The sequence below is a fragment of the Saccopteryx leptura genome, chromosome 12, assembly GCF_036850995.1.
Source record: "Saccopteryx leptura isolate mSacLep1 chromosome 12, mSacLep1_pri_phased_curated, whole genome shotgun sequence".
NCBI classification, from domain to species: Eukaryota; Metazoa; Chordata; class Mammalia; order Chiroptera; family Emballonuridae; genus Saccopteryx; species Saccopteryx leptura.
In genome coordinates, this window is record NC_089514.1 from 57,152,929 (window position 1) to 57,419,451 (window position 266,523).

Below are 266,523 nucleotides of genomic sequence, written 5' to 3' on the forward strand. Positions count from 1 at the left end.
CCTCAGCATTTCCAGGTCGACGCTTTATCCACTGCGCCACCACAGGCCAGGCAGATTAGCTATTATTAACAAGACAGGTAATAGCAAATGTTGGAGAGGCTGTGGAGAAAAAGGAACCCTCATCCACTGTTGGTGGGAATGTAAAGTAGTACAACCATTATGGAAGAAAGTATGGTGGTTCCTCAAAAAACTGAAAATAGAATTACCTTATGACCCAGGAATCCCTCTACTGGGTATATACCCCCAAAACTCAGAAACATTGATACGTAAAGACACATGCAGCCCCATGTTCATTGCAGCATTGTTCACAGTGGCCAAGACATGGAAACAACCAAAAAGCCCTTCAATAGAAGACTGGATAAAGAAGATGTGGCACATATACACTATGGAATACTACTCAGCCATAAGAAATGATGACATCGGATCATTTATAGCAAAATGGTGGGATCTTGATAACATTATACGAAGTGAAATAAGTAAATCAGAAAAAACCAGGAACTGCATTATTCCATACGTAGGTGGGACATAAAAGTGAGACTAAGAGACATTGATAAGAGTGTGGTGGTTATGGTGGGAGGGGGGAGAGGGAAAGGGAAAGGGGGAGGGGGAGGGGGAGGGGCACAAAGAAAGCTAGATAGAAGGTGACAGAGGACAATCTGACTTTGGGTGATGGGTATGCAACATAAGTGAACGACAAGATAACCTGGATATGTTATCTTTGAATATATGTATCCTGATTTATTGATGTCGCCTCATTAAAAATAAAATTATTAAAAATAAATAAATAAATAAATAAATAAAAATAAAAAAATAATAACTAAATCCATAAAGACAAAATAAGTCAGCAATTGCCAAGAGATGCGGAGAAGGCAATGGGCAGTGCCCCCTTATGGGTACCAGGTTTCTTTCTGGAGTGATGAAAATGTTCTGGAATAAGTATGAATCAATGTATAACTCTGGAAACATACTAAAAACCACTATACTGTATATGCTAAAAGTATGAACTTTATATATGTATATTATGTCTCAATAAAGCTGTTATTTAAAAAATGAAAGAAAAAAAAAGAAAAGGTGAAGTGATGAGGAAAAAGGTAAAGAGCTCAGACACAGATGACAGTATGGTGATTACTGGAGGGAAAAGGGTGAACAGAAGATGAAGAGGGTAAAGGGGGATTGATGGTGATGGAAAGAGACTTGACTTGGGGTGGTGAGCACACAGTACAATGTATTATGGAATGTTACACCTGAAACCTATGTAACTGTACTACCCTATGTCACCTCAATAAATTCAATGTATTAAATAAATTCATGTTTTTTTAAAAAGCGAAAAGCAAATGATGAAGCCCCGTGGACCCACCACTTAGTTTCTGCGATCATTGACACATGGTCAGTTTTAGTTTCTAAAACAATACATTGTTCAAAAGAAACAGCTCTGATAGTATTATTTTGTGTGCATATATTTATGAGAGAGTAGGTGTGCGTATGGCAGGAGGGGCGGTGTGGTGGCACTGAATTTTAAAATGCTACATCTTCCCAAAGGAATCCAGGAATCAGTGAGTCATGAGCATTTGTATATAGATAACAAGGCAGCAACCCAAAATTTCTACAACTGAAAGAGCTTCCTATAGAATACCCCATTAAATAGAGAGCACGGCCAATTTTTCAAAACATAAATTGAAACATGAGCAGATATTGGTAAATGTAACTGCTCAAATTCTCCCTTTTTGTATGGGAGTGTCTATCCTATGGCCATTCCTTTATTATTTTGTTGGAAGCAAAGAACTTGGCAGGTTTCATAGCATCACAGATGGAGAGGAATTTTTCCCAGAATGAATCTTACCCTGCGTCTCATCTATACCTGATTTAGATGAGACTTTGGACTTAGAATTGATGCTAGAATGGGTTAAAACTTTGAGGAATGTTGGGATGGAGTGATTGTCTTTTGCATGTGAGAAGGACAGGAATTTTGGGTGGCCAAGGGGCAAACTATTACAGGTTAAGTTGTGTCTCCTGCTGCCATTCATATGTTGACATCCTCCAGTACCTCCAAATGTGACATTATTTGGAAATTCATCACATTGCAATGTGATAAGTTAAAGTCAGGTCACACCAAGACCTCTGGTCATGGCACATACAGGAACAGATTTATGTTTCTGTCTGTCTCTCTATATATAAAACCAATAAAAAACAAACAAAAACCAATGAGCGGAAGAATTATGTAATATTTCTTAAACTGCTCATCCTCTGCTTATTGAGACTAGAGTCCTAGGACTTGTTTTGGCACAAGTTAAAAACAAACTGACCATCAGTCCTTCTGTTTGGACTTTGTATAGATACAGACAGGGTGGACACCAGGATTACACTCTCTATTGTTGAAAGACACTATCAGGGGTCTGATTTTTTTTTTTAACAATATGAAAATACTATTAGTAGGTTCCTGGGCAAGGTCTGGGCATGGAGAAATGACCTATAGGAGCTGTTATAGGTGTTCTGCACAATGAAGCTCTCGGTCCACTGAGGGAGGGGATCTTCTCATGAGGTTGCATGTAGAGAAATGGTTCTCATCCTTCATATGGGTTTAGATGCCAGTGTTTCTGATTGTTAGTCTGTGTGGGAGTGGGGGAGAAATCACTAGAAGCCTGCAGGAGGAATGAAGAGGCACGTCCTCATTGCTCACCTGTAGAGAACTCAGGAGAACAGAAGACTTGGAAGGTCCAAGCCCACGTGGGGCCAACCTGATAGAGCTACCCCCCTCACTCTCAGTTAAGATTTGGAGAATTGTTCTATGGCAAATTATTACCTGCAGGATGGCTCTGGGGAAGAGATGCAGAATTGAACTTCAGCTCTGTGAAGGGGTTTTCCTGATGGACGGGGTATGATTTATACTGCAGGATAATGAAGAAACTCTACTTTTGAAGAAGTGAGTGGACACCAAGACAGGGAAATGCATTGTGTCCAGGGAAGCATTTAATTATATTTTTAAAATCTGCAATATGGAAACAGTTATAATTAGCATATATTAAGTTTATTCCCTGAGTGGAATTTTGCTCTAGGCACGTATGGCTCTTCAGTATAGTCAGTTATGGGAGCACAGTTTTGGGTTGGTGATAGTATGTTTGCTTCTACAATTTGGAACACCTGAGAAATAAAGCACTAGAAAAGAACAAGTGCAGATCAACTCTCAGCTCTATTACTAACAAGCTGACCTGGAGAATGGGCTTCCTCGAAGATTCCAGTCAAACCATAGTATCATGAGAAATAATGACTTGTAATATTAAGACACCAAGTGTGGGGTAGTTTGTTATGCAGCAAAAAGTAACTGAGCAATTTGAGGGGGTGTGGGGTGGGAAATAAGGAGTCAGCTCTTCAGGTACATAAGCTAGTTTTGAAGAAAAATGGGCTGGGCTAGACTTGCTCTAATTTTTTAAAACTATTCTTGTTAACAGGCAGGACAGTGTGAAGACTGGTATCACTTTGGCTTGAGTTGGTCCTGGGTGGAGTATGTGGTGAGGATTATGGGAATTTTCAACTTTCCTTGTCATCATTCCTGGCAAGACCAGTGACAAATGACCCTTTTAGAAATGAATTCTCCTTGTCTTCTATGGCCATTCACCTTTAACTCTCCTCATTGTGTATGTTCACAAGTAAGTGCTGAAGCACAATCCAAAACTGCGGGTTCTAAGTCAAAATCTACTGCCTTCAACAGCCAGATGTCAAAAGCCAGCAATCTGATTCTCACTGGTTTCATGTGTAGGTAGTGAGGACCGCTGTGTTTCTGTTGGTGTGAAATGAAAACTGATTTTAATAATTATCCTAGTATTTAAAAAATATACCAGGTACATCACTACAATCCACCAATAAGTAGCATCATTCCTAGTTCACAGAAGAGGACAGTAAATTTAAGTAAAGGGTCTCAGATTTTCCACAATTCTATACTATTTTTCATTCAGATACTCATTTATAAGCTCTTTAACCCTTTGAGTAATGAGTATTTTCATGCTCACTGACCCTTGGAAGTGAACTTTTTTTCAAAAAATAAAATCAGTTCCAGGTTTTTTTTAAATTAATTTTAATGCAGTTACATTGATAAATCAAGGTACATATGTTCAGAGAAAACATCTCCAGATTATTTTGACATTTGATTATGTTGCATACGCCTCACCCAAAGTCAAATTGTCTTCCTTCACCTTCTATCTAGTTTTCTTTGTGCCCTTCCCCTCCTCCCACCCCCCTCTCCTTCCTCGCCCCCTCCCCACCCCCCACCCCCACTCCCGTTACCATCACATTCTTGTCCATGTCTCTGAGTCTCATTTTTATGTCCCATCATATAATTCTTAGTTTTTTTCTGATTTACTTATTTCACTCCGTATAATGTTATCAAGGTCCATCCATGTTATTGTAAATGATCCGATGTCATCATTTCTTATGGCTGAGTAGTATTCCATAGTATATATGCTTTTTAATCCACTCGTCCACTGACGGACACTTGGACTGTTTCCAGATCTTCGCTATTGTGAACAATGCTGCCATAAACAAGGGGGTGCATTTCTCCTTTTGGAACAGTTCTGTGGTGTTCTTAGGGTATATTCCTAAAAGTGGGATAGCTGGGTCAAAACGCAGTTCGATTTTTAATTTTTTGAGGAATCTCCATACTGTTTTCCACAGTGGCTGCACCAATCTGCATTCCCACCAGCAGTGCAGAAGGGTTCCCTTTTCGCCAGCACTTATTCTGTGTTGTTTTGTTGATGAGCACCATTCTGACTGGTGTGAGGTGATATCTCATTGTGGTTTTAATTTGCATTTCTCTAATGATTAGTGTTGTTGAGCATTTTTTCATATGCCTATTGGCCATCTGTATGTCCTCTTTGGAGAAGTGTCTATTCATTTCTTCTTCCCATTTTTTGATTGGATTGTTGTCTTCCTGGTGTTGAGATTTACAATTTCATTATAAATTTTGGTTATTAACTCCTTATATCAGACATATTGTCAAATATGTTCTCCAATTGTGTAGTTTGTCTTTTTATTCTGTTCTTATTGTCTTTAGCTGTGCAAAAGCTTTTTAGTTTGATAAAATCCCGTTTGTTTATTCTGTCTTTTATTTCACTTGCCAATGGAGATAAATCCACAAATATATTGCTGCGAGAGATGTCAGAGAGTTTACTGCCTATGTTTTCTTCTAAGATGCTTATGGTTTCACGCCTTACATTTAAGTCTTTTATCCATTTTTGAGTTTATTTTTGTGAATAATGTAAGTTGGTGGTCTAGTTTCATTTTTCTGCAGGTAGCTGTCTAATTTTCCCAACACTATTAAAGAGGCTGTCTTTACTCCAATGTATGCCCTTACCTCCTTTGTCAAATATCAGTTGTCCATAGAGCTGTGGGTTTATTTCTGGGTTCTCTGTTCTGTTCCATTGATCTATATGCCTGTTCTTATGCCAGCACCACGCTGTTTTGAGTACAATGGCCTTGTAGTATAACTTGATATCAGGAAGTGTGATACCTCTCACTTTATTCTTCTTTTTCAAGATTGCTGAGGCTATTCGTGTTCTTTTTTAGTTCCATATAAATTTTTGGAATATGTGATCTATATCTTTAAGTATGTCATTGGTATTTTAATTGGTATTGCATTGAATTTATAAATTGCTTTGGGTAATATAGACATTTTAATGATGTTTATTCTTTCTAACCATGAGCACGGTATATGCTTCCACTTGTTTGTATCTTCCTTGATTTCTTTTATCAATGTTTTATAACTTTCTGAGTACATGTCTTTAGTCTCCTTGGTTAAATTTACTCCTAGGTACTTTATTTTTTTGGTTGTAATAGTGAAGGGGATTGTTTCCTTAATTTCTCTTTCTGACTGTTCATTGCTGGCATATAAAAATGCCTCTGATTTCTGAGTATTAATTTTATATCCTGCCACTTTGCTGAATTCATTTATCAGGTCCAGTAGTTTTTTGACTGCGATTCTAGGGTTTCTATATACAATATCATGTCATCTTCAAATAATGATAGTTTTACTTCTTCTTTTCCAACTTGAATGTCTTTTATTTCTTCTTCTTGTCTGATTGCTTTTGCTAAGACTTCCAGGACTATGTTGAATAAGAGTGGTGAAAGGGGGCACCCCTGCCTTGTTCCCAATCTTAAGGGGATTGCTTTTAATTTTTGCCCATTGAGTATGATGTCGGCTATGGGTTTGTCATAGACGGCTTTTATCATGTTGAGGTATGTTCCTTGTATTCCCACTTTGTTGAGAGTTTTGATCATGAATGGGTGCTGGATTTTATCAAATGCTTTTTCTGCATCTATTGAAATTATCATGTGGTTTTTCTTCTTCCTTTTGTTTATGTGATGAATCACATTGATTGACTTGCGAATATTGTACCAGCCTTGCCTCTCCAGAATAAACCCACTTGATCATGGTGTAAGATTTTTTCCATATATTGTTGGATCCAGTTGGCTAATATTTTGCTGAGGATTTTAGCATCTATATTGATTAAGGATATTGGCCTATAATTTTATTTCTTTGTGTTGTCTTTGCCTGGTTTTGGAATGAGGATTATGCTTGCCTCATAAAAGAAGCTTGGAAGTCTTCCTTCCTCTTGAATTTTTTGAAATAGCTTGAGAAGGATAAGAGATAGTTCTTCTTTGAATATTTGGTAGAATTCATTTGTGAAGCCATCAGGCCCAGGACTATTCTTTGTTGAGATTTTTTTTATAACTGTTTTCATCTCATTTGGTGTAATCGGTCTGTTTAGGTTTTCTGATTCTTTCAGATTGATTTTTGAAAGATTATATGTTTCAAGGAATTTGTCCATTTCCTCTAGGTTGTCTAGTTTTTTGGCATACAGTTCTTCATAGTATTTTCTTACAATATTTTGTATTTCTGTTGTGTCAGTTGTTATTTCTCCACTCTCATTTCTAATTTTGTTCATTTGAGTCCAGCTCCTTGTTCTATTAATTTTTTCTATAGCTTTTCTGTTCTCTATTTCATTTATTTCTGCTCTGATTTTTATTATCTCCTTTCTTCAGCTGGTTTTGGATTGTCTTTGTTCTTCTTTTTCCAGTTCCTTAAGGTATGAAGTTAAGTGGTTCACGTGGGCTCTTTCTTGTTTGTTCATATAGGCCTGAAGTGATATGAACTTCCTTCTTATCACTGATTTCACTGCATCCCATAGATTTTGATATGTTGTATTGTCATTTTCATTTGTCTGTATATATCTTTTTATCTCTGCGCTTATTTCTTCTTTGACCCATTCATTTTTTAAAAGTATGTTGCTTAGTTTCTACATTTTTGTGGGTTTTTTTTCCTCTTTTTTTGCAGTTGAATTCTAGTTTCAAGGTTTTATGATCAGAAAATATGCATGGTACAACTTCGATTTTTCTGAATTTGCTGATGTTTTTTTTGTGGCCCAACATATGGTCAATTCTTGAGAATGATCCATGTACACTGGAGAAAAATGTATACTCAGTCACTTTGGGATGAAATGTCCTGTAGATGTCTATCATATCCACGTGCTCTAGTGTTTTCTTTAAGGCCAATATATATTTATTGATTCTGTGGTTGGATGACCGATCTAGAGCCGTCAGCAGTGTATTGTGGTCTCCAAGTATGATTGTATTTTTGTCAGTTTTTGTTTTTAGGTCAATAAGTAGCTGTCTTATATATTTTGGTGCTCCTTAGTTTGGTGCATATATATTAAGAATTGTTATGTCTTCTAGATTCAGCGTCCCCTTAATCATTATGAAATGACCATTTTTGTCTTTGAGTACTTTTGCTGTCTTATAATCAGCATTATTAGATATGAGTATTGCTACGCCTGCTTTTTTTTGGATGTTATTTGCTTGGAGTATTGTTTTCCAGCCTTTCACTTTGAATTTGTTTTTATCCTTGTTGCTTAGATGAGTTTCTTGTAGGCAGCATACAGTTGGATTTTCTTTTTTAATCCATTCTGCTACTCTGTGCCTTTTTATTGGTGAGTTTAATCCATTTACCTTTAGTGTAATTATTGACACTTGTGAGCTCCCTATTGCCATTTTATACATTGCTTTCTGTTAGTCTTGTGTCTTGTTTGATTCTTCTCTTTCGTTTTTCTATCTTTTGTGTTTGTTTGGTTGTATTTCATACGTCTTTCCTCTGTTGCTATCTTTTTTCAATCATGTGCTTCTGTGGTGGTTTTTTCAATGGTGGTTACCTTTAAGTAATGAAAAGGGTTCCTACCCTGTTCATTGTAGAGCACTAATTTGTGAGTACTTTTGCACTCCATCGTCCTTTGCTACTGTTAATCTCCATCCATTTCCCCCCTTTCTTTTTGTTGTTGTCACAGTTTAAATTTGGTTTTATTGTGTTCTTCTTGGAGCTTTTACTTGTGGTTTTGTTTTGTTCTTTGTATCTGATTGGAAAACCCCCTTTAGTAATTCCTGGAGTGGGGTTTTCTGATGATAAATTCCCTCATCTTTTCTGTATCTGTGAATTTTTTTATTTCTCCTTCATATTTGAAGGATAGCTTTGATGGGTATAGTATTCATGGCTGAAAGTTCCTCTCTTTCAGGGCTTTAAATATTGGGGTCCACTCTCTTCTAGCTTGTAGAGTATCTGTTGAGAAATCTGATGATAATGTAATGGGCCTTCCTTTATATGTTGTATTCTTCTTTTCCCTGGCTGCCTTGAGAATTTTTTCTTTGTCGTTGGTTTGTGCCAATTTCATTATATTGTGCCTTGGAGTAGGTTTGTTGGGGTTAAGAAAATTCGGAGTTCTGTTTGCTTCTTGAATTTGAGGCTTTAGTTCTTTTCACAGGCTTGGGAAGTTCTCATCTATTATTTGTTTGAATATGTTCTCCATTCCATTTTCTCTCTCTTCTCCCTCTCATATACCTATTATTCTTATGTTATTCTTTTTGATGGAGTCAGACAATTCCTGTAGGGCTTTCTCATTTTTTAAAAATTTTTGAGTCTCTTTCTTCTTCTCCCTGCCTCAAGTTGCTTGTCTTCTATTTCACTAATCCTACCTTCTATCTAGCCTGTTCTATTAGCTAAGCTTGTTACCTTGTTTTTCAGCTCGTGAATTGAGTTTTTCATCTCTGTTTGATTTGTTTTTAAAGTTTCAATTTTCTTGGTAATATATTCTTTTTGTTCATTGAGTTGTTTTCTGAGCTCCCTAAATTGCCTTTCTGTGTTTTCTTGTATATCTCTGAGTATTTTTAGGCTTTCTATTTTAAATTCTCTGTCATTTAGCTCCAAGATTTCCAATATATTAAATTTTTTCTCCATAGATTTTTCCTCATCTATCTGTGCTACCTCTCTGTCTTTTGTATCCATGATATTGGATTTCCTTTTCCTTAATGGCATCTGAGGGTGGTTTTGTTGGCAGTATTAATGAAAATTAATAAAGAATAAAATGTTAAAAAATAAAAATTAAAATTAAAAAAGAATAAAAAGATTATTATTTTCCTTCCCTTTTTTCCCTTCATGTCTCCTCTCCTCTCCTTCTTGAGAAAATCCTGTGGTGAACTGTGAATTATACTGTGCTAAATAGAACAAAAACTACCTATAATGGAGGGCCTGAGTTGGGAAGAAGTGATAAAGGGGCAAAAAAAGGAGGTATGGATCCACAAAATGCAAAAAAGGAAAAAATTTGGGTGAAGAATAAAATGATTTGCTTTTAGGTGATGGTTGACTAAGAGATTTGATGAGAGGAATAAGAGGAAAACAGGAAAAAGGGGAAAAAATTAAAAAAATTACTATTGTGTTTAGTGGAGCAAGAACTAGATAAAATAGAGAGCCAGGGTTGGGAGCACTGTTAGTGAGTTAAAAAAAAAAAGCAAAGTAAAAAACCCCTAAAGTGCCACAAAGAAAAATTTGAGTCCCAGATAAAATAATTTGTTTGTGATTGAGGAATGAATGAGAGGAAAAGTAAAGGAGAAAAGAAGAAACTAATATAGAGGGAGAAAAAAAGAGAAAGAGAAAAACACAAAAAGAATAAAAAAGAATAAAAGGAGTGACAGAGAGAGAGTTAAGGGTTTTGGAGTGCAACCCTCATAGAAAGAAGGGAAGAAGAAAGAAAAGATAATGGAAGATGAAACACTTATGCGTAGTGTAGTTTAAGGAGAGGAGAGAGTAAGACTGGCAGAGAATTAAATGACCAAATTGGAAGAGGAAGAAAATAATCAAGAGAAGAAGATAAGAGAAACAAACAAACAAATATAATAAAATGGGATAGGTTATAAAGTCTGTGGATTATTCTTGATTTTGAGAGGTTATCTTCTTGCTTTTTCTTTTCTCTCCCTCTTTCTGGTTGGTGACTCTGTACCCTGGGTTCTGCACACTTAGGTAGAGGTTTGCAGTTGATAAGTCTCTATGGCAATGTCATATATTGGGCTTCAGTCTCGTTGGTAGTCGAGGCTCATTAGCATTTGCAGGCTCCACCAATGAGAGAGTCCATGTTCCCGGAGACGCTCTCCTTGTCTTTCCTTCCTGAATTAGTAGCCTGATGATCCAGCTATGGGGTTGCTGCTGCCTCTGCCTGGAGAGTAAGAGGCTCAAAGAGCTGGCAAATCCCCACTCTATTCCCACTCAGCACAGGGCTCTAGGTAAGCCTCAATCAGTCAGAGCCCCTATCATAATCAGGCGGGGCTTCAGCCCACACAAAGACCTCTGACTCTGCCCCTCTGTTCGGGAACACAGGTGACCACTCCCAGGAGAATCTCTCACCCACTATCTGCGCTCGCCAACCAGGAGATCAGTCCGGCAGCCTCTCACTTCGAGTGAGGTGCCCTGCCCACACGGAAAAGTATGACCATAGGAAATTTCGCTCCCACTCACTCCCCGTGCGCTGCTTTTCGGGGCGCAGAGGTGACCTCAAGACTCCAGTTTTGGCCCACAGAAAGGCCTCTGACTTGCCCCTCTGTCCGGTAACTCGGGCACCCACTCCTGGGGCTCTAGGAGGAATCTCTCACCCACTATCTGTGTGTGCCGACCAGGAGATCAGGGCAGATGGCTGTCCCAAGTGCCTTTCTTTGTCTGGATTTAGCGCGAGCGTTAGCTTGTGTTGACTTGGTTGCCACAAGCACGGTTTTTCCTCGGCTTGGATGTCCGTGCCAAAGCCTGGTTCGGATGTTTGTGCCGCAGTCTGGTTCTATTCACACCCTATACCCACCTTAGTTCCTGTACTCTCAGTTCCCAATGAAAGCAGCCCTTATTTAGGTTAGTGAGGAAGGCAGAGTGTTTCTTCCTCCTTATTTCCTTCAGGGTTGGTTATATATTTAGTCAATTTTTCGCTCGATCATATCTTTGCATTTAGTGTGGAACTTCTGGAGGTTCCAAGGATAGATTTTTCTGTCTCTGGTTGAAGATCTTGTTGAATTTTTGGGGAGATTTATTGGTATCACTCCTTATGGCACCATTTCTCTGACATCACTCTGATCTCATTCTTAATCCATTTGTTATTTAACAACCTGCTATTTAGTTTCCATGTGTTTGAGAATTTTTGAGTTTTTCTGTTGTGGTTGATTTCTAGTTTCATGCCATTGTGATCAGAGAAAATGCTTCATATGATTTCAATCTTTTTAAATTTGTTGAGACCACTTTTGTGCCCTATTATGTGGTCTATCCTAGAGAATGTACCATGAGCACTTGAAAAAAATGTATATTCTGCTGCTTTAGGGTGAAAGGTTCTGAAGATATCTATTAAATCCAGTTGATCTAGTGTGTCCTTTAAGTCTGCTGTTTCTTTGTTAATTTTCTTTCTTGAGGATCTATCTAGTGATGTTAGTGGGGTATTGAAATCCCCTACTATTATAGTATTGTTGTTGATATCGCCCTTTATATCCATCAAAATCTGCTTTATGTATTTAGGTGCTCCTATATTAGGTGTGTAGATATTTATAATAGTTGTATCTTCCTGTTGGATTGCTCCCTTTATCATTATGTAGTGGTCTTCTTTATCTCTTAATATAGCCTTTGTTTTAAAGTCCATTTTGTCTGATATAAGTATTGCTACCCCAGCTTTTTTTTCATTTTCATTTGCATGAAATGTTTTTTTCCATCCTTTTACCTTCAGTCTATGTGCATCTTCTGTTTTAAGGTGTGTCTCTTGTAGACAGCATATGTATGGGTCTTGTTTTCTTATCCATGCAGCTACCCTATGTCTTTTGATTGGATCATTTAATCCATTTACATTTAAGGTTATTATTGATATGTAGTTGTTTTTGCCATTTTATTCTTTAAAGCTGTATTCCTCCTTTGCTATATTCTTTTCCCACTTTGATCTGTTTACAATAGGCCCCTTAACATTTCCTGCTGCATTGGTTTGGTTGTAATGAATTTCTTGAGGGTTTCTTTTTTGTCTGGGAAACTTTTTTTTTCTCTTTCAATTTTAAATAATAGTCTTGCTGGATAAAGTAGTCTTGGTTGTAGGCTCTTGTTCTGCATTACTTTGAATATTTCTTGCCATTCCTTTCTGGCCTCAATTGATTCTGTTGAGAAGTCTGATGTCATCCTTATGAGCACTCCTTTGTAGGTGATAGCCTTTTTTCTTTAGCAGCTTTTAATATTTTCTCTTTATCACTTAGCTTTTGTATTTCAATTATGATGTGTCTTGGTATAGGTTTCTTTGGGTTTCTCTTTAATGGAGTTCTCTGTGCTTCTTGAACTTCTGAGAGTTTCTCTTGCATTAATTTAGGGAATTTTTAGCTATGATATGATGGAACAAAGTCTCTATCCCTTGTTCTTTCTCTTCTTCTTTAGGAACCCCTATGATGTGGATGTTATTTCTCTTCATGTTGTCACAGAGCTCTCAAAGAGTTTCCTCAGACTTTTGGAGTCTCTTTTCTTTTTTCTTCTCTGCTTTCATGCCTTCATTCAACTGTCTCCAACTCGATGATTCAATCCTCAGCTCCATCCATCCTGTTTTTAATTCCTTCCATTGTGGTCTTCATTTCTGATATTGTATTTGTCATCTCCAACTGATTCTTTTTTAATATTTCAATATCCTTTTTTATACTTGCTATTTCTTTATTTAGGTGTTTGTAATGACCATCCATTGTTGTTCTAAGATTCCTAAGCATCCTTACAATCATTATTTTGAACTCCACATCCGGAAGTTTGGTAATTTCCATATCACTCAGTTCATTTCCTAGAGGTTTCTCTTGTGGTTTCATTTGGATTGCACTTCTCTGTCTTCTCATTATGTCTGTGTGTTTGGGTATATTGTTTGTAGAGCTGGTTTTGTCTAGGCTTGCTCTTGTCTGCCTCCAGTTTTCAATTGTGTTATTTCTAGGGCTTCTTGGGTTGACATCAGCTATTATTTGTAATCCACTTTTGGATTTGCGCTGCTTTGAAGTCTTGATTTGTTTGTTTTCTTAACAAGTGATAGTCTTGTTTACTGATCTCAGCAGGGGGCTTATTTGAAACTGTATCCAGGAATGCAGTGGGTGTAAGCTGAAACTCTGAAGGCCTGATCTGCCAGTTACTCTCTCTGGGGGCAAGGTGTTTTTTCAACTTCAGTAGGGGGAGGTGTATCTCAGATCTCCATGGAGATCTGAGTTACTGCCCCTCCTCCCCACTTCTTGTTTTCAGCTGTGTCTTGTTGTGCTCATTGGAGCTGAAGAGATGTCTGAAGATCTGTGACCTGGAAGCACTTTAGTCTTTTGTTTGTGGAAGGATCAGCTCCTCCCCCAACTATGGCCACCTCCAGCACTGGATGAGTCAGCTTCTCAGGTCGTCCCATGCACTCCTCTGCCCCTCACTGTCTGTCTTTTTCCCCTTTCTTCTTGGAAGACAAGTCGGCCCTTTCAACACACCTAATTCCCTGGTCTCCAGGCAAGTGGGTGTAAGCAGTATTTTCTGCTCTTTTCCTTGGAGTGAGAGCCCTTCTGAGCTCTCAGCCTCACCTCCCCCATTCCTGAAAGCAAGGGAGATTCCGGCGCTCCCTACCAGGTTTGTTGTGGCTTCTTCTTTGCTCCTTCGTTTTTGAGAGCTGTTCTTGTAGTCCAGAGTTAGTTTTTTATGCTGTTTGTAATCCAGTTTGGTGGTGTGAGCTAGGAGTCTGTGTGTCTGCCTACTCCACTGCCATCTTCAGGTCTCCCTCAGTTCCAGTTTTATTAACTTAAAATCATGTTTGTTTGATAACCAATTTATGGAAACAGGAAGAACATACATTTGCCTTTTTTAATTTTGCCTTCCACACTTTTAAAATAAAAATTTTTGTTTCAATCATACTCTGGATAGTCAGGAGGCATGAGGTCGTACATGAATGTTCACATTCCTCAAAGGTTTATCAGTTCTAGCCCTGGCCAGATAGCTCCGTTGGCTAGAGCATCGTCCTGACATGCCAAGGTTGAGTGTTCAATCCCTGGTCAGGGCACATTCAAGAATAAACCAAGCCAATGAAGATATAACTTAGTGGAACAACAAGTCAATGTTTCTCTCTCTCTCTCTCTCTGCATGTCTCTCTTTTCCTTTCTCTCTAAAATTAATTTTTAAAAATATTAGTTCTAGAATTTATATAGTGATGTGGTTTCTTAAAGTACATCAAATTTGGAGCTGAAGTATTTAAGGGACGGTTTTGTTGTTTTACTGGATAACAGCCTGGGTTTAAGAAGGTAAATTAACAGCTTTTTCCCATGCTAATGTGACTAAAATGATATTTGTAGTATAATATTATGTAAGCATGTTCCCAGCAGGAAGTCCTCGTGCTGCCCTTATCTGCTGAATCACTTCTCCCAGGATGAATCCCTCCAGAGGATCGCTTTAGGCTTTACCCACTACTGCCACCTGCCCCACCCCTATTTCCAGGAAACAAACCCCACTACCACTCCGAGCTGGTGTAATCATTTATGTCTGAACTATTGCATAAAAATCACCTGGAGATCTTGTGAAAATGCAGATTCTGATTCAGTAGTTCTGGGGTAGGGCCTGCGAGTCTCTGAGCTCCCAGGAGACACTAGTGCTCCTGGTTTCTTGACAACATGTTGAGTAAAAAGAAACTAGACCAGCATTTTCTAATATGGGTCCCCTGATACTTTTTAATTAGAAACAACAAGAACAGCAAACCTACATAAACTGAAAGAGTTATTCCTAAACCCTTCTTCAAAATACACTATTATAAATTTGAGGAAGTTTCATGTAATATCAGTAATTATCTGTGAACACTATCTTTCATGGGTCTTCTAAGATTAAAAGCCTCAAACTTCTTATATGAGTGTGAATCTAATTACATTCTTTTGTACTCTTAATATGTTGATAATTTATTTTAGGTAGGCTCCTCCTGGAGTACTTGGCATGACAGAACACAAATTTTACCTTATACTTTAATTGCCAAAAAGTTACAATAGCTGTAGCACATGCTCCAACATAGACGGTACTTGTTTGCTCACTGAAGAAAAATCCAAATATAGTCCTTCATCCTGGGCCCCACTAGAGGTACAAAGTTTATCCCAAGGGGTAGGGCACTTTGGAAACTGGGACTATTTCTGCTGAGGCAGCCTCTTTAGAAGTAGGGGATGCGGCCCTGGCTGGTTTGCTCAGTGGTAGAGCATTGGCCTGGCCTGTAGATGTCCCGGGTTTGGTTCCTGGTAAGGGCACACAAGAGAAGTAACCATCTGCTTCTCCCTTCCCACAGCCATGGCTCGACTGCTTCAAGTGAGTTGGCCTTGGATGCTGAGGATGGCTCTGCAGAGCCTCTCTTCCTCAGGTGCTGGAATGGCTCAGTTGTGAGCATGGCCCAAGATGGACAGAGCATTGCCCCCTAGTGGGCTTGCTGGGTGGATCCCGGTCAGGGTGCACACTGGAGTCTGTCTCTCTGCCTCCCCTCCTCTCTCTAAAAAAACACAAAAAAACAAAAAAGTAGAAACCACAAGCCTAAATGAAGAGACATTTAAATCCCTGAACTTGCTGTGCTCTCTGTTGAAGTTGGACTAGTTGCCAAGAAGCAGCAGGCACTGCTTCTAGGTTTAGTTCCCTGACAGTTGGGGACAGTAGACAAAGTTATACGTCACGGAATTTGGGGCAAAACAAATTAGAGAAGAATTTTGGTTTTGATGGCAGAATTTCAGCAAGTTACCCCCTAAACCTGCACAATGATAAGGGTATCTTCTGCTTTGGAATATATAAAGTATTATTCTAGATGATGTATGTAATAGATCCAGCAACGCAAAGCACAAAGTAGCTGCTGTTTGTATTGGTATATGAACGCTATCAGGTATCAATGAAGAGGAGATGTTCTTTTCTTTTTTTCCATTGATAGAGTGGAAGGAAGGGCAAGAGAGGGAGAGAGAGGGAGAGGCATCAACTCGTTATTCTACTTTGTTGTGTACTCATTGATTGCTTCTCCTGCATGCCCTGATCAGGGATCGGACTCATGACCTTGGTGTGCTCACTTTATCCACTGAGCCACCTGGCCAGGGCCAGGAACCCTTCTTCATATTTGTATTCATACTCTCGAGCCCTGCTCAGCAGTCATTCATCAGCCAGCAAGCCCAGTCTTGGGGTCCATAATTTACCACTCCCTTCCCTCCTTGTCCATTTAGGTTTAGTACTAACTTTCCATAAAGATAGGATTTCTATATGTTGGAATCCATGGGAGTCCAAAAGACTAGAGTAACAGGCTTTATTAAAAGGAAGAAAGGAACCCTGCCAGGCACTCCTCCGGGAGAAGTGCACCAAAACAGACTCTGAGGCAAACATTTATTAAGGTGGGGAGAGCTTTGAGCAAGTGTGCATTGAGTCAGCAATTCTGGTATGCTCCCTTCTGCAGTCCTACGATTTCAGCTTCCTAGAATGCTTCTCCTTGGGGCAGCTGACCAGCTTCCTAGAACTTTTCTGCTTCAGGGACGATAGTCCAGTAAGTAAGGGTAGGGTCAGATAGACAAGTGGAACAGCAAAAGGGCAGTTTGGAAGTTTTGGGAAATTCATGTATCTATTATTTCCCAACTCTGTGGTATGATAAAAGAAAAAGAGGTGAGAGGAAGAAAAAAAAGGGTATGAGGTCCAGGAAGGAGGTTTGTCTTGGGCCGGCTATCTTCTGGAGTTACGTCCTGCTGTTATCCTTATTGAGGGCCTCCTTCGTGAACCTCTCCCTGGGGCAGTTGGAGTAGGGGTGTTTTTATAGGGTTCCAGATTTTTTGTTTTGCGAGGGCAGGTGTCAGGGTTGGTGTATAGGGTTAGGTAGATTTTTCCAATTTTCTGATTGGCGAAGGTCTGCATGCGGTTCTGTAAGAAACTAGTGAACAAATGTAAGAGGCTGGGTTCAAAAGTTAGAAAAATAAATAGGAGAGTGTGTGGACCAATGAAAGGTAATAGCCAAGACACCCAGTTTGTGTGAAACCACTGATTTCATGTTTACGAATTCGCTGGGCTTCAGAGAGCGAGGGAGAGAGAGAGAGAGAGAGAGAGAGAGAATAAGACAGGGAAGTGGCCAGTCCTCCTGCCCCTAGACCTACTTCTGTAGAGATTCCTAAAGCAACAAGAAGAGGGATTACCTGTACAGCTCGTTTGGTCTTTAGATTGACAGGTAGTGTACTAGGAACTGGAAGAGGCTTATGGGGTGGGATTAGGTTGATATTTGGGGTGAGATAGATTAGGGTACAGGTTTCTGTCTAATTAGTAGGGAGACACATATAGGTGTTGGTCCTACACGAGTAGAAAGCACCTGATTGGGTGAGGTAGGTTGAGAGGTGAATAGAGAATAGAAGGACAAGGGGTTGGTTTCATTTCTCTATTTCTGAGCTCCAGATGGTCAGGGTGGAGGAAAGAGTCACCCTCAGCAACAGTGGGAGTTGTCAGGATCACAGTGCGTGGACCTGTCATGTGAAAGTCAGTCCTTGGGTGATGTAATGCTGGAAGCGTCTCTTGGCCAGTCTTTGAACAGTTTGCTGAGTAACCTGTAAATCCTGAAAGTACTTAGGGAAAAGGTAGTTACATTTCTATACTTTGTAGTTAGAGTTTAAGTCCTAGTGACCACTGCTTCTAGCTGGAATTAGCAGCAGGTCCCAGCCTACAATAGATATGGGGCATTGAGACAAGAGGAATAATAAAGGAGATGCTATACATTAAATAAAGTAGCAAAATCAGACTGTCAATACCCACAGTAGAGATCTCTGAGGGATAAATAAAAGTCAAATATTCAGGCAAGGCCTAGTAGATGGCCCTTGTGTTTACAAGAAATGGGATTAGTTTATCTATTACTTGAAAGAAATACCTTAGGCTCATGAATGATGTCCTTGGGCCTTCAGTGGCAATTCCCTGCATGCTGGGCAAGGTCAGGTCACAGATAGCTGGAACAGGGCTAGAAGAAACTGAACCCTCTCTCCATGGAGCAAGGGGGCAGCTTGCCTTCTCATGTCCCTTTTTCCACAGCACAGACGTGTCAACCGGTGGGGCTGGGAAGCCTGGCAGGCTTCAGTTCAATGGCCTTTCTTTCCACTCTGGAGTAGGGCCCTGATGGAATTCTATGAAGCCCTTTAGGGTGCTGGAGCCTTTAAGAGCGTATGCCAAAAGCTGGTATTTCCTTACTTCTTTTGGGCCTTATTTGCCTTTTCTGTTACTTCCTTGGCCATTATAGATCTTAAAAGCCATGCTCAGAAGATCTCACTGAGGGGCTTGACTAAGAGAGCAAACTTGGGATTCCAGTGTTTAAAAAAGCCTGAGGAAAGAAAAGATTTGATTTGCGGTGGTATGTTGTTGGAGACTGCGGAGGGTCTGAGTCCGATCAGTCCGATCTAGGGTGAGACTTCAGGTGGTGGGGTTAAGGCAATGCCTAGATAGGCTATGGACTAGGACTGAAGTTAACCCTTAGCAAGGAAGATGCGATATCCCTTCATGGTGAGGAAGTTAAGAAGGGTGGAGGTGTGTCCTCTTGAGGCAAGCAGGGAAGGGCTGCAGAGGAGTAGGTCATCTATATATTATAAGAGAGTACTAGTTTTGAGATTGCATGCTGCTAAATCTTGAGCTAGTGCCTGCCCAAACAGGTATGGGCTGTTTTTGATCCCCTGGGGTAAGACAGTCCACGTAAGTTGCTGGGCTGCATTAGTATCCGGATCAGTCCAGGTGAATGCAAGCAGAAAGTAAGAGTCAGGGTGTAGAGGAATGGTAAAGAAGGCATTTTTGATGTTTAGGATTGTGAAGTGAATGGTGTTTGAGGGAATGTGTGACAGTAACCTGTAGAGATTAGGGACTACTGGATGGAGGGGAACTACTGCCTCATTGATTAGGTGTAAGTCTGGTATGAGGTGATAAGCCCCTGAAGGTTTTTGAACAGGAAGGATGGGGGTATTGCAGGGAGAGTCCGTGGGGATGAGTAAGCCTTGATTTAAGAGGTGGGTAATGATTGGTTTAAGGCCTTAGAAATAGACACAGTTAAGGAAGAGAGTAATCAGAAGGACAGACAGTGTGAACAGCTTAGATGGAAAGAAGGAGGGTCAGAATCTGCAGGAGGAGGAGGAGGAGGAGGATTGGTGGTGGCGTCACATGATTAGAGGAGTAAAAATTTAGAGCTCTGAGGAGAGGGGAGAGGGCGAGGGGGAGTGGAAGGCCGGTGGGGTGGGGGGATGGGTCAAAGAAGAAAAAGAGACAGAGCTGCCCATCTGTAACTAGTGAAGAGAAGAGAGGGGGCTTTCTGGAGGTAAGAGAGATTTGCAGAGGGACCAGAGAGGGGTCCTGAGAAAGGGGTGCCCTCGGGGGTCAGGCAGGAGGGAGAGAGTTGGGAGTCTGCGGAGCAGGAAAGATTAGGAGTGGAGGTTTTAGGTGAGGTTTCTTTGGCCAAAAACAACCTGTGTGTAGAACAGAAGGCACAGAAATTAAGGACAGGAGAGAATGGAGAAGAAAAGCCTGCATGTAAGGAATTTCTGATGCCCTCCCCGTCTGGTGGCAGAAATTGTAAAGATCTCTTAAGATATTGTAATCAGGGTTCCACTCTCTTGCCAGTGGGAGTTTTTGTCTAATTTATATTGAGGCCAGGCTGTATTACAAAGAAAGATGAGTTTTTTTGGTTTGAGGTCAGACAGGCCAACTTTGGCGAGATTTTTGAGGACACAGCTGAAGGGAGTCTGGCTGGACAGTTTGGACTGAGAGGAGCCCACAGTAGAGGAGACTGGTGAGAGAAGGGGGTGTCCCCGCCTTCAGTCACAGTTCCAAGAGGAGAAAATCTCTATAGAAAGAGAGTCTCAGACAAGAGGTCATCACCCCAAGGCTGAGATACTGGGACGTAGGAGAGTGGCCTGGCTAGGCGCACCTAGACTTTCGTAAAAGTCCAGTAGAGGAGTAGAGGCAGACCACCCGTAGATATGGGGTCCGAAGTCAAAACCGTCTGACCAGGAAGGGGTGTTTTTAGAGAGAAATTTGGAAGCCAACCGGGGAGGAGGGAGGGAGAAACTCCTTACCTTTCTGGTCTGGCAGGGGTTCAGGACAGGGACAGATCGATGGCAAATGAACCTACAATTACACGTCCAAACAGAATCAAGAAGTAAGCCTGGGACAAGCTGCTGCTGCCCATTGCTTCCCTGGTTGTAAGTTTGGACGGCAAAGAGGGATCGTCCAGGCAACCGGTACCCCGTCCCGGGTTTCGGCACCAAATGTTGGAATCCATGGGAGTCCAAAAGACCAGAGTAACAGGCTTTATTGAAAGGAAGAAAGGAACCCTGCCGGGCACTCCTCCAGGAGAAGTGCACCAAAACAGACTCTGAGGCAAACAATTATTAAGGTGGGGAGAGCTTTGAGCAAGTGTGCATTGAGTCAGCAATTCTGGTGTGCTCCCTTCTGCAGTCCTACGATTTCGGCTTCCTGGAACACTTCTACTCAGGTCAGCTGAACAGCTCCCTAGAACTTTTTTCTGTTTCAGGGGCAATAGTCCAGTAAGTAAGGGTGGGGTCAGATAAACAAGTGGAACAGCAAAAGGGCAGTTTGGAAGTTTTGGTAAATTCATGTATCCATCACTATATTCTTTCAGAAATATCTTTGGGAAAATGGCCTGACTGCCTTTATTTTTAAACTTCCTTTAGAATGAAAATTTGTTCCAACATGGATTCTAAAGATTCAACAGAACTATTCATGAATGACTGGTTTTATTTATTTTTTCTAGCTTTATTGAGGTATAAATTGACAAATAAAAATTGTGTATATTATGGTGTACAAGGCGATGATTTAATAATAGTATACACTGTGAATAATTACCATAAACAAGTTCATTGAAACATCCATCACTTCACAATTACCTCTTTTGTGTCTGAATGAGACACGTAATATCTACTCTCAGCAAATTTCAAGTGTAAGATACAGTATCATTGACTCTAGTTGCAGTGCTGCACATGAGATACCCAAACTTACTCATTTCATAACTGAAAGTTTGACTAATTTTAGGAGCAACTCTTGATGCTTTAGAAATTTCTATTAATTAAATAACTATCTCTGGTCTTCTTCTTCTTTTTTTTTCTTTTTGCATTTTTCGAAGCTGGAAACGGGGAGGCAGTCAGACAGACAACTGCATGCGCCCGACCAGGACCCACCTGGCATACCCACCAGGGGATAATGCTCTGCCCCTCTGGGGCATCACTCTGCTGCATCCAAAGCCATTCCAGCACCTGAGGCAGAGGCCACAGAGCCATCCTCAGTGCCTGGGCCATCTTTGCTCCAATAGAGCCTTGGCTGTGGGAGGGGAAGAGAGAGACAGAGAGGAAGGAGATAAGGAGGGGTGGAGAAGCAGATGGGAGCTTCTCCTGTGTGCCCTGGCCAGGAATCAAATCCAGAACTCCTGCACACCAGGCCGACGCTCTACCACTGAGCCAACTGGCCAGGGCACTATCTCTGGTCTTAATTGTTCATTTCACATTCAAACTCCATAAAACTACCTTATATTTTCTTTAAGAAATATATGCTGTTTTTTTCCCTAGTGTCTTACCTTCCTTTTATTTTATTATCCTAACATTTTATCTGCCTGACCTGTAGTGGCACAGTGTTGCTTCCACCGGGTACAAGAACAAACATCAGAGACTTTCAGGAGATTAGATTGTACTTTATTGGCCAAGTTTAACCTGTGCTCGAGCTGGTGACCTTGGAGCTTTGAACCTGGGTCCTTAGCATCCTAGGCTGACACTTTATCCATGGTACCACTGCCTGGTCAGGCAGCAAAAACATCATTAAAGAGATTTAAAAAAAAAAAAAAAAAAGGTCACTTCAGGGAGTAAAATCAAAATGGCAGAGCAGGTGGCTCTAAGTTCCTTTCCACCATTAAAAATCAAACAAATGATTATATCCAACCTTGTCAGAACTCTTCAAAATAATCAAAAGTGTACAACAACCAAACAAATGCTAAATTAAGAAAAGGACAACTTAAAATCAATAGGAAAGCTTTGTGATACTTTTACTTGCCCTTCCCCCCACCCTCCCCAGCTCAGTAGTATTGTTTCCAGATGGGACCTTAGTCCCTGGTTCTGAGCGAGCAGAGCTGACCTTATTCAACAATTATTGTATAGTCTGTTCTAACTTGTCTGGAGGATACCGGAAGGATTGAGGCAAAATGCTTGTCAGTTTCACATAATTGGAAACTTACCTAGGCTAGAAGAACAGCAAGCACAGCTCATTAACTTTGGTTGATAAGGCAAAGTTGGGGCGAACTCCCAAGATGTCCGGAGACACCATACTTACAAGGAGCTGCAAATGAGAGTCGCGCCTGCTGCTTACAACTAGGTCCTTATATATCCTAAGTGAGCAAGCATTATACAGAAGCAGATGTGGCAGTTAGCTATTTGCTAGAGAGGTCGCACCTAGCATAGCAACAGGGGCAGGGTTTAGCTTAGTGGCGAATTTCAAACATAAACTTCTGATAAGGGTTTCTGACCAATAGAATGCAGGATGTTTGTCCTCCTTTGTGCTGATCTTCTTTGTTCTCAGCCTCACAGGGGCCCTATCAGCACCTCCCTGTTCCTGCTCCTTCAATAGTTACACTCTGGCAGCCACAGCACACCTCCCCGAATCTAACACACAGCAGATAAAGCATTGCTGGTTTGAAACCCTGGGCTTGCCTGGTCAAGGCACATACAGAAAGCAACTTCTACGATGCTTCCTGCTCCCCTGCCTCCTCTTTCTAAAATAAATAAAACAAAATTAAAAAAATATTTTTTTCCTCCTTCCTACAAAAGAGGAGTTTGCTATTGGAACTTCATCTTCCTATAAATCAGATTATTTATAAATGTGGTTTGATAATTAGCCAATTTAAATTTTCTTATTATTGTGTATTTTAAAACTCAAAAATAGGGATGTAAGAAGAAAAAGAAACAAAAATTGTGCAGATAATTATGTTAAATAATCAGTCATTTTTTAATTTAAAATAATTGACATGTAATATTATAAAGCAGGAGTTCAAGACCACATATGTCTACCTGTCTCACAGATATTCTGAAGAAAAGAAAAAGCCACCACAAAGAAGACCAGATGTAGCAGATGCAGCCTTTATTACTTACAAACAAGAAGGCCCCACCTGGGGGTGGGTGGAGCTGTGGGCCAGCAACTGGCCCCAGGCATTCTGGCTGAGGAAGCAGGCAGGCATCCCCAAACTACAGCCCACGGGCTGCATGTGGCCCCTTGAGGCCATTTATCTGGCCCCGGCCACACTTCTGGAAGGGGCACCTCTTTCATTGGTGGTCAGTGAGAGGAGCACTGTATGTGGCAGCCCTCCAACAGTCTGAGGGACAGTGAACTGGCCTCCGTGTAAAAAGTTTGGGGACCTCTGATAGAGGATAGTGGCACAAAGCCAAGGGCAGGAAGTGCTTGTGCTGGGAGTCAGGGAACAGAAACCTCCAAGGTCTGTTTGTTCCTTGTCAGGACACGATGCACATTCAAGAGTGAATGGGCCCAGGCCCTGAACTGCCTGCCAGCCAGGAGGTACGGAAGTGCCATGTCCAGCCTTAACCCTACAAATATACATACCATAAAATTTACCCTTTTAATTATACAATTCAATAGTTAAAAAATATATTCACAGAGTTGAACAACGATCAGCACTATATAAATCCAGAACATATGTATCATGTCAAAAATAAACCCTATACACATTAGCAGTCATTCACCATTCCACTCTCCTCCCAGTCCCTGGCAACCACAAATCTATTTTCTGTCCCTAAGGATTTGCCTATTTTTTCCCCTTCTTTTCCAAGTGAGAGGAGGGGAGATAGACATACTTCTGCATGTGCTCTGACCGAGATTTACCCAGCAACCCCCATCTGGGGCCGATGCTCTGCCCATCTGGGGCCATGCTCGCGTTCAAGGCATTTTTAACACCTGAGGCAGAAGCCCCACAGAGCTATCCTCAGTGCCTGGGGCCGATGAGTATAATGCTTTCAAGGTTCAACCATGTTGTATCATATACTAAGGCAACAAAAGGAAAAAAAAAGAAATAATGAAGATAAGTTTCAATTAGAAAGCCCCCAAAAGACTGTATATTCAAAATCAAATATTTAATCATTTACATTCTATGTAAAGGAGTTAATGTTTTAGTTAAGACAAAAATTGTCAGATTGGATTTCAAAAGTCTCAACTGTATACCATTCATAAGAATCATGTTAAACTAACAGATTCAGAAAGGTAGAAAAAGTTACTCCATGATTATACTACTATTAGTTGGCTTACCTGTAATGATATCTGATAAACAGATCTTAAGAAAAAAGGCATTATTATTATTTATTTTTTTATTTATTTTAAATTTTTTAGCGAATGAGAGAGAGGGGAACAGCAGGGACAGACAGACAGGAGGAAGAGAGATGAGAAGCATAAACTCTTAGTTGCAGCTCCTTAGTTGTTCACTGATTGCTTTCTGATATGTGTCTTGACCAGGGCTCCAGGGGAGCTAGTGACTCCTTGCTCAAGCCAGCGACCTTAGGCTTCAAGCCAGCAACCATGGGGTCATGTGGATGATCCTACCCTCAAGCCAGTGACCCTGGGTTCAAGCTGGTGAGACTGTTCTCAAGCCAAATGAGCCTATGCTCGAGCTGGTGACCTTGGAGCTTTGAACCTGGGTCCTTAGCATCCTAGGCTGACACTTTATCCATGGTACCACTGCCTGGTCAGGCAGCAAAAACATCATTAAAGAGATTTAAAAAAAAAAAAAAAAAAGGTCACTTCAGGGAGTAAAATCAAAATGGCAGAGCAGGTGGCTCTAAGTTCCTTTCCACCATTAAAAATCAAACAAATGATTATATCCAACCTTGTCAGAACTCTTCAAAATAATCAAAAGTGTACAACAACCAAACAAATGCTAAATTAAGAAAAGGACAACTTAAAATCAATAGGAAAGCTTTGTGATACTTTTACTTGCCCTTCCCCCCACCCTCCCCAGCTCAGTAGTATTGTTTCCAGATGGGACCTTAGTCCCTGGTTCTGAGCGAGCAGAGCTGACCTTATTCAACAATTATTGTATAGTCTGTTCTAACTTGTCTGGAGGATACCGGAAGGATTGAGGCAAAATGCTTGTCAGTTTCACATAATTGGAAACTTACCTAGGCTAGAAGAACAGCAAGCACAGCTCATTAACTTTGGTTGATAAGGCAAACAGTCTGCATCTGCCCATAAAAAAGATCATGGTTGAGAAGTGCAACAGATCAGCTAAAGACTGGGAGAAAAAGTCAGAAGAGAATTTCTTTGAGAAATTAGGGCATTCAAAAGGACTCATATGTACATAGGAATTATAAATAAAAAGGAAAAAATGAAAAATGTTAGAATAAAAGAATTTAGAAGAGTTGCAGAATAAAATACCAACACATAAAAATCAGTTGCAATAAAAAAATGAAATTAAGAAATCACTTCCATTTAAAATAACATAAAAAAGAATAAAATATTTAGGAATAAGCTTTGCCAAAGAGGTGAAAGATTTGTACAAATTTGCTGAAAGAAATTTAAAAAGGCATAAATAAATGAAAAGGCATTTCATCTTCATGGACTGGAAGACAATATTGTTAAGATATCAATACTAGCCAATGTGATCTATACTTTAAATGCAATTTCTATCAAAATCCCAAGAAACTTCTTGCAGAAATAGAAAAACTCATCTTCAAATTTACATGAAATCTCAGGCCCTGACCGGTTGGCTCAGTGGTAGAGTGTCGGCCTGGCATGCAAGGGGTCCCGGGTTCGATTCCCGGCCAGGGCACACAGGAGAAGCACCCATCTGCTTCTCCACCCCTCCCCCTCTCCCTCCTCTCTGTCTCTCTTCCCCTCCCACAGCGAGGCTCCATTGGAGCAAAGATGGCCCGGGTGCTGGGGATGGCTCCTCGGCCTCTGCCCCAGGCGCTGGAGTGGCTCTGGTCGCGACAGAGCAACGCCCCGGAGGGGCAGAGCATCGCCCCCTGGTGGGCAGAGCATCGCCCCCGGTGGGCGTGCCGGGTGGATCCGGTCAGGCGCATGCGGGAGTCTGTCTGTCTGACTGTCTCTCCCCATTTCCAGCTTCGGAAAAATACAAAAAAAAAAAAAAATCAAGACATTAAAAATTTACATGAAATCTCAGGGACACTGAACAGCCAAAACAGTCATGATTAAAAATAATAATAATAAATTTGGAGGACACACAGTTTCACATTTCTAAACGTAACTACAAAGCTACAGTAATGAGAACTGTGTAGGAATAACTTAATTATAGACATAGAGATGAATGAAATAAAATGGAGCGTCCAGAAGTAAACCTTCATACATATGGGCAAATGATTTTTGACAAGGATGCTAAGACCACTAAATGTGGAAAGAACAGTCTTTTCAACAATTTTTGGGGGGCAAAACTGGATATTGACTTGCAAAAGAATAAAGTTTAACCTTTATCTCAAAATGGATAAAAACCTTAAGTTTATAACTAATTCTACAAAACACTTAGAAGTAAACATAAGGGAAATCTTTATGACATTGAACTTGACAGTGCTTTCTTAGATATGATATCCAAGGCACAGGCAACAAAATAAAGATATTTGTAAATATTTATAGCATTATTCACAATACCCAAAAGGTGAAACCCCACATGGCCATCAGTGGATGAATGGATAAAGAAAATGTGATATAGCCCTGGCCGGTTGGCTCAGTGGTAGAGCGTCGGCCTAGCGTGCGGAGGACCCGGGTTTGATTCCTGGCCAGGGCACACAGGAGAAGCGCCCATTTGCTTCTCCACCCCTCCGCCGCGCTTTCCTCTCTGTCTCTCTCTTCCCCTCCCGCAGCCAAGGCTCCATTGGAGCAAAGATGGCCCGGGCGCTGGGGATGGCTCTGTGGCCTCTGCCTCAGGCGCTAGAGTGGCTCTGGTCGCAACATGGCAACCCCCAGGATGGGCAGAGCATCGCCCCTTGGTGGGCAGAGCGTCGCCCCTGGTGGGCGTGCCGGGTGGATCCCGGTCGGGCGCATGCGGGAATCTGTCTGACTGTCTCTCCCTGTTTCCAGCTTCAGAAAAAAAAAAAAATGTGATATATACATGCAACGGAATATATTCAGCCTTTAAAAAGGGAAATTCTAACACATGCTACTACATGGATGAACCTTGAGGACATTACACTAAGTGAAATAAGCCAGGAACAAAACAACAAATATTGAATTATTCTACTTATAAAAAGTACCCAGTGGAGTTAAATTCACAGAGACAAAAAGTAGGGCATTGGTTGTCAGGTGGTAGAAGAAGATGAAATGAGGAGTTAATGTTTAATGGGTATAGAGTTTCAGTTCAGAAAGAGGAAAGTGTTCTGTAAATGAGTAGTGGTGATGGTTGCTCAACAGTGTGAATGTACTTAATGCCGTGGACCTGAATACTGAACAACAGCTAAAGTGATCAATGTTACATTATATTTATTTCATTCCAATAAAACATGGACCAAGAACATAAATGTAAGAGCTAAAACTATAAAACATTTAGAAGAAAAATATGGGTAAATCTTCACTACTTGGCTCTGGCAATGGATTATTAGATGTGGCACCAAAAGCCCAAACAACAAAACTAACAATGGATAAACTGGACTTCATGAGAAGCAAAGACTTGTCTGTATCAAAGGACAGCAGTAAAGAGAGTGATATCAACAGAATGGGAGAAAATATTTGCTAATCATGTATCTGATAAACTTTATTGGATAAAGGTTTAATATCCAGAAGATTACACACACACACACACACACACACTCTGAAGTTAATTGGATATCCATGGGCCAAAAAGAAAATAGAAAAGAACCTTGACCAGGCCTCATACTGTATTCAAAATTTAACTCCACATGGATAATAGATTTAAATGTAAAATATAAAACCTTTAGGAATAAAAAAGAAAGTCTTCAGGAGCTAGGTGATCCTTGTAAAGAGTGCTTAAACTAAACACCAAAATATGATTCCAAAAAGGAAAATATGATAAATAGAACTTGATTAAAATTATAAACTTTTACTCTAAAAAAGATTCTGTTATGATGATGAAAATAAAAGTACAGACTGGGTAAAAAAAAAATGAAATGTAAATCACAATATCTTTTTTTTTTTTATAATATTTTTATTTTTTTAATGGGGTGACATCAATAAATCAGGATACATATATTCAAAGATAACAAGTCCAGGTTATCTTGTCGTTCAATTATGTTGCATACCCATCATCCAAAGTCAGATTGTCCTCTGTCACCTTCTATCTTGTTTTTTTTGTGCCCCTCCCCCTCCCCCTTTCCCTCTCCCATTCCCCCCCCCCCCCCCCCCCCCCCCCGTAACCACCACACTCTTATCAATGTCTCTTAGTTTCACTTTTATGTCCCACCTACGTATGGAATAATGCAGTTCCTGGTTTTTTCTGATTTACTTATTTCGCTTTGTATCATGTTATCAAGATCCCACCATTTTGCTGTAAATGTTCCGATGTCATCATTTCTTATGGCTGAGTAGTATTCCATAGTGTATATGTGCCACATCTTCTTTATCCAGTCATCTATTGACGGGCTTTTTGGTTGTTTCCATGTCATGGCCACAATATCTGACAACTAGCTATATTTAGAATATATACATAACTACCAAAACTCAGTAGTAAAAATACTCCCAAAAAATCCAATTAGAAAATGGATAGGTACACTGAAGAGTTACTTCACTGAGAGGATACACAAATGGCAAATAAACATGAAAATATGCTCAACATCTCTAAACCATCAAGAAAATGCAAATCGTGACCATAATTAAAATAACCAAAATTTGAAAATCAACAATACCAAATGCTGGGGAGTTAAGTGGAGAAACTAGATTTCCCATACATTGCTGGTGGGAATGTAACATGATACAACTCTGGAAAATAGTTCAACAAATTCTTGGGAAACTAAATATATACTTAACATACAAGCCAGCAATTGCACACCTGGACATTTATCCCAGAGAAATGAAAACTTACAATCACACAAAAACCCTGTATATGAATATCCATAGAAGTTTTATTTATAATGTCTCTCAATAGGGGATTAAATAAACTGATACATCAGAACCCTGAAATACTATCAGTAATAAAAAGGCATGAACTTTTGATACACAACTTGGGTGGATATCAACAGCACTGTGAGTGAAATAAACCAATCGCAAAATATTACATACTTTATAGTTCCATTTGTATAACTTTCTCAAAATGACAAAGCTATAGAGATGAAAAACAGATTAGTGGTTGCCAGGGGTTAGGGATGGTGAGAGAGGGAAGGAGAATGGGCGTTAACTACAGAAAGGGTAGCATAAGGGCACTCTTTGTGGTAATGCAATATCTGTGTACCTTACCTGCAGCTACGATTACACAAATGTACACATTTGATAAAATAATTACACACACACATTGTTCCAATGTCAATTTCCTGGTGTTTATATTACTATAAAACCATAACATATGTGTTATATTTAATGCAATTATTTCAAACGAAATTGTTTTCTTTAAAAGGTCATACCATAAGGATAAAAGTTTAATACTATTTTAAATGTATATAAAATTAAATAATTTAACCTCAAACAATAAACATAGAAATACAACTCCAGGTCCTGGGGGTTCTCTGGTGAATTCTAGCAAAAATTCAAGGAACAGTATCATGTATTTTACTCAACCTTTTACAGAGAATAGAAAAAGAGAAAACAGTCTCATTCTGTGAGGCAGGCATAACCTTGACTTAAAAATCCCACAAAGACATTACTGGAAATGAAAATTTTGGGCCAATGTACTAATGATCATAAATGGAAAAATTCTAAACAATATATTAGAAAACAAATCAGCATATATAAAATAGATAATATATCATGACCTAAATTCAAGCATTACAAATTAATAACTTCTCCTCTTCATTTCTGCCCCTTTCTTGTTTTCCCCTCTAAGGCTGAGAGAAATGCACTTGCATTCTCCACCATCAGGTACTTTCTAGATTACTGCTCACTTAATTAGTATTTGTCTTTTGCGCATTCAGCGCAGAAACCAGGAAGACATTCACAAGGAACCTGATAAAAATTATGATGTAAATAAAACAAATCAGAGATAGGGCTGAAAATGGGTCATGAAGAAGGAGAAATGGATTCAATGGATGACAAACTAGATCAGAGTCAGGGGCCCTTCCCCCCCAATCTTTGTAATCCTTGCACCTGCCATTGACAACGTCTGACATAAGGCAGAGCTGTAAGTGTAGTGTGGTTTACCTAAGGCAGTCCTGAACAAATCAGCATGGATTCCACAAGAATCTCATGGAAGACAAAGGTTGATCAGTTTTTGATTGCCAAAAAAAAGAATGAGATTTCGAAAGAGTTAATGAATATGAGGGAGATGATTTGCCAAGTGAGCTAAAAGGTAATATTTACCTTTAAAAATTATTTCTCTTTCAAATTTCAGGTTTTATGCAACTGATGGTCCAGACATTTGTATATTTTCATTTAGATTTATATCTGCTATATTTCTTTTCAAAAACAATCATAGTTGATGTCAAGACATGAATAATATCAATAAAATGGAGATTAGAAAAATTAGAACCAAAATGAAAGGGGGATAGACAGTTAACTTTAAAAGATGATCATGACAAGCACGGCATAGGCTCTGAGTATAACAGGACATGTCAGCTTATTTTCTTTGTATGTTTCCCTAAGAACCATATTTAAATGTTGTATAATCAGCCTTTTTTTTCTGTTTTTTTTTTAAATAAATTTTTATTAATTTTAATGGGGTGACATCAATAAATCAGGGTACATATGTTCAAAGAAAACATGTTCAGGTTATCTTGTCATTCAATTATGTTGCATCTCTGTTTCTTCTGAAGTAGGAAAGGATAAGGATCTAGCATTCTATTTCTTGGGTAGCTGAAAGAGTTTCCTGACCTTGTTTTTCAAAGTAAACTTCAGGACAGCCCTAAAGGGACTACTTTTTAAAAACTGCTGCTGTATAAATTCCCTGGGACCACAAGGAACTCAGCCACATCTGTCACTCATTTCAGACTTGAATCTGCTCATCAAACTACATAGAAAGCAGACTGAAATGTATCAGAAGCTGCCATTCTTTCAACTTCTCTCCTTTTTATTCTTTTCTTTCACTCCAGTTACATACCATAAAGCCTGAATGGTGATGTGGTGTACTAACAGTCTTTATTAAAATGTTAATCAGTGCAAAGGCTGTATAAACTTTCTGTATGGAAAGCACATCCTATATTGATAAAAGTGACAGCACTCAATTGAAAGTAAGTAGGTGCTGGTAATTGTAGTAGCAGGCGAAGAAGGAAGTGGAGAAAGAATGTTTGGAGAAACTGCATTCTTTCTCACTCAAGATTAGCTTCTAGCCTTTGTTGCATTCTTTTAAATTGATCTTTAGAGAGAGAGAGGAAGAAAGAAAGAAACATCGATTTTGTTGTTCTACTTATTTATGCATTCATTGGTTGATCCTTGTATGTGCCTTGACTGGGGATTGAACCTACAACCTTGGCATTTTGGGACAATGTTCTAACTAACTGAACTACCCAGCCACGACTGCAATTGGTCTTATACACCACTGACATAGGGAATTACAACATATGGGATATTTACTTGATACCAAAACCAACTCAAAAAACTGTGACATATCCTATTCTCAAATATTTCATACTTTCAGAATAAATGTCTAATTGAAATAATAACTCAATAGGTTATTCTCCCCTTATGCATCCATAAGTCTTGTATGAATTTGGGAGTCAGAGAGGATCTAGGTTGGATTCATCATCCATCACTTCTAATGACAGGACCTTGGGAAAGTGTAACGCGGTGGCGGAGGCCACGCAGGTTCAAACCCATTGAAGCGGACAGTGGAGAAACTGTGGAGTCAGAAAACACTGGGCCATTCCATTCAATAGATTCTCACGATAGCAGACAAGCACACAGGCAGAGAAAACCACTTAGGCAAACGAATAGTAAAATGGTTCCTAACACCATTTTAGGGGGGGGGGGGCACGACAATCTGCAATCCTGAAGGCAAGCACCCATAGCCTTAAATAGGCCATATACACGTGGCGCCGCCCCATGCTCACACACCAATCAAGCAAAGTGCTTGCAGCCAGTAAACCAACAAGCAAGCCTAACAGCTGTTTTTCCCAACATTCTACCCCTTTAGGGTTGCTCACTTCACAATCTATGCGACAGATATCCTGATGGTCCCTGTGCTAGGAATGAGGTACCTTACATAAACAGAGCCTACAGCAACAGCACAAGTTGCACAATAATTACAGTAATTACAAAGGAACCCTTCACAATGTCTCCCTGAGCACTCTGCTCAGAGAATTAACTGGAAGCCCACCTCTAGCCCCCTACCTCATGGTAGGTGGGAGGGCCTGCATAGTCCAGGGCTATGTCCACTGAGGAAAGTGTCCTTAGTGCATCTCTGTCCTTAGTGCACTGGGAAGAGAGCATCTTCCCAGTGAAGGAGGGCATCCACAGGTGCCGCCCCCCCATCAGGGTCTCTCACACTGTCCACAAGTGGCATGTCCATCCAGCAAGGGAGCTGGTGCCCCACTCTGGCCGCAGTCCAAGAGTCTACTACACTGCTCAATGATCAGCCCACAGAACATAGCCCAGCTGTTTGTGCAAATCACCCTACACACCTCTTTGATAATGGGCCTCAGCACCTTTCCATAAGTGCTCTGTCCATTGCCACAAACCCCATTCAAGCCCCTCAGCAAGCTCACAGGGCCTGGCAGAGTCAAACACATTTGAGGCCTGTGCCACCTTGACAGTTCTCTTACTGCTGCTGCAAAAAAGCATCTATTACCTTCTAATGCCAACACCTGCTTCACATTAGAAGGGGACCAGTGGATTGCCAATTTCACATGGGGCCTCCAGCCCCCAATCATCCCTATTAGATGGGTCTCTAGACCTTCTCCCTATTCAAACTGGAACAGCAGGTCTTGGTGGGCTTCCTCTCCCTTGGCGGTCTCCATCATATAATGTAACCGTGCCACCTGTGCACCAACTGTTTTATTGGTAGCTTCTGGAGCCATTTGTCTCAGCGGCTAGAACCTCTGTTCTGGTTTAAGCTGCTGCCAAAGCCCCAAAAGAACTTTATTAGGCTTGCCATCTAATTTCTCCCTGTCTGCCCCAGCTGCAATCAAATCTACCCACATCTGTGTTTGGGTAGCCTTTACAGGCCTGCTTCTCTTGTTTATTGGGGGGGGGGGGGGGGAGGAGGCACCACAGGCAGCAGCCCTCACAGCCTTATGGTCCTGTGCTGTCTCTAGCTCCTCCAAATCTGCCACCGTCTATGTAACCACGTTGATGGGTTGCCCCACACAGGGGCTCAAGATAGCCACTAGTGACCCAAAAAGGGCTGACTGAACTCTACAGAGAAGAAGGTCCCTCATCCCTGCCATAAACACTTCCTCATCTGGCCCACAGGACACCAGGTTGAAAGCAGCATTCTTCATACCTAGTTCCCGAAGGACCTGAGGCAGCTCCATATATCTGCCACCAACTCATTGCCCCTGGCAAGTCTCCAGCATTCTGCCAGACTGTGCAAATGCCAGCCATCACCCATTCTAATAGAGTATGGTTTCCTGGGTTGCCATGGCAGTTCTGAAGATGCTGCCTCAAGGGGGAGTGCGTGGTAATAGTGGCCAATTTCTCCATCTCTGTTCCGGAGAGCATGATGTCATCCACACCCATGTCCCACAACCTCAGTAACCAGGATGCCAGTAGCTCCATGGGTTTCTGCCTGAATTTCACCCTCAACTCCATCAGCTCTGCCTGGGTGTAGGGCCGGACACAGAATGCTCAACTACCTGCAGGTAGGGTTGTGCCTAACCCCGAGGCACTCTTGGCTGCTGGGTTTTTACCTTCTGGGCAACCAGTGGCCAGGCTCTGTCTGAGTCTGCTGACAGCAGTTTCATCCCCAACCCCCTCCTTATCAGAAGAGTTGGAAATGACTACAACCACTGACTCAGAGTCACCATGCTGGCAAGAATGTAGTTCTGTCTTCAGCACCCGCTTTGACTCCTGTGGCTGCCAGCTCTCGCCCTGAAGCTGGAACTTGAGCTCTTGAACCTGCAGTTGTTTCTCCAAAAACTGACAGCGCCAACTTCAGCTTCTAGGGCAAACTGCAGCTCATGAAACCATAATTCCTTCTTCGGCGACCGTTCAAGTTCCAGGTGCGCCAGTGCTCTCAGCATGCATCCCACACTGCAGCTCTCCAAAGCAGTTGGCCTCTTGTCCGAGAAACTGGTATAGTTCCTCCTACTGTTGGTGCCTACTCAGTCTGCAGCTCATCCTGGAGGTCTTGAACTCGAATAACCTCTTGCATAGAGCTCTCGGTTTCTGCTCACAGGGCTGTAAAAAAACACCCAGCCCACAGCCCCCCAAAAGAACAGCCATGGGGAACCATATGCTGGAGAACAATGACCACTCCTCTATCCCACCCTTCAAGGGTGTTGGTGACTCCATACCAATCTGATTCAAACCATTCCCACTACACCAGATATAATCCTGGTGGCCAAGGCCAGGCAGGTCCACACTGGATTCGGGCAGACAGCAGAGAAACTGTGGAGCCAGAAAGCATTGGGCCATTCCTGTTTAATAGATTCTTGCAATGGCAGACGAGCAAACAGGCAGAGAAAACCACTTCTCAGGCAAACAAGCAGCAAAATGGCCCCTCACAGTGGCAGGCAGGTAATCTGCCATATGCCACTGAGCACAAGCACCTGTAGCCTTACACAGACCATACACACGTGGTGCTGCCACGTGCTCACGCTTCAATCGAGCAAAGTGCTTGGAGCTGGTAAACCAGCAAGCAAGCCTAACACAGCCCTTTTCCCAACAGAAAGTAATTGATATATCTAGCTCATGTTAACTTCCTACAGCTCCTATAATGAATGACCACAAATTTAGTAGTGAAAAACAACAAAGTTAAAAAATTTTTTTTGTTGTTCTGCAGATCAGAAACTCAAAAATAGGGCTAAAATCCAGGTGTCTACAGAACTGCGTTCCTCTGGAAGCTCGGGGATGATCTGTTTCACGTCTTTTCCCAGCTTCTGGAGGAGGTAGGCCACCTGCCTTCCTTGGCTTGCGGCCCCTTCCTTTTCAAAGCCAGCAATCACATGACTCTGACCTCTGCTTTTCTGACTCTGACCCCCCTGCTTCCCTTTCATAAGGACACTTGTGATTACATTCGGCCCACCTGAATACTCCTGGAAAACCTGATCTCAGGATCCCTAACTAACTGCACTTGCAAAATGCCTTGTGCTATCTGAGGTAACATATTCACAGCCCAAATCTGCACCCATATCGGGGGATATTATTGTTTTTCAAATATTAATAATATAGGTCTAAATAAAATCCTACCTTTTTATACTGTCCCAAACTGGAACATGTTGAATGTTTACAGGAATTTAGTGAGCTTGGATAACCAAGACAAACTTTTTTTTCTTTTTTCTTTTAATAATTTATCAGCTGAGAAATCTTCTAGTCAGGTTACTATGAAACAATGTGGACAGTCACAGTCTATCCCTGGTAACATGATACTCTGGCCGTCTAAGATGCCCCTTCCCCAAAACACACTCAGATAGATCAGAATGGCCATTTAAAGTGGCAGCTAGGGCTAACAGTCCTCATGCTGGTTGGTACTATGTTGAAATTTCTGCCTGAATTTCCTCCTTTTTGACATTCTCTGGACACACTTCCTCTGGCGCTTGGCCCTCAAACCATATGGACCTTCGGTGGGTTTCCTCAAAGTCTCTGAATGTGATTTCCCTCTACCAAGAGGGCTCTTCCAGCCATTTTCAGGTTGCATCTGGTAACTTGTTTACCCTTCAGATCTCAGCTTAATGTTATCTCTTTAGATAGTATATGTTACAAATTTCTTCACGGTTCAGACTCGCAAGCCAAAAGACACACCAGATTCTATATACACCGGGAAGAGAGCTGAAACTCTCACACGGAATCAGCCCTGAGAAACAGAGCCTCTGCATATATATTTATTGAGTTCCAAAAAACATAGCTCAGCAATTACAACTAGAAAGTTACACAAGCCTTTTTTCCCATTCGTTTCATCCCCAACCCCGCACGTCTACTGTTTCTTTTCATGAGCAAGGACACAAGAAGAGTCAGAGTCCCACAGCTTTTCAATCACAAAGTACATCTGGTTCTTGCAGGCATTCCTCCAAGAATCCTGCATACATGCACTTGGCCAGTGTCTCTCCACAGCCAACACATTCCTAAATCTCCTGTCTCCAATTAACCCTTGCTCTGCAGTTAACTGCCATTTATACTGGTGCAGAGTCGTCTTCTACAAGTATAAATTAAACAGTAAATTAAAATATTTTCACTTAATAAAACTTAATTAAAAACTCAATTTTGTATTTATTTATGTACGTCATTAGCTTGATGGCTGTCTCCTCATCTAACCTCCTCCATGGCTTTTACATGCCACTCCCAAAGTCTTGCTCATGGTTCTGTATGAGCCTTTGAACTGTCATTATTTGATTCTTTCCGGGTCCCGCCCAGCCTTGTTATTAGTACATACTCCTCCTGTCAGCCTGCGCCCAACTCTGCCCCTCCCTCAGCTGCATGCCCCCTCCTCCCTTTCTCTTTCTGACAAACTCCCACTCAGATTCCTAATTGCAAGACCTGGCATTGGATAGTCTCTATGCTTTCAATTTTTGCTATTCTTACTTAAGATTCTTAATATGCTGTACTCTCTATAGACACCTAGGTCCTGAGGTTCTCACACTTGCTGTGCATTGTTTTCTTGGAGGGTGGGGAAGGACTGATGGTCTTGTTGAAGAGGCAGGTTCCTGGGCTTCACTTCTGCCTCCAATTCAAAAAAGTCTCGGGCCAGGCTGGGAATCCTCAATTCATACAAGCATCCTATGTGTCTTGATGAAAATTGTAGCCTATGCTTTGAGCAATACGGGGAGGGTTTAAATAAATGAGCTTCTGGAGACCTTCAGAAAATTTTTTTACAATGTTTTGTTTCAATATGTATATTTTTCTAAAGGAAGGTTTCATAATTTTTAACAGATTATTAAAGGAGTCTGTGATAGAAAAAAAATTTAAACTAATAAACTATAATGTAGCCTGACCAGGCTGTGGCACAGTGAATAGAGCAGGGGTCCCCAAACTTTTTACACAGGGGGCCAGTTCACTGTTCCTCAGACCGTTGGAGGGCCAGACTATAAAAAACAACAACTATGAACAAATCCCTATTCATACTGCACATATCTTATTTTAAAGTAAAAAAACAAAACAGGAACAAATACAATATTTAAAATAAAGAACAAGTAAATTTAAATCAACAAACTGACCAGTATTTCAATGGGAACTATGCTCCTCTCACTAACCACCAATGAAAGAGGTGCTCCTTCCAGAAGTGTGGCAGGGGCTGGATAAATGGCCTCAGGGGGCCGCATACGGCCTGTGGGCCATAGTTTGGGGACCCCTGGGATATAGCATCAGACTGAAACATGGAGGACCTAGTTTGGAAACTCCAAGGTTTCTGACTTGAGCGCAGGGTCGCTGGCTTGAGCGTGGAATCATAGACATGACCCTATGGTCGCTGGCTTGAGCCCAAAGGTTGCTGGCTTCAGGCCCAAGGTCACTGGTTTGAGCTCAAGCTCGCTGGCTTGAGCAAGGGGTCACTCGCTCTGCTGTAGCCTCCCAGTCAAGGCACACATGAGAAAGTAATCAATGAACAACTAAGGTGCCGCAACAAAGAACTGATGCTTTTCATCTCTGTCCCTTCCTGTCTGTCTGTCCCTCTCTCTGACTCTCTGACTCTGTTAAAAAAAAAAGTTATAATGCTAAATATTTACAGTGAATATATATTTATCCTTGTTAAATAAAATTTTCTCCCTATTTGAGAAATAAAACATGAACAAAGGAATATCAATCTGGTTTTTATAAAGAAATCAGTTTTGACTAATGGTAAACTATAAAGTAGTTATTATAGGAAAATGTAAATGAGGAGGAAAATTTTAACTCACAACCCAGAATCAATCACTGTTTATGTCTTATTATATGCTATTTTCAAAAAAAAAATTTTTTTAATTTATTTATTTAGAGAAAAAGGGTGAAAGGGAGAGAGAGAGAGGAGAGAGAGAGAGAGAAAATAAAATATTGACTTCTTGTTCCACTTATTTACGCATTTATTGGTAGATTCTAGCATGTGCCTGAACCAGGGGTCAAACTTGCAACCTTGGCTCATCAGGTCAATGCTCCAATGAACTGAGCCACCCTGACAGAGCCGTTATATCTTCTTTTAGGTACTGAGTGTCTAATATATGCATTTTACTTCATAAGACATTATTCGATATTTTTAAAGACTATTTTTTGAGGGAGAGAGAGAGGAATGGAGAGAGAGAGAAGCATTAACTCATTGTTCCAATTACTTGTGCATTGATTGCTACTTGTAGGTGCCTTGACCAGGAACTGGACCGGTGACCTCAGGATCAAGCTGGTGACCTCAGGATCAATCTAGTGACCTTGGGTTTTGAACTAGAAACCTCAGCGTTCCAGGTCAATGCTCTATTCACTGAGCTACCACTGGTCAAGCAGAACAAACATTTTCAAATTGATTAAGGACAGCATATATACACACACAGACATACATACATACATACTGCTGGAGGATAGGGTGGTTCCACACTTCCATCTGTTGTGTTCATTTTAACAGGAAAAATATAAAATTAATAGCTAGAAAACTCTAAGTTCTGGTACCTCTTTCATTATTTCCTATTTGTATAATTCCAGAATATATTATTTAATATTAACTTAATATTACTGGGCTTCTGATGATTGACTTCTCATAAGGATAATAATCTTTTTGAAGGCAAGACACAGAACTGTATTATACCCCAAGGTCTCAGAAAAATATGTGGCCCTGGCCAGTTGACTCAGTGGATAGCGTGGTCCTAGCATATGGATGTCCTGCATTCGATTCCCAGTCAGGGCACACAGGAAAAGCGACCACCTGCTTCCTCTCCCTTTTCCTTTCCCTCTTTTCTCCCCCTTCCTCTCCCCCTTTTCTCTCTCTTCTCCTCTTACAGTGAGTGGATCGACTGGTTCAAGCTTCAGACCCCAGGAACTGAGGATAGCTTGGTTGGTCCAAGCCTCAGGAGCTAAAAAGTAGCTTGACTGATTAGAGCATCGGTCCCCCAGATGGGGGCTGCTGGGTGGACCCTGGTCTGAACGCATGTGGGAGTCTGTATCACTATCTCCCTTCCTCTCACTTAAAAAAATATGTATATGAATATGTATAGCTATATACAAACATACATATATTATTTATATATACATACATATGTATAAATATATATACACATATATGTATAAAATTATGTTAGGCTATCTGGAAAATAAAAAAACTATAAGAAACTAAAAATAATTCATATTCTTATAACTCAGAGATAACAGCTCTCATACAGTAATTTTTCCCACACTTAAAAATTCAAGCAGCACTTGCTTTGGCTTGGCATAGTATTAGAAACATACAAAATGTGTCTAATAAAATGCCCTATGATGAATTTTTATTTAAAAACAAATACCAAGGCAAAGGACAGCACTGTCTAGAAGAATGGTATAAGTAATGAAAAGGAAAAAATATATAACACATATTTATCTGAGCAAAATGTCAAATACACTTTTTGTAGAAGTTACACACTTGGCAGCCTATGATTGTTTTTTATTATACTATACACATGCTCCACCATAAAACACAAAAAGGAATACCTTTGGCTTTCCACATTCTATGAGCTGTCATATCTATGGAAACAGAAAACTGTAACATACAGAACTGAGTTTTTGATTTGTATGTATATTAAACATAATACTGGATAAGAAGCACTGCTCAATAAACATGTATTTGCATAGCCTTTTGTCTTTAGCTAATAATATGTCAGCTTCTATTAAATAGAAAAAAAAAGTGAAACTTATGCACACCAGAGCAAAGTCTAAACTACTTGAAATGCTAACAAGAAAGCTACTCTGTTAGGCAGCCATTGTGAACAAGGGGATCCCACTGCCCAGTCACAGTAACTGTCCCAGTTAACCAACTTCAGTAGCTTAGGCCTTCAGATGAAATTGCAGCTCAGAATGATTCACAATTAGGAAAGGATGGATAGTGGAAAAGATCTGTGAAGAAACAAGTTGTGCAGTCAGCCTGGTGAAGAGGTGAGAAGAAAACAATAAGACCACTAAGGAAGTTTTCCTAGACAAGTTTGTCTAAGAAAGAGTGGACAGTAGACCTATGAGGTGGTGGAATCCATTTTGCTTTCTAAGAAATTCTACAAGTTCCCTGTGGTGGATTGCAAATCATACCACTCCATGACTACTTCACCTTCCTATGGATTTCTGCCCAGCAAGAGATGTGGTCACAATTATCCCTGCTTTGGGACACTTTGACAAGCTAAGCTCATTGGAAGTTTCTCAGAACTATAAAGAAGGTAGGGACCATGGAGGTCAGAGAGAAACCATTTCACTTTCCAGAAGATTCTGGGGCTCATCTCAGGTTTGAAAGATTAGCTCAAAAACACATATGTTAACAGCAGAAATAGGTTTCTAGTCTTTACCATGAGTGCTCTGACCATACTAACCAGCCTTATCCCATTATCTGAATTGCAATAGCCCTGCTATGGAATCTTGAGATTCTAAAATCTATTTGCAAAGGTTCATTGTTTATTCAAGGATATTATATTCTTATTTCAAAATTCTATCCAGAAAAATGATATCTCTAAAGTATAAAAAGTTCTGTGTACCAAATTAAGTCTCAGCACCCAGAGAGACACATGAAGCACCAGTACTTTATATAAAATATATTTTCCTTAAAAAATTAAATGAGCCTGACCAGGCGGTGGCGCTAAGGATAGAGCATCAGACTGGGATGCTGAGGACCCAGGTTCGAGACCCTGAGGTCGCCAGCTTGAGCGCAGGCTCATCTGGCTTGAGCAAAAAGCTCACCAGCTTGGACCCAAGGTCACTGGCTCAAGCAAGGAGTTACTCAGTCTGCTGAAGGCCCGCGGTCAAGGCACATATGAGAAAGCAATCAATGAACAACTAAGAAGTTGCAACGTGCAACAAAAAGCTAATGATTGATGCTTCTCATCTCTCTCCGTTCCTGTCTGTCTGTCCCTATCTATCCCTCTCTCTGACTCTCTCTGTCCCTGTTAAAAAAAATTAAATGAATAAAAACAAAAAATATTTTTCTCAATAAAGAATATGTTGAATAAAAGTTGGTACATTACAATGTAAACACTAATATAATAATGTATGTTTAATCTTTTTTTTTTTTTTCTGAAGTTGGAAACGGGGAGGCAGTCAGACAGACTCCCACATGCTCCCGACCGGGATCCACCCGGCATGCCCACCAGGGGGCGATGCTCTGCCCCTCTGGGGTGTTGCTCTATTGCAACCAGAGCCATTCTAGCACCTGAGGCAGAGGCCACAGAGCCATCCCCAGCGCCCGGGCCAACTTTGCTCCAATGGAGCCTCGGCTGTGGGAGGGGAAGAGAGAGACAGAGAGGAAGGAGAGGGGGAGGGGTGGAGAAGCAGATGGGTGCCTCTCCTGTGTGCCCTGGCCAGGAATCGAACCCGGGACTCCTGCACGCCAGGCCGACGCTCTACCACTGAGCAAACCGCCCAGGGCCTGTATCTTTAATCTTAATGCTTTAAAATTATTTTATTTTTAATGATCTAAAAGTAGGTCATTTGAAGGTTTGCCATGAAAACTTCATGAAGTTGTCCAGTTTCTCCATTCTTCTTTTGGTGTCTTATTAACTGGAATGTTTTCTCAAAAATATTTTTAATCAAGTAATAAACATAGCATTAAATTCATAATACTCAAACTCATTCATGGAGAACAAAGATGGCGACAGAGTAGGCGGATGTTCCAACTGCCACCTCCCAGGACCAAATTGGATTACAATTTAAGAACAATCATCTTGAGAAACCAACTTTGGACTAAACGAAGTGGAGTCTATAACCAAGGGTCACAAAAGAAGCCACACCAAGACTGTGAGGAAGGGTGGAGACACGGACAGGGCTGCCCCAACTTGCTGAGGCTCCAGAGGGTTCTCAAAGGGGGTAGGTTGCCCTGAGAGGTGTACGTGCTCAGCCCCAGGCCCAAAGACCCAGCCTAGAGCCCCAGAGCCTAGAAGAGGTGCCCAGACAGCATTTAGCTGTGAAAAGAGCTGGGTTTCTGTTTGTGAGAAAGAGACAGAGCTCTCAGACACAGACTCTGTCTTAAAGGACCTGTGCAGAACACCTCGTTCACAGCCACTCACCCGGGCTCTGGAAGGAGAGAGCTGAGAGGTCTGAACAGTGTAAAGTTGGAGGCCCAGGGAGAGACACTGTGGGGGACGGCCACCGGAACCCCTGTGCTGAGTCATTCTCCAGTACTGCAGTCGTCATCTTTCTTGGGAGGAGCAATTGCTTCTGAGTGGCATCAGTCTAGGGAATAGCATCTGCTCTGCCCCTGGGAGTCTCTCATACCCCAGTCATGGTGATGGGTCATTCTGAGAGGCCAGGAAACAGGGGGCATGTCAGAGACTCAATTTCTGCTGTTGAGATCAGAGCTCCACCAACACTCTTGCTAGTCTATGACTGGTTCTTCCACCTCAGGGGAGACTCAATTGAAACTCTCCAAAGAAGAGTGGGCAGAACACACCTCTGGGTCTCAGAGGCCACACCCTACTGAGGTCTGTGAGAAAAGTCTGGACAGACTGACACCTGGGGCTGAGGGGCGGAGCCACACCCACCACCCTTCCTAGACCCTAAATTGCCGCAGGCTAGCAGAAGTTTTTTCAGCTGCTGAGCCCATCAAGCAGCCAGCAGAGAGAAGCTGCAGGAGGCAGAACTCAGGGAAACTTGGCTGTTTGAACAGACTTTTCCCCAGGACCAGATTGGGTAAAAGCCACCTAGGTATGCAGCTGGTATTTCCATGTACACCTGGGCCTAGAAGAGGCAGCCACAAACTCTGGATTGCTTGTAGCTCCAAGAAGGTTGCTGAGGGCAAAGTCACAGGCAGTGTCTCCCAGTGGTCTGTGCTAGGTTCCTTCTAGGGAGGCCCAGGGCTGGCACATCCAGGGGCCAGCTGTGGAAAGCATCGGTTCAGGACCTAATAACCCTTGCTAGAGTGGTATCCTAAGGAAAAGCTCTTCACACCTGGCCCAGCTGAGGTGAGATCCACTCTCTGTGATCAGCACCTGCACAGAAGCTCATGTGCATTGGATAGGGTGGAGCTTCACAGTCAGCTAGCCTGGGCACTGGATATTCTGTCCTGCTAGCCTAGATTCCAAAGGAGGAAGGGAGAGAGGCTTGGAGCATGGACATTTAAAGTGTTAGTCCCTGTGAGTCTATTGTTGGATCTGGTTCAGGGGCTTAGCCACCTTTGGGAGGAGCACAGTCAGCCCCAGGAGAGGACTCTCTCAGTCTTCCTCCCTGAGACGGGGGTCTCACCAGCTGAAAGAACTTCTGAAGAGGAGACTGTCAGCCACACTCAGTCTGAACCTGTTGCTCACCTTGTTGGGGAGAAATAAAATTTGAGAATCCAGCAGTGGCTGAGGGATCAAGCTCTGGAGTCAGGGCCACATTCCCTGTACTGAGCTCCTGACAAAGAGACCCTTGAAGTAGAGGGTCCCACAGATGTATTCACAACCTCAGCTGCTCTTACCCACCAAGTGGGCAACATGTAGAAGGGTTGGTTGGGTGAGGCCAATCTGAGCCCACACTACAGTCTTACTACAGAAGACTCTGTAGGAAGACCAGTCAGCTGCAAGAGGAGGAGGAGCAGCTGAAAAGTGGAGACAAATCTTACAGAGCTTGGGGCTTCTATGGAGCTGCAGTCATCTCTAAGCAGGAGGAAGCTGATCCTTATACAAAGGCTGACCCCTCCCACAGTACCCAGTCACAGAAAAGGCAGACACAAACAGCAAAAAGTGCAGTAGCTGCAGACTAGTAGCCCACAGCGGTTTACAAAGAGCTGATGCCAACCCAAGAAGAACTAGAGACACTACTGGTAGTGGGTGGCAGACAGCACCAACCTGTTGTAGACTGCAAATGATAAAAGGCCTTTGTAAATGTGAGGCTTAGCAAAGGCTGAGTTATCCCCCCTTCACCTCCATATTGGGTATGATGCTGAGTATTTGCACCCACTTCACTTGCTTCCTTAACTTGCTGGAAGCAATTTACATGCCCTTCTTCTCACTCTTTGTTTGTTCAGATGTTGGTTGATTTCGCTTATGCGTGGTGGAGGGATTGCTGTTTATGCCTTGGGAGAGTTCCTGTTTTTGTCTCAGATGTGTGACTTTGTATCAGGGACTTCCTTGATTTGCATATGGCTATATAATAAAGCAAACTGGGGCTATGGGGCACTCCGATATTGCTATCAGCACTGAAGAGGCCTCCCAACCCCATCCTTTTTTCTTTTTTTTTTTTTTTTTTTTTTTTTTTTTCATTTTTCTGAAGCTGGAAACAGGAAGAGACAGTCTGACAGACTCCCGCATGCGCCCGACCGGGATCCACCCGGCACGTCCACCAGGGGCGACGCTCTGCCCACCAGGGGGCGATGCTCTGCCCATCCTGGGCGTCACCATGTTGTGACCAGAGCCACTCTAGCGCCTGAGGCAGAGGCCACAGAGCCATCCCCAGCGCCCGGGCCATTTTTACTCCAATGGAGCCTTGGCTGTGGGAGGGGAAGAGAGAGACAGAGAGGAAAGCGTGGCGGAGGGGTGGAGAAACAAATGGGCGCTTCTCCTGTGTGCCCTGGCCGGGAATCGAACCCGGGTCCTCCACACGCTAGGCCGACGCTCTACCGCTGAGCCAACCGGCCAGGGCCCTTTTTTCTTAATGAGTCTGTTTTCTTAATTCTGCACTGTTCTCACTCAAGACCCAGAATTACAAGCTGTGCTGGTCCGCGGCAAGTAGTGCCCGAACAGGGACTTGAGTATGAGAAAACTAAACTGAAGGCAGGTGACGTAACTCCCCAAGTGAAGTGTGCACAGTGAGTAAAGAAAGTTTGTAGGGAAAGTATACTTGGAAGTAAAAAGTTACGGGACAATTACAGTCAAAAGTAGAGGACATTTTCTTAAGAATAGTTATGCATTTAGAATGCTTTTTGCGATATGTTCAAGACATGTGCCCCTGGTTCCCGGAGGAGGGAATGGTTATTTCTGCTACAGGGGAGCCAGTAGGTAGAGTTCTGAGAAGGCAGTGGTGTGAGGAGACTGTGGCAGGAGGAATGAAGGTGGCAGTCTCTCTGGCAGTTGGTGCTGTACTTTGTAGCTTCGGAGCTGAGGAATGTAGGACAGTGTGGCTGCCTCTGGTTCTCTCCAGCTGCTTAGTCTGCCACTCAGCTGAAGTTGAGGTAGGGGAGAAATTTCAGCATAGTCAACCTGAGTCACCAGTTACAGCAACTATAAAATTTGAGAATGGAGAGGAGACTCAGGTATTAGGAAAGTTACAGCTTTTCCTGTTACATTCTGATTTTCTTTAATGTTTTAACTACAATATTCTGAACTATCATTTTGTTTCTTATTCTTTGCCTGAAAAGAGGGTGAAGTGGGTGCCTATTTGGATGTTGCTAAACAGAAATCTCATACGGCCATCTTGAGATTTTTCTAGAGAGATTTCTGTTTAGTATTTATCCTTATTAAAAAAGCCCTATGTAAGATCAAGCAGGCCACATTCTAATCTCTAAAATCCCAGGTTTCACTCTTGATTTGAGTGATTGTATGTGAAGTCTTTGTTTAATGTCTAAATGTGTCTGTTTTTGAGGCCTGAATTGAGATTTTGCATGTAAAGATTGGAAATGCCGGCTCTAATATTGAAAAAATAAAGTTATTTTAGAACTTGTAAGGAGTGCTCATTTAAATTTAAATAGAATAGAATGTAGATCCTTAAGACTTACTAATTTGGTTAGTGCACTGTGAGGTGTGTTCAGAGTTAGGAGCCAAATAGCAATTCAAGTATTAGGATTAATCAAAGTTATACTTGTGTTTTTGTGCATAAATTGTCTTGCTTGTGTGTAAGGCTATACTCAGTTAGGTAAAACAAAGGAATTGAGAAAAATTAAGCAGGGCCCTAATAAATCATTTCAAGAATTTGTCTCAAGCTGCTTCAGGCAGTTAGAAGAATAGTATAAAAATGCTAATTCTGCTTCTCGGGCCAAACACTGCGAAAGGGATCCCAAGAGAATCGAGGATTCGCCTACTCTGATTTTGGATATTGGATTCAAAAAATAGGTCAGGAACGCTCTGAAATAGAACTAACAATACAAGGGTGTAAGTTTAAAGAACTTTTAGATACTAGAGCTGATATATCTGTTATTGCTAAGCTACATTGGCCTCCTTCCTGGCCCACTCATGCAGCAGCCACAGAATTACAAGGTATAGGGCAGAGTAAATCCCCTCAGCAAAGATCTAGTTTTTTAAAATGGGAAGATAAAGAAGTTCATTCTGGATTTTTTCAGCCTTATGTGCTCCCTGGATTGCCAGTTAATTTGTGGGATAGAGATGTTTTGAAAAATATGGGAGTGTTGCTTGTCAGTCCTAATAGTTTAGTCAGTACTCACATGCTTCATCAGGGATTTTTGCCCACTAAGGGACTAGGGAAAGAACAGCGGGAAATTCTCACTCCCATAGAAGTGGCACCCAATACCAGAAGGCGTGGATTAGGATATCAAAATTTAGCATAGGGGCCTTGGTAGCTTCTGCTACCCCAATAATGCACTGTGCAGACTCAATTACTTGGAAATCAGATAATCCTGTGTTAGTAGACCAATGGCCCCTTTCTCAGAAGAAATTTAAGGCAGCTGCTCGATTGGTACAAGAGCAGTTACAGCTTAGGCACATTGAACCTTCTAATAGCCCATGGAATGCGCCTATATTTGTTATTAAAAAGAAATCAGGAAACGAGGCTATTACAAGATTTGAGAGCAATAAATAAGACTATGGAAATTATGGGTCCTCTCCAGCTAGGACTCCCTTCTCCTACTGCCATTTCATGGAATTTTCACCTTGTAATTATTGACTTGAAGCATTACTTTTTTACTATTCCTTTAAGCCCTCATGATCGCAAGCATTTTGCATTCAGTGTTCCTTCACTTAATTTCTAGGCTCCAATGGAGCGATACCAGTGGAGAGTTTTGCCTCAAGGTATGGCTAACAGTCCTACCTTGTGCCAAAAATACATTTCTTAAGCTATCTCTCCAGTATGAAGGCAGCATCCTAAGGCATACATAATTCATTATATGGATGATATGCTTATTACTCATCAGATAAAGACATTGTGTTAACCATTTTGCAACAACTAGAATATTCTTTGAAAGAATCAGGACTTTATATAGCTCCTGAAAAGGTACAGCAATCTTTACCTTTCTTTTATTTAGGACAAATAATTGAGGGACAACAAATTTGTCCACAAAAATTAGAAATCAGGAAATGATTTCCAGAAATTATTAGGAGATATTAATTGGCTTAAACCTTCCTTGAAATTAACTACTGGGGAACTGAAGCCACTTTTTGATATTCTTAGAGGCTCAGCTGAACCAGCTTATCCTCGGCTACCTACAGCTGCAGGACAGCAAGCTTTAAAGCTTGTAGAAAAGGCCTTGCAACAAGCACAACTAAACACACAAATCTTAAAGTATCAATTGCCTTACTAATTTGTCCCTTGAGTTACACTCCAACGGGACCATTGTGGCAAGCTTCAGGTCTTATTGAATGGATTCATTTAGCTGTTACTCCTAAGAAAGTTTTATCTCCGTATTTTGATCTTGTTGCCTCCTTGATTATCAAGGGGCATAGGCGACTCTTACAGCTTATAGAATTTGAGCCTCAAATTATTGTTCCTTTTTCAAAGGATCAAAACAATGGCTCTGGGAAACTTCCACAAAATGGCAAATTGCTTTTGCAAATTTTATAGGCTAAATTGATTCTCACTACCCAGCTAATAAAATAGTCAAATTTTCATTAATTACTACATTTGTATTTCCTAAGACAATTGTTAATGAGCCCATTCCTGAAGCACCTACAGTCTTTACTGATGGGTCCAGCTCAGGAAGAGGCTTAATAATCGATGGACAAATTTATACTGAAACAGTCACCTTGAAATCAGCTCAAAGAGTAGAGTTACATGCCATTATCATGGTTTTCAGCATTTTCTATGTTCCTCCCTTAATTTGTATGCAGACAGCAAATACTTATGGTTGTTTCCACTATAGAGACTGCTGTCATAGGGACAACTGCTGATGAGGAACTACTGCAGCAATTTCTCCTTCTTCAAAGACTTGTATGCCAACATAGAGCTCCATGTTTTATAGGACATATTCGAGCTCACTCCATGCTCCCTGGAGCTTTAGCACAAGGGAATGCCCTTGTTGATCCAGCTACCCAAAATTATTGGAGCAACCATGACAGATCAAGCAATTCAGTCTCATACTATTCATTACCAGAATGCTGCAGCCCTGCGTTAACAGTTTCAACTTTCTCAAGAAACATCACAGCAGATTGCTAAATCCTGTCCAAGGTGTCCTATACTACAATCTTTCCCTTTATTTGGAGTTAACCCTCAAGGACTCCTACCAGGACAACTTTGGCAAATGGATGTTATTCATATACCTTCATTTGGCAAACAGTCCTTTGTCCACATTACAGTGGATACTTATTCTGGATTTATAGTAGCCTCTGCCAGAACAGGAGAGGCTGCTAAGCATGTTATAGCTCATTCTCTGTATGTATTTTCTATTATTGGACTTCCTAAACTGATTAAAACTGACAATGCTCCTGCATATGTAGGAAAGGCATTTACTATATTTTGTTAAACCTTTCAAATTACGGGTATTTCTTACAATCTTTAAAGTCAAGGTATTATTAAAGTGTACCCAGCAAATATTTAAGGTCAATTTAAAAAAATGTAAAAGGGGGAATCATATCCTGGAACTTCTGTGGGTCTACCTTATCATGCTTTTTACTTTAAAAAATTTCTTTTGAATGCTGATGTATAGGAGGTACCAAACCTCTTTCTCCTGCAAACTTCTACCCTCTTTTATTTGATCCGGCTAATAACACTGTTTTGTCTTTCTCCAAATAGCTCCAGATATATGGAAAAAGTTTATATAGGCAGATGAGGACCCTCAAACCCCTCAACCAGATCTTCTGAGCATGGCTTTTAAAGTCTATAATGACCAAAAGGCAGACAAAGCCCAAAAGATATCAGGTAAAATACCAGCTCTTGGCACATGCCCTCAAAGTCTCCAATGCCCCAATGGGGCCTCATAGAACTCCATCTGGGCCCTGCTTCAATAGTGGAAAGGAAGGTCATTGAGCCAAAGGCTACCAGGCTTACATGCCTTTGCTGTGAGGAAAAAGGGACACTGGAAAGTAAGCTTCCCCCTCGCTCCTCTAAAGGGAGGGTTCAGTCTCTTCCAGCCCTGCTCCAGCACCTGTGACCTGACCTTGTCCAGCCTGCTGGGACTTGCCACTGAAGGATAAAGGTGCCCAGGGCCAAAGACCCAATCTCACGTCACTGTGGACGAGCCTAGGGTATTTCTTCTAAGTAGCTGGTAAACTGATCTCATTTATTATGGACACAAGGGCCACTTACTGTGTCTTGCCTGAATAATTGGGGGTTTTTTATTCATCCCTTGAAGATCTCTGTGGGTGTTGATAGTCCTATTTGATGCTGCTTTGTTTATCTCCTTTATTCCTCTTGCCTCAATGTCCCATTCATATTTTAGGTTGGGAACTACTCCTAATTTGGAGCTCTTTTTCTCCTTTTTGCCAACTTCTGTTACGAATTTACCTTTGCCACCAGCATAGTGTATCCCAAGGTTCTCCTCACCACCCCACAGCTATAAAGCTCCAGAGAAAGGCCCCCTGGGTTCATCTCTCCAGTTTTGAAGAAAACGGAAGCTCCATCTCCACATATGCTGCAGATGGCTTTTCCAGTCTACCTGAATCATTACCAGCTAGAAGCAGCGGTCATTGGGACTTGGATGTGAGCTGCAAAGTATAAAAATGTGACAACAATTCCAGTGCCATGCGGACTTTTTCTGGACTCTGCTCCTTGTGACAGCTCCTAATGGACTGAACTGGGGTTGCGTTGCATTTGCAGGGATGTGGAATGGTGATGGTGCCAACTTGGACTTGGTGAACATGTTAAGGACATTAAAAACAGCAAAGAGTCTTTTATAGATCCTGTTATATTGGCTAAGAATTTGCTTAAAGGTTTTAATCCCTGTAATGTATTAGAATACTTGTTTGGGTATCTGTTAGCATTGACTATACTAACTTTGTGTTGTTCTGTATTTTTTCAGTCTGCCTCCAAATTAGAATCTGGGAAATTAGTGTAAATCTCAGCATGCAAATTAAAAATAAAAAAAGAATAGGGGGATATGTTATAGACTACAAATGGCAAAAAGCCTTTGTAAATTTGAGGCTTAGCAAAGGCTAAGTTCTCCCCTCTCCACCTCCATACTGGCTATGATGCTGAGTATTTTCACCCACTTCACTTGCTTGCTTAAGTTGCTGGAAGCAATTTACATGCCCTTCCTCTTGCTCTGTTTGTTCAGATGTTGGATGATTTTGCTTATGCATGGTGGGGAGATTCCTGTTTGTGCCTTGTGAGAGTTCCTGTTTTTGCCTCAGGTGTGTAACTTTGTATCAAGGACTTCCTTGATTTGCATATTGCTATATAATAAAGCAAACTGGGGCTATGGGGCACTCGTAAATTGCCATCAGCATTAAAGAGGGCCCCCTCAACCCCAATCTTTTTTTCTTAATGAGTCTGTTTTCTTAATTCTGCACCATTCTCACTCAAGATCCAGAATTATGAGCTGTGCTGGTCCACAGCACCAACCCTAGACTCAACTACCTACACAAGAAGCACACACAAAGGAGGAGTCTAGCAGGCACAAGACACTATGGAGAATAAATATGTCCAACAGGACAGACACTGCACAGTGTGTAATACATATGATCAAGGTTGAGCCTTAGAGCCAGCCAGCCTGAAGGAATAACTATACCCATGAAAGGAACAACTACATCTAATATTCACAGACAACAAGAGAAAAAAATAGTACCCTCAAGAAGCATTCTTAGAACAAGAAAAACAGGTAGCCTGGAGGTCAGTACCACTGAGCCCATCTTCTTCATAAAGACCCCACAAAAATTTCAAAGTCAGACAGCATTATCTAATAGACAAAATGTGTGGACAGAGAAATGCGACCCAAATGAATCAAGAAGAGAAATCCTCAGAAAAAGAACTGAATGAGATGGAAGTAACCAAACTACCAGACGCAGAGTTTAAAACAATGATGTCTAGGATGCTCAAGTATCTCAAAACGACAATGAATGGACATAATAAGCACCTAAATAGAAATGACAAATACAATATCAGAAATGAAGATTGCACTAGAGAGAATTAACAGCAGGGTAGATGAAGCAGAGGATTAAATCAGTGATTTAGAGGACAAGATAAACAAAAGCATGGCAGCAAAGCATCAAAAAGAAAAAAGAGAGGCTCAAAAAGTCTGAGGAAACTCTAAGAGACCTCTGTGACAACATGAAGAGAAACATCCACATTATAGGGGTTCCTGAAGGAGAAGAGAATGAACAAAGGATAGAGAACCTGTTTGAAAAAATCATAGCTGGAAACTTCCCTAAACTGATGAAGGGAAAAAAATCACACAAGTTCAAGAAGCACAGAGTCTCATTAAAGAGGAACCCAAGGAGACCTACACCAAGACACATCATAATTAAAGTGCCAAAGTTAAGAGACAAAGAAAGAATGCTAAAAGCTGCAAGATAAAAGCAGTAAATTACCTACAGATGAGCCCCCATAAGGATGACATCTGACTTCTCAACAGAAACACTTGAGGCCAGAAGGGATTGGCAAGAAATATTCACAGTCATGCAAAGCAAGAACCTACAACCCAGACTTCTTTATCCAGCAAGGCTATTGTTTAAAATTGAAAGAGAAATAAAAAGCTTCCCAGACAAAAACAACAACCACCACACACACACACACACACACACACACACACACACACACACACACAAAACAACAAAACAAAACAACTCAAGGAATTTATTACAGCCAAACCAGTACTGCAAGAAATGTTAAGGGGCCTGCTGTCAAAAGAGCAAAGGAAAAACAATATTGAGAAAAAGAGGATTGTAGGTTTAAAAAATACAATGGCAATAAACAACTATATATTAATAATAACCCTAAATGTAAATGAATTAAATGCTCCAATCAAAAGATATAGGGTAGCTGCATGGATACAAGACCTATAGATATGCTGTCTACAAGAGACCCACCCTTAGAATAAAAGATACACATAGACTGAAAGTGAAGGAATGGAAAAAGGTATTTCTCGCAAATGGAAATGAAAAAAAGCTGGAGTAGCAATACTTCATTTTGACAAACAAACTTTAAAACAAAAGCTATAGTAAGGTATACAGAAAGTCATGACATAATGATAAAGGGAGCAATTCAACAGGAGGATATAACCATTGTAAATATCTTTGTGCCTAATATAGTAGCACTTAAATATATAAAGTAGATTTTGTTGGACATAAAGGGTGAGATCAACAGCAATACTATAATAGTAGGACCACTAACATCAATGGATAGAAAATTAACAAAGAAACAGCCGCCTTCAATGACACACTAGATCAAATGGGTTTAATAGATATCTTCAGAACCCTTCATCCCAAGTCAGCAGAATATACATTATTTTCAAGTGCTTATGGTACATTCTCTAGGATAGACCATGTGTTATGACACAAAACAAGTTCAATATATTTAAGAAGACTCAAATCATATCAAACATCATCTCTGATCACAATGGCATGAAACTAGAAATCAACTACAATAAAAAATGAAAAACATTCAGACAGAGGCTAAATAGCATATCATTAAATAATGAATGGGTTAACAATGAGATTAAGAAAGAAATAAAAAATTTCCTTGAAACAAAGGAAAATGAACATACAACAACATAAAATTTATGGGACAGCAAAAGCAGTCCTGAGAGAAAAGTTCACAGCATTACAGGAATATCTTAAGAAGCAAGAAAAAGCTCAAATAAACAACTTAACACTGCATCTAAAAAAACTAGAAAAAAGAACAATTAATAAAGCCCAGAGGAAGTAGAAGGAAAGAAATAATAAAGATCAGAGTGGAAATAAATGACATAGAGGCTAAAAAAAAAAAAAAAATACAGAAGATCAATGAAACCAAGAGATGGTTCTTTTAAAAAGTAAACAAGATTGATGAACCTTTAACCAGTCTCATCAAGATAAAAAGAGAGAGGACTCAAATAAATAAAATTAGAAATGAATGTGGAGAAGTAACTGACACCTCAGAAATACAAAGGATTGTGAGAAGATACTATGAAGATCTGAATGCCAAAAAATTGGACAACCTAGATGAAATGCATAAATTCCTAGAAACATATAATCTTCCAAAACTCAATCTGGAAGAATCATAAAACCTAAACAGACCGAGTAAAACAAGTGAGATTGAAACAGTTATCAAAAAACTCCCAGAAAACAAAAGCCCTAGACCAGATGGCTTCACAGGTGAATTTTACCAAATATTCAGAGAAGAAATAATACCTATCCTTCTCAAGCTTTCAAAAATTCAAGAGGAGGGAAAACTTCCAAGCTCCTTTTATGAGGCAAGCATAATCCTCATTCCAAAACCAGGTAAAGACACTACAAAGAAAGAAAACTATAGGCCAATATTCCTGATGAACTTAAATGCTAAAATTCTCAACAAAATATTAGCAAACCAGATACAGCAATACATTAATAAAATCATACACTATGATCAAGTGGGATTTATTCTGGAGAGGCAAGGCTGGTACAATATTCGTAAATCAATCAATGTGATTCATCACAAAAACAAAGGGAAGGAGAAAAATTACATGATAATATCAATAGATGCAGAAAAAGCATTTGATAAAATCTAGCACCCATTTATGACCAAAACTCTCAGGAAAGTGGGAATACAGGGAACATACCTCAACATGATAAAGGCCATCTATGACAAACCCACAGTCAACATCATACTCAATGGGCAAAAATTAAAAGCAATCCCCCTAAGATCAGGAACAAGGCAGGGGTGCCTCCTTTCACCACTCTTATTCAACATAGTCCTGGAAGAACTAGCCACAGCAATCAGACAAGGAGAAGAAATAAAAGGCATTCAAATTAAACAAAAAGAAGTAAAACTATCATTATTTGCTGATGATATGATACTGTACATAGAAAACCCTAAAGTCTCAGTCAAAAAACTAGACCTGATAAATGAATTCGGCAAGTTAGCAGGATATAAAACTAATATTCAGAAATCAGTAGCATTTTTATACAGCAAAATAAATTGTCTGAAAGAGAAATGAAGGAAACAACCCCCTTCACTATTGCAACAACAACAAAATAAAGTACCTAGGAGTAAATTTAACCAAGGAGGTAAAAGACTTGTACTTGGAAAATTATAAAACATTGATAAAAGAAATCAAGGAAGATACAAACAAGTGGAAGCATATACCATGTTCATGGACGGATAGGAAAAATCAAAATCATTAAAATGTCTATATTACCCTAAGCAATCTATAAATTCAATGCAATACCAATTAAAATACCAATGACATACTTCAAAGATATAGATCACATATTCCAAAAATTTATATGGAACCAAAAAAGAACACGAATAGCCTCAGCAATCTTAAAAAAGAAGAATAAAGTGGGAGGTATCACACTTCCTGATATCAAGTTATACTACAAGGCCATTGTACTCAAAACAGCTTGGCACTGGCATAAGAACAAGCATACAGATCAATGGAACAGAGCAGAGAACCCAGAAATAAACCCACGCTTTTATTGATATTTGACAAAGGAGGTAAGAGCATACAATGAAGTTAAGACAGTCTCTTTAATAAACGGTGCTGGAAAAATTGGACAGGTACATGCAAAAAAATGAAACTAGACTACCAACTTACACCATTCACAAAAATAAACTCAAAATGAATAAAAGACTTAAATGTAAGTCATGAAACCATAAACATCTTGGAAGAAAACATCGGCAGTAAACTCTCTGATATCTCTCGTAGCACTATTTTTGCTGATTTATCTCCACAGGCGAGTGAAATAAAGGACAGGTTGAACAAATGGGACTATATCAAACTAAAAAGCTTTTGCACAGCTAAAGATCCCATGAACAAAATTAAGACAACCCACACAATGGGAGAACATATTCGCCAATATGTCTGATAAGGGGTTAATAACCAAAATTTAAAAAGAACTTCTAAAACTCAACACTAGGAAGGTAATCCAATTAAAAAGTGAACAAAAGAACTGAATAGACACTTCTCCAAAGAGGACATACAAATGTCCAATAGGCATATGAAAAAATGTTCAACATCACTAATCATTAGAGAAATACAAATTAAAACCACAATGAGATACCACCTCATACCTGTCAGAATGGTGCTCATTAACAAACAACACACAATAAGTGCTGGCGAGGATGTGAAGAAAAGAGAACGCTCCTGCACTACTGGTGGGAACACAGACTGCTGCAGCCACTGCTGAGAACAGTATGGAGATTCCTCAAAAAACTAAAAATGGAACTGCCTTTTGACCCAGCCATCCCACTTTTAGAAATATATCCTGAGAATACCGAACCACTGATTCTAAGGAAGATATGTACCCCCATGTTTACTGCAGCATTGTTTACAATAGCCAAGATCTGGAAATAGCACAAGTGTCCATCAGGGGACGAGTGGACTTCAAAGCAGTGGTACATATATGCAATGGAATACTACACAGCTGTGAAAAATCTTACCTTTTACAACAGCATTTATGGACCTGGATATTATTATGCTAAGTGAAATTAGCCAGGCAAAGAAAGACAAATATCATATGATCTCACATATATGTGAATCTAATGAACAAAGTGAATTGAGGAACAGAATAGAGGTAGATGTGGGGTCACAGGGACCAGAGGGACAGCAGTCAGAGGAACGGGAGATGAGGGGATGGGATCAGAGAAGGTAAAGGGATTTGCAAAATCATATATACGTAACACAGAGATATAGATAACAGGACAGCAAGTCCTAGAGGGAAGGGGAGGGATTTAGGAGGAAGGGGCACAGGAGGTATAAAAAGAGACACAGGGGTGGGAGTTGAGATAATTATATTCAGTAGGACACTTGAATCCAAGTAAACATAATAAATTAAAAAAAACAACACAACTCATTCATTAAAGTCCCTCTCCAAAATGTGAGAAAAGGCATCTTTCATCTGTGCCTTCCATTCTCCTAAAAAGTAGTGGTGAAATGGAACGGCTATTCCTACACTGGAATGATCGCTACTTAAGAGAATCCACTATTAAACACTTTAGAGATGTTGCACCTAAAAAACCCCTTAGTTTATATTTTTATAAATCTATACTATTTATATCAAATTTGCAGGACTTCTGAATATAAAGTAATCAAGGAATAAAAACCAGCTACCTTCCAATTCAGGTAAGACAACTCAGTGAACATTAACAATATTCCTAGAAAGATCCCAGTCCTGCTTAACAGGGACTTCTGTATACTCACTGACCTTGCCCTTTATTGATACAATGCAGCCACTATAACAACAATGCAGCAGGGCTCTGGGAGGGCTTCCCGAACAGCAAGCTCTTTTACCCTCTTTAGCAGAGAAGCCCTTCTTGAAAATGAAAGCCTCTTCTTTGGTTCTGCCTCTTCACAGTCTTATCTTTTGCTGTGCTACCCTTTCTAAAATCTAATTTTGATGTTGGAATTTGATTTTAGTCACAGGCATAACAGGCAAGACAAAACAAAACGTAACAAAACACAACACGGAGCTTAGAAGAGTTGCAAATGATTAAAAGGGCCATGATGAAATAACAGAATAACATGACACCGTTCCATTTATATAAATCCATAATGGAGTTCCTTCTATTAGGTTTATGGTATTCTTTTTGTAATAGATACCTAAGTACAGAAAAAAAACAAACAAACAAAACAGAATGAGGATTAAGTACCCAGAAGTATTTTAAATAATGCAACACAAATATGCTTTTAAAAATGTACATGCATCCTTTAATAGACAAAGTACACTATAAAGTGTGCATTAGAATATGGGGCATTAACTAATATGACAAAAGACAAAATATTCAGTGCATTACAAAGGTGACATATTACAAGTCACCATCAAAACCTAACATTTCCCCTAAGCACTCAATGCTGATAGACTGAAAAGTGTGTATATTGTTAATGGTACATTGTTAATTATATAACAATTAAAAAGTAAAAACTATTTCTAAAATTAAAAGAAACGTCAGGTATACATGTTAGCAAGTGTGACAAAACATAGTAAGGTAGATCACCCACAATTCTGTGAGTGACCATTTCCTTAGATGATTTTTCAGTTAGATTCTTGATAATATAATTGGCCTAGGAACATATGACCTATTAATTAGCTCCCACTGATGTTTCATTAAAGGGCTGACCATAGTACCATTTTTGTAAAGTATAGAGTATTTAACATGAAACAGAATATTACTGGTTTCCTTTTGAGGATCCATATACATCATTTCTCTTATTTTTTTGGATGCTATATGTATTGAAAAAATCCCCAGATACACATAAACATAACATTATGCAACATGTAACATATAATGCTAGTGTTAATAAATATTCATATTGAATTTTACATTTGTGAATATTGTTTTTCCTCATGACTGTGAAAGTAAAGATTTAGCTTTCTGACAGTGAAAAGAACTAAGAACATTAACACTTTCAGTTCACTACCTAAATTAGATCGGTTTCTCAGAAGTATAATGTATATGAAAAGTCAGTACTGCCCTAGCGGGATGGCTCACTGAATAAAGCACGATCCTATTACGCTGATGTCATGAGTCTGATCCCCAGTCAGGGGACTTAGGAGAAATAATCAATGAGTACACAATTAAATGGAACAGCGAGTTGATGTTTCCCTCTCTCTCAAATCCACGGAAATGAAAAATAAAGTCAATATTTACATACTAAATGTCAATATTTATGGCCTGACCAGGTGGTGGCGCAGTGGATAGAGCGTCGGACTGGGATGCGGAAGGACCCAGGTTCGAGACCCCGAGGTCGCCAGCTTGAGCGCGGGCTCATCTGGAGTGAACAAAAAGCTCACCAGCTTGGATCCAAGGTCACTGACTCCAGCAAGGGGTTACTCAGTCTGCTGAAGGCCCACGGTCAAGGCACATATGAGAAAGCAATCAATGAACAACTAAGGTGTCCTACGAAAAACTGATGATTGATGCTTCTCATCTCTCTCCGTTCCTGTCTGTCCGTCCCTATCTATTCCTCTCTCTGATTCTCGCTCTGTCTCTGAAATAAAAAAAAAAAAAAATTTATGTAGTCTGGTGCCTCTAGTACCAGTGCTGTGTGTGACATTGCAAATTGCTATGTTCTTGGAAATGCAAGAGATCCAAAATGGCCAAAAGGATCTTGAAATAGAAAAATGAAGTTGGAGGACTCAGACGTCTAAATTCAATACTAAAAAAAAAAAATGCAGTAATCAAGACAGTGTGGTACTGACATGGCACAGACATATAGATGAATCAAATAGACTTGAGTGTACAGAAATAAACCCTATCATTCATGGTCCACTGACTTTTGACAAAGGGGGCAAGCCATTTTAATGGGGAAATAAGAGCCTCTTCAAGAAATGGTGCTGCGGCACTTGGATTTCCACATGTAAAAGAATGAATTTGGACTCCTACTTCACACCACACATTAAAAAGTAATTTAAGGTGGATCACAAGCATAAGAGCAAAAACTTTTAAAACTCTTGGAAGAAAACACAGGAATAAGCCTTTAGAACTTAACTTAAGGAATGATTTCTTGGCTACAGCATCAAAATCACAAATGATAAAAGACACTCAGAAAGAGAGACCAAAGGGATGGTTACCACAAGGGAGGGAGGGGGGATGGGTGAAAAGGGGAAGGGGAATATTGTCAATAATATTATGGTAAGTTTGCACAGGGACAGATAATTACTAGAATTAGTGGGGTGATAACATTGTAAGGTAGAAAATATCAATCACTATTCTGTACAACTGAAACTAATATAATATTGTATACCACCTACTCTTAAAAAATGTCAAAAATAAATAAATAAAAATTTTAAAAGACAAGATTAATTAGTAGGGCATCACTAAAATTAAAACTATTTGTGTTTCAAAAGCTACTATCAAGAAAGTGATTTTTTCCATAGAAAGGTAAAAAATACTTGCAAATCATATATTTGAAAAGGATTTGTATCCAGGATACATAAAGAACTATTACAACTCAACAAAAAGACAAATAATCCAATTAAAATTGGATAAAGGACATGAACAGACAGTTCAAAGAAGATACACAAATGATTGTATAAACTACGACTATGATAAAAGCCATTGATTTATACACTTTAAGTGGGTAAACTTTATGGTATGCAAAGTATATCTTGATAAAGCTATTAAATCTTTTTAAAATGCTGTTTAGTAATAAGGAATTTTTCTGAGATATATAAACACCATATGCTTCTCATCTCTCTCCCTTCCTGTCTGTCCCTCTCTCTCAAAAAAAAAAAAAAAATCATAGTTATCTTAACTCTTCCATAAAACCAAAATGAAAGATCTTTCATGGCAACTTAAAAGAAACTTATTATCACTTGTGGTACTTTAAAGAACTTGATTGATTGATTTGAGAGGGAAAGAGAGAAAGAAATACCTCTGACCAGGGATTGAACACACAAACCTTGGTGGATGGGGAATTATGTTCAATCTAACAACTAAGCCACCTGGCCAGGACCTGTAGAACTTTCAACTTTTGCTCCAGATAAACATTTTGACTCACAATCAATTTTTAATCTTGGGACAAATTCTTACTATCAACATCTTTTATGTGCCTGAAAAATTGTCCTCACTAGACAGTATCTCTCATCCATTCAAAGAAATGCAAACTAGTTCAAATTTAACCTGAAAAGAATACAATTTGGAATCCACTATTAAAATATGTTATGCATTTTGAAGAAAAACAAATCACTCATAAAGATATGCTTTTTGGAATTACTGGTACATCTGCTTATTAGTATATTTTAATCCTGCATAATCAAGTCTCTGTTCAATTCATTTTCATTCAGTCCAGTTTTTTTTTTCCAAAAATTCAGAAATCTTTACAGAAATATCTTACTTCCCTTTAAATAAATATCATGACTAGGAGAATGACAGTGAAGCTAAATTACCCTACATTCTATGCCACCAACAGGCATTAAACACACATAAGCTTCTTAAGAGGCGCTAAAATTCAATAGCAAAGGGAAAAAAATCAACGAAGGTGTTTGAGCAACTTTTTATTACTAAGAATAAGCAAATTTTAACATTATTCACAACCCAGTAATTATATACTATGAGAGATAAATTCTTTATTGCCTCAGAAATTACTAATACAAGTTTACAATCCCTTATCTAAACCTTTTTGGCCTGATAATTTCAGAATTCAGAACTCTTTCTAGAAAGGTATGTCTGCCATATGTTATGTAATACCTCCATCAAGGGCTGCAGTTGCACAGTAATCAAACTAATATTTCTGCAGAAAACTTATGAATATTCACACCAAGTGAATACTCAATTATACACGGCCTCAGTGCCATTTAGCTCATTAATAATGACATTAATTTGAAATCCAGTGTTTTATATGTTATCTAGTTTAGTCACTGTAAATTATTGGGGTTTTTTTTTCTATCACGAAAAATAAAGTGTATTTAAAATGAAAGTTCATTTTATTTAAGGAGGTAAATGTAAAGTAGATTAATTGCGAAACTACATTACGATAATATTCCTCTAGAACTTGCCTAGCTCCACTCTGGTTAAAAACTCCATTTTTTGGCTTAATAGTAAAAGCCATCAGATCAACCCCAATCTTGCAGGGCGAGCATTCCTGGGGGCTTCAAGGACCTTAGGCATCCGGACCGTCTGTAGAAGGGCAGCGAAGCTCGGGCCGGGCAGAATGCAGCAGCATGTCTGAACCGGGCAAACTTCAGCCTCAGTGGATGAAGGTTAAGAGAAGTGACACAAGTGTGGTTGTCCCTTTACCTGCACACACATTTCTTCATAAGGCGTTGGCATGATTTCTTGCTAGGGGACGCAGAAAAGGTCGCACTGGGGAGGGAGAGGAGCGGCTGGTACACTAGAACTGGGGCTAGAGGAGGGAGGGCAACGGGGTACCGAGCCTCTAATAGTTGGGTGAAAATGCGTCTTGAGTCAGAGTTTCCTGCTTTCATCCCAAAAGGTTAGGTACCTGTGTGGGCGGAGCGTAGCCGGCCGGAGACCTCGCCGTGCCCTGCCCAGCCCTGGGCACCTTCACTGTTGCCGGGCACAGTTTGGACCGCGCTCCGAGCAGTCGCCACGCTCTCCCAGGCCCCCGGACGAGAACCCAGCCTCAAGCCAAGGGCACCCGCGGGAGGCGGGGCCGGCTCCCAGCACGGCGCAGGCCCGGCCCGCCCCAGGCTTCGAGCACGGGGCGGGACCTCGAGAATTCCATCCAATCCCCGCTCCCGGGTCGTCGCGGGGCCGCACCCTCGCGGTTTTCCGTCCAATTCTTGGCTTCTCAGCGGCCTTAAGGGAGCGGGCCGGCGGGGCTTGGGCTGCGGCAGAGCGGGCGAGGCGCGGGGGGTGAGGACGAGCGGGACCCCGAGGCAGCGCTCCCTCCCTCCCGTACCACCCCGTCGGGGGAGGGAGAAAGCTAAGTCGTGCCGAACAGAGTTAAATACTGTAGGACCGCGGAGGTGCTCGGGCTCGGGGGCCGGGTTGGAGGGGCACCCCTGACGGCGGTGCTCGGTTAGATTTCTCTCACTTGCCGGCCTCTCGCGTCTAGTCCTGGGCTGGTGGGAGGACTCTGCGAGCTCCCGTCGCCTTCTGTGCCCCTTGGCTGTAGAGGCGAGCCTTGAACTGTCGTCCTACGACGGGCCGCGGGCTGGTTCGGGGGCTGGTAGGGTCACCGCGTCCCGCTGGCTTTCTAATGGAAGGGAGTGCGGGTGTCTGAAACCGAACGAACTGTGTAGTCATTTTCATGCAGTTTTTCTAGCGGATGGACTTTTTGCGTGTGTTTGCTGTGTTTTCCCAAAAGTTTGAGCCTTGGGGCCTCTCAACCTTTAGATTGTCTGCCTTCCACCTTCTTCCACCAGTTTTTGATGTTATTCACCCCCCACTGCAATTGTTAAATTTGTTTCTTCCTTTCCGCAGTCATCAGCCTAGTTCAGACCCGTGATCTCAAAACAGTTATTGCAACAAGCTCCTGGCAGTCCTAAACAATTCATCTTGGTGCACTGGTATGTGGCAATCTTTTTTTCTTTTTTTTTTCTTTGAACTTATTGTTCCTGATTCTCCTTTCCACTTTTGAGTTTACATCTCATTGCTCCCAAGAAGCCCAGTATAATTAAATACAGCGTCATTGTTTTCTTAAAGCATATCGTATGGGTTCTTTTAGAATTATATTCTTTTTAATCTTTATTGTTGAGAATCTGATAATTCGTATTTTAAAGTGTACCTCTTGGTTAGTTAAGACTACAGTGGGTATGGAATTGGAACTCTTGGTCTGTTTCCTAGAGCCTGTTAAGTGGTAGGGAGGTATACAGGGAACATCTTATCTACTCTAGTATGTGTATTAGTTTTCTATTGCTGCCATGACAGTGATCACAAACTTAAAAAAAGAACACAAGTTTATTATCTCACAACTTCTATAGATCAGAAGTCCAGGTAGGTTTAGCTGGATACACTGCTTAGGATCTCACAAAGCTGAAACACAGGTTTCTGTTGCTCTGGGCTCTTTTCTGGGGGCTCTGGACAATCCATCTCCCTGAGGTTCATTAAGGTGTTTGGCAGAGTTCATTTCCATTGGTTATACAACTGAGGTCCCCATTTTCTTATTGGCTGTCAGCTGGGGCTTCTCTTAGTTCTGTAAGACCACCTGTGTCTGCAAAGTCAGACAGCCTCTTTCATGGTTTTAATTTCTCTGGCTCTTCTGTCACCAGCTGGAGAAAGCTTGCTCAAGTGATTAGATTAGGCCCACCTGGATAATCTCTCTATTTTAAGATCAGTTGTGCTATGTAAAATAACATGATCACAAGCGTGGAAGTGAAAATCTTATACAGTATTCACAGGTCTGGGTGTTAGGAGGTGAATTATGGGGACTATTCATAGAAATTCTGCCTAGCTAGCATAATACTATGGTCTTCTTAACTATATTACTTTATTCTTATAATGTGTTTGTGCAGACATTTTTATTTTTATTTTTTAAATTTTTAGTGAAAGAGACAGAGGGACAGATAGGGACAGACAGACAGGAAGGGAGAGATGAGAAGCATCAATTCTTTATTATGGCACCTTAGTAGTTCATTTATTGTTTTCTCGTATGTGCCTTGATCAGGGAGCTGCAACCAAGCCAGTGACCCCTTGCTCAAACCAGTGACCTTAGGGTGTCCACTGTGCTATTGCCTGCTCAGGCTGTGCAGACATTTTAAAAAAAACTCTTAACAATAACTTGATCTGATTATATGATTATGCTCTCTACAGTTAAGGAAATTTAAAGTTAGTTGCTCAGGCACACATGTCTAGAAAGAGGCAGAGCTGGAATTTGAACCTACATCTGCATTTCCATTAGATCTAAAGCCAAGTCTATGAATGGTCAAAGTGAAGTGCGGCCAAAGTCATGAGATTGGAAGAGGAACTATGAGGTCTTTGTTGTATCTCTTTTTTGGATTATTATTATTATTTTTTCTTGTGACAGAGAGAGAAGTAGAGAGAAGGACAGATAGGGACAGACAGGCAGGAAGGGAGAGAGATAAGAAGCATCAGTTTTTTGTTGCAGCACCTTAGTTGTTCATTGATTGCTTTCTCATATGTTCCTTGACCCGGGAGCTTCAGCAGAGCAAGTGACCCCTTGCTCAAGTCAGCGACCTTTGAGCTCAAGCCAGTGACCAGGGGGTCACATCTGTGATCCCACACTCAAGCTGGTGACCCGTGCTCAACCTGGCAACCTCAGGGTTTTGAACCTGGGTCCTCTACATCCCAGTCCTACGCTCCATTCACCGCCTGGTCAGGCCATGGATTATTTTTTTATATTAAGCTAAGCTCTTATATATAAGCTCTTATATATAATTTTTTATATATAAGCTAAACAAATGGTATGAATGAGATTTTTTTTTTATTTTTGTTTCATATACCTAGAGGGAGGAGTCCAGGGCTAGGAGAAAGATTCTGACAACCGCAATACAGGCATCCCTCATTTTATTACGCTTCACAGATCTGTTTTTTTTTTTTTTTTTTTTTTACAAAATAAAGGCAAGACCCTCCACTAGCCAAAAATATCGCAGCTCACTTTATTGCTTGGTCTGGAACCAAACCTACAGTATCTCTGAGGTCTGCTTGGACATTATGCGTGTACGTGGCTTCCATAAATGGGACCAAGGTGCTGTTCCAGTTGGGACTATCTGCTAGGCGGTGAGAAGGAGAGAAAGCACAGGGTGAACCCATGTAGTCCTTTACAGGGGCATGACCTCGAGGTGACACGTACATCACAGAGCCATGCTGAGCTCCGAGGGAGGAGATATAACTATAGCTTTATGCCCAGATAAAAGTCAAGATTCTCTTAAGAAAGAAGGGGGAAATTACATTGGCTGAGAAGAGTCTCTGCCATACTATTGTTTTTGATAATGTTTTATTCTGTAACCTTCAACGAGTGGGATATTTTGTTTTTGCTATTAGTTTTAAAAGATAGTATTTGAAAGAACAGGAAATTCTTATTCAATGTTAATGTTCCTGATTTCTCAGTTGCTGTTTTAATATATAGTTTACTTCATAAACTCTGCTTCCCCTCAGAGTCTACACTTTTAAAATATTGGTTCTCTGTCTGACAAGTTTATGGATTTATTAAAGACAAGAAGCAAATAAGACCTGGATATACTGTGGTTCTTAAATATTGATTTAGTGAATTGGACCTACCATATATATAAGAATATTTGTGAGATTGAAGTGGTGAGGGCTGTCTTTTTTCTTTAGTGTTTCTATTGTGATTGTATCATGGAAAATCAATTGGCTAAGTCAGCTGAAGAAAGAACATTTCAGTACCAGGATTCTCTTCCATCACTGCCTGTTCCTTTACTTGAAGAATCATTACAAAAATACCTTGAATCAGGTATGTTTGTAATCTTTTAATATAACTATTTTTATTTAACAACTTAGAAAACTATAAAATTTTTAGAGGTTGATGAGGGTCTAATTGATTTTTCCTTAAAATGTCCAAAATTTTCTCTTATGTTAATTTTCCATAGTTTAAAAAGCCAGATAGTACTGTTAGACTTACAATAAAAAGTGGTAGCCCTCTGTGTCATAGCCCCAACCCCTGCACATCCCACTCTTTCAAGCAGGCATTTTCAAATAATTTATGTTTCTTGTGTTATCTCCAGGTTTAAACTATTTTAACTTCTTATGCTACTATTTCTTGGAGTTTTCAGTTGATATTATGAATTAGTTTCTAAAATTATGTATATTTAGCATTCTTACACCCCTTAATTTCCCCCATCCCCACAGCATACATACAACCCAACATGAGAAGGAAAATCCAATTCCAGATCACCGTTTGGGATTAAATTAATATTCACTTGATTTAATTAGGGTTTCACCTGATCAGTGTTTACCTGAATTAATTTACCTGACCATTTAGGGTTTATGTTTTGCAGTTATTCACAAGAGAACCATTTACCTTTTTGTTGCATTTTTCTCCTCATTTTTCATTTGCTAAATTTGCTTTATATTCACAACTAATTTATTCCCAAATACTTCAATGCACTGAGAATCCCTGAATCTATTTAAATACATAAGATAAGTCTCTCGGTTTCATTTCTTCTTGGAGACATCCCTCTGGCACCCTCGACCTCCTGCTCCAATCAGCATCTCTTGAGCTGTGGGCAGCTGTTGTCCTGGGGCTTTCCTTTGGCCAGAATCCTGGTAGTTCTCTTCACCTCTCCTGTATTGGGTTCCCTGGTTTGTGGATTCTGTCTTCCTCTTTTTTCTTTCTGTTTTTCCATATTTTGGTGCTGTATATCTTCAGTAGGCACTTGAGAAAGCATATCTGGGATGAGGGAAAAATGTAGGACCTGAAAAACATTTAATCTGCCTTTGTACATGATTGATTGGCTGACTATAGAATTCTGGGTTGGAAATGATACTTTTAAAGAGTTTTGTTCCTCTTGGATGTTCAGTCCTTTATATGTGACCTGTTGTTTTACTCTCCAGATGTTTGGCAACCTCTTTTTTTTTATCCCTACCATTCTGAATTTCTCAATGATGTCTCTGAGTGTATAGGTATTTTCATTTATTTCTCTGAATATTCAGTGGGTTCTTTTAGTTTAAAAAGTCATATTCTTTATTTCTAGGAAATTTTTGAAATACTGTTTCTCTGATAGTCTTGTCCTTACTTCTTTGCTCTCTCTGGAACTCCTCTTACTTGGATCTTGGTCCTTCTGGGCTAAGCTTTTAATTTAAAAATGTTTCCCTTTCATTATTAGTGTGTTAATTGCTGTTGAGTCAACTTTGACTCCTAGAGACTCTATGAATAATATCCATGACATCCGGTCCTCAACTGCCCTGCTGAACTCCTGCAGACTCGTGCCTATGGCTTCTTTTAAACCATCAATCCACCTGGTCTTTCTCTATCCCTGTTGTCTTCTATTTTACCTAGTTTTATTGTCTCTTCCGAAGAAGCCTGCCTTCTCATGATGTGCCTAAAAGTAGATCAGCTTCAATTTTGTCCTTTTCTTCTCCAGTGATATTTCAGGAAAACTCTAGGACCCACTTGTTCATCTCTATGGTGATCCAGACTAGCACTCCTCCAACCCCATGTTTCAATCGAATCAGTTTTTTCCCTGTCAGTCTTCTTTGCATCCATATATAGTTATTGGAAATACAAGGATGTGGATGATCTAGGCCTTCACCTGTAATACACACAGTGATTTTTTCTAATTCTTCCCTTCCTGCCCTTCTGAGTCTCACCCTTTTCTTGATTTCGTGGCTGCAGTTTCCATTTGAATTGATGACTGAACCAAGGTAAACAAAGTCTTAACAAAGTCAGTATCTTCATTGTCTCTGGTAAAGATGTGTATCGCTTCGGTAGTCATGATTGTTTTCTTGTTGAAATGCAGTCCTGCTTTGGCACTTTTCTTATTTCACTTTCATCAGAAGTCATTTCAAATCATTACAACTCTCTGCCAGTAAGATGGTGTCGTTTGTATATCTTAAAAGTTATTGATACTTCTTCCACCAGTTTTCACTCCTCCTTCCTTTGAGTCAAATCCAGTTTTTCGTTTGATACGTTATGTGTACATATTAAACAAATAGGGAGATAAAATGCACCCTTGTCTGACACCTTTTTCTATAGGAAACTATTCTTGCTCCATAGTCTGTTCTTACAGTGGCTTCCTGTCCACAATACAGGATCCACATCAAGGCTAGCAGATGCTGAGGCATGCCCATTTCTTTCAGAGCAGCCAGTAGCTCTACAGGATTGATTCAGTCAAAAGCTTTATGATTATAACACATAGACTGACCTTCTGAAATTCTTTGGAGCACTCTAGCATCCAACAAATGCTTGTAATTACAGTGCCTCTTCCTTTTCTGAATCCAGCTGGACCCTCCGGCATTTCCTATGTAGAAGCCTTTGTTGCATCCCCTTGAGTGTCACTTTACTTGTGGGAAGCTAGAGCAATGGTCTTGTACTTAACTGCACTCCTTGGCATCTTTCTTGGAGACTGTGATGTATATTCATTATTAGCACTTTCTCCTTTTGGTCTTTTTACTGTTTGGTATTTACCAATCCTTTGTTCTACTCTCTGACTCTCGAGTGTGAGGCTTTCATCAAATATCTGGCACTCCTTAGATGTTCATATTTGAGTCAGATTCTAAAAAGCAGACTAGGAACTCTGTGTATGTGTGGCGCTTGGTGACTAGTAAGCTTCTAGGGTAATAGGGGAGAGAACTAGCAGGTCTATGAGGTCATACCCAATATCAGTACTCCTTTCTCTTAAACCGATCAGTTTTGCCAAAGAAGATTCTTCTCATCATTTGTTTAGAAGGCCTGATTGTTGGTGTTTTGGGAGTTTAGCAGGGGGAAGGGGCTGGAGGACTCACTGTTCTGGATATACAGGTTTGTTATAAGCTATCCTCTTTTCAATTTGAGCTAGAATCCAGGTATTCTACTTGACTGGTTCAACTTCTGAGAGTAAACATCCGCATTTCCACTGACATTGCTAGGAAAGTGCCTGGTTTTCTATACAGAGGTGAGTCTGGGTGAGTGATTGCAGCTTCTAAAGACTTACTGGCAATCCTGTTCTCAGCCTCACTTTGTCCCCTGCCTTTGGAAGCCCATGTGTCTTTAATTCTTGAGCCTTTTGGGGATTATACTGCCAGAACTGGCTGCTTCTTGGTTTGCACCTAACTCTGCCCTGTCTTCCATTGCCTTCTACTTTCGATACTTTCTCGATTTTACAAAGTCAGTTGCCATTTTCCTATATGTTTTGTAATTTGTGAAATGTTAGCTTAAGTTGTCCTGCTGTCTTCTCTTTTATCATTATTTTGTCCTTATAGATTTATACCTTTTTAATTACTTTACTGTCATTTTAGTGAGTTGCTAGTGGTAGAGGTAAATCTATGTATTTCATTCACTTGAACTAGAAACCCTCTTTTTAAAAAAAATTATTTTTCTCCTTTTTTCTTTACTTTCATCTGGGAATTCTAGTATTTTTTTAAATTTACTGATTAATCACTGTTTTTGAAATTTACTTGTACTTTTTATGAGTACAGATATTTAAATTGATTTTAAGATAAGATTTTGAGGTCCTGGTTGGTTTTTGAGCTCAGTTGATTTTGAGCTCAATTGGTTAGAGCGTTGCCCCAAAATGGCAACGTTACAGGTTTGCTCCCCAGGCAGGGCACATAGAAGAATCAACCAATGAATGTATAGATAAGTGGAGCAACAAATTAATATCTCTCTCTCTCTCTCTTTCCTTTTCTCTCTTTTTCTTTCTCTTCCTATTTCTTTCTCTCTTTTCCTCTTTCTCTGTCTCTCTCTTTCACTTTCTCGCTCTCCCTTCCTTTCTCTCTTTCCAAGATCAATGTTACAAAAAGGACAAGGTACTGAAGAGGCAAAATACAACAAACGGAAAATATTAATTTCTCAAGATTTCTAAAATTTACTTTTATCTATAACTTAATTTTCATAGCCCTTGGTTTCAATGGACTGAGAACCCTATATCCTCTCTTTCTCTCTTTTTCTTTTCTTTTTGTGAAGGAAACCGTTATTGCCAACACGGCACCACACTATGGGCAGGCTTTACACTTGTGTTACATCTGCATACAGCATGTTCAGGGCTCTGCTTGAACCTTAGTAGAAAGGCACATTAATTTCTCTTATTCATGGCTAAAGTCAGTTTACTTTGCTGTAGGACCAAGAGCTACATGATAGTCCTTTGTCATTTTAACTGTCATCATCGAGAATGATTTTAAAATAGTTTTTCAGAAAATGTTTATTAGGCCCTGGCCGGTTGGCTCAGTAGTAGAGCGTCGGCCTGGCGTGCAGAAGTCCCGGGTTCGATTCCCGGCCAGGGCACACAGGAGAGGCGTCCATCTGCTTCTCCACCCCTCCCCCTCTCCTTCCTCTCTCTCTCTTCCCCTCCCGCAGCCGAGGCTCCATTGGAGCAGAAGATGGCCCGGGCGCTGGGGATGGCTCCTTGGCCTCTGCCCCAGGCGCTGGAGTGGCTCTGGTCACGACAGAGTGATGCCCCGGATGGGCAGAGCCCCTGGTGGGCGTGCGGGAGTCTGGATGATTGCCTCCCCGTTTCCAGCTTCAGAAAAATACAAAAAAAAAATGTTTATTAGATTACATAATTTCCATTGTTTTATTTTTTTATAGTACTTTGAATTGTTGGTTTTGAGCCAATTTATTGGACTGCTATGATAATTAGTGTATCCATAATAATTTTACATAAATCAGTCTCAAGATTTATATAAGTACTAAAAATGAAGAGTTTGTGGTACTTGATGTCTAAGTACTTTAATGCATATTTTTTCTTTATAGTAAAGCCATTTGCAAATGAGGAAGAATATAAGAAAACTGAAGAAATTGTCCAAAAATTTCAAAATGGTATTGGAGAGAAATTGCACCAGAAATTACTTGAAAGGGCAAAAGGAAAAAGAAATTGGGTATTTATGTTATTGTACTTAAGATAAGAAAATTGTTGATCCTTTAAAAATGGAAAATAGGTCCTGGCTGGTTGGCTCAGCAGTAGAGCGTCGGCCCGGCATGTGGAAGTCCCAGGTTCGATTCCTGGTCAGGGCACACAAGAGAAGCACCCATCTGCTTCTCTACCCTTCCCTCTCTCCTTTCTCTCTATCTCTCTTCCCCTCCCGCAGCCAAGGTTCGATATGAGCAAAGTTGGCCCAGGCTCTGAAGATGGCTCCATGGCTTCTGCCTTGGGCACTAGAATGGCTCCAGCCGCAATGGAGCAATCCCCCTGGTGGGCATGCTGGGTGGATCTGGTCGGGTGCATGCGGGAGTCTGTCTGACTGCCTCCCCATTTCTAACTTAGGGAAAAAATACAAAAATAAATTAATTAAATAAATAAAATGGAAAATAAAAATGTGCATATCTTTCACTTTAAAATTATTACTGTGGCCCTGGCCGGTTGGCTCAGCGGTAGAGCGTCGGCCTAGCGTGCGGAGGACCCGGGTTCGATTCCCGGCCAGGGCACATAGGAGAAGCGCCCATTTGCTTCTCCACCCCTCCGCCGCGCTTTCCTCTCTGTCTCTCTCTTCCCCTCCCGCAGCCAAGGCTCCATTGGAGCAAAGATGGCCCGGGCGCTGGGCATGGCTCTGTGGCCTCTGCCTCAGGCACTAGAGTGGCTCTGGTCGCAATATGGCGACGCCCAGGATGGGCAGAGCATCGCCCCCTGGGGGGCAGAGCACCGCCCCTGGTGGGCGTGCTGGGTGGATCCCGGTCGGGCGCATGCGGGAGTCTGTCTGACTGTCACTCCCTGTTTCCAGCTTCAGAAAAATGAAAAAGAAAAAAAAAAAAAAAGAAAAAATTATTACTGTGAAAAATCTTGCAGTCATTATCATCATTCTAATGAATTGATTAACTCTGGAATTTGAGTGTATGAGCAGGCTACTTTCTTATCATATGGCAAACTTGTTATAAAATGCAGATTTCCTGAGATCAGTAATTCTGATTCAGTATTTCTGGAATGGGACCCAGAAATCCTTATTTTAACAACTATTCCATGTGCTTCTGATGCAGGTGATTTGTAGGCCAAGCCTGAGAGAAATATTTTGTCCAGGTGATCATTGCCTAAAAAATCCTTAAATGCTACTAAAGTGGACATGTCACATATATGGTGTAGATATTTAAACAGTGCATGTGAGAGAAAGAGCCATGACAGAATCAGAGTGGAGAATGGTTATGAGTATTCTGTGTTTCAGTTAGATTGCGACATTGCTATAGTAATTATTAAGGATATCAGTTTTCTACAAGGAATCTTTGGCTTCTTCAGCTTTACTACTCTACTTATATAGTATACACCAGAGGATTTAATTACAGATAATTCCTTTAGTCTAGAAATAATGACTGCAATTATCTTTTAGTTTTAGCAGTTAAAAAGCAAGCTTATTTTTTCATCAGCCATTGGTATCTATGATGGAATAATAAAATGATACTTCCAGATTCCTTTATTCTCAATATTAAGCCTTGAGTGGTTTTAACTAATTTAGGGTAAAGGTAAGAAGTTGTTGTTTTGTCTGTATCCTTTTCATTTATATCTTTTTTTGAATGATGGATTATAATTGAGAACATCAACTTTTTCAAAAATAACTGCAGATAATTTGATAAGATCTGCTTACTTGTGCAAAAAATTAAAGTGTGTATAGTGGAAAAGAGACACATAGAACACGTAAATTAGTTTTTAACACCTACTGAAAAGTTTTTATATTATTTAATATATCAGTTTTTGCTTAGAAAAGGAAAATTGTAAATCCATTAATTAAGTAATTATTAAATATTGTACCCCAGGTACTCTGAGAAAACACATCTAAGTACTTTGTTGGGTATTTGTGATTGATAATGATCTGTCTGAAGATGCTTTTTGGTTTCATACTTTTGATAATGCAGTTAAACTGAATAATAGTTAAGGACCCTACAGTTCCTAAGAAGAGGATAGAAACCCCAAATAGTAACTTTGTTTTTACACGTTCTTATATTATCAGTAGCATTAGGCTGATGTTCTTTATTTTAGCTGGAAGAGTGGTGGCTGAATGTCGCCTACCTGGATGTCCGTGTGCCATCACAACTGAATGTCAACTTTGGGGGTCCTGCATCCCATATTGAACACTACTGGCCTCCAAAGGAAGGAACACAATTGGAAAGAGGAAGTATAAGTCTTTGGCATAACTTGAACTACTGGCAGCTGTTAAGAAAGTAAGATACTTAATGAATTTAGTAGGAAATTTACCCAAAGTATCAGGTGGAAAAAGTAGAGAGAAGCTTCATTTACTTATTTGGAGATGAGTATTATAGCTGTGACTGGTTTATAAGTTTTATGATGACTTCCTAATCAAAATACTTTTTTTTGTTTTATTAGAGAAAAACTGCCTGTTCATAAAGTTGGGAATACTCCTCTAGATATGAATCAATTCCGAATGCTGTTTGCTACCTGCAAGGTTCCAGGAATCACTAGAGACTCAATTATGAATTATTTTAGGACTGGTAAGTAGAAAATGTGGGTACTTTCTTTGGTAAAGGCATTGAGATTTGGGTAGTTTTGCTGTAGTTTCTGTGACACAGAATATGCTATTTTGAAGAATATTTCTTACTGAGTTTTGCTAAATTGAAGGCTTTCTATGAACCTTATTTCAGTTATTCTGATTAGTTGAAACTGTTTTATGGGACTCGATTTTCTAAACTGTGTCTTGCATGGTTCTATACAAACCTGATGCTTATGTTACATAATTTAAAAGCTTAAATTTTGGTTGAAAGGGTAGATTTACAAATCAGCATATGAGAATATGATTTGAATCCTTCTGTTTTTACCCTTATTTCTTCTTATTTGGGGTCCGTTTCTGCGTGTTTGCTTCTCTGTGCTCATCATGCCCCCCTCATCGTGAAGATGCTTTCCTTCCCTCTTAGATGAGGTGAGAGATTGATACAATCTTCTTAAAGGCACCTGAAGTCAGATCGACTCATCAGAGTCTTTGTTTTTTTACTGTAAGTTTAATGTCAGTTTTGGTTTGGTGTTCTAGCATAACTTGAAATGGAAAATTCTGTTGTAGTAACTGCTAGTTCTGTTACTTCAGGAATTTTTATGTTTTATAAATTTAATGTCAATTTATGATTACTGGAGAATATAATTAGGAATGGATAGTTCATGTAGAACTCAGCTCTCCTCTGTAAGCCTCTGTAGATGCTTGAGATAATGTCTTCAAACCTACACACATTTACCTTGATGTTGCAAGTGGGAGATTAAAAGAAAGTGTTAAGGAATGTTGTTATTTATGGCATAAAGTTTAATGCCCAAATATGAATGGAAAAGATGAACAGGAGAAAATCGATAGAACAGCAGTAGCAAAGAGAGGTAATATATACATTAGTTAAGAACCAATGTCAGTAGACCTGGTTTTGAATTCAGACTTTAGCATCTAGTAGATATGTCCTTAGATAAGGTCACTCCTTTAAGTTATAGTATATAAAATGGAGACTCGTTAATTTAATAATGTGTCTCCTGACACAGTGGCTTAAGCTGTCATGATTAATATATTCTTGAATTTATGGCTATGTGAAAAAGTATAGATAGTGATAAAGCTGGGGTAATAAGTAAATATGAAAAATATCAGAGAGTTAATGAGAAATACAATATATAGAATTCAATAACACGAGTTGTCTGGGTGGCTGTTTTAGATTTGGTAGCCAAGGGATACCTCTCTGAGGATCTGAATGATTAGATGATCCAGCTAAGTTGTTTGGTGTTTTATTTTTGTTTGGTTCAGCTTGTTTTGTTTTGTTTGTATTACCGGGGAATCCCTTAGGCATAGTAAACTTGGCATGTTTGAAGGGCATTGTGGCTGGAGCAGAGCAGGCAGGAGGGAGGAGACAGACTGAAAAGGTGACTAGAGGCCAAATCATATAGTACTTTGTAAGCCAGCTGAAGTTTTTGGCTTCTATTTAAAATGTGAATACATACTATTAGTGGGTTTTGAGAAAGTATGATGTGATCAGGCTAATATTTTAAAGATCATTTTACTTGCTGTTAGAAGGAAAGGTTTTTAGGAGGTGTAAAGCAGGGTCAATTATAAAGTTGCTTTGATATAGTCCCTGTGAGCCATAATAATGATTTATGCTAGGGTGGTAGCATGGAGTGGTGAAAAGTTACTAAATTCTGGATATATTTTGAATTTGGGTTTAGCAGAATTATTCAGAGAGTGGTTAAGAGATGTAAGAAAAACTGGAAATTAGAGGTGACTTTATGATATTTGGCTTGCCTAACTAATGGGGTAGATAGGTGTGTTGGTTCATGAGGCAGGAAAAACTGGGAGGAGATATTTAGGGAGGAAAATCAAGGGTTCCTTTAGACTATGTTAAGTTTAAGATGCCTTTTAGACCTCTCAGTGGAAATGTCAAGTAGGCAGTTATTTACAAAGTTAGGAGTTCTAAGAAAAATTCAGTACTGCACATGATTTAGGGTCATCATTAGCTGGCATGGAAATAATTTTTAAAGCCACAAGAGTCTCTAAGATCAGTGGTCCCCAACCTTTTTTGGGTCACAGACTGGTTTAATGTCTATATATATATAAATTTTTTTTTTTTTACAGAGACAGAGAGTGAGTCAGAGAGAGGGATAGACAGGGACAGACAGACAGGAACGGAGAGAGATGAGAAGCATCAATCATTAGTTTTTCATTGCGCCTTGCAACACCTTAGTTGTTCATTGATTGCTTTCTCATATGTGCCTTGACCGCAGGCCTTCAGCAGACCGAGTAACTCCTTGCTGGAGCCAGCGACCTTGGGTTCAAGCTGGTGGGCTTTTGCTCAAACCAGATGAGTCCGTGCTCAAGCTGGTGACTTCGAGGTCTTGAACCTGGGTCCTCTGCATCCCAGTCTGACGCTCTATCCACTGCGCCACCACCTGGTCAGGCATCAGAAAATATTTTCACTAACAGGCCTTTAGGGTGGGATGGATAAATGTATCACATGACCGAGACAAGCGTCAAGAGTGAGTCTTAGACAGGTTTAACAGAGAGAATCTGGTCATTTTTTAAAAATAAAACATCATTCAGACTTAAATATAAATAAAACGGAAATAATATAAGTTATTTATTTTTTCTCTGCGGACCAGTACCGGTCTGTGGCCCGGGGGTTGGGGACCACTGGCTAAAATTACTTTTGGAACACACAGTAGATGAAGGTGACCAGGGAACTAGTACTGATTCTTATTATAATCAAATGCAATATTTGGTGAACCGAGGAGGAGGAACCAGCAAAAAGAGGCCAAGGTGGGAAGAAAGCAAGGCCAGTAGGTTCCCAGAAGCCAAGAAGAGAAAGCGTTTTTGTTTGTTTGTTTTTTAAAGATTTTATTTCTTGATTTTACAGAGTGCAGAGGGTAGGGGAATAAGAAATAGTTGCTTCACTTTAGCTGTTCATTTGTTGCTTATGTGTGCCTTGACCGGGCAAGCCCAGGGTTTCGAACTGGCAACCTCAGTGTTTCAGGTTGGTACTCTGTGCTCTGTGCCACCACAGACCAGGCTAGGAAGTGTTTCATTTGACGTTTTGGAGAGGTTAAATAAATTAAAAATTAAAAGTGACCATTGGCTTTGTCAACATGATGTAGACAAAGTACCCCCGACAAGAGCAGCCTAAGTGGAGACTGGGGAAGGGAGTTCAAAGGAGAGGAAAGCAAACAAGTGGTGACATCTGGAAAGAATGCTTGCAAAAAATGTTTTGATGTGCAGTGGAAGATTTTTTGTTTATTTTATTTTTTTAAAGATGGGTGATATTTTATCATAGGAATGGCATAGGAGAGAAGGAAAAATAATCTTACAGGGGAATGGATAAGAAGCCAAAATCACTGAGAAGGTAAGAACTAAGGGTCAAGAGCAGAAATGGTAGAGGGATTGTCCTTTGGTCTTGAAGAGCAAGGATGAGAGTGGCTGCTGGAAGTGTGCCGTTAGGTGCGGCCAGACCGCCCGTTCTGCTGTAGGAAGATAGGAGGTCCTGTGCATTCATTGTGTCTTCTTGGTAAAATAACAGTTCATCACCTGTGGTGGAAGACTGAAGGAGAAAGGAGGTTTGAAACAGTCACTCTTTCAAACATGCTGTAGAAATGTAGGTAGCTGAACAGTGGTCAGTACCCATTTGAAATGTGTGTTTATGAATTTAAAGTCAAACTAGATGGTGTGTTGTGGTTTTTTCTTCAGCAGCAATCAAGGGCAAGTGCAGAGGAGAGGGCTTGAAGGATTTCAGGGGTTTTGCAAGGGCTGAACCCTGGAATCTGTCCTAGACAAGGAGAAAGTTGAAGAAATTGTGTGTTGGCCCTGGCCGGTTGGCTCAGCGGTAGAGCGTCGGCCTGGCGTGCGGGGGACCCGGGTTCGATTCCCGGCCAGGGCACATAGGAGAAGCGCCCATTTGCTTCTCCACCCCCCACCCCCTCCTTCCTCTCTGTCTCTCTCTTCCCCTCCCGCAGCCGAGGCTCCATTGGAGCAAAGATGGCCCGGGCACTGGGGATGGCTCCTTGGCCTCTGCCCCAGGCGCTGGAGTGGCTCTGGTTGCCGCAGAGCGACGCCCCGGAGGGGCAGAGCATCGCCCCCTGGTGGGCAGAGCGTAGCCCCTGGTGGGCGTGCCGGGTGGATCCCAGTTGGGCGCATGCGGGAGTCTTTCTGACTGTTTCTCCCCCTTTCCAGCTTCAGAAAAAAGAAAAAGAAAAAAAAATTAAAAAAAAAAAAAAGAAATTGTGTGTTGGCAGTGGGCGGAGGGGAGAGAAGGGAACAGGGGAGGCAGCATGCACGCTGCTGTGGCTCTGAGGCCAGTCTCAGTAGGGAGGCAATGGTTAGCACTAGACTCTCTTACTTATCACCTAAGAGACCATTAAGACTAACTCAGTCTTACCTTTCCTCCTGTTCACCTCATTTTGCCCAAGCAGTTCAGACTTCCTGTGTTGCTTCTGATCGTCTGGCTTCATGGTTTGTGCATAGCCTAATTTGATCCAGGTTCCTCACTGCTGTGACCCTTCACCATACCCTTTGCTGTACTTTCTGGAGCTCATGGTCAGCAAAATTCATGATATCCTCAACCATTTCTCTGAAAGTTCCTGTTTCCTTCTGAAAGGTACTGTTACTGACACCTGGCTATCCTTTGAGCTTCCTACTTTCCATATAACCGTCTCAAGTGGGGACATTTTTTTCTCATACTTTGGTACCAGTGGGCATGTAGGGGATCTTTATGTTCTCTTTCCCATTGTGTTTTCCTTTTTTTCTTCTGTCTTACAATTTGAGCTCTCTAAAAAGAAAAACGCTCTCGGGTTATATGACCACTGCTTGTCATTGTTTCGGTGACTCTCCCTTCATTCATTGGTTGTTTCAGCACTGATCTTACTGTCTTTCCATTAGTACTTCAGTCACATTCTTTTTTTTTTTTTTCTGAAGTGAGAAGTGGGGAGGCAGAGAAGGAGGGGGGTGGTGAAGAAGCAGATGGGCGCTTTTCTTGTGTGCCCTGGCCAGGAATTGAACCCAGGACTTCCACATGCCGGGCCGCCACTCTACCACTGAGCCAACTGGCCAGGACTTCAGTCACATTCTTGATGACTTAGGCTTCTACGTATAGATGATCCATGCCCTCTCCTTTTGTTCATTTTTTTTTCCTCTAGGAATCTGTTTCTTCACTCCCTCTTAAGCAGCCACTCACACCCATGGTCATGCCTTAAACCTTGTTATTATCAAAAACTCCACTTGAATATCACAGTTATAAGCATATCAGTCTGATACCTACTTGCTCTTTACAACCCCCTTCCTTTGGTAGTCCACTTCAGCTCTTTCTCTGACCACATTGTGACTTACAGTCCCACTTCCCTACAGTTCTTCACAGTCCCATCCCTCCCTCACCCACCCCCAATCTTTACTTCTTTCTATGGTTCTTAACTATAATCACTTCCTTGCATATACGTTGAAATCTTTGCCCACCTGCTTCCTCCTCACTACACCCCACCATAACACTGTTTAAATTTCAGTCTTTTGTTTTAACTCTACATATCAAAGATACCTACTCTAGCAATGTACTTGGCCAATGAAAACCACAAAACCTCACTTACTTTTTTTTCTCTCTCTCGTAACTTACATTTTTCTCAGTTAAACCACAAGTGGACTCACATTGCCATATTCTTGTGTCAGATTATTCTCACTTCCAGAAAAGCCTGTTTTGTGCCTTTCTACTTCCTTTTTCTTTTCTTTTTTTTTAAGTGAGAAGTGGGGAGATAAACAGACTCCCTCATGCACCTTGACTGGGATCCACCCAGCAACCACCACCCACCCCTGTCTGACACCCATGCTTGAATCAGCCAAGCTATCCTCAGCATCCAGGGTCCATGGTCAGACCAACTGAGCCACTGGCTGCGGGAGGAGAAGAGAGAGAGAAGAGGGAGGGGGGGTGTTCTCTGACCAGGGAATGAACCCAGGACATCCGCATGCCCTGCCAAAGCTGTATCCACTGAATCAGCTGGCCAAGGTCCCTTCCTTATTCTTTATTCTTAATTAATGAACTCTGTTCTAATGAACTCCCCCTCCCCTCCTCTACCCTTCCCCTTCCTCCCTCCCTCCCTCCCTCCCTCCCTCCCTCCCTTCCTTCCTTCCTTCCTTCCTTCCTTCCTTCCTTCCTTCCTTCCTTCCTTCCTTCCTTCTCTACCTTCTTTTTCTTTTCAGAGAGATGAAGGGAGAGATGGTGGGGAGGGAGAGGGAGGGAGAAGCATCAACTCGTTTCACTTAGTTGTGCACCCATTGATTGCTTCTGTGTGCATTGACCGAGGATTGAACTAGTGACCTAGGGGTCCAGCCAGTGACCCTGGGGATCAAAATAGTGACCTTAGCACTCTGGGGCAACATTCTATCTACTGAGCTACCTGCCAGGGTGAGCTCTTTTCTAATTCTTGACAAATGTAAAACAATCTTTTCATTCCTGAATTTACCGGCCTATCTGGTAGACAGAATCACACTTCTCCCACTACCCCCAGATGTCCACTTCCTAATCCTTGAAACCTGTTGAATGTGTCAGATTACATGGTAAAGAGGAACTAAGGTTGCAGATGAAATTAAGTCTGCTAATAAATTAACCTTAAGATGGGGAGATTATCCTGCATTATTCAAGCGGGCCCAAAGTAATAATAAAAGTTCTTATAGGTAGAAGAAAGAGGCAGAGGAGAAGACCAGAGCTAGCAGTTCGAGAAAGTCATGCTTTTCCCTGATGACTTTGAGGTGGAGAAAGGAGGCCACGAGCCCAGCAATGTAGGCAGTCTCTACAAGCTAGAAAAGTGAAGGGAACATTCTCCCTAAGTGTCTCTAGAAGGAACATAGACCTGCTGACACCTTCATTTTAGTCCAGTAATGGAACTGAACTCAGGTTCGGCTCCCTGCCATGACAAAAGCCAGTGCTCATGAGATAGGTGTTAGTGAAAAGGAAAGAGGTTTATTCAGATTCCCATGTCCTGAGAAGACGGTGGACTTCTGTGTCCTGAAAAACCATCTTAACGTCTGGGTGCAGGCAGGAGCTGTTCCAAAACAGGCAGTGAGCAGAACAGGTGCATGAATGTTTGTGATAGGATTAGTTAATAGTAACATAAATCTAACATGATTAGTTAGGGTAACATAAAGTTCAAACTGTTTATAACAGTAAGACACATTTTAGACTTATGGTCCCCAGACCTGTAAGATTATAAATTTGTATTGTTAGTGGTAACTTACCACTTGGTAAGTTATAGCAATCATAGAAAACATGCTCATGGAAGTGTTTTCCCATCCTACAACCTCCTTGCAATGCATTACTGCACAGTCATAAATTTTGCCTCCCTTTTTAAAAATGGGCGAACTGTTCTGACTCCTAGAACAGCCCTTCTGCATGGTGTGCTGGGCCCCTCCTCTTCGTGCCTAGCAAGGACTTTGCTTTTGGATTATCCTTTCTCTCTGTGCTGCGTTGTCAGTTTTCTCTTCTTACTGGATTTTCCAATCTGTAATATCTTCCTCACAAAAGAAAAAAAAAATGACCTTTTGTCTGTGTGGAGTGTCCCAGCCCAGGCAGAGCCCCCTCGCCTTCCGTTAGAGCCCTTTCCTAGGGAGTGCTGCAGCACGCCGGGCGGAGCTGGGGGTGTTCTCTCCCCTCCTGCCATCTCGCCTCCATGGAGCTGCTGGACAGCCTTTCCAAAGCAGTCACTACATCTCGTTACTACTCTCTCACCTAAGGCCCATCATACCTAAAATTGAAAGCCCTTTCTGAAGTCACTATGATGTGGCCCCAATCTTATCACTGTACCCCTTTCTCTGTCTGCTACAGCTGCACTGACCTTGTTTTCCTTTAAGCAAACCAGTTCATTTTTGTTCTGTGCCTTTGCACTTGCTGTTTTCTTTGCCTGGAACTCTCTTCCTGCAGATATTTTCATGGTTCATTCCTTTGCTTCATTTAGTCGCCTGCTCAAATAACCCCTCTTAAGATCATCCTGAGATAGCCCCAGCACCTTCCTTTCCCTTCTCCCTCTCCTCCACCTCCTCCACATCCCTCCCCCCAGCCACTTATTGATAATTTTGCATCAAGCTTATTTTGTTCGTTCTTCCTCAGCCTTACAATTTGGATGGGTTGCAGTCAGTAGATGGCATAAAATGTAGTGGTGGTAAATGTAAAAGGGAATGGACATGGTTTTGAGGAGAAGAGAGAAGAAATATGTGGGGAGTAGCCATGAGGGACAAGTATAATACATGACTCACCTCCTAGGACTTGAGAAAATAGGATAGAAGGCACAAAATAGTACTTTCAGGATACTCCCTCATAATTGTTGAACAGATTTCATGAGGTAATGTGTAAAGTATTTGTCACAGTTCCTTGTACATAATATCAACCAGTAAATTTCCTTCGAGTGAAGTATGTTTTCTCTAGCTTTTCTTTTTTATTTCCCTTCTTAAGAGGGAAGGAGCGGTCATACAGGAAGATCCTTGTTGAAGGGACTAGTACTTGAAAGATGTAACTAAATCAGAATAGTCTGAGGTTTACAGCAAACAAGTAGTCCTTGAGGAGTTAAGGTGTGCCAAAGGAGAGAGAATCAGTTATCAGTGGCTTCTGGGTATTATCAGAGCTTTGAATAAAACTACAGATTTAGGCAAAATTCTTTCTCCTTGCCACTCAGGCATACAGTGCCCTTACTCTACTGAAACTGTTTTTTTGAGAAATGATAGCTAGATATTTCTGCAGTTAAATTATCCAATGAGCAATCAGCATTAAAATAATCAGAAAGAGAAACTTGTTAAACTTGTCCTCTGCTGCCCCTGTCCCCTTCCCATTCGTATCCATAAGTAAAACTAGAAAGCCTTGCAGTAGTTTGGGGCTTATAGGACACTCCCATGGATTTCTAGGAGTTTCACATGGACAGGTTTCAAGAGTATGCATTTATATTGTAACAACTGGAATTCCTTCACCTTATTCAAGTGTTATTATTCATGTGATATATATGTATATAGTAGACACATGATAAGTAAATTATTGGAGGAATGATTTTTTTCTGTGGGATGTAAATTTGCAACCTTACTCTTGTTCGACTTTTAGATTTGGTCTTGTGTTTTCTGTTTTATTTCCAGAGAGTGAAGGGAGTTCCCCAAGTCACATTGCAGTGCTGTGTCGAGGCCGAGTTTTTATCTTTGATGTAATTCACGAAGGATGTTTGATCACCCCACCAGAGATTCTCAGGTTTTCAAACTACTCTTTTGAATCTTGTTAGATCTTAAAGCTTTTGCAGGAGTTAAAACAAATAAATGTTCAGAATTGCCTATTTATAAGGTGGCAATAATAAATTTATATACACTGAATTTTTAAAAATCTATTCTAATTTTATTTTTAATTTAAATTGATTTTTCATTTTACTAGGCATATATGAATATATCCCACTTGTATAAAAGGAACACATTGCAAACAGTACTAGTCCCATTACCTGCCCTAGAATTCATCACTGTTACTAGTTGGGTGTGTTTTAGCCTTCCATATCAATTTTTATATGCATATAGATTTTTAAATATATATATTTCATGTATAGTATGTATTACATACTAATAGATTGTATATATAGTAGTATATACTATGTATTATAGTATTATTTTGTACATTTGTATTTTTAAAATGTATTATGGAAAATGTAGAGGGAATTATATTGAGAAGCTCTTCCATGTACTCTTCCCCTGTCTTCAACAGTTATCAATTTCTAACATCGATAAATTTGTAGTCTTGTTTCAACTATACTTCCTTGTGACCTGCTCCTCATTCTCAAATATAATATTCTTTCACTATAAATATTTTAGTGTGTATCTCTAAAATATAAGGACTCTTAAAAATACACATGTATATTAGTATTATCACACTGAATGACTTGCTGCTTCTAAAAAGGTTTAATATCATTAATTTATAATCAGTTCAAATTTATAGATTGTCTTCTAAATGTTGAGTTATATATATCTGTATACTTTTAAAATTATTTTATTAAGAATTCCAAAACATATGTGAAAGTGCACACAGGAGTTTACAGCTAAATACTTATGTAACCACCACCCGGCTCAAGACAGGATATTGCCAGTGTTCCAGAAACCCCCTGCTAACACCTCCCAGTTAGTAGGCTTTCCCTCCTTCCCAAGAGTCATTGTTTAGGTTTCTTACAGTTTTTATTAGTACAAAAAAAAGCTGCTCTGAAAATTATTGTATAAGTGTTTTGATGTACGTGTGCTTGCATTACTCTCTAAGCACACCCAGGGGGACTTGCTGAGTGTGTACCTTTCCTTCAGGAGATAATGTCAGTTTTCCAAAATAATTACACTAATAAGCACTTCAGTGGTGTATGAGTGTTGTAGGAGTTCTTTATTTTCATTGGTTTGTTTTATTTTTGTAATTGTACATTGTAAATTTTGAAGTAGGGAAATTTATCTTTTCTTTAGGTATTTTGCTTTTGCATCTTGGATAGTATTTGTGTAGATTCTAGTCATGGTTTTTAATTTGGTTGGTCCCAATTTGACATATAATTATTAGATCAGGCCTATTAGTTGGATTGCTCAAAGCCACTCTTCAGAAATTGCATACATGTGATCTGTGCACTAACTTTGGGCTGTGACCTGTTTTTCTTGAATAATGGAGAATTTGAATCCCTATTTTAAAATCAGGCAGAGTGGTAGAGCATTGGCCTGGCCTCTGGGTGTCCCAGGTTTGATTCCTGGCCAGGGCACACAGGAGAAGCGACCATCTGCTTCTCCACTTCTCCCCCTCCCCTTCCATCTCCCTCTCTTCCTCTCTCCCTCTTCCTCTCCTGCAGCCATGGCTCAATTGATTCGAGTAAGTTGGCCCTGGGCACTAAGGATGGTTCTGTGGAGCCTCCATCTCAAGCACTAAAAATATCTCAGTTGCAAGCATGGCCCCAGATGGGGGTTGCTGGGTGAATACAGCAGGGATGCATATGGTAGTCTGTCTCTCTATTCTCCCCCCCCCTTCACTTGGAAAAGAAGAAAAAACAAAAATAAATAAATAAATCAGGAGACTCAACAGGAAAATATGAATTTTTGTTTGCTCTTAAAGAGATAAAAGTTATTTTCAGATTTTTAACTGTTAATTCAACCTCTATGGTGATTTTCTTGCTTCCATATATTCTCTATAGTTATGAGTCCTTAGACTTCAGATTTGATTGTGTTTCACCTCTGATTAAAATCCTAAATGATTCCTTGTGGTCTAGAATTCATTCCTAGTTCTTTAGCAGTGGTCTAGATTTGACCTGCTCTTCCTCCTTCTGCCTCCTATATTCCTACCCCATTTCTCTGCTTGCAGTTCTTGTAACACAGCATATTATCTTTGCATGTACTCATGCTATTTGTAATGCCTTCTCCTGACTTGTCTCTAGAGAGTACAGATTCTTACTCATGCTTTGTGTCTCTGTTTACCTGACACCATAAGGTCAGCTGTTTTCCTAATATCCTGTTCCCTTTCCTTGCCTCACGCCCCAAGGATTTGGCCTCCTTTGGTCTCTCTAAATGCCTGTATTTATCTCTGTTATATTGATTATAATGTTTTATTAAAATTATTTATTTCTCTGTGTGTTTTTTGTTGTTGTATTTTTCCGAAGCTAGAAGCAGGGAGGCAGTCAGTCAGACAGACACCCGCATACACTCTACCAGTATACACTGGCATGCCCACCAGGGGGCGATGCTCTGCCTATCTGGGGCATTGCTCTGTTGGGGCCGGAGCTATTCTAGCACCTGAGGTAGAGGACATAAGCCGTCCTCAGTGCCCGGGCCAACATTGTTCCAATGGAGCCTTGGCTGCGGGAGAGGAAGAGAGAGAGAGAGAGAAAGGAGAGGGAGAAGAGTGGAGAAGCAGATGGGCGCTTCTCCTGTGTGCCCTGGCCGGGAATTGAACCTGGGACTTTCACACGCTGGGCTGATGCTCTACTGCTGAGCCAACCGTCCAGGGCCTATTTCTATGTTTTTACATGCAGGTGGAGCTCTAAGATATTAGTTACCAAGTTGTTGTTGCTTTTTTAATTCTAATTCCTTAATACAAAACGAAAGTATGTGTCTGTGTGTGTGAATTAAGTAATCAGGCCATCCCTGTGCATTAGGAAATTTTATCTAGAAATGTAAGATACATTAGAAGAGGAAGATAGATTGATCAGATTCTGAATCTTAGTGATTTGGAGCCTCAAAAGACATTTGGTTACCTCTACATAAAGGTGATAGCTGAAGCTATTAAAGAAGTGCAAGAAATTACCAAGGGAAAAATTGTAGGAGAGGTTGGGGGAGGCTAATGATAGAAATTTGGGGAAACACATTTGGCAGTGGAAGGAGAACAAATGGTCAATGAAGAAGAATGAGCGGTCAGTGAGGTGGGGCGACCACAGTGGAATAATGTCACAAAAACCAATGCAGAGGATAGTGTGAAGGTTTACTGCTGGGTGTTAAACACTCTATGATGAGGAAAATAAGACTGATTTGTTGTATGGGACTCTGTTGGTAACTTTCAGAAATGTGGTTTCACAATAATTATTGGAAGACAAAACCAGAATACAGAAAATTAATGAATGAAAAATAAGGCAGAAACCAGATTGTGAGGAAATACCAAGTGTAGAATATTTTTAAATATATATGATTCTGAATTGTAAGTATTGTTAATACAAATCTTTGTGATTTTTAGTATCAAAGGTTATATGTGTAGCTGAAAAACAGATGCATGAATAACCAAATTAAAAGAAAAGAGAGATTATCTTGTTACCAAATCAATACCTCTTTTTCTATTTGAACAGATAATTTACTTTTAAACTGACATACAAAAAGCTGTACATATTCATCACCACAATCTATACATAACATAGCCATCTCTTCCAACAGTTTCCTGCTCTGTTATTACTTTTTGTCATAAGAACACTTAACGTAAAAGCTACCCTCAGCCAACTTAAATATATACACAGTATTGTCAACTCTAGGCACCATGCTGTGCAGTAGATCTCTAGGACTGACTCGTATTACTAAAACTTTGTACCCTTTGATACCTCCACAATCTCCTCCTTACCTCAGCCCCCTGGCACCCTCCATTCTACTCTGCTTCTAGGAGCTGGAATATTGTGAATACCTTATATAAGTGGAATCATGTAATAATTTGTCCTTTTGTGTCTGGCTTATTTCACTTAGCATAATGTCCTCCAAGTTCATCCGTGTTGCTGCCAATGGCAGGATTTAATGTCTGAATAATTTTCCATTGTATGTATATACATTTGTTTATCCATTTGTCAATGGATATTTAAATTGCTCCTGCCTCTTGGTTATTGTGAATAATGCCGCAGTGAACTAGGGATTGCCAATGTCTCTGAAATCCTGATTTCAATTCCTTTGGAATAGTGCTCATAACTTGGGTTGCTGGGTCGTATAGTAGCTCTATGAGCTTCTTGAGGAACTGCTATATTGTTTTTCGTAATGGATGCACCGAGATTTCCACCAGCAGTGCACAAGGGTTCCCGTTTGTCTACTTCCTCGCCAGCAGTTAACCTCTTGTCTTTTTGATAATAAACACCCTAACTGATGTGAGGTGATACATTGTGGTTTTGACTTCCATCTCCTTGATGATTAGTGATAGTTGAGTACCTTTACATGTACCTGTTGGCCATTTGTAGATCTTCTTTGGAGAAATGTCTAGACAACTGCCCATTTTTTAAATCAGATTTTTTTTTTTGTCTATTGAATTTTAGGGGGCACCTTATATGATTTAGATAGTAACCTCTTATCAGATATATGGTTTGCAAATATTTTCTCATAATCTGTAGGTTGCCTTTTCATGTTGTTTCCTTTACTGTGCAGAAGCTGTTAGTTTGATATTATCTCATTTATTTGTGCTTTTGTTGTCATGTCTAAGAAACACTTGCCAAGGTTGATGTCGGAATCTTTATTCCCTCTTATATTTTTTTAGGAGTTTTATTGTTTGAGGTCTTACATTTAAACCTTTAATCTGTTTTGAATTAATTTTTGTGTATGGTATAAGACAGGGACCCAGTTCATTCTTTTGAGTGTGACAGTCCAGTTTTCCCAACACCATTTATTTAACAGATTGTCGTCCTTTTCCCATAGTGTGTTCTTGGCAACCTCTGTTGACCGTATATAAGTGGGTTTATTTTGGGGCTATTCTGTTCCACTGGCCTATATGTTTTTTTTTTTTTGTTTTTTTTTTACGTTTTTCTGAAGCTGGAAACAGGGAGAGACAGTCAGACAGACTCCCGCATGCGCCCGACCGGGATCCACCCGGCACGCCCACCAGGGGCGACGCTCTGCCTACCAGGGGGCGATGCTCTGCCCATCCTGGGCGTCGCCATGTTGCGACCAGAGCCACTCTAGCGCCTGGGGCAGAGGCCACAGAGCCATCCCCAGCGCCCGGGCCATCTTTGCTCCAATGGAGCCTTGGCTGCGGGAGGGGAAGAGAGAGACAGAGAGGAAAGCGCGGCGGAGGGGTGGAGAAGCAAATGGGCGCTTCTCCTATGTGCCCTGGCCGGGAATCGAACCCGGGTCCTCCGCACGCTAGGCCGACGCTCTACCGCTGAGCCAACCGGCCAGGGCCTATGTTTGTTTTTAATGCCAACGCCATACTGTTTTGATTACCATAGCTTTGTAATATGTTTATTTTGAAATCAAGAAGCATACTTGCAGCTTCATTCTTCTTGCTCAAAATTGCTTTGGCTCCTCAGAGTTTTTTATGGTTTCTTGTGAGTTCTAGGATTTTTTTTTTCCATTTCTGGTAAAAATGCCGTTGGGATCACATTGATTGAATCAGTAGATTGCTTTGGTGAGTATGGACTTGTTAATGGTGAAGATTTAAGCAATTATTATATGACCTTTTATTATCAAACTTAAAATGCCATTTCAGGTTTAATACATTTTCTCTGATAACTTCTCTGTGATAATAACCACATTTTATGTATATGAGAATGGCCATGTCAGGCAGCAGTGTTAGTTTTATGGTCAAAACCAGTGATTTGAGGTGATAAGGGAAGAGCAGCAACCAGTACCAAGTGGAAAAAAAGGTTGAGGTAGAGTTTATTACTTTCGCACTCAGAATTCATGCTAGTTACTATACCTACCACCTACCTAATCACCAACTGTAGAAACTTTATTTGTAACTGAAGCAAAATCAGAATTTGCAGACAAGTGAACAGGAAGAGGTAAGGCCCTTTACTCCCACTGTAGATGCAGATGGTTTGTGCTACAGGACTCCTCCATTAATGTTCAAATAAAGAGGGAGGAGTTTTGCAGCTAGGACTTTATTTCTTCATTAGTATTACAGAAATAATTAAGAAACAGGAAATTATGCAAATTAATGATCATATTTTTTTCAGTTTTGAATGAAAAAGCCACAAATAAGGGATGGCTATTAGTGGTGCCTTTTGGCCATTTATTAAGCCACATTAGCTCACTTTCCGAGAAATGCTTAGAAGCTCTTAATTGAGTTAATTTCTCAGAATGTGCCATGAGGAAGACTGAAACTAACTAAATCTCTGGATTTTTGACTGATGGAAATTTATTTCTTTATGGAAGAACACTATTATTTACCTGCAACATGTTTAAAAATACATGAAACTCATCAGACTGGGAGTATAGAAAGCTATTGGGGGAAATAATTTATCCTTAGCTAATAGAGTATTTAAAATGCAATGGATATAAGTAACAACACATGACTACATGGTACTTACGTGTGTTGAGTTAAACACAAGTATTAATTAGGTATAAAGTAAGTCCTCTATCAAATATATTTGCACATAGTTTTTAGTCAGATAAGCATATGTATTTGTGAGATTATTTACCAGAATATTATTCAAGTTCTCCACGTACAGTATAGGGTTGTTTACTTTGACCTGGAAGTGCAAGTACATTTTCAAAGTATAAATTACATCAACCAACCCAAATGTATTTATTTAAGTTATTGTCAAATACAAATTTGGTGTTAATTGGCCATAATTGCCTTAAAAGTGTTGGAAAGACATTCATTGCTGTTGAGATCATAATCTTTCTTTGGATAACATATCAAAACATTTAAACACTGGTAAACATTATAACCTATTGAGGCCAAAATAGCTAGTGATGCTGCCTGTGTTATTCTTTTAATCCTCTTTCTTTAATCCTCTGTAAGGCAATTGACATACATCTACAAGAAGTGCCACAGTGAACCTGAGGGGCCTGGGGTAGCAGCATTGACTAGCGAGGAGCGGACTCGATGGGCTAAGGTCATAATTTACACTTTTTTTTTTATTGAGGTATAATTGACATATAACATGTTCTTTTGGGGTATATAAAATAGTCATTTGATATTTGTATATATTGTGAAATAATTACCACAATAAGTCTAGTTAACATATCACCATAATTAGAAATTTCTTTTCTTGTGCTGAGAAAGTTTTTAAGATCTCCTCCCAGGAAGTTTCAAATATGTAGTACATTATTAACTATATATGTACTATTCTTAATGAACTTTTCCCTTCTAGATATAGTATATTTAAATTGTAACATTTAATCATTATCTCCTTGCCCTTCAGGCACGAGAATATTTGATTAGTCTTGATCCGGAGAACTTGACTTTGTTAGAAAAAATTCAGACCAGCTTACTGGTATATTCTATAGAGGATAGCAGTCCACATGTAACGCCAGAAGATTATTCACAGGTACTTAACTATCTTATTCTGTTATTTCTTCCCACAAAGTTTTCTGGAGGACTCTTATATATATTGAACATGAGAAGATTTTTTGTTGTTGTTATATTCAGGCTCTTAAAATGTTTCTTAGCTATGATACATATCTGTACCAAATTGAAGCTTATACATAGATAAATAATAATGCTTCATGACTGCTTTCCACACTATTCAGGACCATTTAGATAAATCTTGTATGTTGTTTAAAGAAATATGACTGTTGTTTGCGTATCACATATCAGTGTTTCTCAACCTTTTCATTGAATGCATATACAGAAAATTTGCATAGGTCACTGGGCTACATGAGCTTCTCATGCCAAAGGTGACATGAGAACTTACCCATAAGCCACTCCAGTGTGCCTTGACCCCTTAGTTGGTGAGATATGTCCTAAGAATTGTATCAAACTGTAAGTAATTTATTTTTATCATGTGGTTTTATTAAACAAACTGACTGTAGTGTGTTTAAAGGAAAATGTGGCCTTACTTTTTCCCCCCTGAGATAATATCATTTCCTGGGATATAATAAAAGGTAGTAGTCATATATTTAGAAGTGTCATCATAGTCTTTTGAAAACACTGGAATTATTTCATAATGCATTATCAGTATTAAACGATAGCAATAAAATAATATAGAATTGAAAAACCTTGTAGCTGGAAACCAACTTTTAGTCTTTTAAGTTTTATTTTTCTTTTTAGTAGAAGAATCACAAAACTTCTTGAGGAAGAATATGTTTTAAGGCAGTATTATTCAAACTTTTTTACTACAATCTACGGTTAGACACAGATTTAGACTGCAGCTCGCTACACGCAGCTTGTGCGCACACAAGTGTATAATAGAAGTTTCACAAACAGTAATTACTTTTATTATCTGTGATGTACTCCGATATTTATGTTTTATTTTATTGTTTCTTTTTGTATAAAATGTTTATTGTGATGCACTAAACTGATTTCATGACACACTAAGGCCAGAACCTACCGTGTGAAAAACAGGTTTAGTGGGATCTAAATTCTTGAAACATTTTTCTCATAACTAAATTTTAATAACTTACCCCCCACGTCCTCTTAACACTATTGAAGTTGCAAAAACCTGTTCTTTCAATTGTATGTTCTCTAAACATTTATTAATATCATATTAGCATTCTCTTTTCTGGAGTATTTTTTTTTTTGAGATTTTAAGAAATATCTAAAGTCAGGGCCAGAATTACAATCTTGTGACTATAACTGTTATTGTTTATTAAATTTGATTAACCTGAAGGGGAAAAATGAGACTATACATATATGTTTAAGATATAAATACTTAGAAGTCAATAGTAAAATTTTTTTAATTTGGAAAGATTAAATTTATTGTAGGCAACTGCAATGATCCTCATTGGAGATCCAACAGTGCGCTGGGGAGACAAATCCTATAACTTGATTTCCTTTTCTAATGGAGTATTTGGCTGTAATTGTGATGTAAGTAAACTACTGAAGTTATATTTTTCTTTTAATTTTTTTAGGTTGAATTAATGGCAGCAGCTATAGTACTTATGCTGTGTTGTCTTAATATAAGTAAATACTTTAAGGTGTTATCGTAAAAGGTTTAATTATGAATTCTCAGTAAAAATAGAGTATTGTATAAATTATTTTCATCTATAGTAAAGCTAATAGTTTGGTGTGTATCTGCATATATTTTCATGTAGTATAATCTCTTGAATATTACAACCTATTTTATTGCCTTGGCCAGATAGCTTGGTTGGTTAGAGCATCGTCCCAAAGAACAGAGGTTGCTGGTTCTATCTTGGGTCAGGGCACATACAGGAACAGATTGATGTTCCTGTTTCTCTCTTTCTATCTCTCTAAAATCAATAAATAATATTTTTAATAAAATAAAGATATATAGCATTATGTATATGTTCTGTGCCCAGAGAAATATATGTGGATATATTTCTAGATTTACCTAATTAAAATAGTAATTTTGTAACTTGTTCTAAAATGACACATGATCTCTGGAAAATTATTTATTTACACTATGATATGAAAATGTCTGGTATTTAATACCATTTTTATCTTCTTCATAAAAAACTTTTCTTGTTTCTCTTCTGTTCTCTCATAGCCTTCTTCATTAGCTCTACCTGGCTGTTTTCTCTTGAACATTCAGGTCTATGGATTAAGAAAATTTAAAAAGCCTAAGAGTTGTATTACACACTTGTAATCTCATTGTAACACTTTTCATAAAGTATGTCATTTGGCATAAAGTAGCATGAGGTAGGTTTTTTGGTAGCTTTCTTCTAAAAAATGTAGTGACTGTAAAATATTAAAAAGACTTATTACATTGATCTGGGCTCAGTGGTTGTATTAATCAGTATTTATTCAGTTTTAGGTGATAGAAACCTAAATCAAACTAGCATTAGCTTAAGAAGGTATTTGTTGACATGGGGGTTCAGCTGAGTTTGGTTGGGTAAGGCTGGATAGTATTTGTTAATTGCCTCAGTTTTTTTCTCTTCAACACCCTTGTTTGAGTCTTCCTCACCTCCTCAGTCTGGTTTCTGTGCTCACCAGTGCCAGGAACCTGTCCCGTGTGAGTAGCTGACTGCTGCCTGCCATCTACCCTCCGTTTCTCTCTGACTTGCCTGCTGCAGTTGATCCCCTTCTCCCTCCTACGACTGATACTGCCTCTTCCCCGGACCATCTCTCCCTACCTGTTTTTTCTAGAACTGACCACGGTCTCAGTCATACTGTCCCCCGTACTTGCTGTCTTCCCTGGTTTAATACTTTCATTGGCCATTCTTAGATAGGTGGCTTGCAGGTACATTTTTCCAGTTTGTAGCTATTATCATTTTGAGTGATTTGTTTCACTGTATGTTAAATTGTTCAAACGAGATGTTATATTGTCATGGGGCTAAGTTGCTTTCCTCTACAACTCATCATCTTGCTTTCCTCCCTCATTCCCAACCCCTCCAAAAAACCTTGCAGCACACTGATTTTTACGAATAGCACCAACATCCTGCTGTTTGCTCAAATTCAGGATGAAAGTAACTTTAACAATTTTTTTCTACCTCTGAGTAAAGACTATGGCCCTATTGTGATCATCCATCTCACCACAATGAGGTGTAGCAAGTTAATGGACTTGTTTTGTGTGTATGCATTAACACCCATGTATTTGTAAAACCAGTCTGGTTGTCTCCACATGATAATCTGCTTTTAAAATTCCATGTAGGTTTTCCTTGTAATCTAAGATATTACAGAAAATATAATTTAACCTATGTGAAACACCATTAGTCAAGTGTATACACTGTAAAGTAAAGCTGTTCTTAATTCAAAGCCATGTTGCTGTTCTCTTCCATTGGTGCTAGAATATGTAGTTTTGTATTATAGTAACTAATCCAATTTCCTTCTTGGGATTTAAAATCTTGGGGTCGAGTTTATTTTCTCTACGTAGGCTTTGTTATAGGGCTTTGTGAAGGGCACATAAGAAGCAGGTTGTGAACATTAGTTGTTAATAATAACAGCAGTTACTAATTATTGCTGTGAGCCAGGTCCTGCAGTAAGCACTTTATAAGCATTATTAAAATAATTTTTCCAGCAGCTGTCTTAGAATAGGTGTTATTATCACTACTAATAGATGAGACAATTTACTTAAAGAATTTCTCACAGTTGCGCAGCTAGCAGATGGTAGGGTTTGATCTCAGAAACAAAGCCCACATTTTTAAAAAGTATGTTACATATATTGTCTTCATATACATGAAATAAAAATGATCAAACTTATGTGAACAAACAAAGCATCAAGAAAGCATTTGAATTCTTCCTATTTTCTAATTTTAAAAAACATTGAGTATTAGCTTTCCACCAGGAGATGGATGGGTGGAATTATAAGTTGAACAGGTTTATATCCATCAGGCTTGCTTTTCTTAACTGATACCAGTAAAAGAGTTAGTGATTAATACTATTGTTTAAATACAACAGTATGTGGTGCAGCAACCTCGGTTCGGATCTGAGTCACGGCACCAAAAAAAAATAATAATTATTATAATAATAAATACAACAATATATGTGATGTCTGAAAATACTTTATAAAGCTATAAAGTGCTGCACATTTGTGAGAGGTGGTTAGGAAAGGGGGTTGTCAGTTCCCTGGGCTGTTGCTGGCAGGGGATGAGCTGCTCATGCACTGTGTCCTGACATGAGCCTCCCCTGACACTGTGCTGCTGCCTGTTGTCAGCAGGACACTGCTTCTCGCCTCCCCGGGCCCTGGTGTGGGCAGCAGCACGCCTGTGTGAGCGTCATACTTTAGACACCTGCTTACTCCTGAATCTGGGCCCAGGTGGGCTGGGTTTCGATTTGAAACCTCCCTCTTTCTCCCCCAGGCTAGTGGTGTCACATTCCATTCATGAATGGTAACTGGGTTTAGTGTAGGGTGGTAGCAGTGATGTAGAAAAAAAGGCATCTGACGTAACTCATTAGAGGAATGTGGAAAAAGTCAGGCAAAAAGTTTGTCCTTCAAAATAAACAATGGGAAAATCCACTAGCTGCGACCCCTTTCTCTGGATATGGCTTTCAGACTTGTAACACCCTGTAACTCAGCCCACCTTTCTCACATTCCTTAAACATTCAGTATTATTTCTGCCACTTCTGAACACTCCTGTAGCTATGTACACAAAATTGTTATACTTTTTAAAGCTCATCTAGTGGGCCTGTGTCCTTACCTAAAGTTCATGCCCATCCTCAGTGCAGCCTTCAGAGCCTGCCACCCCCATCTGTTCTCCACAGTGCTCTTCGGTTCCACGTGCCGCGGGGCTGCGTGCCTAGACCTGCTTCGACTTCCAGACAGATCGCACTTGTTTTCTCTAGATTCTTGTCTACATCACACCCTCCCCATTACTCAAGAGCCCTAATTAGGTGCTCCCCACTTTAAATATCTGTTCTTTCACAGAAAACAAAATATAGCAATTACTGTACTGTACCATATCCATACCTTTATCATTAGAAGGTAAGGGCATTTGGCAGTTCTGCACTGTATCATGTGTAAAGAATGGAGGAAACATGAAAATAAAATATCGGGTCAAGTCTTTTTTTGGAGAGTCAAGTTTTAACTTGATATAAAGTATTCAAAATATTGTGTATTTTCATTTTAGCATGCTCCTTTTGATGCAATGGTTATGGTAAACATCAACCATTATGTTGATGAGAAGATTCTTGAGAATGAAGGAAGATGGAAGGTATGTTATAACAAATATTTTATCCTTTTTATCCTCTTTCTAAAGATATGATATTCTTAATTCTTCCCTGATTTCAGGGTTCAGAAAAAGTACGGGATATCCCACTTCCGGAGGAGCTTGTCTTCACTGTGGATGAGAAGGTGTTGAATGACATCAGCCACGCTAAAGCCCAGTATCTCAAGCAGGTAGATTTTTTTGCTTTTAGATAATGTTTTCTCTTTTAACTACTATATATTAAAACTTGGCTAGCATCTAAGTACAACAGCATGAAACACTTAAATTATAGTTTTAATACCTCTGATTTGTCTGATACGACTTTAATGCAATGGTAATTTGATGATCTTTTGGATATTCTCTTTAGGTGATGTTGCACTGTTCCCATTTAATTCTTTTTTAGGCCTCTGATCTGCAGATTGTGGCATATGCCTTTACACCTTTTGGCAAAAAGCTAACCAAGAAGAAGAAGCTTCACCCTGATACATTTGTCCAGCTTGCACTTCAGCTGGCCTATTACAGACTTCATGGATGGTGAGGACCGTTCATTTTCGATCTTCAGACTCTTGAACTCCAAGGTTGTATCTTTACCGTAGCTATTTCATTCTCACTGCCAGCGTTTTTTCATACTTTTTTTTTCCAATTGGCACCATGTCTGAATTTGTACTTTCATTAACAGTAATTGAAAAGAATGACAAATTTCAATCTGTGACACCTTCATTGTCTTTTCTTGTCTTCTCATTACCTTAATACTTCTAAGAGTTTTGCTATTCTTTGGATTTCAGATCATTTGGTTTTCTTGCAACCTCAGTTTTCTGATGGGTTCATGATAAGGTATGATTTTGTAGATTATCTTAACCTTTACTCATTTTAGGATAGGAAAGATGGTCTCTTGTGACTTTCTACATCCTAAGAAGAAGTGGAAACTCCAGGGTCTTGCTTTTTTAATCCAGTCTGAGTGTATCTGTCTTTAAATGGGATGTCCAAATAATTTACGTTTATTATCAGCAAGGTTGGCTTTAGGTCTGTCATCTTGCTCTATATTTTCTCTTTATCATGTCTGTTTTTGCTCCCTTTTTATATTCTTTTGAATTCATAGTGTTTTTTTAATTATTCCATTTGATCTTCATAATCAGCTGTACTTGTTTTTTTAGTTGTTGCACTAGTATTTACAAAACACATCTTTAATTTATAGCAGTCCACCCTCATGTAATATTTCCCACTTCCAGTATAAGAATCTTATAACTAAATGCTTTTTTCGCTTCCCCCCATTCTCTGTGCTCTCATCATACATTACACTTCTGCATATATTATAAACCTCACAATGTACTATTACTGTTTTTGCCTTAAGCAATTATCTTTTTTTATTTATGCTAAACTATGTATAAAATAAAACTTGCCATTTTAGTCATTGTTAAGTATCTAATCCAGTGACATTAACTATATTCATAATGTTCTGCCATTATCACCCCATATATTTTTAAATTATTTCATTACCCCAACAGAATCTGTACCCATTAAGCCATAACTTTCTAGTCCCCTTCTGCCCTAGACTATGCTAATCTCTAATCTACTTTTTGTCTCTATGAAGTTGCCTGTTCTAAATATCTCCTATAAGTGGAGTTATATAATATTTGTTTTTGTGTCTGGCTTATTTTTGTGAAGTAAGTTTTGAAATCTGGAGATGTGAGTCCTTCATCTTTGTTCTTCTTTTCAAGATTGTTTTGATTTTTCTGGGTTGCTTGAAATTCCATAAGAATGTTAGGATGGGTTTTTCCATTTTTGCAAAAATGTCGTTAGGATTTTGATGAAGATTATCTTGCATCTGGGAATGCTTTGGGTGGTATTGCCATCTTAACAATGTTGAGTCTTCCAATCCATGAACACAGGGTCCCTTTCCATTCTTACTGCTTTTATTTTTAATGTGCTTTTAAAAAGTTATTTTGGTGATGTTTTAAATTTTTACTATACTTTCTCATTTACATTTTGAAAGGGTACTGTTCCATATCAGAGAGACAGCCTTACAGAACAGGAGAGGCTCCGTAACTCTGTTTGAGCCCTTTTAGTGCCCACGCCCCAGCCTTTTACTCTCACTCCACTTGGTCTCTAACTCTAAACTCCAACTGCCAGGAATGTAGGAGGGCTTTGTAGCTAACATCGCTTATCATTCCCCAACCCAGGAAAATCATCATCACTCTGGGCAACTTCTTAAGTCATGCTTTTACTTAATTCTACAGTTAGTCATATTCTATATGAAGAAGCTAAAGGCTAAGGACTCTCTACTGTCTATTGCTGTATAACAAATTACCCTAACATTTAGTAGTTTAAAACAACAAACACATATCATCTCACATTTTTTTTTGTCAATTAGGAATCCAGCTTAGCTGGGTGCCTCTGACTTCAGGTGTGTTGTGAGGTTGTAGCCAGAGTGTCGGCCAGGGCTGTGTTCTCATTTGAGGGAGCTCCTCAGAGGGGCTCTGCTTCCAGGCCCACTCACATGGCTATTAGCAGGGTTTAGTGCCTCCCAAGTTGCCTCCCAGAGGCCACCCTGTTTCCTACCACCTGGGCCTCTCTGTAGGGCAGTTCCAGCTTGGCAGCTGGCTTTCCTCAGAGTAGGGGGTGAAAGCAAGAGAGCTCTCTTTGTAACCTAATTTCAGAAGTGACATCCACCACTTGTATTCTTTTCATTAGAACTGATCACTGTGCCCATCCCATATCCAAAGCGAGGGATATAAACAGCCAGAGGCAAGGACCACTGGGGGCAGGTGGCACAGGGGGCACCTACCACAGACTCCAGTGTGCACAACCTGACAGCAGCCAGGCCTGTGAGACATTCCATAGTATACAGGCCCTGGGTACCAGAGCTCATTTTGTTATTTGATATTGGAAATAGCATTTTTTTTTTTTTAAATCCCAACTGTAGTCTATATTATAGACCTTAGTCTCTGACCAAAGCCAGCTTTATTAGGTAAAATGTCTTTTTACTAACAGTAGAGCATTTCCTTTATTCAGATTCATTGTCTTATTTTCATTTTTTCTTGTAGCCCTGGATGCTGCTATGAAACGGCTATGACAAGATATTTTTATCATGGCCGTACCGAGACTGTGCGGTCCTGTACGGTAGAAGCAGTCCGGTGGTGCCAGGCCATGCAGGATCCTTCTGCCAGTGTGAGCATCTGAAAAGAAGAATAACAGAATTTGTTTGTTCTAAGGGAAACTTGGCCCTTAAATAATGAGCTTCTTTATCTCAGTTCCCCTGGATCAGGAAAATACTTTGTTTTTTTTTTCCCTGTAGTTTTCAAAACATTTATTTGTTCATTTGCCAGTGAAGTATGTACTTAGAAAGAATAGGACACAGGACTCCTGAGAAGAAGCCCATTAGTGTCTTTTTTAAATTTTATTTTATTTTGTGACAGAGAGATAGAGAGAGGGACAGACAGAGACAGACAGGAAGGGAGAGAGATGAGAAGCATCAGTTCTTCACTGCAGCACCTTAGTTGTTCATTGATTGCTTTCTCATATGTGCCTTGACCTGAGGGGGCTACAGCAGAGCAAGTGACCCCTTGCTCAAGCCAGCGACTTTGGGCTCAAGCTGGTGAGCTTTGCTCAAACCAGATGAGACTGTGCTCAAGCCAGAGACCTCGTGGTTTCGAACCTGGGTCCTCCACGTTCCCGTCCAACGCTCTATCCACTGCGCCATGGCCTGGTCAGACTGGTATCATTTTCTAGGCAAAATATCTTCAATACCTTGAGTATTTCACAACTGTTTTTTTTTTTAATTTTTATTTATTGATTTTACAGAGAGGAGAGAGAGGGGTGGGGAGAACAAGAGGTATGAATGCATAGTTGCTTTACTTTGTTATTGATTTGCTTGTGGTGTGTGCCTTGACTGGGCAAGCTCAGGGTTTCAAACTGGCGATCTGGGCATTCCAAATTGACTCTCTGTCTCCTGCACCACCGCAGACCAGGCATATTTCACTACTATTGATCTACCTTCAGAATAACACCAATAAAATGCTGGCACTATGAAAGTGCCTTTAAAAGGAAGTTTTTCTTAATGTGGTTGACCGTTTTTGAAATCACAGATTCTTGTTTTCATATAGTAGAACCAGAATAGTTTTATATGTTTTGTTTTATACTTTTTCTGTTGGAAGCAGTTAGACAACAGGGTAGTTCTTTCCCACTGCTATTTTGGCATCGCACTCGTTTTTTTTGCTTTTGATAGACATAGTATAGTATATATTAATTTAATTTCATAGACCTGCATCGTTTTCACTTATGTTAACTGTTCTTTAGTTTGCAATCATAGTTGCTTCTTCCCTTACCTTGAACAAGATGCAGGTATGTGGGAAAGAAAAGGCTGTGGAACAAGCAAGAAAAAGACACAGAAGCATGTGTTTAAGGTGTTCCTGGGAAACCTTTTCTCTCTCAAATTACCCCAAACCTGATGACTCTGAGCTCAGGTTTGTTTGTTTGGTATCTATACAGTGTGTTATTTAAGGATCTCTTGATTTTTTAACACAGCGTCTTGAGCGGGAGCGAAAGATGTTACAAGCTTTTGCAAAACATAATAAAATGATGAAAGATTTTTCAGCTGGAAAAGGTACCTATATTGTAATTACCCTGACTTTAAAAAATTCTCTCATGTTGAAAACTTTGTAACTTCAGGTGTGGGGTTTGTTGCAGGGTTTGACCGCCATCTTCTAGGTCTTTCCCTCATAGCGGAAGAGGAGGGGCTGCCTGTTCCGGAGCTCTTCACGGACCCGCTCTTCTCCAGGAGGTAATATGATGGAGGCTTTTATAAGTTTGCTAGTTACTTCTTTTTTCCTGAATGTTCAAAGCTCTTCAGAAACAATGTAAACTTCTGTAAGCCTAGTGTATCTTTTCTTTGTGTCACCCAGTGGAGGAGGTGGGAACTTTGTTCTCTCAACGAGTCTGATTGGTTATTCAAGAGTCCATGGAGTGGTGGTCCCCATGGTGCACAATGGCTACGGAGTTTTCTACCGCATCAGAGACGACAGGTGAGGCCGCTTTCTTTATTCTTACTGTGCTATAGAGTGGGAAAGCTGTCTTTTGTTTGACTGTCTTTCCTGCGCTGTGATTCTGATTGTGCTGTCTCGCCTGTTGCTTGGTAATGGTAGTTATTTTTACCATGTAGGCGTTTACTTTGTTTTTGTTTCTCTGTCCTGCTTTCAAGGCATTGCCAAATCAGTCCTTTAGGTGTTTTATGCAGAATAAATACTGTTTAAGGTTGATTCGGTGATCATGTCATCATCCTCAAAAGTCAGTGCACATATAGACATGTTTGTTCTACCCACAATGGTTTATAGTAAGTTCAGATAAAATTTGAGAGCCTGTAAATATGCAACGGTTCCTGTAATCATAGACAGTAATAATGAGGTAAGACAAGAAACTAGATAATTTATATTAAAAAGAAAGTTTTACCAATTCAGATGCAATTCATTCATTTAAGTTTGTGGAAAGAGTAAGGAAGAAAATATTAAAACGTGGTAGGGGCAAAAGAGGTGAAGAACAAGGTAATATGGAATTGCTAGAAGGGTTTGAAGGTCCCGACACACAGTCTGGCAGGTCTCACAGGGACCTTCCAAAGCATGGGAGGCTTTATAAAAAATAATGAGGCTGCATTTAGCACGTAAATAGGTTAAGCAGACTTGGAGGCACTTCAGATGGAATGTGAAAATTTGGAATGATAATATGTATGCTATATTTCAGTTTCTACTTTGTTTTTATTTTTCTTTATGGTCAGTGTTATTCAAAATTTTATCATCTGCTCTGATGTCAAGTGTGATAGTCTGTTATACCAGTGATACTTAAATTTGTTTATATCTTCGTGCTTGGATAATTAATGTATTCTCATAGTATTCAGTTTGTGTACATTAACCTAACCTACAAATTAAAGGTTGAATGATAAAGGTAAAACATGGATCTTATTATCAGAATAAAGTGTCAGAGGTCTAAAATCATCACCATATACAGAAAATATGTAAGCATTCTAACATATTCCCTGACAAATAGTGGATTCCATGTTGCATGCAATGATGAGAGTTTTGGCCAGATAAATGGGGGCTCTCCAACTTTTCGAAAAATACATTTTTAGTGATCCTGGGACAGAACTTCCATTCTGTCATTTAGAAAATGTTTAGTGAGAATTTCCTGTCTCGCTACATATTGTTTTAGGTCAGGGGTCTCAAACTCGCGGCCGTGCGGCCCGCAGACTAATCAAACTTCGTGGATTAGTCTGCGGGCCGCACAAAATTGGTAGGCGGGCCGCGAGTTTGAGACCCCTGTTTTAGGTGCTAAGGACACAAGACAGACAAGATCCCATTTTCTTACAGATTTTTTTTTCCTGTTCAGGCAAGAGGGACAAAAGCAATTAAATAATCAGGAGAACTTCCCATTGTGGTTTCATCATTATGTACTGAGCCAGAGCATGTTTTTACTTAATTCTGCTCATTGAAAGTACATGTCAAAGATCTCCACTACTGTCTTTTCAGTGCTGTGAGAATTGCAGGGTTGTCTATAAGCTTTACATTACACAACCTTTTGATTTTAACTTGGGCTTAATGCATGTTTTGCTATAAAAAAAAATGTGAGTGTCTGGAAAAGAAAAGGCTAGTTCCAGGAGAGTTAGTAGCCCAATTTCTACTCTTGAGCCCACAGGAAGCCGGCTTCTTTCCTGTTTCCTTCAGCTTCTTGGGCCAATTCCTCTGTCAGATGGGGGATTTCTCCATCAGGAGCACCGAGGAGATGGTAGAAGATGGTCCTAAGAGTTTCTCTCTGGCTTTTCTAGAAATAGCTTTTTATCCTCTTATACCTCTCTATTTTATTTTATTTTTTTATTCTCTTCAAGTGTTGTATTCTTCTTTAAAAATAGTGCAAGTTCCATTGCAAACTACAACATGAATTCGTATTCCCCCTCATTCCATTTACAGCATGTTTAGGAAGGTCTTTTTCAGGAAGAGGGAAGTTGTTTGTTTGGTACAGTCAGACCTTGCTCCAGAGCATTCGTGAGCTCTGACTAGTTTTTTGTTCCCTCTTGTCTCTAGTCACATAGTGAACTAGGTGTTCCTAGCATTATGTCCAAAGATGGCTCTCCTTTCCGTTGTCAGGTTACACTTACCTAGTGTCAGCAAGAATTCATACTCCATATATACTGCTCACAAGAATTAGGGGATATTTTATCGCTTCATATTCATTTTGAAATATCCCGTAATTTTTGTGAGCATACTAACAACAGACAGAATAAAGGTCATCATCATCACTTGGAGCCTTTTTGTGTTGTGATTTTTGCATAGTACCTAATCATTTGTTATTTGTGCTTCACAGGTTTGTTGTGGCCTGTTCAGCCTGGAATTCATGTCCAGAGACTGATGCTGAAAAGCTAGTTCAGCTGATTTTCTGTGCTTTCCATGATATGATACAGCTGATGAACCCTGCTCATCTTTAGAGACAATTATTCATTAAGCACTTAACCAAAATGTATCCACACTGGGTGCTGGCAGTGGGTTGCTGAGGTGAAGTAGGAAGGAATGTTGACTTGAAGGAAATGTAGACATTAGTAGAATCAAGCTCTCTGCATTATTCTCACATAGAAAGTAGAAATATCCCTTTCAGCTTCCTGTGATGCAGCAGCAATGCAAATTTTGATATACTGAAGATAGAACTATGCAAAGTTTAAAGTAAGCCTCAACAATGCAAATCAACAAATTTTAACAATTCAAGTCTTACTTTAACTTTAAAGTATTTTTATTGGTACCTGTATAGGTTATAATTCTCTCCCTGGGTATCATTGTAGAGCAGCAATTTTCAGCCTTTTCATCTCATGGCACACATAAATGAATTACTAAAATTCTGCAGCACACCAAAAAATAAATATTTTTGCCAGTCTGACAAAAATGAAATAGGACGACTTTTGTGTTGCCTTTTGTCATTTTTTTGACAATTGAGGGAAAAGAGGTCAGTGCTCCTGACTAGTCAGATATTGCATGTGTTTTAAAATTCTTGCAGCACGCTGGTTGAAAATTGCTGTTGTAGGGTCTGTCTTTCAAGCACTTTAACATTTTGTAGTTGCCAAAGGGTATGAAATATATGACTGAATGTTAATTTTCTTGAAATGTGTTTCACATTCACCACAGGCCTATAAACTTGCTCTTTTTAGGGAAGACCACTACAATTTAATGGTGATCTAACAAAAATAGTTCATTGAATAGATGGAAGAATTAAGTTGTAGTTAGGGAGGTTTACGCCCTCTGACACGTATTTTAAAAAAAAGCCTAACAAAATTCATTTTAGTATATATTGTTGTAATTAGTTTTGTGAATATAAAATTAAAGCACTTATATTTAAAATTAGTAGTCAGAATTAATGACTTTAAAAAATTAAATATTGAATTAGAGTCTCAGTATTTGTTTCTCCTCTGTTCTATTTTGTAGTTTCTACACTCAGAAAATAAAACTCTCAAAATTATATAGCGTTCTTTTAAGTGGCTCATTCCTCTTTGACCTTATACTTTGTTACATACTGTATAATAGACTACCCCAAACTTACTATCTCCCAACAGTATATTCTTTTTCGTGATTGTGTCAGCTGACCCAGCCCGTGTGTGACCCAGGGCTGGTCTGCTGAGTCTAAGATGGCCGCAGCACTCACTGTTCAGCGACTTGGTGGCTGGGACTCTCTCTCCACATGGTGTCTGATCACCCAGTATTCTAATGTGTACTGCTGTACCTGGCAGTGGGAGTGTTCTAAGAGGGAAAGGTAGAAGTTGCAGGGCCTCTTGAGGCCTAGGCTTTGAAGTCATATGATGTCACATTTTTGCATCCTGTTGGTCCAGATTTAAGGGGTGGAGGAAAGCCTCCTCTTTTATAAGAGGAGCAGCAAAGTTATTTTCTAAATGACTTTGTAAATGTGAATGAGTAGGCACAAAAGGGGACATGATTAATTGGGGCTATTTTTATAGCACGCTGTCACATAATGGTTACAATGTATGTCCTGCTTATTCTTACATTTTCATATGTTTTGAATTTGGTAAGACTGTATTATCATTTCTTTGTGAAAACATTCAGAGTTGGCTGATTGGGCATTTGATATCAGCACTATAGTCCTTTTCCTCACTGGTACAATTTGGTAGACTAAATTTCAAGGCACTTTAGAATCACTTGGTTGATTGTTTTAAAACAATATCTAAAGAGCTCTGGGTGTTTCAGAACCTGATCACTTCCTGACGAGAAGTTTTTTTTTAACTTTTGCCGACACTTGTCCCTGCATTGCCGACAATGAGACCCACCTGAACACTTTGTACAGAGATCCTTGGGCCTCAACCCAGACCTACTGTGTCAGAATTTCCAGGGACAGAGGCCCCATCATCTTCATGGGGCAAGTTTGAGAATAATTACACAAGAGTAGGTTGCATTCTGTGCACGTTGAGTCAATGTGCTAATGTGCCCTCTGCCCCACTCTTCTCTTGATTAATCTGAATTGTGTACTGATAAATATGGTTGCGTTTGAAACATCTTTGGTGACGGTATATGGTTTACTACAGGTACAAGAACTTGGTTTGAATAGTTTACTGACCTAAACAACTTGTCACACCAATGAGAATTGATATTGCTGCAGAAATCATGGAAGAAACATGACAATGTGGTTAGCTTCCAAGAGTTGCCTGGAATATTTCTTTTTACCCTTCATCTAAATATAGCTGCTGCTGCTTAGGAGAAGTGGATTCATTCTGGGAACATAAGAATTATTTGTAGTGCATTTGCTATGGAAATAGCATTTTATTGTTGATCTTTCCAATGTTACAAATTGCACTAATAGATAATATGCAATAATTATGAGTTTTAAAAATGTCTTTAGCCCTGGCCGGTTGGCTCAGCGGTAGAGCGTCGGCCTAGCGTGCGGAGGACCCGGGTTCGATTCCCGGCCAGGGCACATAGGAGAAGCGCCCATTTGCTTCTCCACCCCTCCGCCGCGCTTTCCTCTCTGTCTCTCTCTTCCCCTCCCGCAGCCGAGGCTCCATTGGAGCAAAGATGGCCCGGGCGCTGGGGATGGCTCTGTGGCCTCTGCCTCAGGCGCTAGAGTGGCTCTGGTCGCAATATGGCGACGCCCAGGATGGGCAGAGCATCGCCCCCTGGTGGGCAGAGCGTCGCCCCTGGTGGGCGTGCCGGGTGGATCCCGGTCGGGCGCATGCGGGAGTCTGTCTGACTGTCTCTCCCTGTTTCCAGCTTCAGAAAAATGGAAAAAAAAAAAAAAAAAAGTAAAAATGTCTTTAAATGCAGCACTTAATGATAGGTCTCTTTCTGCCTTATGGAATGGATGTGTGCCAGCAAATAGCTTGTCCGAGGGGAATTTCACTTTTTGTTAGACTATCATAAAACCGGGGATATATTCACTTTAAAAACTCAATGCCCCAGAAGAATAATTTAGAAATCTGCCAGTAGATAGAGGAGGTTTTTGAACAATTTGTTTTTTTTGTACATGGGAAAATTGTTTTCCAAAACATCCTGTCATCTCCCTACCTATTCAGGACAGTAACAATTCTACCTGTCTGTGGCTGCTATGAAATTCTACAGCTTTTATACCTGAACTTTGCTCTTTTTTCCCATGTTTCTGATAAGTCAGAAAGAGCAAGGCTGTTTTCACAGTCCTTCAAGAAACATGTCTTGATGATTTATAACTCTGGAATTTCAAATGCTGTAATATAAAACCCCAAAGTGGATACACCTGTACTTTATGATGACTTAGAAACTTCTTTCACAAGTCAGCAAAAGTTGTAAAATGATTTGAGTTTATTTCTGAGATACACTGTAACAAGAGTTCATAAGTTCTGTGTCCTGGGCTGGACACTGACCATGGAGAAATAGATGCCCTTCTGCGCCAGCAGCTGCTGGTGGGTGCCATGTTCCTTGATCTTGCCGTTCTGAAACACCACAATCAGGTCTGCGTTCTGGATGGTGGACAGGCGGTGGGCGATCACAATGCAGGTGCGGCCTTCCCTGGCTTTGTCTAGGGCTTCTTGGACAACCTATTGATAAATTAGAACAGATGCCTTATCTTAAAAATTGTATAAGTAGGTATTAGTATGAAAGGAAATTAGAAAACTTTTACCATCCCTGCAAGAAAATTTTTAATTTATCTGTGAATCTTACACTTTATGCATGTATATTTATATAATTTGACATTATATCTAGTTCCTTTAAATTATAATTAAAATGGATGCTCACTATAAATACTAATCTTCACAAATATTTAAAATTCCTAACTAGTCACAATATATTTTACTTAATTAGTTCCCCTTTAATAAGTATCCTGTTTTCCAGTTTTTCCACTAGAGTTAATGAGCTAAAAATGATTTACACAGCCTTTTCTATTGAATGCTTTATTTTTAATGTGTTTCTAAATGTAATATGATAATTTTAGAAAAAATTGAAAAATACTGAAAGGAAAAAGAAAACCTATCTCAAAATAACCACTGCCTCTATTTCTATTGACTTTTCTGTGCTTACGTATTTCTTATGGTTACTGGCACAAAGCATTAAGTGGGACAAGAGGCAGGCGGCCCTACTTTTTCACTCTCAGTGTCCAGCGCCGATGTGGCTTCGTCCAGCAGCAGGATGCGAGGCTGTCTGATGAGGGCCCGGGCGATGGCGATCCTCTGCTTCTGGCCTCCTGAGAGCTGAGTCCCTTTATCTCCCACTCGTGTGTCATATTTCTGCAAGTTGGTCATGAATAAAATTAATCAAGTTCTCACCTAGAAGAATTACTGATGGCATACTCATAAACTTTTACTTCTTAACCTATGACAGTGCTACTTACAAGGAAAAAATTTTTGGAATCAATAAAAGGTTTCTATAACAGCTACATCATTGTCCATTTAATGTGGGTTTTTCCCCCGTTTAACAGGATGTTTTCAAAATCCAAATAGAAAACTAGTGACTAGTTCTCAATGATATTCAGTAGATTCTCAAATTCCTAACATTATAGTGTCAGTTGCTGTCACTAGAGGACAAAAAGGTTAAATGTTAAAGTTTAATGTTAAATTTTTTTTTAAAATTTGATATAGTCACAGGATCCACAAGGAGCCCAATTTATTCTTTTAAACTCATTCATTCACTTAAGTATTTACTGAGTACCTGTTATGCCCAGAACTGTGGGAAGTGTAAAAATGAATTCAGCTTTATTCCTACCCTGAAGGAACTTAAAATCTAAACAGAAAAAAATACATATACAGCATTCACTAACAGGGCCAGTAAGTACCAAGCGAGCAGTTCACGCAACACGCCGTGACAAAGGAAAACCAACAGCGAGGTCGGGGGAGAAGGGAAACGGTGCCTCTGCAGGGAAGTTGGGAAGCTCAACACCGAGAGAACATTCTAAGCCAAAAAGGCATAGGCTGAGTAAAAGTACAAATTGAGTCACAGTGAACTGCGTTCAGTGTATATACCATGTGAATTGATGTCCTAAAATCCTGGGGCTAAACAAAGAACCGTTAGACTTTACACCAAAAGCCCAATCTATAAAAGGGAAAATCTGATGAACTAACTACATTTCATCACTTCAATTCTGGCTCCGCACAAAACTCCATTAAAGAGGTGAAAAAGGCAACAGATGGAGAAAATATTTGCAAACTAATACCTGACAGAGGACTAATAACTAGAATACATAGAAATCTGTCAAAACTCAACAGCAGAAAAACATTAGAAAATGGGCAAGGGACATGAAACATCTCACCAAGGAGGAAATATAGATGTTAAATAAGTATATAAAAAGATGTTTGACATTATTTATAATGTTATGCAACATCATATGCAAATGATGTTGCATTATCAATGCAAATTAAACCACAATGGGATCATATCTCACCTATCAGAATGGTAAAAATATATTTCTCTATAGCTATCTATCTAGTAACAGCAAATGCTGGCAAAGATACAGAGAAACTACCACAGACTTGCTGGTAGGGATGTAAAATGGCACGGCCATTCTTATAAAATTCAACATGCAATTTACCACGTGGCCCAAGAGTTGCACTCCTAGGCATTTCTTCCAGAGAACTAAAAACTCAGGTTTACACTAATACTGGTACACAAATATTTAGAACAGCTTTCTTCTTAATAGCCCCAATCTGGAAACAGGTGAAAGGTTAAACGAGGCAGGTCCAGACCATGGAAGCCCACTCAGCAATAAAAAGGAATAAACTATAGATACACTTCAGGGACTTAGGCTGCATGAGAAAAGCTCATATCAAAAGGCTACTAGCTGATGTTTATGTAACATTCTTAAAGTAGAAACTTACAGCAATGGAGAGGTTCAGGTTGCCGGAGACTGGGGAGAGAAAGGACGGAAGGAGGGGCATGTGGCATAAAGGCAACACGAGGGATCTTTGTGGTGACAGAAATGCTCGGCCTTGACTGTGACAGTGGATGGATACATGAGTGTACACGTGCAACACAACTGCATAGAGCTAAGTACACACGTATACAAATGGGTACAATAAAACTGAGGAAGTCTGAAAAAGATCAGTGCTTTGTATCAATATCAATAGCATGGTTGTTTTGCCATTTTGTCACTGGAGGGAAACTAAGTAAAGGGTACATAAAATCTATCTATTCCGTACAACTGTATGTGAATCTATTATTATATCAAAACTAAAGTGTTTAATTAAAAGAAAGTATAAGGAATAAACCAAACATGGCACAGTTTGAATGCAGCCCGCAACTGCCAGTTTGCATCCTGAGATACATACAGTACATCAATTTAACATCACCTTATTTGCTTCTCATGATATCTGTATGAGGTAGACATAAGGAAAATTGGTATTATAAGTTCAGTGTCTTGTTCAAGGTCAGAGAGCTAGTAAATGCTAGTAAATAGACACATTCTGTTACAAGACTTTGTTGGAGTAAGACTTCAGGAACAATTTCACCCTAGGAAGTTACCAGTTAACTTACCTGGGGTAAGGTCTCGATGAAAGGATGTATGTTGGCTGCTTTGGCTGCACTCATAATTTCATCCTGTGATACAACCCGACTGTTGTCTCCATAAGCAATATTCTCAGCAATGCTGTAGTCAAACAGTATGGGTTCCTGGGACACGATTCCGAGTTGGGCTCTCAGCCACTGGACGTTCAGTTTCTTTGCATTTTGACCATCTAGGAGCTGAAAACCAAAATCCACAATGTATAAGAAGAGCTTGAAAAGAAAAAGAACTAAGCAGTGAGTTTTTAGATTAACCATCTGGAGGATTTTGTTGCATGTGGGCATCAGCAGTTTGTGAAATATCAAGCCTCACAGCCTCTAGAGACTTACACTGTTGGAGGCCAACAAAGCCAACAAAATGATTTTTACAATGATTATGCCATCCCTTTTTTGGTCTAACTGATAAAATCAGCATGTTTGGTCCTGTCCTTTCATATTCCTCTCTTTATCTGCTTTCCAGGCAGTTGTACCATCCCCTGCCCTTAGGAAGCCTGAAATTAGATATTCTACTCATATCTGCTATCCCCTGAATGATTCTAACCTCCCTCCCTCCCTTCCTCCCTCCCTTTCTCCCTCCCTCCTTCCTTCCTGCTTTCCTTCCTTCCTAGGGAGGAGATAGTGAGACAAACTCCTGCATGCACCCCAACTGGGATCCACCCAGCAACCCCATTAGGGGCTGGTGCTCAAATCAACCAGGTTATCCTCAACGCCCAGGTCCAACACTCAGACCAACCAAGCCACTGGCTGCAAGAGGGGAAGAGAGAAGAGGGAGAGGGGAAGGGAAGCAGATAGTCGCTTCTCATGTGTGCTTTGGCTGCAGAACAAACCTGGGATGTGCGCACCCCAGGCCGATGCTCTATCCACTGAGCAACTGGCCAGGGCCAACTCCAACCTCTTTATTTGGCTTTATTCCCCTCTCGCAGGCACAAGAGAACAAAAAGCAGATTCTGAAAGTTGGTTACCTCTTGTCCTACTTCTGCTTCTCTTTTCCCTGAGAACTCCAAGCCTTTTCTCTTTTTGAAGCACAAAGGACAAAAGTTCAAGGGAAAGTGAACAAGCTCAGGGCAGTGTCTTTGGGAGAATGGTTTGGTTGGTGGTAGTTTGTTTTGTATTGGTTTTCTGTAAGCAGAAGTCATGATACTTCTAGAAGGAACACACACTAGTCCAGCTCGTCGTGACCTCTCAGTAAAGAAAGTACCACCACAGCCTTAGCAGAGTGTACCTAGAGAATATTGAGCTAGTTTGCCTGTATTCATAAATGCAGAGTAATTATAATGGTGGAAGTATAAGATTTTTTTCCCAAAAGAAGTAACTACGCACGGTTTAACCCTTTGGGGGTGATCTACGTGGGGATAGACTCCCAGGGCTAGGTCAGTGGGGACTGTCCCAAGGTCATAGAAGAGGAAGGCATTATCAGAGCCAAGTCTTCGCTTATGGAAGGGAGCCAGCGATAGATACCAGGAAATCAATGATGAGAGCCCAGTATAGAAGGGCTGAAGGGGAGGGTCAAAGCCAGAGAGCCTAGAGTTCAAGGTGAGAGAGAGAAGGCAAAGCAGAAGGGTGCGGGGAGGGAACAGGCAGGCACTCGCCTCTCCCCGGAGCCTACTGAGAATTCTGGCAGGAGTTTGTGCTTACCTTTACTAACCAGGAACTGAGGGTTTATTTAGGAGGATAAGGCTGGCTTAAAAGGCCCATGGCTGGTGGAGGTCAATTTTATATTTGTCTGACTGTGGGTGCCCATGTAGGGTTTATAGAATGTTATTGCATCAAGTAGGATTGGGGGTCTTGTCCACTTTTTTCCATTATGAGGATATTGGTTAAGCCACTTGAAATATAGCCTTAAATAGATCACTAATTTAAGAAAGTGCGCTCACCACTGTCCCGGCCAAAGGGTCATAGAAGCGCTCAAGGAGCTGGACCACCGTGCTCTTCCCACAGCCGCTGCTGCCTACCAGGGCCAGGGTCTGGCCCTTCTTCACCTCCAGGCTCAGCCCCTGAAGCACAGGCACATCTGGCCGGGTGGGGTAGTTGAACACCACTTCATTAAATGTTATATCTCCTTCAACCTTATCCTAAAAACAAAGTTTTTAATGTTGCATTATAATTGGTCTGCTAATGATTGTAATAATTTTTATTTCAAGGAACTAACACCAAAGACAGTAGTAGAAAAACATAAAATTCATATTCAGTGCACATGCTAGCACTAGTTAATATTGATGGGATATGCTAAGTGAAATAAGTCAGGAAGAGAAAGAAAATACTATATGACCTCACTCATTTGAGGAATCCAATGAACAATGTGAACTGAGGAGCGGAACAGAGGCAGAGACGGGACCAAAGGGACAAAAGAAGGAAAGCAGACAGAGGGAAAGGGGGTGAGAGGATGCGATCAGAGAAGGGAAAGAGATTGGTGAAATTATATACACATAACACAGCATTATAGAGAGCAGGACAGTAAATCCTTGAGGGAAGGGGGGAGAGAGTTGGGGAGGCAGGGGGCAAGGGTGATGTTGAGGAAACATGGGGGTGGGGGAATGTATTCTGTGGGACACTTGAATCTGTAAACACAATAAATTAAAATCAATTTTTAAAAAGGTGGATGATCAAATCATTATTAATAAAATTAATAAAAAAGTATTGATGGGAAATTGTTATGTAAAATGAGGATGGAAGTTGGGGGTACAGGTTACATTAGGCTATCACATTACAGAGAGTTGTTGCCTACACTTGATTGCTGGCTTATTTAAGACAAATATTTAGCTTTCTCAGATGATGATTTTGGAAGCTAGAGCCAACCCAGTGGCTAACAGTTCAAAGGCTGGGAATCTAAGGCAGTTTCTACCTGTGCCTCAGTGGACAGCCCTGGTCAAGCCCAGACAGCCTCTTTCTCTCTCTCTCCTTATCTCACTCACCAGGCACAGCAACGTTTTCAGACCATGAAATATCGGATAAAACTAAGCCCTGGAAAAACTAAGTCCTCAACTGTTTCCCCACACTGCTTCTGGTGCATTTAAATGTACAGCAGCTTGTGTCATGTGAAGACACCTCCAATCTGAATTTAACTTTGGAAATTGTATAGAATTATTACCCACTGTGAATAGAGTGGCCTTCTTACTAATTGTAATTCAGTCATTACAAGATGTGATTAAAGCCAAATTGCTAATGGTGTTTACATGCAGAACTATATGCATATACCTTCATGCAAAAATGACAGTTTTCATAAAAAAATATATCCAGTTCCAGAACATTTGGAAATTTTCTTTTTCACTTTTGATGTGCTAAACTTCAGAGTTATTGAAACCCCTTATGAAATTTTTAAATGCCAGGAAAGTTGGACTAGTATTAGTTCTGTAAATACCACAAAGATAAATAAATGTCCGTGGAATCACTAGAAATTTATCCTGTAATTACGATCTAGCAAACCATTGGGAAAAAATGTAACCAAGCAGTCATAAGGTAGCAGAGAACTCACAGGCCTCAGGCCTTCTTCACCATAGCTGTCAATCAAAGGTTGTCTTTCAAACAGCATGAATAAGTGGGCTGCAGACAGCTTGGCCTTGGCATAGTCTGGAGCAAAGGAACTCGCGTGTCCCAGAGCCACTGCACCAAACACAATCGCTGAAAACACCCTGGGCCGGAAGAAGAGGAATTAAAAAATTAACCTGTATAATTAGCTCCATGATGTTGAAAAGTTCAAAGATATACTTGCTTACCAATGTGATATTCATTTACTGCCTTAAGTCATGCCTGCACCCCACCTCGCCCTAGCTACGCACATTCCTATGAAATTTCAGTAACAGGAAATCTAGAGGAGGAGGTTTCTTTCTTCCTTAGAAGCCTCTAATTTCCTAGAGTTATTGTAACTTTCCCAAGTTCTGTTTTGGAAGTTGCTTATAACTGAATCTGATTTGTGATCGTAAGTAATTTTGAGAACTAGTATACCCTGTTCAGAGTTGAGGGAACCGAAGCACAGTGCTTATTATGGGGCTTGATCAGCAGCAGACAAGAAGTGAGGTTTCATTTCCTAGTATCTCTACAGCCCTGACTCCCAGTCTGTGGTTTCCTCGCCCACACAAACAATAATCACTGTCCTTAAAGACTTTTTATTAGGAAAAATAAGCCTTTCCTAGAAATCGCTTTTCTTTTATAATTAAAGTAATTATTGACACCACCCTGAAAAAACAGCTGTCCTAAGCTAAAGGTCTATTTCCCAATGAAAACGTCTTTAAAGAGCGGACACAGATTGTAACAACTTTTAGGAAGAGCTAAAGAGTCCCAGGGGCCAGCTCTCCACAAAGCTTTCCTCTGACCCCAGAGCTCTCCCAGAGAAAGGGGAGGGGTAGAAAATCTCTATCTACTAACAATGGAGAACTTAAAAAGTCTTTTCTTTCACCAAGTTTCTAAATCTAAGCTATTCAAGTGTGTTTTAAATACATGGGGATGGGAGTTGTGGGTATTGTAAAGGCTCTCCCTTAAATACTTGTAAGGATGGTAACAAAAATTAAATTTTAAAACGTGATGAACTCAGGTTTAGTTGCCTGGCTCTCCTAGACACCCTGTAATCCAGCTTTAGCGTGAAAGATGAAAACATTGTCTTCCACTTAACGGTATCTAGAATTTAACATTTTAGTGGTGAAAACGAAACCACAAGAAAGTAGGACGAATTTTCTCAATGATATTTTTCGAGACAAATAAAAATACTCCAAGTTGTAAATCTCAGAGCTGAGCTGCATATCTCTATCTAATCATCCAAAACCACTCTCTACCCATCATTATTTTGTACCACTCCAGTGTGCAGAAGCTGACTCTTCACGGACTGTACCAATACTTTTGTTATCCTTTGGCATCTCATAGGGTTTGACAATGAAAGAGACTAGCAGGGGGTGGGAGGGCTGGAGGACAGTGAGGCCAGGGTATTTGGTTGGTTTCTTACTTGTTGAATTGTTGTGTCATTGTGTCCCTCCACCTAAAACAACAGAACCCTACACTGGGTCCTGAAAATCCTTCCCCCCTTTGCCCTTTAGGCTTAGGGTTTTAGCAGTCTTAAACTGGGAATGATGAGGTGTTGACAGCTCCTCTGGGTACTACTGCTTCCCTTAACACTTCTCACACCTTTGTAAATAGACTCTTTAGCAAACTCTCCTTAATTACCCCATCTGCAATGACATTTGTTTCCTGCAGGGTTCCTGACTGATACAAAGATTATATACTTTTTTTACATGGTTATTTTAATTTTGGATGAAAATAAAGAACAGCTTTTAAACACTTTTGCTTTCCTTGTTTTGACCTTGTTCAATAAAAAGTTGTTCACTAGAGCTTTAAAATCATCCCATTAGAGCAGAAATATGCCAAGTGATCTTAAAAAGAATGGCTTCCCTTTGGCAAGACTAGACTACAACATATTTGAATGTATTTAGCATATTTTCTATTAGAAAGACTATTGGTTAGTCTTGTAAACCAAGAAAACAGGAGAGAAACTAAAAGGCAAATGCTGGCAGACTCATCCCAAGTCTGGTTAGGTACAAACTTCAGCCAAGCATTCCCACCTCATTGACAAGGACATATTTGATTGCCAATAAAGAGTAAACTATTTAACCCTCTGTTTTGAGTCTAAAGTCTTATTATACAGTAAGAAAATTGGCCATCTTCCTATGTGGAGGTCTATGTATTACTAAAATTTTGGTTTATGATGATTTTTATGAGCTTGGTTAGTTTTTGTCTACTCCAATGATTACACTGTCCTTGGAATATTTAAAAGACCAGATTTCTGTAGTTAATTCAATTCTCCAACCTCATCTTAGAACAAGAGATTTGTTCCTCCCACTCTAAACATTTGCATAGATCTATTGAAACTTTATTATAGAATAATCTTAACATTTTAAGTTACTTACAGAATAACATCTTTGAAGAGCATATGTCCATTCACGATGAGATAGGCACCAAATCGAAAACAACCGGCGTAGGAAAAATACATAAATGCTTGTGAAATACTAAAAGTAATCCCATAGATGTGTGCCTTCCTCACAGAATTTCTGAAAAGGAAATTAGTGTATTCATAACCATCTCCTCAACCACTCTTAGCACTGTGTTGTTATGGAGAGACCACAGCTTCTAAGTCTAAGTAAGTGACTTAACCTTTCTATGTATCAGTTTTCTGAACTGTTCAATGGGGATAAGGAATATGATGCAGAATTGTTTTGAAAACTAAATAAACAGTATAAATGTCTAGCATAGTACCTAGTGGTTACTTAAATGACAGCTGCTGTTATTACAGGTTAATATCTAATGACTCAGAAACAAGAGAAAAGCTCAAACAAACAATTTAACATTACAATGAAACTAGAAAAAGAAACAACGGAGCTCAAAATTAGTAGAAGAAAGGAGATTATAAAGACTAGAGCAGAAATAAATGAAGTAGAGGCTAAAAAACACATAAGATCAATAAAACTAGGAGCTGATTCTTTTTTTTTTTTTGTATTTTTCCGAAGTTGGAAACGGGGAGGCAGTCAGACAGACTGCTGCATGCACCCAACTGGGATCCACCCGGCATGCCCACCAGGGGGCGATGCTCTGCCCATCTGGGGTGTTGCTCTGTCGCACCCAGAGCCATTCTAGCGCCTGAGGCAGAGGCCATAGAGCCATCCTCAGCCCCCGGGCCAACTTTGCTCCAATGGAGCCTTGGCTGCAGGAGGGGAAGAGAGAGACAGAGAGGAAGGAGAGGGGGAGGGGTGGAGAAGCAGATGGGTGCTTCTCCTGTGTGCCCTGGCCAGGAATTGAACCCAGGACTCCTGCACGCTAGGCCGATGCTCTACCACTGAGCCAACCGGCCAGGGCTAGGAACTGATTCTTCAAAAAGATAAACAAAACTGGTAAATTCTTAGAAAGACTCATCAAGAAAAAAAGAGAGGACCCAAATAAGTAAAATCAGAAGTAAAAATAAATAACAAAGGATATCATAAATACAAAGGATCATAAGAAAATACTATCAACAGTTATATGGCAATAAATTGGAAAATCTAAAAGAACTGGATAAATGCCTAACAAGACTGAATCTTTAAGAAATAGAAAATCTAAGTAGACCAATTACTAGTAATAAAATTGAATCAGTAATCAAAAAACTCCCAACAACAAAAGTTCAGGTCCACATGGCTTCACAAATGAATTCTACCACTCATTTAAAGAAGAGTTAATACCTAGCCTTCTCAAATTATTCCCAAAAGTCAAAGAGGACGGAATACTTCCAAATTCATTTTACAAGGTCAGCATTAATCTGATACCAAAGTCAGATGAAGAGGCTATAAAAAAATAAAATTACAGTCCCATATCCCTGATTAACAAAGATGTAAAAATTCTCAACAAAATGTTAGAAATCTGATTAAAACAATACATAAAAGTTTCATTCACCACAATCAAGTGAGATTTATTCCTAGAATGGCTTAATAAATCAATGTGATACAACACATTAACAAAATAGAAGATGAAAATCTATGATCTCAATCAATACAGAAAAAACAATTGACAAAATTCAACATCCATTAATGATTAAAAACTCTCAACAAAATGTGTATAGAGGGAACGTACCTCAACATAATAAAGGCTATATATGACAAACTCACAGCTAAAATCATAGTTAATGTTGAAAAGTTGAAAGCTGTTCCCATAAGATTAGGAACAAGACATCCATCCCACTCTCACCTCTTTTGTTCAACATATGGAAGTCCTAGCCACAGAAATTAGGCAAGAAGATGGACAAAACACATCCAAATTGAAAAAATGTTAATAAACTCAAAATGGATTAAAGGCTTGAACATAATCCAAAAAATCCATAAAAATCCTACAATAAAGCATTGGGAGTAAGCTCTTGATATCAGTTTTAACAATATATTTTCTGAATTATTGCCTCAGGCAAGGGCAACAAAAGAAAAATGAACAACTGGGACAACATCAAACAAAAAAGCCTTTGCACAGCAGAGGAAACCATCGATAAAGTGAAAAGGCAAGCTTCCAAATGAGAGAAGATATTTGCAAATGACTCATCCAATAAGTGGTTCATATTTAAATATACAAACAACTTATACAACTAAATATTAGTAAAACAAACAAAGTAAAAAATGGGCAGAGGACCTGAATAGACATTTTTCACAAAGAAGACATACAGGCGACAACAGACACATGAAAAGATGCTCAGTATTATTAATCATCAGGGACATGCAAATAAAAACCACAGTGAGATACCAGCTCCCACCAGTCAGAATGGCTACCATTAAAAAGACAAAAAATAGCAAGTGTTAGTGATGATGTAGAAAAGATGGAACCCTCATATACTGTTGAGGAGAACATAAACTGGTACAGACACTATGCAAAACAGTTTGCAGTTTCCTCAAACAATTTAAAATAGAGCACTACTACGTGACCCAGCAATTCTCCTTCTGGGTATTTATCTAAAGAAAACAAAAACACTAATTGAAAAAGATATATGCATCCCTATGTTCATTAAAGCATTATTTACAATAGCCAAGATATGGAAGCAACCTATTATACATATGCATCAATAGCTGAATGGATAAATATGTGATTAACATGCATATATACACACACATTTTACAGCCAAATGATTGTTTAGAGCAGCAGAGTTTTTATTATCTTTCAAGGAGAATAACTCAGCTTCAGGAAAGCACCAGGTTCTTAGTGACAATGAAATGCTCATTACCTGTAAGCACCATACAATTTTTCGACATACATTGATTCAAATTTTCTTTCCTGGGTCAAGGACACAACTGTCCTAATATTTTCTATTGCCTCTGTTGCAATCTGTAAAGTAGAGTGGATCTTGATTAGAAATGGGGCTTTTAGTTCTGAAATAATGAAAAAGATAAACTTTAGGGTTTTTAATTCCTTCCTCTTTGAAAGCAAAGGCATAGTATTGTGTTCCCTAAGACAAGCCCTATAACGAAATTGGCAATCTTTTTTTCCCCTTCTTTTTCAAAGTGAGAGGAGGGTAGAGATAGATAGACTTCTGCATGACCCCAATCAGGATCCACCAGCAACCTCTGTCTGGGGCTGATGCTCTGCCCATCTAGGTCCATACTCCCAACTAAGCTATTTTTAGCACCTGAGGCACAGGCTTCACTGAGCCATCCTCAGTGCCTGGGGCTGCTGCGCTTGAATCAACTGAGCCATTGCTGCTGGAGCCAAAGAGGAAAGGGTGGGGGTGGAGAAGCAGATGGTTGCTTCTCCTATGTGCCCTGATCAGGAATCAAACTGGCCAGGCAAACCTGGCAATCTTAAAAGCACCTCTGTGCCAAGTAGAGTGAGCCAGTTCTGTACCCCCAGGGAGACTGATGAGCTTAGGGCCAGAATGGTGGACTGAGTGTTGATTGAACCAGAAGCCTGATTCTATTCCCAGCCCTGTGACCAGGCTGTTACTTGACTGGCTTTAATTCCACCCCTTTGTGGCTTTGCTTTCTTTATAGGGTAGCGTCCTAGAGAATTAAGCTAAGTGATTTCTAACAGCCCACTAGAGGTGTCTGTCATTTCCTCCATGAGCATGTCCCTACTACAGAGAAGAAATGTTCACCCAAAATTGGAAAGAAGATCCAAACTGCAAAGAACAGGAGCCTGCTGTAAATCCCTGATTAAACCAGGGACAGACGCAGGCAGATTAAGGTCGGTTGAGGCCTGGGCGCAGAAGAAAATATTGGGCCCCTGTCATTAAAAAGTGTCAAGTTGGGGTTTTGCAGGGCCCTTCAGAAATTGGGGCCCAGGGCACGCGCCTGGTGCACCCACCGTTAAATCTGCCTCTGGACAGACCCAGACACCTAGACCAGACACCCAACTCATGCAGGCCAATCAGAATGTGTTTCCTGGACTTGGAGGCAACTGCTTGAACTGAGAAGCCCTGTGCTCTCGTAGGCTCAGGTCACCAGGGTGCTTGTAGGAAGCTGGTCTGAATATACAGAATCGAGGAACAGAGCAAATGTGCAGAAAGCCTCACAGACAACCGAGTTTATGGCTGGAAAAGAGCTGCCAGCAACCTCCTAGTAACACGAAGCCAGCGTTCTCCTGTACCTCTCTGTGTCCTTATGTCACACCCTTTCCCTGCAAGCCAGCCAGAGAAGTTCTTGTTCTGACAGCCAAGCCACCTTTGATTAATGTGATTGTCTTTGATAACTAATTAGTCTAAATCATAGATCTACAGTTGTCAGGAATTTAAGATTTTATTTTAGGTTGTGTTTTATCAGTTTTATGACTTTTATTTCCGTCCCCGTCTTCTGTAACCAGATGAAAGCAAGCTATTTGATATTTCTGGCTAAATAACCTTATGTCTTTATTTACAAATGAAAAATCTAACAGTAATAATAGGCAGAGCAGAGCATGCTTATTGAACTTTTACTGTGCACCAGGTAACTCACTTAACTGACATAATCTCATTTAGTTTCACAATAACCCCATGAGGCAAATATATATTACTCACAGATGAGGAATTGACACACACAAAGTTAAATGACTTGCCTAAAGCTCTCGAGTTAAGGAGAAGGCCAGCCAAGAACCGTACTGGTCTCCCTGATGCCAAGTCCATGTTCTTAATCCATTATGGTCTTTTTCTCTCCCTGCTTTGGCATTCACATAAGGAGGAACTAGTTGTTAATGACCAGTTAAACTCTACTCTTGATTTCCTGGTCATGGATTACCAGGCATGGCCAACATATGGCCCACGGGCCCAATACGGCCTGCGTAATGAATCTATGCAGCCCGCGATTAAATTTTTAATATTCTCCACTACTTTAAAATCTCAGCTACTCAGAAGCGGAAACGTCTTTGATTACTGGAAATTGAGATATTTAAGAAGATAGTGATACGCAAAAAAGAATTCCGAGTGTGACTAATCTAGGGTTAACTTCCAATAATTGGTCAAATGGATTCGCGATACTTCTTTATTTTTTAAAAAAATTCCATTATAAAGATTTATAACCTTTGTACTCATCTGTACTCGATATGAACTGTTTGACATTTAGTGGCAATGTGAAACCCACATTCTTTTAGGCAGAGTTTGCCGGTGCACACCCAAGGTCAAACAATTCGTTATTTTTGTGGTCAAGTGTGCTGAATCAAGTGGCACTGTAGTATAGACAATAGCTGCAGTTGATAACTGAAAACGTGTCCAGGCTGTTTGTAAAACGAAATAATTGTTTTATTTGCGATAAAACCCCATCAAGGCCCTGGCTGGTTGGCTCAGCGGTAGAGCGTCGGCCTGGCGTGCGGGGGACCCGGGTTCGATTCCCGGCCAGGGCACATAGAAGCGCCCATTTGCTTCTCCACACCCCTCCTCCTTCCTCTCTCTCTCTTCCCCTCCCGCAGCCAAGGCTCCATTGGAGCAAAGATGGCCCGGGTGCTGGGGATGGCTCCTTGGCCTCTGCCCCAGGCGCTAGAGTGGCTCTGGTTGCGGCAGAGCGACGCCCCGGAGGGGCAGAGCATCACCCCCTGGTGGGCAAAGCATCGCCCCCTGGTGGGCATGCCGGGTGGATCCCGGTCGGGCGCATGCGGGAGTCTGACTGTCTCTCCCCATTTCCAGCTTCAGAAAAATACAAAATAAAAACCAAACAAACAAAAAAACCCAACAAGCTCATTCTATTAATAAAATATTGTTTCATTTGATTGTGATACAGTTTGGATATTTATACAGTATGTAATTATATTTTTATTAAAATAATATTGTATATTAAAATTTTTTTCACTCACATTTATTCATAAACAAATTACATAATAAAATTTTGTTTACTTAAACAAATCATTTTTATATTTAACATTTTTTAAAATTTTAATATTTTGTCTGGCCCGTGAAAAAAGTTTTCTTTCTAATCTGGCCCAGGGGCAAACACTGTTGGCCATGCCTGGATTAACCTCTTGCAGTGTTCATGCTGATTCAACAGCCCTAAACTCAGTGATCAGGTAGGACTTGAGTCAAGAGGGTTACTATTCAGCCTCCTCCATCAACTTCTAAGCCCAGTCACTAAGCACATTACAAAGACTTTTACAGAAATGAAAATGGGAAGATATCCTAAATCCCAGTGTACTTTAACCATGAATAATCTGCACCCAGATAAATAAAAACTTTTCATTTGGAAAAAAGTGATGTGCAGAGTTTCCCCAAAACTTTTTCTAACCCCCATTCTGTGTTAATAAAGGTTGACTTAGTAAACAAAACTGAACTGTGATTAAATTGCTGATAATTAACATTTAAAAATTTTAATCTCTCATGAAAAAACAACAACAATCCTAATTAGGTTAAAGTAGCTGCTAACAGTGATTTCACACAGTCAGTCTGAGCTACTCATTCTCTGATTCCTAGGGCGAAAGAATATCTATGAGCTGAAAGGAACTGGGGATATTACCTGGTACAACTTCTCATTTTAAAGAAGTGGAAAAGTGAGGACCAGACAAGTTGGGACCTTCTCCAGTATCACACACTGTGAGCAGCAAGGCCACTGCCAAGGTATAGGTATAGTGTTTTATTTGCCAAATTGCTCAATTCTAACTGTCCCACTTCTGCCAAAATTCTGGTAACTGTCGGTGTTATTAGTCATTTATAATAGAATTAAGACTTTATTATTTTAACTAGATTCAAGATGTTTTCTTTCATGTAACTGCTCTAAGAAAAAGTTATCTTCTGCTCATCTTCATTAACTATTAGAGAAATGCAAATCAAAACTACAATGAGATACCACTTCAAACCTGTTAGATTAGCTATTATCAATAAGACAGGTAATAACAAGTGTTGGAGAGGCTGTGGAGAAAAAGGAACCCTCATCCACTGTTGGTGGGAATGTAAAGTAGTACAACCATTATGGAAGAAAGTATGGTGGTTCCTCAAAAAATTAAAAATAGAACTACCATATAACCCAGCAATCCCTCTACTGGGTATATACCCCAAAAACTCAGAAACATTGGTACGTAAAGACACATGCAGCCCCATGTTCATTGCAGCATTGTTCACAGTGGCCAGGACATGGAAACAACCAAAAAGCCCTTCAATAGAGGATTGGATAAAGAAGATGTGGTACATATGATATATACTATGAAATACTACTCATCCATAAGAAATGATGACATCAGATCATTTACAACAACATGGATGGACCTTGATAACATTATAGTGAGTAAAATAAGTAAATCAGAAAAAACTAAGAACTGTATGATTCTATACATAGGTGGGACATAAAAATGAGACTCAGAGACATGGACAAGAGTGTGGTGGTTACGGGGGGGCGGAGAGAGAGGAGGTGGGGGGAGAAAGGGGCACAAAAAAAACCAGCTAGAAGGTGAAAGAAGACAATTTGACTTTGGGTGATGGGTATGCAACATAAATGTCAAAATAACCTGGGGATGTTTTTTCTAAACCTATGTACCCTGATTGATCAATGTCACCCCATTAAAATTAATAATAAAGGAAAAAAAGAAAAAGAAAAAGTTATCTTCACCCTACCTGCTGACAAGTTCCCCTTCTGAAATGTAAAAGGAAGCAGGTTTCAAAAGGAGAAACTACATGCAAGGTGTTTTGGTTTTTTTTTAGTAGTTAGTTGTGACTAACAGAGGTCAAGGAAATGCTGCCCTAAAGTACAATCGGCAGCCAAGAGAATCCTCAAGAACTTCGGATGCTCAGGCTCCCTAAGTTTGGGAACTGCACAGTTCTGGAGGGCTGACTCGGGGAGAGGATGCAGGATGAACATGAGAAGGAAGCATTCTGATGAAATCCTTGGAGGGGAGACTAACACTGCTCTGAACTCAGCCCATGCTGGGTAAGAGAGAGGAGGCAAGGATTTCATTGGAAATAACTGCTTTAGTGGAATCCTGCTTGGTTGGAATTCTAATCTCACCCTTTATTACATGCCACACATCTGGAGCAAGTCACTCGATCTGAGTGCTTTCTTCCCTGGGAGGTGGAGATGCTGTCTGCCCCTCCTCCCCAGCTGCAATAATGTGTGTGAAAGTGTTTTGTAAAGTGTTGGGCTGTACAAACCGTCACAATTTATATTCATAAACCTCTTCACCTCCTTATGTTTCAAGAAAGGGTAATATTTACATAAATAAGAGTAATAAATACCCTACCTATAATCCCATTTTAAATATTTGAATGCATGTACATGCAAATAAAAGTTTGTATGCAGACTTAGACACATTTAAACACCTATGAAGGGGGTTTGTAATAAAGAGCTTTGAAATTAGACCTGGATTTGAATCCCAGTCATGTCTTTGATTCTCAGGTTCCACACCTATAAAAGTGGAGTAACATTAGTACCTGCCTCATAGGATTATTGTGAGTATATAATGCGCACATAAATACATAGATAATTGGCACGTTGTAACGACCGAGTATTTTCTCAATTGGTATTATAGTTGGTACCACAAATCAAAGCATTACTGCCCTCTGGTGGCTATTCATCTCAATCACAGAAATCACAGCCAAGAAGAAAAGAATTGTCCCTAATTACCAGCAAGTATCCTACCTTGAACAATTTACTTATATTCTGTTTTAAAAACTCCTCATCTGTAAAATTGGTGTGGCATTTGTCTCAACAATGACATTAGGATATGAAGTAAAAGGTAGAATGAACTTTGGAAATTCAGAAATTCTTTCTACTGACCACATGTTAAATGTTTTTGTAGGCTAAAAGTTTTCCATTGTTCCATGTTCAATTTATAGGCATTATTAATACAGTAAACTACTTCATGCAGTCTTGACAAGTGTTAGTTGTATTGAGCACAAATGTTTAATTATTAAAACATGCACGTTTAACATTATACGGAGTGAAATAAGTAAATCAGAAAAAAACAAGAACTGCAGGATTCCATACATTGGTAGGACATAAAAACGAGACTAAGAGACATGGACAAGAGTGTGGTGGTTACGGGGGGCAGGGGGAGGGAAGAAGGGAGAGGGGGAGGGGAGGGGGGCACAAAGAAAACTAGATAGAAGGTGACAGAGGACAATCTCTCTTTGGGTGATGGGTATGCAACAGAATTGAATGACAAGATAACCTGGACATGTTTTCTTTGAATATATGTACCCTGATTTATTGATGTCACCTCATTAAAATAAAAATTTATTTATATAAAAAAATAAATAAAAAGCAACCTCTGTAAAAAAAAACATGCATGTTGAAATAAATAATTCAAATAAAATGTCAAAAAACAATACTTATACCAACAAATATAACATAATCAAAAACAATACTTACACCAACTGAAGCCTTATTAGACCCACCTTTCCAGCAGTTTCCAGTTCCTTTTTATCTCTTTTGGCATTTCCAGCCAACATTTTCATTTCAACAATTCCCGATACAGCCATAATGGGAACAACTGATAGTAGCAAAAGAGTTAATTGCCAACCATATATAAATGATATGATAATGCCAGTGCCAAGGTTGGCTGTATTCTGTGCAATTAAAGCCAACCTGGTCCCCGTGACCTGAAAGAGCAAGGACAGGCAGTTCAGTGTTAAGTTACGAATCCATAAACACCAGCATTAGGCTTCCTGGCCAGAATGATGATAGGTTCTGTGCCTGGGCTAGCAGCTGGTCCCTTTCATTACAATGAACCCAGGAGGCTCTGCAGCTTCTTTGTTCATGCCTTTCCACTCTCATCCCTCCCGGCCACACGAGTTCAGCATTACAGAACCACGTAATCAGCTGCTCCACTTTGGGGGTAGGCTGTGGGGCACACGCTTTTATCAAGGCAATGTTTAAAGTGGAAGCCAATCCCACTGTACTCTAGTAATGTTAAAGACTATTTGCTTTAAGTGTGTGCCAGAGATATTTCTACACTTCAAGAGACCACCTGTGAGAAAGTGTACATATCCTCAGAGATCAGCCACTGTAAAGCACACCAAACATGAATTAGTTTGTACCACTCAGAAAACGGGGCTGTTGTAGTGGATACCTGCAGTCAACTCTCCCCACTCTCCTGAGTCGTATGATCCCAGTGAGCTTCACTGGGACAGACCTCAGCACCCGGGCTGGGGACCCAAGCCAGGCAGAGCATGGCATTTCCCAGAGAGAGTTATGGTTTGGGGTCCATCATATGATCCAATTTAGCCCAAGTCAGATTGAAAGGAAGAGTGTTTGCTTGGTGGCTGAGGTACAGGTGTGTGCTTGTCCATGGGGTGGGCCACAAGGAAGTTCATAGCTCTGGTTACTGCTGGCAGCCATCCCAGGGCCACGAGGAAAGGAGCCATAGGATGAAGCCAATGTTGAGGACTGAGAGCCACGCAGAGCCACGCAGACAAAGGGAACCTGGGCCCTTTGTGACATTTTTGAGCCAATGGATCCATCAACCCTGAAACCTAAAATCCCTCTTTCTTATTTAGGCCAGTTTGAGTTGAATTCTCTGTTATTTCTAGCTGAAAACTTAATGGATACAGCTATGCCATATGTTAAAATCATGTCAAAGAAAAATAGCATTAAAGTGCAGTCTACATACTCCTTGTACTTGGGAGGCATCAGTTGCAAGTCTTGTAGAAAGTGCACCAGTACTGTTTTTATGATCATCAAACCAGCTCATGTCCTACGGCACAAAATACACCTTTAAATTAGTTCAAGATTAAAATATGTGAAGAAAATAAGATGCAATCTTGAAAACCTTCAGTGCTGAGGAAAGAGCCACACTTAACTTGGGTACTGAAGTTTAGGGGAGCCTGACATGAAGCTTGGAGCCCTGGTCCCTGACTTGGGTACCCACCCTGAGTCCATTGGCTCTGAGGCCGCTCTGCTGTGACAGACGGCACCACTGTTGGAGCAGGTGTGAGAAGACTTATCCAGACTGCAGCTGAGCTCCCTGCCAGCTTCTCTGAGGTCACGGGCGTGTGCCATTCCATCACCCGGTGCTCACAACCAGCACGAGGACACGTCCTCCCAACACGGTGGGGTCTCCCATAAAGATGGTGAAGCTGAGCTGGGCTGGGCATGGCTCCTTTGTGCAAATTCTAGCCACGAGAAAACCGGTCCTGGTTTCTCAACGTGTTTGTGTTTTTTAAACACAAATAAAAGAGTGTATCTTAGATGTGATTCTAATTATAAGCTACTCATCCACAGCATCTTTTAGCTTCATGTGAAATAATTTTCCCTTCATAGCAATGGTTTAAAAGATACTAAAGAAAGTTTTGTAAACTCAGACTTTCTAAAATATGATTCATGCTATGTGCCCTTTTGTGAACAGGAAGGCAATCAATTCCTGTCAATTGGACAAATAATATTCTGGGCTCTTTTTTAAGACTTCTCTGTGAAAGTAGACAACACGTGTTTATACATTTCTTTATGTGTCTCACACCAGATTGAACTTCCCCAGAGAGCAGATAATGCATACAGTTCTATCAGCACACTGTCTGGGACATAGCAGGCAACAATTTAGTAAGTTAACAAGTGAACTAATGTGAAAATAGAGCTCAAATAAGAAAGAATCAAAATCAATTTCCAACATTTGGAAAAATCTATAGTTAATATGGTTGATGGCGCTACATGAATTCTACCAACCTCTTTTTCCTTTTTTTAAAGGCATCCTGGAGTCTCAGTGACTCACCAGGATTTGTGTAGAATCCAGAGAAGAAATATGGGTCCTTGAAGTGATAGTAGCCACACAGATAAATATTGTCACAAAATATGCCACAAAAGCTACCTAAAATTAAGCCTGTGCCCATGGAAACCCTGAGAAGTCTTTGGCTATTGAAGGACCAGGATAATTTTCAGGGCCCTGACCAGTCCTTGCATGAACACCGGGGGTGAGGGGGCAACATGAAATAACAGAAAAAGAGGCTTAAAATGAGAAATCGGAACAGAAGGCACTTTTCAGCATAAATACTGACCTGTCTCAGCATTGCTTTAAAAGCCATTGAACGAAGCCTCGTGGTGAGGATCTCGCCAGCTTTCCCAAACGTGAAGCCCTGGTTGAGAAAAAGAAAAAGAAAAAGGAAAAAAAAAAAAGCTTCTGTCCCTTCTGTCATCACTAGCATTTTTTTTTTTCTTTTTTGGGCTATTTTTCTTAAGTGACAAGTGAGGAGGCAGAGAGACAGACTCCCACATGCGCCCGACCAGGATCCACCCAGCAAGCCCACTAGGGGGCCCATCTGGGGCATTGCTCCGTTGCAACAGGAGCCATTCTAGTGCCTGAGGCAGAGGCCATGGAGCCATCCATCCTCAGCACCCGGGCCAACTTTGCCCCGTTGGAGCCTTGGCTGCAGGAGGGGAAGAGAGAGATAGAAAGGAGAGGGGGAAGGGTAGAGAAGCAGATGGTCGCTTCTCCTGTGTGCATGCCTGGGAATTGAACCTGGAACATCCACACACCGGGTCGATGCCGTACCATTGAGCCAACCAGCTGGGGCCATCACTAATATTCTGACACAGGTGGATATATTCCCACTGATTTTTACAGTACTTATATTAATGATGCAATTAACAGATGCCTGTGACCAAATACTATTTAAAAGTCCCAACTTCAAATTCATGGACTGCTAAATCGTTTGTATGTAATTGAGATAAAAAAAAAAAAACCTTAGAAGTACCCAGTTCTGGCTTCTGAACCATTCTAAATAGGCTTCCTTTTCAAAACTTTAAAGGACAACATCGTAGAACAATACTGGGTGTAGTTACAACAATCAGTGTGTTTCTAACCCTGCAAACAAAACAGAATAGCAGTAACAAAATTCTACGCAGGAACACAGTTGGCTCATGCAGTGTGGGGGGAAGGAGGGGCCTGGGAAGGAGTGGGTGGGAAGGTAGGGGTCTGTAGTAAGAGGCTCCAGATGAGTTTGCTGGTTCTAGCCACAGCTCCGCCTGCTCTTAGATGGCGGGCAGTAAGGCCACTCTTCCTCCCCAAGTTTGCTTTCTAATCACATCATGTTCAAACACTGGAGAGGTGTCCAAATGGCCACAGCTGAGCCTGTTTCCGGGGCACCTGGGGTGGGTGAGAGCCTCAGGTACACCGAGTACCGAGTACCGGTGGAGGGTGCGCAGGACACTTCCGGCAGGGCACTCAGCAAGGAGTTTGGCACCCAGGACGAGAATGCACCGGTCTCCTCCTTTCTGTACTGGCAGACTGCTCAAAGCTACCGTGGGCACCAGTTATATCCATCGCCCACTGTTCGAACAGCCTCCGAAACACATGTATGCAGGGAGCTCACTGCCTCACACAGCAGGGCTAGTGGCTGGGTGGAATCACTGCGTTGCTACTAGCAAGGCAATGCTTTCTAAATAAAAAGCGGGCTTACTTTTACCATTGGTTTAACCACGATAACAGCAAACCATGCTGGGATTCACTGGGAAACATTTTGCTGAGTTAATCGATTGCATTGGGAAGACCTGTGAGTGCTCCCTGAGTTAAAGAGACAAACGAAATTTGGTAAAAGTATAAAAGTACAGAGTTAGGCTTGCTCGTTCATTCTGGCCAGGTCTACAATAGCTGAATGCAACACAATGTATGTTCTGCCAAAGCTCATCCATTAAGGAGGAAAGGCTCAGAGAAGGCGCTTGCTATTATGTAAAGAGTAACAACAGAAAACGAGGATGCTGTTGTCCTGATTTTTTTCTAGTTTTTTTTTTTACTGGTTGAGTTTAACTGGTTCTTATGTGCTCCCGTGAACTCGGATCTCCTTTTCCTTTGGTAAGGAATGTTTGCGGAGGGCAGATCTGTGACATGATCTAATCCCCACAAAGGCAGGTTACAATTTCTCCAGCTGAGGTCGCTGTTCCCTCAGAAAGCCCCGAGCCAACTGTGTTTGCAATTCCTTTCAGTCTAAGACTTGGAAACTCCGTTTAGTGTTGATTAATCAGTAATTATTCACTCTGTATTAATAAATAGTTAAAATCTACTTAATAAATCATTCATCTCTATCCTCTGACTGAATCTAACGTCGACGAGAAGACCAAACAGAGGCCCCTACCTGAAGGAAGAAAGTGAAAAAGGAAACGATCCCCAGACCTAAGAACAGCAGCGAGATCATGTTGCACTTCCGCTGCTTCACTGCGTCGTCTCCGGGCCCAAAAATCTACAAAACAACATTTACAATACCCACTGGGGTCACGGGGTCCTTATTTAGTCCTCCCAGGGCCAGTGGACGTGGCATCAGTTTAAAAACTAGACTTTGAACTCTGTGGCTGTTTGGTTGTGGTAAAACAGGCATCGCATACAACTTACCGTTTAACTTTTTTTAAGGGTACGATTCAGCGACGCTAAATCCATTCACAGTACTGTGCAGCCTTCGCTGCGGTCCGCTTCAGAACTCCGTCCCCATTACACAGGCACTCCCCACGCCTTACCCCTCTGGGAACCACGGTTCTATTTGATGTCTGTGAAGTTGAGGACTACGTGGTTATTAACATGGGGTGGAGAGCTGCACGTGGACTGTGGGTGGTTGACATTTTGGTGTTTGTTCCTCTTCCTCTGCCCCCGGCCCAAGCCCTCTGCCCTCCCTTCACAGGGCCTCTGCCCAGAGAGGCGTCCCCTGACCAACCTACTGGGCACAGCAACCCCATCTCCAGCCACTCCATTACTAGGTCCTGCTTTTGAAACACATGTCATCCCTTAATACATGATGGATTTTGTTTTGTTTTGATTTGCACGTATAGCAAAGTGTTTGAGAGCAGGACTAGATTTTGTTTCCTGCTCTATGTCTAGTGCCTAGGGCAGTGTTCAGCACATAGGAGAGACCCAAAAATATAGATACAGTCCACATAGCTTTTGAATTGCAAGAGAGTTGGAAATTGCTTTATATTTAATTTTTAAAAAGAGGGTCCTTTATAATTTAATTTTTGGCTTGAGGTCTTACCTGTAGATGAATGTCCAATGTCAACACAATGGAGAATAATTCATCTTTAACAAAATGTCTCTCCAGAAATGTTAGTGGTTTACTGAGGTTATACAATATAAATACTGGGTTTTATGGAGCCTTAGATGTTTCTGACAACTTCCTATACATATTTCTTCAATAAATTTAACTATTGGATAGTATGGGTTTTTTTTCTTTCTTTCTTTTTTTTTCTTCAGCAAGACAGTAACTTGCACTTTATTTTATTTTAAAATTTTATTTATTGACTTTAGAAAGAGAGGAAGGGGGAGAGAGACAGACAGACAGACAGACAGAAACATCTATCTGTTTCTATATGTGCCCTGACCAGAAATTGAACCCACAACCTTTGTGTCTAGGGACGAGGCTGTATGGGTTTTCTTTCTTAGTCTCAGACTGTACAAGCCTTGGAAAGATTATGAAAATAATGACGTGGTAGCTATTACTTTTTGAATATTTACTATGAGGCAGACACTCTTAACTCTTTCCATCAAGTTACCTCTATATAATCACTTTTCATCCTCAGGTATCCTATGCAGTGAATTTTTTTAAGGCTAAGGAAACGGAGGTACAGAGAAGGAAACCATCTTGCCCAAGTTTGCACAGCTATGAAGTGGTGAGGTCAGTCTGTGTCCAGAGCCCCTTTAAGGCTATGACTAGAACTCTCCTCTCCTCCCCACCCCACCCCTCACAGCCTTCCTCTGAGACAGGCTTCTCCTCTATGCAAATTGGGTAGAGATCATTGCTGACACCAATTTGACTCAAATGAAGAGAGCTCATTAGAATGCTTGTCATTGATTTTACACTTTATAATTTCATTAATATCATAACTTGGAATGGTTTATACTTTTTCTTTGGCCTCATGTTTTTCCTCAAAAGGGAATTAAAAGTTTGGCTTAGTTTAATTTGAGGCTGCTTTGCTCCAAAACGGGCCCAGTGGTGAGGTTGGCATGAGTACTGATTTAATAATGAAAGGGATTTAATTCAAGTTACTGAATAATGTTTTCAAACTTACCGCTATCATCTCTGAGAATATGACTGAGAATGCCGGCTGAAGCGCCCCGTTGGCAATGGCACAGACTGTTCCCACCACGAAGTAGGGCCATTCTGTTTTATTCAGTTTCAGGACCTTCAGAAAAGATACTGGGGGCACATTTTCATCCTAGGGTATATCAAGATAGAGTGGTGATAACACAACAGCCACCAGAGCTTGTTGACATAGAAATGTCATGGCATAACTCGCAAGGAACTTGCGAACCACACATAGAACAACCACCTGCAGTAAACTATGTCCTAGAAAACAGGACAGCATAAATGTTGACAGTGTTCACTACACAGTGCAAACTGAAAGAGTTGTTTCCCCGAGAAGCACTCCACATGGTGTGATCAGTCCATTTCAATCCCAGCCTCAGCTCAGTGAGCAGAAGCACAGTCTGGGTACGAAATGCCCTAGAATTCAAGTCCCAACTCAACTAATTGATGATGTTGGGGAGACAATACCCATGAATAGATGGGTAAATGTCCATACACATGCAGGATGCTATTAGGAACCTAAGAACATGGGCCTAGTCTCCTCATCCCCACAAGCTGGCACAGCACTACCTTTTCTGTGACATGCCCCCAAACCACAAAAGCAAATTCACTATGCCCCTTTTCTCTTAGCACTGTTACCTGTGCTGACTTCTTTTCTCATAGATTAGCTTGTTTTTTTTTGTTTTGTTTTTTCTTTTGCTTATTTGTAAGTCTCCTTTTCTAATATGTGAAGTTGTTAAAGGTGAAGATGACATCTTTATATCCCCAGAAACTAGCCCCAGGCCTGGCACATATCAGATCCTCAGTACATATTGAACTCAATGTCTGGTCAAGCATGAAGGATTGAGGTCACATAAAGAAGAATGTTCGGACTATAGAGGTAGTTTAACATTTTATTAGATACAAAAGCAACCTATGGTATCCCACAGCCTTGGTTACTTAAAAAGGTCATGTTTGTGTCTCAATGAAACAGAACATAGTGGTAGGTTCTATTCAGCCCTCTTTTTTCAAACTACCTATTTTCTCATTTTAGTGGTTTCTTTTTCTCCCTAGTTAACATTATCTTCAAGTCTTGGTCTCCAGCCTGATAAATGAGCCATTTTCTCAGGTTGCTATCAACACAAACAGGTCTTCCCAAGTCCCTCTAATTAGCCTTGATTTCCTCTCCCCTTGGACACACAGTTTTTCCCACTGTGATGACACTTGTGAAAATCTTGCCAACTGTGGCCTTTTATCTCCCCCTCTGTGCATTTTTTCAAGAGAAGTGCTTGTCTAAAACATCAGACTCTAAAGACTTAGTATAGCTCTCAAGATAAATGAGGAAAACTTTCATAGCCCAACAGGGGGAACTGTTTATCTTACTTGTGATAATTCAGCTCCATAACAGCAAATTCATTATTCTGTTTTCTATAAAGACACCAGATTAAGAACTCTTGAGTGCCCTTGTAATTTCTGCAGTAAATAATATTGTGAGCAGAGGAAATCAGATGCAATGAACTCTCAGTAGGCAGTTTCTTCAGGCCAGTACAAGAGTAAAACTAAACCCAGCCTTTATCAATAAATACATCAATATGTATTCTCAGACCATTTCTGAAATTATATATATATATATATATATATATATATATATATATAAAATCTTTTTTAGGAATGGATTCCCTCACTAGTATAAAAGTTTTTGCTAACTTGCATTAATAATATCCCACGTCTTCAGGTGAGAAACATTAAAGAATGCACAATTTTTTTTACCATGGATTCAGGCAACGGTGGAGCCCTGGCTTTCTTACCTCTAAGATTTCTTTTTTATGTGAAAAAAAAAAAAACCTTAACTGGTTTAAACTGGTGTTATTCTGGGTTTCTTAGTGTAGGTGATCAAATGTGATTCTACCTAAATAGAGTATGAAACTATTGGGGTATTTTCCTGCAGATTAGCTTTACAGACATTCTTTCTTTTATTTCACTTTGCTTTACTGCACTTCACAGATGTGTTTTTTAACGAATTGAAGGCAACACCTTTAACCCCCCTCCCCCCACTCCAAAAGATTACTACTCACTTCATTGGTCTGGAACCAAACCTGCAATTTCTGAGGTGTGTCTATATTTATTGCTGTATCTCAAAGATGAATGGGATATCTAATTTTAATTTTAAAGCATGTAAGCACAAAGATTAAGTTTTTGGATTTATTATTTTCCATTAAAATTCATTATTAATTGAATTAACTTCAATTCATTGTCAAATACATTTAATATGTGAAATTTCCTTTTTTTGAGAAGAGTACGGCTTCCAGTAGGAATCATCTATGCCTGTAATACACTTGTGAGGCTGACTTTCAACAGCAAAACCACACAATAAAAGATTTAATTTAAGTAAAAACGACTTACAAGTTCATTGGTTTCCACATCAAGGCCATTCTGATATCTTTGTGAATTCCTAAGGCTTTTTTGAGTAGAATTCCTAAACATGCCAGATTTCCAGCCATTTGGGGCCATGCCCGAGGTAGCCTTTTCATCATTTAGTTCAAAGTCAAATTCTTCTGACTGGATGTGGTTTCCTGTAGTCTGAAAGAACAAAATATTAATGTGTGTGTGTGCGTGTGTGTGTGTGTGTGCACGCACAAGCATGCATGGGCGTGTGTGTGCACGTCCAGACCTATATAACCTCCAAGTTGAGAACCATAGCCATTTTCTTTATATATATATATATATATTAAGTGTGAGGCAGGGAGGCAGAGACAGACTCCCTCAGGCATGTGCCCCAACCAGATCCACCAGGCAAGCCCACTAGGGAGCGATGCTCCGCCCATCTGGTGCTGCTGCTCTGCTGCCCAGCAACTGAGCCATTTTAGTGCTTAAGATAAGGCCATCCTCAGTGCCTAGAGTCAACTCCCTCCCACCATTTGAGCCATGACTGCGGGAGGGGAAGAGAGAGAGAAGGAGAGAGAAGGGTGGAGAAGCAGATGGTCACTTCTCCTGTGTGCCCTGACTGGGAATTGAACCAAAGACTTCCACACACCTGGCCGACCCTCTACCACTGAGCCAACCAGCCAGGACCCACACACCATTTTCAATATTACATGAGTCAAGACATGTAATTCCAAAGCAGCGTCACAATCAAGGTTAGCTGGGAAACTAAAGAAGTATATCAACACATGGAAATTAAAAAGGTTAAAAAGGGCAGAAAGGTCAAATTCAATTTGACCAATATGAAAATTGCAGTATAAAAGTATTTTCTAAGAATTAAAAGACAAATTGTTCATCATCCAGTAGGTATGGAGGAATTCCCTCAATATGTAAAAATCCAGAGAACAAGACATGACCACCATGAAAGGGAAGAAGAATAAAGAGAAACACTATCAAGTGCTTACTTTTAAATCTACAGATAAGGAAAAGCTGGTCACTCCCTTACATGAGGCAATTAAACTGCTTTCCTTGACTGGCTGAGTGCAATCAGTTTTGTCCCTCCCAGTCCTGCTCAGAATCATACCTAACCCCAGGTGACCCAATCTGCAGGCTCAGCCTCATTTCAGGCTTTAGGATTAATTCTCTCCTTAAAGGGGTGGGGACAGTCATTTCAGGACCTCTATCTAGCTTAATGCCAAGTGAGAGAACATCAAGCCAACCTTGCTAGAGTCTAACTGTGAGTCTGACTCCTTGTTTGCTTCCTCCACATCCAAGAACACATCTTAATGGTCTGTCCAGGACCTTAGTCCCTATGGTACCGACTTATTCCTGCTCCTCCCCTTCAGGTTGCCCCCAATCCGATCCTATGGCAAGTGCTTTACTGTACCTACAATAACCTGTTTATCTTGATCTCTGCATATTATCTGATCCTAGCTTTCCCCTTGTGCCTTGAACCACACTACAAGATATGTTCTGCTTGGTGGACTTCCTTACTTGCTTATAACTGGAATTGTTTTATACCATTTCCCAACCAAAACCAACGCAACCTGGACCCAAGATTTAGTCTTGTAACTGCTCCCTGCAGCCTCACTTCCACCTGTTCCTACACTACAACCAGATTCGTTTTCCTAAAGGGCAGCCCTGCTCAAATCACACCCCCGTCACAAGTCTTCCACAGCTCTCCACCACATCCTCAAACCTGTCTCCTCTCAAAATAGTTCATTGAAATTCACACTGGACCCTCTCTCATGAGTCCCTCCCCTTATCTCTTCCTCATTCTGTAATCTTGCTGATGCTAGCAAGGATAGTTCTTCCATTAAGCCCATTCTGATTTAAGCCTCCTCCTATGATCAAATGAACGTCACCCCCCATAATATTTTTTCAGTGCCTTACCTAAAATCCTCAGTTAGGGGGTGCTGAGGTCATTGAGCTACAAAGCCGAGATGTCCCTTTTCACCAGGTGATAGAAAGTATTTTAATACCAATAGCCCTCATTTCTGACATCTGACTATACTTCTTCTGGCTCAAATATTTAATTGTAAAAAGTAAAGCACTAAATTTTGAAAGGAAATATGGGTGAATATCCTTTCTAAGAACAACCCCAAATCCCAAAGACCTGGAAAAAATCTAGTTACATCAAATTTTTAAACTTCTTTTATGGCAGCCAAACAAATAGCAAAGTGAACTTGAAAGAACAAAATAGAAAAGAATATTTTCAATATATGCAAGAGAAAAGCATAGTTTCTTTGTATGCAAAGTGTTCTTATAAATCAATAAGAATATTATAAACAACTCAACCACAAAACAGCCTAATATAGAAAAAGATTCTTTCACAGAGGAAAAAATACAAATGGCCAGTGAACATGTGAAAACATGCTCAATCTCATGAATAATTGAGAAAATATGGAGTTATTATTTAGCTCTTTTAGGCTACAAATATTAAAAATAAATACCAAATAGCTGTGAGCATAGCAGTTTGGGTTATGGAGAACATTCAAATTTCTAAGAATTTTTTTTTATGCTTAGATTTAAAAAACAAGAATGTGCTACATTTATAACCTGAAAAAATTAAGGCACAGTTAAGAGAAACAACTAAGAACCAATATTCTATCTAATGGAAAAGCAGAAACAAAGCCAAGACAAGGACATGTTAACACCAGGTTGGTCTCTGGAGTTTGAGGAACAGAAAGCGGCATTAGCGGGAGCATTCGGTACACCCTCAGGCTCACTGTGGCTCTTTCTTCCATCTCCCAACAGAGCCAATGAGGAACGGGTAAGGCAAAGCCAAATCAGAAGTGAGAAAGGTGTGGGTATCATGTGGAAAGTTCAAAGGGCCCAAGAATCACAGAATGCCGGAGCCTGTGGGAACACCAGGGGCCATCTCAGTGCAGGCTTTGCCTGTTTGATGGGTGAGGACACCAAACCCAATGACTTGCCCAAGACATTGCTTAGTAGGGCTTTTAATCATTCACCTTTTCCTAGGAAAGATAGCTTAGGGAACATGACACAGAAGGGTCAGAGCTGTCCAATCCCCTCGCCAGTCTCCTAGCCTAAGTCCTAGTGGGAGTGGGAGGTCATTCTTTCAGAGACACAGAAATAGGCCAGCCAAGGAAGAAAGAGCTTTCCTCCTTATTCTGGGGCCCAGAGCAATTAGCAAAGACACTCGGATTAATCCCTTCCTGCTGGAGAACATTCTCTGGCAAAATGAAGCCAGAGTTATAGACCTTTCTATCATTTCATTTGATGTTTCACTTTGAGGGCTTGGTAAATTTCAACAACTCTCATTTCTCAGATATCTATTTTGTGTCGATGTTTCTTTCTAAAATTTAACAGCCTTATTGAGACATAATTCACATACAATAAAACTCACACTTTAAAGTGCCTTATTTTAGTACTGTATATTCAGATACTTATGTATTTCTTAACCTTATAATACTGTTTTCATGGTCAGTTTAGAATTTTAAAAGTGGAAACTGAGGCTCGGAGGAGTTAAGTTACTTGTCAGAAAAAGAAACAAATTTTTGACTGAACTTTTTTTGATCCACATGCTCCAAGGGCAATAGTTAGACTAGAGAAATACTGTAAATGAACCAAGTATCCAGCTTTAGAGAAATGACTAAGCAATTAATTATGCATTACTATAATGGGCTGCTAAGTACCCATTGAAATGATAGTATTTTGATGGTGTATACACGAAATGTTAAGGATAAAGAACAAAAATAGGTATGTACATACCAATGGTGAGATTCAAATAATTTAAGAACTGGTTCTCTGCCCTAATGACCGTTTTAAGTGTAAAAAAAACCAACCCTATATACCGAAAGGTAGTTTATTATTTCATGCATTTAATACTTAAATAAGAACAATAAGAGAGATACACAAAACTAGATTATGTTAAAAGAGTTTTAAAATATTAATAAAAAGTATTAAAAAATACCTGACAAAAAACAATAAAACTTATTTAAGATATTTCCATTTTGCTTCTTGACTGGCATTCTCACTTGCAAATTTTTTTCACCTATGGATGGAATGAACATTACTATAGGCGCTTAGAATATGCTGTTGCACAGATGAATGTTAAAGAACAGTAAAGAATGTAAATTTGTGACTTTCACATTGGGTGGCTGTCCAGGTGCCCACATTAGAGAGAACCCTGATTATAAGTGCCATTTTAACAACCGGTTTGCTAAGCTCAACAAAAAATTAGATATTGAAGGCCTGGCCATTTGGCTCAGTGGTAGAGCCTTGGCCCAGAGTATGGCTGTCCCAGGTTCGATTCCCAGTCAGGGCACACAGGAGAGGTGACTATCTGCTTCTTCACACCTCTCCCATCCTTTCTCTCTCTCTCTTCCTCTTCCCCTCTAGCAGCCATGGATGGATTGGTTCCAGCGAGTTGGCCCTGGGCACTGAGGATGGCTCGTGGCCTCTACCTCAGGCACTAAAAAAATGGCTCAGTTTCTGAGCAACAGAGCAATGGCCCCAGATGGGCAGAGCTTAGCCTCCTAATGGGCTTGAGGGGTGGATCCCTGTCGGGCATGTGTGGGAGTCTGTCTCTCTACCTCCCTTTCTCTCACTAAAAAAAAAAAAAAAAAAGGTATTGGTTCTGGTGAACTGGTATGATCCGGCAAATCCCAACACTGGTACATACTAGTCACAGGAATATCAAAGCAAATGCATATACTTTTACAAATATAGGAATCATGTTTATAGAATAAAAATATTTTTAGGGTATTAATTTTGCAAAGTTGCTTAAGTGAATAAGCACAATAAAATATCTTGTTCAGTAAGACAAACCAATAATTACTAATATCACTTGTTTTAGGAATCAGTTTGTTTTTAACAAAACAAACTACAGGCTTACATCACACTTCACCTTATTGTGTGTGTTTTGCAAATTGAAAGCAAGACCAGGAAAGATTATGATTGCTTCTTTGTACTACTTACTCTATCTTGGTGGTCTGGAACTACACCTTCAATGTCTCTGAGGTATGCCTGTGTTCACTTCCTAGAGATAAGAATTTTGCTATTGGTTTTTATTAGGATCATCTGGGAAACATTCTTTGTGTTTGTGTGACAAGCAGAGAGAGGGACAGATAGGAACAGACAGGAAGGGAGAGAGATGAGAAGTATCAATTCTTTGTTGCGGCCCCTTAGTTGTTCATTGATTGCTTTCTCATATGTGCCTTGACCGAGGGGCTACAACAGACCGAGTGACCCCTTGCTCAAGCCAGCGACCTTGGGCTCAAGCTGGTGAGCTGTGCACGGGCTCATCTGGTTTGAGCACAGATCACCAGCTTGAGCCCGTGCTCAAGCTAGAGACCTCAGAGTTTCCAACCTGGGTCCTCCGCATCCCAGTTCGATGCTCTACCCATTGTGCCACTGTCTGGTCAGGCTCATCTGGGAAACATTTTAAAGTCACTTAAACACTTCCCCCAATCATAGAGATCCTAGCATCACCCTCTTCCTCCTCCCACTGCTCCAAGCATCCCTAGTCTTTTGGTAGAAAGGACCTGTTATTTGAACACATTCCCCAGTCAATTAAGAATTTCAGTCTTAAGAAATAAGTTGAAAATGTTTTGGGTATTTTCCTCTTCTCTTGCCTTCCTCTCTTTCAGGATGGTTTCACTGATTCTGAATTAAAGTCTCACATGCATACTTCTAGCTAGCTTCCTGAATACTTCTTTTTCCTCAGGATGGCACCAGCAGTGTGCTGCTGTGATGGTGGAAAGAATACTATGTTGAGGCACAAGCAGCAGAAACACTTCCTGGGGGCAGATACCTACCTGCATGTTCACAAGCTTGAAGTACAATCCCTCCTTCTTCATCAGTTCGCTGTGGCTTCCTTGCTCCACGATGATGCCATCCTCGAACCCGGCGATGACATCTGCATTGCGGACGGTGGACAATCGGTGTGCAATCACAATGGTGGTCCGGCCTTCTCTGGCCTAAAGGGGAGAAGGATAAACATGCGGGGCTCTGCGTTTATGGTACCCACGTGTTGTCAGTTAACACACACAATGAAGCACTTGGATGGGCGTGTTTGCAGTTGATGAGACAGTAGTTTACCCCACCCCCATCCCCGTGTGATTATGTGATTAGGGCATAAAGGCAGCAGTCGTCTATAAAAGATTAAAGTGAGACTTTAGTACTGGATCAGACAGGAGGCCAATCCCTTTGGTAGGAGGATGGGTAACTCCAAAAGCCTAAGAAATATAAGTAGTAACTCAAGAAACATGAGAAAATGTTTGGCCCTTCTCAAGTGTGGTCCCTCTTGCCCGCAGAGACCTAGTTCTGAGTTAATGGCATAAGGGACCTCACCAGAAACATGTTAGGGACTGGTTGCCACATACCACTTTCTCCAGAGCACTTCCGTAGGGTTTCTTTTGAAGTGCCTGATTTCACTCGAAATTCTAATGGACACTGCATACAGGCCATTTAGGTAGAAATGTAGGTTGGGGTCTAGATGGTTCAAAATATGGTTCAAAGTCCATCTGAATCACAATCTCTGGACTGGGGCTAGTAACTCTGATTATTAATAAGTGCCCCGGAGGATTTTTATACATGTTAAAATCTACAAATCACCCCTCTAAGTAGTTCAGTGACCTGGCATGTTGGCTTGGTGGGTTTCTTCATGGCATTTAAACCCTGGAAAATGCTCATCAAATTATTCACGCTATGTCATTGATAATGGCTACTCTTCTTGACACTCATTTGGCTGATAATTTCTTTTTTTCCCCTATGGGATCTATTTTATTTTATTTTTAATAAAATTTTTTATTCTTACTTAATCCTTTAACCTTTTCCATTCAGCCCTCCAACCCCCTTACCCTGTCAGTCTCATCTGTCCACTCATCTACTGATAGGTACTTGGGTTGCTTCCAAATCTTGGCTATTATAAATAACACCACAATAAACATATGGGTGGCATATATTTTTTCAAATTAGTGTTTTGGGTTTCTTTGGATAAATTTCGAGAAGTGGAATTTATGGGTCATCAGGCAGTTCCTTTTTAAATTTTTTGAGGTAGCTCCATACTGCTTTCCACAGTGGCTGCACCAATCTGCATTCGAACCAGCAGTGAATGAAGGCTCTCTTTTTACACATCCTTGTTACACTTGTTTGTTGAGTTATTAATGATAGCTTCTGACAGGTATGACCACTTCTACTTTGAGGCAATAAAACCTCATTAGGATGGTTATTAGAGTATAGCCTAATTCAGCTAAGTAGTTAAAAATATAAATTAAAAACAAGAGGCTAGTTTCATAAAAGCCAAAAAAATGGGAAAAATCCAAATGTTCATCAGTTAATCAAAGGATAAAAAAATGTGTATATCCATACAATGTAACAGTATTGCACTAAAAGAAAAAATGATACTCTGATGCATGTTTTAATATGGATGACTTTGAAAACATGATGCTAAGCAAAAAAAGCCAGTCAAAAAGACCACATGTTGTATAATTCCATTTATATGAAATGTCCAGAATAGTCAAATCTATAGAGCCAGAAAACATATTAGTGGTGGCCAAAGGCTAGATTGAGCACAGAATGTTAGGTGACTGCTAATAGGCCCAAGGTTTGCTTTTGGGATGATGAAAATATTCTGCAGTTAGATAGTGGTGATGGTTGCAAATTCTTGTGAATGTACTAAAACCCAATAATTTGTACATATTAAGAGGGTAAACTTTATGGTATATGAATTATATCTCAAACTTTTAAAAAAGAGAAGCCATGAAAATTATTAAAAAATTTAATGAGAGAGGAATAATAGCTCTACCAGATATTACAACAGAAAAAGATACAGCAATTAAAACAGTAAAATCTGGGGGAAGCTATCACATCAATAGGCAATTTGATCACTAGAAAAAAACAGAGTTCAGACACAGAGATAAGACATATAAAAATTAGTATGTGATAAATATGGCAATGTTTATCAATAGGGAAAATGGTATTAAGCCAATTGTGTAGCCACCTGGAAAAAAAATAATGTGATTCTTTCTACATCAGTCCTTATTCTAAAATGACTAGATGAATCAACTGTATTTAAATAAATATAAAAGAGTTAAACCATAAATATAAAAATTCAAGAGTTGAGACAAAGAGATTTTTTTTTCAGATCTCTCCCACACCCCAGTGATGATAAGACATTGGCAAATAAACATCCTAGATTCAAAGACACCAACTATTATGAAAATTGGACCTTGTACTAGTTTGAAATATACAGAGATGAAAGACAGGCCCACACAAAGGGAATACTGGTCCATTAGTCTTTCTGGAACTTCTGGGGAAAAAAAGTAATAAATGAAACCTTTTGGAATCATTTCATAAAATCACTTCAGAGGCTAAATTTTGGTTCTTTTCTTATCTCTCCTGTATGGTAACACTATGTGTAAGAGAATGCATGTAGGTATTAAACTGTGATTATTTACTTAATTAAAAAAAACCAAAATAACAAATCTGCTTTTATGTTTTTATATTGAAAAACCTATTATTTATTTTGATAAATAGTTGCTATCTGTTGAATCGAAAGTTGATATGATCATTACATTTTTTTTTTTACTGTAAATGTATTATCTCAATGAGTAGGACAATGGTAATATTTCTTTAGGCTATATGATGTGCAAGGCACTGGATTAAGTGTTACAGAGATACAAATATGAATCATTTACTAATTTTGCCTCTGAAGGGATTTATTCTTTCTAGGAGAGAAGAATAGACATAAATAAATAGTTAAAGGATCCATAAGAGGAATATAGTATTTTTCCAGAATAGGTAATCAAGGAGGGATAACAATAGGTAAAATAGTGGTATGTCCTTATGCTTCAGAGGAAAGGTAATGAATTATAAAATTCAACGTTTCCAATGTTAAGAGAAAGTTGGTTTGTTACTTAGAATGACTGGCCAACAGAATGACTAAAATTATTTTGTGGAGTGAAGTAATGAAGTATTTTCCTTTCAAAGATATGGTCTATTGTCTGCAAAATATATCAGTTTAATTATCCTGCAAAGTATGGAGTCAATTAGGTAGATTATAAACTATTGATAGCAAGCATGGTAGATTAAAAATGGCCACAAACAGGGAGAGTCTATTTCTCCACCTACTCAGATAGGGGTAAGTCTTGTTACTTGTTTTGACTACAGAAAAATGTTAAAAAATTGACACTTGTTTAATTTCTGAAGCCTAGGCTTCAAGAGGCCTTAGGGCTTGTGTGCTTGACATCTTTGAATGCTACCTTGAAATCACAGTGAAAGGAAGCTTGTCTAGTCTACTGGAGGATGAGCAGACTCATGGAGAACCCAGCTGCTTCAGGAAAGCTGTCATTGGCCACGTGCATGAGTGAGGCTATCTTGAATATCCCAGCCCAGCTGACCCTGAGCTGAAAGTACCTGCTTGAGTCGGACTAGGCAAAACTAACAGAAGAACCACACCAGCCAACCCACAAAGTTTTGACTTAAAGAAACTGATATGGAAATTGGTAATTATATGGAATGCTCTTTTAACAAGAACCTAAACCACGTGACATTGTCTTTGGGATTGAGATCTGAGTGGTAGGCAGTGCCTGAAAGGAGTTGATGACATTGTTAGTGGAGACTGGAAGAAAAGTAAGAAAATTGCTATTGGAGGCTGGAAAAGGGTGACCCGTGTTGTTGTAACCCATGAGTAATTGGAAAAAATGTTTCCAGCATTCACCTGAAAGAAAAATATTTTATCTAATGAGCTTGTAAATTTAGCTAAGGAGATTCCAGATATGTCTAAATAGAATGTAGAACTGCCAATTGGATTTCACTGGCTGTATACAGGTATGGAAGGAGAATGATGAGCTAAAGAAGGAGCTATTTGATCAGAGGCCACATGGAAGACTCAGAGTACTGGCTGGGTTGGAAAATAAAGTATTAGTCATCCAGTGAAAAATTTATTCGGAGTAGGGTTATAAGATTTTTTTTGGTTAAAATCTCTGAAAGATTTAAGGCAGATTTTAGTAGACTCTCTTAGTTTGATAAAAGGGCCTCTAAAAATTTTAAGTAAGGGTTTTCTCATGGCAATTTCACAAGCATCCCAAAATAGAGAGGCTTGCCTTGAAAAAAAAATTATGGATGTAGCTTTAGGGGCTTGAGTAAATCACAGTCAGATTCTAAGCAAACAGAGTCTGTAAGAGGGTCTGTCAGCGTCGACTAAAGGAGATTGAGATTATTTAAAATGTAAAGAGGCCTCTGGGTCCTATGGGCAGTAAGCTTGCTGAGAAAACTACTCAGCTGCAGATGAAAGCTATTTCTTTTAGAAAAGGAAAGACCTCTTGGAACAAGGATCCACTAGCCCAGAGGATGGAGCCCCAAAACCAAAGAGAACAATGGACTAGGGAACCCACTCTTAGGGTGTAGAATTGGGCCTTAATCAAGGAACAGTTCCTTTCCCTGGAGCAGTGGGAGAATTGGGAATATGTACATGACTGCATTTCACCAGTATGAACCAGTAACTGCTATAAGGTAGATGTCTTATAGCTTCCAGTTTTTCTCCTTTTTTGAAAAGGAGTGTCTATTACGATTATCCTGTACTTGTATCACCATTATGTGTTGGGTATATGTGTGGAATATGACTTATGTCTTTTGTTTGCAGGCCCCAGGGTTAAAATGAGCTTAACATAAAGAACCTCGTCCTTATTTGGACCACATATAGATCTTCAGAAATTGGACTTTGAGCCTGATGTCAAAATGTATAAAATTTTTTATATTTGTGGGAAGAGGTAAATTTATTTTGTATGTAGGAGAAAAATGTAAATAATTTTGGCAGAGGGCATGCTGCGGAAGTTTATACATGGTCATAGATTCTTTACAGTTCACCTATCAAGAGGTAGAATCTATTTCCTCTCTCCTTCAATCTGGTCTAGCCTGTGACTTGCTGTGACTGAAAGTATGTAGTGAAGTGGCATTGTGTGAGTTCTAGAGTCTAAGCCACTAGATATCTTATAGCTTCTGCTGCTGGGCCCACTGACTTTGGTATAAGAAAATGAAGTTAACCTGACCAGGTGGTGGCACAGTGGATAGAGCGTCGGACTGGGATGTGGAGGACTCAGGTTGGAAACCTCGAGATCACCAGCTTGAGTGTGGGCTCATCTGGTTTGAGCAAGGCTCACCAGCTTGAGCCCAGGGTCGCTGGCTTGAGCAAGGGGTCACTCGGTTTGCTGTAGCCCCCCGGTCAAGGCACATATGAGAAAGCAATCAATGAACAACTAAGGTGCTGCAACAAAGAATTGATGCTTCTCATCTCTCTCCCTTCCTGTTTATCTGTCCCATCTGTCATTCTCTCTGTCTCTCTCTGTCCCTGTCACACACAAAAAAGATAAAATCAGGTTAGACTACTGTATAAGAGTGAGCATGAGAAGCCACATGAGTTGACCAGCCAACAACCAGCAGATGAGTAAGGTCAACTTGGACCATTTTAGCTAAGTCAGCCTTCCAGGTAAATGCAGCCATATGTTCAGATGAAAACAGCAAATTCATCCAGTCAATCCACAGAAATATTGGTTTACATCTAAATTTGAAATGGTTTGTTTTGCAGCGATAAGTAACTAATTTAGTAATCAATAAAGTTAATAATAATCGTGATAATAGTAATCAACCTAATAATAACAGCATAGCAACTAACAATAGCAAGTGTTTCTGGTGTGCAAGGCATGTGCAGTATCTCATTTAATCTTTTCAATCATCCTATGACATTGTTTCTACCCCCTCCCCAATTACTTTATTAGTGTCTCAGGGTTAGAGAGACTAGTTAATTTGCTCAAGGTCATGCAGCTTAAAGGGAACAAAGCTAGGACTCTAACCTCAGCCTGTCTAGCGCCAAAGCCTGTGCTCTTAACCACTACCCCAAACTGGAAATGGCTTTTCTTGGGGATTATAAAATTATGAGTAATTCATTAGCTTATTTTTTTTTTGGTATTTTTCTGAAGCTGGAAACGGGGAGAGACAAGTCAGACAGACTCCCGCATACGCCCGACCGGGATCCACCCGGCACACCCACCAGGGGCCACGCTCTGCCCACCAGGGGGCGATGCTCTGCCCCTCCGGGGCGTCGTTCTGCCACGACCAGAGCCACCCTAGCGCCTGGGGCAGAGGCCAAGGAGCCATTCCCAGCGCCCGGGCCATCTTTGCTCCAATGGAGCCTTGGCTGCGGGAGGGGAAGAGAGAGACAGAGAGGAAGGAGGGGGTGGGGGGTGGAGAAGCAAATGGGCGCTTCTCCTATGTGCCCTGGCCGGGAATCGAACCCAGGTCCCCCGCACGCCAGGCCGACGCTCTACTGCTGAGCCAACCGGCCAGGGCCTCATTAGCTATTTTTAAAGTTAATACTTAAAAAGGTTATCGACTGAAGAGTGGGCTACCATCTTACAAACACAAATTGCAAAAATTGAGTGATGTAACTTGTCCAAATATGAATTAAAACCTGCAAGGGTATATGCAGGATCCATATAATAAAAAACAACATCTCTAATAATTGTGTTCTTTTAGCATAGCAAGGGATAATATATTGAATACTGTATTCTATGGGGTATTAGCACCTAGGCCCTAGGGTTAAATGGGACTATTTTTTCCCATAAATATCTCTCTTACCTGCTGACTTTATGCTAAAAAGCCTATGTCAATACATGAATGTCCATTTATATGTTTTATGCATTTTTAATAATTCTTGCTTTAAATCACTTCTAATTAATCATCCAAATACCAGCCTCCTATGTATTATATTGGGTTCCTTCATATAGAGACTGTACATACATGAATGCAACATATCAGTGTAAGAATTTGTGAGGAATCATTACTGTCTCATTAATAATCATTAAATTCAATTATATGACAAGCCAAAATACTAATCTGATAAACCAGGAAGCTTTAATTAACTATAGTTTACAGCACACAAGGCAGTTGTGTTTACTTAGGATTCAGGAATAAATTTTCCCAAGAAAATAAGCTTCATACAGCTCATCTCTAAAATTGTAGAAGATAATCTGGATAGAACCTGTTAAGTAATTTGAATATTTTATCTCTGAACTTTCTCAAATCAAACATATTTACAATATTTATGTGTTTGATACTCATTTATATGGTGTCACTTGACTCTGGCTTTTACATTGTTTTTACAGATGATGTCAGCATCGGTGCCAAAAGTGCCCTCAGATAAGGTTCCTCTTGCGAAGCTTGAGCTTAAAGATGACAGTGAAAGATTTAGGATATCTGAGCCAGGCACAGGAGCTCAGCATTCTTACAATGTGTTGCTTATTTATATGCTTACACAAACACAAGTTGAACTTTATTTCCAGAAAATCATCTATTCGCGTTTGTGCGAATACGAACAAAAGAAGACAAGTGTTCTTGACTGCTTTTCAGCTGGCCAGTGTCAGGTAACCAGATTTTTTGGGGTAGATTTTTACACAATTACTTTGGATCAAAGCAACAACCCGTGTGTAAGGAAAAAACAAAGATGAGTGGCTCATTGCAGAGTCCTGAACTTCAGCTCACTTTACCTGCGTCAAAGCAAGCCAGCTGATAGGCTGCCCACCTCTCTGCAATGTGCCCTGACAGGAGAAATCAAAAAGCCTCCATGAGGGAGCTTTATCTGCTCTCATGTTTTTCAATTTAGACTCACAGAGCATTAGCAAGAACTATCAAGAAGTTTCAATCTGCTGGCTCTTCAGGTGTTTAGTGTCTACTGACCTTATCCAGGGCCGCCTGAACCTCAGCTTCACTTTCTGTGTCCAAGGCCGACGTGGCCTCATCCAGCAGGAGGATCTTGGGGTTGCGGACCAGGGCCCGAGCGATGGCGATTCTCTGTTTCTGTCCCCCACTCAGCTGCGCCCCCCTCTCTCCAACCAGGGTGTCAAATTTCTACAACAGAAAACATGGAAGAGCTGTGCAAGTATTTTTAAATAGAAAAGGCAATGGAGTCTAGAAATTCCTGCAGACAACATGGAGCCTCATTTTGACTGTCCTAGTAGTCATAAATTGTAATAAAGTAAATGAATACTGTATCCTAAAAGACTACTAATACATGCTCTGTATAAACTTTATTAAGTTTCATGGGTCAGCTTCTAAAAAGATTTTAATAATTTATAAACCTCCAACTGACTAATTCAAGGGACTTACCTGGCAAAATTGGACAAACATGTATCTCAAACATTATTAGCTTAAGCTTTGAAGAAATACCTTGGTCACATGAGATGAAATTCTAATTTTGAGGACAACTACCTTAACGAAGCCTTTACCTGTGGTAGTTTCATGATAAACTCATAAGCGTTGGCTTCTTTGACAGCCTTCTTTATCTCATCCATAGTTACATTTGCACGGCCATAGCGAATGTTTTCAGCAATCGTGGTAGAAAACAGCACGGGCTCCTGACTCACCATGCCAATTATTTCCCTCAGATACCTTACATTAAAAGTCCTGATATCCTGCCCATCAATGTTAATCTGAAAAAAAAGAACATTTTCATTCAATATTTTAAACCATCTGATATCTAAAGCATCAAGACTCTTTCATGTGTTATGAAAAAAGTCTTAGCTAATATTGAACTTATTTCAATGAGTTTAGAAATGAGAATTAGAAATAAAGAGCAATGTGTAAGAATAGAAATAAAAAGCGTGTGATCTCTTTTGATATTTACCAGCTCATATAGTTTTTTTTTCATAGGTGGACAATTCTCCATAAATGAGTTGGGTTATATATTTTTGGCAGACTATTATTTTTGCTTACCATTATTAAATTTGAATAAAATATGTGCATTTCCTACCTACTCTACATATCATTATGATGGCATTATGATGTTTTACTTCATTCACTTTAGTTTTGTTTGTTTTTTTTTACAGGGAGAGAGAGAGAGTTAGAGAGAGGGATAGATAGGGACAGACAGACAGGAACACAGAGAGATGAGAAGCATCAATCATCAGTTTTTTGTTGTGACACTTTAGTTGTTCATTGATTGCTTTCTCATATGTGCCTTGACCATGGGTCTTCAGCAGACTGAGTAACCCCTTGCTGGAGCCAGCGACCTTGGGTCCAAGCTGGTAAGCTTTTTGCTCAAGCCAGATGAGCCCACGCTCAAGCTGGTGACCTCAGGGTCTCGAACCTGGGTCCTCTGCATCCCAGTCCGACGTTCTATCCATTGCGCCACCGCCTGGTCAGGCTCACTTTAGTATTTACCACCTGCTTGACACCTGGTTTCCTTCAAGGAGCACTGAGGGACAACCATTGTAGAAATGGAGAATTACCAGGCTGAAGAGTATGATTTATTTTTTCTTCTCTAATAACAACTGCTTACCTGTACAATTAGTAGTATACATTGGGCATTTATTATTTGCTGAATAAAAGTTGAATAAACAGCTTCTAAAAAGATTTTAATAATTTATAATGTCAGCAGAAATATATAAATATATCTGCTACATTGTAATATTAGTTCTGGGTTTTATTATTTTAATCTGTTTTTTCTAATTAATAGATATGAAATGGTAGCTTATATATTTTTAAATTTGTATATATTTATAAACAACACTAACCATTTCTTGAAAGTTTTACAAATCTACATTTATCCTAGAAAGATTTTCATGTTCACATTCTATTTTAGATTCTTATTAAAGATGACCCTTGAACAATGTGGGGGTTAAGGGAACTGATATCCCATGCAGTTGAAAATCTGCCTACCATTGACCAGAAGTCTTCCCCATAACATAAACTGTCAATTGGCACATATTTTACTGTAGTCTTAAAAAAAAGTAAGCTATAGAAAATAAATTGTTATTAGGAAAATCATAAGAAAGAGAAAATACATTACAGTATTTATTGAAAATTATCTGCATACAAATAAACCTGCACAGTTCAAACCTGTGCTGTTTAAAGGTCAACTATAGTTTCCCAAATATTAAATATAATAGTTTTCCCATTTAGACCATAAATCAATTGTTTTAATTTATTGCTTTCTTTTACCATAATTCCACTGATTTTTACTGAAGCAAGGGTTAAGGAAAAAGTAATTAGTTGACTATACCACTGGACAGTTCTTCTATTGTTTTAGTAGCAGAAAATTGTTAAGTCATGATGTGAATTGTGAGTATCTCCGAGTTACTGAATTTCTGAAGACTTTTTTTCTGCTAACATGTATATTTTCTAAAAGACTACAGGAATAATTTTTAAAAATAAGCTATTTTCAAGTGCTTATTCTCAATGTTTAGAATTTTGTCAGGTTCTTTTTAAAAAGAAAAAAAAATGTTTATACTTGAGCCAACTTAGTTTGCTTTAGTAAATGAGGATGGCCTCTGTCTCCACTTAGTAATATCAGATATTGCCAAGAATATTTATTAATTTTATCAAATAAATAAATAATTCAAGTAGCCTAGACAATTTTGTATTAATTCTTATCATCTCTGTTCTAACCCAATGCCTTTTAAATACTTTTCCTTTGTAATTTGCAATCTTCTCTTTTTAAAAAAATATACTTTAATATCAGTAAATCCAATCTACTGAAGTTGGTACAAGGGAGGAAATTTTAATATATACTGTGGGCTAGTATTACATTAATATTAAATTACTGGTTTTGATCATTGTTTTGTGGTTATGTAAAGAAATGTCCTCATCAAATGTATTCTAAAGTATGTAGAGGTCAAGGGGCATGCCCTTACCTTACTTTCAAAGGTTCAGAAAAAAAAATATGCATGTGTTTCTGTGTGTCTGTGTTTCTTTTTTTTTTGATTAATTTTAATGGGGTGACATTGATAAAATTGTCTTCTGTCACCATCTAACTGGTTTTAATTGTGCCCCTCCCCTCCCCCAAACCCCTACCTCTCCCCCCCCCACCCTGTAACCCCCACACTGTTGTCCATGTCTCTGAGTCTCATTTTTATGTCCCACCTATGTATGGAATCATATAGTTCTTAGTTTTTTCTGATTTACTTATTTCGCTCAGTATAATGTTATCAAGGTCCATCCATATTGTTGTAAAAGATCCGATGTCATCATTTCTTATGGCTGAGTAGTATTCCATAGTATATATATATATACCAAGCTTTTTAATCCACTCGTCCTCTGACAGATACTTGGGCTGTTTCCAGATCTTTGCTATTGTGAACAATGCTGCCATAAACATGGGGGTGCATTTCTTCTTTTCAAACAGTGCTATGGTGTTCTTGGGGTATATTCCTTACAGTGGTATACCTGGGTCAAAAGGCAGTTCGATTTTTAATTTCTTGAGGAATCTCCATACTGTTTTCCACAGTGGCTGCACGTCTGCATTCCTACCAGCAGTGCAGGAGGGTTCCCTTTTCTCCACATTCTCGCCAGCACTTATTCTGGGTTGTTTTATTGATGAGCGCCATTCTGACTGGTGTGAGGTGATATCTCATTGTGGTTTTAATTTGCATTTCTCTAACGATTAGTGATGTTCAGCATTTTTTCATATGCCTATTGGCCATCTGTATGTCCTCTTTGGAGAAGTGTCTATTCATTTCTTTTGCCCATTTTTGGATTGAATTGTTTGTCTTCCTGGTATTAAGTTTTACAAATTCTTTATAAATTTTGCTTATTAACCCGTTATCAAACGCATTGTCAAATATATTCTCCCATTGTGTAGTTTGTCTTTTTATTCTGTTTTTATTGTCTTTAGCTGTGCAGAAGCTTTTTAGTTTGATAAAGTCCCATTTGTTTATCCTGTCTTTTGTTTCACTTGCCTGTGGAGACAAATCGGCAAATATATTGTTGCGACAGATATCAGAGAGCTTACTGCCTATGTTTTCTTCTAAGATGCTTATGGTTTTACGGCTTACTTTTAAGTCTTTTATCTATTTTGAGTTTATTTTTGTGAATGGTGTAAGTTGGTGCTCTAGTTTCATTTTTTTGCAGGTAGCTGTCCAATTTTCCCAACATCATTTGTTGAAGAGGCTGTCTTTACTCCAATGTATGCTCTTACCTCCTTTGTCAAATATCAGTTGTCCATAAAAGTGTGGGTTTATTTCTGGGTTCTCTGTTCTGTTCCATTGATCTATATGCTTGTTCTTATGCCAGTACCTGGCTGTTTTGAGTACAATAGCCTTATAATATAATTTGATATCCGGAAGTGTGATACTTCCCACTTTATTCTTCCCTTTCAAGATTGCTGAGGCTATTCGTGTTCTCTTTTGGTTCCATATAAATTTTTGGAATATGTGTTCTATATCTTTGAAGTAAGTCATTGGTATTTTAATCGGTATTGCATTGAATTTATAAATTGCTTTGGGTAATATGGACATTTTAATGATGTTTATTCTTCCTAACCATGAGCACAGTATATGCTTCCACTTGTTTGTATGTTCCCTGATTTTTTTTTAATCAATGTTTTATAATTTTCCGAGTACAAGCCTTTAATCTCCCTGGTTAAATTTATTCCTAGGTACTTTATTTTTTTGGTTGCAATGGTAAAGACGATTGATTCCTTAATTTCTTTTTCTGACAGTTCATTGTTAGTGTATAAAAATGCCTCTGATTTCTGAGTATTGATTTTATATCCTGCCACTTTGCTGAATTCATTTATCAGGTCTAGTAGTTTTTTGACTGTGACTTTAGGATTTTCTATATACAATATCATATCATCTGCAAATAATGATAGTTTTACTTCTTTTCCAATTTGGATGCCTTTTATTTCTTTTTCTTGTCTGATTGCTGTGGCTAGGACTTCCAGAACTATGTTGAATAAGAGTGGTGAAAGGGGGCACCCCTGCCTTGTTCCTGATCTTAAGGGGATTGATTTAATTTTTGCCCATCGACTATGATATTGGCTGTGGGTTTGTCATAGATGGCCTTTATCATGTTGAGGTATGTTCCCTGTATTCCCACTTTGCTGAGATTTTTTATCATGAATGGGTGCTGGATTTTATCAAATGCCTTTTCTGCATCTATAGAAATTATCATGTGGTTTTCTCCTTCCTTTTGTTTATGTAATGAATCACATTGATTGATTTGCAAATATTATACCAGCCTTGCCTCCCAAGAATAAATCCCACTTGATCATGGTGTATGATTTTTTTCATATATTGCTGGATCCGGTTTGCTAATATTTTGTTGAGGATTTTTGCATCTAAATTCATCAGGGATATTAGCCTATAATTTTGTGTGTGTGTGTTGTCTTTGGCTGGTTTTGGAATCAGAATTATGCTCGCCTCATAAAAGGAGCTTGGAAGTCTTCCTTCCTCTTGAATTTTTTGAAATAGCTTGAGAAGGATAGGAGTTAGTTCTTCTTTGAATATTTGGTAGAATTCACTTGTGAAGCCATCAGGCCCAGCACTTTTCTTTTTTGGGAGTTTTTTGATAACTGTTTCAATCTCATTTGTTGTGATTGGTCTGTTTAGGTTTTCTGATTCTTCCAGATTAATTTTTAGAAGATTATATGTTTCAAGGAATTTGTCCATTTCATCTAGGTTGTCTAGTTTTTTGGCGTACAGTTCTTCATAGTATTTTCTTACAATATTTTGTATTTCTGTTGTGTCAGTTGTTATTTCTCCACTCTCATTTCTAATTTTATTTATTTGAGTCCTCTCTCTTTTTTTCTTGGTGAGTCTGGTTAAAGGTTCATTGATCTCGTTTATCTTTTCAAAGAACCAGCTCCTGGGTTCATTGATCCTCTGTATTGTTTCTTTAGCCTCTATGTCATTTATTTCTGCTCTGATCTTTATTATTTTCTTCCTTCTACTAGCTCTGGGCTTTACTTGCTGTTCTTTTTCTAGTTCTTTTAGATGTAGGGTGAAGTTGTTTATTTGAGCTTTTTCTAGCTTCTTGAGGTATGCCTGTAATGCTGTAAACTTCCCTCTCAGGACTGTTTTTGCTGTGTCCCAAATTTTTTTTTTTTTTTTTTTTGTATTTTTCTGAAGCTGGAAACGGGGAGAGACAGTCAGACAGACTCTCGCATGCACCCGACCGGGATCCATCAGGCACGCCCACCAGGGGGCGACACTCTGCCCACCAGGGGGCGATGCTCTGCCCCTCCGGGGCATCGCTCTGTTGCGATCAGAGCCACCCCAGCACCTGGGGCAGAGGCCAAGGAGCCATCCCCAGTGCCCGGGCCATCTTTGCTCCAGTGGAGCATCGGCTGCGGGAGGGGAAGAGAGAGACAGAGAGGAAGGAGAGGGGGAGGGGTGGAGAAGCAGATGGGCGCTTATCCTGTGTGCCCTGGCTGGGAATCGAACCCGGGACCTCTGTACGCCAGGCCGACGCTCCACCACTGAGCCAACCGGCTAGGGCCAATGTGTCTTAAAAGTTTTGAGTTGATGTATGCTCATTATCGTTTGTTTCTAGGAATTTTTAAATTTCTTCTTTGATCTCATTGTTTATCCATTCATTATTTAATAACATGCTATTTAGTTTCCAAGTGTTTATTTTTCAGTTTTTCTGTTGTGGTTGATATCTAGTTTAATGCCATTGTGATCAGAGAAAGTGCTCTATATGATTTCAATCTTCTTAAATTTGTTGAGACTGCTTTTGTGCCCTAACATGTGGTCTATTCTAGAGAATGTACCATGAGCACTTGAAAAGAATGTATATTCTGCTGTTTTAGGGTGAAAGGTTCTGAAGATATCTATTAAATCGAGTTGATCTAATATGTCCTTTAAGTCTGCTGTTTCTTTGTTAATTTTCTTTCTTGAGGATCTATTTAATGATGTTAATGGGGTATTGAAATCCCCTACTATTATAGTATTGCTGTTGATCTCACCCTTTAAATCAGAGGTCTCAATCTCGCGGCCCACGGGCCGCATCAATTTTGTGCGGCCCACAGACTAATCCACGAACTACAGTTTCTGGTCGTTTTATGACACTGAAAAGTGTTGCGTAACAGTTGCCTTTTGAAGACCTAGTGCGGCCCGCAAACGTCTGTAATCTTGCTTTGCGGCCCACATGGTGAGTTGAGTTTGAGACCCCTGCTTTAAATCCATCAAAGTCTGCTTATATATTTAGGTGCTCCTATATTAGGTGCGTAGATATTTATAATGGTTATATCTTCCTGTTGAATTGCTCCCTTTATCATTATGTAGTGGCCTTCTTTATCTCTAACTATAGTCTTTGTTTTAAAGTCCATTTTGTCTGATATAAGTATTGCTACCCCAGCTTTTTTTTCATTTCCATTTGCATGAAATATTTTTTTCCATTTCTTTATCTTCAGTCTATGTGCATCTTTTGATTTAAGGTGTGTCTCTTATAGACAGCATATGTATGGGTCCTGTTTTCTTATCCATGCAGCTACCCTATGTCTTTTGATCGGATCATTTAATCCATTTACATTTAAGGATATTATTGATATGTAATTGTTTATTGCCATTTTATTCTTTAAAACTGTATTCTTCTTTTGCTATATTCTTTTTGTCCTTTGATCTCTTTACAACAGGTTCCTTAGCATTTCTTGCAGCCTTGGTTTGGGTGTAGTGAATTCCTTGAGTTTTTTGTTTTTGTTTTTTTGTCTGTAAAGCTTTTTATTTCTCCTTCAATTTAAATGATAGCCTTGCTGCATAAAGTGGTCTTGGTTGTAGGCTCTTGTTCTGCATTACTTTGAATATTTCTTGCCATTCCCTTCTGGCCTCAAGTGTTTCTGTTGAGAAGTCAGAAGTCATCCTTGGCCCTGGCCGGTTTGCTCAGTGGTAGAGCGTCGGCCCGGTGTGCAGGAGTCCCGGGTTTGATTCCTGGCCAGGGCACACAGGAGAGGCACCCATTTGCTTCTCCACCTCTCCCCCTCTCCTTCCTCTCTGTCTCTCTCTTCCCCTCCCACAGCAAGGCTCCATTGGAGCAAAGATGGCCCGGGTGCTGGGGATGGCTCTGTGGCCTCTGCCTCAGGCGCTAGAATGGCTCTGGATGCAACAGAGCGATGCCCCAGAGGGGCAAAGCATCGCCCCCTGGTGGGCATGCCGGGTGAATCCCGGTCGGGCGCATGCGGGAGTCTGTCTGACTGCCTTTCTGTTCCATCTTCGGAAAAATGAAAAAAAAAAAAAAAGTCATCCTTATGGGGGCTCCTTTGTAGGTGATAGTCTTTTTTTGTCTAGCAGCTTTTAATATTTTCTCTTTATCACTTAGCTTTGGTATTTTATTTATGATGTGTCTTGGTGTTGATTTCTTTGGGTTTCTCCTTAATGGAGTTCTCTGTGCTTCCTGAACATGTGAGTTGTTTTCCTGCCTTAATTGAGGGAAGTTTTCAGCTATGATATGCTTGAACAGAAAGTCTCTATTCCTTGTTCTTTCTCTTCTTTTTCAGGAATCCCTATGATGCGGATGTTATTTCTCTTCATGTTGTCACAGAGCTCTCTTAAAGTTTCCTCAAACTTTTTGAGTCTCTTTTCTTTTTTCTGCTCTGCTCCATGCCTTTATTTATCGTGTCCTCTAACTCGCTGATTCGATTCTCAGCTTCATCCATCCTGCTTTTAATTCCTTCCATTGTATTTTTTATTTCAGATACTGTATTTTTCATTTCTGATTCTTTTTTATTATTTCAATGTCCTTTTTTATATTTGCTATCTCTTTATTTAGGTGTTCATAATGACCACCTATTGTTGTTCTAATATCTTTGAGCATCCTAACAATCATTATTTTAAACTCTGCATGTGGTAATTTGGTTATATCTGATTCATTTAGGTCCTTTTCTGGGGATTTTTCTCTTGGTTCATTTGTATTGTATTTCTTTGCCTTCGCATTTTCTCTGTGTAAAGGAAGGTTTTGGCCACTGGAGTCCACTGGGTATGGCCTCTGTTCCCTAGGTATGTTATGTCTGCAGATCCACCACTCCCTCTTCTTTTTTTTTTTTTTTTTTTTTTTGTATTTTTCTGAAGCTGGAAACCGGGAGGCAGTCAGACAGACTCCTGCATGCGCCTGACCGGGATCCACCCGGCACACCCACCAGGGGGCAATGCTCTGCCCATCCGGGGCATCGCTCTGTCGCGACCAGAGCCACTCCAGTGCCTAGGGCAGAGGCCAAGGAGCCATCCCCAGCGCCCGGGCCATCTTTTGCTCCAATGGAGCATCGGCTGCGGGAGGGGAAGAGAGAGACAGAGAGGAAGGAGAGGGGGAGGGGTGGAGAAGCAGATGGGTGCTTCTCCTGTGTGCCCTGGCTGGGAATCGAACCCGGGACTCCTGCACACCAGGCTGACGCTCTACCACTGAACCATCTGGCCAGGACCAACACCCCCTCTTCTGTTGCTGCCTAGGGCTTTTGGGTTTGGGCTTTGCCGCTTGGGTTTGGGCTTTGCCGGTGCCTGCCCACAGGGGCTGTTGCTGTGGTTTCCACCTCTCCTTCACAGGAATGGCTGTGATCACGTGTTTGATACAGAAGCCTTGGTGGCCTTGGCCTTTGCCCCGCCCCCCGTGGGTGGCGTTATGCTTGGCCCTGAGGGCAGTGGCAAGCACCTTTGCTCAGCTGTGGGTCTCTGCCTGTTTCTGGGCTTTCGCCCTGCTCCTGCAGGAGTAGCCCACTCGTAGAACAGCTGCTAGCCTTGGCTCTACCGGCCGGGCAGGACTGTGTGCCCATGCTCAGCTCAGTAGCGGAACTCTGCCTGTTCTGGGCTTTTGGCTCCACCCCTGTAGGAGGAGCTGGCTCCCAAGTCAGGCCACAAGCCTCGGTTGCACAGGCAGGGCAAGGCAGTGCTCCTGCACCCTTGCTCAAGGGCTGGTCTGTCTGTGTTTCACATACACACATATGCAGAGAGAAGACTAAGCAAATGAATGAAAATAAAAGTAATCAGTAAATCTGGGTGATGGGTATAGTGAGTTCCCTGCTTGCAATTTTTCTATATAAGTTTGAATTAATAACACAATTTTTAAGAGGCAAAAATACATATATACCTTAGGCTATTACTGTCCCCCATCTCCCCACAAGTTTCTTAAAAGACTATTGTATCCTACCTTCCCCTTCAGATATTCCAACATTTAAGAAAACGCAACTGTCTTTGATGAATTAATTACTGTCCTAATATTTCTTGTGACTCTTATTCCCAAGTTGTCAACAATTGCGATATAAAATATTTTTGACCAAACCCAATAACTCAACAAAAATAGTTCTCTCAGTGCTTTGGATGACCGTTTCTGGTGATCTGGTGAGCTATAAAGAGCTTAGTTGGAATAGGAAAGAGTGTTGTCTAGCTTCTTTGGCCTTTTATCATCTTGAATACTTTTGTTAAACCAGCCCAAGGGTTTGAATGCATTATCCAGATACATTGCTATTCTATAATCCTTGTACCAAAATTGCATTTAGATGTAAATTTTTACTAGAAAAAGAATTTCAAAGGGCTGATTGGTAGCCAGCTTCCCACTGTGGAGAACGTGCTTCTTCCCACTTACCATACCCTCATCAGGGTCGTATAGCCTCTGTATCAGCTGGACCGCCGTGCTTTTCCCACAGCCACTGTTCCCAACCAGGGCCACTGTCTGCCCACTCCGAACCTGCAGGTTGAGGCCCTTCAAGATCTGTAAGGATAAGAGAGAGAAAGAACACACTTCACAACAAAATTCTAAAATGGGAGTCATTTGATTTCTTTCTTTTTTTTTAATTTTATTTATTTATTTTTTACAGAGACAGTGAGTCAGAGAGAGGGATAAACAGGGACAGACAGACAGGAACGGAGAGAGATGAGAAGCATCAATCATTAGTTTTTCGTTGCACGTTGCAACACCCTAGTTGTTCATTGACTGCTTTCTCACATATGCCTTGACTGCGGGCCTTCAGCAGACCAAGCAACCCCTTGCTGGAGCCAGTGACCTTGGGTTCAAGCTAGTGGGCTTCTGCTCAAACCAGATGAGCCCGCGCTCAAGCTGGCAACCTCGAAGTCTCGAACCTGGGTCCTCTGCATCCCAGTCCGACGCTCTATCCACTGCGCCACCGCCTAGTCAGGCATCGTTTGATTTCAAATAGACCCTGCTCCCATGGGTCCAGTGAGGCTGAGGAGCTGGGCTGCTACCACCCAGGACCCCACACTTCCTAGGTGGCTCAGAGAGCCTGGGACCTGGACCCTGGGGTCTGAGGGCGAGTGCTGTCCAGCGTCACACCAGCCCCAGTCTGCTCCTGGGCAACACGAATGGATAACAGCAAATGCTATTCAACAGTGGAATCAGCATTTTTGCACAGGAAGCTTCGGAAGACATGTTTACAGTAGTCTGCCTGAAGGTGGGACAAAAATGAACAAACACGGTGAGTTTGGTTCTCTAAGAAGTGTGAAAGCTGCTGGTGAACTCTGTTCTCCTCTATCAGGAGACATAACTGAAATTAATGAAGCTCTTGAAAAAAACCCAGGACTTGTCGGCAAATCTTGCTATGAAAATGGTTAGCTGATCAAGATGACACTAGTGACCCTTCAGAACTAGAGAACTAATGAGGGAAAAGCATATGAGTAATACATGAAATCTACTAAGGAGTGAAAATGGAACCCCCCTACATAAAGTAGTATGAAACACCAATCTATCATAGTTGTGGATAGAAGATTTAAAATAATAACTTTTAGGAATACCAATGGGGGGGAAAACACTACTTACAATAATGCTACTGGAAGAAGATACCCCTTAACTTTCTTTTTTTAAAATCTTTTTTTTTAAATATATTTTTTAAAGATTTATTTCTTTTTTTTTTAAGATTTTTATTTATTCATTTCAGAGAGGAGAGAGAGAGAAAAAAAAAGAAGGGGGGAGGAGCAGGAAGCATCTACTCCCATATGTGCCTTGACCAGGCAAGCCCAGGGCTTTGAACCAGCTTCCTCAGCACTCCAAGTCGAAGCCCCACCCACTGTGCCACTGCAGGTCAGGCAACTTTCTGACAATTGCAGATAAACACAATATGCAACTTTTTCCAACATCTTATAATTTTTAGGCCAGGCTACAGTTACAATATTCAGAATTCCTGAAATTATCTGTATATAATCTATTTATAAAAAGTATATAATTCAAGGATATCGTTATCTTAAGACTTATATAATACAGGATGGGACAAAAGTAGATTTACAGTTGCTCATATGGAAAATAATACAATAATTAATAAGTAATAATACAAGAATGAACTCTGTTTTATGTACACAACTGTAAACATACTTTTGCCTCACCCTGTACTGTAATTTGCTTACATCTGTCTCTGGATTTGGGTCAAAATACTTAATGGTGTTTCCATTGGAAATAACTAGCAGTGGAGGAAAGTTTTTGTTAGTTGTTACAGTGTCAGATGATGAACAATGCTATCTTAATTTTGCAATATACCATTAAGCTGGTGCTATTTTTACACAGTGGAGCAACAGCCTTGCAGTAAAACAAGAAACAGTTTAATAAAAAAACTTTCAACTTCTTCCTTAAAAAAAGCTATCAAATAAAGGAATATAACCCAAAAGGAAAGAAGCTCATAACATCAATAATAGCGGGTTCAGAGTCTTTAAGATGACTTAACAACCTCTGTTAGGAATGCCTATAAATAGTATTTACAGTACCTTGACATTAGCTCGAGCTGGATAAGAAAAATGAACATCATTGAACTCCAAATTCCCTTTGATGTTGTCTGGTTTGTGTCCGCTCTCTGAGAAACTGTCAATTTTAGGGTTCTAAATAAAACAAAATTCAATGACTATTCCATCATAGAATAAATAATTGTATTTTTTTTAAGGAATATGATTCAGCAAATTCCAAAAATAAGACCTAGAATGGCACAATCTCCCTCATATATATGAAGTAGAACCAAAGGTAAAGATTGTGTTTGTATGTGTTTAAGGAAATATTCATTCTCAGAAAACAGGCATATCCTTAAAAGGACATAAGGGATATACTCATTTTATTTCATATAATATTTCACTTTGAAATTTTAGCATATCTGTATAGAATATATATCCTAAATTTATATATAAATGTCCTAAATGGTTAGCTATGCATGTTTATACAACCACACTAACACAAACATACTATAATTGATATATCCAGGTATTTCATCATTTGGTGAAAATTAGCTTATTCCTCAACAATAAATGTAATGATTGGGTTGAGAAGCCTGACTATACAATTGGTTCGAGTCAAGTTATTTAGGAACAATGTAAACTTTCAATGAATTTGGAAGCTGAGCAATTGTTTCATAACTCAGATCAATGAAACAGGAGGAAGCGCTTGGGTTAAATTATCAAATTTCAGTGATCTTTTTTGCATTTTATCTGTGTATAAACAGTAACATATTTTAATATGTCAAAACTATTTTTTTTATTCCACTATAGTCAGTACAACTTATTCAACATAGCTGATTTAAAAATGTATTAAACATGCAGTGATTATTTTTTTAAGGGGGCAACCCAGCAAAACAAAGTACTGTACCCATTTTGGTCCCACCCACTGATCCTGTATAGAAATCACAATATTCTCAGTCAGGCTACAAAAGGAAAGAGAAAAAGAAAAAAACTAAAAAGAAAACATCTTTGCTCGGAACTCTAATAACACTAGTGCAGATGTACCTATCCAAAATGAGATTAGGGCTATTACGTTATTTAAAAGATAAACTTTCAGAAATATTACTAAGAGGCATTTTGTTTCCTTCATTATTTAGAAAAGGTTGTTAATTTCATATAATTAATTTTCCCATGCTATTTCACCTAAAGCGAGATTTAATTATTTGAGTCTCAGGAAATTTTTCAGCATTAAAATAATAAATGACTCACATTGTCTATAATATCAAAGATCACATAAGCTGCTCCTCTTGCATTGGCAAAAGCATCAATACACGGAGCAGCCTGTCCAACGCTGAAAGCTCCGATCAGAATTGAAAAAAAAACCTGAACAAGAGAACATGAGGAATGTTACAAGCCCTGTTCTGGGGTCCACTATCTCACATAGGATTTGTTTGGAACACACTGTAGTAAGGGTTGAGTTTAGCTTTATTCTTTTAAATTTTATTAGCCAAAAAGCAACATTTACAAGGTTATTAAAGCATTTATTTCATTGCACCAATGGGTTTCTTCAACCTCAAAAATATTTGTCTGGCTTGCCTAACTAGCTATTGCTCTGCCTCTGAACTTTATTCAGAGTCAGAAAGATTTTTCAAATCTACTTCCTTGACTCTGAAGCATTTTCCATCAGTATAATTATTTTGACTTTCTCTAACTATATATAGAATATATAGAATGTCAAGATGAAACATGGTAGATTCTTACCCATGGAATTCTACTTAAAAATGACCATTTTACATAAATATCCTAATAATATTTTTAATGTAAGAAGTAGTTTACATATTATAAAACCTAAATCATACCTGTGTGCTTTGATTAGTAAATCCTTTACACAATTATACCACACAAAACTTTACACATTTTCTTTTACATATTTTTACTAGGAAAATAAATCAATATAGAAAAGCTATGAATAGAGCTTCAGGAATCCAGATTATTAGAATAATTCAACTGGGGAAAACATAAATAAAGAGAAATGACTCCTTTCTCTTTGGGCATAGTGAAACTTCTACACATAGTTTGACTTTTCTCAGAGGACAGTAAAAATAACACTTCATATAACCAGAAATCAAATATTCCTCACTATCTCTCTACTGTCTACAATACAGAAAAGGATCAGTAAGAAAGCAAAAAAATCTCTACCAAAATAGATGCTATAAAGTTAATGCACCAGAACCCTTTATACAGAGGGTGTTGCTGGGCTCCCTGCACCATGGGTAGATTCCATTTCTAGCCCTACCAAGGAGCTGTCACTGTCCACATACTACAAATAAGGAGACAAGGCCAGAGAGGACACATTCATCACAAAAGGTAAAGAGCAAAGTTAGAACTCAGTCTCCCTTCTTTACAAAATTTAGCAAGCATGGAACTGAAGAAAGGTGGAGAGCTTGCTTCTAAGCCAACAAAGAGGAGACCAAAATGATAAAAATTAAATGGCACAGCAATGGACCTCAATGGAGTCTGGAGATACCATTCTAGAAAACATTTTGAAGTGATTAATTTAATTTTCATAATGGCCATTAAGTCACCAGCAAAGGGCCATATTGTGTTCAGTATCTTCTGTTGCAAAAGATAGAAAAGTTCAGGTTTTAAAAGAGTGCTATGTGAATGGTTATGTGCTGTCCTGATTGTCACTGACATGGAAAGAGGGTCACAAATGATATCCATAATGTAATCCTAGTTTTGAAAGAAAAATATATATGTCTATATAGAAAATGATCTGGAAAATATTATATATATCAAAAATTATCATTAAAAGTAATTCTAAAAAATTTCTAATTTTTAAAACTTTGTATTCTAATTCTTTTAATAATGAGTATCTATTATTTTCATAATCCTAAACTAAACCTATTTTCATTTTGAGAAAAAAAAAGAAATTAAGTAATTTTTCACATTTCAGATAGCTGATATTTTATATTATGTGTATTTAACATTCTATCACTATATGACCTATCCATAATAATGTTTACTTTCTTATATAATCAAAATCAAGGGCAGAATGAAGATGGATCTAATTCATATTTGTTCATTCATAAATGTATTTAATTTTTAAAAAATGTGTTTGATAACAACATCTCACAAACTAGTAGTGGAAAGGAACTTTCTTTATTTAAAAAAAATTTATTTACTGATTTTAGAGAGAGGTGAGAGAGAGAAAAAAGGAGGAAGGAGAGGAAAGGATCGACACGTAGTTGCTTCTATTACGTGCCTTGACCAGGCAAGCCTGGGGTTTTAAACCAGTGACCTCAGCATTCCAGGTTGATGCTTTATCCACTGTGCCACCACAGGTCAGGCTGTACTTCCTTTTATATGTTGTATATGTTTCTCACTTAGTCTTACTACATGCTATTTTCCTGCCGCCACTCATAATTACACCTTATGTATTCTAGAAGGCCAACTCTTCCTGCAGGACAGCTAACCCAAGATTCACCAGAAGAAACAAGTTTATAATCACAGCTCATCCTTCAAAAAGGAGAAACATGAAAATAAAGAAAAGGTCGATGGATAAACAATATTTTTAGATTCTTCATAAATATTTTTAAATTCCTCATAAAACTTACTGTCATTGCGTTTCCAAGAGTATATTCTTTTGCTATGACGAGAGTGGATCCATACCAAAAGGCCAGTGCGTATGACGCATATATTAACAGAAAGGCAATGCCCATGGAAATGTTTGCTGAAATAGCCTTTTTAATTCCAATCTTTTTGGCATTTTCTAGATGTTTCTGATACCTACCAGAAAATGAGGGAGAAAATGTTATATTAAGTAAACAATCCATAGTCTGAGCCATATTCAGCTCCTGTATAGTTGGAGGTTTAAGAAACAAAGTCATCAGAGTAAGAAATCCCGGGGGAAGATCCAGCTTCCTGGAAACTGAACCAACTCAGAATCAGCCAGATAGGGCTACATAGGGATAGAAGCAATCTGAGCTTCTCTTGACTGGCCTGGACCCATCTCCCTTGGTCCTCATCAGTCCAACCAATGTTCCTGCAGCTGATTCAGAATTGAACTCTCACCTCGGGGGTATGAAAGAGCCTTATCATCACCTTCATGGCCAGCATCACAAGTCAAGGTTAAGGTGAAAAGAGAGAAACCAAGCCAACCAGGAATGACACCAAAATGTAAATACTATTCAGGACTCTTAAAATAGGTAGATTCTTAACACAGCTTAATTTCTCTTCTTCAGAGAAAAGAAAATCCTTCCTCTATCTAGTGCCTCTTTGGGTGAGGGACAGGAATTTCACATGTTCTTATACTTAAACATAAGCTTTTGTTTTTGTTGTTATTATTTTTTTGATCAACTGATCTTCACCTGTCAAGCCAAGGTTATATAACACGGTTATAAAGTGGTCACAATTTGTGGGATTTGGGTCTTACTCAGTTTTTCTAGATTTTAGTTTTATCATCTGTAAAATGAAGTTAGTGCTGACCTTGTAAGATCACTGTGAGGCAGACACATTTAGAAAGTAGTTAGTACAGTGCTGGCACCTAATTGGCCAAACCTGACTATCATTACTGCTACTGTCCTCAGATTTCATTTCTTTCTCAATATTGTTCATTTTACTATCATATTTTTGAATAGTAATTGAAATTCATATTACTGCCTTCTTTGATACAAAGGTATAAATGTCTAGAATGATTTCATTGAATTACAATGTTATTTTTTTACATCAATTTAAATTAAATCTACCTTTCTACACTAGACACAGAGAGTATGTAAAATTTAATTTTGGTTTCTTAAATTCAGAAAAACGTCCAATGGATACACAAGGAGACATTGAGGACACTATCATATAAAATAGAGTGTTTCTGTTTCTAACAGAAAAACTAACATCATATTTTTGTTGTTGTTGAACCAAATGAAATGTTGAGAATGTTTTTAAAGAATGTATGCTGCCACTAAAAAGTGTTTGTCTTTTTTAGTTCAAGCACCCAACTCTTCAGTGTACGTTCCTCAGCGTTGGGCACTGCACTCACTTAGCAGAGCCACGTCCCTGGAGAGGCTGCCTCTAGCCAGGTCCAGCTCTGGGATTGGTCCTAGGCTGGGCCTAGGGCATGTGTGGGGAGATTTACATTGGCCCCGATGTGACGCAAAGCTCTGGTGACAGTGGTGGACACGCTGTAATTACCTTCGCTTAGGCGGCTTGCTTACTGCAGCTAATGGAGCAGCACTGATTACACTCACATCCTGAGGTCCACCTGAGGGTTAGTGTGGTCTGTGTGGGCTATTGTATACAGGAAGCAGCAGTAAGAAAGAAAAAGGAAGAGGTTAGAGAACCAGGAACATGGTGGTTTTGAAGAGGGCTTAAAGAATAGAATAATAGAAAACAAAATGGAGGAAACTAGGGAAATTTGACTTTTAAAGCTGGAGAATGTCCAAGATTTTCTAGTCAGAGCTTGTGGGTATCAGGAGTCCCACAGAATGGCAAAAAGAAATATGCAGAATTATACTTGGGCTATATTAGGGGTTGCTGTTATTTAGAGAAACCTGGTTGGGGACATTTAAGTAAAGTAGAGTAGTTTATTTATTAGTGGGCTTTGTTCTAACATTTATATTTTTTTAATCTATCAAGTTCCTTTAGAGCTGGGGTACTTGACCTGGGATCCAAGGTCAAGGAACTTGAAGGGGGGGGGGGGGATTACATATTTATTTTCATTAACCTCTAACTGAAATTTAGCATTTCCTTTCATTTTCAATGCAGGCGACAAAGCACTGTAGTACTAGCAGTAACTGTGCATTTGTTGCCAATAGAAATCTCAGATCGTTTTCATATCATGTTACAATTGCTACAGATATCTTAAAGTATCTTTTACCCACATCCTTACTTCAGCAGTACAGGAGCTATGAGACCCATAGTTACTCTTAGTATTTAATATGTTAACAAGAGACATATATTTGCTTATATTACAATTTTAAAATACTTTGGTAACTGGACTTCAATATAATTGGTTTCTTTTGTAATCCTATGTATTTTGTTTTATGTATTTGAAATCGTTATTCTAAGGTGGAAGTCTATAGGCTCATCAGACTTCCAGAGATGGTCATGGGACATAAAAGGGAAAGAACTCTGTCATAGAGCCTGACATTCAACTCCAGGCATCAGTGAGGGGTACCTATATTTGTGAGGGAGTTATAATACTAAGAAAAGGAAAGTAGTGAACATATAGCACAAAAGAATGAGCAACAAAATGTAAAAGTGGGTTCTTCGAACCAGTGGACAAAGAACTTTCCTGACCTTTCCAGCTCTTTGTTCTGGCCCCCAAAAGCTATCACGGTCCGGATGGCGCCCAGGGCCTCCTCTGCCACAGAGCCTGCTTTTGCATAGGCAGCTAGTTCTTTGTCACTAAATGCCGAGAGTATCTGGACAGAAGAGAAACATTCATGATTTTTGAATGGGGAGGAAAGTTAAAAGGCAATCTGGCCAGCCCTGAAAGTTACTTTTCACCCCCAACCCTATCCTTTATTAAGCATTGACGTCATGAAACAAATGACATTCAGTGTATCAGCTCCAATGGCTTCTTCCACCTGAATACAGACTAGATCTGATCCACCCTCATGATATGCTCCCCAAGAGTCGTCAGGAAAAGGAAATCCACATGTAATTCTCTAAGTAGTGTTTTTGGGGATAGTTCAAGTTCCATATTTACTACTTTTTTTTTTCTCTGTTGATTGCAAAATAAATAAAAATAAAACCTTACTGCTTTGAAAGGATTGTCCATCCTTTCCTTCACTGTGTTGTGATTTTGAATTACTATGAAAGAATATTTCCAGATCTACTAATAGGCACTCTGCCAAATAATAATATGGCTTAACAAGATGTTGTGAGGGAGAGGTAAAGGAAGAATTAGAACAAAAGAGATACAAATGGTTTATTAACTAAATCATCAGTGAGTAGAAATTACTATTAAAAATTTTCAACTCTGCAGTATTGGTTGAAGCAGAACAGGTTATTTGTATTTGATTGTACGGCAAAGTTGGCAGAATGCCACTTAACTGCCAAGGTAACAATTAAAAATAAATAGAATAAATCCAAATTTTATTTACATTTTTTTATATTCACACAATAGTTTTGGGGGAACATTATATTTTAAAATTGTGGCCCTGGCCGGTTGGCTCAGTGGTAGAGCGTCGGCCTGGCGTGCAGGAGTCCCAGGTTCGATTCCCGGCCAGGGCACACAGGAAAAGTGCCCATCTGCTTCTCCACCCCTCCCCCTCTCCTTCCTCTCTGTCTCTCTCTTCCCCTCCCGCAGCCAAGGCTCCACTGGAGCAAGTTTGCCCGGGCGCTGAGGATGGCTCTGTGGCCTCTGCCTCAGGCGCTAGAATGGCTCTGATTGCGGCAGACCGATGCCCCAAGATGGGCAGAGCATCGCTCCCTGGTGGGCGTGCTGGGTGGATCCCGGTCGGGCGCATGCGGGAGTCTGTCTAACTGCCTCCCTGTTTCCAGCTTTGGAAAAAAAAAAAAAAATTAAAAAAAAAAAATAGTAATAAAATTGTGTTTCCTTAAATAAGGACATAACCGTAGGTTATTTAAACTACTATGCCAGAAGATTTACCCCCCAAAATAATAGCAGTGTAAAAGATCATTAACTGAGGTAGTAACTATGATATTTTGAATCACATTTAAAATAAATTTTCTTATTAAAGCACCATACTAACAACATACTTCTAAATGTAGTTTTAACTGACACTTAACACTGATCTGTACAAATGCAAGTACCAGAATCCTGCATCTGAAAAATAACTCTGTATATGTAGGTTAACACACAAAAATTCCCAAGTTTCATATACCTTTGCCCAAACAGCTGCTGAGAGTCCCAGGATAGGACTGATGGCCATTATCACAAGGGTGAGCTTCCATCCTCTGATGAACCCCACTATAAATCCTGCAAAAAACGTGGCTACTGCTTGAAAGAACATTCCAACCTTGTCACCAATTCCTTCACTGATTTTGGAGATGTCACTAAAAAAGATCACACCTAGGTGGTTACAGGCAGCAGGTCTTTAGTTAGAAAGGTGAATCAGACACCTAACAAACACATAGACAGGTAAGATTTGTTCATACACTTCAAGTCTCTTTCAGAGTCTTAGCCTCTTGAATGATATTTGCCTCACCTAAATACTGTACAAAGGAAGAAATTCAGGATAGTCCATGCGTCTAAGAAGTTAATACTATTAAAGTTGATACTATTAAATCCATTAATCCTATTAGAGAGGTGTTAACATTCTGAGCATGAGTCAATTTGTTTCAAAGCAGAGGCAGGAAGGGCGTTACAATGGTATTAGGAAAGTGCTCTTTGCATCTACCATTGGCCCTATTCTCACCCACTCTATTCACAATACAGCAGCCAGTGTGACCCTTTGAAAACAAAGTCTAAACAGGCTACTCTTTAGATCAGTGGTCCCCAACCCGGGCCGTGGACCGGTACTGGTCCATGGGCCATTTGATACCAGTCCTCAGAGAGAGAATAAATAACTTACATTATTTCCATTTTATTTATATTTAAGTCTGAACGATGTTTTATTTTTTAAAAATGACCAGATTCCCTCTGTTACATCTGCCTAAGATGCACTCTTGATGCTTGTCTCAGTCATGTGATACATTAATCCGTCCCACCCTAAAGGCCGATCCGTGAAAATATTTTCTGACATTAAACCGGTCTGTGGCCCAAAAAAGGTTGGGGACCACTGCTCTAGATTATAAAAATATGCAGTTGCTGCCCACTTCACTCAGAGTGAACACTGAAGTCCTTACTGAGGTCAACCAGGTCTTAAATGCCTTTATCTTCCCTCCTTTTTGACCTCATTTGCTCACTACACTCCTGCCAGGACCTCCAGTAAGAAGTTTGTCATCCCCCCCGCCCTCCCCCCCCCCCCCCCCCCAGAACATAAGCAGCAGATGACAGAGATCTTTGTCTTGGTCACTGGTATATCACAAACATCTAGACCAGCACATACTAGGTCCTCAAATTGAAGAGTTATCAGTTACTAAAACAAGTCTCTTTGTGGATTCAATCAATCATGGAGTTATTCATCCGACCATCTTAATTGAGTATAAAACATCTATCAGGCCCTGTGGTAAGCTTCATGAGTGATAAACAAATATAAAATGTGAGCTCAATTCTCAAATAAACCTACCATTGTATATAACTGAGGAAAACTAGCAGATAAGGAAAATACACTGTAGCATATGCTGTAGGTGCTACAAACAGCTGTCAGATCATCTGTTTTCAATGCATATCAAATACTTAATCTAGTAACTTTTTCCATTTAAAAAATCTTCCCATGACAAAATTTCACATTGTTAGTGGTTAATTTCTTTATGCAAGTGTAACATTAACAATACACTTACTCTGTTAGTCGTGTACTGAGCTCAGTGGTGTCGTTGATGTCAAACCAGCCTATTTCTTGTCGGAGAATAGCATGAAAAAACTCTTTCCTAATTTTCCTAATCTGCCGGCCAGCTGCCAAAGTCCAAAATGAAACTTGAATATAGGCAGCAATGAGAACTCCAGCACCTAATCCTGAGTAATAATATGCATATCTGGAAGATAATTAGAAAGTTTATTTTAAAAACTGTCTTTTATTCATCTCTTTCAGGAGTAATCTTCACAACTGAGAATATATAAGTTTACCGAACTGATCACAAAGATTGCATAAGACATTATAACAAATAAACATTAAAAATTTTTTTCTCTTTTTTTAAATTATAAGAAGATGATGGCAAATCGATTTACCTGAATTATCAGCCAAAGAAAACAGATACATTTGTGGCTAACTGCAAAAAATAGTGGTGTTAATGAATTATTTTATAACTGATATTGAGAAGTTGTAGACATAATTTGATTCTTCTTTCATAATTAATATTTTAGCCTTATGTGTCTTGTACTGAAATAGTCTACTGCTATTCAACATATTGCAAATATAGAAATAAACAGATTGAGCGTGTTAAATGTTTCTTAAATTTTCTCATACACAAAGAACAAAACCAAAAACAAAAAACCCGTCTTCTTATTTGGCAGAATTTGGAAAAAAAATTTAAATAGTATGGTAAAATTTCATAGATTCAAACTAATTTGGAGTGAGGGCTTAACTAAATTAGAGAAAAGGTAGTAACCTTTTTTTTTTTTTTTTGTAGGTGAGAGGAGGGGAGAGAGTGAGGAGACTCTCACATGTGCCCTGACCAGAACCCACCCAGCAACTCCATCTGGGGTCAATTCTTGAGTACTGAGCTATTTTTAGAACCTGAGGCTAAAGCCCCCAGACCAACTGAGCTATCCTTAGCACCTGGGGCCACGCTCAAAACAATTGAGCCACTGGCTGCAGGAGTGTAAGAGGGAGAGAAGGGAAAGTAAAAGAGGAGGGAGAAGCAGATGGTCACTTCTCCTGTGTGACCTGACTGGGAATCGAACCCAGAATGTCCATATGCCAGGCCAATGCTCTATCCACTGAGCCATCGGCCAGGATGGTTGTATCTTTAAAAATATTAAATTTAGTTTCAATACTTTCAAATATATTTTTTATATAATTTTACAAACTTCCATATAGAAGCCTTTCAAGCCTATTAGAGCATACAGACAGTACTCATTTATATCAGCAACATTAATTAATATGTAAACATACAAATATTATATTATAGACTTTTGAGATTTCCATTAAGAAGGTTAAAGTGGGGTGGGGTGGGGTGGCATAAATGACATTATTGGATCAGCTGACAATATTGGAATACAAATGCTAGAGTAGATCAAAGCTCTTATCAATATTAAGTTTACTGAAGTTGATAACTGTATTGTGGTTATGAAGAGAATATCCTATTCTTAAGAACCACAGTGAAGTTTTAATTAGTAAAGGTCCATTATGTATGCAATTTACTTCAAATGGCGGGATTGGTGGTGGTATAAATGATAACAGTAGGTTAAAGAGTATAACAAAAGGTAAAGAGCATATATATTAGCCAATTACCTAGTCATTTCTTCTTCCAGAATTCTGCCTGGATTTAACATTGACAATGAAAAATTCACTAAATAAAAACAAAACAAAACAAAAATAAGAAACTTTTGAAAGATTGAACTATTAATAGATATTGCTAGGTTTTAAAAATCTTTTCTCTTTTCTTTTCATTGTCAAGTGCACTCCTTTCACTTTACTCAAGTCAAGAGCCCAAGGGCTTAGGTGCAGGACATCTGGGGCCCAGATGGGGGAAGACAGGCCCTCCCAGGTTCCTCCTCCAGCCTATCAGTCTCTCGGCCTTTGGCAAAGCAGGTTCCTAAGGCAGCAGAGTGGAGGAAAAAAGAAATGGTCCAAACAGAAAACAGGATTTCAGAGGTACTCTTTTTCTTAGTGGCTCAAAGCACTTGATAGAGACTTGCTTCTGTAAATTTTCATGTGTGTGTTGTTTTCCCTTACATGCTTCCTTATGGCCTAAGTAAAAGAAAGGCCGACTTAGGTCCATAGTAAAGGAAAAAAGTCAAACACAAGGAAGATAACACAGTTGTTCAGAGGCAAGTCAGTGGATTGCTGGCAATTACTCATCATCCTGAATTCTATGTCTTGTTCACAAGCAAAACTCTATTGTGATATTTTTAAAGCAGCATCAGTTGGAAGGAAATAGATTATTAATTGAGCTTATTTGATAAACATGGTTTTCATTATAGCTAGCATTTATTGAGTATTTTTTATATACTAGGCTCTGTTCTGAACACTTAACAAGTATTGATTCATTTAACTTTCACACCAACCCTAGAGGTAGGATTGTTTTAGAAATCCCCATTTTACAGATGAGGAAATTGAGGCACAGGGAGGTAAAGTAACCTACCTGAAGTCACACAGCTAGCAAAAGACTGAGATAACACTGTACTAATAATACTGGACTATAAAGTTCCTAACACTATACTATATTGACTGATTCATGTGATAATCACTTACTTTCACTTTTTAAAAAACATAAAGTTGGTTGTAGAGGACATTTTATAAACTTGACCCCAAAGCCAAGGAAAGTAAAGAAAAAAATAGGTGAATAGGACTATACCAAACTAAAAAGCTTCTGAAAAGCAAAAGAAATTGCCAAGAAAACAAAAGGGCAATCAACCAAATGGTAAAGATATTTGCAAACAACAGCTCCAACAAGAAGTTAATATACAAAAAATACAAAGAACTCGTACAACTCAACACCAAACAAATAATCCAATTTAAAAAATGGGAGAGGACCTGAACAGACACCTTTCCCCAAAAAAACATACAAACAGCCAACAACTATCCTCAACTGTACTAGCTATTAGGGAAATGCAAATAAAAACTACAATGAGATACAACCTCACACCTGTTGGAATGGCTATTATCAAAAGACAGGTAATAACAAGTGTTGGAGAGGCTGTGGAGATAAAAGAACCTTCATTCACTGCTGGTAGGAATATAAACTGATACAGCCACCATGGAAAATAGTATAGCAGTTCCTCAAGAAATTAATAATAAGAGTTAGCATATGACCCAGCAACCCCTCACTAGGGTATCTACCTGAAAAACCTGAAAATATTTATTTGCAAAGATATATTCATGGGGCCCTGGCCGGTTGGCTCAGCGGTAGAGCGTCGGCCTGGCGTGCGGGGGACCCGGGTTCGATTCCCGGCCAGGGCACATAGGAGAAGCGCCCATTTGCTTCTCCATCCCCCTCCTCCTTCCTCTCTGTCTCTCTCTTCCCCTCCCGCAGCCAAGGCTCCATTGGAGCAAAGATGGCCCGGGCACTGGGGATGGCTCCTTGGCCTCTGCCCCAGGCGCTGGAGTGGCTCTGGTTGCGACAGAGCGACGCCCCAGAGGGGCAGAGTATCGCCCCCTGGTGGGCAGAGCGTCGCCCCTGGTGGACGTGCCGGGTGGATCCTGGTTGAGTGCATGCGGGAGTCTGTCTGACTGTCTCTCCCCGTTTCCAGCTTCAGAAAAATACAAAAAAAAAAAAAAAAAAAAAAAAAAAAAAAAAAATATATATATATATATATATATATATATATATATATATATATATATATATATATATATATATATATATATTCATGGTGGCCAAGACATGGAGACAAACAAAGGGTCTTTCAATAGAGGATTGGATAAAGAAGATATGGAAAAAAAAGATTTGGTACATAGACACAATGTATACGTAGCCATAAGAAAAGATGAAATACTGCCATTTGTGACATGTATGGACCTTGAGAATATTATGCTATATTATGCTATATAATATTAAGCAAAATGCCAGTCAGAAAATGCTAAGAACCATAAGATCTCACTCATATGCGGTATGTAAAACTGTAATTCATAGAAACAGACAATAGTACGGTGGTTATTAATGGAAAGGAGGTGGAGAGTTAATAAAGGGTAAAGGAGGCCAAATATATGGTGATGAAAGATGGTTTGATTTTAAGTGGTGGGCACACAATGCAATATACAGATTGTGTATCACAGAAATGTATACAGTACTTGAAACCTATATGATCTTATTAACCAATGTCACTCTGATAAATTTAATAAAAAACACAAAAGTGAATATATAGAAAGGAAGCGGCCTATATCTGATGCATTCACAAAATAATAGGATATTGTATATTGTATATTGTATATCTCAGTATTGGTGAGAAAACAAACTGGGGTATATATTTCCCATTCTCCATTATGCTAGGAGAGATACTAGTTTAACTTTGTTCCTTTATCATGTGTAAACAACCCAGAGGTCATGTTTTCTGGGTGCTGTGTATCCTCCTTATCTTCTTTCAAAGGCAGATAAGGTTGGCCTGACCTGTGGTGGCGTAGTGGATAAAGCATCAACCTGGAAATGCTGAAGTTGCCGGTTCGAAACCCTGGGCTTGCCTGGTCAAGGCACATATGGGAGTTGATGCTTCCTGCTCCTCCCCCCTTCTCTCTCTGTCTCTCTCCTTTCTCTCTCCCTCTCTCTCTCCTTTCTAAAATGAATAAATAAATAAAAAAATTAAAAAAAAAAGGCAGATAAGGTTGAGATTTATTTAAAACTTAAACTACTATATACCAATTACCAGGCATAATTTCCCCCTCAGGATTAGAATTTCTACTGATACAGTAAAGTAGTACATATTAAGTTAGCTCTTTACCAGCTATCAGATCCCCGAGGAATCATACTCTATTTTACTTTTGTGTTTATGAGTTCAGTTCTGTGTGTTCATTTTCTTCCTGAGTTCTTAAACATGCACCCTTGATATGCCAAATTGGAACTGTGAAATTAGAGACAGACAAGCTATTCTAAAGCTGTGATATTTGTAGAAATCATTGTTCAAAATCTTAGGAAACCTTCAGATATGTGTGTGTACAGGCAGTGGTGGGATTCAAATAATTTAACAACTTGTTCTCTGTAATGACTGTTTTAAGTATAAAAAATGATATACCAAAAGGTAGTTTATTATTTCATGCCTTTAATACTTAAATAAATATTTAAATAAGAACAATAAAAGAGGTACACAAAACTAGATTATAAGAGTTTTAAAATCTTAGTGAAAAAATATTAAATAATACTTGACCAAAAAAAAGATAAAAATGCTATTTAAGATATTTCCATATTGCTTCTTGAGTGGCGTCCTCACTTGCAATTTTTTTCACCTATGGACAAAATGAACATTACTACGGGCACTTAGAATACGCTGTTGAGCAGGTGAATGTTAAAAATGAGTAAGGGGCCCTGGCCAGTTGGCTCAGAGGTAGAGCGTCGGCCTGGCATGCAGGAGTCCCGGGTTCGATTCCCGGCCAGGACACACAGGAGAAGCGCCCATCTGCTTCTCCACCCCTCCCCATCTCCTTCCTCTCTGTCTCTCTCTTCCCCTCCCGCAGCCGAGGCTCCATTGGAGCAAAGATGGCCCGGGCGCTGGGAATGGCTCTGTGGCCTCTGCCTCAGGCGCTAGAATGGCTCTGGATGCAACAGAGTGACGCCCCAGAGGGGCAGAACATCGCCCCCTGGTGGGCGTGCTGGGTGGATCCCGGTCGGGCGCATGCAGGAGTCTGTCTGACTGCCTCCCCATTTCCAGCTTCGGAAAAATGAAAAAAAAAAAAAAAAGAGTAAGGAATGTGAATTTGTAATTTCCACATTGGGCGGCTGCCCAGGCGCCCACCTTCGAGAGAACCCTGATTACAGGTGCCATTTTAACAACTGGTTTGCCAAACACAACAAAAAATTAGGCATCAGTTCTGCCGAACCAGTGTGAACTGGCTGAATCCCACAACTGGTACAGGGCTAGTTATTTTCTTTGAACTTAGAAATCAGGTAAAATCTTAAATGACTTTACTCTCCTCCAATACCTTCCTTAAACTTTTAAATTCTCTCAGTGAGGATATCCCATTATAATGCAGACACATCCTCCCTCCTAGGAAATAAAAATTTATGGGCATTCCAAATATGACCTACTTCTTTCTTAGAGTTCCAGGCCAAAAATGGCAATCTAATTCTGGGCTAGTAACCATAGGAGCACCAGAAAACCCCAGAACCAAGAGTTTCTGCTGCCTGGAGACAAAGGTGACACTGTGTGTTGCTGTTTCTAGAAGAGTCATGTGACTCTAGAACTGGAATTCTTGAAATAAGGGGTTCTAAATTTGGCATTCTAGATCTAGAAATCTCATAAGATTCTAGATATGGTGTTCTAGATCTAGGAATCTCATGGGATTCTAGATCTGGCATTCTAGAAATGGAAATATCATGGGGTTCTTGACCTGAAAAGGGTATAGAACTGGTTTCCTCAGATGTTAATTATTCTCCACTCTCAGAAATAAACAAACTCCAAATAGTTATCTGGTCTGCGGGTTCTTTTTTTTTTTTTTTTTTTTTTTACAGAGACAGAGAGTCAGAGAGAGGGTTAAACAGGGACAGACAGACAGGAACGGAGAGATGAGAAGCATCAATCATTAGTTTTTCTTGCGCATTGCGACACCTTAGTTGTTCATTGATTGCTTTCTCATATGTGCCTTGATCGCGGGCCTTCAGCAGACCAAGTAACCCCTTGCTGGAGCCAGCAACCTTGGGTCCAAGCTGGTGAGCTTTTGCTCAAACCAGATGAGCCCGCACTCAAGCTGGCGACCCCGGGGTCTCGAACCTGGGTCCTCGGCATCGTAGTCCGACGCTCTATCCACTGCGCCACCGCCTGGTCAGGCTGGTCTGCGGGTTCTTAATGCTATCTGCTGGTTAGAATCACATGAAGAACTTGAAAAAATACAGATTCCCAGTCTTTACTCAACACCATAAATCAGAACCTTTGACTGAATCTAGACATCACATTTCTAAAAATACTCTTGCTTGATTCTAATGTGCCAATATGAAAAACTCTCATTCTCATCTGCCTGAATGCCTCCCATAATGAAAGAATGGGGAATTCTAGAAACTGCCTATTTATTTTAGAGAGCTACTAGAGAAGTCATTCATTTTATAGAAGAATAAACAGAATTTTAGAGTAGTTGTTTCATTTCCAAGTTCTCACAGCTAGTGTCCTCTGATATTTACTGATCACTTAGTACTGCATATTCCAGACACGTTGCGTGTATCATCTCACTCGACACTTTACATTAAACATCTCATTGAATTCTACCAGTAAATCTATGGGTATCTTTTTTCTTTTAACTTTAAAAAAATTTTTTTTTAAATTTTATTCATTTTTAGAGAGGAGAGAGAGAGAGGGAGAGAGAGAGACAGAGGAGAGAGAAGGGGGGAGGAGCTGGAAGCATCAACTCCCATATGTGCCTTGACCAGGGTTTCGAACCGGTGACCTCAGCATTTCCAGGTCAACACTTTATCCACTGCGCCACCACAGGTCAGGCCTATGGTTATCTTTCAAAGATGAGAACAGTAAGAACTATAGAGCTTAATTAACTTTCCCAAGATCATTCAGCTGATGAGTGAAGGGCTGATGAGTTAAATAAAGTAACAAGAGGCTCAAAAATGCCTCTCCTCTCAATCCCAAGGCCACGCCAGGGCATGCAGGCTTCATTGATTTCCCCACAGAACAGCCTAGGTTAGCAGTCACATAGACTTGGCATATCAAATCCCTGATACTCGGCAGAAAAACTGCTTCTTATGACTCTGTCCTTAGGTTTTGGATGCAGAATGTTTTATGCATAGTTTCTGCACAACTAAGTCATTGTAAGGGGATGACCTTGTCACGGAGTGGCTTTACTCTGTTAACAAGGATGGATTCTGTTCACAATAAATCATTGTCAGACCCTCTTGTAATTTAAACCATTTTTTCTTCTAACATGCTCTTCTCAGTTAGCTGTCCAAGAATCCAACAATTCTAAAGAACGGACTCTAAATGAACATGATCACTATGAGTTGGGCTAGGGAGCTCAGCTTAGTACAGCTGAGTGCTCTGTCTTCTCTTGACTTCCCTGATTGCTGCTGACCTCTACCACTCTAAACATACCAATGATCTCTCTGTATTTAGAGTGTGTATCAATTTAAATTTTTACTATTCTCCAAAAAGGCATGAGAATATTACTTTTATAAACTACAGAAGAATTGATATTGGACAGTAATAACAAATCTCCCAAGAAAGCCTAATAACAATAGGCCAACAGGTGTAATGACAAATGTTGCTATAGAAGACCAGGGACCTTATCATTTGGAGGCTACGGAGAATAAACTGGAACTCTGGTGAGTATACCACTCCAGCAATCACAAGTCTAGAAGTGACTTGCTTGTGACATTCCCCAGAGAGACCTTGAATTTGTTCCTGGACACAGCACAAGGCCCCTGTCTGCCATGTCCAGCTTCAAAGCAATTCAGTTGCATAATTAGAAAAAAAGCCAACTGCTCCAAATAAGAAAGTTGCACTCTGACCAGGAGGTGATGCAATGGATAGAGTGTCGGACTGGGATGCAGAGGACTCAGGTTTGAGACCCCAAGGTTGTCCACTTGAGCATCATCAGCCTGAGCACAGGGTCGCTGGCTTGAGTGTGAGATCATAGACATGACCCCATGGTCGCTGGTTTAAAGCCCAAGGTCACTGGCTTGAGCAAGGGGTCACTCGATCTGCTGAAGCCCCCCCCCCCCTCCAGACAAGGAACATATGAGAAAGCAAACAATGAACAACTAAGAAGCCACAATGAAGAATTGATGCTTCTCATCTCTCTCCCTTCCTGTCTGTCTGTCCCTATCTGTCCCTCTCTCGGTCTCTGTAACAAAAAAAAAGAAAGAAGGTTGCAGAATTATTCTAGTTTTCTAAAAAGAAGATGAATAAAATTGGTACAAATGCTAACTTATCTGTGATACATGTGATGCATTGTATTATTCTGATTTTTTAAAAGTTTAATTATGATAAAATACACATAATATAAAATTTGCCATCTTAACTATCTTTAAGTGAACAGTTCAGAAGCGTTAATATTCTATATTATTATCTGTAATATTATTGTACAACTAATCTCCAGAACTTTTTCATGTTCTCAAACTAAAACTCTATACGCTAAACAATTTCCCAAATAATTCCCCATTTCCTCCTCCCACCAGTGCATGGTAACCACTATTCTACCTTCTGTTTCTATGAATTTGACAACTGCATACCTCATATCCATAAAACCATATGGTATTTGCCTTTTCATTACTGGCTTTTTCACTTAGCATAAGGTCCTCAAGGTTCATTCATGTTGTAGCATGTGTCGGGATTTTCTTCCTTTTTAAGCCTGAATATTATTCTAGTGTATGTTACAACATATTTTGTTTATCCATTCTTCTGTTAATCAGGTTTTCTTAAACCTTAAATTGAAACCAATTTTTGATTGGTGTGTCTAAACATAGGCATCATTCTGCTTTATAAATATATATAACCAATGCCTAATAGATCTATAGAGTTTCTTAAAAGCTAAAAGAAAATAGAAAACTCCTACCCCTCAGTTCCTTCAAGACTTTGTAAATTATCCTATATTATTCCTCCAATTCTACCTTTATGGTATTTATGTTAAAATTTTGGTCACTGATTAAACATAACTAATCCATTTACCTTTCCCAAATACATTCTTTTTAAAAGAGAATGCAAGATTATTTACCTTGGCAGTATAACATATTTACATGGTCATGAGCATGATTTGGATGGCAGAAAGACTTGGGCTTGAATTCTGCCCTAATGCTGACCAGCTATGTAACTTTGGACAAGTTATTTATCCTCACCAAGCCTCAGTTTCCTCATCTGTTATAGAGCAGAACATTACCTACTATGTAGGATTGTTCCTGTGAGGGTTAAGTGACATAGAACCTAGCAGATAAGAAATACAATAAAAGGTTGCTGTTATTGTTGTTCTTTTTATTATAAAGAGGTTCTTCTCAGAGACAATAGTACTTGAGAATAATTACATAAACTGGTTTTGAAGGAGCTTTATTTTTAAAAGGACGCTTTTATTTTCTAAAAGGTACTAATGTTTATCAATATTTATGTTAATAGATACAATTATATAAATCAAGCAATCATATTCCCTTCGGTAATTACATTTAAGTTCTATAGTGCTAACCAAATAGGTTCTGCTCAATCAGTGAACACTGAAAACTTACTGAATATTGCCTAAAGGATAGGATCCACTTTTCTCAGTATCTTTGCTGTGAAAGCTACCTTTCCTTCATCGCATTTTGTTCTTATATTCCACCATCTGTGTACCAACAAAGCTCCATTCAGCCTTCTCCAATGCAGTGCCCGTAAGGTCTCTTTGGAGGAGCTAAGTCTTGGGCTTGGTGCCAAGCACAGAACTCTTCTGTGTGGGATCTGGCTAACATGAAAACAGCTATGTCCATTAGAACCTCACTCCAACACTGTTGCCACAGCCCCCCTTTAGATGACATTAACTTATGGGACTCCTCTGGCTCTTCAGTGATTATCATTCTTTGGGTGCGTTTCAAAGCGCATCATTCTCATACTGAATCCACTCCCTCTTTACTGAAGTGTTATATCAAGTCCCAGCCAACCTGGTTGGTATAAAAATTAGACCCAGAAAATGGCTATAATTTTAACAAAGAGAATGGAGAAGAGAAAAAAGAAAAGCAGAAACAGATCTACAAGCTGAGCACAGCTAAGAAAGACTGCCAGGCTAACTGGTGCATTCTGAAATTCACCAGGAATCACTGATGGGATGCAGGCTGCTCAGATGCCTGTCACAGCTCCACTGTCCTCAAAGGGAGACTTCCTTACTTCATTTAGAGGCAAAGCTTTCTGTATATTTCCTTATCCTTATCTTTGAAAACAGCATATACCTATTTCTTAAGATTTAAATGTATATTTGAGGAATCTCCTGAGAATTTTACCACTTCTGTGATACCTAAAGTCACCCAGATGCCTAAATCATTAAACAAGCACACAGTGAACAGCAAAATCAATTTCTAATCCTTCACCCAATTAAAGGAGTACTATGCATTTAAAAAAAATAGAAAAATGCTTACCTGGAAAGGAGAAGTTTCCTGCAGTAGCAACAAATCTGTCAGTCATTTGTCCAAATATGATCATCATGAGGGGAAGACCTGATCCGTGAGCTATGGCCATGATTGTGCCCAGAGACATAAATAATTTATCCTGCCAATCTGAGTATCGAAACTGAAAAGAATAAATAAAATAATGCTTATCTTACCTTGTGGGAAAGAATTTCTCTTTTCCACAATTACATGTTCTTTTGATTTTTCTTTAAGGTCAATATTTTTGTAATAGTTGCAAATAAATGTAATAGGGAAGGAGGAGAATGTCAATCCAAATCACTGACAGGTTAATTTTATGATTCTATTTATTTTATATTCTGTGAAGAAGTCAACCTGACTCTGTGCCATCAATATCTTATTTGGTTGAATGATTGCAGTACAATCAGAAGGGACAAAGGTTTGGTTCTACTTCCAGAGCTCCTGAGGTAGTGAATTAAGAACAGCTAGAAGTAGATATTAAGCGCAAGCGCGCGCGCGCGCACACACACACACACACACACACACACACACACACACACACACTACATCCTTTAAAATATCATTCAGAATATTTCAGAGAGAGATTTACAAATATGGGTGAAATAGATCCTCTGAGTTTTGAGGATAAGGGCCCTTTAAGAGGTTTAAGTTAGCTTTTAAAAGGCAATTCAGTAGTGAAGTGCAACAAACATTATGGAGCGCCTATCTATGTCCTTTAGAGAAGTCTTGCTCATGGAGATGATGCTTGTTGTAGGATCGTGAAGGAAAAGGGGGTTAGCTTAAGAAGAATTGGGGAATGCAGAGGAAGTAGGGGATATTTTGGCTTAAACAGCAAGCTGACTAGAAACAGCATGGAGGGCTCAGGAAGCTCCACAGAATGGAATTCCTAAAGTGCTCAGTGCAAAGTGTGGGAGACGACATCAGAGAAAGGGAGAAAGGCAGTGGGCCAAACCAAAGATCTTGGTCTTAGCACTATCCATGTACAATACACTTAGTTCTGTCAATTAGAGAAGTGAGACCATTGTCACAGTGGAGTAGACAACACCCAAGAAATAAGCCTCGGATCAGTGTCATAATATGCCAAAGACTTTCCTTATTGTCTTGTTCTCTCCAGTTTCTCACTGCCCACCTCCCATTTTTGATGAAGTATTCTATGGCTCTGTCTTTGTTCTTCTTTCTCCTTCCAGACTACATGTTCCTTTTCTTACTTTTCCATTTCTATACTTTCCTTTCTGTTCCTTGCATCTCTCCCCCCTTTAAATTTCTACCTATTTTCCTCACCAAATGCTACTTCTCTCCTGGTGACAAGGAACAGTTATCAGAACAATGGATGATGAGTCATATTTGGCAGCATGGAGTCCTTGAGAAATAAGCTGGGTCATACAGGGTCAATACAATGAGCAGGCCAAGCTCAGACACACATGATGGGGAGGGGGGATATGCACTGTTCTCAGAGAGTTCCAGAAATTCAATACAGGAAGGCCAAATTCCATCATCAAACACAAAGAGCAAGCCAGAGTGCCAAGGAGACACAGTCAGGAACCAGGTGTTGCTTGGAACGAAGCAAGGGGTGGAGTAGTAAGAGCAAATGGAGAAGGATCCCTGAAATTGCAATAAAAGGGACCTGTGCCCCCAACATTCAATTTAGTGGCTTCTGGGGTAGGGAGATAAAGTACTTGGGTCTGTCAGCGACAGTTACAAACACAGGATCAGGTCGTCGTGTAATGTTCTCTTTACTGAACATTTATGTGAAATTGAAGAATGTGTCAAATGCTTTTCAAATAACTAAAAAAAATTTTGTCTTTAAACTTAAATTTAAAATTACATAAATTTTATAACAAAATCCTAAGTAAACCTAGATTTTTCAGTGATTTTCAGCAAAACAAAGCAAATCAAAATCCTTCAAACTACAGTTCCGTAAATTGTAAATGACTAATCATTATGTTGTACATTTGAAACTAATATGATCTTGCATGTCAACTGTAATTGAAAAATAAAAAAGAGAGAATATTTGTAAATAAATAAATAACTACCATTCTGTCCTGAACCTCTTTTAGGACAAAAAATACTTATTCAGAGTCTGAAAAAGATTACATTTAAATTTGATTTAAATTTTAACTTTTAAATTCAGATGAAATTTTCTATGTTTCTACTTTAAGTTTTGAAATATTTTATTTTCTGTAGGAGACTGATTTAAAACTTGTGCATTAATACCAGATCTAGTTTTAAAATTTATTCACTAAAGCACTAAATGAAAAACAAACAAACTCCTCTTACTAAGATTTTTAAACAAAAATCCCATGAAAATTAAGGAGAAGAGAATGAATGGGGGCTTTGCAGTGACAGGAGAAATCTGCAGTGATGGTCGGACTTGGGTGTTTGATGTCTTTTTGCCCATTTACTTATTAAGTTGCAGATTCAGCTGACCTGCTGCTTAATACCAACTTCTTTGATATCAAATAATGGCTGTCATAGTTTGAAACACATATTAACCAAAAGTGGGCAAACATTTTCTTGGGCCACTTCTCTGAGACATATTACAAATAAAAAACAGATCAGACTTCTTCCCAAAATATGTTGGCTGGCCTTGTGCCAGCAGAAAGCCATTGAGAATTGTGCTGTACACAATCTAAATCTCTTATAGTTACTCTGTGTTCAATCAATTTTCTTGGATGCTAAATGTGAACATAGATTTCTTAATCATTTTTAAATTTCTATAGTTAATGCTCACTCTATCCTCAAAAAATTAAAAATGAAACTGCCGTTTGACCCAGTGATTCCACGTAAGGAAATGTATCCCCAAAATCCAGAAACACTGATTCAAAAGAGTATATGCACTCCTATGTTTATTGAAGCATTATTTACAAGGCCAAGATCTGGAAACAGCCCAAGTGCCCATCAGTAGATGAGTGGATTAAAAAGCTGTGATACATATACACAGTGGAATACTGTGTGGCCGTAAAAAAGGAAATCTTACCTGGAAATGTACCTGCAGATTATTATGCTAAGTGAAATAATCCAGTCAGAGAAAGACAAATACAATATGATCTGATTTTTTTTTTAAGTGAGAGGAGGGGAAATAGACTGACTCCCACCTGTACCCTGACCGGGATCCACCTGGCAACCCCCATCTGGGACTGATGCTCAAATCAGTGCCTGGGGTCCATGCTTGAACCAGCAGAGTCACCAGCTGCGAGAGAGGTAGAGAGAAAGAAGGGAGAGAGGGAGAAGAAAAGTAGATAGGTGCTTCTCATGTGTGCCCTGACTGGGGATTGAACCTGGAACATCTGCACAGGCAACTGATGCTCTACCCACTGAGGTAACTGGCCAGGGCCCACATGACTTCAGTTATATGTGGAATCTAATGAACAACTAAACTGATGAATAAAATAGAAACAGAGTCATGGATACATGGAACAGCTTTCAGAGGGGTGGGGAGGGCGCATTGGATGATAGAAGGTGAAGGGATTAAGCAAAGAAAAACCCATATATATGTATATATCTCTCTCACATAGATATAGACAACAGTGTGGTGACAGAGGGAACGGGGGTGGGAGGAAGATGGAGGTGGGCAAAAGTGGGGGGGAATCGGGATGAGAGAGACTTCGCTTGGGGTGATGACTACATGGTTCATTGTACAGATAATGTTTTATTGAGTTGCACACTGAACTTGTACCCCAATAAATTCAATGAAAATAAATAACTAAATATTTAAAAAATACATCACTGTATATGCAAGCTTATTTTAAGCTAAATTTATGGGGTTTTGTGAAACAAATGCAGATTTTTTTTTTCTGAAATTGGTTTGTTTGTTTGGTGGTACAAACACAAGTTCTATTTTCCATTTCCCTGTGAACCGGACAGCTGTGCTGTTGCATAGCCAGCCTATCCCGACCGCTTTTACAGTCCATCTTGAGAATGCGGGCCATGACTCCAGTGAGCCAACCTAAGACAGCATGGGCGCAGCAAGGAGAATCTATCCCTGCCTGCAGACAGTGTTCAAGTACTGGCTCTGTATCTATTCAAGACACCAAATTTGAATAAAGGAAAGAATGATCTCATTTACTATTTCACAGCTTACCAACGCTAATGGTCCAATTAAATTCACTTTCTTCATTTTTTTCCTGTCTTGGTTGCTGAAAAAAAATTGTTTGAATTTAAAACTGTTATACAATGTCTCACAGTCAATTGAATATAATTTGAATAGTTATCATATTCAAGTATTCTAATATTTCAAATGTCAAACACTGATGTCTATAAATTGTTAAAAGTATCCAGTTTAACAAATACTTCATGGCAATCCCCTTTTAACTAAGGTAACTGTCCAGGGTACTTTAGGAATATCTGGATCAACGAGCTGAATGTGTTAACAATGTCTGCCAATTACAGTAGCTGCCCTTCCCTATCCACAGTGTGCATTCTGCAGTTTCAGTTACTCACAGCCGACTGTGGACTGAAAACATTAAATGGAAAATTCCGGAAGTAAATAATTCATAAATTTTAAATTGTATGCTGTTCTGAGTCGTGATGAAATCTCATGCCGTTCGCTTCATCCTGCCCACGGCGTGAATTATCCCACTGTCCAGTGTGTCTACGCCCTTGATGCTACCCACTTGTTAGCCACTTACAACTTGAAACACAGAGTTTATTCTTGTATTATTATTAATTATTGTGTTATTTTCTATATGAACAACTGTAAACCTACTTTTGTCCCACCGTATATAACTTTTATTGCTGTATATTATTATAATTATTCTATTTTATTATTAGTGCTGTTACTCTCTAGTTGTGCCTAATTTATAAATTAAACTTTATCATAAATATGTATGCATAAGAAAAAACATAATGTATACAAGGTTAACACTATCTGAGGTGAGAGGCCTCTATGGGGGGGGTCTTAAAACATATTCCCCATAGATAAAGGAGGACTACTGTAAATTCTTCTTTGGCTAAAAAAATATATATTGATCTAAAAATAGTAAAAGCCACTCTTCTGAAGGTTGTGGGGAGTGGTGTCAGGAAATCTTGTTTGCTCTACATTCAAAATACATCTAGAGTTCAACCACTGCTCACCACTTTTACTGTTATCCCATTAACCCAGGAGAATGCCTGTCTAGTCTTTCTACTTCCACTTATGTCCACATTAGTCAATCCTCAACAGAGCAGCCAGAGTAATCATGTAAAAACTCAAGTCACCTTACTGCTTCTCTACGCAAAAGCTCGCAATGGCTCCCATTTTTCTCAAGTAAAATCCAAACCACTGAATTGGCCTCTAGGAGCCTATGCCACCTGTTTCCTTGTTACCTCTCTGACCACATTTCCCACCTCCATCTCTGCTTCCTCTGGTCCACCCCCCCCCCCTCCCCGCTCTTCTGTGAACACACCAAGCATTTTCCCATCGCAGGGTCTTTACACTGTCACATACCTCTGCCAGGAATGCGAATGCTCTCTCCTCAGACACCCACATTGCTCTCTCCTCTCATGTCTTTTATTTCTGTGCTCAGATACTGCCTTCTCAATAAGACCTACCTTCACCACCCTGTTTAAAATTGCAAACTACTTCCTCCTGGCACATCTGCTTTCCTAAGCTTTAATGGTTTTCCATAGCATTTATTACCTTCTAACACGTGCCATAGTAGTTTGCTTATTTATCATGTGTATTATTTATATCTTGTCAGCCATACAATCATGTAAATTACCTGAAGGCAGAGATTTTTTTTCTTTTTACCTAACATACATTTATTTAGCTTAAATTTCCAGGTAGGTGATAAAGTGAACTCATAAAACTTGATCCCAAATTATTTAGAACACATTTGCTAAAATCGGAATGATCAAAAGAATGTGCCACATATAATATTCTTTCTTTCTTTCTTTCTCTTTTTCTTTTTCTTTCTTTCTCTTTTTCTCTTTTTCTTTCTTTCTTTCTTTCTTTCTTTCTTTCTTTCTTTCTTTCTTTCTTTCTCTTTCTTTCTTTCTCTTTCTTTCTTTTCCTTCCTTCCTTCCTCCTTCCTTCCTTCCTTCCTTCCTTCCTTCCTTCCTTCCTTCCTTCCTTCCTTCCTTCCTTCCTTCCTTCCTTCCTTCCTTCCTTCCTTCCTTCCTTCCTTCCTTCCTTCCTTCTGTCCGTCTTAGCAGCATGATTAGAATACGCACTTAACTGTCAGTTTGCACTAGATAACTGAGGTGAGCTTAACTTCCTTTGAATGTAAAAGTTTTGGTCTGCTTTTTTAAAAGTTAGTCTCATTACATTAAATTTCATAACCTTACAGTCTTACTGTATTCTTAACTTTTCACATTTCTTTTCTGAACTGTTTTTCTTCTTTCCAACACAAGGCTGTAAGCTCCATTTCTCAGAACTTCCTTAGGTTCTGGAGTGTTATTGCATTTTTTTATTTCAGGCATAGCTCCTTTGTACGCTCATCAGATGTTTAGCCAGGGCAATACATAAATAGCCTTCCTGGTGAAAATGCCATCTATTTATAAGTTCACAGTCAGTCCCAGACAAAGCTGCCAGCTAAGGAATACCACATCTTCCTGGTAGAAATGCTACCATCCATGGTTTTCCAATTCTATATGGCAAACTAAATTTTCTATGAGTGAGTGTCATGGTACTTAGAAGGAATAAAGCAGTATCATTGTAAGGAGAAGTTAACATACAAAAATAATGCTTCGGTTTAAACATCAGATAGGTTTATTTCAGTTGGCTAATCAGGCCCCTTGCAGCTTGTGGACACACTGCAGAACTTGATAAATTTGTCCCTCTGAGTGATTACTCCATGACACAGGTCAATTAGTTCTGGATGGCCTGGTGTGAACTCAACGGTCCATAACAGCCTCATAAACTATTTGAGGCTAAAGGAGAAATGATTCACAATTCCCACAGTGAAAGAGGAAACAAAGACAACACACCATTGACTGGTCTCTCGTGCTCCTACTATGTATGGCCTGTCAAGTGCACTGAACAAGAGTGCCCCCCCCCCCCCCCCCCCCCCCCCCGGAAACCAGAGCCAGAGCAGGGAGAAGACGCACAAGCGAAGGAACCGCTGAGGTTTCCCCTCCTATGGAATAAAAACTGATTTGGAAGCGCAGGTTACGGAAGAATGAGGCTGCCCAAGGCCCCTTCCCCACCTCCCGGCCCAGAGCCCAGAAATACGGAACCGGCCTTCTGCTAGGAGAAGGGGGGAGGGGTAAGACCAGCAGAAAGAGGAATAAGGAGGGGGAGGAGGGAAATTTGGCTTCACTGCCCTGGTTTTTAAAAGCACAACCATCAATAGCGGATGTCGGATACTAGTCTAAAGCATGAAAAATCAGACGATGTTTATGAAAGTTGTTTGTAAATGTTTTGAGTTATATAAACAAGGAAAGTTACACAACACAGATACTCATCGAATCACCCTGTACAAAGGGAAGCGGGCAGGCACTTCAGAGACAGCCCCTTCTTCCCGAGCCTGTTGCAAAAGGAGCCTCAGTGACAGTCCTTGAGAAGGTCAGAACCTCAGACAGGACGCTCCAAAGTAGCTCCACAACAAAGGCCAAAGGCATTGCACATTTTCTCCAGCTCCCTCCCAGGCGGAATTCGGCCCCGCGGACAGGCGCAGAACGGAGAAGCGGAGCCTGCGGTCTGTACCTGCTGCCGCTCAGTTCCAAGTCGCCTTCTGCTCGCCTGGGGCGCCCGACCGTTCCGTTCATTCCCGCCTCCAGCTCCATCTCAGCCTGGGGAGAAACCACAGCTTCAGGGTCAAGTGCACCCGCCCCAGCACGGAGGGCACGCAGCCTCCTCGCCCCCGGCGCCGGAGGGGTCGGGGCCGGCGCGCACGCCGCGGGCCGGGGGACGCCAGGCCCAGGTCTCCGCCTCGCGCCCACCGTCCTGGGCTTCCCCGCGCACCGGGCCTCCCTCACCTCGGACCTCCCGCTTCTGCGACCGAGCCGTTGGGCATGCGGGGCGCTGCGACCCGGGGGCCTGGACTTTGCTCGCGCGACTTCGCCCCCGCCCCCCGCGCGCGTCGGGACCCAGCGACGCCTCCCGCTGCAGCCGGGGCGACGGCCCCGGCCCCGGCCGGCAGGAGCGCTCCCGCTGCCGCCGCTCTTGCTCCGCCGGCAGGGCGCGGGCGAGGGGCCCCGCGTGCCTCCCTCGCCGCCCACCCGGGCGAGCGGCCAGCCCCGGCCCGGCCGCGCCGGCTGCGGCCGATAAGCCCGCGGGCAGCCTGGTGCCGCTGGCTGGGGGCCGCTCTTGTGAGCCGCCAAAGCCCCCAAACTGTCACACTCGCTCAGAGCTCAGTTTTCTTGTTGAACCCGTGCGGGGACACTACGAGGCTCAGCAGTCATGGGGGACGGGGGACCAAGAGACAGCACTAGACCCACCTCTCATTTCTACACCACCGGTCTGGACCTCTGCACGGAACCCAACCATCTGCAGGGCCCACTAACCGTCATGTGCCTTGGACAAGAGGAACATCGTCGCTGTCCTCTTGATAATTAGAACTTTAGGGTTGGAAGGGACTTTAGAGATCGCCTGATTCAAAACCCGCATCTTTTATTTTAAAGATTTTTATTTATTCATTTTAGAGAAGGGAGAGAGAGATAGAGAGAGAGGGGGAGAGAGAGAGAAGGGGGAGGAGCAGGAAGCGTATGTGCCTTGACCAGGCAAGCCCAGGGTTTCGAACAGGTGACTTCAGTATTCCAGGCTTCATCCACTGCACCACCACAGGTCAGGTCCAATAACCTTCTTAACTGACATGTTGAAATACAATGCATTAGGCCAAAGGCCCTTAAGGCAGTGGTTCTCAAACTTTTTGAAGACGGGCGCACTTAAAATCTTACAAATAAATGTAGGCGCACTATAGACAAATTTCTGAGAAATATGTTATAATAATTAAGTCGAATATTAAAGAAAAAAATAGCAAGTCCAAGTGTGCTTTTATGGTAAATAAATGAAATAAAAACGACAAAATTAAATTTATTCTGACGTTAAAAAAACATTTTTATGTTACATTTTTAAAGTTATCCTTTTCAGAATTTATAAAAAAGAGGGGTTAAAAATTTTAAAAATGACCAAAAAAGCTATCTTTATATATATATATATATAATATATATATATTATATATTATATATATATAGATAGATAGATACATTCTTAGTAAGATTTAGTAAATTCGGCAGGTCCCAGTGCGATTGTGTTAAATTTTTTCATTTTTGTGTTTATGAGAAACATGAGTCTGATGTGTCCTAGTGATTTCTTCAATGTTTGGGCATATATTTGAAAGGCAAACTTTCATTTCCTTGTCAATACATTGAAGAATTCCTCTCTTTTTAATCTTAATTGTGTTGAGGGTAGAAAATCCTAATTCACATAAATAGGATGTTATAAATTGTAGTAAAATGTTCAAAGCTTTTTAAGATATTGCCACATATTCTTTTTTATAGAAATCCAAAAGGCTTCAAGAGACAATTCCTTATGTTTAATTATTAATCCAAAACCATACATATCATCTTAACTTTACGCCAAACAAAGGATAGAAGAAACTTGCCTCCAGTCTTTCTGGGAACATGGGGGGTAGTGTAAACAATTCAGCACCACAGCTTAACAGCCTTTTGCAAGCTAATCAGGCAAGTGAGGTGGGGGGTTGGGCAGACTGTCAGTTTAGAGCCAATTCCCCACACCTCTGTCCCCCAAAAATCTAAACTCCAAAAACCCTGTTGGTTTTTTGGTCCCAAACAGGCACATATTTCTCTGGAATACCATAGGGCACACCTGTAAATCTTCTAGGGTGCACCAGTGCAGTCTATCTAGCACAACACTTTGAGAACCACTGACTTAAGGAGAGGCCATGGAGCCATTCTCAGCACCCAGGGCCAACTTGCTTCAGCAGAGCCATGGCTGTAGGAGGAGAAAAGAAAGATAGAGAAAGAAGGGAGACGAGGAGGGATAGAGAAGCAGATGGTTGCTTCTCCTGTGTTCCCTGACTGAGAATCGAACCTGGGACTTCCACATGCTGGACTGATGCTCTACCATTGAGCCAACCCTATCTACTAAAAAACGTCTTGGAGAAATAAAAGGCTGATACTTGAAGTAGGAAGCTCCTCAACTAAAAACAAAAACAAGCAAAAAGCATCCAGAAACAGGACATGTTTGCCTATCTCCTGTCTGAAGTCAATTCACAGAGATGTCCCTCTAAGAATTGCTCATGTTTTCTGTGTCTGTGGCAGAATTAAGAATGGAGGACACGCTTGACCAGGCGGTGGCGCAGTGGATAGAGCGTCGGACTGGGATGCGGAAGGACCCAGGTTCGAGACCCCAGAGGTCGCCAGCTTGAGCGCGGGCTCATCTGGTTTGAGCAAAAAGCTCACCAGCTTGGACCCAAGGTCGCTGGCTCGAGCAAGGGGTTACTCAGTCTGCTGAAGGCCTGTGGTCATGGCACATATGAGAAAGCAATCAATGAACAACTAAGGTGTTACAATGAAAAACTGATAATTGATGCTTCTCATCTCTCTCTGTTTCTGTCTGTCTGTCCCTATCTATCGCTCTATCTGATTCTCTCTGTCCCTGTAAAAAAATAAAATAAAATAAAAAAAAAAATAAAAAAAAAAAGAATGGAGGACACGTGTGTTCTTGTAGAGAGAGAGGAGCCGTGCCAACATGACTGTTTCCCTGTGTTAGACTATCCAAGGGCTCCTTTTATATCTGTTTGACAACAGTGAAACAACTCTACACAGCACATGTAGCTGGTTGTGCCTTCGTTCAAAAATAATATTAAGCCACACTGAATTTCTTGATGACATTCAGGCTATAAGAAATCTTAACCTTCTCTTTGTCGTAGGATACTGAGATGCTTGCTTATTCTCATTGACATAAGAGTTAACGCCCTTCTACCACTGTTCTCTTACATTTTCTATTTCTTCCACTAGTTCTCTTTCCTTTTTAATCTTAACTGTTGCCTTCTTTTGGGGGGGGGTGCTCAATTGAATATTCTTATTATTTAGGTTTCCTTTCTCTTAATTTATTAAGTATCTATTCTTTTACTATCTATTCAATAGTTAACACCTCCCTAGAGATTATGACATGTATCTTTGATTAATCATTGGTACTTTTTCCTTTTCCAGGAAAATGCAAGGATTTTAAAACTCTCAAACCTCATTTATCCACCTGACTTATATACCATTGTTGTCATGCACAGTGATTTAATTTTCTCTATTTATGAACCTTAAGATATTATTCCTTGATAGAGTCAATATTCATTTATATTTATTTCTATATTTATGCTTTTCTTGCCCTTTATTTTTTCCTATGTATCCAAGCCACTATCTTGGATCATTTTCCTTTTATAGGAAAAACACTTTTTTGTTTTTCCATTAGTTGGTGAATTTTCTCAGCTTTTTTCCCCTGAAAATTTACTTCATCTTTATTTTGAAAAATTATTTGGGGATTTGCCTTACTGGATATCAAGACTTTTAATATAAAACTGTAGTAATTAAGGTGATGTGTTTTGGACAGGGATAAGAAAAAATAAAGTGGAACAGAATAGAGATCTTATAATGGACAGAGCTGGAATTCTAATGCAAGCAGTGTGCTCAGCCTCCACCTTAAATAGGGCAGGAAGGAGGGCTAGAGGAGACGAGTCAAATGAATGGGACAGTTAAACACATTCATCCTCATCCATTGATCTTACCACCCTTTAACTGTTTTTACTCTTTGAGTGCTCTCTTCCTTTATAACCCTCTTGCAAACATCCGAAACCCCCTCGCCCTCTCTCTTTATCAGGCTCATTTGGTAAAAACCACAACCTGAACTAATTTAAATTATCCAACTACCGCAAGCCTGCACCATGTAGCACATCATGGCTAAAGCAAAACATAAATCCATCTGACTGATCTCCCCATGAAATTAAATAGCCCTTGAATATATATTTAATGTAATAAACATGCTTCTTATTTATTGTCTATACTGTGGGGTGCATGATTCATAAAAATAAAGTTTTTTATCTGGTATTCCAACATTTGCTGTCCAGTGGTCATAAATATTTCCTTAGTTCATTCACTCTTCCACTTTCCTTCATAGTTACTTTACACCATTTCTTTCCTCAAATTTGGATCATTCTTTCCCTCTCTTCACATTCTGTTCAAGTATTGTGCTTCTTATTTCACTGATAAATAGAAGTGTCCAGAGAGAGATGTGCCATAATCTCCCACCATGACATCTGCCCACTTACCAGCATCTGTAACCAGCACTCTGCCTTCCCACCTATTTCTCTAAATCAGGGGTTGGGAACTTTTTTGGCTGAGAGAGTCATGAATGCCACATATTTTAAAATGTAATTCCATGAGAGCCATACAACGACCCATGTATGTTATGCATTATTCAATAAAAATTTGGTGTTGTCCCGGAGGACAGCTGTAATTGGCTCCAGCCACCCGCAACCATGAACATGAGCAGTAGGAAATGAATGGATTGTAATACATGAGAATGTTTTATATTTTTAACATTTTTTTATTAAAGATTTGTCTGTGAGCCAGATGCAGCCATCAAAAGAGCCACATCTGGCTCCCGAGCCATAGGTTCCTGACCCCTGCTCTAAATGAACTGTCCATGCCCCTATTTCCAGTCAGTCCTTCTGTTTGTACTTTTATACTATAGATCCCATCCCTTTAAGAATAACATCTTAAGGAGCCATTATTTTCTCTCTCTTCTCCTTCATTAACTTCTCCTTCCCTGCTGGTTTGTTCCTGTTATTCTAACACATACATGATATTATTTCTTCCATCTTAACAACAAAACAACAAAATTTCTCATGACCCACTTCCCCTGCCAACCACCATCACATTTCTCTCCTCTTTGCTGCTAAACTTCATAAGTTATCTCTATCATTTCCCCCATTCCTTGTCCTTTGCTCTTCTAAACACACTCCAACCAGGAATTTAACCCTTTCATACCACCAAAACTGCTCTTGTAAGGGTCATTGATAACCTCTACATCATTAAATCCAAAGGTCTGCTCTTTGTCCTTATCATGTGACAAATTCAAGTGGTTGACAAACTTTATCTTCTTTCATACACTTTGGATTCCAGGACACCACAGATTTCTTGGGTTTTCTTATGATTTACTGATCACTGTTTCTGTTTCCTTTGATGTTCTCCCTCTTCTTCCAACTTCTTAATGTTTGAGTGCTCCAAGCTCACTCGTTGGACTTTTCTGACTATTCCCACTTCCTCTATAGCCTCGGCCAGTCTCATGGCTTTAAATACCATGTGTACACAACAATTTGTAGCCTAGGCCTTCTTCTTGAATTTCTTGAATTCCCAGCTGGTATACACTACTGCATCTTTGACATTTCTGTTTAATAAGCCCAACTTTGATTCCTGATCTTTTCCCAAGATGGCTCCTCCAAAAAGCTTCCCTTTCTCAGTTGGCAGCTCCAGCCTTCCAGTTGTTCAGAGTCATCTGTATTCTTCCCTTTCTTCCACACCCCATGCTGAGTCTGTCAGGATATCCTCTTGGCTCTACCTTCAAAACATATCCAGAATCTGACCTCTTCTCTTTCTCCAGTTCTACTGTAGTGTAAGCCATTATATTCTCTCCCCTGAATTACTATAATAGCTTCTTAAGTCTGTCTGCCTCTATCTTTGCCCCTCTTCTGCTGTTGTTCATTCTCAACGCAGCAGCAACTGTGATTCTTTTGAACAGTGAGTCAGGTCATTTTATTCCTCTCACCATTCCCCAGTGGGCCTCAATTCATTCTGAGCTATGGCCTGCAGTGGTTTGTCCTCTGTCACCTCTCTGACCTTGTTTTCTATTGATACTTCTCTTCCCGCCCCACTAGCTTCTTGGATGTTCCTCCAAAAGAGAGGCAGAGCTGGCAGTCCCTCTGCCCTAAGTTCTCTTCCCCCAAATAATCACATGGCTAGAACCCTCCTCTCCTACAAGTCTCTTTTCTTTTTCTTTCTTTTTTTTTTTATTAAGTGAGGGATGGAAGGCAGAGAGAGACTCCACTCGGCAACCCCTTATGGGTCAATGCTCTGCCCATCTGTGGTATCTTTTTCCTAGCACCTGAGACGGAGGCCACAGAGCCATCCTATGCCCCTGAGGCCAACTCACTCCATTCGAGCCATGGCTGAGGGAGAGGAAAAGAGATAGAGAGAGATAGAGAAGGGGCAGAGGGAGGGGTAGATAAGCAAAAGGTCACCTCTCCTGTGTTCCTTGACCAGGAATCAGACTTGAGACATCCACAACGGGCCCTGAGCCAACTGGCCAGGGACAAAGTGTCTTTTCAATCACCATCTTTTCAGTTAAACCAGTCCTGATCTCCCTTTTAAAAACTGCATCCGATACCCTCAAGATCCTCTCACTTCCTCTAATTCTACTTTGAGTTTTCCTCCCACAGCATTTGTAAACCTCTCGTATACTATATGATTTCTGAATATACTATGCTTGTTGTTTATTGTCACCTCCACCTTTGCCTCATTTCTCCTAAAAAATCATTCCCTTTTGGTCTCACTCTGCTTTTGCTAATTAATTTGGACCTAGAACATTCGAAGGCATTCATAGTATATAAGACATATAAAAACAAAGATATTGTTCTGTTTTATTCATTGAGATAGCCAACATTTGCTGCCCATACTTTCTATGTGCCTGACCCTGTGTTAGGGTTTAAGAGTGTACAGAAAACAGGACATAGTTTCTGATTCACAATGGACTAAGAATAAACCAGTACAAAAATCATTCAGAAATATATAGTGCTTTATAAGCTTTGGTACATATATACTATGAAATACTACTCAGCCATAAGAAATGATGACATCGGATCATTTACAATAACATGGATGGACCTTGATAACATTATACGGAGTGAAATAATCAAATCAGAAAAAACTAAGTACTATATGAACCCATACATAGCTGGGACATAAAAATGAGACTCAGAGCCTGACCAGGTGGTGGCGCAGTGGATAGAGCGTCGGACTGGGATGCGGAAGAACCCAGGTTTGAGACCCCGAGGTCGCCAGCTTGAGCGCGGGCTCATCTGGCTTGAGCAAAGAACTCACCAGCTTAGACCCAAGGTCGCTGGCTCCAGCAGGGGGTTACTTGGTCTGTTGAAGGCCCGCGGTCAAGGCACATGTGAGAAAGCAATCAATGAACAACTAAGAAGTCGCAATGCGCAACGAGAAACTGATGATTGATGCTTCTCATCTCTCCCCGTTCCTGTCTGTCTGTCCCTGTCTATCTCTGCCTCTGTAAAAAAAAAAAAAAAAAAAAAAAAAAAGAGAGAGACTTAGAGACTTGGACAAGAATGTGATGGTAACAGAGGGTGGGGTGGAGGGGTGGGGAGGGGGTGAGGAAGGAGAGGGAGGGGGTATGGGGAGGGGAGGGGCACAAAGAAAACCAGATAGAAGGTGACAGAAGACAATTTGACTTTGGGTGAGAGGTATGCAGCATAATCAAATGTCAAAATAATCTGGAGATGTTTTCTGGGAACATATGTACCCTGATTTATCAATGTCACTGTATTAAAATTAATAAAAATAAGATAAAAAAAGAAATATATAGTGCTTTATAAAGCTGCAGAGCCCCTCATACATATATATTATTCTTTTCCTTCCTCAAAACAAGAATCATGTTTAAAACAAGCAAGGGACTATTATTCTATATAGTTGAAAAGTATGTAGACTGGAATTCCTGAAGTCAGTGAATTTCCACAAAGCTAGGACATTAGGGTTTCAACCCTGACTGTGTGACTCCTGGCTACTCCTTCAATATTCTTAGGGAACACTACTGCCAAGCAGAGGCCGTATGCAGCTATATTTCTAGTCCCCATAGCCTAGAAAGCTCATTAATTGTGTATTGAATAGATCAATATTTTAAATCTATAGCATAAAAAATTTATATTGTATAAAAGTGTTTCCTATAAATAAGTGCCAAAAGGAAGAACAAATTCTATCTACCATAGTATTATATTTAAAAATATAGTATATATAATATAATATATTAAACATAATTATTATACTTTATATATTATATTTAAACAGAAATTAATTAACCACATTTTCCCTGAAGAGAGTTTAATGGATGCGGTTCTCACTCCAGTTGATCTGAATCTTTAGGTGGATGATAATATGCTTTGTCATCTTTTTCCATTATACCGTATTTGTGGCTGTCTAACAATTCTCTAACTTGCTATCTTCTAGTATTATGTTTGTACATGACCACACCTACATTCTTTTTCCAAATTTTCTGCTACCAATACTTTTCAACTTCTGCCTAAACTGACCCTTTTCTTCTCAGAGTTTATAAATCTTGATATCTTCTGTTTTTACTTCCTTCAAATCATGTTTTTAATTTTTCTTAAATTTTTCTCCCAAAATCCTTTTAAAAATGTATCTCGGCCCTACCCCTGGACAGCTGGCTCAGTGGTAGGGCATCAGCCTGGCGTGTGGAAGTCCCGGGTTCGATTCCCGGCCAGGGCACACAGGAGAGGCGCCCATCTGCTTCTCCACCCCTCCCCCTCTCCTTCCTCTCTGTCTCTCTCTTCCCCTCCCGCAGCCAAGGCTCCAGTGGAGCAATGTTGGCCCGGGCGCTGAGGATGGCTCCATGGCCTCTGCCTCAGGCACTAGAATGGCTCCAGTTGCAATGGAGCAACAGCCCAGATGGGCAAGGCCTCGCCCCCTAGTTGACATGCTGGGTGGATCCCAGTTGGGCGCATACTAGAATGTGCTTCTGTCTCCCCATTTCTCACTTTGGAAGAAAAAAAAATGTATCTCATTGCTCAAAAAATAAAACAAAAATCACTCTGCAGCTTTGATCTCTTCCAAAAAATCATTTCCTTTTGATCTCCTTCCTCTTTTGCTCATTAAAAAAATTCATCTGAATAATTTGGTCCAGCACCTTGGAAGGCATTTATAAAATATTGAAGATGAGGGTAGTGCTGGTTCAGTGATCTCTTCTCCAATAATCTTTTTTTTTTTTTTAAATATGCAAGGGGGGACTTGCAAAGGTGCCATGACCAAATTTAAAGAACCAGTTGGGAAGAGTTTGCTGTCAATCACAGTGTCATATCATTTCCACCAAAATAGACTAATGACACATTGAGTTCAATGGTCACATTGCCAAACGGAACTTTTGTGTTCTGAGAGGGTTATGGGAACTATTGCGTGGACAGGGAGGGCTGCAGGGTGCCAAGGTTAGAGATTAAATAAATAAGCATGAGCTATGGTTACTATGGTAATTTTTATTAACTTATTCTTAAGGTTATTCCATTTTTTTATTAAAAATTTTTTTTAATATTTTATTTATTGATTTTTTAGAGAGAGAGAGAGAAGGGAGGAGCAGGAAGCATCAACTCCCATATGTGCCTTGACCAGGCAAGCCCAAGGTTTCGAACTGGCAACCTCAGTGTTCCAGGTCGATGCTTTATCCCACTGCGCCACCACAGGTCAGGCCTCCATTTTTTTTCAAATTAAAATATTAGTTTTATTTCATTTCTAGCTTTGGATGATAGCAAATTATAGTCTTTAATTTTTTTTTGTATTGGTTTTAAGTATATAGCTTAGTGGTTAGACAATCATATACTTTAATAGTGTTCTCCACTATGTACCCCAAGTGGTACCATACATAGTTATCACAATAGTATCGACTATATTCCCTATACTTTACTTTACTTATATCCCATGACTATTTTGTAAGTATCAAGCGGTGCTTCATATAATCCCTTCACTTTAAGACTATTCTAAAATGATAACTTTTCATTCTTTTTTTTTTTCTTTGGAAATAAAATCATAACTTTTCAAAAAGTTATGAGCTGCCTCATTCTTACCTGGTGGGGATGAAAAGACAGCCCCCTCCTTAGCCTCCTCTGACACCACGTGGCAGGAGCAGGCAGTGAGGTTGGGTGCCCTGTTATGGCCTAGCAAAGGTGGGAGACGAGGCTTCCCACTCGGCCTTTTCGAGCATGGGCCTGGGGGGGGGGGTGCCACAGTTCTCTTCTATAATGTTAGGTAGAGTAGAGCAGCTATTTTCCAAACATTTTCTATCTTGCTAGGGTGTCCCTTTCCTTTTTTTTTTTTTTTGGCTAGAGAGAGCAGGCTTTTGGTGGGGCTCCTTTTTGTCTGTGTATATTGACATTTCTGCTTCTTGCTTTCTATAGCTCCAAGAATAAAACAAAGGAAAACAAAACAAAAATGGGGAACTCACAACCATGTCATTCTCTGGATTCCAAGGTCCTTCACTGGTTTGTCTTTCTCCACTTTTCAGTCTTTTTATGTTTGTTTTATACGTAATGTTCAGTGTTTCTAGCTGTACTTAGCAGGAGGAATGGGAAAAAATATAACTATTCTATCTTCTTGGAAGTTGCTGCTTGATTTTTTTTTAAGTGAGGGGAGGAGAGATGGTCCCATGACATGCTCCCAGACCAGGATCCACCCAGCAACCCCTGTCTGTGGCCAATGCCAGGACTAGTCCAGACCAGTAGAACTACCCTCAGTGCCTAGGGTAATGTTTGAACCAGTCAACTAGCCAAGCCACTGGTTGGGAAAGTGGAAGAGAGAGAAGGGGTTGGGGGAGGGGGAGAGAAGCAGATGGTCACTTCTCATGTGTGCCCTGACCTGGGAGTGAACACAGGACTTCTGCATGCCAGCTGCACTCTATCCACTGAATCAACAGGTTAGGGCCTGCTGCTTGATTTTTAATATCTATTTTCTCTAATAGGGTGCAGAGGCAAAGGGAATTTCTAAAATCAAATTAGTCAATCTTTGTACTTGTTCATTAATAGAAGATAAAAATATTTCTCTAACTTATTTCTCATTTCCTTCCTCCACTGTCTCTCACATTCTTAGTAACATCAGGTCCATTATGACTATTTATTAAAATCTCTATATTTTTTACATAATATATGAAGGTGGACATTATCTCAGTCTGGCTTTAAGCTTATTTCATAATAAAATACAAAATCAAATGCCAATAATTATATACCTTGCCACAACAGAGCATGAGAGAGACATCATTAAAGAAACGAGGTACAAACTATTCATATGGCCTCATATTGTTTGCTATGTTATGTTACATTATATTTTAATTATACTTATTTTTACATCTTTTCCTACCCACTAGACTGTGAACTCCTTCAGGAATGGGGATCAATCAAATATACCCCTTCCCACATGGCAAGCACCTGATAAATACTGGTCCCCCCTTCCTGCCCACTCCTTTCTCACCGCTGGCTAGTTCAGGAATCAAGGCAGAGAGTCCAGAGGAGAAACTACACCCACAATTAATCTAGGCTTAAAGGCTTGGAGAAAACCTGTGACTCAATAGCCAGGTACCACCAGTCCGGCCCCTCAGACTAGCTCTTGCAGGAAGCGCTGACCCCACCCCACCCCACCCCACACATTTTTGAAGCTTCTGACACAGCATGCACCAAAGGATCAAATGGAAGGGCCTGTGGAACCCTGTCTTCTACTTCTCAGAGTTCTGACCAATTTTGTCAATTTTTGTTCCTTTGGTCATTTAATTAATATTTAAGAAGAAAGAGAAGGGTGGAGTTAAAAGTGTACCCCTAGAGCAAGCTTTTCCAAACTGTGACCTCAAGAATGCCAGAAGGTGCTTCATGGATAAAAAGTGTTCCATGGTCAAATCAAATGTGTTTGGAAAGCTCGTTACCACGCGGCTCCCTCAAAGGGTAACAATGCACAGCACACATTTCGAGAGTCCTACAGTAAAAAAATAAAATCACTTAACTTTGTTTACTTGTTTTCTCCCCCACCTCTAACCCCACTATGTCCATGGAAAACACAATATTTGTATTCTCTTTAACCTCACACATCAAGCACCTTCTAAGAGAAGTAATTCTCATAGTTCAAAGAGCTGGGGGGGAAATCAGACAGGGTGAAGAGTGAAGCCCTGGGAGTATGGTGTGATCTTAATGTGACTGAGGCCAAGGAAGGCAAGGAGTGGCAGGACATGGCGTAGGTCTTAAACAGCAAGCAGGAATGCAGACGTACAGAGGTTACTGAGACGGTTTTTAGAAAGTAGTCATAACACTTGTCAAGAATGGTAGATTCTTTTTGAAATCATTTGAACTGTTCATTATCCGTCAGAGTCCCAGGAGAGAGAAATAGCACACTCAAATTAGGATGTTCAAGAGGATTTATACAAAACTATGAGCTGAGCACAGGGTGCCGTGGATGTACAGTGAAGTACATTGCCTTCCCCAGGCCTGGGGACAAGGCCTAGGGCAGTTAGCAGAGCTCAAACAGAGTGTCATGTAGAGGACACTGCTTTGCAAAGGCCGTGATCCCTCCAACTGTCTCCCAGGCTCCCTCAGCTGAGCCCACAGAAGCCAGGCTCCCAGAGCCTTCAGCTGTGTGGAGGGAATGGTAATGAGTAAATACAGGAGGACAAAAGGAAAATATTTGGCACCTGTTTCAAGATGGAAGAATCCAACAACTGGCAAAAGATATTTTAACTCTACCATTTCCTGCCTAGTTGTGTCTATTTCTGATTCCTAAAATACATTTGAAGAGAACACGTATTATGTCAAGATATTGCACAAAGACAATATGATAGAGACCCAACCATCAGGTATGCAAAATAGGTGTAAACACAGAGAAAAATGAGCAAATAATTAAAATACAGTGTGAAACATAAACATGGAGAGTATGGAGAGCATATAGAAGTTTGGTTCAAAGAATCTGCATAGCTAACTTATGACCTTAGCCTTGATATGCAATGGTAGTATGTAAAAAGGCTGGCTAAAGTAGCCCTTCTGGTTTAAATACAAAAATTTAAAATATATTGCAGCCTGACTGGTGGTGGTTCAGTGAATAGAGCGTCAACCTGGGAAGTTGAGATCCCAGGTTGGAAACCTCAAGGTTGCCAGTTTGAGCAGAGGATTATTGAAATGATCCCATGGTCACTGGCTTGAGCCCAAAGGTCACTGGCTTGAGCAAGGGGTCACTAGCTAGGCTTAAGTCCCCCAGTCAAGGCACATTTGGGAAGTAATCAATGAACAACTAAAGGGACGTGAATGTGAGTTGATACTCCTCATTTCTCTCCCTTCCTGTCTCTTGTCTCCCTCTTACACTCTCTAAAAATAAAATAAAATATATTGCAACTTAATATTATCTATTAATAGCCAATAATAACCCATAATAAAAAATTTAGCTTTACAAAAAAAATTGCTTTCAAAATGAAAGCATATGTGCCTGACCAGGTGGTGGCGCAATGGATAGAGCGTCGGACTGGAATGCGGAGGACCCAGGTTCGAGACCCCAAGGTCACCAGCTTGAGCACCGGCTCATCTGGTTTGAACAAAGCTCACCAGCTTGGACCCAAGGTCGCTGGCTCGAGCAAGGGGTTACATGGTCTGCTGAAGGCCCACGATCAAGGCACATATGAGAAAGCAATCAATGAACAACTAAGGTATCGCAACGAAAAACTAATGATTGATGCTTCTCATCTCTCTCTGTTCTTGTCTGTCTGTCCCTATCCCTCTCTCTGACTCTCTCTCTGTCTCTATGCAAAGACAGATTCATGATGCTAACTTTTGTGGAACATCCGGTATTTTGTAGTCAGCCTTCAACACTTTTTTTATTACAATATTATTGACTATATTCCCTATGTTGTAATTTTTTTCTTTAATTTTTTTTCAGTTACAGTTGACATTCAATATTGTATTAGTTTCAGGTGTATAACATAGTGGTTAGACTTATATAATTTACAAAGTGATCTCCCCTATAAGTGTAGTACCCATCTGGCACCATACATAGTTATTACAATATTATTGTCTCTGTTCTGTATGCTGTACTTGACATCTCCGTGACTATTTTGTAGCCTATTTTTACTTCTCAATCCTTTCACCTTTTTCACCCAGTTCCCCAAACCCCTTCCCATCAGGCAACCATCATTTTGTTCTCTGTATCTATGAGTCTGTTTCTGTTTGTTTGTTTATTTTTTAATATTTCATGTATAAGTAAAATCATATAGTATTTGTCTTTCTCTGTCCAATTTATTTCACTTAACATGATATTCTCTAGGTCCATCCTTGTTGTCACAAATGGTAAGATTTCATTCTTCTTTTAAGGCTGAGTAGTATTCCAGTGTATATATGTACCACTCTTTATCTTTATCATAATTGTCTATTGATGGCCACTTAGAATGTTTCCATATCAATAATGGAATTATATAAATAAGGCTGCAGTAAATGTAAGGACACATATCTTTTTGAATTAGTGCTTTGTATATCTTTGTGTAAGTACAGTACATAGAAGTGGAATTGCTAGGTCATAAGATAGTTCTATTTTTAATATTTTTAGGAATCTCCTTACTGTTTTCTGTGGTGGCTGTACCAAATTGCAATACCACCTGCAATGCACAAGAACTCCCTTTTCTCCACATCTTTACCAACACTTGATGTTTTCTGATTCATTTATGACAGTTATTCTTGATGGTGTGAGGTGGTGGTATCTCACTGTGATCTTAATTTGCATTTCTCTGATAATTAGTAAATTTAAGCATATTTTCATATGTTTATTTAGCTTTCAATACTCTCAAACACCCTTTTAAGTATTTGTTCTCACAGAGGAAATCTATAGCTTTCTTTTCACTTTAACCCAACCATTGCCATTTTGACATATTTCTCTTTAGGTTTTGTCTGTATTCACATGTTCCAGATGCTAAAAATTTTACACCATTTTTTGTCTAGGGAGGTAGAATATTGTGGCCATAGGATGTTTCAAATAATTTAGGCAGTCTCAGCCATTAGCTTGGTTGGAATCAGCACTTTCTGAAGCAGTGTAGGAAATCCATGGATATATCCTGTGTGAATAATCTATTTAAACTCTAAAGCATGGGAATAGTGAGGCCATTGCCCACCCTGATAGACATATCTTGCCTAAGAGAGAATTAAAGAGGGACAACAAACTCTTTTGGAAATAAAATATTGTCATACTCAAATTCTGGTAGAATAAGAAGGCCTCAGCTGCAAACTGATTTCATTATACAACAAAATATGAGAATTATAATCTTGATAACACTGTTTATTCTTCTTTTTTTTAAATAAAAAAATAGTAATCTCCTTCCTTCACCTTGACTTTTCCACTCATCCCCAATGAATAGTGTGAGTTTCTGCCTATGATTTTAGTACATTGCACCTGTGTCTTGCAGTTGAAATGCTCTACCACTAAAACTCTCTTGTTCATTGTCCACATGCTTAAGAGTTGCAAGGTAGGTTTCTAAACTGTTCTTTTATTCCTTTACTTATGGTGGTTGTAAAAGGATTATGTTTTTATCTTAATAATGAAAGTTTAAAAATTTAAATGTGGTTTATTTTATAATTATCTCACCATACATACAGTTTTAGGAATGTGGACATTCTGAAGTAAGGGATATCTCAATACTCTCACTATTTCAAATAAACCACTATAAGAATAAAAATAAATCTGTCCTGGTACATCAGGCCTTTCAGGCTCAGATTCTACTTGCCCTTCCAAATTCATCCCTGTGGTGCCTAGCACTCAGTCCTTCCCATACCCAACACCTGAAACGCTGACCATGCCAAAACACTGGATTCTAGCCTTCCAGACTTTCTATACTGCTCTCCACTTTGCTATCCTTTTTCTACTGCCCATCTGATAAGTAGATACTCAGTTCTCCAGGGAGATTTTTTAACCCTCAAACTACTCTCAGAAGTGGCAGCTCTCTTATTGGCTCCTCAAGAAGTCTTGCATCATGGTTCCAAATATATATTACTAAAGGTATTTCTTGTCCCCTAAACTGTGAGCTTCTTGTCTTATCATCATGTTTCCAGTACCCAGTCCAGCAGGGACAAGATTACTGCTAAATGAATAAACACAAAATAAAACTTCCTTTTTATGCAAGAGAATTGGTAGACCAGAAGAGCAAGAAAAATACAAAGTGAAAGGAATCAATATATATTTTTGCTTATATTCTGTGTATCGAGAAGCATGATAAAAACTTTATTATAATATTTAGTACTCAAGCCTGACCTGTGGGTGGTGCGGTAGATAAAGCATCGACCTGGACTACTGAGGTTGCTGGTTTGAAACCCTGGGCTTGCCTGGTCAAGGCACATATAAAAGTTTATGCTTCCTGCTCCTCCCCCCTTCTCTCTCGCTCTCTCTAAAAAATGAATAAATACATAAAAATCTAATATATATATATATATATATTTAGTATTCAAGTAATCCAAAGATGTAGCTACTGAAATCCCTGAATTGCAAATGAAGAAATAAAGGCTTAAAGAAAATAAATAACTTGCCCAGAGTATCATACACATTAACAAAACTGAAGCCAAAAGAGTACCTGGGATTTTCTGACTGGAGAACCTAGGTGCTTCTCTATGCGCCAAGCAACAGTCAGTAAGTTACGTTCAAACATAATCGCCCAGTGGAGAAAGTGAAAATGTTCACGTTCCAATTCAAAGGTCAGTTTTTATTATGACTCAAACTGACTCTTTTGAAAGAATCCAGGTGACAATATTTCATCATGTATCTTTGCCTCTTGCACATATCTGTGTTCATTCCTGCTTTTCTGTTTGATATTCTGATTTTTCCAGAATCCAAGGGCAGAGCTCTTTCACCTTGCTATCAGATGTTCCAAATGGAACAAAGGACAAGAGTTGCAGAAGGTGCTCCGTGAAAATCTTTTAATCATTTTTAAGAGCAAAAATCTCTCTCTCTTTTTTTTCACTTAACAGATATTTTTATCGAGGACTTTCCATATGCCAGGAATTGATAGAGGTGTTGGAGTACAATGGTGAACCAGGTGCCCACCAAGACACTGCAGTCTAAAGGGATATTTTTGAAGATCAAGAGGGTTACAGTAAGTGAAAGTCCATTATAAGGTCTGGAAATAAGAAAGGATATTACTTACTCTAGTTATCAATTGGCTGAAAGCAGTGATTTTTAGGATCCTGTACAGTTCCCTCAATTCACTGGACTTAGCTGGGTAATTCTTATCTAATGAGGGTACAGCCAGGTGCTGACTGGAACTGTAGTCATCTGAAGGCTTGATTAGGCTGATGTCTGAGATACTCACCCATGTGGCTGGCCCTTGCTGCTGGTTGTGAGCTGGGAGCTCAGTGGAATCAAGTCACATGACCCTCCCCACGTGTCTTGGGCTTCTTATAGCATGGTGGCTGCAAGAGAGAGAGGAGTCATCATATTGAATAGTTCAGGATCTGGTTCTCAGGTTAAAACATTCCTGAACTCATTTTGTCAGGCAGGGATCCAAGATGAAAGCAAGCATTTCTCCTTACCTTATCAGGTGTCTCATGCCACTCTGCCTTGCTCAGCTAGCTCCAACCACAACTTCCTTCTTTCTATACTTCAAATGCTCTTTGAACAACCTGTTACTTCTACCTGAAATGCTACCCCTCCTGCCCTTATAGCTTGTCTTCCCCATTCTCACCACTTTCTGAGTAACTCCTTCTCATTTGTCAGATGTTAGCCCAAATAATCACTTCAAGAGAACCAGCCTTGGATGTGCAGCTCAGTTGGTTAGAGTATTAGCCTGATACACCAAGGTTGCAGGTTTGATTCCCAGTCAGGTCACATACTGAAGTGCGGTAACACCAAAACCCTGACCATAGAACGAGTTTTGCAAGATTTGCAGATAAGTAAATGAAAAGAGTTGTGTAAAACCATAATGTTAGGCCATAAATGTTCCCAGCTATATCCGGGCTTAGTAAAGCCCTCAGGATAGTATTTTGCAAGATGCTGCCTCAACAGACTTTGTCAAAGGTCAGTCAGATAACCAAGCACATCCTTCTTCTTTTTGTAAAATTCTTCTCTGAGCAGTCACTCCCTAGATTGTTCCAAAGATAACTGTAACTTAGGAAAGCCTGTTTCACTTCTGTAAAACTGCTTTGGCTAGGTGCTCACCATCCCCCTACCCTGCTTCTTTTTTTTTTTTTTTTTTTTTGCCTTTAAAAGCAAACCGCTGAGTTTGTTTGGGGCCGCATGATTTGGGTATCTATAGTCCCCATGCGGTCACCGGCTTAAAAATAAAGACTCCTTAATTTGACCATTTAATCTTGTAGTGAAAGAGTTTGTTTCCTCCCTGTCCAGATATAACATTTTGGAGGCCCCAGTGAGATCATGTCCTCTCATTTGTCTTTGCCACACACAAGCAAGGCCACCAGCCTCCTTGGTCTGACTGCCTGGAATGGAAACCCAGCAGGGGAGGCACCACCTGAGACATTCCAGGGCCCCGCTGGCCTTTTCTGGGCTGGCTGAGTCAGCCGCAGACAATCGGCATGCCTATCCACCCATTTGGTGTCATTAGGAAAGCCTACAGAGGGGTGTAGAGCAAATTTGCAATTTGCTCAATTTGTAATTTGTTTGTGGCTCGCCGTCTATAACTATTGTGATCAAGGATTGGATGCAATTGCACTCACACAATAGGCTCTCCAGGGCCAAGGTGTTGGTGGAGAGTTTGTGTGCTCTCGAGAAGACATTTGCAGGGACAAAGTTAAGTTCCACCTTGAGCTTCCCGAGACATGTTTGGATTCGCTTGTTTATCCTCTGCTTGTTCTATCACTTTCATTTATTTTTACAAACTATCCTAGAGGACCTTTATTTTCAAGGGTCCCTGTTTGATTTTGCTCCTGGAGAGATCTCATTTTTCGCTTTTGCTTTCTTATTCTCTCTCTACACCAAAATCCCTGAGTGAATATTGTGTGAATAAGAAGCTTACATGCCTGTGCTTGAGTTTCCAGTTTGTGGCTCCTCATGGGGCATCCCCTTCCTTTGTACATCAAACTTTGTCTGAGAGCTCTCTGCCCTTTAGTTCCCAGAGTACAACCCAATGGGGTTGTTTTTAGAAAACTGGCACAAACCTCAATTTTTGATCCCTTTCATGATTTTAGGAAGCTCATTTGTGCTAATATTATTTGTAACAACAGGGGAAGGGCAAAATAAGAGTCAAACTCCTCTTGAGTGTATGCTTAAGAATTTCAAAATTAGATTTTCTGCCCTGGCCGCTTGGATCAGTGGTAGAGCATCAGCCTGGCGTGCAGGAGTCCTAGGTTTGATTCCCAGACAGGACACACAGGAGAAGTGCTCATCTGCTTCTCCACCCCACCCCCTCTCCTTCCTCTCTGTCTCTCTCTTCCCCTCCTGCAGCCAAGGTTCCATTGAAGCAAAGTTGGCCCGGGTGCTGAGGATGGCTCTGTGGCCTCTGCCCCAGGTGCTAGAATGGCTCTAGTTGTGGCAAAGCAACACCCCAGACGGGCAGAGCATCGCCCCCTGGTGGGCATTCCAGGTGGATCCCATTGGGGCGTATGCGGGAGTCTGTCTGACTGCTTCCCCGTTTCCAACTTTGGGAAAAAAATTAGATTTTCTAATAATTATAATAAAAAAGTTGTCTAATGGTACGTTGAAAACTCTCTGTAAATTAAAGTGGCCAACTTTTAGAGCAGACTGGCCAAGTCAAGAATTACTTGACCCAGAGAAAGCACAGGCAGTCTAGAATACTGTCACCAGGCCATTGTCCCTGTGATCCATGCACACCTGCCTGCGGGGTGGGGTGGGGTGGGGTGGCTGGGCTGAAACAGAGCATAAGCAGGAAGTCAAAGTGGCAGCAAGAGCTGTGCCACCTCCATAGTATTCGGCCTGGCAGGGTACACGCGGTACAGCGGCTCCTCACCCACTCGACTGTGGTGCCTGCCACCTCCCCCTCAGGCACTGGGAATACCAGGCACCCCAACCAATTACCCTATATTAATGATGGGCAACGAACCCTCCTTCTTGGTGAGGAGCCACTGAGCCACTTTACCCGCAGGTGTTGTAAGGTACCAAAAACTACATAATTAATATTAATATTTTAAGAGGCTTGGAGAACATTTTATTAATTTGGATTAAGGTGTGCAGAGAAATTGTGAGAATAGTCTCTGTACTGTGTGATTGGCATAACCAGGATGGCCCTTGGCATTGTATTGTAAATGCAAAGGGAAGGAAAACATGGATCCCCAGACATTCCACCACACCTGTGGGGAAAGGGGTGAATGGCTAGCCAGGTGCAGGAAGAGAAAAGCCAAAATAAACCTTTTCTTATAGCAATGAGCCACTTGCGGGCATTTGTCCCCACAGAAACTACCTCTCCTATGTAAATGCGTGTGGTTAACATGTGTGACTCTAGACAGAGAGATGGCAGATGAACACTAGATAATATAGGAAAGCCTTTTAATATGTAAAGAGACATCTTTCTACCAATGTGTTGATTTGTAAATTTTGTTTTCTCCAAAATGATGTATGGCTTGCAAATTGAACGTGGTCCTATCATGTTAAAGGACATATGACTATAACCAATAGTGGTAAAGGGCTCCTAATTACAATTTTTGCTTCTGTACTTCCCACTTACAAAACTATAAAAACTAAGTAGAGTAGAACAAAGGGCCAGCACGCTCTCCCTCAGACCTCTGTGGGAGTTGCCGCTGCTTGGCCAAGCTAGACAATAAAGCTTTGATGTGTAATTGATGACTTTGTTTGTGTCTTCAATGTTTCAGGTCTCTCCGGATTAGCCTTAACATTTGGCTCAAGGGCTGAGCCTAGTAATTAAGACAAAAGATTTTAGCAGCCGGGTCAGTCCGGGTCATTTGCATTTCTAAACAGCCTCCAGTTTTACAAACCACCTGGAGGAATCCCAGCTGCCAATCCACAGAAAGTAGGTTGAATACTTCAATCATACATCAGATTGTTTTAACCCCTCCTTTCCCCCATTTTTAAAAAGGATGTACTGTATTTTGCAGAAGAAAAGTTTTTGTTATTAATATATAATTATGAAAATGAATGTGAATATATTTATATTGTGCATATGTAAATAATATATTTTACTAGTGTTAAGCCAAATTCGGAGGGACCCAAAATATGAAAGACAGAAATAAGGTCCATAGTTTACACATCAAAGCTTTATTGTCTAGCTTGGCCAAGCGGCGGCAGCTCCAACAGAAATCTGAGGGAGAGCGTGCTGGCCCTTTGTTCTACTTAGTTTTTATAGTTTTGTAAGTGGAAAATACAGAAGCAAAAATTGCAATTAGGAGCCCCTTACCACTATTGGTTATAGTCATATGTCCTTTAACATGATAGGACCACGTTCAATTTGCAAGCCATACATCATTTTGGAGAAAACAAAATTTACAAGCGAACACAATGGTAGAAAGATGTCCCTTTACATATTAAAGGCATTCCTATATTATCTACTGTTTATCTGCCATCTCTCTGTCCAGAGTCACACGTGTTAATCACACGCATTTACATAGGAGAGGTAGTTTTGGTGGGGACAAATGCCCGCAAGTGGCTCATTGCTATAAGAAAAGGTTTATTTTGGTTTTTCTCTCCCTGCACCTGGCTATCCATTCACCCTTTTCCCCACAGGTGTGGTGGAATGTCTGGGAATCCATGTTTTCCTCCCCTTGCATTTACAATACAATGCCAAGGGCCATCCTGACTATGCCAATCACACAGTACAGAGACTATTCTCACAATTTCTCTGCACACCTTAACCCAAATTAATAAAATGTTCTCCAAGCCTCTTAAAATATTAATATTAATTCTATAGCCTTTGGTACTTTACAACACCTGCGGGTGAAATGGCTCAGTGGCTCCTCACTAGATGTTTCATAGAAAGAATTTTTTCTTAATCTGTTTTGTTCTTTATAGTTTGCTTGTGTATATTTGTCAAAGATGTTTCTAGTGTAAAATTTAAGCCTGCCATTTTACCAGCATTATTGTAGTTAAATGATTAAATATAGACAGGAATATGCATATAGTTTTCAGTATTAGTTCTAGATAACACTAAATTAACTACTGTTAAGTATAATAAGGTCAGTAATCTGAAAAGGAAGAAAGCCTGAGTTAAGCAGAAATCAGTGTGCTTAGAGGAAAGATTGTCCAAAACTGAAAGGAAATTTTATAGTCTTAGATTTAAAAGATAATTTCAATCAGCCCATCTTTGCCTTCAAGTGAAGTGACCCAGAAGCAGGCATCTTGGAACAACTAACCTGGACCATATTACCACAGGACTTCAAGAATTCACCAACCCTCTTTAACAAGGCATTACGTCAGGACCTGTTCACCTTCTGCCAGAAGCATCCAGAATGCACACTCTATAGTACATAGATGGTTTGCTTCTATCACACAGATCAACCTTGCATTAAATTTGTTTCTGCAAAAACAAAGGTAAGCTGCCAGACAGCCACTGAGGGTCTTTTACAAACACAACAGGCTCTGAGGTACTGAGTGTCAGCTAAAAAGGCACAACTCTGCACTTCCAATGTAACCTATCTAGGTTACCACACTGAGGTGGGGAAGCGTACTATATCCTCCAGCCATATAGAAGCTATTTTTCAGATCCCAACCCTTCTTGGAGAAGTTGGATACTGCAGGTTGTGGATCCCTAGGTTTCAGAGATAGCCAAGCCTTTGTACTCCTGCACAGCAGGAACCCAACAATTACAATAATTTGGACAGATAAGGAACAAGAGGTTTTTGAGACTCTCAAAAATGCCCTCCCTAAGGCTCCTGCCCTGGCCCTGCCCGACATTACAAAGCCTTTCCAGCTTTTTATTCATGAAAGCAAAGGAATCTTAAAAGGGGTCTTGACCCAGACACTAGGGCCATGGCACAGGCCTACTGCTGACCTCTCCAAGCGGCTAGACCCTGTTGCATCTGGATGGCCAAACTGTCTCAGAGCCATAGCGGCCACTGCCATACTAGTGAGAGAGGCTAATAAATTGACCATAGGGCAAGAACTGTTCCTGACAGCCCCACATGCAGTAGAGACTTTGCTTAAGGGGACTCCAGAAAGGTGGATGTCTAATGCTAGAATCACACAGTATCAGGCTCTGCTCATCGATTAGCCTTGCATTAAGTTTGTTGAGACGCAGGCCATTGTAGCATGCATCGGATACGAGAACAAACGTTGGAGACTTTTAGGAGTATAGATGTTTCTTGATTGGCTAGTTTAACCTGCAGGGGTGAATTCCCTGATGTCCAGAGACACCGTACTCACAAGGAGTTGCAATGGGAATTGCGCCTAGCGCTTACAGCTAAGTCTTTTTATAAGCTCAGCAAGCAAGCAGTTCATAGAAGCAAATGTGGCAGTTAGCTATTGGTTAATTCATACTTATGTAGCATAACAACCCAAATATGGAATGGAATTTTTCAAAATTCTGCAAGTGGTCAGTGAGTCAGTATCTTGACAACCTAAACACATATACTGTTATTGTGTGGTCAGTGAGTCAGTATCTTGAACAACCTTGGTCATGGCATTCCTAACGGTCAGGGACAGGACCTGCCTGTACACTTAAGTTCCCTGTTCTGTTAGTGCCTTGCCTACATCCTGTTATTTTAAACATTCTGATCTTTTCTTGGTCTTTACAGCCATCAACCCATTAAGCCTGATGCCTGTTGAGGATCCTAGCATCCCCTTGCATGACTGCTCTGAGGTACTAGACTCTGTTCAAACTGCAAGGCCAGACCTCACTGATAAATCCCTAGCTGGGGTAGAAGAACAGCTATTCACAGATGGTAGCAGTTTTGTCTTAGAAAGGGTTTGACATGTGGGAACAGCTGTAGTGACTCTTGATAAAGTCATCTGGGCCCAAGCCTTGCCCCACGGGACCTCGACTCAGGGAGCAGAACTTACTGCTCTCACCTAGGCATTGACGTGGGCCAAGGGAAAGAAGGTTAACATTTACACTGACATTAGGTATGCTTTTGCTACTGTTCATGTTCATGCAGCATTCTATAAAGAGAAAAGATTTCTGACGTCTGCTGATAAGGACAATAAAAACAAAGAAGAAATTTTAGCCTTAATAGAAGCCATTTGGTTACCAGACACTACAGCCCTTATTCATTGCCCAGGGCACCAGAAAGGAGACTCACTAGAGGCAAGAGGAAATTTGGAAGCTGATCAAAAAGCCAAAGAAGTAGCCCTAAAATCAGTAGGGCCTTTAGAAATTTTAGTAACTTTACTGGAACCCTTGTTGCCAGAGGCTCCTTTTTACAACCAATTAGAAGAAGATTTTGCCAGCAGGAAAGGGATGACTAAGAATGAGGAGGGGTAGTTAGAAATGACAGACCAAAGACTTTTATTACTTGCAGCCCTAGGCAGAGAAATAGTCAGCCTGCTACATTAAGCCACTCAGGCCAAACTAAGCTAGTAGAATTTAAGAAAAATTACTCTATGCCAGGCTTAGAATCTATTATAGAAAGCATAGTGTCCAAGTGTTTAGTCTGTACTCAAGTGAATGCTAAGCAAAGTAGAGAAGTTGTAAAAAGAAATAGGGAAAGAGGAGCTTTCCCAGGAGAACATTAGGAGATAGATTTTACTGAAATAAAGCACAGGGATATAAGCACCTATTGGTTTTTAATGACATCTTTTCAGGTAGGTAGAAGCTTTTCCTACTAGAAATGAGACTGCAGTAACAGCTGTTAAGAAATTGCTGTATGGGAGAGACAAGATGGCGCTGGAGTAGGCAGACGTACCAGCATCTACCTCCCAGAACCAAAGTGGATTACAAACTAATTTTATGAACTATCATCTGGAAAAACCAACTTTGGACTAAACTAAGAGGACTCTTCAACCAAGGAACACTGAAGAAGCCACACCGAGACTGGTAGGAAAAGCGGAAATGTGAAGAGGGCTGCCCAGCTCCTCGGAGCGAACGGCAGCAGGGAGAGACTCGCGTGGCGGGAAGTGAGTTTAGCAGAGGGGAAAGGGTCCTGAGCCCCAGGAACACAGCCCCAGCCTGCAGCCCCAGAGCCCAGAAGAGGTGTAAGGACAGTATTTAGCTGGAAACAAGTCAGGATACTGTTTGTGAGAGAGTCTGATTTCTCAGACCCAGGATCCTTCTTAAAGGGACCGCGCAGAACATCTCTTTCAAAAACTATCACCTGGGGCTCTTGGGGACGGGGGGAGAGAGGAGAGGACCACAGTAACAGGAAGAGAGTGTAATCTAGGAGGCATAGGGAGAAACATTTTGGGAGATAGCCACCCTAACCCCTGGGACGAGTCACTCCCCAAAGCTGAAGTGATTATTACCCCCGGAAACAGCAATACCAGCAAAGGGAAGCAGGAGAGCAGCCAAACAAGCTCCCCCGCGGCATTCAGAGCAGAGTCGCATAGAAGGAGGGAGTTTTCGGGTCTACAGTAGAGAGTCTTAGGGTCCGAGCTGCAACGCCCCCACCCACGCGGCTGAGGGCGCACCGGTGAGCGGGCGGCAGCGGGAGATAAAAGCACGGTTCTGCTGGCAGGGGTGGAAGCGGGCGTGCAAAAGCAGTCAAGCTCAGCTGCCAGCAGCCAGTAATCCAGCCTCCGGGAGAAGGGCGGGAATGCCGGAATGGGTGAAGACCAGCCCCGGAGCAAGGGCAGAGGAGCACAGCCCTGCCCCGCCAGTGCAACCCAGGCTTGCGATCTGACTTGGTAGCTGGTTCCTCCCACGGGGGTGGAACCAAAAGCCCAGAAGAGGCGGAGTTCCGCTACTGAGCTGAGCTTGGGCATGCAGCCCTGCACGGTGGTAGAGCCAAGGCTAGCAGCTGTTCCTTGAGTGGGATCCTCCTGCAAGGGCAGGGTGAAAGCTCGGAAACAGGGAGACCCACAGCTGAGCAAAGGTGCTCACCAGTGCCCTCAGGACCGAGCATAACATCACACATGGGGGCGGGGCAAAGGCCAAGGCCACCAACCCTTGTGCACCTGAGCACTTGATCACAGCCACTCCCGTGAAGAGAAAATGCAGAGGCAGAGAAATACAACACAAATAAACCAAGAGAAATCCCCAGAAAAGGACCTAAGTGAATCAGATATAACCAAATTACCAGATGCAGAGTTTAAAATAACAATGGTTAGGATGCTCAAAGATATTAAAACAACCATAGATGGCCATTACAAAAACCTAAATAAAGAAATAACAAATATAAAAAAGGACATTGAAATAATAAAAAAGAATCAGTCAGAAATGACAAATACAATATCTGAAATAAAGAATACAATGGAAGGAATTAAAAGCAGGATGGATGAAGCAAAGAATCAAATCAGTGAGTTAGAGGACACAATAAATAAAGGCACGGAAGCAGAGCAGAAAAAAGAAAAGAGACTCAAAAAGTCTGAGGAAACTCTAAGAGAGCTCTGTGACAACATGAAGAGAAATAACATCCGCATCATAGGGGTTCCTGAAGAAGAAGAGAAAGAACAAGGAATAGAGACATTGTTCAAACATATTATAGCGGAAAACTTCCCCCAATTAAGGCAGGAAAACATTTCACATGTCCAGGAAGCACAGAGAACTCCATTAAGGAGAAACCAACACCAAGACACATCATAATAAAATACCAAAGCTAAATAATAAAGAGAAAATATTAAAAGCTGCTACAGAAAAAAAGACTATCACCTACAAAGGAGCCCCCATAAGGATGAATTCTGACTTCTCAACAGAAACACTTGAGGCCAGAAGGGAATGGCAAGAAATATTCAAAGTAATGCAGAACAAGAACCTACAACCAAGACTACTTTATCCAGCAAGGCTATCATTTAAAATTGAAGGAGAAATAAAAAGCTTTACAGACAAAAAAAAACTCAAGGATTTCACTGCAACCAAACCAAGGCTGCAAGAAATGCTAAGGGACCTGTTGTAAACAGATCAAAGGAAAAAAAGAATATAGCAAAAGAGAAATACAGTTTTAAAGAAAAAAAATTGGCAATAAACAATTACATATCAGTCATAACCTTAAATTTTAATGAATTAAATGATCCAATCAAGAGATATAGGGTAGCTGCGTGGATAAGAAAACACGACCCATACATATGCTGTCTACAAGAGACACACCTTTTATCAAAAGATGCACACAGACTGAAGATAAAAGGATGGAAAAAAATATTTCACGCAAATGGAAATGAAAAAAAAAGCTGGGGTAGCAATACTTATATCAGACAAAATGGACTTTAAAACCAAGACCATAGTTAGAGATAAAGAAGGTCACTACACAATGATAAAGGGAGCAATCCAAAAGGAAGATATAACCGTTATAAATATCTATGCACCTAATATAGGAGCACCTAAATATATAAAGCAGACTTTGATGGACTTAAAGGGCGAGATCAACAGCAATACTATAATAGTAGGGGATTTCAATACCCCATTAACATCATTAGATAGATCCTCAAGAAAGAAAATTAACAAAGAAACAGCAGACTTAAAGGACATATTAGATCAACTCGATTTAATAGATATCTTCAGAACCTTTCACCCTAAAACAGCAGAATATACATTCTTTTCAAGCACTCATGGTACATTCTCTAGAATAGACCACATGTTAGGGCACAAAAGTGGGCTCAACAAATTTAAGAAGATTGAAATCATATCGAGCACTTTCTCTGATCACAATGGCATTAAACTAGAAATCAACCACAATAGAAAAATTGAAAAACATTCAAACACTTGGAAACTAAATAGCACGTTATTAAACAATGAATGGATTAACATTGAGATCAAAGAAGAAATTAAAAAATTCCTAGAAACAAATGATAATGAGCATACATCAACTCAAAATTTATGGGACACAGTAAAAGCAGTCCTGAGAGGGAAGTTTATAGCATTACAGGCATACCTCAAGAAGCTAGAAAAAGTTCAAATAAACAACTTAACCCTGCATCTAAAAGAACTAGAAAAAGAACAGCAAGTAAAGCCCAGAGCTAGTAGAAGGAAGGAAATAATAAAGATCAGAGCAGAAATAAATGACATAGAGGCTAAAGAAACAATACAGAGGATCAATGAAACCAGGAGCTGGTTCTTTGAAAAGGTAAACAAGATTGATGAACCTTTAATGAGACTCACCAAGAAAAATAGAGAGAGGACTCAAATAAATAAAATTAGAAACAAGAGTGGAGAAATAACAACTGACATAACAGAAATACAAAATATTGTAAGAAAATACTATGAAGAACTGTATGCCAAAAAACTAGACAACCTAGATGAAATGGAAAAATTCCTTGAATCATATAATCTTCCAAAAATCAATCTGGAAGAATCAGAAAACCTAAACAGACCGATTACACCAAATGAGATTGAAACAGGTATCAAAAAACTCCCAAAATAGAAAAGTCCTGGGCCTGATGGCTTCACAAGTGAATTCTACCAAATATTCAAAGAAGAACTAACTCCTATCCTTCTCAAGCTATTTCAAAAAATTCAAGAGGAAGGAAGACTTCCAAACTCCTTTTATGAGGCGAGCATAATTCTGATTCCAAAACGAGGCAAAGACAACACAAAAAAAGAAAATTATAGGCCAATATCCCTGATGAACTTAGATGCAAAAATCCTCAACAAAATATTAGCAAACCGGATCCAGCAATATATGGAAAAAATCATACACCATGATCAAGTAGGATTTATTCTTGAGAGGCAAGGCTGGTACAATATTCACAAATCAATCAATGTGATTCATTACATAAACAAAAGGAAGGAGAAAAACCACATGATAATTTCTATAGATGCAGAAAAGGCATTTGATAAAATCCAGCACCCATTCATGATAAAAAATCTCAGCAAAGTGGGAATACAGGGAACATACCTCAACATGATAAAGGCCATCTATGACAAACCCACAGCCAACATCATACTCAATGGGCAAAAATGAAAAGGAATCCCCTTAAGATCAGGAACAAGGCAGGGGTGCCCCCTTTCACCACTCTTATTCAACATAGTTCTGGAAGTCCTAGCCACAGCAATCAGACAAGAAAAAGAAATAAAAGGCATCCAAATTGGAAAAGAAGAAGTAAAACTATCATTATTTGCAGATGACATGATATTGTATATAGAAAACCCTAAAGTCTCAGTCAAAAAACTACTAGACCTGATAAATGAATTTGGCAAGATGGCAGGATATAAAATCAATACTCAGAAATCAGAGGCATTTTTATACACTAATAATGAACTGTCAGAAAGAAAAATCAAGGAATCAATCCCCTTTACCATTGCAACCAAAAAAATAAAGTACCTAGGAATAAATCTAACCAAGGAGATTAAAGACTTGTACTCCGAAAATTATAAAACATTGATAAAAGAAATCAGGGAAGATACGAATAAGTGGAGGCATATACTGTGCACATGGTTAGGAAGAATAAACATCATTAAAATGTCTATATTACCCAAAGCAATTTATAAATTCAATGCAATACCCATTAAAATACCAATGACTTACTTCAAAGACATAGAACACATATTCCAAAAATTTATATGGAACCAAAAGAGAACACGAATAGCCTCAGCAATCTTGAAAAGAAAAAAGTGGGTGGTATCACACTTCCAGATATCAAGTTATATTATAAGGCCATTGTACTCAAAACAGCATGGTACTGGCATAAGAACAGGCACATAGATCAATGGAACAGAACAGAGAACCCAGAAATAAACCCACACTTTTATGGACAACTGATATTTGACAAAGGAGGTAAGACAATACAATGGAGTAAAGACAGCCTCTTCAACAAATGGTGTTGGGAAAACTGGACAGCTACCTGCAAAAAAATGAAACTAGACCACCAACTTACACCACTCCCAAAAATAAACTCAAAATGGATAAAAGACTTGAATGTAAGCCGTGAAACCATAAGCATCTTAGAAGAAAACACAGGCAGTAAGCTCTCTGACATCTCTCACAGCAATATATTTGCTGATTTGTCTCCACAAGCAAGTGAAAAAAAAGACAGGATAAACAAATGGGACTTTATCAAACTAAAAAGCTTCTGCACAGCTAAAGACAATAAGAACAGAATAAAAAGACAAACTACACAATGGGAGAATATATTTGACATAGCATCTGATAAGGGGTTAATAACCAAAATTTATAAAGAACTTGTAAAACTTAATACCAGGAAGACAAACAATCCAATCCAAAAATGGGCAAAAGAAATGAATAGACACTTCTCCAAAGAGGACACACAGATGACCAACAGGCATATGAAAAAATGTTCAACATCACTAATGATTAGAGAAATGCAAATTAAAACCACAATGAGATATCACCTCACACCAGTCAGAATGGCGCTCATCAATAAAACAACCCAGAATAAGTGCTGGTGAGGATGTGGAGAAAAGGGAACCCTCCTGCACTGCTGGTGGGAATGCAGACTGGTGCAGCCACTGTGGAAAACAGTATGGAGATTCCTCAAGAAATTAAAAATTGAACTGCCTTTTGACCCAGCTATCCCACTGTTAGGAATATACCCCAAGAACACCATAGCACTGTTTGAAAAGAAGAAATGCACCCCCATGTTTATGGCAGCATTGTTCACAATAGCAAAGATTTGGAAACAGCCCAAGTGTCCATCAGAGGATGAGTGGATTAAAAAGCTTTGGTATATATATACTATGGAATACTACTCAGCCATAAGAAATTATGACATAGGATCTTTTACAACAACATGGATGGGCCTTGATAACACTATACTGAGTGAAAGAAATAAATCAGAAAAAAATAAGAACTATATGATTCCATACATAGGTGGGACATAAAGATGAGACTCAGAGACATGAACAACAGTGTTGGGGTTACAGGGTGGGGGGAGGAGAGGGAGGGGGTTTGGGGAGGGGAGGAGCACAAAGATCATGGCTTTTCAGCATTTGCCATATTCCCCTTTTAATCTATAGACAGACAGCAAATATTTTCGTATGGTGTTCCCACTGTAAAGACTGCTGTCTTAGGGACAAATGCTGATAAACTATTTCAGCAGTTCCTCCTTCTTCAAAGACTTGTAATTCAACATAGAGCTCCATGTTTCATAGGACATACTCAAGCTCACTCCATGCTCCCTGGAGCTTTAGCACAAGGGAATGCCCCCCCCTTTTTTTTTAGTATTTTTCTTTTATTTATTTATTTTCTATATTTTTCTGAGGATGGGGATGGGGAGGCAGTCAGACAGACTCCTGCATGCGCCTGACTGGGATCCACCTGGCATGCCTACCAGGGGGTAATGCTCTGCCCATCTGGGGTGTTGCTCTGTTACAACCGGAGCCATTCTAGCACCTGGGGCAGAGGCCATGGGGCCATCCTTAGTGCCCGGGGTGGCTTTGCTCCGGTGGAGCCTTGGCTGCAGGTGGGAGGAGAGAGACGAAGAGGAAGGAGAGGGGGAGGGGTGTAGAGGTAGATGGGTGCTTCTCCTGTATGCTCTGGCCAGGAATTGAACCCGGAAATCCTGCACACCAGGCCAATGACTCCGACGGGTCTACCATATCATGCTTTTTACTTAAAAAAAAATTTACATTTCTTTTGAATGCTGATGAACAGGAGACACCAAATCTTTTTCGCCTGCAAACTACTACCTTTTTTATTAGATCTAGCTAATAACACTGTTGTGTCTTTTTCCAAATAGCTCCAGATATATGGAAAAGATTTATATAGGTGGATGGGGATCCTCAAACCCCTCAGCGAGATCTTCTGAGAATGGCTTTTAAGATACCTAGAGGCAGAAAAAGCCCAATAGAGATCAGGGGAACTACCAGCTTTTAGGATACACCCTTAAAGGCTCCAACGCCCCAAAGCAGTCTCATAGGATGCCATCTGGGTCCCGCTTCAATAGTGGAAAGGAAGGTCATTGAGCTAAAGCATGCCAGGCCTACACGCCTCTGCTGTGAGGAAACAGGGACACTGGAAGGTGGGCTTCCCCCTCACTCCTCTAAGGGAGGGTTCAGTCTCTTCCAGCCCTGCTCCAGCCACCTATGACCTAACCTTGTCCAGAAAGCTGGGGTTTGCCACTGAAGGCTGAAGGTGCCCAGGGCCATCAGCCCCATCTATGACACTGTGGACGAGCCTAGGGCATTTCTTCCAAGAAGCAGGTAAACTGATCTCATTTGCACAAGGGCCACTTAACTATGTTTTGCCTGAATAGTCAGGTTTTTTATTCTTCCCTCGAAGATCTCTGTTGTGGGTGTTGATAGTCCTATTTTCTGCTGCTTTGCTTAATATATAGTGTTTCCTTTATTCCTCCTACCTCAATGCCCCACTCATATTTCAGGCTGGGACCTACTTCTAATTTAGAGCTCTCTCTTTCCTCCTTTTGCCAACTTGTATTATGAATTTACCTTTGCCACCCAGCTTAGTGTATCCCAAGGTTCTCTTTACCATGCCACAGTCACAGAGCTCCAGGGAAAAGCAACCTGGTCTCAACTCTCCAGGCAGAGGAGAACAGAAGCTCCATATCCACGCTTGCTGAAAATGGCTTTTTCCAGTCTACCTGAATCATTACCAACTAGAAGCAGGGGTCATTGGGACTTGGACATGAGCTGCAAAGTATAGAATGGTGACAACAATTCCAGTGCCATGCGGACTTTTCCTGTGGGGAACTTTCCTGGACTCCTGCTCCCTGTGACAGCTCCTAACAGACTGAACTGTGGTTGGGTTGCAGTTTTCAGGGATTTGGCATGGTGATGGGGCCAACTTGGACTTGGTGAACATGTTAAGGACACTACTCTTTTATGGATTCTTGCTGTATTGGCCAAGAGTTTGCTTAAAGGCTTTTAATCACTGTAAAAAAAAAATAGAGGACTGGATGAAGAAGATGGGGCACATATACACCATGGTATACTATTCAGCTAGGAGAAATGATGACATCGGATCACTTACAGCGGAATAGTGGAGTCTTGGTAGCATTGTGCGGGCTGAAATAAGTGAATCAGAAAAAAACAGGAACTGCAGGATTCATTGGTGGGACATAAAAGCGAGACTAAGAGGCATGGACAGGAGTGTGGTGGTTACGGGCGGGGTGAGAGGAGGGACGGAGGGAGAGGGGGAAGGGGAGGGGTACAGAGAGAACTGGATGGAGGGTGGCGGAGGACGATCTCTCTTCGGGTGATGGGTATGCAACAGAACTAAATGACAAGATAACCTGGAAATGTTTTCTTTGAATGTACATACCCTGATTTATTGATGTCACCCCATTAAAATAAAAATTTATTATAAAAAAAAAATTGCTGTATGAAATTATTCCAAGATTTGGGTCTGATAATGGGCCTGCATTTGTGTCCAAGATCTCACAGCTAGTAGAAAAGGCACTCAATATTAATTGGAAATTACATTGTGCTTACAGGCCTCAGAGTTCAGAACAGGTTGAAAGAGTAAACTGAACTCTGAATGAAGTCCTGACTAAATTCATTTTAGAAACAGGTGATGACCCTGGCCGGTTGGCTCAGCGGTAGAGTGTCGGCCTGACTTGCGGAAGTCCCGGATTCGGTTCCCGGCCAGGGCACACAAGAGAGGCGCCCATCTGCTTCTCCACCCCCCCCTCCTTCCTCTCTCTGTCTCTCTCTACCCCTCCTGGAGCCAAGGCTCCATTGGAGCAAAAGATGGCCCGGGCACTGGGGATGGCTCCTTGGCCTCTGTCCCAGGCGCTAGAATGGCTCTGGTCATGACAGAGCGACGCCCCTAATGGGCAGAGCATTGCCCCCTGGTGGGTGTGCCGGGTGGATCCCAGTCAGGCGCATGTGGGACTGCCTTCCCATTTCCAGCTTCAGAAAAAATACCAAAAAAAAAAAAAAAAAAAAGAAACAGGTGAAAACTTGAGTCAATCTCCTTCCCTTTGCTATTTTGAAAACACAATGTACTCCCTAACAGGCAGAATTCACCCTGTATAAAAAATTGTAGCCTGACCTGTGCTGGTGCAGTGGATAAAGCGTCGACCTGAAATGCTGAGGTCGCCAGTTCAAAACCCTGGGCTTGCCCGGTCAAGGCACATATGGGAGTTGATGCTTCCTGCTCCTCCCCCTTCTCTCTCCTCTAAAATGAATAAATAAAAATAAAAATAAAAATTGTATTAGGCAGGGCAACACCTCTTCTCCCTAAGCTCCCTTAGAGACCCCTCGTGGATGGTACAGACAGATCCCACCAACATCTATAAACTGACCCTGAGAAGGCTGACATGCCCTGCTCCAGTCACAAACTGAAAGCTGGCTCTTCTATGTATGACAGAAGCCAGAGGAACCTTGCCATGGAACTCTTTATAACTGAACTTTGAGAAGGGAGGGAAACTAAGATTAAAGAAAAGCCAGAACAAGTCATCTTAAGGTTTAATACATGTGCTGCTATAAGTCATACAGAAAAGAGTATAGGTGCCTTCACTGGGAGAGAAGCTACAAGGTAAATAAATAAATATATATATATACATATATATAAATATATATATATATGTTCATAGCTACCTCTATAAAATAACCTGTAAATATTAGCCATGTGTCCAATAGGCTACTTAGAAAAGAAGACATCTCCAAAAGGAAGCATATTTTAAAGGAGAATTTCTTGTTGCTAGCTTGGTAGTCACTGAAGGTTGAGATCTTTAAAAATTAAGAGTTCTGATTACTTAAAAAGGAATTGTATAGTTTTAATAATAAAAGGTATAGGGTATAGAGATTGTTGCAGTAATATAGGGTTATAGTAATTATATGCAAATATAGAAAAATATGGAAAATATATAAAAATAATCAAGATGTAATATTAAAAGCAATTAAGGAAATTAAAGTTATTCCATCTATGTAGAAATTAATATAGTGTGTACAGATAAGATAAACAGACTCTGCCTTTTGTGCAGGGCCCAGTTAGTGTGTGTGTGAAGTTATACATAGATAAGAAGTGGCTTGATGTCATAACTCTGTAAGTTAACATAAACAAGAAACTTCCCTAGGAACATCATAAAAGTGACTTGATGTAACATTTTAGTAGATTAACATAAAAAGGGCTCCCTGCAAGGAACTCCCAAAAAGGTGGTTTGAAGTGATAATCCTGTAGATTGACACCTGTTAGAAGGCATTGGCCAGAAAAGGTACTAAAGCTGAGGGGCCCCCTGCTGCAGTAGTCACCCAGACTCCAACGTTGACCTGGACTGTCTCCACGATGCTCTGACCAAACACAGCCAAGAGGAGCATGCTGATGGGGCCCCTTTAAGCTGTATCCAGGCACACTAAAAGGATCTGTGAGTAATTAACTGCCTGTGTGATTCTTGCAACTAACTTGTGTGTTGGTCCTGTCTTTCCTCCGGTGGCAGTTGGTCTCAGCACTGACAACACTGGAAAACAAAATCTTTGTTGCATCCACAAAAACACTTGTTCTTACCTAAGTTGAGTGTGCTGATCTCAAATCTGACATTAGTTTTTCTCTGTAAGCTACAATTTTTTGCAATTCAAGATTTTAGGTTTTCATCTTATTGTAAAATTTTCAACATTTAGTTTAACATAATGAAGTAGAATGTCTTCTTGGGCATCATCTTTGTGAAAATATAATAATTTATATAATGCAATAAATACACTAATACACTAAAAGATATGATTGCATCAGAATTTGTCTACAATTTCAAAATAGAACATATTAAAACACTTATTTTAATCATAAAATTTGCACAAAACTTATTTAAATTTTATTCAGGCAAAAATTTGTGTTTGTAGCTCTTGCATTTGTGTACTTGTTGAGGACAATCTCATTTCATGCTCCAGCAGTAGTCTGTTTATCACTAACAGCTCCAAGATTTTCAGGAAACTTTATCAAGGTGAATGTTCAGGAAGTGAATCTTAACACTCATGTTACATCCAATGTTGCGGAAAGCCAACAGCATCCTTTGAACCAGAAGTTCATAGTTTTCTGCTTTTTTGTTGCCAAGGAAGTTCTTTGTAACTGCCACGAAAGACTGCCATGCTGCTTTCTCCTCCTTATTCATCTTCCTGGCAAATTCTTTGTCACATATGAGGGTTCAAATTTGAGGTCCATCAAATACACCTGATTTTATCTTCTCGAAAGACAAGGCAGGAAAGCAGAAATAATGTTGAAAGCATTCACTTTCTCTATTCAAAGCCTGAACAAACTGCTTCATTAAGCCAAGTTTGATTGAAGTGGGGGGAAAATGATCCTGTCTCGATTAACTACAGGTTCATTCACAATATTTTGCATCCCTACTTCCAGAGCTTCACATTTCGGCCACTCCTTCTGTGTCCAGTGTTTCTCCTGAGCTCAGTTGTCCCATAAACACAGAAAGCAAGGATACTTTGTGAAACCTCTCTGTTGTCCTAGCAGGAAATTAACTATTTTAAGATCCACACAAATGATCCAGTTATGCTCCTCATACTTCAGTAAGTCAAGGACAATTTTTATGTCATTATAATCTTCTTGCAGATGAGTTGAGTAACCAATTGGAACCGGTGCATAAAAACATTACCGTTGTGGCCTGACCTGTGGTGGCACAGTGGATAAAGCGTCAACCTGGAAATGCTGAGGTTGCCTGTTCAAAACCCTGGGCTTGCCTGGTCAAGGCACATATGGGAGTTGATGCTTCCTGCTCCTCCCCCCCCCTCTATAATGAATAAATAAAATCTTAAAAAAAAACAACAAAAAAACCCACATTACCGTTGTGTAGGAAAACACATTTCAGACTCTATTTAGAGCTGTCAAGAAATAGCCGCCATTCTGTTGGGCTGTAAGTGGTAATACCTAGCTGGCTGAGAAGACTACTGATATCATGACAGTAAACAAAGTGTTTGTCTTTGGAAAAAAAGTCTACAAAAATCTGTGCACACTTCCTGAAATGGGATACTTTAGCTGATGTGTGAAGTACATTCTTTTCTTGAAGCCTGGAGGCTAATAACTCAGCTGCTTTCTTTGATAGGCCCAAATCTCTTATTTAGTCATTCAATTTGGGTTGGCTAAACTGCTGAGGGGTTAATGATTGCTTGGCATCAGAAGAAGACCCTTCAGATTCTATAACCATTTCCTCATGCATCTTATCAAAATACACTCAATCACCATGTTCACTTTCTTCATTCTTAGAAGAAATAAAACCATTGAAAACTGAAACCGGGAGTGTCTCAGAGTGGGATAGGTCATATTGCTGAAGGAATATTAGGATATGTGATTGTATGCTATTGTTTCTTGCCGATACCCTTTATATGGATCAGACAGAAATAACAGTCACTGCTGTGGTCCTTAGGTTCACGCCAAACCATGGGAATACCAAAAGGCATTCCTTTGTGTTTTCCTGTTGTCCAGTCACGAAGCATTTCCTCACAATTATGACACACAATAGGAGGAGCCTAATTCTTGTCTTGATCGCCAAGAGGAACTTGAAAATAGGCAATTTATTCATGTGTCACAAATGATGAAATATGGTGCCTTTTATGTTAAGTGCATAACAACCACATATATAACAGGTGTCAGGACTATTCTTACATTTACACCTACTCGAAGAAGCCATGATTCAATCTTAAAACAAAATAAGAGGGTGTTTTTATCAGATAATAATTTTTTACCTTTAAAAACAACTACACTTATGTAAAAGTGATGTTTGTAAAACATTAATTGCCTTGTGGTTATGTTCAATCCAAGAGTCGTTGCCCTTTAACTCCAGTTTAAAAACCAATGCATGCCATTAACTGTAACAAAATGAAATTAAAATTGCATAAAAACTAGAGCATGCACTGAAAAATGGGTTTCAGATTTGGAATCAGCGATGCAGAAATATATAGAAACAGTTAAAACCTCACGCTACAGAAAATGAAAAAAATTTGTTTTCCAGTGTAAATAGAATCCCCATAGCCCCCTCAAGAGTAGTCTCCAAGAGGCTGCCAGCCCTGCCTTTAGACTGGAGTGTCCCACTATGTGGAGAAGTTGAATTGGGGGTGCCTGATTGACGTAGAGCTCGGGTTCTACTGAAACAGAGGTGCTTTTAAAAGAAAAAAAGGAGAAAGTAAGTTGTTATAAAAGCTTGTTATTTCTGAACAGATAAGAAAGTTGAGGGTTTATGTAAGTTGCAGAAGGTTTGTGCAGGTTGTAGGAGGTTTGTACAAAGGGAATAAACAGGTTTAGGGAACAGAATAAACCTCTATTATATATTCTAGTATATGTATGCCTCAAGTTTATTTGTGTAGAGGAAATAGTTTTACAAAATAGAAAAGGCTTAGATTTACTTTTCCCTTAACAAGGTGGCTTATGTGCAGCATTAGGAGAAACTTGTTGTTTCTATGCTAATAATTCTAAAATAATTAAGGAAAGTCTACCTGTGGTCAGGAAAAACATAGGAAAAAAGAAGAAAAGAATTTGAACAGTAGGAAAACTGGTTTCAGAGAATGTTTAATTGGTTGTTATAAAGTACCGCACCCCAGATTCTGAAAGACACTGTACCTCATTTCATTGATTTCATGTAGAGACACCCAGTCAGGATAAATTTTGAAGAGTTTTATTAGAGGAGGAAATTTATTATATGCCGGCTGCATATGGCTGATATGAGGAATCTGTAAGCTCAAATCATGCAGTCCCAAAAATAGTTCAGAGACTGTTTATATACCCTTGCTCACACAGGGGCGGAGGAGAGCATGACATCATGGTATGAGCTGGCAACATTTGTTTAGGGGATACACAGAAACATTAAGACCTTTAAAGTAACACAATCAAAGATGTTTACAAATCTTTCAGGGTTCATCTTCCCTCACTAGCCTAGAGGTATTTTGCCCTCAAGATTCCAGGAAGGGAAAGGATGCAAGGTGGTATGTAAATTCTGCCTCCTATTGAAAGAGAAGAAGTTTCTAGGTCAGCAGTTCTCAACCTGTGGGTTGCGACCCTGGCGGGGGTCGAACGACCAAAACACAGGGGTCTCCTAAAGCCATCAGAAAATACATATTTCCGATGGCTTTAGCCACTGAGAAGCCATGCTACCATCTGCAGCAGCGCTATTCAGCTTGAATGCACGCCGTTATGGACGTGCGTTCCAAACTGAATGTCTGCGGTCATGCGCAGACGTGATTGCATCATCTGTCCGGGGCCTAAGGGGCGGGGGAAGTGGGGGTAACGCTCCACAGTCCATAGCAGCGCGGCTGCTCGTCCATAGCAGTGCATTATGTGTGTCCGACGCTTGCTGATGTCATCAGTGGGCAGGTGCAGCAAGCGCCGGAGGACAGAAGCCTAGGAGGCGGCGAGGCAATGAGAATACATAATGCATATCAGGTATTTACATTCCGAATCATAACTGTAAAGCCAGAGGCCAGGGCCACCATCAGAGCAGCCCAGCCCATGCAGGTTCACATTGGATTCGGACAGTCGGTAAAGAAACAACGGAGCCACAAACTGGTGGGCCATAGTCTTTAATTCTAGCTTGCACCCGGCGGGCAAGTAAAAAATACACATTGGGCTCCAAAACCCACTCACATTCAGTGCTCACAAAGCCACTGACTTATCCGAATTTCCTAGAATCAAAGGTTTCTAGCTCACCAGCCTTATTCACCTCTGTTCCCCATCTCCTTCCTTATCCCAGATACAAACTCTGCACAAACTGGCATCTCACTCAGCACTCCGCCATCTTGGCTGCTTCTCCTGGCCACATGGCCTCTTTCTGCTCTCTGCTCTGCTCCCTCTGCTCTCTCATGCTAATCATCCCAGGAACCAAGAGAGCAAGCTCTCGCTCTGCCCCCATTTTATAGTGTAGAAATCCAAACCTTTAATCCAATATACAAAACAGGGAAGTCTCTAATACAAAGTCACTTCTCTGAGGCATGATTGGATTGTACCACCCGACATCAAAAAGGGTGGGAAAGGCTTAATCCCAAAACCAAGCCTCAGGCTACAATGATCCTGCCTGCCCCCAAAACACATTAATATCACCTGGGCAACGACCTCCATGTGGGCAGCGTCATCTTTAACAAAGTGAGCATAATACATTCTATCTGCCCAACACATAACTGTAGCAAAATTACAGTTATGAAGTAGCCACCAAAATTATTTTTTGGTTTGGGGTCACCGCAACATGAGGAACTGTATTGCAGGGTCACGGCATTAGAAAGGTTGAGAACCACTGCTCTAGGTTAACCTTTATTTTAGATTTAAAACTGAATAACCTATTTTTCTTGCAAGCCAGAAATTTCTACATTCTTCTCCCTCCCCTCCCTAAAGGAAGGATGGGACAGGAAAGCCTGATAGGAAAGCCTGACTTTTCCTCCCAGAAAATCAATATCAATTTTCAGTTTTCTGGTACCTTACAACAGGTCACCCTGGCTAACAACCCTATTGTCTGTGGTGACTGGTCTTCTTACTTTAATATTGTCTTGTCTTATATTAGGATCATGTTTGATCAATTTTAAAACAAGGTTTGTTCGAGAAAGGGTAAACTCTATTAAATTAATGGCAATCAGAGGGCAATATACAATTATCCAGACAATAGCGATGAAACTGAATCAAGGATTTGATTAAAAACTAAGTAAGAGCAGTGCAGTAACACCAAAACCCTGACCATAGAATGAGTTTTGCAAGATTTGCAGATGAGTAAATGAAAAGAGTTGTGTAAAACCATAATATTAGGCCATAAGTGTTCCCAGCTGTATCCGGGCTTAGTAAAGCAATCAAAATAGTATTTTGCAAGATGGTGCCTCAACAGACTTTGTAAAAGGTCAGATAACCGAGCACATCCTTCTTCGTTTTGTAAAATTCTTTTGTTGTTGTTGTTGTTGTTTTTGTATTTTTCTGAATTTGGAAATGGGGAGGCAGTCAGACAGACTCCTGCCTGTGCCCAACCGGGATCCACCCGGCATGCCCACCAGGGGGTGATGCTCTGTTCATCTGAGGCATTGCTCTGTTGCAACCAGAGCCATTCTAGCACCTGAGGCAGAGGCCACAGAGCCATCCTCAGCACCCGGGCAAACTTTGCTCCAATGGAGGCTTGGATGTGGGAGGGGAAGAGAGAGACAGAGAGGAAGAAGAGAGGGAGGGGTGGAGAAGCAGATGGGCACTTCCCTTGTGTGCCCTGGCCAGGAATCGAACCCGGGACTCCCACACTCCAGGCCGACGCTCTACCACTGGGCCAATCAGCCAGGGCCCCATCGTTTTTTTTTGATAAGTGTGTTTTCTTAATTCCACACTGTTATTAAGAGCTGCGCAGGTCCACAGCAGAAGTGCCTCTTGGATAGTCTTTGAACAGTTTGCTGAGTAACCTGTAAATCCTGCAAGTACTTAGGGGAATGGTGGTTACATTTCTACACTTTGAAGCTAGAGTTTAAGTCCTAGTAACCACTGCTTCTAGCTAAAATTAGCAGCAGGTCCCAGCCTACAATAGGCTTAGGGCATTGAGACAAGGGGAATAAAAGAGATGCTATACATTAAATAAAGTAGCAAAATCAGACTGTCAATACCCACAGTAGAGATCTTCAAGGGATAAATAATACCCAAATATTCAGGCAAGGCATAGTAAATGGCCCTTGTGCTTCCAAGAAATGAGATCAGCTTATCTGCTACTTGTAAGAAATACCTTAGGCATGTGAACGATGTCCTTGGGCCTTCAGTGGCAATTCCCAGCATGCTGGGCAAGGTAAGGTCACAGGTAGCTGAAGCAGGGCTAAAAGAGACTGAACCCTCCCTCTATGGAGCAAAGAGGCAGCTTACTTTCTTGTGTCCCTCTTTCCACAGCAGAGATGTGTCCCTTGGTGGGGCCAGGAAGCCTGGCAGGCTTCAGTTCAATGACCTTTTTTCCCACTCTTGAAGCAGGGCCCTAATGGAATCCTATGAAGCCCTTTAGGGTGCTGGAGCCTTTAAGAGCATATGCCAAAAGCTGGTATTTCCTGTCCTTTTTTGGGCCTTATTTGCCTTTTCTGTTACTTCCTTGGTCATTATAGATCTTAAAAGCCATGCTCAGAAGATCTTACTGAGGGGCTTGACTAAGACAGCAAAATTGGGAATCCAGTGTCTAAAGAAGCCTATTAGACTGAGGAAAGAAAGAATTTGATTTGCAGTGGTAGGTGGTTGGAGACTGCAGAGGGTCTCAGTTTGTTCTAGGGTGAGACCTCAGGTGGTGGGGGTTAAGATGATGCCCAGATAGACTATGAACTAAGATCAAAGTTAACCCTTAGCAGAGAAGACATGATATCACTTCATAGCGAGGAAGTTAAGAAGGGTGGAGTTGTGTCTCCTTGAGGCAGGCAGGGAGGGGCTGCATAGGAGTAGGCTATTTACATATTGTAAGAGAGTACTAGTTTTGAGATTGCATGCTGCTAAATCCTGAGCTAGTGCCTGCCCAAACAGGTATGAGCTGTTTTTGAACCCTTGGGGTAAGACAATCCACGTAAATTGCTGGGCTGCATTAGTGTCCGGGTAAAGGCAAACAGAAAGTAAGAGTCAGGGTATAGAGGAATAGTAAAGAAGGCATTCTTGAGGTCTGGGACCATGAAGTGAGTGGGGTTTGAGGGTATGTGTGACAGTAACTTGTAGAGATTAGGGACTGCTGAATGGAGGGCAATTATCACCTCATTGATTAGGTGTAAGGCTTGTATGAGGCAATAAGCCCCTGAAGGTTTTTGAACAGGAAGGACGGGGGTATTGCAGAGAGAGTCCAGGGGTGTGAGTAAGCCTGGTTTAAGAGGTGGGTAATTATTGGTTTAAGGCCTTAGAAACAGACATAGTTACACATTAAACCAGGGGTCCCCAAATTTTTTACACAGGGGGCCAGTTCACTGTCCTTCAGACCATTGGAGGGTCGCCACATACAGTACTCCTCTCACTGACCACCAATGAAAGAGGTGCCCATTCCGGCAGTGCAGCGTGGCTGGATAAATGGCCTCAGGGGGCCGCATTGTGGCCGCAGGCCGTAGTTTGGGGATGCCTGCATTAAACAAAGAGTTCACATTCAAATTATAAATTAAGAAATTTATATGAGCATGCTTTACTTGTTTCAATTAAAATTATATTAAAGATATTTTCTGACAAACAAAGAGACAAAACAGATTACTCACTAACAGCTCAATTGATAACTCTGCTTTTTTAATCTTCGAGATGGCAGGGAGTTGTCAGCATAGAGGGGAGGAAGAGAGAAAACGGATGGTCAGTGTGAGCAGCTGGATGGAAAAGGAGGGTCATGACCCTGGCCAGTTGGCTAAGTGGTAGAGCATCGGCCTGGCGTGCAGAAGTCCCGGGTTTGATTCCTGGCCAGGGCACACAGGAGAAGTGCCCATCTGCTTCTCCACCCCTCCCCCTCTCCTTCCTCTCTGTCTCTCTCTTCCCCCCCTGCAGCCAAGGCTCCATTGGAGCAAAGATGGCCCGGGTGCTGGGGATGGCTCTGTGGCCTCTGCCTCAGGCACTAGAGTGGCTCTAGTTGCAACATAGCGACCCCCCCTATGGGCAGAGCATTGCCCCCTGGTGGGCAGAGCATCGCTCCCTGGTGGGCGTGCTGGGTGGATCCCAGTCGGGCGCATGCGGGAGTCTGTCTGACTGTCTCTCCCTGTTTCCAGCTTCAGAAAAATACAAAAAGGGATGACGTCAGAGTAATGGCGGGGTAGGAAGCGATACCGATAAATCTCCCCCAAAACTCAACAAGATCTTCAACCAGAAACAGAAAAACCTATACTTGGAGCTTCCAGATGCTTCGCAATACACCCAAAGGTATGATTGAGTGAAAAATTGGCTAAATATATAACCAAACCCCGAAGGAAATAGGGAGTAAGAAATGCTCCGCCTTCCTCACTAACCTAAACAGGGCGGCTTTCTCTGGTAACTGTGAATATAGAAACTGAGGTGGGCAAAGGGGGTGAATACAAACGGCCGAACCAGGCTGTGGCACGGAGATCCAAGCCGAGGAAAATCTGATCCTGTGGCAACCCGGGCAATACAAGCTAACACTCGCGCCAAACCCAAACAAAGAAAGACAAGCGGCGCGGCCATTTTACCCGGTCTCCTGGTTGGTGCGCAGTTAGTGGGCGAGAGATTTCTTCCTAGGCCCCGGGAGTCAGTGCCCGTGTTGCCCCACAGAGAGGCAGGGTCAGAGGCCTTTCTGTGGGCCAAGGGCAGAGTCTCTGGGCAGCCCCAGCGCCCTGGGAAAGCCACGCACGGGAGGGAGTGAGAACTAATTCCAATGGTGGAGATTTTCCTTGCCGAGGGTGTTTCACTCAGAGGGAAAGCGGCCGGCCTCATATCCTGGTTTGCGCGCGCAGATAAGGAGTGAGCGATTCCTCCGAGTGCCTCGGCAGTGCGCGCCCGTGTCATGGCACAGAGGAGCAGAGTCAGGGGCCTTTGTGTGGGCCAAAGCGGAATCTCGGGCCGCCCCAGCGCCTTGCAAAAGCCGCGCACGGGGACGGAGCGAGACTCAATTCCAACGCTGCAACTTTTCCCTGCGGTCAGGGGTTTCACTCAGAGCGTGAGACTGCTGGCCGGATATCCTGGTCTGCGCGCGCAGCCAGTGAGTGAGAGTTTTCTCCAAGCGCCCCGGAAGTGGGCACCCGCTTGTGTTACCGGACAGAGTGGCAGAGCCAGAGGTCTGTGAGTGGGTGGAAAGCCCGCCTGATTATGCTAGCAGCTCTGACTGACTGAGCCTTACCCAGAGCCCTGTGCTGAGTGGAAATAGAGTGGGGAGTTGCCAGCTCTTTGAGCCTCTTACTATCCAGGCAGAGGCAGCAGCAACCCCATAGCTGGATTATCAGGCTACTAATTGAGGAAGGAAAGACTAGGAGAAAGGCTCCAGGAACACGGACTCTCTCACTGTCAGAGCCTATAAATGCTAATAGCCTCGACTGCCAACGAGACTAAAGCACAATACATGACATTGCCATAGAGACTTATCAACTGCAAACCTCCACCTGAGCGTGGCAAAGGGGCAAAACCCGGGGTACAGAGTCACTGACCAGGAAGAGGGAGAGAAAAGAAAAAGCAAGAAGATAACCTCTCAAAATCAAGAATAATCTGCAGACTTTATAACCTATCCCATTTTATTATATTTGTTCGTTTGTTTCTCTTATCTTCATTCTTGATACTTTTTTTTTTCCTCCTCCAATTTGGCCGATTAACTCTCTACCGGTCTTACTCTCTCCTCTCCTTGAACTACACTACCCATAAGTGTTACATCTCCCATTATCTTTTCTCTTCTCTTCCTTTCTCTCTATGAGGGTTGCACTCCAAAACCCTTAACTCTCTCTCTCTCTCTCTCCTTTCTTTTTTCTTCTTTTAGTGGTTCCCTCTTCTTTTTTTCTCTCTCTCTCTTTCTTTTCTCCCTCTATATTAGTTTCTTCCTTTTTCCTTTACATCTCCTCTAATTCAAACCTCAATAACAAACAAATTATCTTATCTGGGACTCAAACTTATGTTTGTGGCATTTTGGGGGGTTTTTACTTCACCTTTTTAACTCACTAGCAGTGCTCCCATCCCTGGCTCTCCATATTATCTAGTTCTTGTTCCACGAAATACAATAATAATTTTTTAATTTGTCCCCCCATTTTTCCGTTTTCCTCTTAATCCTCTCATCATAACTCTTAGACAACAAACACCTAAAAGCAAACCATTTTATTCCTGACCCAAATTTTTTCCTTATTTGCTTTTTGTGGGTCCATACGCTCTTTTTTTTCTTTTTTCTTTCTTTCTTTTTTTTTTTTGCCCCTTTATTACTTTTCCCCAATTCAGGCCCTCCATCACAGGCATTGTTTGTTATAATTCACAGTCCACCACAAGATTTTATCAAGAAAGAGGGGAGAGGAGAGGAAAGGAAAAAAGGAGGGGGGGAATAATTTCCTTTTTTTTTTTTTTTTTAAATTTTTATTTTATTTTATTTTTCTTTATTTCATTATTAATTTTTTTTTTTAAAAAAACAACTCTTTTCGATTTTTTTTTTATTTTTTTAAACTTTTTATTCTTTATTAAATCTCATTAATACTATCAACAAAACCACCCTCAGATGCCATTAAGGAAGAGAAAATCGAATATCATGGATACAAAAGAAAGAGAGGTAACACAGCTAGATGAGGAAAAATCTATGGAGAAAAAATTTAATATATTGGAAACCTTGGAGCTAAATGACAGAGAATTGAAGATAGAAATCCTAAAAATCCTCCGAGATATACAAGAAAACACAGAAAGGCAATTTAGGGAGCTCAGAAAACAACTCAATGAACACAAAGAATATATGTCCAAGGAAATTGAAACTATAAAAACAAATCAAACAGAGATGAAAAACTCAATTCACGAGCTCAAAAACGAAGTAACAAGCTTAGCTAATAGAACAGGTCAGATAGAAGAGAGGATTAGTGAAATAGAAGACAAGCAACTTGAGGCACAACAGAAAGAAGAAGAAAGAGACTCAAAAATTAAAAAAAATGAGATAGCCCTACAAGAATTATCTGACTCCATCAAAAAGAATAACATAAGAATAATAGGTATATCAGAGGGAGAAGAGAGAGAAAATGGAATGGAGAACATACTCAAACAAATAATAGATGAGAACTTCCCAAGCCTGTGGAAAGAACTAAAGCCTCAAGTTCAAGAAGCAAACAGAACTCCAAGTTTTCTTAACCCCAACAAACCTACTCCAAGGCATATCATAATGAAATTGACAAAAACCAACAGCAAAGAAAAAATTCTCAAGGCAGCCAGGGAAAAGAAGAATACAACATATAAAGGAAGGCCCATTAGATTATCATCAGATTTCTCAGCAGAAACTCTACAAGCTAGAAGAGAGTGGACCCCAATATTTAAAGTCCTGAAAGAGAGGAACTTTCAGCCATGAATACTATACCCATCAAAGCTATCCTTCAAATATGAAGAAGAAATAAAAACATTCACAGATACAGAAAAGATGAGGGAATTTATCATCAGAAAACCCCCACTCCAGGAATTACTAAAGGGGGTTCTCCAATCAGATACAAAGAACAAAAAAAAACAGAGCCACAAGTAAAAGCTCCAAGAAGAACACAATAAAACCAAATTTAAACTGTGACAACAACAAAAAGAAAGAGGGGGAGAAGATGGAGATTAACAGTAGCAAAGGACGATGGAGTGCAAAAGTACTCTCAAAATAGTTCGCTACAATGAACAGGGTAGGGACCCTTTTCATTATTCAAAGGTAACCACCATTGAAAAAACCACCACAGAAGCACATGAGATAAAAAAGATAGCAACAGTGGAAAGATGTATGGAATACAACCAAATAAAAACAAAAGATAGAAAAACAAAAGAGAAGGATCAAACAAGACACAAAACTAACAGAAAGCAAGATATAAAATGGCAATAGGGAACTCACAAGTATCAATAATTACACTAAATGTAAACGGATTAAACTCACCAATAAAAAGGCACAGAGTAGCAGAATGGATTAAAAAAGAAAATCCAACTGTATGCTGCCTACAGGAAACTCATCTAAGTAACAAGGATAAAAACAAATTCAAAGTGAAAGGCTGGAAAACAATACTCCAAGCAAATAACATCCAAAAAAAAGCAGGTGTAGCAATACTCATATCGGATAATGCTGACTACAAGACAGGAAAAGTACTCAGAGACAAAAATGGCCATTTCATAATGGCTAAGGGGACACTGAATCAAGAAGACATAACAATTCTTAATATATATGCACCAAACCAAGGAGCACCAAAATATATAAGACAGCTACTTATTGATCTTAAAACAAAAACTGACAAAAATACAATCATACTTGGAGACCTCAATACACCGCTGACGGCTCTAGATCGGTCATCCAAACAGAGAATCAACAAAGACATAGTGGCTTTAAACAAAACACTAGAGCACCTGGATATGATAGACATCTACAGGACATTTCATCCCAAAGTGACTGAGTATACATTTTTCTCCAGTGTACATGGATCATTCTCAAGAATTGACCATATGTTGGGCCACAAAAACAACATCAGCAAATTCAGAAAAATTGAAGTTGTACCAAGCATATTTTCTGATCATAAAGCCTTGAAACTAGAATTCAACTGCAAAAAAGAGGAAAAAAATCCCAAAAAAATGTGGAAACTAAACAACATACTTCTAAAAAATGAATGGGTCAAAGAAGAAATAAGTGCAGAGATCAAAAGATATATACAGACTAATGAAAATGACAATACGACATATCAGAATCTATGGGATGCAGCAAAAGCAGTGATAAGAGGGAAGTTCATATCACTTCAGGCATATACGAACAAACAAGAGAGAGCCCAAGTGAACCACTTAACTTCCCACCTTAAGGAACTAGAAAAAGAAGAACAAAGACAACCCAAAACCAGCCGAAGAAAGGAGATAATAAAAATCAGAGCAGAAATAAATGAATTAGAGAACAGAAAAACTATAGAAAAAATTAATAGAACAAGGAGCTGGTTCTTTGAAAAGATCAACAAAATTGACAAACCCTTGGCAAGACTTTCCAAAGAAAAAGGAGAAAGAACTCATATAAACAAAATCCAAAATGAAAGAGGAGAAATCACCACGGACACCGTAGATATACAAAGAATTATTGTAGAATACTATGAAAAACTGTATGCTACTAAATTCAACAACCTAGAAGAAATGGATAAATTCCTAGAAAAATACAACCTTCCTAGACTGAGTCAAGAAGAAGCAGAAAGCCTAAACAGACCTATCAGTAGAGAAGAAATAGAAAAAACCATTAAAAACCTCCCCCAAAATAAAAGTCCAGGCCCTGACGGCTATACCAGCGAATTTTATCAAACATTCAAAGAAGACTTGGTTCCTATTCTACTCAACGTCTTCCAAAAAATTGAAGAAGAAGCAATACTTCCAAACACATTTTACGAAGCCAACATAACCCTCATACCAAAACCAGGCAAGGATGGCACAAAAAAAGAAAACTACAGACCAATATCTCTAATGAATACAGATGCTAAAATACTAAACAAAATACTAGCAAATCGAATACAACAACATATTAAAAAAATAATACATCATGATCAAGTGGGATTCATCCCAGAATCTCAAGGATGGTTCAACATACGTAAAACGGTTAATGTAATACACCATATCAACAAAACAAAGAACAAAAACCACATGATCTTATCAATAGACGCAGAAAAGGCTTTCAATAAAATACAACACAATTTTATGTTTAAGACTCTCAACAAAATGGGTATGGAAGGAAAATATCTCAACATGATAAAGGCCATATATGATAAACCATCAGCTAACATCATATTAAATGGCACTAAACTGAAGGCTTTCCCCCTTAAATCAGGAACAAGACAGGGTTGTCCACTCTCTCCACTCTTATTTAATGTGGTACTAGAGGTTCTAGCCAGAGCAATCAGACAAGACAAAGAAATAAAAGGCATCCATATCGGAAAAGAAGAAGTAAAGGTATCACTTTTTGCAGATGATATGATACTATACATCGAAAACCCCAAAGAATCCACAAAAAGACTACTAGAAACAATAAGCCAATACAGTAAGGTTGCAGGATACAAAATTAACATACAGAAGTCAATAGCCTTTCTATATGCCAACAATGAAACAACTGAGAAGGAACTCAAAAGAATAATCCCCTTCACGATTGCAACAAAAAAAATAAAATACTTAGGAATAAACATAACAAAGAATGTAAAGGACTTATATAATGAAAACTATAAACCATTGTTAAGGGAAATTGAAAAAGATATAATTAGATGGAAGAATATACCTTGTTCTTGGCTAGGAAGAATAAATATAATCAAGATGGCTATATTACCCAAAGCAATATACAAATTTAATGCAATTCCCATCAAACTTCCAATGACATTTTTTAAAGAAATAGAGCAAAAAATCATCAGATTTATATGGAACTATAAAAAACCCCGAATAGCCAAAGCAATCCTAAAGAAAAAGAATGAAGCTGGGGGCATTTCAATACCTGACTTCAAACTCTATTATAGGGCCACGACAATCAAAACAGCATGGTATTGGCAGAAAAATAGACACTCAGACCAATGGAACAGAATAGAAAGTCCAGAAATAAAACCACATATATATAGTCAAATAATTTTTGATAAAGGGGCCAACAACACACAATGGAGAAAAGAAAGCCTCTTCAATAAATGGTGCTGGGAAAACTGGAAAGCCACATGCAAAAGAATGAAACTGGACTACAGTCTCTCCCCCTGTACAAAAATTAACTCAAAATGGATCAAAGATCTAAACATAAGACCTGAAACAATTAAGTACATAGAAGAAGACATAGGTACTCAACTCAGGGACCTGGGTTTTAAAGAGCATTTTATGAATTTGACTCCAATGGCAAGAGAAGTGAAGGCAAAAATTAATGAATGGGACTACATCAGACTAAGAAGTTTTTGCTCAGCAAGAGAAACTGATAACAAAATAAACAGAAAGCCAACTAAATGGGAAATGATTTTTTCAAACGACAGCTCAGATAAGGGCCTAATATCCAAAATATACAAAGAACTCATAAAACTCAACAACAAACAAACAAACAATCCAATAAAAAAATGGGAAGAGGATATGAATAGACACTTCTCCCAGGAAGAAATACAAATGGCCAACAGATATATGAAAAGATGCTCATCTTCTTTAACTATTAGAGAAATGCAAATCAAAACAGCAATGAGATACCACCTCACACCTGTTCGATTAGCTGTTATTAGCAAGTCAGGTAACAGCAAATGTTGGAGAGGCTGTGGAGAAAAAGGAACCCTCATACACTGTTGGTGGGAATGTAAAGTAGTACAACCATTATGGAAGAAAGTATGGTGGTTCCTCAAAAAACTGAAAATAGAACTACCTTATGACCCAGCAATTCCTCTACTGGGTATATATCCCAAAAACTCAGAAACATTGATACGTAAAGACACATGCAGCCCCATGTTTATTGCAGCATTGTTCACAGTGGCCAGGACATGGAAACAACCAAAAAGCCCATCAATAGATGACTGGATAAAGAAGATGTGGCACATATACACTATGGAATACTACTCAGCCATAAGAAATGATGACATCGGAACATTTACAGCGAAATGGTGGGATCTTGATAACATGATACGAAGCGAAATAAGTAAATCAGAAAAAAACAGGAACTGTATTATTCCATACGTAGGTGGGACATAATAGTGAAACTAAGAGACATTTATAAGAGTGTGGTGGTTACGGGGGGGAGGGGGGAATGAGAGAGGGATAGGGGGTGGGGAGGGGCACAAAGAAAACAAGATAGAAGGTGACAGAGGACAATCTGACTTTGGGTGGTGGGTATGCAACATAATTGAACGACAAGATAACCTGGACTTGTTATCTTTGAATATATGTATCCTGATTTATTGATGTCACCCCATTAAAAAAATAAAATTATATAAAAAAAAAAAAAGAAAAATACAAAAAAAAAAAAAAAAAAAAAAAAAGAAGGAGGGTCAGAATCCACAGGAGGAGGAGGAGGAGGAGGAAATTAAAGTGCTGGTGGTGGCTCCATGTGGTTAGAGGAGTCAAAAGATTTAGAGCTCTGAGGAGAGGGGAGAGGACGAAGGGTAGTGGAAGGCACAGTCAGTCTCTGAGGAGGGGGAAGGATGGGTCGAAGAAGAAAAAGTAACAGCCGAAGCTGGTGGGGTGGGGGAATGAGTCAAAGAAGAAAGAGAGACAGAGCTGCCTATCTGTAAGGAGGGAGGAGGGGTTTAAGAACACAGTGGAGAAGGGAGGGGCCCCTGGCCAGCAGGGGAGGAGAAAGAGAGACTGGTATTTGCAAGTGAATGAGAAACGAGATTCTGCAAAGGAAAGGAGCTTTCTGGAGGGAAGAGACTCAAGTGAAAGAGATTTGAAGAGGGACCAGAGAGGGGTCCCAAGAGAGGGGTGCCTCCGGCAGTCAGGCAGGAGGGAAAGAGAGTTGGGAGTCTGCGGAGAAGGAAAGATTAGGAGCAGAGCTTTTAGGTGAGTTTTCTTTGGCCAAAAATGGCCTGTATGTAGAACAGGTGGTACAGAGATTTAAGAATGAGAGCAAAGGTAGAAGGAAGCCTGCATGTAAGGAATTTCTGATGCCCTTTCTGTCGAATGGCAGAAATTGTCAAGATCTCTTAGGATATTGCAATGGTAGTAGAAAGCAACCTGGCTAGGTGCCTAGACTTTCGAGGAAGTCCATAGAAGCAGGCCGCTCGGAGTAGAAACCTCCCAAACTGTGAACCCCAGAGAGTAGAGTGAGGATGACACAGTATCTTGAAGTAGTAGTCCCAAAGGAGTAGAGGAGTCCCGAAGGAGTAGAGTAGTCTCTGAGGCCTGAGACTGGGAGGAGCCTATGTTCTGAGGGGAGCCTGGCTGGATGGTTTGGAGTGAGAGGATCTTACAGTTGAGGAGACTGGTGAGAGAAGGGGGTGTCCCTGTCTTTAGTCACAGTTCTGAAAGGAGAAAATCTCCATAGAAAGAGAGTCTCAGACAAGACGTCATCACTCCAAGGCCAAGATCTCGGGATGTAGGACAGGGGCCTGGCTACGCATGCCTAGACTTTCATAGAAGTTCATAAAGGAGTAGAGGCAGACCACCGGTAGATATGGGTCCGAAGTCAAAACCGTCCAACCAGGAAGGAGTGTTTTTAGAGAGAAATTTGGAGGCTAACCAGGGAGGAGGGAGGGAGAAACTCCTTACCTTTCTGGTCCGGCATGGGTTCCAGACAGGAACAGATCACCGGCCAATCAACCTACAACTACACATCCAAACAGAATCAGGGAGTAAGCCTGGATGAGCTGCGACTGCCCATTGCTTCCCTGGTTGTAAGTTTGGACGGCAAAGAGGGATCATCCAGGCAGTTAGTACCCTGTCCCGGGTTTTGGCACCAAATGTTGGAATCCATGGGAGTCCAAAAAGACCAGAGTAACAGGCTTTATTGAAAGGAAGAAAGGAACCCTGCCGAGCACTTCTCTGGGGAGAAGGGCACTGGTAGAGACTAGGGGGCAAATTTTTATAGGGTTTGGGAGAGCCTGAGGGGATACTGAGTCCGAAGTTCTGGTATGTTCCCCTCCTGTGGATTTACGGTTTCGGCTTTCTGGAATGCTTCTCCTTGGGGCGGTTGATCATCTTCCTGGAACTCTTCTGCCTCAGGGACGATTTTCCAGTAAGCATGGGTGAGGTCAGGCAGCCAGGTGGGACAACAAAAGGGCAGTTTGTATTTCTGGTAAATTCATATATCTATCAAGTAGCATCCTCATACCCTCCTCAAGAGTAGTTTTGAAGAGGCTGCCAGCCCTGCTGATAAGCAGGAGTGTCCCACTGCACAGGGAAGTCGAATCAGGGACTCCTGATCCATGTAGAGCTTGGGCTCTACTGGGACACTTTAAAAGCAAACCGCTGAGTTTGTTCCCATGCAGTCACTGGCTTAAAAATAAAGACTCCTTAATTTGACCATTTAATCATGTAGTGAAAGAGTTTGTTTCCTCCCTGTCCAGATATAACAATACAAGAATCAACCAATGAATGCATAAATAAGTGGAACAACAAACCGATGTTTCTCTCTCTCTCTCTCTCTCTCTCTCCCTTCCACTCTCTTCAAAATCAATACATTAAAAAAAGAGAAAAAGCCAAGTATTTCAATAAAGTTTAACCATCTGATTCTCCTATTGCTTTCTTTCTTAACTTCTTGTTGTGAGATATTATAGACTCCTATTGCTGGGCAAATAAGTCTGTAAAATGTGTTTTTTAGTTTTGCTCACTTATATTTTGCATTGGCCTAGGCAGCACCAAGTGTGTACAGTCTGTGGTGCTTGCTCTCAGGGCAGCAGATTGCAAATTGGAGATTACCTTCCTGCTTGGGAGGGGCTGTTGCATTGCTAATGTTTGCTGGAGAAAGGATTATTCCTAATTTGGGTTTTGCAGGAAAGGAAGGAATACAGATGTCAAACCAGAGCTGAGGGGCTTTGGGAGCTCCGCTGAAGCTGGTGGGGGCCTTTGATTTCAGGAGGAACCAGAGAAGATTTTCTGGGTTGTGGAACCTGAGAATGTGTCAGGGCTTTCGGAGCTCTCAATGAAAAGGAAGCAGTCTTCCTTGCCTGTTTGCTTGTCCGCTGGTAAGAAAATTTAATAAGCAGAATAGCCCACCATTTTCTGCCTCCACTGTTTCTTTACCATCTGCCCAAATCCAATGAGAACCTGCATGGCCACACGGCAGCAGCCACTGGCCATACACCTATGCACACTTCATTCAACTTCCCTGAATGACATGTACTAACTGCAGTACAAAATCAAGCCTGGGACACTGCCATTGGGACAATACTCTTACCAGACTACTCCAATTCTTTAAAAACAATTTTTTTCTTTTACAAAATTATGGATGCAATTCCAATAAGACCTTCTCTTTTATTCTGTTGCATAGGTAAGGCTGTGTCACAGGTCTTATGGTTGATGATGGGTACGTAAAATGTAAATAATTCTTATGTAAGGCCATAAAATTTTACATATCCATCATTACCATAAGACCTGTGACCCAGCCTTACCCATTCAACAGAATAAAGGGGTGGAAATAGACTGCATAGGGCATGGCAGGGGGAACAGTGTATTGTATAGATGGTGTTATATTGAGTGGGACATTTGAAACCATGTTGTTGGTCAAATAAGTTTGTAAATATGATATATATGTTTGCTTGCTTGTGATTTATATTGGGTCTGGGTGACAGGCTGTAAGCAGGCCAGGTCGTTGTAGCCTAAGGTTTGGTTTTGGGACTAAGCTTTTCCCCACACCCTTGACTGATTGTATGATCTGGGTGGTGCACTCTCATGAGGAATCCAATTATGCCTCGGATAAGTGACTTTGTATCAGAGACTTCCTTGTTTGTATATTGGATTAAGGGTTTTGGGTTTTCTACTCTATAAAGTGGGACAGACCAGGAGCTGGCTCACTCAGTTCCTGCTATCATGATTGCAGGGTCTTCCCTGATCCCTTGCCCTTCATGGGAAAAGCTGGTTTTCTGCTTTTCCCTTGTCTTCTTTTGTGGTTTGCCTGTCTTGGTGAGACACCAATAAATAGGATGGCCCACCATCCTCTGACTCTGCCATTTCTTTACCATCTGCCCGAATCCAATGGGAACCTGCATGGGCCAGGCGGCTGCTTTGATAGTGACAGCCATGGCTCCTGGCCTTACACATGTCAACAAAATAAATTTTAAAATAAATTTCAAAAATAACCATTTTATTGTATCTTATATTAACAAAGGACTTTTCAGATGTTAATTTTTCATAAAACAAAATTGAGCCAGAGGAAGCCACATACAAGATCAAAAACTTGGAAAGAAGAGTAAACAGTTATCAAACCTTTGCTATATGGCAGGGGTCGGGAACCTTTTTGGCTGAGAAAGACATGAACGCCACATATTTTAAAATGTAATTTTATGAGGGCCATACAACGACCCATGAATGTTATACATTACCAATAAAAATTTGGTGTTGTCCTGGAAGACAGCTGTGATTGGCTCCAGCCACCTGCAACCATGAACATGAATGGTAGGAAATGAATGCATTGTAATACATGAGAATGTTTTATATTTTTAACGTTATTATTATTTTTATTAAAGATTTGTCTGCGAGCCAGATGCAGCCATCAAAAGAGCCACATCTGGCTTGCAAGCCATAGGTTCCCGACCTCTGCTATATGCTAAGGACTTTGCCAGACACAAGAGCAAAGTGGTGAAAAAACACAGTCCTTTCCTCAAGTGCTTCACAGGTGGGAGCAGGCATCTGAAACAGAGTTTCAAATAAGAAAAAAGAATTTAAAAAAGGACATTATTGAAACCTGGGAATAAATGACTGCTTTTTGTGTTAAGAAACAGATTGAAACATATTTTGGCCTAAATTCAGAAGTTGATTCTGGTGAACGAAAGAGGATGGCCATCATTGTCTAGAGTTGGATATAGCCGGATAATCCTAGGATGGAAAGAGGAAAATAAGAGAGCTGAACTCAAGCAAACAGCACACACTGGGACCCACAGTGTTTAATTAGTACCTGAGGCCACACTTTCAAATGCCTGCCTTCGACTATAATGTCACCTTCAAGCCATATGATCAAATCGTCTTCCTCCTGAAACAGTTCATCTCCATCAATGTCATAGACTTTCCCTCCACATTTCACATTGAAGCTATAGATGTTTCTCACAGCCATCTTTTTTACTCTGTTCTAATTACCCCAACTCAGAGCCTCATTAGTCTCACACTTAATAGAGAATAAAAGCATCTTGTTTAGCTTCTTCGATTTCGAGCTATGTTAGTTTTCCAAGGCAACTGTAACAAATCACCATAAATTTGGTGGCTTAACATTATGGAAAACAAAATAGAGGTTACTAAAAAAGGTAAAAATAAAACTACCACACCATACAGCAATCCTGCTTCTGAATATATATCTAAAGGGCATGTAAGGCCAGTAGCTGTGGCCATCGCAGCCAGCCACGTGCAGGTTCACATTAGATTCAGACAGACAGTAAAGAAACTGCAGAGCCAAAAACTGGTGGGCCATTCCTTTATTCTAGCCTTTCACCCGGCAGGCGAGTAAACACACACAAAGGACTGCAAAACCATCACATTCAGTGCTCACAAAGTTACTGACACATCTGGGTTTTCATAGAATCAAAGGCCCCCACCAGTTTTAGTCACTTCTGGTTTCCCATCCACACACCTTCTCCCTTTAACTCTCTGCACAAACTGGCTTCTCTCAGTACCTTGCCATCTTGGCTCCCTTCTCTGCAAAAAATGGCTTCCTTCCTCTTTCCTCTTCTTCCTCTTCCTTTTGAAAACTTTTTGGTGTGAAAACTCCTCCTCCAGCACCATTAGCATAACAATGGCCCTTCAGAAGCAGTAAGGTAATTAGCAGTTTCACAGATCACATACCTGGGCAGTGACCATTTTTAACAATAAAAGTGAGCAAATGTAAAAATCACATTTTACAAACTTATTTGCCCAACAGAGCAACACCATATTCCTTGCAGTATTACTCACAATAGCCAAGATATGTAAATAAACTATGTTCATTGACATCTAGATGCATAAAGAAAATGTCACACCACACACAGACACACATACACATACACACACACACACTGGACTAATATTCAGCCTTAAAAATGAAATCCTCCCACTTGTGACAACATGGGTAAACCTGGAGGATGCTGTGCTAAGTGAAATAGACACACACACACACACACACACACACAATCATAGCATCAGAAAAGACAATTTTAATTCTTTCTTTTTGATTGGGGTGCCTTTTATTTCTTTTTCTTGCCTGATTATTCCAGCTAGGGCTTCCAGTGTCATGGAGATAATTACTACTCTAACACCAGATGGAGTGCACCAGGAGACCTAGGGGAGACCTCTTCACAGTCCCTTATACAGGTTTCATGAGACGACCCTGACCCCCAGTTCCTATGGGTATTTATTGTTACACACAAATAGAAGCAGAGATAAGAATGAGGAAAAGAGAATGAGTAAGTCAAGAGGGGGAACTTCTTTAGAGCAGCAAAAGGGCAAGGGAAGTAGCTAACTTTTGAGATATCTACCCCGCCCATTGATTAACCAGAATTGCTAATTCTATCCCTATTCTGCTGCGTTCAGGACAGTACTGCATTCAGCACTTTCCTTCAATGATACCACTGTGGTTTTTGCCTCAGGGAACTGAACTGTGTCCCTGTTCTACATTTATATTCAGGGCCTCTACATTCCAATATTAGGTTGAATAGGACTGGTGAGAGCAGGGACTCTTGTCTTGTTCCTGATCTCAGAGGGTGAGCTTTCAACTTTTCACCACTGAGTATGATGTTAGATGTGAGCTTGTCTATATGGCTTTTATTGTAGTATTGAAGTATGTTCCTTCTATTCCTAATTTGTTGAGAGTTTTCATCATGAAAGGATGTTGTATTTTTGTCAACTGCTTTTTCTGTATCTATTAAGGTGACCAGGTGATTTTTATCTTTCATTCTATTAATATGGTATATCACATTTGTTTTGTTGATTTGCATATGTTGATCCATCCTTCCATCCCAGAGATAAATCCCCCTTGGTCCTAGAGGATGATACATACAATGTGCTATTGAAGTAAGTTTGCTAGCATTTTCTTGAGAATTTTTACACCTATATTCATCAGAGATATTGGTCTGTAGTTTTCTTGTAGTGTACTTATCTGACTTGTGTATCAAGACAATGCAGACCTCTTAAAGTGAGTTTTGGAAATATTTTTTCCTCTTCAATTTTTAATTTCTTTTGAAGAGTATGAGAAGAATAAGCATTAATTCTTCTTTAAATGTTTGGTAGAATTCATCAGTGAAACAATCTGTTCCTGGGCTTTTTCTTTGTTAGGAGTTTTTTGATTACTGATTCAATCTGCTTACTATTGGTCTATTCAGATTTCACTTTTCTTTGTGATTGTCTTCGTAGGGTGTATGTGTAATATTATTTATAATTATATAATGACATTTTGTCTCCTCAATGATCTCTGACTTAAAGTCTATTTTATCTGATATAAGTATTGCTGTCCTTGCTTTCTTTTGGTTTCCACTTACATGGAATACCTTTTTTCATCTCTTGACTTTGAGCCTATGTGTGTCCTTAAAGATGAAGTGAGTCTTGCTTTGTTATCCATCCTATATCTATAGATGAGAGAATTTAAACAATTTATATTTAGAGTAGGTATAGATAGGTAAGGACTTACTAATGTCATTTTGTTCATTGTTCTCTGGCTGTTTTATAGTTCCCTCCTGTCTTACTGTCTTCTTTTATGGATTTATGTTACTATATAGTGGTATACTTTGATTCCTTTTTATTTTGTGAATCTAATGTAGGTTTTTGCTTTGTGGTTACCATGAGGCTTACATAAGACATTTTACAGATAAAACAGTCTATTTTACACTGATAACAACTTCAGTTTCATACAAAAACTGTAACCTTTTATACCCCCTTTTGTTTGTGTTTTTTTTTATTTTTTTATTTTTCTGAAGCTGGAAACAGGGAGAGACAGTCAGACAGACTCCCACATGCGCCCGACCGGGATCCACCTGGCACGCCCACCAGGGGCGATGCTCTGCCCACCAGGGGGCGATGCTCTGCCCCTTCGGGGCATTGCTCTGCTGCGACCAGAGCCACTCTAGCGCCTGGGGCAGAGGCCAAGGAGCCATCCCCAGCGCTCGGGCCATCTTTGCTCCAATGGAGCCTTGGCTGCGGGAGGGGAAGAGAGAGACAGAGAGGAAGGAGGGGGGGGTAGAGAAGCAAATGGGCGCCTCTCCTATGTGCCCTGGCCGGGAATCGAACCCGGGTCCCCCGCACGCCAGGCCAACGCTCTACCGCTGAGCCAACTGGCCAGGGCCCCCCTTTTGTTTTTGATGTCACAATTCACCTCTTTTATATTGTGTATTAACTAAAGTTATAGTTATACTTATTTTTAATACTTTTGTCCTTTAAACTTTATAGTAGAGTTAAATGATGAACACACCATCATATTCAGTACTACAGTATTCAGAATTTCATGATGCACTTTGCCTTACCAGTTGTATATTTCCATATGTTCTAATGTTACTAATTAGCACCCTTTTACTTTTGCATGCAGAACACCTTTTAGTACATATTTCTTGTAAGGCAGGTCGAGTTTTGATGACAGCATTCAGCTTTAGTTCTTCATTGCTCTCTTTTTGTTACTGAAGGACAACTTTGCTAAACAGATTTCTTGCTTGGCAGTATTTTTTACTTTCAGCATTTTAAATCTGTCATCACACTCTTTCCTGGCCTACAATGTTTCTACTGAGAAATCCACTAAACCTTTGTGGGAGTTCTCTTGTAAGTTTCAAGCTTTCTCCCTCATTTTCTGCTGTTATGTAGCTCCTTTAATTTTTGAGTTTTATTATAATGTGTGTTGGAGAGGAGCTCTCTAAATTGATGTTGTTTGGTGAATTATGAGCTTGGACATCCAAATTTCCCCCCATGTTTAGAAAATTTTTAGCCATTTAAAAAAATTATATTTCTGCCTTTTCTTCTCCTTCTGGAACTCCATTAATTCACAAATTGGTTATTTTGATGGTATTCCATAAATCAAATGGGGTTTCTAGACTGTTGCTTCTATTCTTTTGGTCTCCTTTGGATAATTTTGAAGATTCTATCTTATGATTGATCAATCTGCTATTGATGCTCTCTATTACATTTTTCATTTCATTCATTGTATTTTTCAACTGCAGAAGAATTTCTATTTGATTCTTTTAAAAATATTTTCTATCCTTTCTTTAAGCTTCTGTTTTCCTTTTTGTTAAAATGTCTGTTTTCTTGTAGCTCATTGCATTTCCTTAAAACATCTATATTAAATTATTTATCTAATAAATCACAGATTTCTATGTCTTGAGCTTTGCTACTGAAAGAATATTGTGCTCCTTTGGTGGCATCATGTGTCCTTGATTTATCATGTTCTTTGAAGTTTTCCATTACTGGTGATATAAGTCATCTCCATCTGAAGTAAGTCATCTCCAGTTCTTATTAACTGGCTTAAAGAGAGAAATATTTTCTGTCACCCTACTGATTATGGGGTTTTTCGGACCTATGGTTACACCTGGACCATGCTTCTTGCTCCTTTTTATAGCAGAATCTTCAAGCTTCTATGCTTTCTACTGACCCCAATATGTACCAGGCCATGTACTGACTGCTTCCCTTTTATTTTTCCAAAGGTGGTACTTAAGCTGAAGTTTGTGGCCTTTCTCTGGCCTGCAGACTTGAGACAGCCTTCTGTGCAAGGCTCACTAGCTGTCTGACAGAGCTTACTTTTGCTACCGTCATTGGGAGCACATGCAGAGATCTAGGCACACAGAGTCAGAAGAAGCTCATTGAGCACACTGTGCCTCTGGGTCAGCTGGGGAGATCTGCAGGTGGGGATTTCTCAGCATCTTGAGGATAGGTTTCTTGATAGAGTCCACATTGTGGTTAGGAGGCTCCACATATCTTTAATGCCCTCTGAGAGTCCTATCTGCCACTCTCCCAGTTTTCTCCTGCCTGCTCCAGTCATATAGCTCCCAGTTCATATTCTAGATGGGATGAAAGAAAAATGTGTTTTAGCAATTTCCACCTCAGCTGGGGAGGCCAGGTGCTCACTTACATACACACTCTCTTTCCCCGTGAGAGGACTGGCAGGCCGAGATGCTCTTGGTCCTATCCTGTGTCACATTTGGGAGGAGCAGTGCAAGACCAGTCAAGCTGTTCCACTTTCCCTCACCAGACCATAAAAACTTGTTCTGTTTTTTTTTTTGTGTGTTTGTTTTTCCTCCAGTGGTATGCTGGAACTTTTCTAAAACCTGGACCTCTGCAAATACTCTCTCATCCATGGGTGATTGTCAAGACACTGAACTCCAGGGGCTCCTGGAGCGAGGCCAAGAGGGGCTGAAGGCCGTTCATAGGCCACACAGGGTCACAGCCAGGACTGTGGTCTGTATGCCGATTACCTGAAACATTGGGCAAGACTCCCTGCAGGCCCCTCAGCGTGTGGTACTGAACCCATAATTTCCCCAAAGGCACTTTGTGTGTGGATGGATGCCCAGTTATTACTGTTGAGGGAAAAACAAGAGATGTCTAATTCCACCATGAGGTTGGTATTACTTCTAAAGGGTATGTTGTTTTAATCTGCATTTCTTTGAGACTGTGCACATATTTTTGTCATGTTTTCTTTCTTTGGGAATTACCTGATCATGTTCTTCATCCATTTTTTCCTTGGAGGTGATGGCATTTTTTCTTATCAAATTCTTCATATATTTATATTAAGAATATCAACTGTTTATAATAAATATGGCAAATATTGCTCTAAGCCTCTACTCTTCAATCTTATCTATACTGATTTTTGGCTATTTTTTAAATAATCATAGTATTATTCTATGTGTATTTTCTTTTTTCACCATGTTGGCATGATGATGCATTTAAACTTACATGATATTTTAAACATCTGCCATCAAAAATATCAGCTTTGGCAGAGACCAGTTATTGGGAAAACTGATTCATTATTGAAAGAAAAAGGAATAATTATATATTTTAAGGTACAAAAATATTAAAACCCTGTAAGAGTCCTTTATAAGAGCAGTACAAAATAGTCAATGTACATCAGAGTATACACATCACAATGGGGCATCCTCTGCCCCACCCCATACCTCAAAATCTTATATTAAGCTGTGTGGGCAGTTTGAGAGCCATCATAATGTAGAAATATGAAAATCATCAGGGTCAATTCCAGGAAGAATGAAGGTAGATGGTTCTTTAAGATCCAGTATGAAAAGACATATAGCATAGGAATTATTTGGCAGTTTTTAAAGGAGTCTTTTTGAAAAATGCAGATAGGATCTTCACTATTTCATTTGGGGGATAATATATTTACAGGTATTTAAAAAAGATAATTCCAGTCATATAAAGGTTTAGTCTTATTATAGGCATTTTATGCAAAAATTCAGTACCTTTTGCTTCTTCTATAATACTATATTTCCCCATGTATAAGACACACTTTAATTTTGGGGTCTGAAATAAAAAAAAAGTATTACATAAAGTTATTGAACTCAAGTTTTATTCATCATAAAATTTATACAACTCCTCATCCATGCAAAAAAATGGGAAATGCAAGTAAAAAAATATACAGAGGGGACAAGATGGTGATGGAGTAGCCAGATGTACTAACTTCCACCTCCGAGAACCAAAGTGGATTACAATTTAATTTTAAGAACCATCATCTGGAAAAACCAATTTTGGACTAAACTAAGAGGACTCTTCAACCAAGGAACATTGAAGAAGCCATACCAAGACTGGTAGGAAAAGCGGAAACGTGGAGAGGGCTGCCCAGCTCCCTGGAGCGAACGGCAGCCAGGAGAGACTCGCATGGTGGAAAGTGAGTTTAGCAGAAAGGGGAGCGTCCTGAATCCCAGGAAGAAAGACCCAGCCTGCAGCCCCAGAGCCTAGAAGAGGCATATGGACAGTATTTAGCTGGAAACAAGTCAGGATACGTGAGAAAGAGACTGATTTCTCAGACCCAGGATTCTTCTTAAAGGGACCACTCAACACCTCTCTCACAATCACTCATGCAGGGCTCCGGAGGATGAGGAGAGAGGAGAGAACTGAAGCAGTGGGAAGAGTATGTAATCTAGGAGGCATAGGGAGAAACACTTTGAGAGACAGCCACCCTAACCTCTGGAACGAGTCACTCCCCAAATCTGAAGTGAATATTTCCCCTGGAAACAGCAATACTGGCAAAGGGAAGCAGGACACCAGCCAAACAAGCTGTCCTGAGGTACTTAGAGCAGAGTTGCTTAGAAGGAGGGAGCTTTCGGGACTACAGTAGTGAGTGTTAGGGTCTGAGCTGCAGCACCCCCATCCACATGGCTGAGGGCTTGCCCAAGGGCAGGCGGTGGTGGTATACAAAAGCATGGTTCTGTCGGCAAGGGCAGCAGCCAGCTGGCCACAACTGAGGCCGAGGTGTGAGCTCGGTCTTGCCTGGCTGAGGAGGAGGGGATGTGCAAAAGAGGTCAAACCCAGTTGTGGGCCATATGCAATTCAGCCTGTGGGGAAAGGGGCAGAGATCCGCCCTTGAGCAAGGGCGCAGGAGCAGAGCCTCCCCCCTACCATGGAACCAAGGCTCGTGGCCTGATGTGGGAGCTGGATCCTCCTGCAGGGGTGCAGCGACAGCCCAGAACAGGCAGAGTCATGCAACTGAGCATGGGCATGCAGCCCCGCATGGCCTGTGGAGCCAAGGCTTGCAGCCCTCCTGTGAGTGGGATCCACCTGCAGGCGCAGGGCAAAAGCTCAGAATCAGGCAGAGACCCGCAGCTGAGCAAAGGTGCTCAACCCTGCCCTCAGGGTTGATCATAACCCCACCCACAGTGGCGGGGCGAAGGCCGAGGCCACCGAGGCTGTACACCTGAATATGTAATCACAGCCCCTCCTGTGAAGAAGAGGCAGAAACCACAGCAACATCACCAGTGGGCTGGCACTGGCAATGCCCATACCTGAAGGCCTTAAGTAGCAGCAGCAGGGGAGGTGGTGGGCCTGCAGACAGACCAGACCTAGGGAACACAGAGGCCACACTCAGTGGACCCCAGTGGCCAAAACTTTCTTTTACAGGCATACCACCAGAAGCTAGAGAAAGCTCAAATAAACAACTTGACCCTACATCTAAAAAGAACTAGAAAAAGAACAGCAAGTAAAGCTCAGATGTGGTAGAAGGAAGGAAATAATAAAAATCAGAGTGGAAATAAATGACTTAGAACAGTGTTTCCCAACCTTTTTTGTGCCATGACCCACCTTAACCTTTCTAAAATTTTTATGTCCCCCCTCTATGTAACATACATAATTTTTAACATTAAAAAATTGATTTGTTCACTTAATAAACATAAATGATAGGTTCTAGGAAAAAATCACTATGAAATTGTTAACAAAACACAGTAAGTAAAATTTCAAAACATATAATGAAAAACAGAAATTTAAATTCCAAATAATTTTAATACAGATTTTTCTATATTAATTTATTATTTTAATTTAGTGTGATCTTTGCGCTTGATGCTTGCTGCACAGAGATTTTATATTAGGTTCCAATTTGGTTAGCTTTAGTCTCAAGTCTCCACGTTGTGTTATATCCAGCCGATTTCTTTTTTTTTACCAGTAAATCATTTACAGCACTAAATCCACATTCAGCTAAAAATGAAGATGGAAACGGTAGCAATAGTTTTCTTGCACATTTGGTTGAATTTGGGTATTTGATTTCTGTTTCCTCACAAAGTCATGCCATCACTCCTTTGATATTAAATAAAGCTTTAACTGACTCATCATTTTGCAATTCTGCGAGTTCTTCTTGATACTGCATATTTGATATATCAGACAAATCCACTAACATTGGCTGCATCATCCATGTTGGGAAATCAATTTGTTTTAAATCAGAAAATCTTTCTTTTAAATCAGCTGATAGAATATTCAAATGATTGACAATAACAAGTAAAGTGGTATCAGTTACTTCACATTTTTGGAGCCAATGAAACTGTTTAAAGTTTTTGTTGTTAATATGTTTCTGACATAACTCAATATTGGTAATGAAACCAAATATCTTTGCTTTTACATTGACAAGTTTTATTTGTTCCTTGAAGTTGCTTATTTAATATAGTTTTTCAAAGATATCGGCTAAATAACTCACAAATGCTTTACCATCTATTGTTAACAGATACTTCATTTCAGGTTTGTTGCTTAAAAAATCACTAAGAGTATCAAACAGTTCCATAAATCTTTTCAAAAAGTTTCCTTTAGATAGCTATCTTACTTCAGTATGAAGTAAAAGTCTCACATGGTCTTCATTGTTTTCTTCACAAAATAGCTTGAAAAGACGCTCACATTTGGCACTAGCTTTAATAGCATTAACACACTTTATTACTGTATGTAACACTTCATTCAGAACAGGCGAGATGTTTTTAGTTACCAAGTTTTCCCTATGAATAACACAATGCACAAGAATCATTTCTGGATTCGCATCTTTCATCAATTTTAAGCAGCCATTTTTCTTGCCCATCATATTGGGAGCACCATCTGCAGCACAAGATGTTATATTTTTCATTGGTATATCATTGACATCTAAGTAGTTTTTTAGCTTATTATATATATCTTTGGAGGTAGTGGTGCTTCCTAATCTTTTACAGAACAACATTTCTTCAGCAAACTGTCCTTTATCAATATATCTTACGTAAGTTATCAATACTGCCTCACTGTCTCTCAAAGTTGATTCATCCATTTGCAAGGAGAATTTTCTTGTTTTCAGCTTTTCAATAAGTTGTTTTTCAATATCCTCACTCATTTTGTCTATTCTTCTGCTAACAGAATTGTTACTGAGTGGCATAGCTTTTACATCTTTGTCATCTTTTTCAAGAACCGTTTTAAGAAATGCTGCTATTGACGGTTTTATTAAATTCTCTCCTATAGTGTGATTTTCTCCAGTTTTAGCGATGAATAAAGAAATTTGATTACTAGCCTCAAGGACACGATTATTAGTTGAAGTATGAGCAGTAAATAGAGACTTTAATGTTGTTCTTTTTTCAAAATTTTTCTTTAAAGTTTTAAAGTAACTCAAATCTGAATTAATATGAGCACTATGTTTTGCCTTCAAATGCGCCTCAAGATGACCTTGTTTCATTGATTCGTTGGTCAAGCATTGCTGGCATAAAAGACAAAAAGGAATACGTTCATTGTGAACAGCGGGTATGAACCCAAATTTTAAATATTCCTCCGAATATTGACGAGTTTTTTTCTTGCTTGCACCACTCATTTTACTATGGGCTATAATAAAAATAAGATCAATTAAAAACTAATATTAAAATATGTGTTAAAATATATTCAATGTGACATAGAGTAAACGTATACTAAAAATTCATATTTATTTAAATGTATATAACACATTTACTACACTACCACCGCAAATCAAAGGTATCTATATTTTTTCCACTTGACAAAATTTTCTGGAAAGTTATGCTTCTAAAATTAAAATTGTCATGCATGCACTATTATAGCCCCAATAATATTTATAAAATATTATTGCTTTCTAGCCCCGATGCAAGAAGTACTTAATAAAGAGTTTAATATTGATAAAAATAAAATCAAATACTTACCAATTATATCTATACAATATATATATGTATATTTATTGAATCAACGAGCTTTTACAACAGTTTTGACTGACACTTATTTCAAATTAACACCAACTGAATGATATGAAACACTACAGAAGTTGCGATGGGCCAATTAGGTGAGAATAACTGCGTTGTTTAGTGAGTTTTTAAAACGTCCGGGGTTCCCCGTGGCAGACGCCACACTCCACGGTGAACCCAGGACGAAGTTTACTTGACGACGCCAATCACCCAGTTAATATTTTGGTCTCATCAAATGAAATTATACTTAATAATTATTTACCGCAATTATTTAAGAATTGCATTTTTTGTTAAATTTGGCAGCGATATCTAGCATTGCATTTAAATGGCCCAGGGCGAAAGAGTTAAAGTCATGTCAAGTCCATTTTCAAATTGCCCCCCTGAACTATCGAATTGCCCCCCTGTGGGGCATGGGCACCACGTTGGGAAACACCGACTTAGAAGCTAAAGAAACAATACAGAGGCTCAATTAAACCAGTAGCTCTTTCCTTGAAAAGGTAATCAAGATCGATGAACCTTTAACCAGACTCACCAAGAAAAAAAGAGAAAGTACTCAATAAAATTAGAAATGAGAGTGGAGTAATAACAACTGACACAACAGAAATACAAAATATTGTAAGAAAATACTATGAAGAACTGTATGTGAAAAAACTAGCTAATCTAGATGAAATGTAAAAATTCCTTGAAACATATAATCTTCCAAAAATTAATCTGGAAGAATCAGAAAACCTAAATAGACCGATTACATCAAATGAGATCAAAACATTTATCAAAAAACTCCCAAAAAAGAAAAGTCCTGGATCTGATGGCTTCACAAGTGTATTCTACCAATCTTCAAAGAAAAGCTAACTCCTATGCTTCTGAAGCTATTTCAAAAAAATTCAAGAGGAAAGAAGACTTCTAAGCTCCTTTTATGAGGCGAGCATCATTCTGATTCCAAAACTAGGCAAAGGCAACACAAAGAAAGAAAATTATAGGCCAATATCCCTGATGAATTTAGATCTTAAAATACTCAACAAAATATTAGCAAAAAGGATCCATCAATATATGAAAAAAATCATACAACACGATCAAGTGGGATTTATTCTGGGGAGGTAAGGATCTTACAATTATCACAAATCTATCAATGTGACTCATCACATAAACAAAAGGAAAGAGAAAAACCACTTGATAATTTCAATAGATGCAGAAAAAGCATTTTATAAAATCCAGTACCCATTCATGAACAAAACTCTGAGCAAAGTGGGAATACAGGGAACATACCTCATCTATGTTCAAAGGCCACCTATGACAAACCCACAGCCAACATCATACTCAATGGGCAAAAATTAAAAGCAATTGCCTTAATATCAGGAACAAAGCAGGGGTGCCCCCTTTCACCACTCTTATTCAACATAGTTCTGGAAGTCCTAGCCACAGCAATCAGACAAGAAAAAGAAATAAAAGGCATCCAAATTGGAAAAGAGAAAGTAAAACTATCATTATTTGCAGATGATATGATATTGTATATAGAAAACCCTAAAGTCTCAGTCAAAAAACTACTGGACCTGATAAATGAATACAGCAAGGTGGCAAGATATAAAATTAATACTCAGAAATTAGAGGCATTTTTATACATCAACAATGAACTGTCAGAAAGAGAAATTAAAGAAGTAATTTCCTTCACCATTGCAACAAAAAAAATAAAGTACCTAGGAATAAATTTTACCTGGCAGATTAAAGACTTGTACTCAGAAAATGATAAAACATTGATAAAAGAAATCAGGGACAATACAAACAGGTGGAAACATACACCGTGCTCATGGTTAGGAAGAATAAACATCATTAAAATATCTATATTACCCAAAGCAATTTATAAATTCAATGCAATACTGATTAAAATACCAATGACTTACTTCAAAGATATAATTCACATATTCCAAAAATTTATATGGAACCAAAAGAGAACACGAATAGCCTCAGTAATCTTGAAAGGGAAGAATAAAGTGGGTGGTATTAGACTTCTGGATATCAAGTTATACTACAAGGCCATTGTACTCAAAACATCCTGGTACTGGCATAAGAACAGGCATATAGATCAATGGAATTGAACAGAGAACCCAGAAATAAACCCACACTTTTATGGACAACTGATATTTGAGAAAGGAAGTAAGAGCATACAATGAAGTAAAGACAGCCTCTTCAACAAATAGTGTTGGGAAAATTGAACAGCTACCTGCAAAAAATGAAACTAGACCACCAACTTACACCATTCACAAAAATAAACTCAAAATGGATAAAAGACTTAAATGTAAGCCGTGAAACCATAAGCATTTTAAGGATTCACAATGAGATATCACCATAAAACCTTGTGAGATATCACAAAAAAACATAGGCAGTAAGCTCTCTGATATCTCTTGCAGCAATATATTTGCCGATTTATCTCCATGGGCAAGTGAAAAAAAGACAGGATAAACAAATGGAACTTTATCAAACTGAAAAGCTTCTGCACAGATAAAGACAATAAGAACAGAATAAAATGACAAACTACACAATGGGAGAACATATTTGACAATACATCTGAAAAGAGGTTAATAACCAAAATTTATAAAGAACTTGTAAAACTCAATACCAGGAAGACAAATAATCCAATCCAAAAATGGGCAAAAGAAATTAACAGACACTTCTTTAAAGAGGACGTACAGATGGCCAATAGGCATATGAAAAAATGCTCAACATCACTAATCATTAGAGAAATGCAAGTTAAAATCGCAATGAGATATCACCTCACACCAGTCAGAGTGGCGCTCATCAACAAACTACACAGAATAAGTGCTGGCGAGAATGTGGAGAAAAGAGAATGCTCCTGCATTGCTAGTGGGAATGCAGACTGATGCAGCCACTGTAGAAAACAGTATGGAGATTCTTCAAAAAATTAAAAACCGCACTGCCTTTGACCCAGCTATATCACTTTTAGGAATATACCCCAAGAACACCATAGCACTGTTTCAAAAGAAGAAATGCACCCCTATGTTTATGGCAGCATTGTTCACAATAGCGAAGATCTGGAAACAGCCCAAGTATCCATCAGTGGACAAGTGGATTAAAAAGCTTTGGTACATATATACTATAGAATACCACTTCGCCATAAGAAATGATGACATCGGATCATTTACAACAACATTGATGGACCTTGATAACATTATACTGTGTGAAATAATTAAATCAGAAAAAACTAAGAACTATATGATTTCATACATAGGTGGGACATAAAAATGAGACTCAGAGACATGGACAAGAGTATGGTGGTTACGGTGTAAAAGGAAGGAGAGGGAGGGGGTTTGGAAAGGGGAGGGGCACAAAGAAAACCAGGTAGAAGTTGACAGAAGACAATTTGACTTTGGGTGATGGAAATGCAGCATAATCAAATATCAAAATAACCTGGAGATGTTTTCTCTGAACATATGTATCCTAATTTATCAATGTCACTGCATTAAAATTAATAACCCCCCCCCAAAATATCTTCAACCACTATGTAAGAAGCACCCAGTTTTTAGACCACAAGTGTTTTGAAAAATAGTGTGTCTTATACATGGGATATATGGTACTTTTAACAAGGTACTCAGTTACAGTCCAAATAAGAAAATATAACCAAAAACTATACATTTTATAAACAGAATCTACTTTGAATTATTACATAAATCTCTAATGCAATTAGAAACATTATTTTAGGAAGACAAGATGGCGCTGGAGTAGGTGGATGTACCAACATCCACCTCCGGAAATCAAAGTGAATTACAAACTAATTTTAAAAACTATCATCTGGAAAAACCAACTTTGTCCTAAACTAAGAGGAATCTCTAACCAAGGAACACTGAAGAACCCACACAAAGACTGGTAGGAAAAGCAAAAATGTGGAGAGGGCTGTCCAGCTCCCTGGGGCAAAAGCTCGGAAACAGGCAGAGACCCCCAGCTGAGCATAGGTGGTCACCACTGCCCTCAAAGCCAAGCATAATGCCACCCATGGGGGTGGGGCAAAGGTCAAGGCCACCTAGGCTTGTATACCCCAGCACATATTCACAGCCACTCCCGTGAAGGAGAGGTGGAAACTACAGCAATAGCCCCAGTGGGCAGGCACTGGCAATGCCCATACCCAAACGCACTAGGCAGCAACAGCAGAGGGGGGGGTGGGCCTGCAGACAGACCATACCTAGGGAACAGAGGCCACACCCAGTGGACTACAGTGGCCAAAACCTTCCTTTACACAGAGGAAATGAAAAGGCAGAGTAATGCAACACAAATGAATCAAGAGAAATCCCCAGAAAAGGTCCTGAATGAATCAGATATCACCAAATTACTAGATGCAGAGTTTAAAATAATGATTGTTAGGATGTTTAAAGATATTAAAACAATAGATTGTCATTACGAACACCTAAATAAAGAGATAGCAAATATAAAAAAGGACATTGAAATAATAAAAAAGAATCAGTCAGAAATGACAAATAATATATCAGAAATGAAGAAATAAAAGCAGGATGGATGAAGCTGAGAATTGAATCAGCGAGTTAGAGGACACGATAAATAAAGGCATGGAGCAGAGCAGAAAAAAGAAAAGAGACTCAAAATGTCTGAGGAAACTCTAAGAGAGCTCTGTGACAACATGAAGAGAAATAACATCTGCATCAAAGGGGTTTCTGAAGAAGAAGAGAAAGAACAAGGGATAGAGATTTTGTTCAAGCATATCATAGCTGAAAATTTCCCTAAATTAAGGCAGAAAAACATCTCACATGTTCAAGAAACACAAGAACTCCATTAAAGAGAAACCCAAGGAAATAAAAACCAAGACACATCATAATTAAAATACCAAAGCCAAGTAATAAAGAGAAAATATTAAAAGCTGCTAGACAAAAAAAGACTATCACCTACAAAGGAGCCCCCATAAGGATGACTTCCGACTTCTTAACAGAAACACTTGAGGTCAGAAGGGAATGGCAAGAAATATTCAAAGTAATGCAGAACAAGAGCCTACAACCAAGCCTACTTTATCCAGCAAGGCTATTATTTAGAATTGAAGGAGAAATAAAAAGCTTTCCAGACCAAAAAAAACAAAGAAACAAAAACGCAAGGAATTTACTACAACCTAACCAAGGTTGCAAGAAATGCTAAGGAGACTGTTGTAAACAGATCAAAAGATAAATAGAATATAGCAAAAGCGGAATAAAGTTTTAAAGAATAAAATGTCAATAAACAATTACATATCAATAATAATCTTAAATATATTGTAAATGGATTAAATGATCCGATCAAAAGACATAGGGTAGCTGCATGGATAAGAAAACAGGACCCATACATATGCTGTGTATAAGAGACATATCTTAAAAAAAAGATGCAGATAGAATGAAGAGAAAAGGATGGAAAAAATATTTCACACAAATGGAAATGAAAAAAAAAAAGGTGGGGTAGCAATACTTATATTGGACTTTAAACAAAATGGAATTTAAAACAAATACCATAGTTAGAGATAAAGAAGGCCACTACATAATGATAAAGGGAGCAATCCAACAGGAAGATATAACCGTTATAATGATCTATGCACCTCATATAGGAGCACTTAAATATATAAAGCAGACTTTGATGGATTTAAAGGGCGAGATCAACAGCAATACTATAATAGTAGGGGATTTCAATACCCCACTAACATCACTAGAGAGATCCTCAAGAAAGAAAATTAACAAAGAAACAGCAGACTTAAAGGACATACTAGATCTACTCGATTTAATAGATATCTTCAGAACCTTTCACCCTAAAACAGCAGAATATACATTCTTTTCAAGTGCTGATGGTACATTCTCTAGAGTGGACCACATGTTTGGACACAAAAGCGGTCTCAACAAATTTAAGAGAATTGAAATCATATCGAGCACTTTCTCTGATCACAATGGCATGAAACTAGATATCAACCACAATAGAAAAACTAAAAAATACTCAGACACTTGGAAACTAAATAGCATGTTATTAAATAACGAATGGGTAAACAATGCGATCAAAGAAGAAATTAAAATTTTCCTAGAAACAAACAATAATGAGCATACATCAACTCAAAATTTTTGGGACACAGCAAAAGCAGTCCTGAGAGGGAAGTTCATAGCATTACAGGCATACCACCAGAAGCTAGAAAAAGCTCAAATAAACAACTTGACCCTACATCTAAAAGAACTAGAAAAACAACAGCAAGTAAAGCCCAGAGCTAGTACAAGAAAAATAATAATAAAGATCAGAGTGGAAATAAATGACATAGAGACTAAAGAAACAATACAGAGGATCAATGAACCCAGGAGCTGGTTCTTTGAAAAGGTAAACAAGATTGATGAACCTTTAACCAGACTCACCAAGAAAAAAGAGAGAGAGGACTCAGATAAATAAAATTAGAAACAAGAGTGGAGAAATAACAACTGACAGAACAGAAATACAAAATATTGTAAAAAAAATGCTATGAAGAACTGTATGCCAAAAAACTAGACAACCTAGATGAAATGGACAAATTCCTTGAAATATACAATCTTCCAACAATTAATCTGGAAGAATCAGAAAATCTAAACAAACCAATTACAACAAATGAGATTGAAAAAGTTATCAAAAAACTCCCAAAAAAGAAAAGTCCTGGGCCTGATGGCTTCACAAGTGAATTCTACCAAATATTCAAAGAAGAACTAACTCCTATCCTTCTCAAGCTATTTTCAAAAAATTCAAGAGGAAAGAACACTTCCAAGCTCCTTTTATGAGGCGAGTATAATTCTGATTCCAAAACCAGGCAAAGACAACACAAAGAAAATTATAGGCCAATATCCCTGATGAATTTAGATGCAAAAATTTTCAACAAAATATTAGCAAACCGGATCCAGCAATATATGAAAAAAAATAATACACCATGATCAAGTGGGATTTATTCTTGGGAGGCAAGGCTGGTACAATATTTACAAATCAATCAATGTGATTCATCACATAAGCAAAAGGAAGGAGAAAAAACACATGATAATTTCTATAGATGCAGAAAAAGCATTTTATAAAATCCAGCACCCATTCATGAACAAAACTCTCAGCAAAGTGGGAATACAGGGAACATACCTCAACATGATAAAGGCCATCTGTGACAAACCCACAGCCAATATCATACTCAATGGGCAAAAATTAAAAGCAATCCCCTTAAGATCAGAAACAAGGCAGGGGTGTCCCCTTTCCCCCTCTTATTAAACGTTGTTTTGGAAGTCCTAGCCACAACAATCAGACAAGAAAAAGAAATAAAAGGCATCCAAATTGGAAAAGAGAAAGTAAAACTATCATTATTTAGATGATATGATATTGTATATAAAAAACCCTGAAGTCACAGTAAAAAAACTACTAGACCTGATAAATGAATTCAGCAAAGTGGCAGGATATAAAATCAATACTCAGAAATCAGAGGCATTTATACACTAACAATGAACTGTCAGAAAGAGAAATTAAGGAATGAATCGTCTTTATCATTGCAACCAAAAAAATAAAGTACCTAGGAATAAATTTAACCAGGGAGATTAAAGACTTGTACTCAGAAAATTATAAAACATTGATTAAAAAAAATCAGGGATAATACAAACAAGTGAAAGCATATACTGTGCTCATGGTTAGGAAGAATAAACATCATTAAAATATCCATATTACCCAAAGCAATTTATAAATTCAATGCAATACTGATTAAAATACCAATGATTTACTTCAAAGATATAGAACACATATTCCAAAAATTTATATGGAACCAAAAGAGAACATGAATAGCCTCAGCAATCTTGAAAGGGAAGAATAAAGTGGGAGGTATCACACTTCCGGATATCAAGTTATACTACAAGGCCATTGTACTCAAAACAGCCGGGTACTGGCATAAGAACCGGCATATAGATGAATGGAACAGAATTGAGAACCCAGGAATAAATCCACAGTTTTATGGACATTTGACAAAGGAGGTAAGAGCATACATTGGAGTAAAGACAGCCTCTTCAACAAATGGTGTTGGGAAAATTGGACAGCTACCTGCAAAATAATAAAACTAGATCACCAACTACACCATGCACAAAAATATACTCAAAATGGATAAAAGACTTAAATGTAAGCTGTAAAACCATAAGCATCTTAGAAGAAAACATAGGCAGTAAGCTCTCTGACATTTCTTGCAGCAATATATTTGCCGATTTGTCTCCAGAGGCAAGTAAAATAAAAGACAGGATAAACAAATGGGATTTTATCAAATTAAAAAGCTTCTGCACAGCTAAAGACAATAAGAACAGAATAAAATGACAAACTACACAATGAGAGAATATATTTGACAATGCGTCTGATAAGGGGTTAATAACCAAAATTTATAAAGAACTTGTGGAACCAGGAAGATAAACCATCCAATCCAAAAATGGGCAAAAGAAATGAATAGACACTTCTCCAAAGAGGACATACAGATGGCCAATTGACTTATGAAAAAATGCTCAACATCACTAGTCATTAGAGAAATGCAAATTAAAACCACAATAAGATATCACCTCATACCAGTCAGAATGGCGCTCATCAACAAAACAACACAGAATAAGTGCTGGCGAAGATGTGGAGAAAAGGGAACCCTCCTTCACTGCTGCTGGGACTACATACTGGTGCAACCACTATGGAAAACATTATGTAGATTCCTCAAGAAATTAAAAATTGAACTGCCTTTTGACCCAGCTATACCACTGTTAGGAATATACCCCAAGAACACTATAGCACTGTTTGAAAAGACGAAATGCACTCCCATGTTTATGGCAGCATTGTTTACAATAGCGAAGATTTGGAAACAGCCCAAGTGTCCATCAGTAGTCGAGTGGATTAAAAAGCACTGGTATATATATATACTATGGAATACTACTCAGCCATAAGAAATGATGACATCGGATCATTTACAACAACATGGATGGACCTTGATAACATTATACTGAGTGAAAGAAGTAAATCAGAAAAAACTAAGAACTATATGATTCCATACATAGGTGGGACATAGAAATGAGACTCAGAGACATGGACAAGAGTGTGGGGGTTACAGGATGAGGGGGGAGGAGGGTGAAGGGGTTGGGGGAGGGGAGGGGCACAAAGAAAACGAGTTAGAAGGTGACGAAAGACAATTGGACTTTGGGACTAAATGTCAAAATAACCTAGAGATGTTTTCTCTGAACATATGTACCCTGATTTATCAATGTCAACCCATTAAAATCAATAAAAAAAAGAATTTGTCTCACGGCTAATTCAGGCAGTTAGAAGAATAGTATAAGGATGCTAATTTGGCTTCTCAGGCCACATCCTGCAAAAGGGGCCCCAAGAAAATTGGTAATTTGGCTCCTCTGATTTTGCCAATTGGATTAAAAAAAAATAGGTCAGGAACGCCCTGAAATGGAACTAAAATTACATGGGCATAAATTTAAAGGACTTTTAGATACTGGAGCTGATGTATCTGTTATTGCTAAGTTACATTGGCCTCCTTTCTGGCCCACTCATGCAGCAGCCACAGAGGCGTAAGGTATAGGACAGAGTAAATCCCCTCAACAAAGTTCTAGTTTTTTACATTGGAAAGATTAAGAAGGTCATTCTGGATTTTTTTAAGCCTTATGTGCTCCCTGGATGGCGAGTTAATTTGTTGAGTAGATATGTTTTGAAAAATATGGGAGCATTGCTTGTCAGTCCTAATAGTTTAGTAAGTACTCAGATGCTTGACCGGGGATTTTTGCCCACTAAGGGACTAGAGAAAGAACAGCGAGGAATTCTCACCCCCATAGAAGTGCCACCCAATACCAGAAGGTGTGGATTAGGATATCAAAATTTAGCATAGGGGCCTTGGTAGCTCCTGCTACCCCAATAATGCATTGTGCAGACCCAATTACTTGTAAATGAGATAATCCTGTATGGGTAGACTAATGGTCCTTTTCTCAGGAGAAACTTAGGACAGCTGCTCAATTGGTACAAGAGCAGCTACAGCTTTGGCACATTGACCCATCTAATAGTCCATGGAATACACTTCCATATTTTGATCTTGTTGCCTCCTGGATTATCAAGGGGCATAGACAACCCTTCAGTTTATAGGTTTTGAGCCTCAAAATTATTGTTGTTCCTTTTTCAAAGGATGAATAACTATGGCTCTGGGAAACTTTCACTAAATGGCAAATCACTTATGCAAATCAATGGACAACTTTATAGTGAAACAGTCAACTTAAAATCAGCTGAAAGATTAGAATTATATGCCATTATCATGGCTTTTCAGCATTTGCCATATTCCTCCTTTAATTTATATACAGACAGCAAATATTTACTTATGGTTGTTTCCACTGTAAAGACTGCTGTCTTAGGGACAGTTGCTGATGAACTATTTCAGCAGTTCCTTCTTCTTCAAAGACTTGTATGTCAACATAGAGCTCCATGTTTTATAACACATACTCGAGCTCACTCCATGCTCCCTGGAGCTTTAGCACAAGGGAATGCCCTTGTTGATCAAGCTACCCAAAAGAAAATTATTTGGAGCAACCATGACAGATTGAGCAATTCAGTCTCATACTATTCATCACCGGAATGCTGCAGTCCTGTGTAAATAGTTTCAACTTTCTCAGGAAGCAGCATGGAAGATTGGTAAATCCTGTCCAAGGGGTCCTATACTACAATCTGTCCCTTCAGTTGAAGTTAACCCTCAAGGACTCCTACCAGGACAATTTTGGCAAATGGATGTTACTCATATACCTTCATTTGGCAAACAGTCCTATGTCCACGTTACAGTGGATACCTATTCTGGATTTATAGTAACCTCTGTCAGAACAGGAGAGGCTGCTAAGCATGTTATAGCTCATTGTCTGTATGCACTGTTCTATTATTGGATTTCCTAAACTGGTTAAACTGACAATGCTCCTGCATATGTAGCAAAAACATTTACTGTATTTTGTCAAACCTTTCGAATTATGGGTATTTCTTACAATCTTTAAAGTCAAGGTATTATTAAAGTGTACCCAGCAAATATTTTAAGGTCAATGTAAAAAAACTTAAAAGAGGGGAGTCATATCCTGGAACTCCTACGGGTCTACCATATCATGCTTTTTACTTAAAATTTTTTAAATTTCTTTTGAATGCTGATGAACAGGAGATGCCAAATCTTTTTCTCTTGCAAACTTCTACCCTCTTTTATTTGATCCAGCTAATAACACTGTTTTGTCTTTTCCCAAATAGCTCCAGATATACGGAAAAGGTTTATATAGGCAGGTAGGGATCTTCAAACCCCTCAGTGAGATCTTCTGAGCATGGCTTTTAAGGTACCAAGAGGCAGAAAAAGCCCAATAGAGATCAGGTGAACTACCAGCTTTTAGGATACGCCCTTAAAGGCTCCAATGCCCCAAAGGGGTCTCATAGGATTCCATCTGGGTCCTGCTTCAATAATGAATAGGAAGGTTATTGAGCTAAAGCCTGCCAGGCTTACATGCCTTTGCTGTGAGGAAAAAGAGACACTGGAAGGTAGGCTTCCCCCTCGCTCCTCTAAGGGAGGGTTCAGTCTCTTCCAGCCCTGCTCCAGCCACCTATGACCTAACCTTGCCCAGAATGCTGGGGTTTGCCACTGAAGGCTGAATGTGCCCAGGGCTGTCGGCTCCTTTTACGACACTGTGGACGAGCCTAGGGTATTTCTTCCAAGAAGCAGGAAAACTGATCTCATTTGCACAAGGGCCACTTAACTATGTCTTGCCTGAATAGTCAGGTTTTTATTATTCCCTCGAAGATCTCTGTTGTGGGTGTTGATAGTCCTATTTTCTGCTGTTTTGTTTAATATATAGTGTTTCCTTTATTCCTCCTACCTCAATGCCCCACTGTTATTTCAGGCTGGGACCTACTCTTAATTTAGAGCTCTCTTTCCC

The 266,523-nt window shown here is 39.9% G+C and overlaps 3 protein-coding genes across 12 annotated transcripts; 1 reads left to right on the plus strand and 2 right to left on the minus strand.

The window, feature by feature from the left end:
• Positions 1-23,770: 23,770 nt before the first annotated feature.
• Positions 23,771-65,038, minus strand: LOC136383888 (uncharacterized). Its single transcript, XM_066353792.1, has 4 exons — positions 64,871-65,038; positions 61,764-62,421; positions 25,483-25,545; positions 23,771-23,901 (listed from the first exon to the last, which is right to left on the minus strand). The coding sequence occupies exons 1-4, from the start codon at positions 65,036-65,038 to the stop codon at positions 23,771-23,773; spliced, it is 1,020 nt and encodes a 339-aa protein (XP_066209889.1).
• Positions 62,007-103,663, plus strand: CROT (carnitine O-octanoyltransferase). Of its 3 annotated transcripts, none has more exons than XM_066353796.1 (18): positions 62,007-62,137; positions 62,708-62,793; positions 65,522-65,657; positions 70,593-70,717; positions 72,802-72,983; positions 73,147-73,271; positions 82,379-82,487; positions 89,433-89,526; positions 89,836-89,961; positions 91,338-91,439; positions 95,099-95,182; positions 95,260-95,367; positions 95,580-95,710; positions 98,221-98,344; positions 99,701-99,779; positions 99,863-99,956; positions 100,078-100,197; positions 102,524-103,663. In XM_066353796.1, exons 3-18 carry the CDS (start codon positions 65,543-65,545, stop codon positions 102,642-102,644), a joined length of 1,839 nt encoding a protein of 612 aa, XP_066209893.1. In that variant the 5' UTR covers positions 62,007-62,137; positions 62,708-62,793; positions 65,522-65,542; the 3' UTR covers positions 102,645-103,663. The 3 variants fall into 3 exon arrangements, with proteins under 3 accessions (XP_066209893.1, XP_066209894.1, XP_066209892.1); XM_066353797.1 differs by having other exon boundaries at positions 62,045-62,179; XM_066353795.1 differs by having other exon boundaries at positions 62,106-62,441.
• A 2,299-nt stretch (positions 103,664-105,962) lies between these two features.
• ABCB4 (ATP binding cassette subfamily B member 4) lies at positions 105,963-204,683 on the minus strand. 8 transcript variants are annotated; one of them, XM_066353799.1, is made up of 28 exons: positions 204,584-204,683; positions 187,907-187,992; positions 184,364-184,418; positions 180,274-180,424; positions 170,826-170,883; positions 169,216-169,407; positions 167,655-167,826; positions 166,102-166,226; positions 163,425-163,596; positions 161,077-161,190; positions 159,871-159,981; positions 157,748-157,873; positions 147,685-147,888; positions 147,137-147,307; positions 139,219-139,380; positions 133,418-133,594; positions 131,019-131,165; positions 129,101-129,205; positions 127,028-127,105; positions 125,650-125,733; positions 124,436-124,639; positions 117,884-117,984; positions 115,065-115,205; positions 112,646-112,802; positions 111,048-111,245; positions 109,147-109,353; positions 106,761-106,907; positions 105,963-106,220 (listed from the first exon to the last, which is right to left on the minus strand). In XM_066353799.1, exons 1-28 carry the CDS (start codon positions 204,656-204,658, stop codon positions 106,014-106,016), a joined length of 3,927 nt encoding a protein of 1,308 aa, XP_066209896.1. In that variant the 5' UTR covers positions 204,659-204,683; the 3' UTR covers positions 105,963-106,013. The 8 variants fall into 8 exon arrangements, with proteins under 8 accessions (XP_066209896.1, XP_066209899.1, XP_066209897.1 ...); XM_066353802.1 differs by lacking the exon at positions 204,584-204,683 and adding an exon at positions 188,641-188,787; XM_066353800.1 differs by lacking the exon at positions 204,584-204,683 and adding an exon at positions 188,179-188,322.
• Positions 204,684-266,523: the final 61,840 nt, after the last annotated feature.

Bases quoted from the DNA above. Each gene is read 5' to 3' on its own strand.
- LOC136383888 (XM_066353792.1), bottom strand. From the start codon at position 65,038: ATGTACGTGTCACCTCGAGGTCATGCCCCTGTAAAGGACTACATGGGT. The intron at 62,422-64,870 runs GTAGGTTTGGTT...GGCCCGTCGTAG, and splicing joins AAGCAGACCTCAGAGATACT to GACGACAGTTCAAGGCTCGC. The intron at 25,546-61,763 runs GTACCTAACCTT...TTTTATGGGCAG, and splicing joins GCTACGCTCCGCCCACACAG to ATGCAGACTGTTTGCCTTAT.
- CROT (XM_066353796.1), top strand. From the start codon at position 65,543: ATGGAAAATCAATTGGCTAAGTCAGCTGAAGAAAGAACATTTCAGTAC. The intron at 65,658-70,592 runs GTATGTTTGTAA...TTTTCTTTATAG, and splicing joins ACAAAAATACCTTGAATCAG to TAAAGCCATTTGCAAATGAG. The intron at 95,368-95,579 runs GTAGATTTTTTT...ATTCTTTTTTAG, and splicing joins AAGCCCAGTATCTCAAGCAG to GCCTCTGATCTGCAGATTGT.
- ABCB4 (XM_066353799.1), bottom strand. From the start codon at position 204,658: ATGTTTGAACGTAACTTACTGACTGTTGCTTGGCGCATAGAGAAGCAC. The intron at 131,166-133,417 runs GTAAGTCGTTTT...GATATACCCTAG, and splicing joins ATGTGGAAACCAATGAACTT to GATGAAAATGTGCCCCCAGT. The intron at 129,206-131,018 runs GTAAGTTTGAAA...GTTGTTTTGTAG, and splicing joins TATTCTCAGAGATGATAGCG to ATTTTTGGGCCCGGAGACGA.